We start from the raw sequence: 288,358 nt of genomic DNA, 5'->3' as shown, positions 1-288,358 counted from the left end.
TTCCAGTGCCGTTGTAATTTCAAACAGTCACTAAATGAACAGTTGTAGGTGGAAGACTACCTATGCTATAACAAGAATGGCACTAACAATAAGGGCTTTTGGAATGAGATGGAGTCAAGAAGTTGGGAGTAGGGCTTCATTTGCACAGTTGCAGCTGCCATCTTGACTTTTTTGACCCTGTCTTGAGGACATTCCTGAAAAACTAGCTTGACCCAGAACCGTCTCGGGGTTGCTGCTAATCTGGGGGAAGTAGTGAGTTAACCAGGTTACAAGACTGAAATCAAGTTGCAACTTAAGTCTTCCAAGAATTGAAGACTTTTTTTGTTGTTGTTGAAAAAAATCTTGCTTGGCAGGTCAAAGTTTGGCTAGGATAGTAAAAAGTAAATGAAATTAATAAAAATCTCAGATTGAAATGCTGTCTAAATCTGGAGACTGACAAACTGGAAAATAATAGAAATAACAACACTAACTACAAAAGTCTTCGGCTAGTGCAGCTGCCTATTGGTGATTTCATGGCCACATCCATGTGATGGATTTGGGCAACAATACAAAAGTGGTTTGTTATTTACTTGACTAGCCCTGATGATGTTACCTAGCCTGGGTAACAAAATATTTGCAAGAAAAAAATCAGGTTCAGAGAGGACCCAAGGACTCCTCATTTCAACCCTGAACTACAAATATTTTGGTTTATTTGTTATTTTCTTTTGGGGGGACAAAGTTGAACTTCTCAATCTAGTTTGCAGCATCTACCCAGGTATATCCAACTTTGCTGTACTTTTTGAGATTGACCAAAATTGACTTGAAGTTGCTACTAGTGTAACATCAATAATAATATCCCTCAGTTAATTTTCTTAAGTTTGTTCCAACCCCATCACTTTTGTCTGGAAAGAAACAATTGTTAAATTTTCAAGGATGCCTTTGATTGTTATCTTCCATTGTTTGCATTTAGGACATCTCTGGAGATTCTTAGTCATCCAGGTCATGGTTGTCCCAAAGGTGTTTTTACTTTGTTTTTCCTTGAAGATGTTTCACTTCTCATCCAAGAAGCTTCTTCAGTTATGACTGTTCTAACTTAGTTGTCATCTAAGATCCTGTCACAAACCCATCCTATCATACAGAAAAAGTTACATTCACTTCACTAGGTACAGATAAAGGTAAAGGTTTCCTTCACACACATGTGCTAGTCGTTCCCGACTCTAGGGGGTGGTGCTCATCTCCGTTTCAAAGCCAAAGAGCCGGCGCTTTCCGAAGACATCTCTGTGGTCATGTGGCCAGCATGACTAAATGCCAAAAGTGCACAGAACGCTGTTACCTTCCCACCAAAGGTGGTCCCTATTTTTCTACTTGCATTTTTTATGTGCTTTTGAACTTCTAGGTTGGCAGATGCTGGGACAAGTAACGGGAGCTCACCCTGTTACCTGGCACAAGGGATTCGAACCGCTGAACTGCTGACCTTTTGATTGACAAGCTCAGCATCTTAGCCACTGAGCCATTGCATTCTTTTACAGATATTCTTCAACTTTTGTAAAATATAGATCCTCTTGAAAGAAAAGATTCCATGGGAGGAAAAAAATCATTTAATCTTTGTAGCAGAATCACAACTGAAGATGGACATGAAAACTGGTACAGGAGGTCCACTTATTCTCTAAAGCTCCCGGGAATAGCACAAGAAGAAATGGGTGGAAGCTTATCAATGGGAGATCCAACTTAGAACTAAGGAGAAACTTTTTGACAGTAAGAACAATTAATTAATGGAACAGCTTGTCTCCCACAATTGTGGGTGCTCCATTGCTGGAGGTTTTCAAGAAAAGAATAGACAACCATTTCTGCAGGATGATATAAGGCAGGGGTGTCAAACTCAAGGTGTGCGAGCCAGATCTGATCCATGGGGTGCTTAGATCTGGCTCGCAGGGCTGCCCTGGAAACAGTGAAGGATCAGTCCACTGTGCCTCTGCCAGTTAAAACAGAGCTCAGGAGGGCTATGTGAGGCCTTCCCGAGCTTTGTTTTCCCTGGCAGAGGGTTGCAGGAGGCCGTCGCAGCTGAAAACAGAGCGTGCAAGCTCCGTTTTTGCTGGCAGAGGATCGCAGGAGGCTGTCGCAGTCAAAAACAGAGCTCGGGAGCCCTTTTTTGTTGGCAGAGTCCTCGGGCCGCCACAGGTGCCCCCAACACGAGTGATGTCAAGCTGACCATGCCCACCCTGGCCACACCCATCCCAGCCCACTGAAGTCAAACACAACCCTGATGTGGCCCTCAATAAAATCAAGTTTGACACTCCTGATATAAGGTCTCCTGTCATGGGTAAAGGGTTGGACTAGAAGACCTTCAAGGATCCTTCCAGCCTTGGAGAATGAGCAGACAATTAGCTGATTCTCCTAAAGAAGCTTTTAGAGAGGTCAGAAATAGAGCCTTGGTAGTACAGGGGTTTAAGACACCCTGTTATTAAGCTTATTAAGACCAGCTGCCTGCAATTACTGCAGGGTTCGAATCTCGCCAAGGCTCAAGGTTGACTCAGCCTTCCATCCTTTCTAAGGTAGGTGAAATGAGGACCCAGTTTGTGGGGGCAATAAGCTGACTTTGTATAAATATACAAAAGGATGAAGGCTATTGCTGAGCACATTGTAAGCCGCCCTGAGTCTTTGGAGAAGGGCGGCATATAAATCAAAATTAAAAAAAGAAAAAAAAAGAAAAAAAGAAATATCGAATAGTGGGGTCAGCAAAGCCAAAATGTCAACCATAACCATGTGACACACGATACACGCCAAAAACGGTGGAACTTTGATTGCAGAGCTGTGCTGCCATCTTGACTTTTTTTTTTGACACATGCATGTACACACCTTATGGACACCCGTGGCAAAGAATGCCAACTCCCTGCATAGTCCCAAATCTAAATGCACTTGGGCTTTCATTCGGAGATAAAAACTTTCACTCTGCCAGTAGTTTGCAGAGGCAAGAAAAGCCATAAATCATTTCTAGTTTACCACCACACGCTGAACTGAGAAATTCCTAGAAAACAGCATTCCAGCCCCCACATTGTTTTCACAAAGACCAATATCTAGTTCTTGTGGATTCCTCCTTTTGGCAGAGAAATATATATTCAAGAGCATTCTGATAATTCCTTGAATATAGCCACATTTGTAATTCTCAGAATCCAGACAATAGTATCTTGGGCCATGTAATATGTACTGCCAACATAAAGATTTCTCAGCCTAGTTTTAGATGTTCTGTCCCTTAATTTCTTCCTGCAAGATTAAAAAAAAAAATCTGGCTTCCTTCCAGGAATTCGTGTTCCTACTGCTCCAAAGAAAAGAAAAGAGACAGAGATACCCTTTCAAAGATGAGTCAACATCAACACAGAAGACACCATTTTTTACAACCCAGATGGAGATAATCCAGGGCAACCATTGCCAACGTATCATTTGTTCTTGAAAGCTTTGAGATGAGATTTCTTTGAAATGTTCATGCCTCTGAGGTTTGAAATGCATGCCTCATTGACACTTGATCGATTGGAGTGGATTTCTTTCATCGTTGAAATGACATTCTAAAATAGCACTCAACATCAACATCAGAAAGGTATTATTAAAAAAAAAAAGCAAGACAAAAATCAAGCAACACAATGGGGAAAAAAAATAATAATTAAGTATTGTTTATTTACTGTATTTCTGTACTGCATGTTAGCTTTGAAAAACAAAAGTGATTAACCCTAACAAAATTATCCTTACCAAGCACTAGAAGGAAAAGATTCAGTGGTGAAATCCAATTTTTTTTACTGCCGATTCTGTGGGTGTGGCTTGGTGGGTGTGGTGTGGCTTGGTGGGCATGGCTTGGTGGGCATGGCAGGGGAAGGATATTGCAAAATCTCCATTCCCACCCCACTCTGGAGCCAGCCAGAGGTGGTATTTGCCAGTTCTCCAAACTACTCAAAATTTCCGCTACCAGTTCTCCAAACTACTCAAAATTTCCGCTACCAGTTCTCCAAACTACTCAAAATTTCCGCTACCGGTTCTCCAAACTACTCAAAATTTCCGCTACCGGTTCTCCAAACTACTCAAAATTTCCACTACCAGTTCTCCAGAACCTGCTAGATTTCACCCCTGAAAAGATGATATTTTTTTTCACACAAAGTTTGAGTTTAACACAGAGCTATTGTTCATTCCAAAACAGATTATCAGAACTCAACGCCATATTCTGATGTGCATAGAACATACAGTAGAATACTACAGAAAGAGCAACACTGCACCACACCGAAACTCACAACTTATATCAATTGTTCGCTCTGATACAAAGGCATGGAGAGAGAAGACAGTTCAGATTATGTCGTGTTTAATTAGGAAACTTCTGTAATAGATTCTGGGAATGCTGCAGATATAATATATCTTGGCTTCAGCAAAGAATCTGATGAATACCCCATAGCATGCTGAGCATGAAGGCAAGCATAGCATGCAAGTTGGGTTAACTTGTAAACTATGTATTGGTACCATGATAATGGCATGGATACATGGCTCACTTGAAAATTGTATAGCTTCCTCGTATTTTAATTGAAGGGGAACTGAAGATAGGAGTTGAGGATAAAGCTTAAAGGTGCAATGTGACAACCCTGAAGTCATTTTCTGTGTAAGAATTTGTCCCATATAAATCAACTCACCCCCATTCCTCAAGCTCTTGTCTTTCATGAAACCCTAATGACTTCTCAGTTCAGGACATTTTAATCTGTGTTCACTCAGAAGGCAGTGAATCAAGATGGCCATTAAAATACAAATGCTGGAGGATGGAGAAGCAATTTAACGTGAAGCAGAGTTGGCCAACCTTTGTGTTACTTCAATATGAACTATGCGGTATTTTTTTCAGTTTTAATAAATTAAACTGTAATCTGGGATATCTATATCTAAGAATGAATCCTTTGGACATAAAAGAAGTGATTTCTCCACAAAGATTACCATATTTTTTGGAGTATAAGACGCACCGGAGTATAAAACGCACCTTGGTTTTTGGGGAGGAAAATAAGAAAAAAGCTGATTGGCAGGTGGATTGGTACCCCCAATCAGCTGTTCCCAGAGGTGAATTTTAGCAACAGGTTCCTTGGTTGTGAGCTCTGTGCCTTGCTTTTTTTTTTTTTCCTGCCTCTGAAACTTCTGAAACTCCTTTTCAGAAAAAACTTATTCCTGCCTCTGAAAGCCTCTGAAACAGAGCTTCAGAAAAAAAGCCTCTGAAACTCTGTTTGGGGGCTTCTTTTCTGAAGCTTTGTTTCTGATGCTTTTTTCAGCCTCTGAAGCCTCCATTTGAGAAGCTGGGTGGGGCTACATTCGGAGTAAAAGATGCACCCAGATTTTCACCCTCTTTTTTGGGGGAAAAAGGTGTGTCTTATACTCCGAAAAATATGGTAGATTGTAGCGAGTATTAGCTTTTTCTCACTTTAAGCTATGAGGCCGATGGAGGTTGTATTCAAATTAACTGAAGGGCATTAAACAGGAAAAGTCTAGCTTTTTTGCCAGAACTCAAGGAAAATATTTACATTTGGTTGAATCCAGTCTCCTACTAGCACTTCACTGTCATTGAAATCAATGGGACATTCCTTTCCTATTGATCTCAATGGGGTTAAAGCATGAAGAACAAAGTTGACATCCAATTCAAGCTACAGATTTTAAGATATAATGAAATAATCGTTATTCTAAATACAGTAATAGCGATAAATTACTTCAGTAAACTCTAAATACTGAGATGAAGGCTTCAATTATAGGAGAAGAGAGAGGGGATGCCAATATATTTTTTTTTGTGTGACAACCCTCCTGTTCTCAGACGACTTTAGAAATCATCTAAAATTTGGGGGGAGGGAGGGCAGAGGTCATATAATGTGTATATTTCACTGGTTCTCCTTCCCTCCTTTTAAAAAATTACACCCACTACCGCTTCTTTCAAAGAGAAAGATTTGTTCCCTCTCAAGGAAATGAACAGAAAAAATAACAGATCCTGTTCACTCTCTCAAAACCGAAAGGAAGGAAATACAGTTAAACTCCAACTCTGCTTTTAGAGGCATAGTATATTGATAAAAAAAAAGACTTAAAAATCTTAATTTCTAATAACAGAAGTGAGCCAATGGCATGCAGGTGGAATGCAGAGCCCTCTCTGTGGGCACGCCAGCTGTTGCCCCCGCCCAACTCCACCCCACATGCATGCGTGTGTGTCTCCCACTAGCCAGCTGGTCTTCGGGTCTCTGCCGCGCATGTGCGGGGGGCGGGGCACATGTGGGGGATGCACATGTGCATGTGCGGGGGGGGCACATGCATGGGGGGTGCAGGAGGCTCAAGCCCAAAATGGAGTGCCCCATTTTGGGCCTGGAAAGCCTCCTGCACCAACCTGGAAGCCAAAACGGGGGCGGGTGGTAGGGGTGCATGCATGGGGGACGTGGGCATATGTGTGGGGGCACACGCATGGATGGGGGTGGAGCGCATGCACAGGGGGTGCTCACATTGCATTTTGGGGGTTCAGGCATGTGCATGGACGCGTACTCTTAACCAAAAAGGTTAACCATCACTGCTCTAGTGAAATAGGATGAGAATTTATGACTCATTTAAACGTGTTCTCCCTTCTTCAGCACTAGGTGCCTAACCAGCCCTGGAGAAGTTAGGAGTACAGCTCAGGAGCCTGACCAACCTCATAGCCCTTTCTATGGATCCCTGGCAGGGTGTGTGTGCCTGCCATGCACCTCATCGCGCCCGTAATATTAAAAAGGGAGCCCCAAGAAGAGACCATCGGCTTCATTGTAGGGCCGGGCATGACCAAACCAATGATACTGGCTGTTCTGCCCCAGCTATGGGTCCCAAGAAGTGTAGCACACACACACAGCTCCAAAAACTCCGTTTAATACAAACAGACCCCTTTCAAAATGCAGGCTTTAACCACCAATGTCCTTATCAGCCTGCTATGAATTACAGAGATCAAACAAAGTCCGACAAGGGTTGGCAATTAGCCCAGAAACCAAGTTGTAACAAAAAACTCACTCTCAAAATGCTCTGCGTAGGACCAAACGTTGTTTCCAGCAATGTTTGCTATCTGTTGCAAACTTAAATAGGCTAAGGAAGTGGCCACTTAACCCCAAGCCTTACTCTCGAGGAGACCTCCTCCTGAGTAGCCACTCCTGCCTTTTGGCAGCCCTGCATGCTCGAGCATTGAGAAGAGGCTCCTCCACTTCACTCTCTTCACTTGAAGGAGCCTCTGGAGGTTCTGAAGGCCCTGGCTGAGTCTCTGCCTCTGGCACCACATCCTCTTCAGCCTCCTCGTTGTCCGATTTGAGCGCCGGCTGCAGAGGCTGCTGGCACGACACCACACCAGCCTCCTCATTGGGCTCAGCCACAATACGCGCAGGCCGCTGGTGGGCCACAACACTGGCACTTGCTTGGCTCAGAAAGTGGGATCCCACCATTTATTGAAAGCAGAATGCTTTGTGGATTTGTGCCAAGCACCAGAGGCGGCGGTGGGGGGGGGGGGGCGATGAGACTACCAGAGAAGTCACCACCAAGCGGCCAAGGGCTGCCTCCTAAGAGACTGAAAGGTGAAATCGCGGCAGCAGCCAGCCAAAAGGGCAGAGGCCTTGGCCGGAGGCTAAAACATGTGAAGAACAGTTTCAGGAACTGGGAATGTCTAGTCTAGTGAAAAAAAGGACTACGGATGACATGATGGTTCCAATATTTGAGGAGCTGTCCCAAAGAAGGGGGAGGGGGCAATCTATTTTCCAAAACATCTTCAGAAGGCAAGACAAGAAGCAATGGATGGAAACTAACCAAGGAGAGAAGCAACCTAGAACTAAGGAGAAAATTCCTGACAGTGAGAACCATCAACCAGTGGAATGGCCTGCCTTCAGAAGTTGTGGATGCTCCATCATTGGGAGGCTTTTAAGAAGAGACTAGATAGCCATTTGTCTGAAATGGTATAGGGCAGTGATGGCGAACCTTTTCAGGACCAAGTGCTCAAACCGGAACGTACATGCATGTGCATGCATATGTGCACACCAGAAACCCAAAGACCGGCTGGCTAGGGCACACATGCCTGTTTTTTGGCTGGTTTTGGCCATTTTCAGGCCGTTTTCCAGCTGTTATTTGGGCCATTTTCAGACCATTTTTCAGGCTGTTTTCCACACATGCCCACAGAGAGGGCTCAGCATGCCACCTCTGCCACATGTGCCATAGGTTTGCCATCACAGGTATAGGGTCTCCTGCTTGGTCAGACTAGAAGACCTCCAAGGTCCCTTCCAACTCTATTATTCTGTATCCCACTCTCAATAATCCATATTCAATCCCCAGATTGCTGACAAACATAGTTTTGCTCCTTGCTGTATTATCTACCACTAAGCAGAGATTTAATTTAATGGATGTGTTTCTTCCATCATTATACCTCCAAGCTACCCGTGACCCCCTGATAGCCTTCTGTCTGCATGTTGCAATTAAAGGCATCAGAGCCTTGCTGAACAACAACAGGCAGCAGTTCTGCTATGATGTCAGCCCACTGTTTTTAAACGTTTAGCTATGATTAAATTTTAAATAGAATTGTTCTGCAGGTTTGCAGGAGGCCAGTAAATGGTGTCTTTTTCTGAGGAGAAGACAGCAATCCTAATTACACAGTACGCCAAACAATAGTAAGCTTTCCAAAGACTTGTCCTTCATACCCATATATTAAGCTGCATTTCTTCTTCCCTTTGCTCATTACCAGCATTGTCAGAGTGTCAGAAAGCTGCTCTGGAGAACCTGTTCTTCCACTGGGAATTATATGGTTCTGTCTGGCTGCAAAGTTAGCGCAATTAATTGCAGCCAGCCTCGGCTCCTGAACATTTGAAAATGTGGGCCATGAGACATTTGGCAATCTCTAGGATCAGTTGCATGTAAATCAGGGGTGGGTTCTACTTACCTTTACTACCGGTTCGCATCGCTTCTGCGCATGCGCAGATCACCTATGACCGTGATGGTGAACCTATGGCACACATGCCACAGGTGGCACGCAGAGCCATATCTGTGGGCACGCGAGCGTTGCCCTAGCTCAGTTCCAGCACGCATACACGTGCCGGCCAGCTGATTTTCTGGACTTCCGGGCCCCCCAGAAGTTGGGAAATGGGCCATTTCTGGCCTCCAGAGGGGTCCGGGGTGGGGGGAGACAGCCATTTTTGCCCTCCTCAGGCTCCAAGAAAGCCTCTGGAGCTTGGGGAGAGTGAAAAATGGTAACCTTTTTGCCGTCGTGTGCCAAAAGCGGGGGGAACACGGGGTGGGTGGGTCATGCACGCATGGGTGGGGGAGCATTAAATTATGGGTGTTAGCATGCATGGTGCATGTGACCCCCCTGTGCTCCTCCCACTTTTGACACGCGACGGCAAAAAGATTAGCCATCACTGACCTATGATGACGTCCGGGTCAGTGGGCAGAGCCTCCCGTTGGTTTTACTACCGGTTCTGGCGAACCGGTCCGAACCGGGGACAACCCACCACTGATGTAAATCTTTGATTCTTGATAATTCCTCCCTTTTTACCACCAAAACCTCCCTCTTCTAACCTCCCTCTCCCCCCACCCCCCCAGGATGTAAGTCATGTCAGAATCAATGGTAGGGAAATCACAAGGGAGAAAGAGGGAAAGGGAGCAGAGCAGAAATTATAGTTGAATTTAGGAACAGCTAATGCTGAACGTTGGCTTAATGGACTTTATCCACTCTCTGCAGTTGAATTAGCCTTGTATCAACAAAGACTGGGGGATATCATTCCATATGGGCTAGCCTTAAATAATTTTAAAAATTGAATCACATCTTGGAAAAAAATAAGAAAGCCATATAAGCTTAGTTGTTTTGATACACATCTAGTATTTATGTAACTCTGTATCTTTCAATGGATTTCATTTATTTTTATTTATTAACTTTATGTGCCACCACCCACCTCGCTGTTCATTTATATACATTTTTATTTACTTAGAAAAAAAGATAAGTTAAATATTTAGGAATTTGGTTGTTAACTTGATTTCTTTTAGTTTAGTATAGAGAGTTTTTTTCAACCTTTGTTAGTATTTCTTCTTATTTTAGGTTCTATTACTTTTATTTAATTTGGTGGTTTACTTTTTTATTTTAGCTTTATATGTATACACGAAAAATAGTTTGGATATCTATACTAAAATACACTATTATTATAAACGTATAATTATAAAATTGTGATATAGTTATATTATTATGCTGCTGGTTTTTAGCTAGCACTATCTCATTTCAGAGACACCTAAACAAAGAAACAGAATGAACAAGGCCAAAAAAGCAGTGGGAATATGAGTGACTTTTGACTTCCTGCTGGCTGGATCATGGCTGATCAATCTCTGCTGGCTGATGTTTGGTCTGGTCTCCAGAATTACCAAGTGACAACCAAGTGGCACAGCAGCATGGTAGCACTGAAGCACTGAAGAGGCCACAAATGTGTCAAATTTCAATCCCAAAGAAGTGATGGGTCCTGGATTTTGGATGCGTTCTGTAAGTTTGAGCATTTGAGGTAACCTTGGTTCAAAAACTGTTGTCCTGTGATGCCTTGTTTCACCCAATTGTAGGTTACAAATAAGACACAAGAGTTTTAGTAATGTATAGAATATAGTTAGCATTTAACGTTTTTGAAATGTAAATATAAAGAAAAAAATCACTGTAAAAAAGTAGAAACGAACAATAATTAAATATGTATCTCACAGGTTGGTCCTTGACCACCAATAAAAATGGGTAAATTAATCGTTAAATAATTATGAATTGATACATAACTATTACTTCAAAACTAACTTCTTTAACTAAGGAATATGGTTTCTTTCAAAACTAAAACCGACTGAACTGTAGGGGAAAAAAATCAGTTGAAATGATGCAATACAACTAGGAGGAACATATATATATGGTGGGTTGCTCCCAGTTTGGTCTGGTTCTATAGAACCAGTAGTCAAACCGGCGGGAGGCTCCGCCCACCCGCCACAACATCATCGTGGGTGATCTGTGCATAGGCAGAAGCTTCTGCGCATGCACAGAAACACGCATGTGCGCTCCCGCTGCAAACCGGTAGTAAAGGTAAGTGGAACCCACCCCTGATATATATATGTGTGTGAGGGACACGGTGGCTCAGTGGCTAAGACGCTGAGCTTGTCGATCGAAAGGTCGGCAGTTCAGCAGTTCGAATCCCTAGTGCCGCATAATGAATGAGCTCCCGTTATTTGTCCCAGCTTCTGCCAACCTAGCAGTTCGAAAGCACGTAAAAAATGCAAGTAGAAAAATAGGGACCATCTTGGTGGGAAGGTAACAGCGTTCCGTGTGCCTTTGGCATTTAGTCATGCTGACCACATGACCACAGGGACATCTTCGGACAGTGCTGGCTCTTCGGCTTTGAAACGGAGATGAGCACCGGCCCTTAGAGTCAGGGACAACTAGCACATATGTGCAAGGAGAACCTTTACTTTTACCTACACACACACACACACACAAAGGTCCTACATATTTCATAAACTAAAGCACATTTAGTCTTCTTTGGTTGTTCTCAAAGATGCAAACTACTTTAGCTCATCCACAGCTACTTAGTTCTGAATCCCGAGTAACTGCTGTGAAATGACTTCATCCTTGGTGTGACTGCATTCTCTATTTTTTCCAGCCCCTGAGACATGTCATTATTACAAATATAAAATAAGATAACTCTGAGATGTGAAGTGATGTTACACCTTTAAAAAAATGACTAACAATGTCAACATTTGAAAATATGTTTTCCCTTACTAAAGTCTAAGTAAAATGATGGATGTATTCACAATCACATCTTGATTCAAAGATTGCATTTTTTAAAAAATTTTTTGCACTTTTTAAATATTTAAGTGCTGAAAGAAAAAATTGCTAGAAATGAGAAACATTATTATCTCTATACATTTCAGAATCATGCCAAAGAACAAGATATAAATATATACATACAGAGATTTTTATTTGAGGCATATAGTTAAGAGTATTCATCCAAATTGGCATTTTGCTTCTTGTATTCTCAACAATCCATTCCAGGAATTATCCTATTTTTTGGTGTCTGAAGGTTATCTGAAGATGAATCATTGCAACTAGAGTGCGTTTTTTTTAAAATTGTTTCCTAGTACGATTTGATAGCTTATTAATAACCTTGACTATCACTAAGTGTTGTAACTTTTTATTCTTGATGAATGTAATTTTTCCCTTTTATGTACACTGAGAGCATATACACCTAAGACAAATTCCTTGTGTGTCCAATCACACTTGGCCATTAAAGAATTCTATTCTATTCTATTCTATTCTATTCTATTCTATTCTATTCTATTCTATTCTATTCTATTCTATTCTATTCTATTCTATTCTATTCTATTCTATTTTCTATTTTTTGTTGTTAGTTTGAGAGAGTTTCACTGCCTATCCAGGCAGCTTCCTCAGACAGAGCAAGGCAATTAGGCAGAGTCTAATTCAACCTTTAGACATCGTCAGACAAGCTTCTAACAACTCTACCTGGATGACTGAGAAACTTCATCAACTATTTTTTTTTTTTTGTGAATTTTGGCTTAGATGTTTTCTGGATTGATTTTGGGCCAAACCACAAACCAAGCATTAACACATATTTACATAAATACTTGCACAGAGATATCACTGTAGTGATAAAAATTAACTGCACTGGTACTTCCCCCTGGAAAGTATGAAACAGATTTATTTCCACACTAATTTGGAAATTTGTTCCTGTTATTTGTCACTGGTGGATGGTCTGCTTAGTTCTTTATAAGTATAATCCTGGTGTTCAAACGGCAATACCTTAAACCTGATGTTTACATCTTTGGGGGGGAAAAAAACCCTTAAAGGGTGTCACACTTGTTCTTTAATATGATGTAAAATGCAAAGGGCAAAGAACAGAAGAAATTCAGATAATTCAAGTCAGACCAGAAGGCTAAAGCAAAGCAAAGTCAAACTTAAGCTATCAATGAGACGCCTGACGCAACAGAGACCTCCAGATGGGTATCAGCAATTTGCAGCCAAACTGCTTCTCAGGATTTATTGTTGCTGGGGGTTGGGGGGAGAGTGAGAAAGACTGCTCCAAGTTTGCGGGGAAAAAAATGTCACGTAGCTCATGTCTCACATGGAGAAGATGAAATGGGGGAGGAGGGGAGGGGTGGGCTTAGAGGAAGTAGAAGAGTTAGGAAAACCCAGCAGCATAAGCTCAGTTGCAGCTGGCCCAATGCAAGGGGAAGAAAACCACCGAGTCAGCAGATACAGTTCAGATACAGTGGGAAACTCCAGAGGTTGCCAAATGAATTCCTGCTTGTTCAAAGACCCTAGAGAAATTTGGGAGGGGGTGGGGCTCTATGCAGCTGCTCACAGAGCTGCCTGGAACCCCCCAAGACACAGGCCTTGGCTCAGGTCCACCAAGAATGGGCAGCTTTCATTTGCAAAGCCTGCAGGGGTTTAATAGGCAAGGCAAAATGTTGGCTATCAGTATATCCCAGCTTGTATTATACAGAATCCTGGTGTTTGTACCAAACGGGGATAAAAACACGAAGAATGTGCTTTGCAGGCAGTGTATTTCTTTACATAACCAGTAGCTTTGAGTGATTCCTTCTTCCCTCCATGGAGGACAGGTATCAAAAAAAAAAATCAGGATGATGGCCACAACTGCACCATGCCAGCCTGACCCCATTATTTTTTGGCAAGCATTTTTTAAATGCAATGCGGCTAAAAAAGTTGGGGCCTCAGATGCCCAGCTGTCACCATCTTCTTGACTTTTTTGATCCTTTCCTGCAGATACTCTGGCTATCTATAATGCTTTACAATAGATAGATTAAAATATACAATCTGTGCCTTATAGATTGGCTGTTTGGTTGTTTGATTGTTTGGTTGTCTGTCTGTCTGTCTGGTTCATTTTCACGGTGGAGTTGCAGGAAAGGCGCAAAATGTATTAGTGAGCGACGCAAAATGTATTAGTGAGAAAATCACAGTATCCTTCCCTAACCACAAGGATGCCAAAAATAACACAGTGTGCCTTATGATATCAGCTCTATGCAAGCTCTATGCTTTCAAACTGCATTGTGATGTTGCACACAAGTATGATGTATGTTTTGCCTCTCCTTGCTTCTCAAGGACACCTATGAACCATGATGGTGGCACCTTTGCTAGGTTCACCCACCCTCCTGTGTTTAGTCTTTGTTTTCAACCCAACTACACTAAGGAGTAACTCTTTGAGTAAATTTACTGCTAACAAAACGAAGAAGGAGAAACACAACACTGGAAGGTTAAATTCATAACAGTGGTGGGTTGCCCCCGGTTCGTACCGGTAGTATAGAACCGGTAGTAAAACCAGCGGGAGGCTCCACCCACCGACCCCGACATCATCAGAACGCTTCTGCGTATGCAAACTGGTAGTAAAGGTAAGTAGAACCCATCCCTGATTCACAAGCCAGTGTTCCTCAACCCGGTATCCTTGAGATGTGCGTGGATTAGTAATCCAAAAATTCCTGACGAGCATATGGGTTGGGCATCCTGGGACTTGTAGTCCTAACACCGTGATGGTGAACCTATGGCACACGTGCCAGAAGTGGCACGCAGAGCCATCTCGCTGGGCACACCAGCCATTGCCCATTGCTCTTCCGGGTTCTGGCATGCATGGTTTTTGTGCGCACATGCACAGCAGAAACTGGAAAACCAGGTGACCGGCATGCATATGTGTGCTGGGGAACTGCTCTTCCAGTTTCTGGTGCTCCTGTGCGTGTGCGCTAGGCAGCTGCTCTTCTGGTTTCCAGTGCTCCCCCACGTGTGCTCCCGTTTCGGTACTCGGTGCCCAAAAGGTTTGCCAATACTGTCCTAGCATATTTGAGACTTGATTGGGGAAGGTTCTTCCAAGATTCTGATTGTTTGGCAGCGAGGTCTTCTGAATATGTCCTAAAAGTGGTAGGTTGATTTCTAGGATTGGTCTCATACTGTGTAGAATTTGCGACTGTTTATAATATACGGACTTGATGCTATCTAACTATTCAAAACACACAGCATGTTGTACAGTTACAAAATACCAATTAAAACAATCCATAGCAGCATGGCGCTATTAAAATAAACAACCTCAAAAGTAAAAGAGAGCAAAAAATATTCAGCATGAAATTTTGGCTGAAACTCAGGGACTTTAAGGGTCTTTGTGGAACTGATTTACAGAGCTGAAATCACAGACACCCAGCCTGGAACAAGCCGTACAGTTCAGCAGTTGTTCATCTTTGAAAAGGAAACTAAATAAGTGGAAATACTGGCTGGTTGATGTAAAGCAAAGTTCCAGCTCCTGGTGGTATCTTTACTTGCAAAAAAATGTCTCTGAGTTTCATCAAGGCCCCAAAGGCAATCTTAAAACAGGGAGGGGGGTGGGAAAGCAATTTGGCCGTTATCCAGGGCTTTTATATGGAAGGGTGCCCAACTGTAGGGGAGGTAGAGGAGACAGAGATTAGCAAGGGACCCTCCTTGGAGGATTAAAGGAGTGGTGAAGATAATTCTCATCAGTTTGTAATCATGTACTTAATGGGTGTCTGGGGGCTTGATGTACCTCCCGTGGCAGCCATTTTGTGAATAAGACATGCCTCCCCCTCATGACAGCCATCTTATAGGAACCCTCAACAAATGCTTTTAAGCCTCCTCAATGTGTCCATTAATCCAAAGAGCTGCCTATTCCCTCATCTAAAGGAACTAGAGGTTAGGTGAGATATAGATTCCTTTTTTTAAAAAAAAGTTTTTTGTTTTTTTTAAAGATAAACATTCCATCTTCCCTTAAACAGTGTGTTGTCTGGGTACAAATACCTCTGTGCAATAACCATCAAAATTTACAACTTCATTCATTACATTGATATTAATTCTCTAAACTTACAATTGTAGTATATTGAACAAGTGAGCTTAATAAACGTATTCATTTTCCCCTCTTAACATATCTTCTAATAAGATAATAATATTAAGCATAATAATCATAATAATAATTATCTTACTGTTTGCATCTCTACCTTAACATATTTTCTACTCTTCTTTGATCTCCTTCTTTTATTTTTAGCTTCCATTTTTATTCTCTAACCATTGATAAAATAATTCCTATATCTTGTAATATTCAGTTTGTTCTTTCTCCTTAATTGCAAGCGTTAATCTCTTCATTTCTGCACATTCTAATATATAGATTCTTGAACCATATCTAAGAATAATTGAATCATCAATTCAGGACAGGTGGTCCTCAATTTATAAACAGTTGCTGAATAACTGTTTGAAGTTACAATGGATTTCAGAGCTATTTATGACTCATTTTCAGAATTACAATTGCTACCCACATGCACGCACGCACACACAGACTTGCAAACTCTTGAATACATTTTGGGCCCTTGCCAACTGGCTCGCCTTTATTGCAAATTTGCAGGATCCCACACAGACATGTGATTGCGATTTGTGACCGTTTTTGCCGGTTTCCAGTGTTTATTTCTGGTATCCTGCAAAAAAAACCAAAAAAAAAAAACCCAAAATGTTCATTGAGAGAAATGGATTCCTTTAATGACCACCATGTTCACTTAGCAACCGCAGCATTTGCTTAACGGCCATTGTAAAAAAAAATGGTTGCAACTTCAAATCTAGTCATGTGATGTCTCAACCTACGACCGCAATTCCAGGCTCCATTGCAGTCATAAGTTGAGGACTACCTGCATTGAAGAAAGAGGAAAAGAGAGGAAGAAAAAGAAATGAGAAGGACGTGGCAGTCACTGACTGGTTTCCATCTGTTGATATTCTGGTTCTGCAACTTTGCATAAGAAAATTGGGGTGGGGGGAAAAAAAGGAGGGTGTCCTAGTAGGCTAAACTTTCCATCTTCTCTCTCTATAATCCCCTCCCTGTCAACACAATTAAACTTTTAGATTCAGGACTGGCAGTTAGCCAGACACACAATTCTGCAGCCTTTGCTGCTACATGAACCGCTGGAAAAAGACAGCCCAAAGAACAGCATCCTGCCTGAGTCCCCAAGAGACATTTCTAAGAAAGAATTAGTGGAAGCTCAGAAATAAAGGCACTTGGGTTAGAGAAAACCACACCTTCTTCACTGCAGATCTTCAGTTTTCTCCCGTCCATTATTCATTCTACGTCCCTACCATAGAGCAAAAGGGTGCTAAAATATCTCAATACAGTGTGTCACAAAGGCTTCTGGGTCAGGTTTCAATTATTTCAACAGAGTAATCCAGGAGTTCACCACCTCTTCTCCCCACTCCCCTCCTACTGTATGAATATCTCTTAGCTTGCAGCTTTGGCCAACAAGGAAGTGTATCTTACTTCAAGGCACCTCTATTTCCTCCCTTAACAAAGGCAGGTCAGAAGGCTGTTTCTCCACCCTTCCAGATCATGCCAAGCTGAATGTTCCTAGGGCTGTTTCCTGATTCATATCAGCCACTCCGCTGTCTTTCATTCAATCAAGATCTGAAGCTCTGGGCCACTGGAGGTTGCACTACCATCAAGATAAGAACAATGAAAAGAGAGTCAAAGATTTCTCTCGGAATGAAATTGTAGATTTCTGGAGTCGCCCTTGGTCTCTTCAGTGAAGGGAAGTCAGCTATTGAAACAGAGCTCTATACAAAGACATTGATGTTTTTCTTTTAAATAACCACAAAAGAATTTCTTTCGGTGATTCTTCCAAATCCTTTACAATTGTTCTTTAAGAACTTAATTGAAGGTGATAAGATCTTGAGAAGAAATATATATTAATCTCCACATAAAACAAGATAGGCACACAGAAAGAATATGCCCTTCTTTCTATGTGGAATATTTCTTTCTTTTTTTCTTTTTTCTGGGTGGAGACCATACATAGGAATAATTTTTAGGAAGGATGCAGGGAACATATCCTTCCTGGTTTTTCAAAGTTTTCCCATTGTCCCAACCAACATTTGTATGTGGTGCCTGCAGCAAATAGGTACCGGATAGAAAATCCTCTCTGTATTTATTTGTGAGTACATATTTTGAAGCTATGAGAATGAGAGTACTACAATGGCAGGCTATTGTTGTCTTCTGTGTCCTCATGAAGTTGCATTCATCTGATGTTTAGTCCAAACCTGAGACAGCTATGACTCATCCTTAGCTTACTAGAGATAACTTCACTGACCACCTGGATCATGGTGCACCCAGGTTGGCCTCTAGGGCAGTGTTTCTTGACTGTGGCAACTTGAAGATGTGTGGACTTCAATTCCCAAAATTTCCAGCCAGCCTCTAGTCACCAGTTCAGCATGCCTTTTAGTTTTTTGGGGGGAGCACATCCCACCTGTTCTGACCTAGACTTCCTTAGAAAGTATACAGCACAATCTTAGTCCCAGCAAACCTCTTTTATTCATATGGCTGTGAATTATTGTCATTCCCAGTCTGAAAGGCTTCTCAAACAGTCTGTCAGGGGAGTGTTTACAAACACCCACCTTATCTCCCTTGGAATGCTGCCAGAGAACTAATTGCCACACGCAGGGCAAGGCCAAACATAGCACAGTCAGAATTCTCCCAAAGCTTTTACCGACCAGATGAACTAATTGCTTCCTGCAAAAGCTCACGTCCCATTCGCTCCTCTTTTATGTCTTATGGATGGGGGGCAATCATCTTCAAGCCTTACTTCCAAGTCGACCCTGTTTTCTTAATTGTTCTGTCTTCTGGCAGCTCTGCGCATGCACCCACTGGGAACAGGCTCCCACTGTTCTTCTGCCTCGCTGATATCAGACTACAGAGACTCCGGAGGCAGCAAAGAACTACCAGATGGCCTTGGCCCCCTCTCTGCCTCTGACTCAGAGTCCTCGTCTGAGCCTTCCCCAGACTTCAGGACTGGCCCACATTCCTCCCCAACCTCCTCACTGTCTGAATCTGCTGCCAGCTCTGCTGGCTGCTGGTGGGCCACAACACTACCCTCTATTTTCTAGGCATTTATTAGTTATTGTTCAACACAGACACTTCACTGGAATAGTGCTAAATCTGTGGCAGATGGAATGCCAACTATTAACTGAACTTAACAGATGATCAGGCTCCTTTTGAACTCATCCCACAAAAATATTTGTTCAAAATCAGAGGGAATTGTGACACGTGGCTCAATTTGCTGGTCTAGACATCTGTCAAAGCTTGCTTCTTACCCATCCCCCATCTCATTTTAAGTTAAGTGATTGCTGGTGACATTTGGTGGAAGAAGAGGGAGCAACTGGGGCAATTTATAAACTTCTGCCTTTAACATGCACAATATAAATAAGAACCTACCATTTGTTGGCACTGTCCCTACGGTTTCAAAAAACGTAACTTATATGTCACTGTGGTTTTCTGTTGGTTCAAAGAGTGATGGAGGCCATTTTAGTGTCAGTTGCAAGAAAGAGCACTCTCACTGTCCTACTTTGGAAAGAATGGAATTTAGAGTTATAGAATAACAGAGTTGGAAGGACCTTGGATGTCTTCTAGTCCAACCTCCTGCTTAGGCAGGAAATCCTACACCATTTCAGACAAATGGTAATCCAATCTCTTCTTAAAAAGTCTTTTTAAAAATTTCCTTGTCCCTCACTTATATTTCCATGTTGTTCTTCCTCAGCTTGATAATCCTTGATCCTTGTCACATCATATTACTTCGCAAACAAAAGTTAGAATATCATACAATGGCCATAACCTAAGTTTCATGGTTGTTTCAACCAGAGGTTTATTTGTTGTTCCAAATAAAAGCATTTGTTAACCATCTATCAGTCTCTACTGAGGCATTTGCCATTTTCCATTCTGTTCTAATAAATAGTCATATACTTCAGAATAGCTTTCTGCTCTACTTTCTACTGTGCAACTTGGGTCTCAACTAAAATGCCCACTAGATCCCTCTCTGAAACCCACTGGGTCAATTAGGCACTTAGGGGGAGATTGATGCATTAGGGTCTGTGGAGGAGGATCATTCTGTGAAGCTCCATAGAAATCAGAGATATTGCTTCATGATTAGAGGCTAACTTTGATGCTCTTCACTTTCAGATCTTTTTGTGTCTATCCTGAAACATCAAACAGATTCAGAGTGTGATCCCTTATATATGTTGGGCTCTCAGTAAATTGGGTCAGGTCCATGGTCATGAGCTCTTGGGTTGCTCCAGGTGCCTTGCCCAGGAAAGATAGGTTGAAGTTCTCCAGAACCACCAATTTGGGGAAACTCCACTACTCCAGCAATTAGACTGAACAGGTCTGCCAGAGAAGTTGCTATGCAAGAGAGGGAGCTGACAAACTCCCCCTTCAGGCTAACCTACCAGCTAGGCTATTTTTGGACAAATGTTTCACACTATTTCAGAAGAAGGCTGATTGATTAGTAGCTAAACAGGTCATTCCAAGACCCACCTACAATTGCACAAGTCCGCTCCACACCTCTTTGGGAGAGTGATTCATATGCATACTGTTTCCTACTGTAATATGCACCTGGTATATTTTTTTCCTCTAGAAGAAAAAGGAAACAGAATAGAGTAGAGTAGAGTAGAGTAGAGCAGAGCAGAGCAGAGCAGAGCAGAGCAGAGTAGAGTAGAATAGAATAATAGAGTTGGAAGGAACCTTGGAGGTCTTCTAGTCCAACCCCCTGCCTACAGCACTTCAGACAAATGGTTATCCAACATCTTCTTAAAAGCTTCCAGTGTTGGAGCATTCACAACTTCTGGAGGCAAGTTGTTCCACTGATTAATTGTTCTAACTGCCAGGAAATTTCTCCTTAGTTCTAAGTTGCTTCCCTCCTTGATTAGTTTCCACCCATTGCTTCTTGTCCTGCCCACAGGTGCTTTGGAGAATAGTTTACTCCCTCTTCTTTGTGGCAGCCCCTGATATATCGGAACACTGCTATCATGTCTCCCCTAGTCCTTCTTTTCATTAAACTAGACATACCCAATTCCTGCAGCTGTTCTTCATGTTTTAGCCTCCAGTCCCCTAATCATCTTTGTTGCTCTTCTCTGCACTCTTTCTAGAGTCTCCACATCTTTTTTTACATCATGGCAACCAAATAAAATGGCTTGTTTGATGAAGGGAAGGGGGAAATCCATAAATAAAAAAAGACTTAAGGAAGCTGGTTTGTGTAATTGGTTCATTACGCAACATTTTATTCTATTTCTTTGAGCTTTGGGGAAAGAGAGGCAGTGGACGTCCTAAAAATGGCCCATCCAGTGTTCAAGTACAACCACCTGTCTTCAGCTTATTTAAACTCAGTTGGTCAAAGGAAAATTACAAGGAAAATATGTGTGGTAATGTAAGTAATTTGGACAATATTGACACAAATGAAATCAGCACAAGAGTGGTGGTTGCGTGTCACCCCTGCCACATGAATAAAGGCACAGTAACAACGTTTGTATCTCTGAGAAAGAAAAGGCATTGACTTCCAATTCCCTTCAGTCCAGTAGAATAAGGCATTAATATCCAACCTCAACTTTTTACTTTTACATAATAGTTTAAACTAGCCCTTTTTATAACTACAAATCTTTCTAATTGGTAAAACCCCAAATCAAAGTTTCATTTTTTCCCCACCTCAAGCACAAAATCTAGAAGCGGTTTCCAAGCAGAAATGAAAGTATTTGGTTTTTTTTTTCTTTAATCAAAGCAGTCAATTTAGCCATCTCTGCTAACTCCATCAATTTTTGCAGCCATTCATCCATTGTGGGGATCGAGATGACCTTCCACATCTGTGCGTAGAGTACTCTTGCTGCCCTCAACATGTACAACATTAAAGTTCCAATTTTTTTTCCAAGTCCATTTTTCCATTAACTCCCCCGCCCCCAAAGTCTCTGGTCTTCTGTTCATATTCAATTTAAGTATTAAGATATGAATCCTACTCCAATATTTCTTCGCTTTATCACATGTCCACCATATTTGATTTTAAAAAATCCCTTCTTTACATTTACATTTCCGACATTCACTTGAAATGCCTTTATACATTCTTGACAACTTATCTGGAGTCAAGTACCAACCAGACATCATCTTATAGAAAAGTTTTCTTTAGGTTATAATTTAATGTAAATTTTAAACCTTTCTTCCACGTATTCTCCCATCGTTCAAACATTGTGGTATGTGACCGTCTCACAAGCAAAGTCAACGGGGAAGCCAGGCTCACTTAACAACCTTGTTACTAACTTAACAACTATGGTGATTTACTTAAGAACTGTGGCAAGATAGGTTGTAAAATGGGGCAAAACTCTCCTAACAACTGTCAATGGAAATTTTGAGCTCAGTGGTTGTGAGTCAGACTACCCACATTGCTATCATATGATATTCAAGGGTAGCACAGAGTTAAGTTGTTAGAGTGAAGGCTCTCCCCATAAATCATTCATGAAGTCTTATTTATATGAAGTGCTACAAAATCTTTCAGGATAATGTCCAGAATGTCTATATAAAAAGTTGGTGGTGGGTTGTAAACTCTTTAGGCTAGTCTCTTAACCTCACGGCCAGAATTTCAGAACATAAGGAAGTAACCTCTGCAATCTGCTTAAAAGCCTCCAAAAGAGAGGATGCTTATTCCAGTGGGTCATTCATGGCATTTCAAAGGATTGTTGGCATCAATATATTCCATTTTAGGTTCACCTGGAGCTCACTGTAATGTAACTTACTGTAAACCCATTAGCTCTTACCCCCTTCAGATATCAGATAGTTGAACTCATTATTATTATTATTTCTTGCTTTCTGGTAAGGCGTATAACTTCAGAAAAACATCACCCCCTTTTGCTCTTTAAAATGCCATCTGAATTTCTTTCTCCACTTAGTTTTATTTCCCCATGCAGCCATTGTTCAGTTGCTTGAATTTTTTTTGCAGGTGTAGATGTGTGGTATATAATGCTACTTCTCTTGTATTTGTTCTACTTACAGGTACTTAACTTACAACCATTCACTTAATGATGGTTTAAAGTTATAAGGGCACTAAAATGTGACATGACCAGTCAGGGGTGGGTTATACTTACCTTTACTACCAGTTTGCATCGTGCCCGCGCACGCTCTTCTGCACATGCGCAGTTCACTTCTGATGACGTCCGGGTCAGTGGGTGGAGCCTCCTGCTGGTTTTACTATCAGTTCTTGTGAACCGGTCCAAACCGGGGGTAACCCCCCATTGTGACCAGTCCTCAGTTATTATTTCCACACCACCACTGAGGTCAGATGATTGAAATTTGCCACCTTCTCAATTAGCTTCTGACAGTCAATGGGGAAGCCACAAGTGCTTAATGACCATGGTGAAAATGGTCATAAAATTGGGTCTGATCATGTGATGACTTGTTTAACCACATTGGTTAGTGGACAAAATTTCAGTCCCAATTGTGATCATAATTTGAGGTCTACTTGTAATGACATCCTTCCACTGCTACAGTCTAATTTTGGGAATCATCTCATCAAACTTCAGTGACTCCTATCATATTCAATTTCCAACAGGGATTACAGCTCATCTTCCTTCCAACGATGTTGCATCAGAGTATCAATATCTCTCAACTGTTTTCCTGGAAAATTTCTAGATATCTGCATATCCTCTTCGTTTCTCTTACAGTAGAGCTTGGTTTTCTTCCAGGTTGAGTCTGCAGTTTATCTCCCTGATGAGCTAATCGGCTGCAGGAAATATAAACCATTGGTGGTGCAGTGGTTAGAGTGCAGTACTGCAGGCTACTTCTGCTGACTGCTGAGATGGCAGTTCAAATCCCACCAGGCTCAAGGTTGACTCAGCCTTCCATTCCTCCAAGGTGGGTAAAATGAGAACCCAAATTATTAGGGGAAATATGATGACTCTGTAAACCACTTAGAGAGGGCTGGAAAGCACTGGAAAGCGGTATATAAGTCTAAGTGCTATTGCTAAGTGCTATTCCACTAATGGAAGGGGGCCTAGGAAAGGGTATTTTGACTCATTTTTTTCATGGTGTATAAATACGTGAGTGGAGGTGAGAATAGATTCTTACATTCTCACCTCTGCTGTTTTATGTTTTCACAAGCTCTCAAAGCAAATGAAAAGTAGGTGTGAACTTAGCTGGTGGTTCAAGAAATGGACCTTTTCTATCATCACTCATGTAACCATCATTTAGCTTTAAAATTCTCTTTACAGTCCTCTTATCATTTATACACATATAAACACCCAAACCAGGTCCATCACCTTCCTCTTCAGAGTTTCAGTCAGACAGAACACATTCACAACAAGATCTGGAAGTATCACTCATTTCCATGCAATCTAGTGAATATGAATCATGATCAATGAAGTTGACAAGTCTTGATAATCTTGTTTATCACATCCTGGATCCATAGACTGGGGAGAGCGCACGTTTTAACAGTCAACATATCTGATAGCAACCTCTTTGGTATCCCAGGAAGAAACTCCAAAATTAATACACCTAATTTTGTCCTTGGAGGGTTAAACGTCTTGTCTATATATTCTGGAATCCCGTGTGAGGCATAGCTTCTCCCCACTTAATTTCTAACAAGAAATGCCCATCTTCAGTTCCAGAGTTAGCTTGTAAATTCCATCACCTCTGCAATATTATTTTTTTATTCCATGGCAGTATTAACCATTTGTTTGGTTGGAAGCATCAGAGCAATCTTCTATGGTGGGACTCACCTTCCCAACTATGTGCAAAGTTACAATTTGTTGCTTGGAATTCATAGTATCATTAAGAATGCTAAAATATTAGGAGACATTATGGCTGAAATGGTATCGGGAGAAGAAAGAGTATTTTTCATTAGGTAATCTGACAGCCATTTTCAGTATATAGCATAGCAGCTTTTCACAAAGAGGGCTTTTAACGTTTATGTTCTTTGGATCAGCAGAACACTCAGTCTCTATGAATTCTTGTAAATATGCTTTGCCTATTGTGGAGCCGGGAAATATATTCATTACCAAAAACAAGCACCAATTCAGTTTAAAGGCAACTCCTGGGATGACCCCATCATGGCATTTGGTGGGATGACTCCACTTCGCTTGTACGGTGACACAAACACTAGGGGCAAGCTTTCATGTTATAAATCTTTATTTATAGATGTACAATTATATAATTAAGAAATACAGCCTTCTTCAATATCTTTCAAGACCTATGCTTTTTTATTGCACGTTGCTCATTCATTCCCAGCTATCTACTTAAGAAAATCAAAAGAAGATCTGATTTATTATGGCCCGGGGTTCCTGTTGCCATCTCACAAGTTGGTAATTTTGCGTCGCGCCTCTGGACCTGTGATCCTTCGAAATGGCCAGAGGGATCACTGAATGCGAATCAAGAGAGCTGAGGTTTTGAGCCACAATCTGTTCTCCGGGGATGGCGGAGGGTGGAGGCAGCTCCTTGGGACTGCAGATAAATGGAGTGGATTTCTCCATCAAGATGGCCGCTTATGACAGGAAAAAAGGGAACCCAGCAACTCAGTTCAAATCAAGATCCATTTGTCGATGCCAAAGAAATAACGCAATTATTAGACCGCCCCTAAATCCAGTCTTTAGATGGATGTTCGCCAACAAAATAATATAAAAGTTTCTGGACAAAACTAACAGCAACGTAAAGAAGGTTCCAGTGTGAAGTAATTAATGGTAATGCTACTTCCTTGGCATAACTAAGCCATTTCTTAACATATTACCCTGATCCTGAGGGCTTATTTGCTTTGAAGGTAGGAGTTGATCCATGCCTGCAAAAGGAATCCTCTTGCAAGGGTGGAAGCATCTTCAGATTACTGCTAATTCAAGATGATGAGGCTTATTGGAACTAGGAGCATTAACTGTTAACTGGTGAATGGCTCAGCTCTTTGAAGTAACTTCTTTTAAGGCTCTTTTGACAGCATTGTATGGACTTAAAAGATAAAAAAAAAAAACTGGCATTATGTAGCTTTTTTTTTTTTTTTTCAAACAAAAGTTGGACTTCACAGCCCAGTCAAGTAATAAGAATTATTCTTTGCTTTTTTCGGTTGCTTAAATAATGGAACGTAGCAAAAGCTCCTTGGACAAAAATGTCCTAAGGAAGAGGACATAAGAGTCCCATTCTCTTGAGGAAGATTCTCACCAGTCTACAAGCATTGTTGCTACACAGCCTTTCCTTACTCTAGAGAAGGCAGGGTCCCCACATTTGGCAACTTTTAAGACTTGTGGACTTTTAACTCCCAGAATTCCCCAACCAGCATGGAGAATTCTGGGTGTTGAAGTCCACAAATCTTAAAAGTTGCCAAGCTTAGACGTCCCTGCTCTATAGAGAAGGGCCATCCAAGTCTCACCAAATGGGAAAGTACGTAGCTACATCACTGCTTGGTAGGCCACACCAGCGCACAGCAGGTTCCTGGAATGAAAACAGCGGCAACATTTTGTCAAAAAAAAAGAAAAAGAAAGATTTTGTAGAGGAAGAGGAAATCCGATTGGGGAGCAGGGGAAAAGGCAGAAGGGGGTATCACTTGGGGGGAAAAAAAACCCACAATAGCACACCTCTGGGTAGCAAAATGAACCCTGATTGCAAGGCAAAAAAATGAAAAGTCTGCAATACCTAACAAAATAAAATTTAAAAAAAGTCCACGCAGCAAAAGCCCTCTTGGTGAACTGAAGATCGTTTCGAGACCATTTGTTCTCCGTTTATTAGGAAGAACGAGTCGGTGAGCCAAAGCCGCCATACATTGCAAAATCCAAAACGTGTCCGTAGAAAATATATCGGTTGGGCTCCGTATTTCACATTTGAAAAAGGAAAGAGTTTCAGAGTTTTGTGAATTTACTTTTGTTTCCCCCCACCCCCAGAAAGTCCAAGCCATTATAAAATATAAAACATTTGTATTGTCAGATAAGATAGCCGTTGATAGAAAACAGGACATAGGGCCAGAAAAGGGAACGAGGGCCCAGGCAGGGAAAAAAGAAACTAGAATTCAGAGATAGTAAATTATGAAGTTCAGCAAAAAATGGGGGAAAAAAAAAAGAAAAAGGAAAACAAAATGAAATAATTTAATTCTATCCCTGCATAGTTTAAAAGTACAACGTATTTACAATGGTGAGTTAAATTCTAAATAGTGTCTTTTAAAATTAATTTTGTTTTAATTTCTAGCTCTTCCAGTTCCTCCCTTGCTCTCTGAAGTGACTAGTGCAATTGCAGAACTTTCTCCACTGCTCCTGATTTTCTGAAGATCTCGAAAGGAAACCGAGGCAACTCAACAACTGTTCTGGGGGAGGGAGGGAGGAGGGGATCCTTTGGAGGAATGGAGAGGGAGGGAGAGAGAGAGAAAAAAAGACCAGCTGTCTTTTCCCTCCTTAAGAGATGTTCAAGTCTAATGCTGGACAGAGAAAGAGAGGAGAGGGCAGTTGTGCGTTGTTAATACTCCAATGCCATTTTAATTTAAGGACTGATTCTTTAAATAGAAAGTCTGTCTCCTTGGCTCAGTGCACTTCCCCCAAAGTCTTCAGGCATTTGAAGAGTCTGAGGAGAAAAACAGCAGAAGCATCATCAGTCTCTAAGTCAATTACAAAGGGTAACAGGACTGGCACTTCCATTAAAGAACAGACTGGCAGAACTGGAAATGTTCATTTAGAAGCCTATTCTTACTTTTTTTTTTGGTCTTTAAAGGTAAAGGTAAAGGTTCCCCTTGCACATATGTCCTAATTGTTCCCGACTCTAGGGGGCGGTGTTCACTGCCATTTCAAAGCCGAAGAGCCGGCGCTGTCCGAAGACGTCTCCGTGGTCATGTGGCCAGCATGACTCAATGCCAAAGGCGCATGGAACGCTTCCCACCAAAGGTGGTTCCTATTTTTCTACTTGCATTTTTTACGTGCTTTCAAACTGCTAGGTTGGGAGAAGCTGGGACAAGTAATGGGAGCTCACCCCGTTACACGGCACTAGGGATTCGAACTGCTGAACTGCCGACCTTTCGATCGACAAGCTCAGCGTATTAGCCACTGAGCCACCGCGTCCCCTTTTTTGTCTTTAAACATTGAAATGAAATGCATAACAGGGCATCTTCAGAATAACGTAAAAAAAAAAAAAGTCAAGATGGCCATAACTACATTGACTGAAGCCAAGGCCCCTTGAATGCCTACAAAAATTGGAGCGGCTTCAATCACACAGTTGTATGACTTTCTGCCATCTTAACTATTTTGCTCTCCTTTTATGGGTGCCGCTGAAAAGGAACACTGAAGACTATCACGGCAGACAAGTGTAAGACTAAATAATCTTCAAAAGGCTTCTCAGGTGTTCTTCAAATGTTTCTCCCTTTATCCCCAAACACACGTCAACATTCAGAACATTGTTCTTAGGAACAGAAGTCTTAAAACAAAAACTCGGGGTAACAGCCTCAAATATCTAGGTTGCCTTAAATAGAAGTCTGGTAAGCCTCACCACATTTCTAAAAAAAAAAAAAAATGACTAAAATCTTTTTCTCACCAAGGAAGCATAGCTATGGTTGGGATGGACTGCCTGAAATTCAAGTCAAACCTGTTCCAGAAGGAAAGGGGGAGGCTGTGTGTTTAGCATGGAAGACCATTATGTCAGATACACCCCAGTTGCATTCTAACTCTTTCTTTTCCCATTTGAAATAAAACACATGCCATAGAAAGAAAAAGAACGAAAAAGTTGTGCGACTAGAGATCAATTCGTTTTTAGCCTGGTTAACCTGATCAATGGTTATTAACCTGGCTCAGCTCCAGTTGATGAGGAAGGGCAGAGCCCTGGAAGATTCTAGTACAACTGCCATTCATGCTGCCTAAAATTTTGCGGGCTATCTCTGCATTACAGGCTAAGCCAAAACACCCAACTCATAAGTGCACCCAAACTGCCATTTTAGTCCCATTAACTAGTGGAGTTAACATCCTGGAGCAGGGGTGTCAAACTGGCGGCCCATGGGCCGGCTGTGTCACACCCAGGCCACACCCACCGCAGCTCCGCGAAGGGGGAAAATGTCACGAAATGTCACATGATGGCAACGTGACACCGCTAGTTTGACACCCGTGTCCTAGAAAGACTTCCATTTGAGGCTTTCAAAACTTAAGTTTCAGAATTCCAGTTTCTGGAACCCCCTTCCCCCAAATAATAATTGCTTCTGGGGTAGAAAAAACAGTACAACAGTGTGCATGTTTGGAATAAAATAGAATAAAATAGGGGGCATATCTTAACTATTGGGGGGGGGTTGCCTTGCCAGTTGTGTGAACATTATGTGAGTTTGATTTAGAGTTTGTTGCTGGAGTAACCAGTGGACTCTTGGATTCCAATGTACTGTATTATTTTTGCAGTGCTTAATTTTTTTTTTTTAATATTTTGATCAGTGGGCCCTATATGAACTATTTGTAGATTGTTTCAACTTTAAAAATATTCACATTAATAAGGTGATATAATGTCTATAGATTTGTTAAGCAATCACCCCAAAGATTCTGTTCACTATATAATTTGATTGTTGTGAGTTGCTTTGAGGAGAGCTGACCCATATTAAAATGGAACACAATAAACAAGACAAAGAAGGGTGGTGACAAAGTCAATTTTAGGTGATAAACAATTCTAATTGGAAAGCTACAGAAGCATCACTACCTTAAATCAGTGGCTGTGTATTTTACACAAGTTTTTATTTTCTTTTAAAGGCATTTAACTAGGGCTAAATGCACAGCAGATGTATTCATCTCTTTGAAGCTGTTTAGTATTATTTCAATGCTTAAAATTCTATGGCCAAGTATCATTATCGGTAGGAAATTCTCACTATGAGAGGGAGAAATCATTGTGATTTTTTGGCAATCCAAAGGAAACGACATCCAATGCCATCTTTTTGTGGTAGGTCTACCAGGGCCTGCTGAACCTCTTTCCTACCATTTTTAATGGCATGGTAAATCCATGTATTAATACTAACTCTTAAAATCAATTAGAGTGTCGTCTTCCAAATGTCCAATGCCTGTAATGTTATGATTAAATTGGCTTTGACTTGAAGAGTAAAGCAAGTTGGTTAAGCACATGTTTAATTGGGATTTAATTGCTTAAATAATTTTGAAGAATCTCAGGAGCCTTTAAGCCACATTTGAAATTGAGTTTGCAAAACTGTGCTCAGTATTTTAACCCTACTACAACAATCCATAGCTGACTGTCCATTTGATGCTTGACACTCTACCTTTAGCTGAAGCCACTGCTGCTGAATAGCTTTATCAGTGAGTGCTTTTAAGAAGATGTTCACCAATCATTCTGTAACAGGCCCATCAGTTTTCCAATAATTGTTTCTGCACCAAAATTAACAATGCTCTTGAGAAACAGAAGGGACCCCCAGCGGTGTTTGCAGAGAGGGGGAAGCCACTCAAAATCAGCGAGATGGCAGACAAAGCAAGTCCTGCCCCTTTGATACGTGTGGATAATGCATGTAGAAAAGAGGTGGGCCTCGCGCTGCAACCCGCCATCTGCCACCAACCTAGGACACTGCTGAGAATAAGGGAAAGTGCAACTATTTAACTTAAGCTAAATGTCCCGGCAAAGGGATGACGATCAACAGCACATGAGCATCAAGAGGGACCAGAGAGCGTATAGAAAGTCTTGCTTTGGGTTCGTTTATGCAATTTAATTTTTTTGTCTTCACATAACAGGCAAATGGGGTCAGTGGATTAAAAAACGGGTTTGGGGCAATAAACCACTGAAACCATGATTCATGTTCGCTTTCAAACCAAATCTATGGCAGGGGTGTCCAACTTGCGGTGTCACGTTGTCATGTGATGTATCGCGACTCCCCCCCCCCCGGCTTAAACCAGGGGTGGGCGTGACCAGCACACGATGCATCCGGCCCACGGGCCGCGAGTTTGACACCCCGATCTATGGTTTAGCGTGACGTGTAAATAGGAGCATTTTGTTTATTCCCAGTTTGTTTTGTATCCAAACCAAGCATGAAACTAATTCAGAGAGATATGCAAAGGAAATGCTGCTAAGAATGGAGAGGATGATCTAAGAATGAGCACAGAAGTATCTCTCTTTTTTTTTTTTTTGGTCTGCAAGACTAACACTTGCTTATTTGATTAACTCTGCTAAAACAATAAAGTAGCTTTGGATTCTAAATTATGCTGGAAAATTAGAATTCTTAAACCCTCTCTGTGGGCACATGCGCCGTCGCCAGCTGCTCTTCCGGGTTCCGTTGTGCACATGCGCGCAGTGGCCAGCTGGTCTCTTCCGGGTTCCTGCATGCACATGCGCACCAGCCAGCTGGTCTCTTCTGGGTTCTGGTGCTCCGATGTGCGCACACGCTCCAGTTTCAGTACTCGGTGCCGAAAAGGTTAACCATCACTGTCCTAAACCAAACTTCCCAGGTCCCAGAAATAGAAATCACCAGCTCTTACTTAGGTCTCTATGGACTGTTTCTGCCACAGCTATCCATGCATTGATGCTTGAACTTCAGACAGCCTGGTACAGCTGGGTGTGCCCATCTTCTGCGCTCTCTGATACAGATCTGAATCACCAAAATAACGGGCCCGGTAAAGTAAGCCTTCCTCTGTAAAAGGAGAAAGCCAAATCATTAAAGTTACAGTCCCAGCAGCTTGCAACTTTTCGTATTGCATTTCTGATCTACTTTCTGTATTTCACTGGAGAGAGTTATGTGGTTACCTCATTTTGTCACCTGCCATCCTGAGCAGAGAGCTGCAAAAACAGTTGTCAAAAATATTTATCCACTGCTAAACTCTGCCCCAGATGTTGTGGTTACCGCTTAGTTTAGGCAGAAATTTTAAAGGAGGTGAGTGCAAAGATGGAAAGCGTGGGGACTATTGTTCCATTTGGATATTTTAAACTCTTAAATTCAGGGAAACAGGACAACAGAATTAGTGCAGATTGTAATGATCAATAGGGCTGTATAAAGCATTTGAAAAGAGCACTTTGCAAGACATGCTAGCCAAACATTCTTCCCCTCAGCATAAATACATTATATCCTCTGGAAAGCTCATATGGCTCTTTGCAGGGTCTGTTTGTACATGTGTGCACACATAAATAACACTTGAGCTGCAACAGCTAAATTGTCAAATGCATCTCACTTATAAAAGTGGCTGCATTTTAACTACCAATAGCCTCTTTCCTTCTTTGTGAGGCCCGATTTACAGGGACGGGATATAAATATAATAAAGTAGCAAGTGATAACACAGTATTTCTTGAAATGCACTTTACAATGCCTTGATCCCGCATTTCTCTTTGTCCAATATCTTAAGAGCTGAGCTACTCACTCTGCTGTTTTTCTTTCCAACAATTATTTCGAAGGTTTGCAATATAATCATCTTCCACGCTCCTCTCTACATTTTTAAGATTCGTGCCTGTGTATTCTTCTGCAAAGCTGTCACCTACATAGTAAGACACTTTCAAATGCTCAGTCGTTCGTTTAAATACATGGCCCACTGACCTGGAGGAAAGGAGGACAAAAAGCAATGGTCAAAATTGCACACCTGCAATTTGTTTGTTTGGATAAGAAGACTAAAAGACCCCCTACCAGCCAATCCCACCCTCTGCCATACTGCTCCCGCCAGAACAGAGTATAGTTGTCAAGCCCTTTAAAGGAGAATCAATTTAGATTATCCATAAACTGGGCTGGTGTAGATTATCTGCAGGCAGAAACAATGTAAAGCTTAAGAGCAGGTTGTTTCTAGCTACTTCAGGGGAAGGGAAAATTGAATGAGGGCGGAATGAGCCTAAACAGTGGATATTAATGGACATAAGCTTTTGTAGAAAAATAATGAAATGTGATTTGGAATGGAGAAAGGGGACTGCCTCAACAAACTCTCCATTATCTCAATGGTTTGTTCCTGAAAAATCCCATTTTGTCACCTCTTTCCAATGTCCTGAACCACTACTGGCACCCAGGGATGGGCTTCAAAACTTTCAGCAACAGGTTCTCTGCCCGGTTGCTGGGTGGGCGTGGCCATGGTGGGCGTGGCCTAGTCGGCCTCCTGCACCACGGCAGGGGGCCCATTTTCGCCTTCCCCAGGCTCTGGAGGCTTTCCTCGAGCTCTGGGGGGGTGAAAAGTGCCTCCCCTGGGTTCCAGAGGCCCTCCGGAGGCCCGTTTTCCCCCCCTCCCAGTGCCTCCATGCGGGCCCTGCACTTATCTCACATCCAAAATGGGCCGCGTGGAGACTCCTGGGAGGTGCAGGGAGGGGTGGGCAGGGCCAGCCAGGGGTGGGATTTGGAAGTTCTCCGAACCAGCCATAATGTTAGCTACAGGTTCTCCTGAACCCGGGCGAATCTGTAGCAGCCCATCCCTGCTGACACCCCAGAGACCTTCTAAAAACCACGTTCAATTTAGGCCTTTGTTCTGCAAGCGTGTCACCAGTTAAGGAAAGGTCTGAACTAACCTGCTGCAGATGCTCACAACTAGACATATTTCTGATACAACCAATTGGAGTCCCATGGCTGAAGCAACAGGAGGCGTTTTTCTCTCTGATGCCGGGGACCCCCGAAAGAAACAACTTGTGCTAACTTGAAAAGAGAGGGAGCTCCCCTTATTACTTTGGAAAGAGAAAAAAGGAACCTGATCCTCTCTGTGCTACAGGGCTAGATTAAAGCAATCTGCTGAGAAGACTTTTCCCTCTGACTGAAAAGTACGTTTCAGTCAGTCATGTTTCAGAATGTCTACAGGCCTTTCTCCCATGTTTCTCAGCACTTGACGTGAGAAATCAGTCGCTCTTAAAAGCGGCTCCTATGTTTAGTAAACACTTTTATTTTCAATGCATTTCAAGGCTAAGCATAAGCCCTTGGGACAGAAATGATAATCTAATCAGGCTTTGCAAATCACTAATTGCTTTGTCTTAATTGTCCCCTCCCCCCCCCAGTTTTTGGGCCATGCAAATTATTCCTTCTCTTTGTTTCAGAAGCCATGTTTTTATGCAAAGCTAGAACCAGTTCTTGGTATCTTGAGTACGGAATCCCTCCATTTCAGAAGAGTAGAGTGCCTGGCTCTCATTGTTACAGAAAAATGTCAATATTATGGTTGAGCTAAAGATGGCAAAGATTTGTTTTTATGGAAGAAATGTCTATCACTCTACATTATGCATAGTTCCATCTGTTCGTTTTACTCTTATCACATCTAATTTCAAGAGATTTTGAGTACTTTTTCTGAGGGAGGAATTCTTGTGAATCTACTTGCTAGATCTTTACAAAGAAATGGTTCTTTTGGCTTTCCTAGCCTAATTAAGGAACCCCATCCAACTCACCCTAAAGGTAAACGGTCCCCTCGCACATATGTGCTAGTCGTTCCCAACTCTAGGGATGGTGCTCATCTCTGTTTCAAAGCTGAAGAGCCAGTGCTGTCCTAAGACGTGTCCGTGGTCATGTAGCTGGCATGACTAAACGCCAAAGGCGAACAGAACGCTGTTACCTTCCCACCAAAGGTGGTCCCTATTTTTCTACTTCCATTTTTTATGTGCTTTTGAACTGCTAGGTTGGCAGAAGCTGGGACAAGTAATGGGAGCTCACCCCGTTACGCGGCGCTAGGGATTCGAACCGCTGAACTGCCGACCTTTTGACTGACAAGCTCAGAGTCTTAGCCACTGAGCCACCATCAACTTACCCTACTTATATCTTATCCTCAACCCTGCAGAGATGGCACTGTCTCATACAAACAATTGCTATTTCCTCCTGAATAAGATAAGCATTCATAAGCATTTACAGTGATACCTTGGTACTCATTCTTAATTGGTTCTGGGAGGCACAATGAGTACCAAAAGCTATGAGTAACAAAGGAATTTTTACCATAAGGAATAATGTAGTGAGTCACAAGGCAACCGACATCAATAAGTTCTAACATGTGCATTGAGTACCAAACAAATGAGCACCGGGACAAAATTTTCACATCAAAATGCGTTGAGTACCAAATTCGATGAGTTTTAAAGCAGTTGAGTACCAAGGTAGCACTGTAAAACAAAAATGTATTTGCTCCTTAAATCATAGGTACTTCTGCATCACATACGAGAATACTAGAGATTTCTTTTACACATGGTGAGATTTTTAGAAATGGGATGTTGCTTTTTGCCTCTGCAACAGACACTTAAATCTCTGGTTGGCTGCCTATTTGTACATGTTCCTACCCACTTTCCCCCATTGATGCCATCCAGAATGAAATTCTTTTAATACCCTGGGCCTTTTGTCAGAAGACGACCTCTTAACCCAAGACAGACATACAGTCAAGCATTATACACGTGAATTGGAGACAAATCTTTTTCCCCCCATTTGACAGGTTTGTTTACCTGGGTGATAATCCAAACAAGGATTAAATTTACCACTTAATGGCTGAACTCCAGCCATTTTTAACAGCAATACATTTTCCTCCACCAAGAGCAGCTGGCAAGATCAGGTTCTTCTAACAACTTCGTCTGCTTGGAAGGAAGAACTGATAAGGCAGCATTGCCCCCTTCTGGCTACCTGCTGTATTCTAGTGACAAATGGCTGGTGCAGTGCATGTATAATGTATTCAGTCACTCAGGCAGTGGATGGCATTGCTTCCAAAATGTTTGCCATTTGGTTAATTCTGCGGATTTATTTGCGGTGAGCCAGTGCACTCAATCCATGTGGTTTCCTTTTCGAGTCTCGTGTATGTGTGTGTGTGTATGTGTATGTATGTGTGTGTCGTACGAAAGTCGCCTCACATGAACAAGTTCCAACTCATGGTTTAAGTAGCATCTTGGGAATGGATAAGAACACATCAGCTCATACGATCAAAGCAGAAATGGGTATCCGTTCCAGGCATTCAGAATAATAAAGTTTCCACGTGGCTGGCAGAGGATTTAATCAATAGATCCTGATAGGCTACCCAAAACATGTCTAGCAGACCAAATTTTTAATTCCTGGGTAAACTAACTTACTAACGTTATTTCACACCCAGAGGTGGTATTCAGCCGGTTCGTACCGGTTCGTGGGAACCAGTAGCGGAGATCGCGGGTGGGCCCACCCCCAAGTCCCAGCTCTATGCTGTCCTATTTAGGCACGGTTTTCAGGCTGGGAGCATGCGTGGAAGACGCACGTGCGAGCAAAGCACATGCATGGAAGGCTGGGCGCATCTGTGGAAGGTGCATGTGTGTGCGGAAGATGCACACGCACGCAGGACAAACCAATAGCAACAAAATGTGAAACCCACTGCTGTTCACACCCAATATTTACTCTCAACTGTCTCCCAGGCAAGGGAATTTTTTAATGAGGGGTCCTTGGCGCTCTCTGAGCTTGGTTGTTTTCATTACCCCAAATACGTTCCCCAACGACATGTTACCTAGTTTGGGTAATGAAAAGCCTGCAAGAAAACAACCAAGCTCAGAGAGCGCCAAGGACTCCCTCACATCAACCACGAGCTACAAATATTCTCCTTTATTAGAAATTTTTAAACAGGAGTCCCAGATATCAGTGTGCAAAATGACATGGAATTTTTGGTAAGGAAAAAAAAATTGCTCCTTAAAGTTGGTTTTACTAAAAAGAAAACTCTTTTTTCAATTCGAAAAATACCTATCAATCAGTTTTGACACAATTCTCAAGGGCTATTCTAGAGCAAGATTTGTGTTGATGGATCTCGTGGCCAAATATGAACACTTCACCTTCACCATCTCCTGCCATATCATGAGAGAATGTGTACATGCAGTGGCCCAGCCATTATATACATACTTATTACATACACTACATCAATACATGATATTACTCATTTTTTTTGACTGATATGCCCGTCTTAGATACTTAACATCCCTACTTGAAAGACCAGCCCATTGGGATCTGGATGTCAGATTGTCTTATTTCCTCCTGGGCTCTAATGTATACATTCTGGGGCAGATCTGCTAAATTCATAGTTAAGGCAGTTGAGCTAAGAACTCATTATATCCTGTAAAAGTGATATATTTATCTGAATGCTTGTTCTTACACACATGTATTTTATTACTGTATTTTCTTGTCTATTTTATCCTAGAACAACGTAGAACCTATATTGACTTTTTAAAAAGTACGATCTAAGACTAATCAATAAATTATTCAGCAAACAAGCTATTGAGGAAGGAAATGTGGATTGAACAAAGGGAAGATTTCTTGTGAGTTTCAGGAACCGGAGGACTTCTGCATCTAAAGACAAAGAGAAATATCTTGGCTTCTTCCAGCCTATGACATGGAAAGCTACTAAGAGCTCTTATCAAGGCTGTGGTCTTGCACAAGGGCCTATACAGTCATGCCACCAGCTGATAAAAATCTATGGAAGATCACAGCAAGATGTTGCTATGAAGAATAGCTAGAGGAGGAGGGAGCTTCAAAGAATGACAATGTCACACAGTTTTTAAAAAACTGCATTTTAAAAATATTCAAGTGTTAAAATCCTTTATTCCGGGTATTCAGACGTCAAAATTGAAAATGCACATCTTTCTGGTGAAATATTTCTTTTTATGGATTTTGGGACAAAGTTGATTGGGATAGTCGGCTTCAAGCTTGGGAGATTACATTCATGAATTCTGCTTTTGTTAAACACTGAACTCCAAAAAGCTGATTTGTTGAGCCTGTGCTTTGGGATCTGAGTTCAGCTTCTGAATTCGACATTTAAAAAATGCAGAATTTATGAAATTTGAACTGCAAACTAAAAGATGACTTATCCCAGTTTGGTTCAGGAATTCTTAAAAGCAAGTATTTTATCATAAAAATGTGCTGTTTCAATTTAAACAAATAGTGAAAGGATGCCAAACTTGGCTATTAAAAAGTGCCAATTTGAATGTATAGTTTATAATCCTTTTTTTAAAAAAATCTCCTTAGAATGGCAGAACATATGGAAAACTCACACCAAACCACCTCTTAAAGAATGGAATTCTAGTCAACATTTTACTAAAACCCAGCTAAACATGGTGGCATCCTAACATGCAATACAATATATGAGGCTTATATACTCCCTTATGTCTATTAGTTGTGACTTGTTTTACCAGCAGACGACTTGGAACCAAAACCTATCAGTCAAAGGATGGATGTCTCCTCCAGTCCAAGGGCTCAAGTGTCCACATTTCTTTCCCTTCTGGCTGATTCAATGCCAGGCTGGAGAAGGACCCGCAGAGAAATCAGATTATGCCTCAAGGTTCCAGCTTCCAACTCATCACTGAATGATGACAATGTGAAAAGAATGGAAAAGCACCCACAGCCTCAATATCCAAAAATCTTGTCCTCACAGAATAAGGAGTACTTTTGTGTAGGCAATATCTCCTGCCTTACCTTCGTCAATTCTGCATGTCAATCCATCAGTAAAACTGACAATTGCACAACAAAATAGCCAGATCTTCTGCCAGAACCACCTAAAGCCCTTCATATAATAAGGGGGCGGGGGGGGGGGCAGCTTATTCTTACAGAAGGTCCACATTTCTTTGTTTTCTACTTTCCTTTTTGGACAATTTGCATGAATAGGGTCCATCCTTCCTGGTATCATAAACACTGATTGGTAGGAACCTTCCTAGAATTCAGGGAGATGCTTTTTCTGACATATATGAGAAACGCCAGGGCTATAACTTGGGGCATGTACCCTGCCTAATATCCCCTCCTTCTGTCATTGTCACCTCAGCATTTAGACTCGCTAGAAAAATTCCACACTGAGGATTTCCTGACCCAGAAAATGGCAGCCAAAAGGCATCCTTCTAATTACATGGTCAAGATCATCTATCTAAACAGTCAATCTGTGGAGGATTTCAGATGCCACAGAAATGCTTCTTTGTGTGAAATAGTACCCTTGATGAGAGATGATAGGTTGGGTCAAGTTTCAACTAAATGAGTCTTACTCCCGTAGACCGTGAAGTCCTACAATTTACATGTAAATGTTTACCACATAAATACCTGGATGTTTTAAGCCAGGGGTCTCCAACCTTGGCAACTTTAAGCCTGGTGGACTTCAACTCCCAGAATTCCCCAGCCAGCTTTGGGGAATTCTGGGAGTTGAAGTCCACCAGGCTTAAAGTTGCCAAGGTTGGAGACCCCTGGCTTAAGCAATCTTATCCCAGCGTGCATGGTATGAAACCAAGAAAAAAACAAAGAGAGATGGGAAAAACACACCAAAGAATACCAATCACTGGTCAATAAAAGCTTTGCTCTTAAGTCTTTCCCCAAACCCTACCACCCAGGTTAACTATAGGGACAAGAATAATGGTCACTAACGGTCTGTGGCTCAAACTGTAAGGTGGACTGGAGACCATCATCTGGCTAAGGGCAGACACGATGATGAGAATGAGGATAGGCATCAGCTGGACAAACAGCCCAAGGCCACCCTGGGAAGAAAGAATTGAAAAGATCAATCATTTGCCTCCTCCAAACCACTTACCTTTAACAACTTTGGTTCAAATCTCGCCTCTTTGGTAGCCCACAATGTGCTTTTTTTTTTTTTTTAAACTTATGGCTTTTGGATGTCATGTGAATTTGCTCACATTTGATTTAGTCAATACCACGTGGTTAGTCAAACCATGGCTTAGCATGATGTGTGAAGACTAACTTCTGAAAGGCCCTATGGTTTCATACCAATTCAGCAAATGCTTGAAGTACCGTATTTTTCGGACTATAAGACACCCCTGACTATAAGACACACCTAAATTTAGAAGAGGAAAACAACAAAAATGTTTTTGGCCTACCCTTTTTCGGGCCTTTTCCAGTCTTTTTTCAGCCTGTTTTTGAGGCTTTTTTCGGCCCAAAAAAAGAGGCCGAAAAGAGCCCTGAAAACAGGCCAAAAAAAGCCCCGAAAACAGACCGAAAAAAGCCTCAAAAACGGGCCCCAAAAACGGGCCGAAAAAAACTTCGAAAATGGGCCAAAAAAAAAAGGCCTGAAAAAGGCCAAAAAAAGGGTGTGCGGAGGCAAAAAAATGATTGGCAGGTGGCAGGGCTTCGGCAATATTCGGTCTATAAGACGCATAGACATTTCTGCCCCCTTTTGGGAGACAAAAAAGTGTGTCTTATAGTCTTATACGGTATTTTGCATGTACTATATCTTTACATGTCTGTATTACAAACTAAGTCATGGTATGATTTTTACCATGGTTTGTTGAATAAGCTACAGTTGCTTGGGTCCACACAACCTGGTAAAACAAAATCAACTTATATTATGACCAAGCATATTGTTGAACCCAGAAGCTTTCTAAACAATTCTATGAAGTACTGCGGCCAATCTAAAGTACTGTACACTTATTCACAGCTTTTGATCTTCCCTGAACTCTGTTCCAAATTAAATCATCTGGAAAAAACTGGAAGGAAGTGCAAGGGACTTCAGGTTAGTCCCGTTTTAGGTATTTATTTATTTGTATCCTGCCTTTATTATTTTTACAAACAGGGTGGCAAACATATCCAACACACCTCCCTCTTATTTTCCTCACAACTCTTCCTCTGTGAGGTGAGTTGGACTGAAAGAGAGAGTAACTGGCCCAAGGCCACCCAGCTGGCTTTCATAACTAAAATAGACCTAGAACTCACGATCTTTTGTTCTCTAGCCTGGTGCCTTAACCACTAGGCCCAACTGGCTCTCTACTTCCTCCTTGCCTTGTTTCTACATGTTCCATTCTTTGTTCTAGAAGATTAACTTCTGGAAATTAACAAAATATTCCTGCCCTATCTGGATTGGGGCACTCCAGGAGAAAAATAATGATCTGTGAATGGACCAGACATATCCTCTAATAGCACTGATGACGTTACCTAGTTAGGGTAATGAAACGTCTTAAAGAAGACAAGCAAGCTCCAAGAGCACTAAGGACTCCTCATATCCTCTAATAAACAATATTCTGATAGAAATGAAACCCTAAGTTCCACCTGTGACATTTAGTTTATTTTATGAATGGGTATGAATCCTTATTTTAAGATGATGGGAATCATGTCTTGCCTAATGACTGTAGAGCAGGGTGTAAACACAAGGCCCACGGACTTGATATGGCCCGCAATGTGGTCAGATCCAGCCTGCGGGGCCGTCCTGGAAAATGTAGGGGGCCAGCCCGCATCGCTTCGGCCCGGTCTACCCAATGCAAAGAGGAAAAATTGGGCCAGTGTGGTTTTGGTCTGGTCTACCCAATGCGAAGAGGAAACATGCCAGCAGTTTGGGGAGTGGCGTCAAGCTGGCCACGCCCGCCCAGTCGACATCACCCACCCAGTTGGCCATGCCCCCCCAAAGGTCAACCACAGCCCTGACGCGGCCCTCTATGAAATTGAGTTTGACACCCCTGCTCTAGAGAGTCTGTGGTAGAGGCCAACACTGAACAAATGACGTTCTGCTTCATAGCTTTTATTTTCTGGAGGATGAGTCCAGTAATAGACTCAGCAATCAGAATGACTCCATGCTAACTCCAATATCAGAGGCAGGCTGTTCCTCAATATTAGGTGCTAAGGAAGATTAGTGGAAAGGCATGAGTCTTTACTTTTCTGTTTGCAGCTTTCCGTAGGCGACTCATGGGTACCCAATGTACTGGTAAAAGATCTTTGCAACAAAACAGAGATCATTTTCAAAACACATTTTCAAAGACTTTCAGCACATTGCATTACAAAAGCACGATAATGCTGTTACTTTAGCATTAGGCAGGAACTGTACTCCTACACCTAAATAGCAATGAAAACTGCCTTTATGAAAGCAACAGTTAACTGCAAACCAAAAGCCTAGCATCCTCCTGCACTTTGGGATTATTAGCAAAGGAAAAAAAAATTAAACAGACCTCCTAAGGAAACAAGCAATATAACAAAATGCCATTTGACTGAAACAGATCGGTGCATGGTCTGAAATATTTTCATTTCTCCCTTTGCCTCGCTTCGACTTACATCGCCTTGATGTTCTCGTCTGTCTTGCCGTTGGTGGTAGGTATACCGCATCCTGCCATTGCTATATACATGTACGTTACCTATGAGAGAAAAGAAGCTTTTTAAGAATAGTCGAAGACTGTCCATCAGCCAAATATCCTTGAGAGAAGCTCCTAATTATCCCTCTTTTTAAAGTGAAGTTTAACAGGGTGCTTTCAACTGAACGCAAACCAGTTTCGTCTATTTGTTTGCGAATTGTGGATGTTGTAGCCAGCGAGTTCAGGAAAGACAAGCTTAGAAGGTGATAACGGATGGATGGAAGAACGGTAACTGTAACGATAACAAAGGCAGACTGGGTTCTTTTGGGGCGGGGATGGGGGCGGGAGGGGAGCTTATTTGGATACTGGCTTTTATAAAATGCCTGAACACTCTGTTCCTGGCCGTGAAGGATAGAAGCCAAATTCCAATTACTGAGATTCAAATAGTAGCCTCAGCATCGTTTGACTCTTATTTTCTGCTCTCCAAGGAACGCTCTTGGTGTCAGTCGTAAGCCTTTTTTATTCAGGGAATAAAGTGGCGGTAAAAGTTGTGAAGTCCAGGGACTTTTCTAGCCCAGGGGTCTCCAACCTTGGCAACTTTAAGACTTGTGGACTTCAACTCCCAGAGTTCCTGGCTGAGGAACTCTGGGAGTTGAAGTCCACAAGTCTTAAAGTTGCCAAGGTTGGAGGCCCCTGTTCTAGCCCTTTCCTCCCTCCCCCCCTCTCTCTCTCCCCCACCTGCTGCACCATCTGGCTGTTAAGATAAGCAGCCTCAGATGGCCGCTCTGGGCCCCCAACTCCTTGGCCACAAAGGGTGCGGATTCCCAGAGGAAGTTAATCTCACGCGGTTCTCCCTGGTGTTCTCTCCAAGTAGGCTCCACCACTCTCGGAGGCTTTCTGTTGCGGACTGAGATGTTGTAATCGCAGCGTCTTCTTCCTTTGGGCTCTCTATTAAAGGTGGAGCCTGCCAGGGAGACTCAGGTAAGTATGCCCCCCAAGCCTCTCAGGAAAACCCTTCCTCACTTTTCGAAAACCTGCAGATTGAGTTGCTGTTGTTTTATTCCTTTTCTTTTATTCGCTTGGCTGCTGGATCCTCCCTTCCCTTTCCTATCGCTTTGGAATGGACCGTGACCTCCACATCCCCTCCTTGACCCTTCGCTCCACTAAAAAAAACCAATAAGCTGGACAGAACTTGATAAAACCAAGTTCTAATTGGTAAAATCGGGACAGCCCTCCTCCTGGAAATGTCTCCCCGCTCAGTTAGCTATCTATCCGCGAATCTCTCACATTTCTGCTGCTCTAGAAGTGGTTCATGTTTTAATGGACATTCAATCCTTTCAACAGCCAAGCCAAGGCATGCCGTGCAAGTGATAAATGTTTAGGAGAGAGCATGGCAACCTGCTGGGATGGAAGGTGGAAGCCCTCAAAAAAGTTATCAACAGGTTAGATGGTCATCAACGTGGACAGCGGAAAGTCAAAGAATATTATCTGGACGCTGGGCTTAGTTTTCAAGGCGATTCTGAAGCTGAAATCAGCACACGGCCAGAAGCTCACGGACACATGCAATTCCTGAGTTGCCAACAATTCTGGTTATAAAAATGCTCAAAGGTGTGTGTGTGTGTGTGTGTGTGTGTGTGTGTGTGTGTGTGTGTGTGTGTAACTCACAAAACGCACCTTTGTGGATACTTGGGATGTTGAACATAAATCTACAAGTAATTTCTTCGTGGATTAGTATTATGATTCAGGGGGAAAACTGGAAAACCATTGTGCACCACTTGAAAGAGTGGAATTTTTTCTTTGCAACAATGTCGATATAAGCTCAAATACTGAATCTCGGTACAAAATGTGAGGGTTGTTCGCCGACATCAAAAGAGGACATTTGCATCCTGGCTTAGATTTCCACATAATGGTATAAAGTTTGTAGAGACTCCTGAGGTTTTTTTTTTCCTTTTGTTATTTCCATTCAGTTACGATCAAAAGCATTAGCAAATCGTTCCAAACAGTTCGAGCAAACAAGCAAGCTGAGCTACACGCTATACGAAGGCAACCTCAACTGATCTCTACCACCCAAACCAGTGTACTAGACCATGAGTCTCCAACCTTGGCAACTTTAAGACTTATGGACTTCAACTAATTCTGAAAGTTGAAGTCCACAGGTCTTAAAGTTGCCAAGGTTGGAGACCCCTGGTCTAGACAATTTTACCTACAGAAAGATGCCTTCTAGATCCCCCAAAAGGTGATCACCCATCCTCTTAGGTGGGATTAGAAGAAAGCTCAAGACAGAAAGTCAGCAAAAAAGCTTCTCTTTTCTCAACAGATGCTTTAAGAGTGTGAGGAATGGAATGTTCACTCCCCATAGCAAAGCACAGAACTCACCCAACAGGAGCCCTTTTCTGCCTATAGCTTCATTCTCAGCTACAATGTGTAACTCTGCCAACAGCACGTTTACTACTAGCCTGAAGACACTTAGATCCGGTTACATTCTCAATGTCTGGGCCCCGAGGAACAGAAAGTAACTTTAAAATACTTCTCTTCTCCAAGTGTCCGTGCAACCTGACCCACGGCCTCAGACCCCGATTTTATCTCCGATAACCATTTTCCCAACAATATTGTTATTTGTCCAGCATATGAAACCTATCAGAAACTTTCCTAGCATTATAGATCTAAGTCAACACCTCCCACATGGACAATCTTTTGGAGGTTGCAACTCCCATCGTATCCAGCTGGATAGACCCATGACCTGGTTGATGGTGGATGACATATATGTTTTTGTTAAATACATCATCAAATTTCCATTATAATTTTAAGGAAGTTTCAAAGACTGCCCTGTCAAAGAAAGGCTGGCCTAGGCTTTTCAATGAACACTGTTTCCTCTGGCGTAACAAATGAGTCAGGCTTCCATCTTGGATTTCCCTCCTTGAGGAAACAGGAGAAAAGCCAACTCAGAGGTATTTCCTTTCCTTTACAGCCTTTCCTTTGTCAGCTGGGAACATAAATTCCATGACTTACTAGAGGGAAAACCACCACCAAAGAACATATTGAAGAGATCTTCTGGAGAAATATCTGCCTCAAAGCCTCGGTTGAAGTCCGCATGACCATGTCGCGTAGAGCTGACTTTGGCATCTCCAAACTGGTCGTACTGCTTCCTTTTCTCTGGATTGCTCAGGACCGCGTATGCATTCCCAATGGCTAAAATGTAAGAAAGAAGGAAATCGTCATATTCATTCCCTTGGCAATAGCTAATGTGTTAATGGTGATTATAGCAATAGCAATAAGATTTATATACCGCTTCATAGTGCTTTACAGCCCTCTCTAAGTGGTTTACAGAGTCAGCCTCTTGCCCCCAACAATCTGGGTCCTCATTTTACCCACCTCGGAAGGATGGAAGGCTGAGTCAACCTTGAGCCTGGTGAGATTCGATCTGCCAAACTGCTGGCAGCCGGTGATCAGCAGAAGTAGCCTGCAGTACTGCACTCTAACCACTGCGCCACCGCGGCTCATATTATGACGGAACAAATCAGGAAATGTCCAGCATCTCCCACCTTATATTCAAATCCATCACCCACAACACTATTTCTTTCAGCCTGTGGGCTCTAGTGTTCTGAAGATGTTCATCCTACCTTTAGAGGAAAGATTACTGATAAATTTACATCACATGTCTTGAGAACCTAGGAAACCATTTGAATAATAAATAACGATAACCATATCCCATCCTTTTTTCTGAAATTCAGTTCAACTTGTTCCATAAAAAGATATTTCCAAGGGAAAAGTAGAGGAAAGAAAGACTGCATCGCTGGTGCAAAGACTGGATCTTCTGGCTATGGTTTACAGCTGTATTCAAATGTTCATTTTGTCACGTGACCATTGCACTTATCAGGAGATTAGTGGTGCAGAGTATTATTTCTTGTATGTTGTTTAACATTAGATTGCAAGCAGGCTCCAATTATTTTCAGATTGCAACTATGGATTGGAAGGTCTGAAACCTTCTCACAAGTCTTTGCCATACTATTAAAGTTGAGGTCCAGACAACTTAGAGATATGGTTTCTCTAGTGGTCCTGCCAATAATTTATACATTATACAAAGCTGTATTCCAAAATGAATACTGTGTTTCCCTGAAAATAAGACCCTGTCTTATATTTTTTTGAACCCCGAAATAAGCGCTTGGCCTTATTTTCGGGAAGGTCTTATTATTTTGGGGCACGTGGAGCAAGATGGGACTCCTCTTGCCATCTTACCTGATTTGCAGCTCTGTCTCCCTAACCCTAACCAGAGGAAATGGCGGTGACCAGTTGTGCATGCATTTAAATATTTTCGGGGGGCGCTTATTTTAGCAATGCACTCAAAAGCCCAATTGGGCTTATTATCCGGGGAGGTCTTATTTTTTGGGAAACATGGTAAAAAGTGGAACCTTAGCATGCGTTGGATTTTTCTTACTACACACATGAGCTGGCTTTCGGTGAATCTTTCAAAGGCAGCTCCTCAGAAATGAAATGAAACACAGCTTTATACAGAACCAATCATGGGGAATCAAGTAAGAAATACATGGGGGAGGAACTCTTCAAAATGATTCCAACGGGATTTAAGTGGAATTAATGAAGATTCACACTAATCCCTTGCATTTTATTCTAGCTTCTCTTTTTGAGTCTTACTTTCCCTTCCTTTGCTACCCACCTTTCAATTTGGTTGCATCACTATGATTTATTTAATAAAGTAAATATTCTTCTTTGGAAAAATTATTCTAGGAAATGCCTTCATCTCAGAATAACTAGAAATGCAAGTTAACAGAAAATAGCTAGGGAGCAAAGTAAATGGCAAGAATTATGAAGCAACGGAAATGAACTCAGGGTGAATAAAACATTTATAATTAGTTGAGGCACAGAAGCTACCATCAACATTACTATTATTATGGAAAAATACAATGGTCAAATCCAAATTCATCTCTGTAATCATATTGTTGCTGTTGTTTGCTTTGATTTCAGGTTCGTTGCTAATATAAATTATATTTCTTCTAAATTATATTTAATATTTTTATTCCTCAAATTAATTTTCCCATTTATAGGAAACTGTCCTTGACTTCAGTTCCCATCCATAATTATCAGATGTTCAGACTTATGCTATCGTGATTAAGCACAATATTGCAAAAACACAGTAACACAATACTGACAGTTTTCACAGCATTACAAAAAAAGCATGACCAGAAGAGGAATAAATCGGCAATAAACTATAACCACAAAAGTTAAAACCAAACAACATGAAAAATGCCAGGGATTAAGTACCTGTGTGAAGGAAAGTCTATGTACTGTAATATTTGATGAAAAAGAGCAAGATTATCTTTGAGAAATATGCCTAAATTTGGTGCGTGCTCATCTCATGCTTGATCTAATGGTTTTCAATGGAGTGTTAAGACTTAATTTTCTTTGCCTGAATGATCAAAGCTATGGTTTAACTGGAAAGGAAATTCTAAAAGGGAACAGAATCCTGAAACTTCAAAAGACAATGTGCTAAAAATGTAAAAGTATAACATTTCCATTTTATCAAAACTAGGTGCATTCTTACACTCTTGTTATTTATTAACAATACAGCCATTTAAAAGATGCTGAAACTATCTACGTGCCGAATTTGGCTTGCATGGGTTTACTCTGCAAAACGAAGAAGCGCAATTAATTCCAGCAAGGTCTAAAACGTAAAAATAACACCATTATCATCTGGCGCTGCAAAATGGAAAATTAAAGGATCAACTGACATCAGTGACTGAAAAACATTAACCGAGGCATCTCCAGAGAGAGAATACTAAACTCTCGGAAGATTAAACAAGAGGAATAAAACATGCTTAGCTAAAGATAAACTCTTGGAAGATGGTCCAGTAGAAGGAGGCTAAAGTGTTATTTAGCTCATGCATCACAGTTGTGATATATGGATCTTGGAAAATCCTTCAATAAACATAATAATATAAAGTCTACAAATGAAGAATCCTATGTAGTGTTAGTTTTGTGCTAGATATACTGTGGCTGTCTAGACAAGGACAGTTTTAATCTGATTCCAACTAAGAAGAGTTGGAAGCTAAATCTAAGTCTTATGTCTATTTCCCCCTGTAGTATGGCTGTATTACTATTACCCTTCTCATTTTTTTGACTACCTTTCTTATTGGTATCATTATGATTATTATTACTCTATTGCTTTGCATGTACAGAGAGCTTATGCACCTGAGACAAATTCCTTGTGTGTCTAATCACACTTGGCCAATAAAGAATCCTATCCTATCCTATCCTATCCCATCCAGTCCCATTCTTAGTCCCAGCCCTAACATAAAAGAGAACAAACGAGTACAGTGCTGTGATCCAAATCCTGATGCAGCTTCCCAATTTCATGGCTGTAATTAACCCTTCAGTATTATTACTCACTGAGGGATGCAATGGCTCAGTGGCTACGACACTGAGCTTGTCAATCGAAAGGTCGGCAGTTCAGCGGTTCGAATCCCTAGTGCTGCGTAACGGGGTGAGCTCCCATTACTTGTCCCAGCTTCTGCCAACCTAGCAGTTCGAAAGCACGTAAAAAATGCTAATAGAAAAAATAGGGACCACCTTTGGTGGGAAGGTAACAGCGTTCCGTGCGCCTTTGGCGTTTAGTCATGCCGGCCACATGACCACGGAGACGTCTTCAGACAGCGCTGGCTCTTTGGCTTTGAATTGGAGATGAGCACCGTCCCCTAGAGTCGGGAACGACTAGCACATATATGCGAGGGGAATCTTTACCTTTATCTTTATTTTATACTCAAAAAGTACAGCCAGGTTGGTCTAATGGTTAAGGCACCAGGCTAGAAAGCAGGAGACTTTTAGAGTTTTAAGTTAAATTCCGCCTAAGCCATGAAAGCCAGCTGGGTGATTTTGGGCCAGTCATTCTCTTTCAGTCTAACGCACCTCGCTGAGTTATTGTGGGGGAAAATACAAAGACGAAGGCATGTTGACATTTGTTATTTGTAAAATAACAAAGATAGAATGCAAGCAAACAAACAAAAATAGTAGTTTCAGCTTGGGAAAAAAAATATTTTGCTCAGGTGACAAACTGAAACAAAAACATTCAGTTTCAAAGCTGTGTTTGAATTCAATTATTGATTTCTAATTGAAATCCAAGGCACTAATTAAGTATGAAGATCACGGAGGGATCATTTCAGCATTTTAATATTTAGGCATAATCTTAACTGTTACAGCAAAATCCCAGGCGTTTGCACCATAAACCCACATGTAACTTTTCAGACAAAAAAAATTCCATGTGTTCAGGATACATTCAGATTGATTGACACTTTATGACAAGTACATTCCGGGTCCCACTTGTAAATATACATGCATCTAAGACTGTAGCCATAAGGAGTGTTTTTCATCATCTCTTTAGAAAGAAAACATATCAATTTGCAACAGAGCTTAACTCATGGAGAAGGGAGTATCAGATAGCAGTCTTCATGTGCCTGCCTTTAGCACAGAAATAAAATTTTTAATCAGGTGGGAATCTGTTTCTTTTAAGCACTTATAGATAAGTCCGACTCTTCATTTATTTATGCACCAAATTATTAGGGATTTCAATAAACACCACCAACCCATTCACAGGTTTGCTACCCTGTCTTACAGCAACTATAAAAAGTGATTGAGAAGTCTCTGTATCAAATGCATGAAGTGAATAAGTTAATCACACGTACATTTATTTTACAACTTTTTACTTGATTTTTAAGAGCATTTAACATAGCAAGAGGCCCTTTCCACTTCCCTTTTAATGATTACAAACCAACAACATCCCCCTTTGGTGGACTTCCGTCACTAAAAGGTATAATTTTCAGGGTGCAAAGACACGCCTCTTGGAAGAAAAGGGGTATTTTTTTTACCTTTAAATGCTTCTGTGGCACCCGGTGCATGATTTTTATCAGGATGAAATTTTAGAGCTAATTTCCGGTAGGCCTTTTTCAGATCCTCATCAGAGGCATCCCTGCCGACGCCCAGAATTTCATAATAGTCTTTACATTGTTTCACCCTAAAAGTTGAAAAGACAGACGAAACACCTCATTTGACAATCTATTTAAAATTACAGGTTCTGCTTCTCCTGAATTAAAACTCATAGCAATACAGTCCCTTATTTCCCTTTTCTGGATAGAACCCAAATATTGAACTGAAGATCAGACTCAAGCCTGTGAAAACGGTGCCCTCAAGTGGCACACATCTATATTACTTTAAAGAAAAGAACTCGGAGAACTAAATATAAACAGAAGAGGACGGCTTTAAGAAAAAAAAAACCTTTTAGACATACCGTATTTTTCAGACTATAAGACGCACCGGAGTATAAGACACACCTTAGTTTTTGGGGAGGAAAAGGAGAAAAAAGCTGATTGGCTTTCCCCCCAATCAGCTGTTCCCAGAGGTGCGTCTTATACTTTGAAAAATACAGTAATTACCCCCCCCAAATCTAGATTAAAAAAACCACTAAAAGTATTATCCTCTATAACAGCAGTGTATTTTTCCACTTCAAGCCACATTAATTGTAATTTAAAAAAGCAAATTATAAGAAGTCAAACAAATCATTTTTAAGGAACAAACATTTAACCAGTTGGTCTTTACCTCATACTGACAACTCTTGCTTAGGAAACACATCCTGTTAGAAGTCTTCTGAATTCCCTCTCCCTTTCCCAAAGACTGAGGATGCTATTGATCAACATGTATTACTGCCTTATGTATATTTTACCCATTTACCCTGTTTCCCCCAAAATAAGACATCCTCTGATAATAAGCCCAATCAGGCTTTTGAGCGCATGGCAATAAGGCCAAGCGCTTATTTCAGACAGGGTCTTATTTTCGGGGAAACACAGTAGTATGGCTGTATTTTTAACCTTCTCATCTTTTCTACTATAGTCTCTTATTAGTATCATCCTTACTCCTCTGTTGTTTTGTATGTACGCTGAGAGCTTCTGCACTGGAGACAAATTCCTTGTGCGTCTAATCACATTTGGCCAAATAAAGTAGTCTATCCTATGAGATTGCTCTTCCAACTCTAACCGACAAGTTGTTCTATGATTGTAACTGTGGTCTGTTGGTCAGAATCTTAACTAAGGCTTACCTCTTCACAGCATCTACTTGATCCTGACTGTAACCTTTGCTGGTATCACCCCCGGCTTCTCCATTGGCCGAAGCAAAATCCTCGTTTCTTTTTTGACTGCCGAGGTTGGAGGATTCCTTGGGCTGCGAATGGTCATCTGCTGACTGTTTGCGCTTGGTGAGCGAGTCCAACAGCGCTACAAAGAGAAACGTTCAGCATAGATCCAGTGGTTCCATTCTCACAAATTTATTTTTTTTCTCCCCCACCCCACCCCCCGTCATTACCAAATGTTCTCATCCTCATTGACAAATCTTTTCATTAGAACCAATCAACCATTCTTTAAGCTTTTGTTTGATTTCTTCCAGAAGACTCCAGAAGTTTCTCCATTTCTTTTTGAGAAGCACGTGTAAAAATGTGCATGATATTAATGGGCAGATTTCAAGATTTATTGGAAAATATATAAGAGCCGCGGTGGTGCAGTGGTTAGAGTGCAGTACTGCAGGCTACTTCTGCTGACTACTGAGATGGCAGTTCAAATCCCACCAGGCTCAAGGTTGACTCAGCCTTCCATCCTTCCGAGGTGGGTAAAATAAGGACCCAGATTGTTGGGGGCAAGATGCCGACTCTGTAAACCCCTTAGAGAGAGCTGTAAAAGCACTATGAAGCGGTATATAAGTCTAAGTGCTATTGCTATTGCTATTAGAAACTCAAAACAGAAAGATTGCTTTCTGATACCCCTCTCCCGAAGGACTCGGGGCGGTGAACAGCCAAAATTAAAAAACATACAATATAAACGTTTAAAATACGTTTAAAACAGAATTAAATCCAAAATGGCTCCCCAATTTAAAACGCCTTACCCATGCCCCTATAAATAAGATGAATTTAAAATTTAAAAATTTAAAATTTCCACATTTAAAAAGGGGGAAGACTTAGGCCAGGCCAGCTTGATAAAATAGAAAAGTCTTAAGCGCGCGGCGGAAGGTGCGCAGATCCGGGATCCTACGTATCTCCAGGGGGAGCTCGTTCCAAATCGTAGGTGCCCCCAGAGAGAAGGCTCTCCCCCTAGGGGCCGACAGCCGACATTGTTTGGCCGACGGCACCCGGAGGAGCCCCTCTCTATGGGAGCGTACTGGCCGGTGGGAGGCTATTGGTGGTAGCAGGCGGTCCCGTAAATAACCAGGTCCTAAGCCATGGAGCGCTTTAAAGGTGATAACCAGAACCAGAATTAGAACCAATACAGTATTTTCAGAATATTTATTCCTTTATATTCTTGAAATGGGACACCTTCCAAAATTAAAATTGTATACGTATGTCAACATATAGTCATTTAATCCTTACAAATATTTTAGTTGTGCCTAGTCTTTTATGTGATTTTTATTATATCAGGGTTTTTGTGGACAGGCTGTTAGATAAGCAACATACATTTTAAAATCAATAAAAACAAAACTGCATACTAAAAACAGGAAATCAGAACAAATAAGCAACTAGCGTTCAGCAACAAACAGAACACCTAAATTGATACTGCTGGTAAGATCCTCACTTATCCAACTTCATGCCAAGAATTATGTTGAGTTTATACATAGTCTTCAGGATCTTTGAAATCACATTTCTTTGAACAAACCATAATGATTTGGCTAACTTGTAATACTAAACTATCAAGGGTGAATTCCCATCACATCAGAAACTAATTACATTCTGGCTTAATGTTATGAGTAAACCTTATAAACAGTTGTTTCAATACCATAGAAATGGTTAGAGGAACATAGAAGACACTTATCTGGGTGGCAAAAATCTGGCTGACCACTAGAAAGCAACAATGAGTCTTCTGTATCTCCATGCTACCATCTAGTGGTTGTCCGGATTTTTATACGCTACATGCGGAATGTTTTAAATAACGGGAAAAAAGAGAGCGTATCTAATGGGATAATCGCAGAGGGAATATTAGCTACATCCATTTCCAAAACCTCAGTGGCTGCCAGCTCTCTAAATGCACAAAGACCTGATGTAATATTGATGAATTCTAGTACTTTAATTCCACTTTTGCAAAGAACGTGAATCTCAAGAGTTTATAGCAGCCCCTTCTGATTCAGCTTTGCCGTAATGTTAATGTTCTTGCAGAGCCCTATTCAAAGACAGCAATTAAAACAATTTTAAAAATTCATTTTTCCCTATTAATTGGAGAACGACAGTAATAATCACTGCCCTGGTTAACATTATAAACCAAAAGCCGAGCCAGTCTATATGAAATGGCTTTATTTGGGGACAGATCGTCTGGTTTTGTCTATTTGGATTGGCTATGATTTTTCCAGTGTTTTGGAGAGAGTACTTTCCCCACTTTGTAGTACCTGATCCACTTAAACTAAGTGGTATGTTTTGAATTTAGGGAGCCTGCTGTAGGCAAACCATTCATCGTTAATCCTTCCAACAGAGTTATGATTGCAGGAAGGCTGCAGTTTTCTATATGCTTCTGAATCACAATTCCAACATACTTTTATCACTAACAATGCTCCCTGGCTAAAGGGAGTGAAACTATTATAAAATGCACTTGGCCCTCGTGACTTTTCCCAACAAATCTATCGTACGATTAAAAACCAGATGGAACCACAAGTTGTGCTGTTTGATTTGTCTACAGCAACTCTCCTGTGGTGGCTTGAAATAACTGACACTATTTTGTATTCTGCCTGGGTTATTTTCTACGTATTGTTTCCAGTGCACTGTTGTATGTATTATCAGACTCCAAAGGGCTACTCAACAACATTTCCAGCAAGATATGCTACTCCGTACTTTACTAAGCAACAAGCATATGCAGATCAGCTAAAGGTGGCACAATGTCATGGAAAAAAGCTTGCCACTTTCTTCCTTTTCTTTAAAGAATAGCACAGTTTGATGCTTTAAGCTTGGAAAGGATATAACCAGGGCATCTAATCATTTCTATGAAGATTTAGAGCACTGTTAAAAGTCATTAGTTTTAGATTGGTGGCCACAAAATGCCACCTTGTCTGTAATGCTACTTAATGCCCATATGAGCTTGCTGGAAACAATCATTAAGAGATCTGGAGCCCACTGTCATAAGAATCTTCTATTTATCCCCGATACAGATAGTCCTCAAGTTACAATGGCAATTAGGAACCGGAATTCCCATGGTTAAGTGATAACAGTCATAATGCGTGACATCACATGACTGCATTGCATAATGACCGTGATCCTGGCACTCCCTGTTGCTGTCGTAAACCAAATCACACTGGCCATTAGCCAAGGATACACGCCATTTTTGGCTTGCCCCTCTCAGCCTTGAGCCTCAGTTTCTTTCAAAGGAAGGCACTGCCTCCTCTTCAGCTCCCCTCCATTGCCTATTCCCTTGTTGGCGAACCTATGGCAGGCGTGCCACAGGTGGCACATGGAACCATATCAGTGAGCACGCAAGCTCAGCTCCAGCTGATTTTTGGGCCTTCTGGGCCACCCGGAAGTAGGGAAACAGGTTGTTTCCTGCCTCCGGAGGGCCTTGCTCTCCCCAGGCTCCAGAGCCTCTCTAGGAGCCTGGGGAAGGCGAAAGCGGCCTTCCCCACTCCCCACCCACCAGAGGCCCTCCAGAAGCTGGAAACGGCCCGTTTGCCAACTTCCGGTGGGACCAAGCAAAAAACAGGCCTACCGGGCCCACGTGTGACAAAAGCGGAGAGAGTGCGGGGGGATGTCGCACGCGCATGCATGGGGTGCATAGAATTATGGGTGTGGGCAGCGCAACCCCCCGTGGTCCCCTCACTTTTGGCACATGATGGCAAAAAGGTTCGCCATCACTGGCCTATTCACTCCAATCTCTGCCGTTTTGGGCCGTCCTGCATCTCCCTTAGGGGCAGCAAGCAGCCCCAAAACCTGGCTCAGAGGTTGCTTGCCTCAATGTGGTCCAAGAGCCTCTTGGCAAACTGCAGTGCTGGAGTTACAAGAAGCCTCTGATCCGCATTGCAATGTGAAGCTGCAGCCCTCCTGGTAACCCCTGGCTATCCCAACCTGGCCCAACACTGTAGTGCAGAGACTTAGACCCAGCCCTTCCACCAGAACACCCTGCACTCCTAGGCCCATGCCTCCCTGTGCTCTGCCACCCTACTTACCAAAATGATAGTTACCATTTTCTTGTCCCCTTTTGCTGACCAAGCACACCTAGCCTGGACCTTTGCTGAACGAATGGTCGTAACTCAAGAACTACTTGTATACGGATCAGAAGAGGACTTGAGGATTGAAGGGCCAGTGTCTCACGGGCTCAATGTTTGTCTTTTGATGACCCCGTAATCCCTTGCGTTGGGGTGGAGTCGGGGCAACGGAATGGAGCTAAGTGTTTACTAGCCGGATGCCCTTCCTGTCGCCAATGCAGAGTTCGCAGCTGATATTTACTCATTGTGCCCAGAGACAGAAATATCTGCTGCTACCTAGGATCAAGCTCACAGCCTCCTGATTGTGAGATGAGAGCTCCACCTCTAGGCCACTGCACCACTCATAATGAGGGCTAATAATGTGAACTGGAAAGAAACACATGTTCTTCCTTTTTGGAACATCGTCTGTTACCATTCCATGAAAGGGACAGTTGAGACTCGGTGACTCAGTAATGTCTCAACTGCTGCTATGTACTGTAGGTGTAAGTGACGCGGTGGCTCAGTGGCTAAGACGCTGAGCTTGTCGATCGAAAGGTCGACAGTTCAGTGGTTCGAATCCCTAGTGCCGCATAACGGGGTGAGCTCCGTTACTTGTCCCAGCTTCTGCCAACCTAGCACTTCAAAAGCACGTAAAAAATGCAAGTAGAAAAATAGGAACCACCTTTGGTGAGAAGGTAACAGCGTTCCGTACGCGTCTGGCATTTAGTCATGCCGGCCACATGACCACGGAGACGTCTTCAGACAGCGCTGGCTCTTTGGCTTTGAAACAGAGATGAGCACTGCCCCCTAGAATTAGGAACGACTAGCACATATGCGGAGGAGAATCTTTACTTTTTACTGTTGCGAGACTATTCTTAAGTATGGTCTAGAATTTACAATTATAGTTAGCCTTCGAATTACGACAATTGAGCCCAAAATTTCAGTGGCTAAGTGAGCCATTTGTTAAGTGAGTTCTCCCCCCCACTTTACAACCTTTCCTGCCATAGTTGTTAAGTGAATCACTGCAGTTGATACAGGATTGTTAAGTGAATCTGGCTTCTCCATTGACTTTGCTTGTCAGAAGGTCACAAAAGATGACCCTGGGACACTGCAGCCATCATAAATGAGTCAATTTGCCAAGCATCTGAATTTTGATCATCTGATCATGGGGATGCTGCAACGGTCATAAGTGTGAAAAATGGTCATAAGTCACTTTTTTCAGTGTTGTGGTTTTGAATAGTCATTAAATGAACTGTTGTTAAGTCGAGATCTACATTGTGCTGCAATGGGAAATAGCAAGAAAACTTGTCCATGAAATTCAGCCATTGCCACAAACAAGTCCCATGAAAATAAGTGTGCCGCCTGTTGATTTGGAAATGGGCAGGCTTCAAGTTTTGATATTAATCTGTACAACCTTAAACCTGTCCAAGCACTATGATCATTACTACAGGCAATTCTGGTTATGCCAGATTCTACAAGTTTTTTTTTTTTAAAAAAAACATCAATAATTGGAAATAGCATCCAAAACAAAATTTAAATGAACAGGCTGCTTCTGAGGATGACGGAGATGCACAATGCAGGACTTTTCAGATCCTTAGAAAGTAAATTTTAAAAAACCCAGTTCTTAAACGTCTTGCAATAATGTATTATGCAAGGGATTAATCAGATTGCTTTAAATCTCTCTGTATTACGTGTTACTTCCAAAGGTTTCAACACTGGTTCTGTCTGTTCAGAACAACATATAATTAATTATACCTTTACAGAATAAAAATATCTTATTAAAGCCTTCATGATGTTTCATAGCTGTTTTGCCAACCGAGCCATTTTCAATTAGGTAAAAATCAATATAAAAATGTGCTCGAAAACAGTAATAATAATAATTGTAGTAGTCAAGATTGACTCAGCCTTCCAGACTTCCGAGGTGGGTAAAATGAGGACCCGGACTGTTGGGGGCAATAGGCTGACTCTGTAAACCACTTAGAATGGGCTGTAAAAGCACAATGAAGTGGTATACAAATCTAAATGCTATTTGCTAGTAATAGCATTAGTAGCAGGTAAGGCATATACTTATGACATTCAAAGCACATCAGTTAAAATTCATTTCAATGAGCTATTATCTTTTTAGAGACTACAGCTCTCCTGAATTTGTAAAATAAAATATTTTCTTCCAAAGAATCAGCACAAATAACCCTCAATTGTCAAATCCTACAATCATTATACCATGAACATACAACAAAAAGAATATAGCAATTCATGGTGCCTCCCTGGTTTAATTACACCGCGAACAACCCAAGTAAAATTTGTAAATGCGCCTAATTCTGCATGTAGATGAGCCTTCTCTCATAATGGCAAGTGGAAAGGTGACAGGAGTATTTTTCTTGGTGGATTTTCACCAAATCACTCCCCTTTGGGTAAGTATTTAAAGAGAATAAATGAAGTACAAGAGGAAGGGGAAAATGTAATCAAAGTTGAAGTGATCATGTATTTCAAAGTAACTGATTGGTAAACATATAATCAGTCTGATCCCTAACTCATTAGGTAAATAATGTACTACCAGGAGCCTTGGTAGTACAGTGGTTTAATGCACCCTGTAATTAACACAGCTGCCTGCAATTTCTGCAAGTTCGAATCTTACCAGGCTCAAGGTTGACTCAGCCTTCCATCCTTTCTAAGGTAGGTTAAATGAGGACCCAGTTTGTGGGGGCAATAAACTGACTTTGTATAAATATACAAAAGTATGAAGGCTATTGCTTAACGCATTGTAAGCCGCCCTGAGTCTCCGGAGAAGGGCGGCATATAAATCAAATTAAAAAAAAAAATACATAAAATAAATTGTTGGATGCAGCAGCCTTCAGGATTTTTTTTAAAGAGTTGTAATAGCCAAATCGAACTGCTCTTGCAAATACCAGTGGACCCAAAAACATCGATATATAAGCCCATGTGATTAGAGGTTAAAGTGGGATCCAAGTTCTAGTCCATCATTAACCACAGAAGCTCATTGACTGATCTGGGCCAGTCACTGTCTTGCTGCCAGAGACCCATTTCACAGGGCACTGTATACCAACTTTAGCTCTTCACCTAAAGGCAGAATATAAGTCTAACAAACAAAGAATAACTATTCAGAGCACAACCCTTTTTCTGGAGGCACTTATAACTGTCTTTCCTGAGGTATCTGAGAAGTTGAAAGGCAGCATTTATACAATGCATTTAAATATTTTCTGATATAATGGTATTTGGTTTAATTATAAAATGCTTTAAAAAGTTAAAAGGCTACAATATTTTTAATTTTTCTATTAATCAGAGATAATGTAAGTCTGCATTTATCACTGCTATGACAGAAAGCTTTATTTAGAGAACTAAGAACTTGCAGCAAGAGCTCTTCAGTTGAAGGATCAGGGTTCAAAAATAACGCTACTCAGAGAAGTCAGTGGAAAGTGAATAATTAAGCAAGAAAGTCAAAGAAGATGGGAAAGGGAGAAGATAAGGCAGAAACAGTATCGCCAGACACTAATGTTACCTTCAGAAGTTGTGGGTGCTCCATTACTGGAGGCTTTTAAGAAGAGACCCATTTGTCTGAAATGGTATAGGATTTCCTGCTTGAGCGCGGGGGGGGGGGGGGTTGGAATAGAAGACCTCCAAGGTCCCTCCCAACTCTACTATTCTGTTATTCAGACAATCCACATGGAGGACTGAGGCAGTGAGGTAAAGGATTGATTGGAAGGAAGTGGCACAGTAGAACATCTATTAAAATTTTGGAATAAAACATTGGATCTATTTGAAAACTACCTATCTTCACAAATCCAGGCTGCTTACAAACAGAGAGTTGAAATATTCCAGCATCCTTCAAATTGTCTCTGGGAAGTGCACAAGCGATAGCTCCCTACAATGTCTGTAACATCATGTACTCAAAGGTACAATATGTTGTTTGGGATACAGAAAGTCAAATTGAATGCTGTTGCTGGTTCCAATACTTTCCCAGTGGAATGAGGAAGATACTCAGATGTGGGAGGGAAGAGATTACAGTGATGAAAAAAAAAAACAGGGCCAGGCAACTGAGCACAATTTATGGACCCAAGTTCCCACTAATCCATCTAGTATGTGTGTGGGGAGGGCTGCATCCAGCCCATCTTGGCTAACCCTGGAACCTTTGTAGAGTTGGGAGAAGTCTGTGTGGCCAGAAAACTAGGAAAACAGTTATAGGCTACAGAGGGCTATTCCAAAAAATACACCGGGAAAAGGGAACAGCAAATGGTTTCCATACTATTACTGTGAACATTACACTGATGTGTCCACCAGGGATCAAACCCAACTGGAGAGGGTCTTTCCCTTGACTTCTGCCCACCCAACTGGAGGGGATCTTTCCTTGACTTCTGCCCACCCAACTGGAGGGGGTCTTCCCTTGACTTCTGCCCACGCATCTGGAGGGGGTCTTCCCTTGACTTCTGCCCACCCAACTGGAGGGGGTCTTCCCTTGGCTTCTGTCCACACAACTGGAGGGGGTCTTCCCTTGACTTCTGTCCATCCAACTTGAGAGGGTCTTCCCTTGCTGCTGCTCACCCAACTGGAGAGGATCTTCCCTTGACCTCTGCCCACACAACTGGAGGGGGTCTTCCCTTGGCTTCTGCCCACACAACTGGAGGGGATTTTCCCTTGATTTCTGCCCACCCAACTGGAGGGGGTCTTCCCTTGGCTTCTGTCCACACAACTGGAAGGGATTTTCCCTTGATTTCTGCCCACCCAACTGGAGGGGGTCTTCCCTTGGCTTCTGTCCACACAACTGGAGGGGATTTTCCCTTGATTTCTGCCCACCCAACTGGAGGGGGTCTTCCCTTGGCTTCTGCCCACCCAACTGGAGGGGATTTTCCCTTGATTTCTGCCCACCCAACTGGAGGGGGTCTTCCCTTGACTTCTGTCCACACAACTGGAGGGGGTCTTGCCTTGACTTCTGCCCATCCAACTTGAGAGGGTCTTCCCTTGCTGCTGCTCACCCAACTGGAGAGGGTCTTCCCTTGACCTCTGTCCATCCAATTGGAGAGGGTCTTCCCTTGACTGCTGCCCACCCAGCTGGAGAGGCTGCCCATCCAACTGGAGAGGGTCTTCCCTTGACTTCTGCCCACACAACTGGAAAGGGTCGTCCCTTGACTGCTGCTCACCCAACTAGAGAGGGTCTTCCCTTGACTTCTGCCCACCCAACTGGAGGGGGTCTTCCCTTGACTTCCTATCCAACTGGAGAGAGTCTTCCCTTGACTGCTGCCCATCCAACTGCCCCGGCCAATGCCCAGAGCTTAGTCCAGATCATCTGAAAGGCTCCCAGGAGCCAGGACCGAGGCTAAAGGCGGGGGGAAGGCGTGTGTGTGTGTGTGGGGGGAGGGGTTACAGTCCTCCAGCGGATCTAGGGAAGGGGGTAGCAAAGGTGGGCCACGGATCCCCAGCAGAGAAGGCCAAAGAAGGGGAGAGAAGAATGCTTACACCGCGCCTGTCCCAAACCGGGAGGGAACCCTGAAGACGGCGGGAAGGGGAGAAGGGAGAGAAGCTACACGAACCGGCAGAGGGGAATTGCAATGGGGGGGGGGGGGACAAGGGGAAATACTCCGGGGGGGGGCATCCCTATCACTCAGGTGCGGGGTTGCCCCTTTCACCCTCGGCGCAATGCTCGCTGGGAGTTGTAGTCTCTCAGTTCCTCTAAGGGAACGACAACCCTGCTCTCTTCGTGCAGAACCTCAACCCGGCTCACCGAGTCGGGTTTCCCTTCGTCCCCCGCGCCGGCCATGAAATTTCCCCTCGAAGACCCCACTTCACAAGGCGCGTTTTCCTTTCACGGCCAGTTAGGGGACTTCAAGTCCCAGGGTGCCTCGCGCCACCCTCGCTTCTGCTCACGCGCAGTACGGGTGAGAGGTCAGACCGGCTACCCAAGGCCTCACTCATCTAGGCCTCCACCCCCTCCCCCACCCTCCCCCGTGTGCCGCTCACCGCCGACCCGCTGAGATGGGTACAGCCGCTGGGCCTTCTCCAAGAAACGGCGGGCCTTCTCGGTCTGGTTGGCCTTGATGGCGGCTACCCCGATAACAATACAACGCTCCGCTTCGTCCCTGTTGGATTCCATGGTGGCGGTAGCGGTGGAAGGCGCCGGCGCACGATGATACGGTCATAGCGTCCCCTGCTGGAAACTCCCCAATTGTCAGGCGGCAAACGTGGCCGTATTGTTTGGAATAGCCGCGCCACAGGATGTCATAATCTCGCCAATAGCCTGGCAGTGCAAAAATATAATATCTGCGGCTGAGAAAGGGATGGATTGGATACCTGCCTCTCTCGCTCTGAAGTGGCAGAAAAAAACTGCCCTGCTCACCGGGCGGGAAAGAAAGAAATCGGAAGGATTTTAAACGTAGGAAATTTGTTCTTTTTCCAAATTGTATTAAGAGATGCATGCAATCCAGTGGTGAAATCCACATTTTTTTACTACCGGTTCTGTGGGCGTGGCTTGGTGGGCGTGGTGTGGCTTGGTGGGCGTGGCAGGGGAAGGAGACTGCAAAATCCCCATTCCCTCCCCACTCCTGGGGGAAGGATATTGCAAAATCTCCATTCCCACCCCACTCTAGGGCCAGCCAGAGGTGGTATTTGCCAGTTCTCCGAACTACTCGAAATTTCCGCTACCGGTTCTCCAGAACCTGCTGGATTTCACCCCTGATGCATCCTAGGAGTAGCTCTCTCCCGGAACTCATTAAATCAGAAGTCTTCAACCTTAGCAGCTGTAAGACTTGTGGACTTCAACTCCCAGAATTCTCCAGCCAGCATAGTTAGCTGGAGGATTCTGGGAGTTGAAGTCCACAAGTCTTACAGCTGCCAAGTTTGAAGACCTCTGCATTAGACCAGCGTTTCTCAACTTTAACTACTGTGGCTGAGGAACTCTGAGAATTGAAGTCCAGGCATCTTCAGAGCTGAGGTTGAGAAATTCCGCCTTGATGTAATCCCACTTACCTGGATTTGGGCAACTATTGCTTTCATTGATCATTACTGTTAATGGTCACCGCTGCCATGAGCAATTCAACGTCTGTGGATATTGGTTAACCTATTTTTAAGTCAATATCAAAGTTTCAGTTTCTATCCCTCTTGATTTGGGGCTGATACTTAAGGAGCGCATGGGTATGTTGCAGTGGTGAAATCCAAATTTTTTTTACTACCGGTTCTGTGGGCGTGACTTGGTGGGCGTGGTGTGTCTTGTTGGGCAAGGCAGAGGAAGGATACTGCAAAATCCCCATTCCCTCCCCACTCCAGGGAAAGGATACTGCAAAATCTCCATTCCCACCCCACTCTGGGGCCAGCCAGAGGTGGTATTTGCAGGTTCTCCGAACTACTCAAAATTTCCGCTACCGGTTCTCCAGAACCTGTCAGAACCTGCTGGATTTCACTCCAGGTATGTTGGCAGCCAAAGGCTCTCTTCCCTTCTGATGTTTGGCCTTGGTGTGCTAAGACACTGGGGAAGTTGAAAAGCATGAGGGTAGCATTGCTGTACATGAATATTTTATGTGTGCTTTGAAAAGTATTCCTGATCCTCATTAAGGCTCTTGAACGGCAGTGATTCTGGTTAGCTTCCAACTTTCTTCGGTACAGGTACAAATATGAAATACATTAATTTTTAGATCTAAAATTCAATAATCCCCCAGTATTTCTATAGTCGTAAACATTTCATCAAATCACAGAATTAATGTAGCCTTTCCTTTGGTTTCTATCAAAAAGTCCAAATGTGGTTTCCACGTGGAAACACAGACAAATCTTTCCTTCAACTGAGGTAGTTAATTTTGCCGTCCCTGCCAGTTCCATTAACTTCATCATCCATTCTTCCATTGTGGGAATCTGTAAGTCTAAGGGTGATATAGATGCATAAATAGATTTTTTAAAAAACATCTACAAATAGATATTTAATTATTTAGAAGATTTATATGGCTGCCCACTCACTCTCAGTGACTCTGGGTGGCTTACATACAATAAAAACCCAAGAATAAAAAACAATATTCCCACCCTACCCCCGGAGATAATACACGATCAAAGGAACCACTTGATGGGCTCCATCCCACTGTGGATTCTTGGCAGAACCAAGTCTCCGGAGCCTTGCAAAAGAGAGTTAAAGTGAGGGGGCAGTCTAATCTGGTTATTACCTTTAAAGCCCTACATGGCTCAGGGCCAGGCTATCTTCAAGACCGCCTTCTACCGCATAGCTCCCAGCGACCGGTAAAATCCCACAGAGTTGGTCTCCTCCAGGTCCCGTCAGCTAAACAATGCCGGCTGGCGGGCCCGCAGGGGAGGGCCTTCTCTGTGGCTGCCCCAGCTCTCTGGAACCAGTTACCTCCTGAGGTCCTGACTACCCCCACCCTATTGGCCTTCCGGAAAGCGGTGAAGACCTGGCTTTTCTGGCAGGCCTGGGGCCATTGATCTTGCTGTTCAATCTTGCGAGATCCGGCCATGGATGGTGTGCATGTGTTTTTAATGTTTTTAAAATGCTTTTATAATGTTTTTTTTTAAATTTTATGTTCACTGTTTGTATTATTTCTGTTGTAACCCGCCCAGAGGTTACAACAAGGGTGGGTTTCATTTACCTTTACTACTGGTTCACCATGCGCGCGCATTGTCCACACATGCGCCTGGCCTTGAAAACATGCCTAAATAGCACGACTTGGAGCTGGGGCAGATGGACACAGATGGGCCCACCTGCGATTGTTGCTACCAGTTTGCCTGAACCGGTGCAAACCGGCTGAATACCACCTCTCGGAGGGAGTATCGAGTCTTTCAGAATCCCACAAAACAGTCAACAAGGACTAGAACAACGACTGAGAGCAGTCATAGAGGAAGGAAGTGAATCAGTGACCCTCTGAAGTTACAACATCACTGAAAAAAGTGACTTATGATAGTTTTTCATACTTATGACCGTTATATTCGGATGCTTGACAACTGACTCACATTTATCCCGGAGTCATGTGATTGCCTTTTGTGATCTTTTGTGATCGTCTTTTGTGCAAAGTCAATGAGGAAACCAGATTCATTTAACAGCTGTGTTACTAATTTAACAGCGGCAGTGATTCACTTAACAAATGTGGCAAGAAAAGTCGCAATATGGGGCAAGGTTGACTCAGCCTTCCATCCTTCCGAGGTTGGTAAAATGAGGACCCAGATTGTTGGGGGCAATAGGCTGACTCTGTAAACCGCTTAGAGAGGGCTGTAAAAGCACTGTGAAGCGGTATATAAGTTGAAGTGCTATTGCTAAAACAAATTTCTCACTTAACAACATAAATGTTGGGCTCAATTGTGGTTGTAAATTGTGGACTACCTGTATTAAATAGGGTAAGATTTAGTCATGGTCTTATCCTATTTAATATCCTTGTGCCATGGACATGAAGCCACTGACTGACTTTAGGCCAGTCACTTTCTCTCAGCCCTAGGAAGAAAGCAAGGGCAACCATGTCTGAAAAACCTTGCCAGCAAAATTGCAAGGACTTGTCCAGACAGGCTCCAAGAGTCAGACGTGTTTGAACAGAAGAAAAAACAACAACAGTGTTTAAAAGTCAAAATAGGCATACTAAATTTTTTTAGAGTTTAATGAGTTTTTTATTAAGGAAAAAAAAAAAGAAAAAATCTGGCTGTTTCCTATCAAACTGAAATGATACAATCTTGAAAATCCTTGCTTTCAGTGTGGCACAGCGGTGCCCTCAGAAGCACCTGAGAAGTTGAGCTTTGGGATAAAGAAGTAGAGATCAGCTCTTGTGTCCCCCCCCGTCCCGTCCCCCCAGCATCTTTTCATAGGGTTATTCAGTTCCAGCAAAAGATACATAGACTGGAATATAAATCTCAAGGTGTGCCTCCACTATCAGATAAAGTCCTGTCCATCCATCCTCAAATCAGCAGAAGTACTATACCTGCAGGAAGTTTACAATCCTTGTTGGCAATCTGTCTTCTGTCTTCCCCCCCCCCCCCCGTTGTCAGTCACTGCAGATTTCCTCCAGGGGTGGGCTCCAAAAATTTTAGCAAGGGGTTCGCTGCCAGGTTACTGGGCCCATTTTTCACCCTCCCCGAGCCTCCATGCATGTCCTGCGCTTACCTGCATCCAAAACAGGCCACGTGGGGACTCCGGGGAGGGGAGGGGAGGGGTGGGTGGGGCCAGCCAGGAGTGGGATTCTCCAAACTGCACAGAATCTTAGCTAGAGGTTCTCCCGAGCCCCTGCGAAACTCCCTGCAGCCCACACCTGATTTACTCCCAAGGTAATAGTGACAAAGCCCAGCGGATTTTGCACACCTTCAATGTGGGAAGATTATTTGTACATCTAAGGACAGCCGGAGCCTCTTTTCACTCATGGGCTGGCGTTGAGGAAAATTCAGTGTCACGGAAGCACCAGAAGAAAAGGATGTTGCTGGAGCTTCTGTAGGCTGTACGGCCTCAGAGATGTCAATTCAAATTAGGTGGTCAGGTTCAAAGGACAGAAAAGTAGCAATCAGGTCTCACCAGCAAATTTCCCCTGCTAAACCCTCCCACAGTAGGCATGTTAAGTCAACTCCCGCAACTCCCTGTGCTTGCAACAGACCAAAGGTGATTGCACACCTTGGATTAGCAGCTGTTGAATTTAAAAGAGGTGAATTAATTCCAAAGATGATGGGGTTCAGAACCTATTCAACTGAATTAAATAGAGGCCAAATGGCAAATGAGAATGAGAGAAAGCAAGGCTCTTGTGTTCCAGATTTAATGAGGACTTGGCCACTTCAGTGCAATGAGGATTCTTGCATTGCAATTCATTTCTGATCATGGTAATGGAATAGGAATAGGAATAGGAATAGGAATAGGAATAGGAATAGGAATAGGAATAGGAATAGGAATAGGAATAGGAATGAGCCACGGTGGCGCAGTGGTTAGAGTGTAGTACTGCAGGCTACTTCTGCTGACTGCCAGCTGCCTGAAATTTGGCAGATCGAATCTCATCAGGCTCAAGGTTGACTCAGCCTTCCAACCTTCTGAAGTCAGTAAAATGAAGACCCAAATTGTTGAGGGCAATTTGCACCATTTCAGACAAATGTTCGTCCAATCTCTTCTTAAAAACTTCCAGTGTTGGAGCATTCACAACTTCTGGAGGCAAGTTGTTCCACTGATTAATTGTTTCAACTGTCAGGACATTTCTTCCGAGTTCTAGGTTGCTCCTCTCCTTGATTAGTTTCCATCCATGGCTTCTTCTCCGGCCTTCAGGTGTTTTGGAGAATAGTTTGACTCCCTCTTCTTTGTGGCAGCCCCTGAGATACAAAGTCATAATTCTCGTATTTGAAAGAGAAATTCAAGAAAGCTGAGTTAGCAAAGAAGATGAAGAATGTATGGAAGTTAAGATATTTCCACAATATGACTGAGTAGAGATACTGTGCGTGACTGGGCCTACCTGGGGCTCAGTTAACCCCCAGGAAATTTATTGATGGGTCAATTCATCCTGTTTTGGTATTTGCAGAACACACTGCCCTCCTTTTGTTCTAATTATTTTGGAAAGGGCCAGAGACCATTGTCTGTGTGAAAACATTGGGGAACCATCCTCTTTCCATTCAAAAACAGAACAGTTTGGTTACTATGCACCACGTTTCAATAACAGGGCAGCTAAGGGTATGCTAGTCTCAATTTCCATGTCACTCGAAGATGGGCAAGCTAGACAACATTGAAAGAAACAGATGCCTGTAGGGCAAAGTGGAAGTGAACTCGCAGCAATATTACTGGCCACCAAGAAAACCAGGTGGCTCATTGCACTCCAAGTGGGCTTCCATATGACGCTGATAAGAGCACACCTGCCATGGCAGAAAGTTTCAGGAATGTTGCTTAAGGAAAGTAAGTGGAAAAGAGACGGTAATTTTATTCAGGCTGCCCTGGCAAAAGTTACTGTCTTTATTAAGATGGATGGTATCTTCTCAATCCCATCAGGCTGACGGAAGAAGACTGCTTAGAAACGAAACCGCCAAGTAGCATCAGCAGATTGTCAGAACAGGTCACCTCCAAGAACGGGCCAAAGGCAGAACAGATTGCTAATGCTGCTGGGAGAACTGAAGAGCAGCCTTGCTGGATCCATAAATTAGGAAGTCATCAGCAGCCATGTCCCCTTGGCCGGAGGAGACCTTGCTTTTAATTGCTGGTTGCCAAGGGGTTCAGCAAGACAGATGGCTCTGAGTGAGAGAGCTCCATCCTGGAGTCCTGAAAAATGGTTCAGTTAAACATGACTGTAAAGGAAAGTCACGCTATTGAAACAAAGCAGAATTAGGGGGAAAAAAACAACTTTTGTTGACAAGCAGTGCAGTGGTGGAATGCCCCCTTCACTTCAATGCAGTGTAGGGTGCGCACGGAGGCTCAGGGAGGGCGAAAAACGGGCCTACCGGAAGATCAGGAAGGCTGGAAACAGGCCTGTTTCAGGCCTCCAGAGGGCCTCCGGAGCCTGGGGAAGCCATTTTCGCCCTCCCAGAGGCTCGAAGAAGGCCTCCGGAGCCCGGGGAGGGCAAAAACACCCTCTGTCATGGAGCGAAGCTGACTAGGCCACGCCCACCATGGCCACGCCCACCTAGCAACCGGGCAGACAACCCCTTGCTAAAATTTTTGAAGGCCACCCCTGATGCCAGGTGAACATTTTTGGGCTACTCCACCCCGCGTCCCTAACCATTGAAATTTTCTTCCCCAGGCATTCAAAGTCTCACCATTCTGGTGAAAGGATGTGAAATGCATCAGAGACAAATTGAATACCTCCAGAATTAATATGCTCTCATTTTGACTAGTGGACCCTGGTCCTGGTCGTCTTTTTCACCCCCATAAATAAAACAGCAACTATTCCTAGCGACTGAGGCACAGCCGTTATTGTCACCATCTGGGGAAAAAAAAGGAAAGAAAGGATGTGCCAAGCAAATGATTGTCCAGTGCAGGGATCTTTGCTGGCTGGGAAATTCTGAAAGTTGAAGTCCTCCAGACTTAAAATTTCCAAGATTGGAGACTCCTGGTCCAGTGAGCCTTCTAAGCTTAATCAGCAATATATGTGCCAGGCGCATTTAATGGAAAGATTAATCAAAGGAAAACCGCCTCCTACAGCAGGCCGCTTTCTGAACAAGGCCGCTCAGTGACAGACCAGGAACAGGTTCTTTCTCCCCTGACAGAAAAAAGCTACCAGACTCCAGAAGTAGCTCTTTATGGTGTGTTTGTTGATTTTAAGCAGGCCTTTGATTCTATTTCCGAGAAAATATCTCTAGAAGAAATTGAAAGCCTCTATCATCATCAATGGAGATGACTCACCCTCCTATGAGCACTGTATAAAAATGCCTATCTGGGGATGAAGTTGTTTTCCCCACAGCTGAGCATCAAACACAATGACAACCAGGGTGTATTTTGGCCTCATTAGTCTTTAATGAGTCACCCTGAGTCTCCGGAGAAGGGCGGCATATAAATCGAACCAATAAATAAATAAATAATGATTATATCAACACACAACGGCTAATACCCTTAAAGGGAGAGTTTCATCCCCTCAGCTGGACAGAAACCCGTCTTTTATATTACTTTATGTAGACAATGCAGCTTTATGATCAGAAATAAAATAAGTCTTAGAAGAGCCTCAGGAGCTTTGTTCCCTTTCGGCGTTCATTACAGATCAATCATGAAAAACAAAGGTCATGTATTTTACAAGGTTGTATTTTTTTTTTTTTAACGAGCTGGGCTTTTGAAGGACATAAAATAGAGCAGGTCCCCAGTTGCAAATCTTGGGCTTTGTGCTGAATCGCTCGAGGACATGTCACATGTACACCAGGGGTGGGTTCTACTTACCTTTACTACCGGTTCACATCGTGCCCGCGCGCGATCTACTTTGATGACGTCCGGGTCAGTGGGTGGAGCCTCCCGCCCGTTTTACTACCAGTTCTTGAGAATTGGTCCGAACTGGGGGCAACCCACCACTGATGTACACTGCTCAGTTTGATTCAAATGCCCAGAAGAGTTCAGCATCAATTCTTTATGTTTTTTCCCCCCAAAGGTATCTAATATACAGTTATCCCGGTTGTTATATTAATTTTTATTTATTTATTTATTTAGGGAATTCATATTGCCGCCTATTTGCACATGGTGACTGAAGGCGGCTTACAGAATATAAAACCTCATATAAAAACAATAAAACTAATAAAAGAAGAGTCATATAATAAATTGATATAATAAAATCACCCTCATCCCACCCCAACGACAGCACCTCACATGAGCCATTTAATGGGCTACATCTCTCTCTGGGTTCCCCAGGCCAGCTGGCAGAACCGGGTCTTCAGCACCTTCCGGAAGAGTTTTAGAGTAGGGCAGGGGTGAAATCTAAAAATTTCCCCTACCGGTTCTGTGGGTGTGGCTTAATTGGTGGGCGTGGCTCAGTGGTCAGGTGACCTGGTAGGCGTGGCCAATAATAATAAATAATAAAAATAATAAAGTACACAAAACAATAAGAGGTACCAAAAACCAATTTTCACACTTTACACACACACAACACAACACAACACAACACAATTGACTCACACACAATGTAAAAGCAGCTGCACTTGACCCAAAATGCCCCCTGCAACAAGCAGGAACCTCACACAGCCGCAAAAAGCTCAAAAACCAACTTTCACACTTTTTCCACACAAAATGCCACATACAGCTTTGTGAAATTTTGTGTGTTTGTGTAATTAGAGTGAAACACTACAGAAACACACCAAATCTCAGAAAGCTGTACAAATATTTTATTTTATTATTTTATTTTATTTATATTTTTAGATAAAAGCAGCTAAATTTAAAACTTCCTTAACTTTAAATTACTATGTCTAAAAAAAAACTCCCTAAAAAACCCACAATTAACTATTTTTTTTAAAGTTCTCCCCCCCAAAAAACTCAGTTACTTACCCAATTGAAGGCACAAGGCAGGCAGATTCAGTTGCTCACCCATGAGATTGATTGCAGACAGGCAGATTCAGTTGCTAGCTGATGCAATCGATTGCAGGGATTGCAGCAGGCGAAACAAGGCTGGAAAAGCGAGTGAGCCAGAAAGAAGCAGCAAACGGCCAAGCAGGCAAGTGGGTGACTGGGCGATTGGGTGGGCATGGGGGGGATGGGTAGGGATTTTTGCTACTGGTTCTCTGAACTACCCGCCTTCATCGCTAATGGATCAGCCGATCCGGTCCAAACCGGGAGCACTTCACCCCTGGCGTAGGGCCATTCTAATCTCTGGGGAGATGATGTTCCAGAGAGAGGGAACCACCACAGAGAAGGCCCTTCTTCTGGGTCCCACCAGATGTATTCTGCTAGGAGATGGGACCCGCAACATTCCTTGCCTCCCTGCTCTGGTGGGTCGGGTAGATGTGACATGCAAGAGACAGGCCCTCAGATAACCTGGCCCCAAGCCATGAAGGGCTTTAAAGGTGACAACCAGCACCTTGAATTGCACCCAGAAGCAAACCAGCAGGCAATGTTTAGCTTGTTCTCTTTACATTAGCAGGTAAAGAGAACAAGCTAGCTAACTCTTGCAAATTGCAAAGTCTTTTGCAGCTTGTAAAATTCCTACATTGCTTCCTTGGAGATGTTTGATATTAACAGAAGATGCACAGAGGTCATTGGGAAGACATGAAGTGGAATTTAAAAACAAGGCCCAGGTTGATATTTCAGGCAGACTTTTCGGCTGACAGTATCATGTCTTGTGCCTTTGTATAGATTATCACAGATTTTCTCCTGAGAAAAGACTTTTCTGTTTCATAATATAGTCACCATCTCCTATTAGTCTGTTATCTAGTTTCCTTCTAAACTGAGCTTCCTGTTGCTCCAGATTATATTTTTCTTCTAACATCCTCTATGATAATTGTGCTATCTTTTTTTTTTTTTTTGATGATGTGTGTCAGTCAAGTATTGTAAGCTGCCATAAAGCCATTCATTATCCATTTGGGGCTAAAGCATTGACCTGGTTCTCATCATAATGAAAGGCTTGCCTTAGACTTACATTGAGAACATCCTGTCATCTTTTAGGTCAAACCTAACTGTGGCCCTAGCACTCATTTAATAATGATTGCTACTTCATTACTTCAGGGATTTTCCTGTCTGGAGTAGAAGATCTGCTGCTGTTTGGATGTGAATTGGGCCATTCTGGTCCTTTTGATTTAGCTGATTTCCAGAATATCAGGAGTGGCTGATCATATGGATTTTTAAAAATAAATAAAAATGAGAAGAGACTGGTCCTTCCTGCTTCTGCTCATTATTAATGTCTCTCTTCGCTGTCCTGTAACCCCAACAATCCTTCTCCTTCTCCTTCTCCTTCTCCTTCTCCTTCTCCTTCTCCTCTTTAATAGTGTTTGAATACACTGCAAACTGCAGTCTGCAGAATTGGATCATTAACAAGCAGATAGAGGAGGAAGCAAAGGATCAAAAACCAGGAAGCCATCCTTGATGGAGAATTAAGTTCTGAAGTGTACAGGCGAAGAAGGAGTAAAAACTGCCTGTAGTTATGTTTCACAGCCAAGAGAGTTTTTATAAGAAAGCAACTGGTAACCCAGCCACAGTCAGCCTTGAAAGCTTTGAGTGGTTGCTGTGATTGAAATCTGGAGCGTCTATCAACTGGTCCTGAGACTAAGTGGAGTTCTGATGAGTGGAGGTTTCTTGGAGAATCACTGATTTCCGACGTATCCTGATCCTCACGGATAGATCCAGGACCATGCCATAATCATGCCACTTTCTAGGAGCCTTCTCCTGGAGTAAAGAAGGAGAGAAAAATTGCTACTGCTGGAAAGAGGAAAGAAAGTCACGGGAGAGGAAGGAGAGAGAATGCCCAGATGTGGGAGAAGGAGGGGCAGAGCTTGAGGGCAGAGTCAAATGAGGAATCAGTCTAGAGCAGGGTGTCAAACTCATGTTGTCACGGTAGCATCAAGTGACATATCGGGACTTTCCCCCCCTTTTCTAAACTGGGCTTGGGCGTGGCCAGCGCATGATACATCCGGCCCATGGGCTGGGAGTTTGACAGCCCTGGTCTAGAGTGTTTACATTACATAAGAGATCTAAGTCCAACCCCTCTTGAATTCGGTTAATGTAGGAGTTTGCATACGTGCAGGAATTTTCCTATCTCGGAAGGCAAACCTCAGATAAGGAAGGTTACATGCATGTAGGCGCCAGGAAATGGCATTGGAAAATAAGACCCTAAATCTGTAAATAAGAGGAGCAAGAGAAGAGGAAGTGGGATATATGTTATACTTTAACTATAGCTAAACATTATAAGTGCTTAAGCAAGCAGTAATGGTTAACCAATGATTTAAGTTACCTGGAAGATTCTGTGAGCCAATGATATGCTGCCAAATACGCTGTAACTTGTAGTAACAAACTATATAATGTCTCTCTGTAAAGCAATAAACACCACATATATTATCCTCAACCTTTCTGTGTGTGGTCATTTACAACAGGTTAACTCTTATCTGGTGCCAAAATAGTGCTAACCCTTAGTTGACTAGATTCCTGTGCAGAGCATGAGCAATAAATCAATTTAATTGGAACTTATGGCCCTGATTTTTTCCCCCTGACATCAGAGGAGAAAACAAAGGAAAGGGAAGAAGGAACATCTGAGAAATGCATTGCACGTATGCATGAAGGTTACTCCCTGAACTCTAAACTTTGAGTTGGAATCCAACATTTTTCTCCCTTCCCATGAGCATCTTTTCAGACATGGCATTTCCTACTCCCAAGCACACCACACCAGAGGTGTCTAGAACCTGTAATTTAAAAAAGCCACGATGGCAACTGCAACAGTCCAACTGAAGCTCCAGAGCACACAGAAGGAAAGGCAAAGCTTTTATTGCAATGTTGTGTCCATCACCTTGACTTTTTAAAATTCTCGGTCTGTAGACACTCCTGGACACTCCACACATACTGCAAAAGAAAGCCCCACATTAACAACACATCATTACATGATTGCTGTTCCCCTTCTACAAAGGAATCACCTTGGCTGGCTCACATTCGAAGCAGAGATCCCAGGGAAGGATTTATGATTTTCATGGCATATTGCAAGTTAATGGCCCCATTATCAGAATGGAAAGGTTATCCAAATACTTCTTTTTATTTTTTAACAAAAGGAGCAATTTTGCTTCCAGAACATCCCTATCTCACATCTATTTACCATAATGGGATTGTTATAGATAAAATTTGATGATAGAAAATATGGGATGATATATCATCCTTGTGAAGGGTCTTATTAACCGAGAAGAGAAGCGTTGACAAGCAAAACTAATCTACAAGGAGTATGCTAGAGGAGGATGGAGGGGTTTTTTTTCTGGAAAAGAAGGTGGCAGAATCATAAAATTTGGGACTGCAAATTACAGATGAACAGAGTTGGAAGGGACCTTGTAGGTCATCTAGTCCAACCCCCTGCCCAAGCAGGAGACCCTACAGCATTTCTGACAGATGGCAGTCCAAACTCTTCTTGAAAATCTCAAGAGATGAGTGCAATGACTGCAATACTTGAGCTCTGCATGGAGTTGGCTAGATTTTTGCAAAGAGGAAGCAAAGTCACTCAGCTCGTACAGGCTGACCCCAATTAATAAAACTTCGATTAGAAAATGTGTTTAGACACAGCATGATGTCAAGTGCAATTATCAAGTTATTTGCTCGATTATTCTAGAGTGGAAGCTATTTCCTTCAATGTTCATGCTATTCCACGCCTTAGCAGTGCTGCCCAAATTCCCCCCCCCCCTTTCATTAACCAAAACTGCTTGTCAAAAAGTTTTATGAAGCTTGAGGACTAGCCATAAGTCCCATCCTTCGGTACAACTGTAAATTCAAACCTACTGAATCAATAGTCATAACTTGAGGACTATCTGTATTATAAAAACAATGTCATTGCATCATGTTGATGTCATTTCAATAAATTACCCTGGGTAATTTCATCCATTTTTATCCTAATAGGAATACTTTGGGAAAAATGTTGAATATATTTCAGTACAGGTGGCAAATTTTATCTCAGCATTCCTGGACAAACCTTGTCAGCAGAAACAAACCACGCTGAAACGATCAATATCCAGGCTTGTAACAATGGTTTAATGTAGCTGCAAGCTAGATCCGAGGAAACACTGAGCTCAAACAGTTCAAAGTCAGCGCTGAGAGCATCCGCTCTCAGCACTTTTTGTAGAGCTGTGGCGCCCACCTGCCACGCCCCCGATGATCATCTGGGCTTCTCTCAGCTGTGGAACGCTTTCCTCTTAGCCGCCCTTCTCCATGTTGGTTTCATGACGGCATTCTTCGGCGACCTCATTTCCCTTCCCCCTGCCTCCGACGCTCTCATTTCTCCCAGCCCCGCCCGCCTAACTTCAGTGTCCCTGTCACCACACCCCGTGAAACTACAATTCGCTTGGCATTCAGGCATGTCCATTTCCTCCACCACTCCTCCTTCTCTTCCCTGCACTGTCGAGCGGAACGACGGGCTCCACACTTTAAGTCAGGGTGTCAAACTCAAGGCCTGTGGGGTACTTAGATCTGGCCTGCAGGGCCCTGGAAACAGCGAGGGACCAGCCCGTGGTGCTTCACGCGGCCCTCCTGAGCTCTGTTTTCACTGGAAGAGGGTTGCAGGAGGCCGTCCCAGTCGAAAACGGAGCTCGGGAACCCGTTTTCACTTGCAAAGCACTCAGGCCATCACAGGCGCCCCTGACACAAGTGACATCAAGCTGGCCATGCCCATACTGGCCACGGCCCCCCAGCCCCCCCCCAAGGTCAAATGCAACCCTGATGCGGCCCTCAATGAAATCGAGTTTCAAAGTCAATTTAAATGTCCCGGTTGTGATAGGTAATGGGTCCATATATCATTACCCAAAGAAAAACCATTTTTACCCAATTCGGGGTCACTTATCCAGTTTTGGAAAGCACTGCCTTCGAACAATGTAGTGGCATGTTGGCTGTCTCAGGCTCCTGCTTCATTTTCTCTGTTCTTGGCACTCTCCTCAATCTTTCTCCGCAGGAGCTGTGCTTAATCAACACTCCTAAATTGCCTTTTCATACACAAGGGAGACGTTGGAGAGTGCTGCTTTTGAAACAGTAATACAGACAGAGCACCTAGTAAAGAAAACGATCTGAATTTGTTTCTAATTCTAGACGGGAAGAAACCTGCTGGGAGGGAAGCAAATGAGTTTGTTAGCCTAGCAGGCCATAATTTACCCTGAGTGATAGATCATGATGGTATTAGCCCTTATTTGTCCAATACTTCGAAAGTGTACTGCAGATGATTCTAGATCTAACCAAATTGCGGCTTGATTAGTAGTTGGGAGGAAAATCAACAGGGAAGCCCAGCACCACCCTGTAGTAGCAATGTGGAAGACTATTTTGAGAAGTGTCATGTCCCTGTCGGAGCCTGAATCTGCTGAGGAAGACAAGCCGGAGCTGGAACCGAGGGAGACCGAGGGGGCAGCTTCATTGGAATGTGGGAAGGAGGCAGGCCAGGGCCCCTCAGGAGTGGGACAGCTTGCTAGCAGGGAGGAATGGGGCCAGGACGACCAACAGAGGGCAGGCAGTGGAAATGAGAACCAAAGGAGTTCAGGTGATGAGCAAGAACTATCCCCTCCTGATCCCTGAGCATGGAGAGAGGAGAGGAAGTGGGAACAGCGAGGCCAACCCAATGACTTAGGAGGAGAGCGCCTCGTCTGTCTCCACAAGGCGCACCCGGGGATTGAGACTTAAGGAGATGCTGTGGGAAGGCGCGTTTGTCAGGAACAAACACTAAATTCATGGAGTTTTGTGAGCCGTTGCCAACGTTTGGAGTTTCCTGGACTTCTTGCTTTATTTCTTGCTTCCTGGATGAATTGCCTTGTTCCTTTGCTTCCTGAAACCATTGCCTTGTTGCTTTGCTTCCTGGACTCATTGATTATTCCCTTGCCCCGCTGGATTTCTTGCTTTGCAGCTGTTGTGCTCACAGCGTTTCACTGGACTACTTGCAGCTCCGTTTTCACTGGCAGAGGGTTGCAGGAGGTCATCCCAGCCAAAAACGGAGCTCAGAAACCCGTTTTCACTGGCAAAGCACTCGGGCCATCACAAGTGCCCCTGACACAAGTGACGTCAAACTGGCCATGCCTATCTTGGCCACACACACCCAGCCCCCCCCAATCAAACGCAACCCTGATGCGGCCCTCAATGAAATCGAGAGGCTGCTGAAAGTGTGTCTGTGATCACTTTGCTCTTGGACTTGCCATAACGTGAGAGAGTTTGGAAGAAAGTTGGAACAATACCGGGGCGATTTGAACTATCAGCTGACTGTGTTGCCTCTGTGCCTTGCCCCAGGTTATCACAAAAAGTTTAGTGTCATGTTTTCATTTTTCCTCCACATTAAGAAAATTCTAGTCATTTAGACCTCACTTTGAGCTAACTTGCTTGTTTTTCACCCTGAATAATGGAGGAAGGAAGATTTTTCATGTTGCTCCAAAGCTGTGACTCTCAGATTGAGTCATGTCTGTTCAACCAGTCCAGTCAAAACTTGTAGTCTCCTGACCATAGCAAGGCCACAAAGCCATGGGGCCAGGTTTTGAGGAAAACCTTGGGGTTGTGTTGTTTGCGGGGAGCTTCTGTATGGAACCTAGCACTGGGTACTATGGAAACTGGCTCTCCTAGGGGTACCTCTGCATCATTATTAAGGAACTTCTGGCAACTTGTAAGAGATTCGGATATTATCTGATTTGTATATATGCTTTTTATGTTATGCTTTTCAATCTGTTTGCCTAAGCTAATAATAAAGCTTTAAATGTCTTTATTTACTGGTATGCTTATTGTCTCTGGATCCAAAAGAAATTATGATTTAAATCGAGTTGATTTAAATCAAGCCTTTTTACTAGTGATTTAAATCATGATTTAAATCGACTTGATTTACCGTACTTTTCAGAGTATAAGACACACTTCCCCCCGCCCCAAAAGAGAGTGGAAATGTTGGTGCATCTTATACACCAAATACAGCCATTTTTGGCCTCCCAAAACTGCCCCGTACGTCCCATTTTCACAAAAAACAGGCCCATTTTCCACAAAAACAGGATGCACAGAGGATTTGAGAGGCCTGCAGTGTGTTCCTAGGAGCTGAGGAGGGTAAAAATGTGATGTGTGCGGGGTTTGGGAGGCCGAAAACGAGCCCGTTTTTTGCAAAAATGGAGCACACACAGAGTTTGGGAGGCCTGCAGAGTGCTCCTGGGGGCTGGGGAGGGCAAAAACGCGATGCGTGGGGGGTTTGGGAGGCCAAAAATGGGACGCACAGAGGGTTTGGGAGCCTGCAGAGTGCTCCTGGGATTGGGGAGGGCAAAAATACAATGTGTGGGGTGTTTGGGAGGCCAAAAATGGGCCTGTTTTACGCAAAAACAGGAGTTTTTGCCCTCCCCAGCCCCCAGGAGCACTCTGCAGGCCTCCCAAACCCTTTGCACATCCCACAAAAAACAGGCCCATTTTTTTGCAAAAACAGGACACACAGATGGTTTGGGAGGCCTACAGTGTGTTCCTGGGGGCCGGGGAGGGCAAAAACTTTTTTTCTTGTTTACCTCTTCAAAATCTTGTTGCATTTTATACTCCAGTGCGTCTTATAGTCCAAAAAATATGGTAAATCAAATCCACCCTGCTTGACACTACATATCCCAGCATCCTGAGAGGGAACAAAGACTAGACTGCATTTCCAATAGTGCCAAAAGAGCAACGACTCCCACCTGGATGTGTCCATGAAGTCACCAAGAAGTCTATTTGAAGACTGGTTGTTTCCCAAACCTTATCCATCTACCAGAACTTTTCATTTTAAAGATAGCTAAAGAATGAAAGCTAGTTTGGTGTAGTAGTTAAGGCTTGAGACCAGGAGACTGTGAGTTCTGTTCCTGCCTTGGGCATGAAGCCAGCTGGGTGACCTTGGACCAGTGGTGGGTTCCTCCCAGTTCTGCCCGGTTCCACCGAGCCAGTAGTGGTGACAATATGACAATAATGTCAGGTCTATGATTCTCAGTCCTAAATACTTTACAGCAGTGTTTTTCAACCTTGGGGATTTTATAATAGGTGGACTTCAACTCCCAGAATTCCACAGCCAGCTTTGCTTTATACGGATGGTGGTGAAAGAACAGTAAGAGTGCGATGCACGTCACGTTGAACTCTTGAAGAAAAGGAGGAATGTAACTCTAATAAGAGGGACGCGGTGGCTCAGTGGCTAAGATGCTGAGCTTGTCGATTGACAGGGCGGCAGTTCAGCGGTTCGAATCCCTAGTGCCGCTTAATGGAGTGAGCTCCCATTACTTGTCCCAGCTTCTGCCAACCCAGCAGTTCGAAAGCACATAAAAAATACAAGTAGAAAAATAGGGATCACCTTTGATGGGAAGATAACAACATTCCGTGCACCTTTGGCATTTAGTCATGCCAGCCACATGACCACGGAGACGTCTTCGGACAGCGCTGGCTCTTCGGCTTTGAAACAGAGATGCACACCGGCCCCTAGAGTCGGGAACAATTAGCACAAGGGTCAGCAACCTGCAGCTCTGGAGCCGCATGTGGCTCGTTAACCCCTCTGCTGCGGCTCTCTGTCACTCAAAACATGCATCACAGCCGCCAATGTGCGACACCCGCCAGCACGCCATTTATTGAGCTTTTCAACTCCCGGTAGGCCAACCATGGATAAATCCAAGAAAAGAAAAGTTTCAGAAGAAATAGTCAGGCACAGGAAGGGTTTTGTGGCTCCCGGTGTTTTCTTTTCTGTGGGAAATGGGTCCAAATGGCTCTTTGAATGTTTAAAGTTGCAAACTCCTGAACTAGCACATATGTGCGAGGGGAACCTTTTCCTTTTACCTAAGTCTAATAAAAGAAGAGCCATCTTTCCAAGTCTTAGCAAAAGGGGCTATGAGTCCATTTGGCCACCAGATGGCAGAGGTGCTCTTGTAACTGCAAGGACCATTTCTGAGCCTCTCAGAAGCTCTGCTGGAGATATGACCTTCAACTGAATGTTTGCAGCTATCTTAACCGGGAGTGAGTGATGGCAGTAGTAGCCCAGGATTCAGATTACTTATATAAGGGAGCACCTGTCTCTATGTGAGCTGTTTACTACAACAGCAGATGCAACTTCGGCTTGTGGAACTGTTTCATCCTTAAGGAACTCAACACAATATGCAATCATTTCTGTAGCAAATGCTCCCAGAGCATTAGAAGAATGTGCTGGAGTGGTGTCTCCAGGGGAGAAAAAAAAGTCAAAATGGAAATTACAGTTGTGCAATTTAAGCCTTCCTCGTTTTTTAAGTGCATGTGACAAATGTAAAAAAGAGTATAGTTTCATGGCATGGTTATAGTGCCATCTTGACTGGTTTTAACCCTTCATGTGGATGTATATGATGCATTGGTGTGTGTGTGTGTGTGTGTGAATCATGAAGTCTTCTATGTGCAGTGTATATAAGGATGTGTCAAGAAACAGATGTTTTCAACAGCTGTGGTTCTTCAGAAAATGAAGAGTCTGCTGTTGGAAGAAATATCCCTCTGGTTAAGCTCCAGGCTGGGAGAAGGACACTGGAAACATGAAGGCTGATTGGAAAGGTGGTTTAATGATGAACAGAACCACCAGGGTTTATGGTTCTGGTGCAGCTGACAAAATGGAGTTGAGAGGGATAGTGGTGGTTTATGCCTTCTTTGAGCTTTGCACTTGAGCTTCCTGTTCCTGTGCAAGAACATGTCCTTTAATATTCTATTGGCTGTTGTCAGATTCCTATGGGAGTCATGTAGGGATTATGTACAGGTCATAGTTGGCTCTATAGGCAAATCCTAGATGCTTGTTTGAGCTAATCTGGTTAACCTCTGGCTTATTGTTTATCTGAGCTCCCAGGTGAAGTTTGGACTGCTCTGGGGGTGGTGCAATGAAGGGACTTTGGACTGCTCTGGATTGCTTCTAATCCTACCATTCTACCAAGGAGTTTCAAAATATCCTGTCTTGAATGGATTACCAAATCTGCATTTCTAAAAGGTGGCCTCCTCAGTTTCTGCTTGGGGGGCAGGGAGACTGGGGCTGGTTTCTGAATAGGCTGGCCCAAACTCTCTTAATGAGCACAAAATATCTGCTGGGCAGCAGTGAAATGCACTTACCTTCGCTACCGGTTCGGGAATGTGAGCGCACATGCACTCGCTACACTCGCTCATGCCTCTTATTCGCATGCACAGAGGGTCAAAAAGGGGACGTAATGATGTCCCGGCGGGTGGGTGGAGACTCCCACCACCAGTGCTATCAGTTCACGTGAGCCAGATAAGTCTGGCTGGATTTCACCACTGGCTGGGGGCTATTAAGAAAGACTAAGTCTGCTTCCTGCCTCTAAAAAAACATGTTTCTCCATTTCTCATTTAGGAAAATATAATATTCTGTCTTTTTAACATATTCCTCAAAATATTTCAATCTTTCTATTTCAAAACTCTCTCTGTGTGTATCTGTGTCTTCCCATACTCCTATAGACTCACACTGAGCAAAATCATTCTTAAGCCACTGAGTTTTTAAATGAAGAGCATGAGTATGTTATGATGCCAAATAAAATAGTTTTATTACATGGATCTGCGACTTCAACCTTGGAGTGATGGGTGTTCCATGGGAAAACTTGAAGGCCCAGGTTGGGGACAGGTCATCTGGGAGAAAGTCTTATCTATGTGGTTGTTAATTCTTAGGAGAGATTTTTTAGAGAGCAAGTGAAGATAATTACTCGTTAAGATGAATTGTTTGTCCCTGTTATTTTAAAATGTTGCTATGTGAATTTAAACACACAGCAGTTGGGACGTGCCAAGCTCACATTTTTTTTTACGTTAAGTCTGCAACTTCTGTTTTTCTAGAAAATGAGGATGCTAGAGTTTACTTTTGAACAGACAAGGCCCATCATGGCAGGGGTGTGCAATTTTTAGGTAGGAGGAGCAGTTGTAGTATATAATTAATTATGCCCTTATAACCAAGCTAGGTCCACAGAATAAAGCAACTGTTGCCTTATTGCAATACATTAAACACAATAAAATGAAAAAAGCCTCTCAGCTAAAAGCAGTGATTTAAATTCAAATAATTTAGCAACCGGTTCTCTGCCCTAATGACTGGCTGGGTGGGCGTGGCCATGGTGGGCGTGGCCAGGGGGTGTTACAGGCAGCACTCAATCTCCTGCACCCCCTGGGAGCAAAAACAAGCCACATGGGGACTCCTGGAAGAGACAGGGAGGGTCAAGGCCAGCCAGCAATTTAACAACTGTTTCGCCTAAACCGGCTGAATCCCACTGGCTAAAAGGTCTTGTGAATCCAATTCATGTTAGATTGGGTTCAAATGTATGGCAGTCCACTTCTATACATTTAAAATAAAATAAAATTATGCATGTGTATTTTTTCTTTTTTTAAAAAAATGCACTTATTTTTGTTTTTTGTCCTGTTGGGTTTTGTTCTGTTCTTTGTTGTTGTTTTTTTGCAAGTTTGCATTTTAACTCTTGAATATTTTTTTTTAAATGTGAAAAAAAGAACATGTATATTTTAAAGCAGCTTGAGGCGGAAGGGAGGAGGCATTTTAGTGCTTTTCTAAACTTTAGGTGCTTCGACTGGAAGGATAATTCAAATCTAATCCAAAAATTGGTTTTACAAAATCTCCCCTTCCTGTTTAAAGTAACAAGAAGCTCCATAGCTTAAATTCTGAAGCAATAATGATGTAGGCTTGAGAGCTCTTTGCTGTAATAAATGGGTAAATCCCTTGAAAAATCTCAGGCACTGCATTTCGGTCTGCATCACAATTCTCTGATACTTATCTGGAAATTAGACTTTCCTCTGTTCTACAACTTATAATAGAACTGTCGCAGTAGGGCTTAAGGAAGGATGTGTCCCTTGCCATTTTTGGTAACACACACACACACACATCTCACCAAAATTCTCTCTAGATCAGGGGTGTCAAACTCGATTTCATTGAGGGCCACATCACAGTTGTGTTTGACCTCAGGGGGTAGGATGGGTGTGGCCAGGGAGGGTGTGGCCAGCTTGACATCACTCCTGTTGGGGGCGCCTATGGTGGCCCAAGTGCTCTGCCAGCAAAAACAGGCTCCCGAGCTCCGTTTTCAGCTGTCACGGCCTCCTGCTCAGGAGGGCCGCGTGCAGCCCTCTTGAGCTCCGTTTTCATTGGCAGAGGGTTGCAGGAGGCCGTGACAGCCGAAAACAGAGGTCGGGAGCCTGTTTTCACTGGCAGAAGCACCGTGGGCCAGTCCTTCAATGTTTCCAGGGCGGTGCCACGGGCCAGATCTAAGTACCCCGCAGGCCAGATCCGGCCCCCGGGTCTTGAGTTTGACACCCCTGCTCTAGATTAGATATATATATGGGAGTGATGATAGCTCAGCTTCACTTGCATCAATTTGCTTGAAGCATTTATTTAAGCCTTGGGAAACTACTGCAGTTCTGCATAATTATGTATAAATTATACTGACATAACGATGAGCAATTTTTTTTTTAACTGGAAATTTCCATCTGCATCAGGAATAGCAATGTTTCAGAATGTGGGAAGCCCCCCCTCCTAAAAGAATGAAATATTTTGAGAAATATTAAAAAGGCAGAATATTATATTTCCCTAAATGAGAAATGGAGAAACATGGTTTTTTTTAGAGGCAGGAAGCAGACTCAGTCTTTCTTAATAGCCCCAGCAGATATTTTGTGCCCATTAAGAAAGGTTGGGACAGCCTATCTACAAAACAAAAGACCTTCACCTCTAGGTGATGGGATTTAAGAAAAACAGGACATGATCCTTCAGGACATAATAGGATTAACCCACTACCATTTAGCAGAAGACACAGAACTCACTACATTGCACAATCTTCTAAGAGCATTTCAGACATTGCACAATCCCTTAGCAGCAGGGGTGGGTTTCACTTACCTTTGCTACCGAATTGCTTGCATACGTGCCACTTCTGTGCATGCGCAGAGTATATTTTATGACTTCCGGGTGGGTGGGCGGAGCTTCTCGCCGCCGCTACCAGTTTGCCTGAACTGGGGCGAACTGGTAGCCACCTACCACTGCCTAGCAGCATCTCTGAAACTTATAAAAATCCATATACTGATCAAACCAATTGTTCAGCTGACCCAGGACGGCTGTTGGTTCTGTTCATCATTAAACTATCTTTCCAATCAGCCTCCATGTTTCCAGTGTCTTTCTCCGAGCTTGGAACTGAACCAGATAGATATTCCTTCCAACAAGAATGAAATGATTAAACAGGTCCAGTTACTGTGACCACTGAACAATCCTTTGGCAGCCTGAAGTAATTGAGAAAACTATTTTAGTCACCAGCATAACTAGATTAAGATAAAAAAGTAATCCTTGATTTACGACTGCTCGAACAGACTTCCCAAAAATGTAACTATAACCCAGTTTTGAAGTTCTGTTAGCTGCCCCTCCCAAGTCACATGACTGCATTTGGGGTACTGTATTTACAGCCATTTGCAACATCTAGTAGCCAAATGACTGTGATTATTTTTTGCTGGAAACTGGTGTTTACTTCTCATTTCTGGCAAAAAATGCCCGCTGACTAAAATGGCTTTAATGATTACAGTATTTAACAACTGTGACATTCACTTAACAAATGCCGCAGAAAAGGTAGAAAAATTGAGCATGATCACATGATGATGTAATTAACAACCACAATTTATGGCTATAATTCCAGTTGTAAGTTGAGATTTATCTGCATGGCCATTCCCCTCACAGATTTTAGAGTTACAATATATGCTTTGCATGGTAAAGCAGGGTTTATCAAACTGTATGCTGCAGAACTTGAGGATTATGCCAAAACTTTATAGAGTTCTATAAGATACTAAGGGTTAAAAAATAATAAAGTTAATTCAAACTCAATTTTCTATCACTAGAGCTTGGCCTCTTGAGCCAAGTTTCTGTGATATATATTTTAATTAATAGCTTCCAAGCCTGAAAAAGATGGGAAAATGTTTTAGAGAACTAAAAACAATTCTGTGATCATTTGAAATGTTAAAGTGATTATTGTTGTTTTTAACATTGGAACGAAAGTGAACATAAGGTTTTGGGTACATCATCTAAAAAGGATATTGACAACGTGGAACACGTTGAGGGGAAGTTCACTGTGTTGGTGAGGACTAGAAACCATGTTCTACGTGGACCATTAGTTACAGCCTGAAGAGCCGAAGACTGAGGGAAGAAAAGAGAGCAATCTCCAGACATTTAAAGGATTGACACAAGGAAGAGGGCCTAGATTTGTTCTTGGCTGTCCTGGAAGGCAGGACCAGGAACAGTGGTTTGAAATTAGAAGGAAGTAGACTCAAGATAGCTATTAGGAGAAATTTCCTGAGGGTAAGGGCTGTCAACCAATAAATAGAGTGCCTTAGAAAATGGTTTGCTCTCCTTCAATGGTTAATACTAGATGAAGCTGGAGAGTCATCCATCATAAAACTTTAGTGGATCTGGTACTACGCATAGCATTGGACTAGATGGCATCAGAGTCCTTACAATTCTATGATTCTTTGAAGATTGGAGAACTGTTTTAGAAACTCTGCAATGCTATCCATAATGCTGCCTACTTTCTCCATACTGGAATGCAGCCAGTCATACTCAAAATACAAGCAATAAATCAGAGAATATTCAAATAGACTTTAAAAAAAAAGAGACTGAAAAATTACAAGGTAACTTCAGCTGGTTTCACCCCACATGCCCTGTCGTAATGTCTGTTTGTTCATGCTTTACTGTGGTGTCTAAACACAGCCATTTTTGTTCATCATTTCTAACCATCCATATTGTGATTTATTCAGCAGCCACATTTAACCCATGCCTTAAATGTTGTATGTGTGAATGGAGCCTGGCGTATTGTCCTTAATTTTTAAACCAACACCTGTAAAGTAACATTACTGCTGTTATGTATGTTACAGGATTGCAGCAGTTGTGGGTTCCTCTGGTGGTAGTGGTGACGATGTCACCGAACCGGTTCTGCCCCCCCTGTCCCCCCTGCGTTATTCTTACCTTTTATTTGGTCCCACCCCCAATCTATTGCTGCCTCCTGAGTCCCAGCTGATCGGCTAGAAGGAAAAAAAACTCTTTAAACTCTTGCTGCGGAGCTTCAAAGGGCCACCCTACAGCTGATCAGTGGTAAAAGGCAGTTTGGTGGTAGACCGGTGCCTCCAAAAACAAATGAGTAGACCGGTGCCTGCCAAAATAAATGGGTAGACCAGTGCCTCCAAAAACAAATGAGTAAACAAGTGCCTGCAAAAATAAATGGGTAGACCGGTACACCTCTGCAAGCAGTTAAAAGCCTCGTAGACCTCTGCTAAATCCTAAAGAATTGTCACATGACCACCAAGCCACGCCCACAAAATAAGCCACACCCACAGAACCAGTAGTAAAAAATTTTAGAACCCACCCCTGGAGTGCAGGTTGTCCTTAACTTACAACCACAATTCTGGGACCAGAATTTCTGTGGCTAAGCAAGGCGGGTGATAAAATGAGTGACAGCTACTTTTGCACCCTTTTTGACACAGTTGTTAAGCAAATCATTGCAGTTGTGAAATGAACATGCAGTTGTTAAGTGAATCCAGTTGCCTCATTGCCTTGTCGGAAGTCAGCTGGGAAGATCACAAATGGTGATCATGTGACGTCAGGAAGTTCCTGTTTGTACTTATTTTGTGGATTTTTTTATTTTATTTTATTCTGATTTAATGTTCAAATTGTTTAAACTTTGAAGAGTCACTAAATGTATTACAGGTAATAGCCTATCTCAATAAAAGAGTCTTAGCCTTCTTGCAGAGTCGATTTCCTGGTCTGGGCTACCTACTAAAGCTGATACCACCTTAAGGGCATAATTACAGGCAAGATCCCACCTTTTTTCTATTCTCTGTGTATCATATATGTGGTTTGATAGCAAACTGGGTAGTGCTGTTCACAGGTTGTAAGGTGCCTCTGCTGCAGCTTGAACACTATAATCAGAGGTGGAATTCAGCTGGTTCGGGCGAACTGGTAGCACCGACAATCAGTTCACCTTGCCTGCCTGCTCCTGCTCTATCATGTCCTTTATTTCCTGCTTTGTAGCTCATCTCAATCACACGGCTCAGCTGATTCCCCCCCTCACTGTTCTATTTATCGTTGCTGACTTGGAAGGCAAGCAGCTGAGCTTCTAAATTTTCCATTTTCAGCGCTGCGCGAAGTGCACGCTCACCGAACCAGTTGTTAAACCGGCAGCGTTCCACCACTGGCTATACTAGTTATGTCTCATGAAGATGGAGTAACAACCAGAAAAACATTTAAGACCAAATTGAACCAGGCGATAAACACAATAAGCGAAAGCTCGGTAGACATCTAAAGAATAGAGAATTCTTTCCAAGAGAAGTAAGGAGAAAAAGGCAGGAAGGGAAATAGGTTGGTTCAAATGGAAGTACAAAATCCACAATTGATGGGAAAGAAAATTCAGAATGCAGATAACGGAGTCCTTCTGAATATGTTGGGTCAAAGAACTGAGAACCACTGAGAGATTCCATGGTGGTACGAGGGACAGTTGATGAGGATACGTGTTGAAAAGCTCCTTGAAAAACACCTTCATGATCAGATATGGAAAAAAGTATCCATCAGTCCACAGTTTCATGTTCCAAATAAATAACTGCAATTAAATGTTAAGGGAAGAAGGACGGACAATCTGTTTTTGGGTGCAGAAAGAATTGCTAAACCAATTGCAAGGAGCTATGTGCTGTTACAGATAGTGAGTTGTGGTGAGTTAGTTACCTTAAGAATTAAGAGCTGTCTTCTTAAGAGATTGCATTGTGGGAGATGTAGTGAGAGATCGCATTATGGGAAATGTAGTCCATGACATGTGACCTTATCTGTGTGTCTGATTGGCCACTGAGGCTCTCTGCCGGGATTTTAGAACAAAGACCTGGCCATATGTTGAATTACCTCAGAGGAGAGAACATGCTTTCTGAACAGGGAGTCAGAACTACCATCCTTTTACACTAGGAAATGGGACAGATTATGAAATATGGATGCACCTCACCTGGACTCACTATGATTGTAAGTCTTATGTGTTCAAGGATTCCCAAATAAATATAATCTGCATGAAAACCTGTTTGCTAGAGTTTATCTGCCTGTTCCCAGTGGAGCCAGATGCCTGGGGAACAGAACAGTAAAAGGATGTAGATGCCTGGACCCCTCCCTTTCTTTTGGAGCATTGATGGACATTCTGTTTGAGTGAAAATGCATCTCTTCTCTGCGCACAACTTATAAAAGGACTTTGTTTGCATCTAATTGAGACCTTTGCTTAGCCATGAAAGTGACAAAACTTGCTTTCCTTCTCTTTGCCTGAGTGAAGTATTCTGCTCAGCGGTAAAAGACAGAAAGAGAAAGACAGTTCTTGTGCTAGCTAAGAAGATTGCCCTGCCATAAAGAGGCCCAGGGGCTGCATGTTTGAATCACCTTTGGCAGTAAAAGGACAGAAAGAGAAAGACAATTCTTGGGCTAGCTAAGAAGATTGCCCTGCCATAAAGGGGCCCAGGGCTGCATGTTTCAATCACCTTTGCAAAGTTTGTGTGTATGTTGTTTAGAAGTTTACTTCGTCAGTAAAACGAAAAGCCTTATTTTAACACAAAGTAATCCGAGCCACCTAGGCTCTTTGGAGATTGAATTTGCATGATACAAGTTGCTTCCCAGCCTGACCACTCAATGTGCATTTGAAAAGAAACAATCCAGCCACAGTGCATGCTGTTGCTTTGAATCTTGCTTGAATAAAATACTGGAAAGCTAAATCCCCTTTACAGGGCAAGCAACTAAAGCCCAAAGGAACCCAAGTCGAGGAAAGCCTCTTAGGGTCTCCAAATAGGACAGTTGCTTTGCAGCTCTATACAAAGGAACACGCTGAAACCAGTTTAACCCAAGCATTAGTTAGGTAACAGCACCCTAGTGGCCAAAGGTGTACTGCACCCCCAGTGGTCAACAGGCAAACTGCAACAACGTCTCCTAAAGTTTGCAACGCACCCCAGTGGACAACAGGCAAACTGCAACAACGTCTCCTAGAGTTTGCAGCGCACCCCAGTGGTCAACAGGCGAACTGCAACAACGTCTCCTAAAGTTTGCAACGCACCCCAGTGGACAACAGGCAAACTGCAACGACGTCTCCTAGAGTTTGCAACGCACCTTAGCGGTCAACAGGCAAACTGCAACAACGTCTCCTAGAGTTTGCAACACACCCCAGCAGTCAACAGGTGAACTGCATCGACATCCCCTAGAGTTTGCAGCGCACCCCAGTGGTCAACAGGCGAACTGCAACAACGTCTCCTAAAGTTTGCAACGCACCCCAGTGGACAACAGGCAAACTGCAACGACATCCCCTAGAGTTTGCAGCGCACCCCAGTGGTCAACAGGCGAACTGCAACAACATCTCCTAAAGTTTGCAGGAAGTTCCCCAAGTTTCCCAGTCATGGCTGAGACCTCTAATGAGTCAGCAGAGTTAAACCTCCCAGCTAATCTTGACACACCTGAAGCATCGGATGCCGTGGAGTCTTATCCAATCATGGCAGAAGCATATGATTCATCAGGAATGATGACCCTTCCATCACCCAACCTCGACACAATTCCAGAAGTGAATGTCCAAAATTCCAAAGAGGCTGAAGCTCATCAGAGAACCTATGACCTCAGGCAGCACAGGAAGCTCACTGGTATTATGCAGTCAAGCCTGAAGGAAGATTGGGACAAGCATTATCGTCGCAACAAAAGGTATTGGGAGAAGTTGCAACAGATCTGCAACAGGCCCGTGGATGAGCTTTCACACGGCTGCATCCGTACGTTGGTGAATGAAATGGATGAACTTTATAAGCAATGGAAGACTTCTGAAAGCCATCTTGTCAACATCCAGCAGCAGCTAGAAGACCCAGAACTCGTGGGGGACATGCAACGCTTAGAGATGTTGAGTGCGGAACGTGGGAAAATATTTCAAAGTTGTAAGGACTCCTTCCACACGGCGCTCCAGGCGAAAGGCACATCAAGGGAGAAAGCCTCCTCACCCCAACGCTCACATGCATCTATCACTCATTCTTCCAAGAAAGCTGCGAGTGAGAAGGCCCAATCCAAAGCAACCCATCGCTCACACGCATCATCTCATCGGTCACAAGCGGTCCCCTCTTACAAGTCGTCCCGGTCTCGGCAGGGTAGCAGTGTCTCACAACAATCTTCTGCCTCAGGTTCCTTCCATCCTTCTAAAGCATCTTCCCATCACAGCCAGTCATCCAGAGCCTCCACAGCGAGGAGTTTCGCTGCCCGGGCCGCAGAGGCACGAGCCGAAGCTGCAGTGGCCAAAGCAACCTTGAGAGTGGCAAAGGAAGAACAATTGCTGAAGGAAGAATTGGCCAAAGTTCAGGCCAGACAACAGGAAGAAATGGCCAAAGTTCAGGCCAGAAAACAGGAAGAAATGGCCAGAAAACAGGAAGAAATGGCCAAAGTTCAGGCCAGAAAACAGGAAGAAATGGCCAAAGTTCAGGCCAGACTAGACTATTTGAAGTATGAAAAAGAGACACTGGGAAAGGTAACACTGGCTGAAGCTTTAGAGGCGGCGGCTGAACACGCTTCACTCAACTTCAATCCTGGACAGTTAGAGGAGGAGGACTCGGATGAGCGTGTCAAAGCCTATGTTGAGGACCAGAACTCCCCACAGCAGGGACAAAGAGGAGAACCTCACCCACCGGCTCTACGAATTACTCAGACAGCAGATATCGTAAGATCTAGACCACGAGACTCCTCCTTTGAAAATGCACGACCTACCCCGGCAAATGAAGACATTCGGGGCAACCAGAGTACTCCTTCAGCAGCAATGAAGGCATCTCTGGAGCCAAGCATGCAAACAACCATGAGACACCACCTCAGAGTGGAGGCTAAGGAGTTCCAGCCAAACCTGCCAGGCGTTCCGAGTGCCGACGTCCAGCCCAATGGAGGTACTCCACTTGCCTGCCAGGAAAAGGACCTATCATCACCTGTGGCATGGAAAGATGAAATTGGCCATAAACACTCTGTAGGGAACTACCAGCCAGCGTTGGCACTTAATCCTGCCCTAGCCAACGCAGTAGGGCGAACCTTGCCACCACCCCCATCGTATAACTCTTCTGAAGTCCAAAAGGATACTGCAACATCCTGGAGAAGGATGGACCTGGCACATAGGGGAGTACACAAGTTCTCCGACAAATCAGGCATAGATTACATGCTATGGAAGCTTCTGTTTGTAAATGCCATTAAAGGCGAACGACTGGAGCCAGTCGAGGAACTCGGTCATATGTTCACATGGCTAGGCCCACAATCAGTACAAGCAGTAAAGGGGGTCTACGCAGCAAAAATGTACGAGCCAGTCGAAGCCCTCAAGCTATCATGGGAAATACTTGATGAGCGGTATGGGGCAGCTACGATGACAGAATCCTCATTCCTAGAGCGGATCGACAACTTCCCTGCCATGGATCTCAGTAACCCTGAAGAACTATGGAACTTCTCCAGTCTCCTTACACAGCTACGATCAGCACAAATGGATCCCACCTTGCCGGGACTTAGCTGTCTCGACCTGTATAAGACACAAAGGTCTATCGTTGAAAAACTGCCAATGAAACTGATTGATGCATGGATTGAGCTAGCTGATAATTACAGGGCAAAGAACCTTGGCAGAGAACCACCCTTCGCCGCCCTTCAAGAATTTGTTGCCCACATGTCGAAGAGGTACAATGATCCACGAAATAAAGGTTTTACAATACGAAGAACCTATGCCAGCAGAAAAACCAATCAAAGCCTTGGTCCGATCAAGAGCCCAGTGCAGGCCGCGAGAGGAACAGCCGCTGTGTCAGTGCATAGCACAGAGGTCGTTCCCCTGTCAACAAGGAACTCCGATGTAAAGCTGTCTAAGAGTGCTCTACATCGACCTCAGAAAGCGAAGGAAGAACCCGTTTGTCCACTGCACAAGACCTCGCATTCTTTGAATAAGTGCAGAGAATTCCGGAAGAAGCCCCTGGGCGAAAGAAAGGCACTGATCAGGGAGTACAAAGTCTGCTTCAAATGCTGTGAGTCTGCAGACCACACGGCCAAAACTTGCACAGTTAAGGTGCTTTGTTATCTATGCAAAAGTGACCAACACCCAACCGCCTTGCATCTAGACCGCGAGTCGACGCCACAACCAGTTCCTGCTCCACGTTCGGCTCTTACTCTACGGCGGACTCCTAACCCCACTCCGACTAAGGTGCCTCAGCACGACAACAAAGCGCGCCCAGATACAGCAACAAATGTCAACTGCACCTCAGTATGCGGAGATTCACCATCACCTCGTTCATGCCATCTGATCTACCTAGCTAAAGTCTACCCAACTGGGCACCCGGAAGAAGCTGTGAAAATGTATGTGATAATGGACACACAGAGCAATCAATCGTTAGCCAGATCAGCATTCTTCGACTACTTTGATGCCTATACTGAGAACACGCACTTCACAATTACAACATGCACTGGGGCACAGCGCACAGCAGGGAGAAAGGTCATGGGACTCTGCATAGAATCGTTAGACGGAAGTGCAAAATTTGCATTGCCGCCACTGCTAGAATGGGATGCTTTACCAGACAACCGCAGTCAAATCGCGACACCAGAAGTAGTAAACAACATACCTCACCTGAGACACATGACTAATCTCTTCCCTGCCCTAGATCCTGAAGCCGAAATCCTACTCTTGTTGGGCATGGACGCCCCCGCAGCCTTTTCTCCCCAGGCAGTGGTCAATGGCCCAGCAGGCTCTCCATTTGCCCTCAAGACAGGACTCGGGTGGGCCATCTTGGGAACAGTCTGTGTCGACCGGCTGCAGGCCCCGAATCAGGCGAATATCTTCACAACCTCCATTCTAAGCAACGGGAGAACATCACACTTGAAACCATGTCAAGAACACTTCACGATTTCGACAAATAACCCTGACTTAGGTACGACAGTGTTCCAGACCAGCAAAGAGGACAATGACCTAGCCTTGTCAGTAGAAGACAAAGAATTTCTGCAGCTCATGGGAAAGGAATTTCAGGAAGATGTTAGCGGAAGCTGGGTAGCCCCACTACCCTTTCGTACACCCAGACAGCGCCTGCCGAACAATCGTGAGCAGGCCCTCTCTCGCCTCTTCAGCTTGAGACGACTCATGAACAGGAAGCCCGCTTTGAAAGCCCACCTGGTGGAATTCATGGACAAGATGATCCAGAACGGGCATGCTGAGCTTGCCCCTGCCCTGGAGAAGGAGGAGGAATGCTGGTACCTACCATTCTTTGGAGTATACCACCCACAAAAACCAGGTCAAATAAGAGTGGTTTTCGATGCCAGTGCACAGTTCCACAACCTCTCCCTGAACAAAGTCCTTCTCACAGGACCTGACCTTACCAACAGCTTGTTAGGCGTGCTCATCCGTTTCAGAAAGGAAGCTGTAGCCATCATGGCTGACATTCAGCAGATGTTTTACTCATTCCTCGTCAGGGAAGATCATCGCAACTATCTGCGCTTCCTGTGGTTCAGCGACGAACAGCACAACCAACAGGTCACAGAATACAGAATGCGAGTGCACGTCTTTGGGAATGGTTCTTCCCCTGCTATCGCCAACTATGGTCTGCAACACACCGCTCGCATAGGAGAGACCAGGTATGGTTCAGATGCCAGGCGCTTTGTGGAGCGAGACTTCTACGTTGATGACGGCTTGAAATCTGTACCCACTCCAGCAGTAGCCATAGACTTGCTAGGCAGAACACGTCAGATGCTAGGTGCACACCACCTCAAGCTGCACAAGATTGCATCCAACAGCGAAGAAGTGCTAGCAGCCTTCGATCCTGAGGACCACGCCAAGGGATTGCAGGACCTCGATTTTAGCACCGACACTCCCCTTATCCAACGGAGCCTCGGTCTGTGTTGGGACTTGAAGAAAGACGTCTTCACCTTTAGAGTCCCAGCCCAGAAAACCACCTTCACAAGGAGAGGAGTTCTGTCAGCAGTGAACAGTCTGTTCGACCCTCTAGGATTTGCTGCACCGATAACAATTCAAGGGAGGCTCCTTCTACGTACGCTGTCCGAAAGCACCAATGACTGGGACGAACCGCTTCCACAAGAACAGAAAGACAATTGGGAAATATGGCGTACCTCCCTGAGCTGCCTCCAGAATGTCCACATACAGCGCATGTATGTTACCCGCTCACCAACCACCGCACCGAAAAGGGAACTGCATATCTTCTCAGATGCATCAGTGACAACTATAGCAGCCGTGACATACATCAGGGTCTACGGCGGGGAGAGCAACATTCATGTAGGCTTCGTCATGGGAAAAGCGAAACTAGCCCCACGACAAGGTCACACCATACCAAGACTGGAACTCTGCGGTGCCGTACTAGCTGTGGAGCTTGCAGACTTAATAAAGAAGTCTATGGACCTTGAATTCCAATCCACCACCTTCTACACTGACAGCAAAGTAGTGTTGGGATACATTCACAACCAAAGCAGACGTTTCTATGTCTATGTCAGTAATAGAGTAGACAGAATCAGGAAATCTTCAAGCCCAGAGCAATGGCGTTATGTGCCAACAGACCTGAACCCAGCAGACCAACCCACACGGCCCTTCCTTGCATCCCAGTTAGCAGAATCGATCTGGCTAAAAGGTCCCGAGTTCTTGGCCCGTCCAAACAGTTCGATATTGCTAGAACCAGGACAATATGAGCTTCTAGACCCAGATCGAGATGCGGACGTTCGACCTCAAGAACTCAGCAAACCTTCCATGCGGATCAAGGAAGCAACCGTACAGGCCACCTGCTTGTCAACCACAGTCAATGAGGAACCAAAATGGCCCCCTAGACGTCCACTGGAATCAGCTCGTTTCGAACGCTTCTCCAGATGGAAGTCCCTGGTACAGGGAACAACCACACTCGTACGTATAGTGTATCGTGACATAACCTTCGCAGATTGTCAGCTCATAGCAGAGAGTGTAATTCTACAAAGTGTGCAGCGAGAAGCGTACCCAACATTGGTGACGTGTCTAAAAGCCGAGAAGCCTGTGCCGAAATCTAGCCAATTGCTGAAACTGAACCCATTCCTAGACAGCAACAATGTACTTAGAGTTGGAGGACGCCTAGGCAAGGCAAAATTAGACTCAAATGTAAAACACCCTATCATCCTTCCCGCGCGCCAACATGTGACGAATCTGATAGTCCTACACTACCATGAAACTGTCCACCATCAAGGCCGCCACTTCACAGAAGGAGCTGTCAGAGCCGCAGGATTTTGGATTGTGGGGGCCAAAAGGACCATTGTGTCTGTCCTGCACAGGTGCATGCATTGTCGGAGACAACGAGGTGTGACACAACACCAGAGGATGGCTGACCTACCTCCTGAACGTTTCAGCACAGGACCGCCATTTACCAACGTGGGCGTAGACGTTTTCGGCCCTTGGTCAGTGTCGGCCCGCAGGACGAGAGGTGGCCAAGTTAACAGCAAACGTTGGGCTGTTCTCTTCACGTGCCTTAGCATTCGAGCTGTTCACATTGAAGTCATTGAATCCATGGACACCTCCAGCTTTATCAATGCTCTACGAAGGTTCCAAGCCCACAGAGGCCCAGTCGCGATGTTTAAATCAGACCGTGGAACAAACTTTGTAGGAGCCTGCAAGGAGTTACGAATCAATGAGGGCACTCACCTTGATTCGCCAATTGATGACTACCTGAAGACCAAAAACTCTGTGTGGACTTTCAATCCTCCCCATGCCTCCCATATGGGAGGAGTATGGGAACGAATGATTGGAATAGCCCGTAGAATTCTAGACTCCATGTTGATGAAGACATCCGTGTTAACCCATGAAGTCCTCACCACCCTCATGGCAGAGGTAGCAGCTATCATCAACGCCAGACCCTTGGGCCCGGTTCACTCGGATCCCGAGAATCCGACTATCCTCACCCCAGCCACTTTGCTGACCCAGAAGATGGGTGAATGGCCAGTGCCGGCAGGGCGCTTCGTCCCAAAGGACATGTATGCACAACAATGGAGACAAGTTCAATTGCTGGCCAACACCTTTTGGAAGCGCTGGAAACAAGAATACTTATCTACTCTACAGGAGCGCCGCAAGTGGAAGACTAAGGAACCTAACCTTGAGGAAGGGGACCTTGTCCTGTTGAAGGACAGGGACGCGCATCGGAACTCATGGCCCATGGGACTTGTACACCAAGTTGTGCCCAGTTCTGATGGACTAGTCCGCCAAGTCAAAGTTCTGATTGCGAAACCAGAGCAGTTACCCACCGGTCAGCTTAAATCTACCAGAAAGATTTACATCAGGCCAATCACCGACCTGGTACTGCTACGAAGGAAGTCTGAACTTATAGTACTAGAAGACCTTCAAGATTGAACCTCAAGCTTTGCATGAATCGTGTCCACTTCACTGTTTGCATTGTTTGATGCTATTACCTTGTTTACTTTAGTCACTTAGATAGCCACATTGCATTGTTTCTGCTATGCCTTTGGCTATCTCAGTCAGGTACTTAGTTAATTAGTTACGTAGATAGTTACATTGCATTATTTTCTGCTATGCCTATGTTTATCTCAAGTAAGTAGTTAGTTAGTAGTGGAATTTATAATTCCAGGCGGGGAGTGTGCTGTTACAGATAGTGAGTTGTGGTGAGTTAGTTACCTTAAGAATTAAGAGCTGTCTTCTTAAGAGATTGCATTGTGGGAGATGTAGTGAGAGATCGCATTATGGGAAATGTAGTCCATGACATGTGACCTTATCTGTGTGTCTGATTGGCCACTGAGGCTCTCTGCCGGGATTTTAGAACAAAGACCTGGCCATATGTTGAATTACCTCAGAGGAGAGAACATGCTTTCTGAACAGGGAGTCAGAACTACCATCCTTTTACACTAGGAAATGGGACAGATTATGAAATATGGATGCACCTCACCTGGACTCACTATGATTGTAAGTCTTATGTGTTCAAGGATTCCCAAATAAATATAATCTGCATGAAAACCTGTTTGCTAGAGTTTATCTGCCTGTTCCCAGTGGAGCCAGATGCCTGGGGAACAGAACAAGCTAGATGATCTCCAATTACAGGTAGTTTTCGCTTAATGACTGGTTGCTTAATGACTAGTCAAAGTTACATCGGACTTTAGAAGTTACTTATGTCCTTGAAATTATGATGGTGCGCACACACAATCCAGACCCAGGGTTGTGTGATATTTTGGATGCTTGGCAACGGGCATTACAACCGGCGCAGTGTCCTGTAGTTACATCACTGCAATTTGTGAGTTTTACTGTTTTGTAGCAAAAAGTGTCCATTGGATAGGCTGGATTCATTTAATGGCCATGCGGTTCACTTGTCACATAACACAGTTAATAAACATGTTGTCTTGCTTTACAGCCATCGTAAGATGTCTTGATTTACGACTGTAATGATTTATAACCAAAAATTCTGGGGTCTGGGGTCCATTGAGAAGTATCTGTACTTAAGAACTATTTTGGTTCTGGGGAAATCTGTGTACTAAAGATTATTTTGATTTATTTTAGAAGTATGAAAGCATTGTTTCAATATAAGCTTGAAAGTGTGGGAAATAAAATAAAAGAGATAGGTCAAGGACTAAATATTTTGGATAATAATTGATATGGTACTAGTCTTTTCTTAGAAACCAACTCTAGGTGATTCAGAGGTTGCTCAAATTATTGCCTTATCCTTATCTCTAATTACAGTGCAGGAGGGAAAAAGACTCAGCACGAAGAGGCAGCCTGAAACCATGCTCAATCTCTCTCCATCAATCATCATAGATACTGTGGTTTTCTTGGCAGGGTGATGAGTGGCATCTTTGGGGGAAAACCCTAAAAAAAAGATTTCTGCAATAGTAACATCTGGAGTTCAAGAAGCAGGACCAAGACCGTGGAACATGAATTTCTGAATGTCCAACACCAGAAAGAGATGTATGATTTTAGCAAGCTAGAACAAATTCGTTCCCAGTATTGAGTTACGAAGAACATGTCCCCATGATTCTTTTTTGCCTTGTTCTGCTGTTGAGGAGAAACAAAATGTAAAAAAAATGCTAGTTTGAACTTCAAAAGGAAAGATGGGATATAACTAAATCAATGAGCAAATAAATGAATTTGGGAAAAAAATGTGGAAAATGTAAAAGTAGTTTTATCATCTTTGGCGGACTTCTAAAAAAGCTACAAAGTTTTGGGTCCAAATGCCTACATTTTAAAGATTAATATTCAGCTGAAGCCAGAACTTTTTGCTGGGACCAAACCTGGAAAAAAAAAACTTATAGAAGTTTGCTTTTGAACAGGATAACTGTTCTCTTGCCATTCTATAGAAGGAGGTCTGTTTGAAGAGATTTTGAGCAATTAGGAAAACTCTTCACATCCATCTTTGTCTGCCAAGGCAACACTGCACGTTGTCAAGCTTTTAGAAATCTCAGAGTTCAGGGCAAGTTTTATTATTCATGTTCTGATGAACAGAGTTATGTTTGCTTTCTTGCTTTGGCTTTGACCTTTCTTCAAACAGTATCTATCCAGTCTCCTTGGGCCCTGCTTTGCATTGGCTCTTATTTCCAGCTCAGTGTCCTGCCCTATTTCTCAGATGCCTCTATTCATCTATTTCTTGGTCACCTGGTTCTCTTCCTTTTGGTCTTCTGATAAAAGACGTGGCCTTTTGTCCTTTGGGGTATTATTTATGTCTTTTTTTTTAATCTATTCTCCCAGTGGCTGATCTGTCCCCGTCCACACACACACACACACACACACACACACACACACACACACACAGCCAGCCGAGGGTTAAGAAAGTACTTGGCACGCACACAGGTCGTTATCTCAAACTTGGCAGCAATATAATCACCGTCTGCCAAGAGCTTTTACTGCAACAGATAACATAAAATTACATACGCATTGCAAATAGTCCAGCAAAACAATATTCCTTTCGGCAGCTTCAGACGTTGTTCAAGTAACTAGCCAAAGTTCGTTTTTGTTCGTCACGGAGTCTTACCAGCCACCACCCTCTCTTATATAGTCTCTGGGGTGTGGTCCAGTGACTCAGTTCTAATCCCTAGCACGCCTCCTTAACTGCTGCAACCGTTTATCACGCCTTCGTTGGCGTGCATCCAGGAATGACGGCTCTCCTTCGCTCTCATCCAAGACACCTGGCTCCTGCCTAATCTCCTCTCCCTCGGCCGGCACCTGAGACAGTGCCAGAGGGGAGAGGCCTGGAGAGGGAGGCCTGGCTGACTCCTCTTCCTCATGTTCGGAGCTTTCTTCCTCTGATGAGATAGGCTCAGAGGGCAGGGCCACAACAGTGGCGTTTTGATTTACATTGAAGCAAATTTTACATTCCTCGGTTTTGTTCATTCCTTGCGGGTTAATAGCCTGTAGATCTAATCACTGAAGTACACAAGCCTTATGATCTGTCTTCCTTTGTTTTTCAGATGAATATCCTACCCCCAATGTCGTATTGATTGTGAGTGGGAACCATCCGGACACATCGCTCCTTCCAAACCCCATTCCAGTCTCCGCTGCTTTGAGAAGTTCCGGCTTTTAACTCTATGTGGATTTGATAAAAAAAAATATGCAGGCTAGACCGTATTGTAAATAGTTAAAGGTAATGTTTATGTTTTATTCAACAGGCCCTTTCATTATTTATTAATCATTTCCATTAAGCTAAATCATTGGAATTTACCTCTTTTTCTGCATTTCTGTTGTCTTGAAACATACTGGTGGTTGCCCAGGAAGAGGGACTTAAGAAAGTCTTTAGATGATGGACAGACTCTTGCAGCCAGATCTCTGCCATTCCACGGTGGCGCAGTAGTTAGAGTGCAGTACTGCAGGCTACTTCTGCTGACTGCCAGCTGACTGCAATTTGGCAGTTCGAATCTCACCAGGCTCAAGGTTGACTCAGCCTTCCATCCTTCCAAGGTGGGTAAAAAGAGGACCCAAATATGTTGACTCTGTAAACCGCTTAGGAAGGGCTAGAAAGCACTGGAAAGTGGTATATAAGTCTAAGTGCTTTTGCTATTGCTGCTGCAGACCTGGGACTGATGGCATTTTTTCCTATTGGCTGGTGATCCAATGAAGAGGAAAAGTCAAAGACAGAAGAATCAATAGATCCCTTTGCTTATCCCATGCTGTTGCTGTTATCCATTCAGTCGTGTCCAACAATCATCCACGTCTACCAATCTTGCACTACTTCGAGTTGTTCTATACTGCTGTCAACTTCAATGGTTTCCAGCCACTGTGTTCTTTGGCAGCCTGGTTTACTTTTACTGCTAACTCTTCCAAGCATAATTGCTTTCTCCAGTGAATTCCCCTGCATGATGTGGCCAAAATAAGTAAGAGGCAGTTTTGTGATTTTTGCCTTCCAGTGATGTGTTAGACACCTTTGCCATCCAAGGAATACATGCTATACATACAAAATCAGCTGTCCTGATTTTATGGTGGGTTTTTAAAATTTGAAATTGGTTTTAAATTGAAATGTTTTAAATTATGGGCCAAACTTATTTAATTATTTTAAATCTATTTTAACTTTTGTGTACAAATGTTTTACTTTGGCTGTTCACCGCGCTGAGTCCGAAAGGAGAAGGGCGGTATAGAAATCTGATAAAATAAATAAATAAATAAATAAAATCGAGACAGCACAATTCAGCAGTTAAGTCAGAAAAGACACAGTAATGGCAGGATAGAGATGGGGCGGGAAGGGAGGAGCAGAAAATGTTATGCATCTGCTCTCCTGAAATCTCAAGGATGGATGGATAGCAGTTCGACTCAGTTGTGAGTAAAGGCTTTTGCCTGTAACCATTGGTAGAAGAATAGAAGTATTAACTGCACACTACATTAGAAAGTATACGTTTCCCTGTATAGCAGGGGTGTCAAACTTAATTTCATTGAGGGCCGCATCAGGGTTGCGTTTAACCTCAGGTGGGTGGGGTGGGTGTGGCCAGGATGGGAGTGGCCAGCTTGACATTACTTCCGTTGGGGGCGCCTGTAGTGGCCCAAGTGCTCCCAAGCTCCGTTTTCGGCTGCAATAGCCTCCTGCAACCCTCTGCCAGCGAAAATGAACCTCGGGAGGGCCACGCACAGCACCTCGCGAGCTCAGTTTTCAGTTGCAAAGGCCTCCTACAACGCTCTGCCAGCAAAAGTGGAGCACGCATCCCTCCTAAGCTCCATTTTCCCTGGCAGAGGCACCGCCAGTGGTTAATGGTTAAGCGAAGCAGAGAAAATGCCGAATGGTTTTGATGGAAATTTTTAAAAAAGCCTATTTTGTAAGTGGCTGAAAAAGCTTTAAAAGGAGTCTCAAGCAGAATAAATAAATTAAAAATTATAAGGGCTGAAAGGATTTAAGTAACTGAAGTAACTGAAACTGATGTAGGGGAATGCCAAAGGAGAATTTTAGAGATTTCTGTGGGAACGATCATTGAAATTATTTTGTTGAAAAGTGGGATTTTAAAAAATGCTATAAATATTACTGTCCAAGAGGCAAAAAAAGTGATGAAAATGGAGAAATACATGCAGTGAGAAGGCTGGGAAAAAAAAATATCAGGCTGCCAGAATAGACAAAGTTAAGTGAATAAATGTTCAAGTCAGAATGTGACTGATATGAAATGGCTTTGTGAGTTATTTAACTTGGGAACTTGGGAACCCATTTTCACTGGCTGAGCATTTGGGCCACCACAGGCACCCCCGACACAAGTGATGGCGAGCCGGCCATGCCCACCCTGGTCCCCCGAGGTCAAACACAACCTTGATGCGGCCCTCAATGAAGTCGAGTTTGACACCCGATTTAGAGGAAGCAAACAATAAAGTGAATGAACTTGATTTATGGAATGGTTTTCGTAAACTGAAGTTGAAGGTTGATTGCCGAAGGAAGTAATACGATAGGAATAAAGCATTTGCGAAAAGAAACGGAAAGCTAACAGTTCAGAATTGAGCAGGGGTTAAGAAGAGCGTAATATATCCCTCTGATTGTTTAATGTTATGGATACATGGATAAAGATTGTTGTTGGGACAGTAGGTGTTAGATGCACAAGTGTGAATGCAGGGAAGATTTTATTGACGGGTGAGAAATCCATATGATTTATAGCAGATGTTAGATTGCATGACACAATGGGCAGCAGGCTGTATGAAAATTTAAAAAATCAAAATCAAGATGGTAAATCACTGCAAACTATACGTAACTAGTGAAAATCTAGTAGACAATTTTTTGTACCTTAGTGGAATGTTGAGTAAAGATGGAAGTATGAATGGAGAAAGTTTGGAGAAGTGCAAGTGCTGCTTAGAAAGGTGTGGTTAGGATTAGTTCCAAGGAATGAATGTTTATCTAAAGAAACAATAATGTGTGCGCATAAGGGCATGCTGAAGTACAAAGAAGAAATAATAGATCCAGGAATGAATGGGTGCTGAATGAATACAGATCAAGATCAAAATAGAACTGGTATGAGAAATATATGTTGAGGTGATTCAAGCACAGAGAATAAAATGAGGATCAGATTTCAAAACAAACACAGGAAGGAAAAATGAAAGTGTCAAGGAAATTAGAGGCAGCAGTTGAAAACCTCAGAAAGAAAGAGAAGTTTAAAGAACAAAATCCTATGTATAAATCAGCATATGGATGGAGTAAAGAAGGTGTGGAAGGATACAAAGGGATCCCACCCCCTGCTCCGGCAGGAGATTCTATACCATTTCAGACAAATGACTATCCAATCTCTTCTTAAAAACTTCCAGTATTGGAACACCCATAACTTCAAGAGGAATAGTGAATAATCAGAAGAACAGGAATAGATGTAAATTTGATTCAGATATATATTTCCTTTTCTCTTATGTATCTCAATTTGTTAGGCTTCCCACGTCTAGCCCATTTTCTGTGTTTTGCATTGAAAAAAGATATCAACTGCATCGAATTTTCCATTCATCTTTTTTTTCCTTTCGGCCGAAGGTCAGCTGAATGTCATCACTGAGAAAAGCCAGCCTTGCTTAAATCCAGGGGATTTCCTATAGAGAAAGACATCACACAGAAACATTTTTCTTCCAGCGATTTCTTGGGATCCATGGTAATTGGAATAACATTTCACAAGCACTCAAGGCTCTGTAAAAAGCAGCTTTAAGAACAAATCATAGTAAGATCACAGGCTAGGGAAAAATTACAGACAGAAATGCATGCATGGGTAAGAGTCAACGTCTAAGGTTAAGGGTCTTATGGAATGAGAAATGGGAAGAACGTTATGTTTAACTTGTGGGTTTTTAAAAACAACAACAAAGACCAATTAAGAAGCATTTTTTTCTTCAATATTCTTCAGTTTTATCCATAATACAGTGCAAAGCCAGATTTTTGCAGAATGAGCCCTGTTGCAAAAATTCCTTCATATTAACACCCCACCTGCCTTCCGCTTTGAAACTCACAGACAAGTGAGAAAAGAGTCTGTATTTGGACACTTTGCAAGGATTTCTGAATATCGGGATTCATGTATTGTGATCTCCCCCTCCCCACCTTACCATTCAAATGTTTCAGCTCAATTTTGGGGTACTGGATAAGAGGAAATGCTGACGTCTAAGTTTTTTTGTTTTGATACAACAAATTCCTTCTACTCAGTCTGCTACTCATCTAATATCCACAGAACCATCCTTGCTCAGCCATTTTCTGCTAGAGATACTGGAGATGGAACATTCAAACCCAAGTAACAAAAGGATTTTGTTTGGTTTTTCAGACAAAAAAAAACAGAAATGAAAAACAGAAAAAAGTTTGCAGGTCAGTAAGCAAACCAACTGTCAAGATAAATGTCAGAGTGGACTTAAATTTCTGCTTAGATATTTTTGAAGTCAGCCGTGTAGCTCAACAGTCTTTGCCTCCCAAGGTTTGTCTTTTAGTACTGTAATGAAGGACAGTCACTCCACTGAAGAAGACCTTCCATCGTGGAGCATCTACCATGATGGCAGAGGAAGGCAGGAGAACTCAGGATTCTTGTCAGGTCAGTGGTGCAGCCAGGTTTTCTTGTCTTCTGGTGGTTATTGCTTGGGCATGGCAAAATCCCAGGCGGTCTCTTGAGCACACTTCCACATAGCCCTCATGAGCCGCGTGAAGCCCATGTCTTTGGGTTTCTCCAGCCCCCTCATAAGCCTCTGCTTCATAATGGCAACAAATTCCTTATTGCTGAGCTCTCCATTTCCTGAGGGAAGAAAAGAGAAGACCAGTTCAGACAATGGCAAATAATAATAATAATAATAATAATAATAATAATGATGATGATGATGATGATGATGATGATAATAATAATTCAGACTGACAGACACTTGGTCCACAACACACCTGACATAACAATAGTTGAAAAGAAAAAAGTATGGTTCATTGACATTGCAATACCTGGTGATGCACGAATTGAAGATAAGCAGGAAAGAAAAAAATCACAAAGTACCGGGACTTACAAATTGAAGTTGAGCGACTGTGGAAAAAGAAATCGTGTGTTGTCCCGATTGTAATTGGAGCCCTCGGAGCAATACCCAAAGGGCTACCCCGCTATTTAGAAATTCTAAATTTGCCGGACTTGAACATTTTGACTCTACAAAAAACCACCTTACTCGGAACAGCTTACATCCTCCGACGATACCTTAACAGTTCCTAGGTCCTTGGTTAGGATTCGAGCTGCTGAGCTATTAACCAGCCTCAAAGGCTGTGAATCTCACTAAAGATTAACCAATAAATAATAATAATAATAATAATAATAATAATAATAATAATAATAATAATAATAATAAAGATGGATTGTCATTTGGAACACAACACGCCAAATATCATGGTTATCGAGGGCCGAAGCGTGCAGTTTATTGATATCGCTGTACCAGGAGACACCAGAGTCGAAGAAAAAGAACTGGAAAAAATCACGAAATATCGCGACCTGGCCATCAAAACTAAACTAAACGACTATGGATGAAACATGTAACAGTCATGTAACATTGTCATCAGGGCACTTGGTACCATGTCCAAGAATTTTATAAGATACATCAACAAATTGCAGCTTCTTGCAATAACACCAGCGGAACTGTAAAAAACTGCGCTACTCAGAACATCATATATTTTAAGAAGATACTTGGTTGATACCTAGAATGCTGACAGCAACCTGTATCAACCATTAGAACTAGTCAATCGTATTTGTGACACATTTTTAAATGTTCAGTTGACTGAGTTTCTTGTTTAATGAATAAAAGAGATAATAATAATAAAAACTTGCAGCAGCCCTGTCCAAAAGGTTTAAGTCATTGAAGACTAATTTCTTCTGGCCCAGTTTCCCTCTTTATTTTTATTTATTTTATTTATTTATGTAATTTATATGCCGCCCTTCTCCCGAAGGACTCAGGGCGGCTTACAAGCAGGAACAAAAAAATTACATAAACATCAAAGTCAATTTAAAATTAGTTAAAATTAATTAAAAATTTAATTAAAATTATTAAAAATCACCCCTACGGATTCAGCCCATTTGGTGAAAAAGCCACGTCTTCAATTCGGGGCGGAAGGAGAGGAGGTCGGGAACTGTCCTGAGGCCGATGGGCAGCCCATTCCAGAGGGTCGGCGCTCCCACAGAGAACACTCTCCCCCTGGGGGCCGCCAGCCGACATTGTCTGGCTGACGGCACCCTGAGGAGGCCCGCTCTGTGTGAGCGCACCGGATGATGGGAGGATGGCAGGAGATGATCCTGCAGGTACCCCGGGCGTAAGGCCTAAGCTCTTGATCAGAAACACTAATTTCATTTGTGATGTCTAAATAAATTAGGATGGAATACTGGTGTAGTTCCTACTAGTGTCATTCTCTCTACAAAATAAACCCACCAGGATTTACTTTTTTTAAAAAAAAGGGTTACTTGTTAAATGAAAGCATAGTCAGCAATTTCTTTGTGGTCCAGTTCTACATCTGTTTATTATTTCTTGTTCACCCTGATGGGCGGAATGGAAAAAGGGAGATTTTGGGAGAATTAAAAAACCAAAAGCCTTATTCTCATAGTCAAATATTATGTAGATCTAGACAAAGCCAACTAATATACAAAGACCCATTGTTGTGTATAGATGAGATTCTGATCCTTTAATTATTATCCTGAACTCTGATTATTAAGAAGCTGAATTTAATCATGGTCTTCCGTTGAAGTAGCGCCTTGATAATTTGGAGAAAAAGATTATTTCACAAAAGTTATTTTTCAGCAGCCTGGTGGAAAGCTTATAATTTAAAATAGGTATTAAAGTAGTATATTACAGTTCTTCCTTTCTACTCAGTAATGAAAGAATCCCCACCTGGAATTGAATTTACCAGCAACTGAAGCCGTGCTAACAAGATAGGTACATGGATTTACATACACATATATTGTAACTTCGATTTTCCCTACTATTCTTTCATGTTGCATTTAAAGAGGTATTTAAAGAGATGGAAGAGGAATGTTTTTCCTCTTATGTTCAAATGAAAAAGTTGATTGACGCAAGGAAAAATGATACAAGTTGGCCTTGATTAATGCAGTTAATGAATTCCATGACATTATCATCACATTGTTTGAATTTGCACCATTCAGAGTGATATTTCTGTGAAAAAAAATACGCTAATTGGCTCCAGCTTCACGAAAAGAGGCAATGAGAAATTTTAAACATAAAAGTTTATATGCATATTAGTGAAATATTAGCATAAAGGATAAAAAACAATATATATTAATTTAAATTTATGATCTACGAAGTCAAAATATAGAAAACAAAATAAAAAACAAAAGAATTCTATTGCAAATTTCAGACATTCCAACATCCTGTCGTATTTTAGTGATGCTATGACCACTCTCATGTTGTTCAATGACATCAAATTTCTGGTCTAAAGTAGTAATAAGGATTCTTAAAAAAACAGTTGTAAAGTTTTCTGATGGAATCTTTCTTTTCTCCATGTTGTTTGCACAAAGATTAGCAATGTCTAAGACTCCCAACTGCAACTGTACATGCATGAGGCTCCCATTAACTGAATTCTAGGTTGCATTAAAGGTCCAAATTTTGCACTACATCGAATATCACATTTTTCAAACTCACACTAATTGTGACCTACTTGTACAACGAGTTGTTATTCAGATGCTTTTATAACAAGCAATTCTGCAATCCAGACCCAAGTCAGACTCTCTGGGTAGGGAAAATGCCTTTTATTGCCATTGAAAATTAAAATTTAACAATTCTATCAAACATATATGCTTAGGGACTTTCTGACAGCATCCAGTCCTGCCATTTTACAAGGATGTAGTTAGAAGCAGAGAGATCACAACTCTGAAATAACTCCCTCTTTTTATGCACAATAGGGTTTATTGACTTTCATCCAGCTGAGCAAATACGTTGCAAATACCTTTTATACAACCTAACTAACTTAACAACTGCAGGGATTCATTGCAGTGAACTGTGGGAAGACAGTCCGCAATGAAGGAGCATAGCGATCAAACCAATATTTGCTGTTTGCTTCTGATATGATATACTGCTAGAAATCATTTATTAGGAATTAAGCTTTGTTATTGGCTTCTGTCAGAAATTAGTTGTTAGGAACTAATTCTAGCTTATTATAGCCTTGATATTGATTGGCATTACTGCAAAGTTTGTATCTCGTTTCTGTGTCTTGCTTCTGTTCTTGGCTTCAAAACTAGGCACATCCTTGAAAATATAGAAGAAACCGTTACCCAGGAATATCAGGCCCCATAGATTAAGGAACCAGAGTAGGGAGTTTCCTGTCTCATAGATAGTCCCACATCAGGGAGTAATCTGAAAGCCTGAACAAAGAAACCTTTGAAGATAAAGACCCACTCTGATTGGGTAAACTTGGTCGCTAACGGGATAATATATATATATAATACTCTGAGCCACTTTGGCAGAGGTGTGGCTATTCCTTACATGCATTTTGCCTGTATGTTTTGGATTCACCCAGTTCTTTTAGCTTTGGCCAAAAATAAAAGCTGTTATTTTTTGCAAGCCTCGTGTAGAGTCTCACTCTCTTTGGCATCTCAATGGCTCGGGGAAACTTCTGTGACCTTACAGTAACATGGGCCAAAATTCACTTAACGACTGATTGGCTTAACAACAGAAATTTTGGACTCGGTTATGGTGGTAAGGTGAGAGCTACTTCTGTTTATTGTTCTTTCCCCTCAAAATTACAACCTAAATTGTAATTTGTAATTGTAAATTGTAAAATGCAGTTATTCGTACGTTTTCTCAGTTCACTGAAGCTATAACTCTTCAAGTGGTCCATTATTTTAAGCCAAAATAAACTAATGGAAAATAAATTTAACACATTGCTAAGCTGGCATGCTGAAACATACAAAAAAACCCATCTCAATGAAAAAGAAACATCACTAATGTGGATTACTCAACAAAAACTGTGTTATAGTCATTAACTAGAAATCCAACATCATAAATAAACAATATCCGATGCAGAATAAAATAGTCAACAATTTTCATTTGTAAGGTTCCTGTTCAGCGGTGGGTTTCCAATATTCTTACCACCAGTAAGAATGGTGCACGCTCGATTTGAGCGCCCATGCGCCCGGCCTTGAAAACATGTCTAAATAGGACGTCATAGAGCCGGGGGAGGGGGGGGCACCCGCAATCTTCGCTACCGGTTTGCCTGAACCGGTACGAACCGGCTGAATACCACCTCTGTTTCTTTTGTATATGGTCATTCTCTGCCTAGCAGAAAAATAGAAGACTTTAGGATTTTTATCATATATAAAATTGTTCAGATGACTAGGAAGATTGTTAAAGTAATGGCTGGAGAAGCAGTTGTCTTGCACCAGCTTGTCTGGTGTAGCGGTTGAAGTTTAATTTTTCTTCTGAAGTTATAATTTATTTCAAGAGGAAAACCAACATGAGCATCTGGTTTTAAGCCAAAAGCTGCTCTCAGAGAACCAGAGAAGTATGAAATAGGAAGGTATTCTCTGCTCATTTGGTAAAAATTGTGTTGGCTCACTTCGAAATGCAAGCCAAAGAAAATGTTCAAGAATCCCTAAGTAGATGTTGTAATCTTACTTTTCTATTTTTTTTTTCCAGATAACTCTTTTGCATTAAGTAGATTAAAAGATAATAAGTAGCAAGAGGATTTCTTCACCACTCTTCTGTATAGATCTAGAACAGGGGTCCCTAACCCTGGTCCGTGGCATGCTAGCTACAGGGCTGGTCTGTGGAAAAACCTCCCTCCACGGAACCGGTCCCTGGTACCCAAAGGTTTGGGGGCCGCTGGTCTCGATTACTGTTTGGGATATCACAAGGATGCTATACCAAAAGAATAAAGCCAATATAAAACAGTGCTTCTGAATGGAATAGCAATTTTTAGTAAGGTAGTCCTTGACTTACAACAGTTTGTTTAGTGACTGTTCAAAGTTACAATGGCACGGAAAAATGTGACTTATGATTATTTTTCAATTACGACCATTACAGCATCCCCATGGTCATGTGATCAACATTCAGATGCTTGGCAAATGACTCATATTTATGACCATTGCAGTGTCCCAGGGTCTCGTGATCCCCTTTTGCGACCTTCTAACAAGCAAAGTCAATGGGGAAGCTAGATTCACTTAACAAGAACAAGGATGAAGGCTATTGCTTAGCGCATTGTAAGCCGCCCTGAGTCTCCGGAGAAGGGCGGCATATAAATCAAATTTAAAAAAAAAACAAAACAGGTTACTAACTTATCAACTGCAGTGATTCACTTAAAAAGGGCGGCAAGAAAGGTGGTAAAATAGGGCAAAAGCCACTTAACAAATGTTCCACTTAACAAGAGAAATTTTAGGCTCAGTTGTGGTTGTAAGTTGAGGACTACCTGTATATAGAACAGCAGTCCATTTGGCCATGGATTTTAAAATATATTTTATCTGTGTAAAATTGAACATAATTGGCTATCTAAGCAGGTTAATGTTTTAGTCTGATGTGAGCAACCTTTTAAGAATTTTTCATTTAAAGAATTACACGAATTGGATGATTGGAAAGAACATGAATAGATTTATTCTATATGTTTAAATGGTTTTGATTGGTACTAGAAGTGTACATTGAAACACTGAGCAATGAAAGAATGAAGGATGAAACTTTAATATAAATAGATGTGAAGAGCTAAATAAGGGAAATATGAATAACAAAGCAGATGATGGAAGATAGAAAAGAAACGTCTTTGAATATTACAGTAACATGAAAAAAAAAGTTAAAATAGAGATAGAAATGAGAGGGGAATAATAGTATATATATATATATCAGTGGTGGGTTCCTCCCGGTTCGGCCCGGTTCTCCCGAGCCGGTAGCGGTGATGATATGATGTCACCGAACCGGTTCTTCCCCCCCGCGTCCCCCCCCGCATTATTCTTACTTTTTATTTGGCCCCACCCCCAATCTATTGCTGCCTCCTGAGTCCCAGCTGATGGCTAGAGGGAAAAAAACTGTTTAAACTCTTGCCGTGGGGCTTCAAAGGGCCGCCCTACAGCTGATCAGTGTTAAAAGAAAACAAATGAGTAGACCAGTGCCTGCAAAAATACATGAGTAGATCAGTGCCTGCAAAAATAAATGGGTAGACCAGTGCCTGCAAAAATACATATATATATAATATATAACTAATTAGTCCGAAATAGATCTATCTTAGTCTCCCTTTAGTCTCCCAATAGACAGCAAAATACTGGTTTGATGTCTGAAAAAGCCTAGAAACTAGTGAATGGGATTTCACTGAGCTATGGCTGTATAAAGATCTTGATTTACGTAGGAAAAAACCCGGCTGAGAGAAAAATACACATAAAGGCCTACGAAAAGACAAGAAAATAAATATTTGACCTTTACGGGGAGGAGACATGAGATGAGGGTGTGGCTAACTGATGAGGACTAAATTGAAGGGCTGTAGTATTAGGTATGTTTAAATAATATGAAACAATGAAAATGAAATGTAATAACTATGACTAATATTATTATGTATTTGTATTAAAATGTATGATACCCAGGTACCACACTATTCATGCATTGATATGTATAAATAATATAAAATAAAAAACTTGAGGAAAAAAAAAGAATTTTACATTTAAGAAGCTATTACGGGGAGTTTGAACTAAAGCTAAGTCATGCAATGGAACTTCAGTTTTTTTTCCTGAAATTTGTCACATTTTCTTCTTCAGCTGGATGCATGCAGATGTAGCTTAGCTAAGAAATTTTGCGTGCAGCACAAGTCACACTGTGTGTCTTGAGTCCTTGAGACTAAAAAGGTTTGCCTCTTTCATAAATAAATAATTCCAATATTCTCCAAGGTTGGGAATTGGGTTTTTTTTTGTTTTTGTTTTGGTTAGGTATCATGTACAGGTAATTTAATGAGAAAGATTGAAAGGCAGAAGAGAGCGTTACCAACAAAACAAATTATTAATCAACTCTGTCATCCAGTGGCCTACTTTAGAGTCAAGATTTTGAAATTCCAGACTAATTTTTGTTTGCTTTCCCCAGCCTTCTTATCAGAAGAATATTAAACAATTTAACAACTTTAATCCCAACGCACTTGGCCTCGGTTAAGAAGCAGCTTGTCTTTTCCAAATTATTCTTTACACCAAAATGGTCCCTCGTTCACTTTCTACAAATACGTTAAGGGAGATGACTAACACGAGCCCTTGGGAATGATTTTCAAATAATCTTCTGTAGCAATCTCTTAAATTTATGTCCACCTACTTGCTGCCTTCTAGAAATACTGAACTCCCATTAGAACCAAGGTAATGATTTCAGCTTGGGGAAGACTAGTTTAAAACTAGCCCTATTTTTGTACTTTTCCCAAACCAGTAATAATACTGAACTTATGCTGTTTACATAGGAAAGCTAATTCTTGGTCACTGTTTCCATTTTGATTGCAAGGGTTTCCCCTTTCCAATCATGTCTCAACCTAGGGGAGATGCTCATCTCCATTTCCCAGCTGAGGGAGCCAGTGTTATCTGAAGACAATTTCCATGGTCATGTGGCCATCATGGCTATATGCCAAAGGCGCATGAAATGCTCTTCCCACCGAAGTGGTACCTATTTATCTACTTGCATTTGCATGCTTTTGAACTGGTCACTTCCGGTTTACCAGCCCAACGTGTAAATCGCTAGGCCACCGTGCCTCTTATGGATAATCTCTACACTAAGATATTTACCCATACTCCTGTCTCTCCTTGATCTTAACTTACAAACACAACAAAATTTAAGAAATACGTTTGGAATCAGAATATAAACAAGCTGCAATACAACATATGAGCTGCGGTGGTGCAGTAGTTAGAATGCAGTACTGCAGGCTACTTCTGCTGCCTGCCGGCTGCCTTCAATTTGGCAGTTTTTAAACTGACCAGGCTCACTCAGCCTTCCATCCTTCCGAGGTCGGTAAAACGAGGACCCAGATTGTTGGGGGCAATATGCTAACTCTGTAAAACCGCTTAGAGAGATCTGTAAAAGCACTGCGAAGCAGGGGTGAAATCCAGCAGGTTCTGACAGGTTCTGGAGAACCGGTAGTGGAAATTTTGAGCAGTTCGGAGAACCGGCAAAGACCACCTCTGGCTGGTCCCAGAGTGGGATGGGAATGGAGATTTTGCAATATCCTTTCCCCAGGAGTGGGGAGGGAATGGGGATTTTGCAATATCCTTCCCCCAGGAGTGGGGTGGGAATGGAGATTTTGCAATATCCTTCCCCCAGGAGTGGTGTGGGAATGGAGATTTTGCAATATCCTTCCCCCAGGAGTGGGGTGGGAATGGAGATTTTGCAATATCCTTCCCCCAGGAGTGGTGTGGGAATGGAGATTTTGCAATATCCTTCCCCCAGGAGTGGTGTGGGAATGGGGATTTTACAGTATCCTTCCCCTGCCATGCCCACCAAGCCATGCCCACAGAACCGGTAGTAAAAAAATCTGGATTTCACCACTGCTGTGAAGCGGAATATAAGTCTAAGTGCTATTGCTATAAGAAGTGTCTTGAACTTCTTAGGAAGCTCACAAGCAGAATAGAATATCAATATATGTTTTCTCTTAATGGGAGGTCAGGCATTGTAGTATAATAATGACTGATTATTTCTCTTTTACTAAAATTTTCTTTTTCCATCTAATCATGTACTTGTTCCAGGTGCTCCATATCTATATCAAAACACATCTATTCTGATCAGAAGTGCTGGAAGTAGGGTGAAGAGCAGGAACACAGCTAAGGATGGTGATGGCTAAGTGGAAGTAGGAGAAAGAATATGCTGAGAAATCAGGGGAGTGAAATGGTTGGATACGCTAGGCTTGAGGCCAAGGACACTGGATGCAGTGTCTAAGAGAAGTAGGGAAAGGAAAACGGTGGGAAGTTCAAGAAGGGGTGATCCAGTTGGATAGTCAATAGTATTGTCTTTGGCTTTATGATGATCATAATCTATTGGCCTTCTGCTCATCTGCTCCATTCTGCCCCATAGAGTGTCACTCGGCATGGTTGTCTACCCAGTGGCACTCTATGGGACGGAATGCTGGCCAGCAATGAAGAGACACGAACAGCCACTGCACCAGTGGTGAAATTCAGCCAGTTCTATCCGGCTCGGGCGAACCAGTAGCGCCAGCAGCGGGAGGCTCCGCCCACCTGCCCAGATGTCATCATGTCCCATTTTTGACCCTCTGCGCATGCGCAGAAGACTCTGCGCATGCGTGGAGGAGGCATGCGCGCACGCTCACATTTGCGAACTGGTAGCGAAGGTAAGTAAATTTCACCCCTGCACTGCACACAATGAAATATGAATGATCAGATGGTCACTGGATTATATTACAAACAAAAACATCTGGGAAGCCTTCAAAGTCGCCCCAATTCCAGACAAAAAGAGGGAATCAAGGCTGTGGTGGTACAGACATGTGGTCAGCACTAATGTGGAATCCATTGTGAAGCAGGCACTTGTACTCAAGCCCAGATGGCCAGCGGTCCCAAATGTAGGCATATGCCCTGCCGATGCTGCAGATTGGACGAAGTGGCGGGTGAAATTGTTCTGTCCCCAGCCCCACGCACACACACCAACAGACATTCAGGAGTTAAAGACCAAACCAGCCGGCAAGATCCTTTTCCTTATGATAATGGAACTTGGCAACAACCTAGTGGCTGCCTGTCAAGAGTTTATTATTTACAAAGAGGAGAGATAACTTCTCCCCACTTCTGATACATCAAAGGAAAGCAGCTCAATAATTACAATCAAGTCCAGAGATAATCCAGTCTTAAAGCAAAAGTCAGGCAATGCAGAATGGCGTGGAAGCTTTCAGCTTTGTTCGTCACAAGGTTTGACTGGCCACCACACTCCCTTTTATATCCTGTGGGGTGTGGTCCAGTGACTCAGCCTAATCTCGGGCACGCCCTTTCTTCTGTTGCGTGCGCTTATCTCTGCGACGCTGGCATGGGTCCAGCCAAGACTCATTACCTTCATCACTGTCCATCTGTGGCTGCGTGGACGTGCTTGGCCCTGGCCCTATCTCTTGCCCTTCGGCGGACACCGAAGGCATTGCCAGAGAGGAGGGTCCTGGAGAGGAAGGCCTTGCCAACTCCTCCCCTTCACTCTCGGAGTCCTCTCCTGACGATGACACAGGCTCCGGTAACGGAGCCACAACAGAAATGCAAAACTGAGGACCCAACAATATGATGGAAATAACACAAAGAACAACAACAAAAAGAAGACTGGCCTGCCTGCTCCCTAACTCATCCCATGGCCACCTTTTTCAGTCCTTCTTAAGCCATTACTTCTGTTGAGGTCCTTCAAGCAGGGCATAAGAAGGTAGAGCAAGGAAGGTAGGCTGGCAAGATTTACAATGGGCTGACAAATTAACTATGAAGAGAAGGAGAGGGGGAAAATGCCCCAGCCTTGTCCTACTTGCTCTGTCTTCTTTGGAGTCTGTTTTAGCCAAAACTAGAAACAACCAAAATGTTCTTCCTTTTAGTTCTACTGAATTGTAACGCAACGAGAATTGTTTGGCAAAATTCAAGAATGGGTTCGTTTGATATTTGAAATACTGTCTTCCATGTTGCTCATTCCCCTATTGCTTGATTAAGAAGAAACTCATTATTTTAACTCTGGAACAGATTAGGATAACTCAAGGGTGCCTCAAAGATTAACCAAAGAGGAAACAAACAATCAAAATAACAAGGGGGATATGGCAGAAAAGAAGAGATTGCTAAAATATATTTGACCTGTGGTATGCTGCAAATAAGAAAAGATCTGGAGTTGGCTGGTTTGCCACAAGCAGCTTTGTTTTCTAGTGCACTGGTGAAACTACTGTGTTGCGATTATATTTCTGTCACCATTTCTTTTTATGACGATCCAGACAGGATTTATAAACAACACCAGAAAATAACAAACAATGGTTCCATATTACAGAACTGAAAAAGTGCAGAAAAAGAGTAACCAGAACTATGAAAATGTTGAAGCAGTCTTATAGCTACAATGCTTGCAAGTGGGAAAAAACAGAACTGCACAAATAATCAGGAGGACTGACATTTGATTTGAGGCTGAAAAATCCCAGGCCTAGAATGTACGGAAATTGGACTAATGTCAGTGGTGGGTTTCAAAAATTTTTACTACTGGTTCTGTGGGCATGACTTGGTGGGTGTGGCGTGGCTTGGTGGGTGTGGCAGGGGAAGGATACTGCAAAATCTCCATTCCCACCCCACTCCAGGGGAAGGATACTGTAAAAACTCCATTCCTTCCCCACTCCAGGGGAAGGTTACTGCAAAATCCCCATTTCCTCCCGATCAGCTGGGACTTGGGGGGGCAGAGAATAGATGGGGGCAGGGCCATCAGAATTTTTACTACCGGTTCTCCAAACTACTCAAAATTTCCGCTACCGGTTCTCCAGAACTGGTCAGAACCTGCTGAAACCCACCTCTGACTAATGTCTAATAATATTATAGATGTTAAAGAACAACAACTATTCAAAATAAAGGAGAAGGAAGAAACAGAATATTTTTTAACATGGGACTCGTTTTATCAATGGTTAGTTGACAGAAACAGAAGTTAGAAACTCAAACATTTAAGAGAATGATTAACTATACAATGAAGGTTTATTAGTGTGGATAAGCAAATACTATTATTATTATGTGATTATCTATCTATCTATCTATCTATCTATCTATCTATCTATCTATCTATTGAACAACTACTTATCCCATGTTCTCTGAGTAGGGAGGCAAGAATGCCAAATCCAGTCTAAACATTTAACCGACTATGCAACCAACCACAATAAATTATTAAATTTATATGCTGCTCAACTCTCAGGGGGATGTCTTAATTTCTTTTTTCTAAATGGCATTTTAATACTATGTTCTCCTTTTTCAGAACAATACTAGCCAATATGCTAAATTAGTCTTTTTTAATTACATGATTATTCTGTGTTTCCTTCAAGGAGCTTTAAAAAATGGTACGCTGTTGTTTTCTGTCCACAGGGCTAACACACAATCTGCTTGTTTCAGCAGGAAAATGCCTACTGACTCTTTATGGAGGACATGCCCTCACAACAACTTCCATCTCAGTGCTAGCCCACTGCTGAGGCAGACTGAACCAGATTTTAGAATGAAAGTAGCGTTTTTCATGGTTCTACTGCAGCCCAAAACATTCAGTGGGCATTCTAGATACATTCTAGACCAGGGATGGGCAACTATGGCCCCTTTATGACCTTTGGACTTCAACTCCCAGAATTCCTGAGCACAGCTGGTTCAGGGACTCTGGGAATTGAAGTCCACAGATCAACAGGGCCTCCTCAGGGTGCCGTCGGTCAAGCAATGTCGGCTGGCGGCCCCCAGGGGGAGGGCCTTCTCTGTGGGAGCACCTGCCCTCTGGAATGAGCTACCTCCCGGAATACGGCTGATTCCGGATCTCCGCACTTTCCGTAAGGCCCTGAAGACGTTTTTATTTCAGCAAGCCGGCCTGGCCTGAATAGGTTTTAGGGGTTTTTAATTGTATTGCTAGGGGTTTTAAATTGGGGCGGCCATTTAATTTAATTTATTCTTAATTATTTTAACTTTTATATTGCATGTTATTTTAATTCTCGGCTGTTCACCGCCCTGAGTCCCTTTGGGGAGAAGGGCGGGATATAAATTTAATAAATAAATAAATAAATAAATAAATAAATAAATAAATAAATAAATAGGCCATAGCTGCCCACTCTTGTTCTAGATTAGCTGTCTTTGGAGGTTAGTCATAAGCAGAGTTCCAACAGGTTGACAGGTCTTGCTGCTGGACCATTTATCTTGCCCAATTTATTTATTTATTTATATTTATTTATTTCGTCAAGCATGTATTCGATAATAGATACAAGTATAAACATGATTACAAATACATGAAATGGATACGAATAAAAGGGAACATTAGGGCAGGGATGGTAGGCACGCTGGTACGCTTAAGCATGCCCCCCCTTTTTTAATTAATAATTTTTTCTTGCTGGGTAGTTGTTTCATCTGTGGCTGCAACGAAGGCCAGCCACCTGTCTTGTGCAGCTACTTTCTTCTTTTTTTGAAGAAGGAAACATCAATCGCATATATGGCCAGATGCTGCTTGAAAGTCAATATTCCCAGTGGTAAGGAAAATAAAGCTACCTGTTTCTCTGATCCTCTGCATTAATTAGGCTTCTGTTCTAGGCTTTCCTTGAATATAGAAAGCAATGGCTGTTCGGTGTGCCTTCACATTTATAATATTTCACTCAACTTTATTTGACTGAGCCCTTATTTTAAGGCCAACAGTTAATGGAAACAGTAAAACAAACAAGCACCAGCGGATTTGATTTTTGAGCACTATACGGTTTGGAAATCAGCCAAGAGACAGGCAATTCAGGGCCAGTATAAGGAAAGGAAGCAGTAGCAGCAAAACTCTATATAACTTGGCAGCTGCTTTGCAAACTATGCTTGCCTTGGGAATATCATAAATTTCCAGGAGATTAAGAGATCAGCATTCTTGTGGATAAACAAACAAACAAACCAACCAACCAGTGGTGAGTTGCCCCCGGTTTGGACCAGTTCTATAGAACCGGTAGTAAAACCGGCGGGAGGCTCCGCCCACTGACCCTGATGTCACCAGAAGAGATTTGTACAATCCCATTGTGAACCGGTAGTAAAGGTAAGTAGAACCCACCCCTGAAACAAACAAACAAACAAACAGCCGGAGTTGCCCGAAGTAAAAAAAAAAAAGTTGACCAAATAAACAATGAACTTGAGTTGATTAAAAAAACACACACACACATTGAATTGATCAGAAAATATTCCAGTTGATTGGCTGATGGAACTTAAGGCGGCCATTGGATGAACTGGCAGGGAGTAGCCCTGGGAGAATGATTGGTGGTTGATTTTCCTTGCCAGAAGAATTGCTGGATGGAGCAGAATGGAGAATAGAGAACCTATCCGTGAAACTACTTCACCCTACTAGTATGAATGTATGACTGGCCTAGTTCTGAAGCATGGTAAAGTTAACCTTAAGCGGCCAATGGGTGACAGGATAGAGGAAAATATCTAAAATGGCAGTGAGGATGGGCTTCCATCCATGTAGCTCGGCTTGTCAATCCTGCAAGGCTGAATGAAGGTGAGTTCTCTAAGGTCACCTTGGAGTTGAGAGGTTTTTTTTTTTAAAAAAAAAAATATTTATTAAATTTCCAAAGATTAAAATATACAGTATAAAAAGAAACATAATACACAAAAAATAAACCACACACAAAAATTATAAACAAACAAAAACAAACATATCAAATTTTCAATACTAGTAACAACTTTTCTGCATCGGTATCTCTAACCTATTTAACCTTTTTAGACAAAATATCTCTATCTTAAACTTACATCCTTGTTTAAATTATCTTAACTTCTATTTACAATTCGATCTCATAACAAAAGTTTTGAGTTTAAGTTTTATGTTTACTCTCCAGCCAGGAATACCATTTATTACATATTAAACAGTACTTGGAGTCCTCCCTCTCCTTCATTTCCATAGATAATCTGTCCATTTCTGCACATTCATATTTTTTTAATTATAATTTGGTCCGGAGGGATATCTGGTTGTTTCCAATTTTGTGCTATCACAATTCTATTCGCCCTTAGTATGTGTAATATGATATATTGTATATTTTTTCCCATTTTCCCTTCCAGAATGCCCAGGAGAAATAGTTCCGGTTTTCTTTCTATCTTCTGTCCTGTTATTTCATCCACCCATTTTTTTATCTTAGCCCAAATTTCCTAACCTTAGGGCAGGTCCACCACATGTGTTAGAACGTCCCTTGTTTGTGACCACACCTCCAACAATTCAGAGACCTGTTCAAGAGCCTTGATAGTACAGTGGTTTAGTGCACCCTGTTATTAACACAGCTGCCTGCAATTTCTGCTGGTTCGAATCTCTCCAAGGCTCAAGGTTGACTCTGCCTTCCATCCTTTCTAAGGTAGGTGAAATGAGGACCCAGTTTATGGGGGCAATAAGCTGACTTTGTATAAAATATACAAAAGAATGAAGGCTATTGCTTAACACATTGTAAGCCGCCCTGAGTCTCCGGAGAAGGGCGGCATATAAATCAAATTAAAAAAAAAAAAAAGAACATCCTGGCCAATCTCGCTGGTGGCAGGTGCCATCGGTAGAACACTTTGTAAAGATTTTCTTTATAAGCAGCTGACATCGTTAGCTCATAGTTTCTTGGGGTTGAGAGGGTTTTTGAATCTTGTTCTCCACTGATTGCAATACAATATTGCAGAGAAAAGCAACAAAGATGATTAGGGGGCTGGAGGCTAAAACATACGAGCAATTGTTGCAGGAATTGGGTTTGTCTAGTCTAGCGAAAAGAAGGACTAGGGATGACATAATAGCAGTGTTTCAATATTTGAGATGATTCAAACTATTTTCCAAAGCACCTGAAGGGAAGCCAAGAAACAATGGATGGAAACTAATCAAGGAGAGAGGCAATCTAGAACTAAGGAGAAATTTCCTAACAGTGAGAACAATTAATGGCTCGTGGAATGGCTTGCCTTCAGAAATTGTGGGTACTCCAGCACTGGAGGCTTTTAAGAAGAGGCTAGACAAGAGACTTTGTCTGGAATGGTATAGAGTCGATTATAGAGTCTCCTGCTTGAGCAGAGGGCTAGACTAGAAGATCTTAAAGGCCCCTAGAAACAGAATAGTTAATTTTCTTATATGAGAGCAAGACTGCAATTAAATGGAGGATACTCACCATCACAGTCAAAAAGAGCAAACACAACATCACAGACGTGGTCTGATAGTTCCACCTTTGCCACTGTCTTGGCTACTTGTTGCATCGTATCTGCAAGAACGAAAACAAAATGCCACTCAGATGTCAACATTTGGTGGGAAATGAAAGACTTAACATAAACACACTCAATCACCTCTGATCATTTTTTCCCCCTGATGAGCAAAGTCAATATAGTCTACCGATCGATCCCCAATTTCAACATGAAGCAACCAGCCCTTTTCAAGCTAAATGCCCTTGCTAAATGGAAGGATCAAAAGTGTTGAAGCCAACATGTCATTTTTCATCTAACTGCACCGCTAAAGCCAATCAGATCAGGTGCAGCCGTTTGTTCTTCTGATGGGTGTTTGATTGCAATTCATTTGACCCAGTAGTAGAGAAGTTGGGAGGGAGGAAGGGAGGGAGAAGGAGAAGGAGAGGGAGGGATGGGGAGAGAGAGAGAGGGAGGGTGGGTAGACTTTAAAAATGCTAGGTTAAATATAGAAAGCCTGCATGGCATAGCTGCAGCCTAGCTCCAGATGGCTAGGTCCTAAGAGCACAGTACTGGTGTGAACAGCCTTTATCGGTGTCATTTGGATCAACGGGAGTACGTCTGTGCTTCTTGCATAAGTGCAGCTTTTTGAGTATTGGTTACCCAGGAAATGATCCTGGTGGATTCTGTCATATGTTAAACACATATAAATCCTCCTAGGACTCTTTAATTCGTGATTTCCATAGATGAAACAAGGTAGGCAAGAAATGTCTATAAGCCATAATTTGTACCAAGATCTAAAGACTGATGAGAGTCACCTTTGCAACCTAGGGACGCAGAATTTTTCTCTACAGCACAGAGCTGGAATCCATTAAATGCGTCATGAAAGAAAACTCTGAGGCTTGAGTTTCCTCAAAGTTACATTTTATTAGAGATGTCATATTGGCACATCTGGGAAAACCCGAATCTGAAAGCTTCCAGGTTTTCCCCACCTGAAGGAAAGTTCAAGACCCTGCCCAACACCCACATGTCCATCACATGGCCCAATCCAAACACCGTGCTGACTGGAGATGCCTCCCAGTTCCAACCCTCCAGGTGCAGGACAAGATGTCCTTGACTCTCAGAGAAAGGAATGTTATTATGACTATATTTCACCCATGCTCCATACAATCCCCCTTCCCAGTTTCCTACAGTAGTAAATGTGGCAGGCCTGAAGATGTAATGAAAAAGATGGCTTCCAGGCCTGACAGAGAAACTTTGCTGGTCTTCCCCTCTCCCCCCTGACTTTCTTATTGCAGGGATGAGGGAATCAATCAAGAGCATTCAGGAATAATAATCTAAACCAGGGGTCAAACTTGCGGCCCGTGGGCCAGATGCGTCACACACACTGGCCATGCCCACCCCCGGTTTAGCAAAGGGAGAAAAAGTCGTGATATGTCACGTGACAATGTGATGCGGCGAGTTTGACAACCCTGACAGTGGTGGGTTCAAACTGATGTTACCACTGGTTCTGTTTGTGCATGCGCTTTGCGCATGATTGCCGCATGCATGCTCGCTTTGCTCGTACTCGCACCAAACTTGCGCTCTGCGCAAGCGCATTAGGGTTCTGCCTAGCTGAGGTGCGGCAATCCACTCTGCCGCGCCTATCAGCTGGGCTAAAAAATGAGAAATAAAGGTAAGTTTAACGTGGGGGTGGGAGGGCCCAGCTCCCAGTCAAAGAGAACCGGTTCGGTGACGTCACATCATCACCACTACCGGCTCACCCGAACCGGCCTGAACCAGGAGCAGCCCACCACTGAACCCTGACCTAAACAGATAACAGAATCACAGAGTTGGAATGGACCTTGGAGGTCTACTAGTCCAACCCCATGCTCAAGCAGGAGAACTTACACCAGGGATGTCTAACCTTGGAACTCCCAAGATCTGTGGACTTCAACTCCCAGAATTCCTCAGCCAGCCATGCTGGCTAGAAATTCTGGGAGCTGAACTTCACAAGTCCCAAGGTTCCCAAGAATGAAAATCCATACCCTATACCAGGGATGTTAAACTCATGGCCCGCAGGCCAGATGCATCACATGCTCACCCCTGGTTTAGCGAAGGGGAAAAAAAGTTGTCATGTGACGCTGCAAGTTTGACACCCCTGCCCTATACCATCTAGACGAGTGACTGCCCAATCTCTTCTTGAAGAGATTAAAAATAGATCCTGCCTTTGGAAACAGGATTTATTCGGAGGCCTTTATTCAAGATTTCTGGCAATGGGAGCAAAGGCCCAGAGCCTGCCCCGATCAGCTGTGCGCTCACTTGAATAGATGGCCTCTCCTACCCTATGCTGTGGAAGCTTCCTAGTTATTTCATTCCCTCCTCCCTGTTCTTTTTTTTTTATTATATTTTTAATTATTTTAAAAAAATATATACCCATATTGTGTGTGGACCGAGTTGGTTCTGTGTATTATTCTTATTAATCCAATTCATCCTAACAATGTTAGTAATCTCTATCACATTTATCAAATTTAAGTAATCCTCATTATATTATTTAAACATACATAAAACAAAATGCCTAACATCTGTAAACTTCTAATTTTTCTATCTATTATTTTTATTCATTCTAATAAAAAAATTATATTCTAATATTTCACCTATCTAATTTTATTTCTGCCTCTTTCAGTTTACAATCAGGCTACTTTAATATTTAAAGGGCAATTTTTTCTAACCATCATCTCTTCTCCTCTTTAGTGCTTCAATTCTTATCCACTTTTTAATTCGCCTCCCACACTCCTCGTCTTTGTCTCTATCTTCATCTATATAACCCTCCTCCCTGTTCTGAGGGATATGAAGCAAACAGAATGGGCAAAAGCATAAAACTGTGGCTGAATCTCAAAGGCTCGGATGAAGAATAAGGATCCATGGTTTCTTCTTTTAAAAGTGTGGAGCAGGTCCCATTTCCATTTTAGGATCCTAAAGTGGGAGTCCAGCATTTGAGATCCTGGCCTATGAAATGAAATGGTAAAATCATCAAAACAGAGGGGCTAAGAGATAGCAGAACACTTCCCACAGCACAAAAACCCAAGGATAAAAGAAAGAATAGATGTGTGAGATTTAAGGCAAGTCATTATGCATTCATAATGATTAATCAAATTCATAATTCATAATCATTAATCAAATTAACAATTTGAATACAACTAGAATTCTAAGGTTTGCTACTTTTTAAAACAATATAATATGAATTCTGGATATAAATTTTGTAAGTAAACAAAATGAATAAATAAGTTTGCCCCTCAAATAACTACATTTCTGATTTGACTACATATAAGTGGTTTTTTTTTTTTTTTTTTTTTTTTTGCCTCACAGAAGTATGTAGCTTTGGATTATTTTCCTCAGTAAATAACTGAACAAGTAGAATGTTTTTGACTCATTTGTTTATCTAGCTGCTTTTTATTTATAGTTTTAGGACTTGTGTGGAGAACCAATAATATTTAGGTCGCATTTATGCAAAAATATTGAAATGTCAAAAGTGTACACCATCTTTTCAGCACCACAATGTATAGCAAATTAATTTTTGAAAGGTATAGCAAGCTCAGCAGTAAGTTAATTTACTGCAGGAAGTTAATAGGTGGTGAATGAAATAATCAATCAACTACGGATGGCATTTTCTTTTTCCTCTGATAGCAACACCACAATAGAAAATCTTAGAAGTGCTTACTCAGGATTTTTCCTTCCACTTATATTCTCTTTTTGCTCTACAGTGGTTTTCTTGATTAGCTGCTCTCATCCATACCTCTGCTGGAAAGGATATTAAGCTAAAGTCTCAATAGGTTTCTTTATAGTAGTTTAATCAGAATTGGGCTGGAAGGGACCTTGGAGGTCTTCTAGTCCAACCCCCTGCTCAAGCAAGAGGCCATATACTATTTCTGACAAGTCCAATGATGAAGCACCCACAACTTCTGAAGGTGTTATAGTTATACTTATGACTATAACTTCGTTGCTTATATCTTTACAATTTATATTGTTTTATTTAGTTTCTTATTTAGTATCCTATGACTATCGTTAAGTATTGTATCTTATGATTTATGATTAATGTATTTTTATGATGACTATGATCATGATTTATCACTTAGAGCTTTTGTGTACACTGAGAGCTTATGCACCGAAGACAAACCCCTTGTGTGTCCAATCACACTTGGCCAATAAAGAATTCTATCTATCTATTCTTATGGGAAAATGAGTGTATTATTCTTTACATCTCCTTAGCCCCTGCCCCTGGCTTATACTCAGCTCCACATTTAAAAAAAGAAGAAGCACAATTATTCCTTCCCACAACCCATTCTCTTTGCATTGAAAAAAAAAAAAATCCAAAAACCCCTTTTTCTAGAAATGGCTAGTTTATATTATTATGTAAGACATAGTCTAATCCTAGTGGTTTTATTCTGGCATCAATTTTCAATGCTAATGGGTATGTTATTCCCACTTCCTTTGTGCTGCATTTAAATTGTTCAACATCACATTTTCTAATGATTATTGCAAAACTGTAATTGGTAGCTATACATAACATACATAAAAAACTACAAGCACAGAATTTCAAGCTCCGCTTATAATGATGACATACTGTACCTATATACGTGCTACATGCAGTACATACATAAAATTATTCCTTAATATCTAGAATATATATATATATATATATATATATATATATATATATATATATATATATAATTTGATGTATATGCCGCCCTTCTCTGGAGACTCAGGATGGCTTACAAGGCGTTAAGCAATAGCCTTCATACTTTTATATATTTATACAAAGTATAAATACATATTTTATACAAAGTCATCTTATTGCCCCCACAATCTGGGTCCTCATTTTACCTACCTTAGAAAGGATGGAAGGCTGAGTCAACCTTGAGCCTGGTGAGATTTGAACTTGCAGTAATTGCAGGCAGCTGATGTTAATAACAGTGCTTTAATCTGCTGCACTACCAGGGCTCTTTTAAAAAATCAGCCCATTTTTCTGCTACCAATTCCTCCAGGCCACAGATAATCAACCCTTTGCTGGTTCCGATTTGACTTTCTAAAACAGGGGTGTCAAACTCGCAGCCTATGGGCCAGATGCGTCACGCGCTGGCCACGCCCACCCAACGTTTAGTGAAGGAAGAAAAAGTCATGATACAACAAGTGACGACAACGTGACACCACGAGTTTGGCACCCCTGTTCTAAAAAGTATGTCCCAACATGAAATGGTTGTCTATATCCAATGAGGTATTATCTGACAGAGAGAAATATCTCTGCTTCAGTGCTTGTGAGCAACTATCTATTTGCACAGTCAATTTTGGAAGACAGGTATAAAAAAATAAGACCTGGCATAAAACAGATTTCAACGCCTTTAATGTATTGCTGAAAATGGCAAAATGCTAGAGAAATTCCCGGTTGTGCAGGTGAGTGCTTTTAGTGATTGAAATTATAAATCAATTTATCTTTTTCAACTTTGGAGTTCAACGTCCCTAACCACCTCCTTTCTATACCCGAGCAAAGCTGCTTATATTTGATATATATAAACAGTTCTATATTGAAGGCAGAATGATTTCAGACACTCGTATGTTTCTGAAAGCTTATGAGTAAGCACAGAGTATCAACATTTACAAAGGGGATGGGTGGGTGGGTAAGCAAATAATCAAGTCTTATTAGAAAATCTAGTTCAATTAAGCTAAACAATTCTATAGCAATCTATTGCCAAGCAAACAGCAGGAGAAACTTTGTTATGTGTAACCAACACTCATTCAGGTCCACCTGGAAAACAGTGCTGCATCATTCAATCTTTTAAAGAGAAAAGTGTCGCCAGTCGGCCAAACAATGCCGAATGGCGACACCCAGGGGGAGAGCCTTCTCTGTGGGGGCACCAGCCCTCTGGAATGAGCTCCCCCTAGAGGTTCGTACGATCCCCGACCTGCGTACCTTTCGCCGCGCCCTGAAGACCCTTCTGTTCCAACAAGCCGGGCTGGCCTAATATGAATTTTATAATGGGTGTATGTTAGTTTTTTAATTTGTGGGCCAAATTTTTTATATATTCGATTTTAAATTGTTTTTAAATTTTGTAAATTTATATGTGTTTTAATATGGCTGTACACCGCCCTGAGTCCTTCGGGAGAAGGGCGGTATAGAAGTCCAATAAACATAAACAACAACAACAAACACAAATATAGTGACAGAAAAATTCAAACTCTATCCACTGTGCCACCTAGTGATACTGAATTCCAGTTACTAGCCTAATAGCCAAAATACGTATGACCCTGTCTGCAATATTTAAACTAATTAATCTGTAGAAATTTAATTGCCCCTGTCCTGAGGAGAATCAGCAGCACTGCATTTTAGCTTTGCAAGATGTATTTTTGCATTTGTATGACCAAGTCAGCAAATTTGAAAGTATTTTGCAGTATAGTCTCTGTGATAAAAATTAAAGAAAGCCAAAATGAGGGGCAGAGAGATTGGCTCAGAGTACAGTAAACTAACTGCATATTAATGCCACTGAAGATATGCCTCCAGTTAACTTAATTGCAATGCTAACGTGTTTGAAAGCTTTGAAAGAAATCTCATTAGTCTGGTTCTAAGTAGGCTAGCTGTTAATTAATTATGAAAGCCATCCTGCCAAGGGCAGTAAGCAAGGATCTTAGAGAACCCATTGACCCATCTGTGGGAACATCTATTTCTGTGTTTCAACTTTCTACAAAAATCGGCCTACTAGGATTTTTCATTTGCTGCTGAGCTGGTAAAAATCAGTATAGGGGTGAAACTTTCTTTTGGGGGCGAAGAGGGAGAACTACAAAGTGATGAAAATGAACAAGGTTGTCTGAAGACCAAAAGGAACTGATCTGACGGGAAATAGCTTAAAGCAATTGATTTAGCAGTCTAAGAACAGAAACAAGAAAGCATTTGTAGCTTAAGGTTGTACTGTGTGTGTGGGGGGGTGTCTTTGGTGCTCTCTAAGCTTGGTTGTGTAGAAAGTTAACACCCACCCCTCTCCTAGAAGAATGAAATATTTTGAGAAATATTAAAAAGGCAGAATATTATATTTCCCTAAAGGAAAAACATGCTCTTGAAAAGTAGCCCCCACCTTTGTTAATAACCCTAACAGGACTGGGCCAGCCTATCTACAAGACAATTGGACCTTGAGCTCTAGGGTGATGGGATTAAGACATGACCCTCCGGAACATAATAGGATTATCTATCAGCAGAGTTCACCACATGGCACAACCAAGTCCCTTCATTCCATCACCCAGCAAGGTTCAATCAAACTTAACTCAGACAACATAAAACGTTAGCTATGACCCCTGCATAGCCCCCTGGGAGGACAACCAATAGAATATATTTCTTGCACAGGAACAGGAAGCTCAAGGGCAAGGCCCATGAGAGGGTATAAATACTCCCCCTCTCAAATCCATGTGTTCAACTTCCCAGGACCTCAAACTCATGTGGTCCTGTCCATCAATAAACCATCTTTCCAATCAGCCTCTTATCTTTCCAGTGTCCTTCTCCCCACTTGGAACGGAACCCAGATGGATATTTCTTCCAATAGTTGTTTTCTTGCAGATGTTTCATTTGGGGTAATTCGTTCACTCATTACCTAAAGAAACATCTGCAAGAAAACATCCAAGCTTAGAGAGCACCAATAAGGCCAGGAAGCAGAAGTAATTTTGCTTTTCTCCCATCTACGCACATTTTAGTATCCAGAGACTTTACTATAATTGCTTTTATACACACACACACATACACACACACACACACAGGCACCTGATGTTAATAAGATTAGCAATCACACAGCTGGGTTCCTAAAAGTAGAGGCAACTGGGGAAGAATTCAGGAACTCTTGTGTAGCATTTGAGTAGGGTTTTAAAAACCGCCCTTCCTCGATCCCAGTTGAAAACAAACTGTAGTATCCTCCGACACAGCATTTAAAGCTTTCCCCAAGCTTGAGCAAAATTATCTTAATTGTAAATAAGTAGGTGTCCAGCAAAGATTGCAGAGGCTTTAAATTGCTTTGCTGTGGCAAGCTCTATTTGTGCCAAGTTCTAAGCACCCATACACCATTATTCAGGATGGGCAATTTATTACAGCAAGGTGACTCTCAATTAATATGCATGTAAAAATGTCCAGAAAAAAAACACTCAGCAGGTTAGCAGTCTCACATTTAATACTTCAGTGGTGTTTTTCAAACTTGGCAACTTTCTAAATGTGTGGAATTCAAGTTCCGGAATTTCTTGGGAATTGAAGTCTAAATATTTTAGAAAGTTGCCAAATTTGAAAAAAGCACTGCTTTAAATACATATTTTAAGAAAATATCTGCTGCGTGTGGAACCCAATTCGCATCACAATGCAGGAGAACATAAATTCAACTCTCTGTATTGGTTATTTTCATGCAAAATATCACACACAGAGCTATTTACTAGAAACACAGGTTGATGAGAGGCCATGGTAGAATAAAGGAATAAGGAGAAAATTCTACTTTCTACATTCTATGGTTTTAACTGAGATTAAGAACTCATGTAAGCTTTAAGAATGTATGCAACATTCAATTTGCCCCTCAAACTTCAAGCTAGGAAAGGGAGCAGGCTTCAAAATTATTTCAAATGCAATCATCTCAAATACAGAGAATCAGTATTTTGTATCGGGAGCAGAAACTTCATTCCCCTACAAGTAATAACAGTGAAATTACCAGGTAAATGCAACTTGCAGCCGAGGACTGAGTGAAGTGACCCTAAAAATATTGATGTAATTAAATCCGAATTGATTTTTTAAAAATTGATTTACAACAGGAGCTAGCTCAGAAAAGCTTGAAAATGTTATAACTAAAAATAGAGTTTTATCCAGGTAGAAACAGGTCGTGTCTCAAAAGTTATGAAACGGCCAAACTGTGAACGAAAAGTTGAGTTCCCAAGGACAAAACTTTTAACATATTATTGGCACAAAAAAACCTCTACAAGTGGTTTTAGATTGTTCCCACGCACTTAATGCTGATTAAAATGAGAGAAAAGGACATTTAAGAAAATGCCAACTTCTCCACATTAAAAATACAGTTAGTCCTTGACTTATGATCACAATTGAGCCCAAAATTTCTGTCGTCAAGCAAGGTAGTTGTTATGTGAGTTGTGCCCCTTGTCATGTCCTTGTTGCCATAGTTGTTAAGGGAATCACTGAAGTTGTTAATAAGTCACTTTTTTCAATGTCGCTGCAACTTTGAATGGTCACTAAACGAATGGATGTAAAATCGAGGACAATCTGTAATTCCATATTCTTTACTATGAGCCATATATATATCGGGTCTTTTCCCGTGTAAGATTGAGAGTATCTTGGCAACGTTTCGACGAGGTCCCACTCGTCACCTTCAGGCTGGTGTCTTCGGCTTCGTGTCTGTGCTAGCCTTCGTGTGCTAGTCTGCTCTGTGTGGGGATGGGGGGGGGCGCAGCAGCTGGCGATGCCACCATGGTCCGGCCCCTGGATGGTGGTGGCAACTTTTTTTTTTTTTTGCTTTAATTTATATGCCACCCTTCTCCGGAGACTCAGGGCGGCTTACACTGCGTTAAGCAATAGCCTTCATACTTTTGTATATTTATACAAAGTCAGCTTATTGCCCCCACAATCTGGGTCCTCATTTTACCTATCTTTGAAAGGATGGAAGGCTGAGTCAACCTTGAGCCTGGTGAGATTTGAAGTTGCAGTAATTGCAAGCAGCAGATGTTAATAACAGTGCTTTAGTCCATTGTTCTACCAAGGCTCTTTCTAAATGTGTAAATTTCTAAATCAGTCTTTTCTGAACAAGGGCTATTAATTTAACTTCATTAACAGCCGACAAGAATCCAAAGAATAATAACTCAATTCTGAGGCACAGTATTTCAGATAACCATAATCTTACTGTGGTTGGCAGAATGCCCAGAAGCAATTTGCAGAAAAACTGACAAGAAAGAAGCAAGAGCCGAATCAAACGTTTCTGGAATCAAGACATGAAGGAATATGAACAAAGTTGTTTCCTGCAAATTGCATCAGTCATTGTCCTTCCTTAAATAGGCTAGGGGAGTGGCCAAGTAGCCTCAAGCCTCACTCTTGAGGAGACCTCCTCCTGAGGAGCCACTCCTGCCTTTTAACAGCTCTGCACGCTCGTGCATCGAGAAGAGGCTCCTCCTCTTTTTCCTCTTCACTTATGGGAGCTTCTGGAGGTTCTGAAGGCCCTGGCTGAATCCCCGCCTCTGGCCCCACATCTTCTTCAGCCTCCTCATTGTCTGACTCGAGTGCCAGCTGCACAGGCTGCTGGCGCAGCACCATACCAGCCTCCTCGCTGTCGGAATCATCTACTAGCTGCACAGGCTGCTGACGGGCCACAACGTATATGTATATGTATATGTGTGTGTGTGTGTGTGTGTGTGTGTGTGTGTGTGTGTGTGTATGTGTATATGTATATGTATATGTATATGTATTTCCAGAATTTAGGACTATGAGACATCAAAACAGAGATGTGCAGAAAAAAACTTGTGCAGTCTTGTGCAGAAAAAAATCTAAGCTTTGGCCAAACCAAAAGATTGGAGAACTAAAGAAAATGCTACCCAAATAAGGAAAAGTATTTTAGCCACAACTGGCCAAAGCAAATAATCTAAAAGCTGTCTACAATTCAGGGACATGTTGCTACTTCCTTCTTGTCCACATCTCCACAGATAGTAGCACAAAGTAAAATAAAATTCTGTTTAACACATGGGCTTTAAAATGCAACCTTTCGCTAAACTGGGCATGGGTGTGGCCAGCAGTTGACACATCCAGCCCGTGGGCTGGGAGTTTGATAACCCTGATATAGACACTGAGTTCCTTACTTGAAAAGGACACATATAATTGGAATATGGAGCATAAAGAAGTACAAAGCAAGGAAACTGAAATTGTCAGAACACAAATGAAACATGCTAAATGGAATGCCCTAGAAGTAAATATATGACAATGGATGAATTTAACTGGGATTATTACAGGAGTCCATATGAAATTGTTGGAAATGCAAAAAAGTCCCCGGAACATATTACCATCTCTGGTGGACATGTCCTAAGGCGAAAAAATATTGGGCTAAAATTAGAAGTTGGACAGAAGAGATAATTGGCCACAATGTGGACTTGAAACCAGAGACGTTTTTACTAGGGATATTAAGCAGAACCTACAGTAAAGAAATCTGATATTTGATTTTGCATATAATTACAGCTGCAAGGATAGTCTATGCACAGTCCTGGAAAAACGACAATGTACCAACAGAGGAAGAAATAATTAAGAAAATTCTGGACTGTGTGGAGATGGACAAATTAACGAAAGAAATAAAAGAAAAGGAAGATACATAATACTATCAAGTATGGAATAAGTGGTACGATTGATTCGAGATTTGGGAAAGTAAATGTGAATAAATGATGGAGAGGAGAATGTGACAAATGTGTAAAATATTGTAAATGAATAAAATTAGATATAAAGGGACGATAAAGATAATGATAATAAAGGATGGGAAAAATGGAGAATGTATAAAGTAGAAAGTAAGAGGAACGAAACTTATATGTAAAAAGAAACACATATTATGTGTTTGTGTTATGTACGTTGTGTTGTGTTGTTGTTGTAAAATCAATAAAAAAAAAGAAAGAATGGTAAGGCAATTACATTTGGAAAGGAAACTATATGCTTGACTATAATGTAATAAATGGTAGGCTCCTATCCATTAAAATAATAAATAGGTCCAAATATATTAAAATAATAGATATCCAATAAAAGGTTATGGATATTCTATGGATGAGAGGCATGCAAAGCTACAGAGTCATTCTCCACAAGCTGCTTCTGAATGGGCAGGAGAAGCTGTAGGTCTTTCAGAGATGCACTTATTGCTGCTCTTATCAAACCCAATCACTTTGCTGTTGCCATCCTCTTCTCTTTTCTCGCAGAAAAGCTCTATGGACTTTTCAAGGGAGCTGGGTCTTTATATAATATATTCAAACTATGTAATTACAGCCTGCTTACTTGGGCCTCAAATGAAAACTCTGGAGTTATTTGCTCCATGATCCATTAAGCATTTTCTCCAACACCAATGTTTTCAGCCTCTTTTCACATTCACCCTAACACCTTCCTTGATTTCGTTCTGTAGTTCCTCTGATTTCCTATCAAGTGGTTCCAGGCTTGCTTCAGAGCAATTCCTGATATTCTCGTTGAAAATGATAGCTATGTACTCAAGATCACGTTATAGAAACTGCTTGGCTTCCTTTTTTTCCCCAATTTAGCCTGACTTCCAACTTGAACATGAACAGTCTGTGAACAAATCTATAGTCAGTTTTTCTGGCCACATCTTTGCTGTTAGAATTGACTTCTTCTACCTCTTTTTACCAATAATAAATTTGATTTCTGAGCACTCAGTCTGAAGATCTCCTCTTCCCCCAGTGGTGGGATTCAGCCAGTTCGCACCACTTCGGGAGAACCGGTTAACTTTCTCGGCAGTTTGGAGAACTGGTTGTTGGAAGAAATCATCAGGGCAGAGAACCGGTTGTTAAATTATTTGAATCCCGCCACTGCCCTCCCCCCATCATTGTTGAAGAATGTGTTAGAAATCATTGGATTAGCAGAAATCAATAAGTCTTCTGCTCCATTTTGGTTTGCAAGGTCATATGAGCTAGTTAAGTTCTCCTCCTTACTATTTCCATCTTTAGCATTCTCGCAGCTAAAACAGCCCATTTTGCTTTCATATTCTGTTGATTTTAGGTTAAAAGTGACCATAACATTCATCAACCTGCTTTTCTTCTGCAGAAGAACTGAGTGGAGCAAAAACATGGATATTAAACACAAACAGAGGTTATCTGTAAAGTTTAATCCGTATTATTCATTCATTTATTGCTCTGGATACTTTGCAGAATACTTTGCTTATTTTTTCTTGTGTATGAAAATAATGCTATTTCTTCTTTGTTTTTTCATATCCTGGATAGTGAACATTATAAGGAGCCTTGGTGGCGCAGCGGACTAAAGTGCTGTTAATTAGTACTTAGCTGCCAGCTGCCTGCAATTACTGTGTGTTCAAATCTCACCAGGCTCAAGGTTGACTCAGCCTTCCATCCTTCCGAGGTAGGTAAAATGAGGACCCGGATTGTGGGGCAATAAGCTGACTTTGTATAAAAAAGAAAGCCCTACTAAGCAGGTATATACAAAAGTATGAAGGCTATTGCTTAACGCATTGTAAGCCGCCCTGAGTCTCCGGAGAAGGGCGGCATATAAATCGAACCAATCAATCAATCAATCAATCAATCAATCAATCAATCAATAAATACACAACATGGCCTTCTGACTTGAAAGTGTACAATTTCAGTTCATTTCAATCATTTCTTGGACTTTCTTGACCACGATGGTGTGGAGTAACTCATATCATCTTCATTGCACATCTAAACTTTGATATTGCACTTCCTATGGGGTTGCCCTTCAAAATGACTCAAAAATACTACATGAGGTAAAAGGAGTGGAAGGACTTTACCAGTGTGGCTCCCACATTATGACGTATTTTGCCTACAAAGGACATGAAACTTCCACCTTGCTTGCCTTTCCCAAGACATCAAAAGGCTCTTGGTGACGATGGTGGATCTGGGCTGTTTTTATAATGTATTACTTCGGAATTGTTACGCAGTTTCGTGGTTTTGTTCCTTTTGAGTTAAACGAAGTGGCGAAGTATAGAAATGTTTGTATAGCTCTCTGTAAATAAATACATCATGAGAGTAGCTGAACCCAATAAGTAGGGTAATTGTAATTGCTTGGCAATTATGGATCTCAACTCAAGGCACTGAATACGTGCACTGAATTTTTCAACACAACGCATACACAGGATTGTAACAGCACAATTTCATTTTCATCGCAAAAGACTCTAGCAGCAGGGGCTGAAGCAACATCCGCAGCAACTAAGAAATGCAGCCTAGGAGGTTCCCACGAGGGAGAATATCCTGGGGCCAAGACTGACTGAAATAAGGCCCTCAGCTCTTGTGATAGCTGCTAAACTAAATTTCATTAGGTAGGCAGGCTCTGTACTTCAGTTGTCTTCCTCTTCCTAAGGCTTAAGCTTTCACAGTCTCTTTAAATTATCTGTATCATGGCTTATTCTCTGTGTGTAATGGCTCCATATGAATACATTGCAAAGATGGGGCATGTCATTTTGCATGTCAAAGTTGTTATATAGATCTTTCTGTATTTCCAACATCCACAGCTAAGCATCTAGGCAGGGGTCTCCAAACTTGGCAACTTTGTGGACTTCAACTCCCAGAATTCCCCAGCCAGCTTAAAATGGCCAACTTTGGAGACCCCTAATCAGTGGTGGGTTCCTCCCGGTTCAGTCCGGTTCGGCCGAGCCGGTAGCGGTGACGATATGACATCACCGAACCAGTTCTCCCCCCCGCCCTCCCAACCCCCCACGTTATTCTTACCTTTTATTTGGTCCCACCCCCAATCTATTGCTCCCTCCTGAGTCCCAGCTGATGACTAGAGGGAAAAAAACTGTTTAAACTCTTGCCACGGGACTTCAAAGGGCCGTCCTACAGCTGATCAGTGTTAAAAGCAAACAAATGAGTCGGGTCGTAAGTGCGAGGACCTTCCAGAAATGACTCTGACCAGCTAGCACGCCCACCTAGTCACAAGACCTCCAAGCCACACCCACAAAATAAGCCACACCCACAGAACCGGTAGTAAAAAAATTTAGAACCCACCCCTGCCCCTGATCTAGGGTAAATAGAACTGTGAAAAAACTTCAGCACAAGACCTTGGAGAGCTACTAGTAGAAGTAGCCAGTGTAATTTGATTTAATATAAGATTTCTTACCATATTTTTCTGCGTATAAAACGCTCTGGACTATAAAACACACCTACCTTTTTTGGTGACAAAAACAAGAAAAAGAAATCTGCCTCTGCCTCCCAGCAATTTTGCCTCATTGCAGCAAACAGCCTGCTTTACTTTAATTTTCGTTTTCAGCATAGCTTGATTAGCACAAGGAAAAAAATCTGCTCTCAGCAATTTATCTCCTTGAAGCAAGCAGCAGAGGCCCGCGCAAAACAGCTGAGAACAAAACAGTTGAGAGTCGGGAGGCCGATCCAATCGTGCTAATCCTAACTTGTGCTAATTAGACTGTGCTGAAGCTGAAACGAGCTGTTTCTTCTTGCTGCTTGCTGCAAGGAGGTGAACTGCTGGGAGGCAGAGGCCAAAGGGTGGGGGCCAGTGGGTGAGCGGGGCTACATTCTGTGTATAAGACGCACCTAAATTTTCACCCCCTTTTAGGGGGAAAAAAAGGTGCGTCTTATACTCTGAAAAATACGGCATATCTTTTCTCGGTGATTTCCAGAGACTGTTCTGCACACACTGAGAATTTTGCTGAATAGTCTCCCCAGCTGAAGCCATTCTTCAACTGCAGTGAAGGAAGCTATATTTTAATTCAACAGAATCAGATCACAGAAGGTCTGGGATGCAATGAAACAACATAGCACCTCGTCTGCTTCATTAAAAATACAAAGCATACTATTTATGCAGGTGGAGGACTTGGCAAGGCTTTGCTTCTCCTCAGGGCAAACAATCTAAAATTTGATTCCTATGCTGATTATTCTTTTTACTGGCATTATTAGTTTGCATAGCCCTTAGAGTCCGCTGAAATCCAAATTTCCTCCTAAAATGGCTAACTGTCCTAACTTGGACCATTAAATAATTTGTGCCTTTTCTGTTTCATGGCTGCCTAAATTTCATCCAGAACAGATTTCCATTCCTCTCAGGGAAATGGGCAAATTTCTTATCTGTTTATAGAGGAGAATATATTAAATAAATCTCGTTCAGCAACAGGAAGTGGAGGATTTTCAGTTTTCTATCACGTGCTCAGCTGTCCAATTTCTCTTCCCAGAAACCAGGATCCATATTATTGATCTAATAACTGTGCACTAACAAATACTAAACCTTGTTTATGGAACAGATGCTAGTAATTAAAATGCAAGTCTTTTTTTTTAATGAACAATCCAGCTTGTTTGATGTCAGCTTTTAAGTAAAATAGGGCATTCCTGTGATCGATACTTAATGCAACAGAAATAGAAATGATTTGCAAGGCATAATGGAAGCTACATTAAAAAACCTCTTTATATAAACATGAATATAAATAGGATACTAGATGCACTCGTCTGGCTGATGATCTTAACTGGGGCTTATTTTTGGGGTAGGGTTTATATTACGAGCATCCTGAAAAATCATGTTGGGACTTATTTTCCAGTTGGGTCTTATTTTCGGGGAAACATGTTAATTCCTCAGTTTATGCATATACCTGGATATCTTTGTTTTCTCATATAAAGGTGATTTTGTGGAATCCCAGAATGCTACAAAGAAACCCTGAATTGTTTGGGGTGGGGTGAGAACAAATTTAATATGAGAAATGTGGAAAACAGTTCCATGTCATTCTAAAAGCAAATGTGAATAAGGCCATGAAGGGTGATGTCCACTGACTAAGTGGATGGCTATATGCTTGAAACAGCTGAAAGCAGCCAATAGGAGTTGGAGTGCTGACCGTGCTGTCATCACCACAGTCACCTCTGAGCTATCAAAATCATGTGAAATGGCGAAGTTTGTATTTGGAAAAGATGGAAATAGGCCAAAACATACCGACTTAGATGGCCTCCAACTCAGGGGTGGGTTCTAAAATTTGTTACTACCGGTTCTGTGGGCGTTGCTTATTTTGTGGGCGTGGCTTGATGGTCATGTGACAATTATTTAGGATTTAGCAGAGGTACTGGTCTACCAGGTTTTTAACTGCTTGCAGAGCTGTACCGATCTACCCATTTAATTTTGCAGGCACTGATCTACTCATGTATTTTTTCAGGGACTGGTCTACCCATTTATTTTTGCAGGCACCAATCTACTCATTTGTTTTCTTTTAACATTGATCAGCTCTAGGGCGGCCCTTTGAAGCCCCACAGCAAGAGTTTAAACAGTTTTTTTTCCTCTAGCCATCAGCTGGGACTCAGGAGGCAGCAATAGATTGGGGGTGGGACCAAATAAAAGGTAAGAATAAAGCGGGGGGAGGGCGGGGAGCGGCAGAACCGGTTCGATGATGTCATATCGTCACTGCTACCGGCTCAGCGGAACTGGGCGGAACCGGGAGGAACCCACCACTGCTCCAACTCTGGTTGAGGAATGAGATAGAGGCAGCACATCAGCACAAGTCCTTAAAGAACAGTTAGCAAAGCATCTCTGGCCTACAGCCATTAATTAATTAATCGGATTTTTATTCTGCCCAGCTCACCTAAGAGAGCCGGTTTGGTCTAACAGTTAAGATAGTAAGTAGAAAGCAAGAGACCATGAGTTCAACTCCTGCCTCAGCCATGAAAGCCATCTAGATCAGAGGTCTCCAACCTTGGCAACTTTAAGACTTGTGGACTTCAACTCCCAGAATTCCTCAGCCAGTTGGCTAAGGAATTCTGGGAGTTGAAGTCCACAAGTCTTAAAGTTGCCAAGGTTGGAGACACTTGATTTAGATGATCTTGGGCCAGTTGTTCTCTCTCAGTCCAACTCACCTCACAGGGTTGTTGTTGAGGGAAAAGTAGGAGGAGGAAAGTGTGTTGGAGATGTTCGCTGCTTTGAGTTATAAAATAATACAGGTGGGAAACAAGCAAATAAATAAATAACAACAATGTGTGGATAAGCCTTTAGAAAAAAGTCTAAGTGTTTCACTTTCTAACTCATAACATTTTTAATTACAACTGGAAGTGTGAAATTGAACTTAAGCCTAGCCACACATATTTAAAATTGTGTTTCTAAACTAATCTGGACCCAGATTCCTTTTTAGAATGCTCAAAATTCCCTGTTCAAAAGAGTAATTCCATTAGTCCTTTCTTGATAGGCCAACAACATGGAACATTCACATAGAACTGGGGCAGGAAAAAAAGGTAATAGCTGCAACAGCATGAATTATGCAAATGATATTTATATTATTTAAAATCTGCCTGCTTTATAATTCAGTGAGATATCTTTCCACTGTCTGAAAAAGTCTGCAGCAGCTTTGGGAAAATTGTAGCATATGCTACGGCACAAGAAAAACAAAACTTCTCTGTGCCGAAATTGAATGAATGTGCTTCATATGATATCACAAACGCATGAAGTTTATTGCAAACATTGTGCACACTTGGTGACAGGATAAGATGCTGCCTGGTGCTGAGAACACAAAATTGGGACAGACAATAGCCAGTGGGGTGCAGTAGTTACAGGAGTGGAGAGATCTAAATTCAAGTCCCCCTGTTGTAGTCCGCCAGCAGCCTGGGAGCTGGCAGCGGAGTTGGACAGTGAGGAGGCTGGGGAGGACAATGGGCCAGTCCTGGAGTCAGGGAAAGGCCCGGACGAGGGCTCTGCATCGGAGGCAGAGATGGGGTCAGGGCCATCTGGAAGTGATGCGCAGACTCCAGAGCCTCCAGAAGCGGATAGCAGAGAGGCAGAGGAACAGAAGGAGCCTGTTCCTAGTGCACGCATGCGAAGAGCTGCCAGAAGGCAAGAGCAACTAAAGCAAAAAGGATGACTTGGGAGTAAGGCCAGGAGATGATTGGCCCCTCCCAGAAGGGTTAAAAGAGCAGCAATGGCTCTTGGGATCTTTGTAGGAAAGCAACGTTGCTACATCTTGTTTCTTGTCAGCATCTCTTGCTTCTGAACTTTTGCCAATAAAAGCCTTTGGCAGAGTGCCAAATAAGACAAAGGTTGGTGATAAGGCCGAAGGCCTGTTTATGAAGAATTTGTTTTGAAATTAATTTGGACTAAGCTGAGAATGAAGTAATTCTCAGCTGTTCTAATAAAATATGTTTGTTCTGATTGTGTCTGGTAATAACTACTTGGACCTAGGTTGCAACACCCCCTTCACTACGGAAGCTCATAGTACTTCTGCACCAATCAACAACCTATCTGGGAGGGTTGATGGAGGTCAGGGGTGTCAAACTCAATTTCATTGAAGCCCTCATCAGGGTTGTGTTTGGCGTGACCAGGGTGGGTGTGGCCAGCTTGACATCACTCGTGTCAGGGACGCCTGTGGTGACCCAAGCACTCTGCTAGCAAAAACAGACTCCTGAACTCTGTTTTCGGCTGGGACGGCCTCCTGCAATCCTCTGCCAGTGAAAATGGAGCTCGGGAGAGTTGCGCCTAGCCTTACAAGCTCCATTTTCTCTGGCAGAGGCACCGCGGGCTGGTCCTTCGCTGTTTCTAGGGTGGCCCCGCGGGCCAGATCTAAGCACGCTGCAGGCCAGATCCAGCCCATGAGCCTTGAGTTTGACATCCCTGATGTAGATGAAAAAAAGGGCAGAATATTATGTATATTGTCTTGAGCTAGTGTACAAAAGAGACATAAATCTAATAAACAAAGAAACAAACAAAATATTTAATACCAAATGCTGTGCTAAAATCCTTTTCAAGTGTAAATATAATGATTGAAATATTTTTAATTGTATATTGTGATGAAAGCAGAAATGACTAAATTGTGGTTTGGAGGAACATATGGGGGAAAACTATTTAGTTTATTAGGAGAGTTTAAGATTTGAATATGAGTAATATATGGGGAAAGCTTTATTTAACTAGGGAAACTGTAATAATTGAAATATTTTTAATTGTATATTTTGGTGAAAGCAGAAATGGTTAAGTTGTGGTTTGGAGGAACATATGGGGAAAATTATTTGGTTTTTTATTATCATGTAAACATAATTGATTTGTAAGAAATTGAATTGTATGGAAATAATTGGAATATTCATGTTCATGCTGATTAATATACAAAGGGAAAAAAGATAGTTATATAACTGATTTATATTAAAATGTTGGATCTGTATTATCAAAGGAAATGTATGTTATAAAATAAGCAGGTTTATTATTTCTATAAGAATTGAACAATTGTAGCACTACATAATTAATTAATTTGAGGATAGACATAAAAATAGATAACAATAGGAAGGGGTATAATATAGAATAGAAGGGAAAAACTGAATTTGGTTAAGATTGGAGATGAGAATGACGGGTAATATTGGTTCTTAAAAAAATAGATGAAAAATAAATATGGCAAAAAGGAAATATAGAAATTGTACATTTAAGTGAAATGACTAAACATTGTCTAAATTTGTGAACCGGCCAAATATTCTGTTCAAAGAAAATACATTGTATGTTTGTATGTGTGTTTGTCTAAAAAATAAAAAAAAACTTTACAAAAAAATCCTTTTCAAGTGCAGTCCACCTTAATTTATCTTAAAGAGTACCAGGGAGAAAGAGTTTAGGGGACATCCACAAAGTTACCATGAGCTACAATGCAATCATGGTAATCCTGTTTGCCAGTTGGTGCAGAGAAGCTAAAGACTGAGGTAGAACCAAGCCAGTGACAAGTACTGAAACCCTAGAAATTAAAATAAGAGGATTCTTTCTAAAATATTTTCCTTAATTGGATTATTGCCAAAATAAGTGCAACCCCCCCCCCCACAGCTCAGGAATACATATTCAGCAACAGCCAATTAATATGGTAGTCACTTTCTAGTTTTTAAACACATAAATATATCCCATATACAAATATATCCCATATATACAAAAACAGCGTTCCATGCGCCTTTGGCGTTTAGTCATGCCGGCCACATGACCATGGAGATGTCTTCGGACAGCGCTGGCTCTTTGGCTTTGAAACGGAGATGAGCATCGTCCCCTAGAGTCGGGAACGACTAGCACATATGTGTGAGGGGAACCTTTACATTTTTATACAAAATTCACTGGATACAGAAAGCTAACACATTAGTAGTATAGATTGACTCTGCTGAGATATGGTGCTTCTGTAGACAAAGAGCATTAATGTCTACTTATATTATTTACTGCAAACTACCTAGAATTAGACAGTCAGTTAGATGGATATCTGCTTATAGATTGTAAATGTTATACTGTTGAACTGTTTCATAATAAATTGAAGAATCATTTCATGAAGGGTTTTTAAATATTCAGAATATCACAAAACCTGTTCTTTCTAACATCTGGTAAAAGTGAATATAATTATTTTATTTTCCTTTGGGAAAATGTTAATTACCTTTATCAAGAGATGCTCCAGCCATGTGGTAGAAACTTAAAGCTGTATCAACGTCATTTATGTTTTTCAGGAATGTAAAGAAGTTTTCTACTTCCTCAAATGTGAGTCCCTGCAGTGAAGATGAAGAAAACAACACATTTAAAGGAGAAAAAAATAACAATTCAAAGACAAGGAAACTGTCAATGTGTAAATTCACACAGACTATTTTATATTTGCAATCCATTTTTGACTTAGTTATCTTCTTCTGGTATATGAATCTGGGCTATTTTTCTGGGATAATCACCATCTTTACTATAACAATATAATCAGCTTCACTTTAGCTCAAATGTTAGCCAATTTTACCAATCCATCAGATCAATACAAATGGCCTCTGGTTTTTAGCAATGGAGGAAATGAAGAGTTTGTTTATTCCTCTAGAAAATTTGAAATATTTCGCTGTCAGCTTATTGTATGTCAAAGCATTTACAGATTGAACTATGAACTAGCATGTTTCTTACCTGCTGTTCCTAATTAATTGGATAGCTCTGCAGACAAGGTACTGTAATTTAACACCAGCTGTCTGCAATTAAAGTAAGTTCGAATCTTGCCAGGCTCAAGGTTGACTCAGCCTTCCATCCTTTCTAAGGTAGGTAAATTGAGGACCCAGTTTGTGGGGGCAATAAGCTGACTTTGTATAAATATACAAAAGTATGAAGGCTATTGCTTAACGCACTGTAAGCTGCCCTGAGTCTCCAGAGAAGGGCGGCATATAAATCAAATTAAAAAAAGAAAAATTCTAACTATGGTTGGATATTATATACTTATTTATTTTATATTTCATGTTTCTTAACTACCCATCTCTCCCAGATTAGATATCCTTTCTGTCTACTTATATTATTTTCTATTAGGAATAGAAGAGCAATTTATTCTATTCTATTCTGTTTGGTAAACATTTTTATATCAACTAACGGCCCTTGCATGTTTACGCTTTCATGTATCAGAAGGTATTTACTACAGTAGGATCCATTTTATACTACTGAAACATCATTTGCCAGAAGTGCTTATTCTAGGAAGAAAATCTACAAAAATGTGCATTTTTAATGTAAAGGATACCTGCCACCTGCCTTAGGAAAAGAATGGTGGCGCCAAAATAGGAGTATCTAAAAATGAAAATGACAAAGTGCAAATAGGCAAAAAAACAATGAAAAGCAAATTAGTAAGCCCAACAGAAGTAACATTTTAATGACTCATTTGATTGTGCTGGATAGAATAGAAAAGCAATTTCCCAGTTTGTAATCAATTTGCCGTATATAGCCATACTGCACTATGTTGCTTGCAAGATTAAATTATGCTAAAAATGGAATAGGCAGGTTTAACACAAAACACATTTGCTATGCACATATTCTTCTGGAACAGCTTTTTTTCAAGGAAAAAATATCCAGCCAAAAGCAGGAATAATTAAGTCTGATTTTCAGCAAGCAGGTTCCGCAGTAGATGACTTATCTAGTTTTATAGCTTTCAAGAAGGAAGCAGTAAAAAGTTTGCTCTACAATTTGAACACAAACTGCTACTCTTGAATCCTTTCTACGGATATTCAAATCTATTAAAGAAACACTACGTTCTAAACAAGTGCTAACAAAGCAAGCTACCAGTATGGAACTATGATTTGTATTCATTGTCTCGGATACTGTATAATGCAATTTATAAGTCTCCTTGTCGACATGCAAATATTCAATCATTTTCCCCTTGCTTGATGAAAATGAGCAGTTGCTGTGGCGTTGTGAAGATTAATAGCCAGTAAGCATGTCAGTTGTGCAATGCCAATTAGAAAAAGAGGCCACATTGTTTTGCTTTTTTATATGGGAATTCTATTTCTCCAATCAGTGTTCCAAATGACAAGCATAGCAACCGTCTGATTAAGATATTCAAAGTTCTAAATAATTACTTTATTTGTTCCAAATGACAAGCATAGCAACCGTCTGATTAAGATATTCAAAGTTCTAAATAATTACTTTATTTGTACAGTGGTTAGTGAAGATCTATGATGGAGATAAGTCAAGATATATTTGAATCCATGTCCTGGAGCCAGAGGTGGTATTCAGCAGGTTCTGACCGGTTCTGGAGAACCGGTAGTGGAAATTTTAAGTAGTTCGGAGAACCGGTAAATACCACCTCTGACTGGCCCGCCCCCATCTATTCTCTGCCTCTCGAGTCCCAGCTGATCAGGAGGAAATGGGGATTTTGCAGTAACCTTCCCCTGGATTGGAGAGGGAATGGAGAATTTACAGTATCCTTCCCCTGGAGTGGGTTGGGAATGGAGATTTTGCAGTATCCTTCCCCTGCCACACCCACCAAGCCATGCCCACCAAACCATGCCATGCCCACCAAGCCATGCTCACAGAACCGGTAGTAAAAATTTTTGAATCCCACCAGTGCCTGGAGCCCTTGAGTCACAGAGAGAAATAAAAAATAGGTGTTGAATCTGAACTTTTAGAGGATGCAGGATAAAACCTGTGCTTGAAGAGACAGAAACAGCGCTTAGTGTTTTAAGAATAGATAGTACATTGTAGAGTAGGGATTTTAGCAGGGGACTACAAGATGAGAGCAAAAACGTTGAACTTTCTTTCCATCCTTGATTTAAAGAAAATCACATTTTCTTGCCGACAATTAATTTTAGGGGGGAAAATGCCCGACTGATGTAATTTGCATGAAAATTGGAATTCCTGAAATTGATGTAGGAGATGTCTAGGCTGAGACAGAAGGCGGAGTCAAATGCATCATCAGTTTAGAGTTGCTACCCTTCCATAAGAGACCTAAGTCCAGTTCCCCTTGAATTCTACATATAATTAAGGCAAAATTAGGTTTGGTCCTATATTATCTAAATCAGTGTTTCTTAACTTTGGAAACTTTAAGATATGGAGAATTCTGGGAGGCAAAACAAAGCAAAAAAATAGGCCCTGTCCTTTGTGCTTTGTAATCAAAACATGGGATAAGATATTAAAGTATCAATTAAGGAGAAATGTGATTATACAAAAGAGAGGAAATTTCTGATAAAAAAAAAACCAAGCAGAGAAAATACAACAATTTCAGTAAGTTTTAGGCATCTGGATTAACTGCTGTAAAGGAATTTAGAGATGATTCTGGACTGAAACCACTGCTAAGGGGGAAGCAAAGAACATGCCATTAAAGGAGAAACTTGGAGAAGCGATGTCACAGTCCAATATTTGAAAGAAAGGTGAGAGAGAATTTCAAGATAACTCCGCCTTGATTTTGTTTGGTATAAAGATGAAACAGACAGAAACTCAAGACTGGCTTTCAAGACTGACGTCAGCCCTTCAAGGTAGGCCGGTTCAAGAAAAAGACACATCAGGGACTTCAGGAATGCTACTTTATTGTTGCATCATCAACAACTAACCAATGACTTAGTGTATTTCTTCCCTCTCCTTTTACAGTCCTTTCATATCTTCCTCAAGGCCATCTGTAAACTCCTTTACAACCGGAACAGAAATTTAATAGCAAGGATGACTTCCAAGTACTAGCTGATAATGAATGAGTTCACATTATCTTCACAGCTAAAGCACACAGAGCATGTCAATGGTAAAAATGACTTACATAAGTTGCTCAAGAGAAGATCATCTTTCTTACAAGCTATTAATAAAGCACAGTTCACAGAAAACTGCTAGGAATCAGAGAAACACTTTTAATGGCATTACAAAGTTAAATGGACTTGCTGGAGAACTGATTTATCTGAACATTTGAGTTGTCCAGTCAGGATTTAAAAGAAGCCATTTTTGCCCTGAATATATCACTGCAAAACTATTCAGGCTAAGAGAGATTGGATAGAAGGATATATTGCAGTCATTCTAAGTGTCTACTAGCTTGATCCGATAATCTCCAAACTGCCTGATAGCAGTCCAGCAAATTCAGCTTGTGCTGGCAGTCATTTTGATAACTGGAGCTACAGGCCAAGATATCTTTAAAAAAACTCCAATGTTGGTTAAATTGGAAGCAATCTGATTTATGCCCTTTTCTATTGCACCTGTAAGTTTGGCATGCTTGCTTGTCAAATATATACCTTTACCTTTTCTTGCAAATATATACTTCAGAGCACACTGTGATTAGATAATATGGAGGTTAACCTATGGAGTTAAATGCGTCTCCTGCTGTAGGAATCCCTGCAGCAAGAGACACTTGTGTAATTGAGAGACAATGTGTCTCTTGCTGTTCGAATCCCTAGTGCCATGTAACGGAGTGAGTTCCCGTTACTTGTCCCAGCTTCTGCCAACCTAGCAGTTCAAAAGCACGTAAATAATGCAAGTGGAAAAACAGGGACCACCTTTGGTGGGAAGGTAACAGCGTTTCGTGAGACTTTGGCGTTTAGTCATGCTGACCACATGACCACAGAGACGTCTTTGGACAGTGCTGACTCTTCGGCTTTGAAACAGAGATGAGTACTGCCCCCTGGAGTCGGGAATGACTAGCACATATGTGCGAGGGGAACCTTTACCTTTACCTTGCTGTAGGAAGGAATTGCCTTTGGGTGTTTTTTCAAGCAGAGTTCCGGGGATTCTTTAATGAGATTTTTTTTAAAAAAAAATGGTGATCACAAGATGCTGCTTAAGAGTCTGCCCTTATAGGGAAAATTTATACAAAGTCAGAATGTTTTCAATAGTGAGAGGGTCAATTAAAAACTGAGTGGGTATCCTACAATATATCAGAAATTCAGACTCAGCAATATGGAAAGATGCCTCAGGGTACCATGCGCAGACAAATCCATTGTGAAAAGTCACTCTGAAGTAGAAATGCAAAAAAAAAAAAAAAAATCCCCACCATCTTGGACTAATTCTCAGCCTTTGTTTTAATACTCAGACTGCAATCATATTTTTCCTGGGAATATTTGAACATGGTGTGAGTTGCTTCTGAATAAACATGTTTAGGGTTACACTATTCATGGATTCAACTTCTACTATACTTAATGATTTCTCTCCCTCACCTTCTCTTTCATTCTAAATTTATAGATCAACTCCTAACTCACTCCCATGGCTACTGAAAAGTAAATATTCTCAGGGCAGAAAAGAAAAACAGACATTTAGAATATCAAACTAAATATAAAATATGTGTGTAAATAAATAGGTTTAGGCCAGGATAGGAAAAAAAAACAAAACTATTTTCTCCAAGAAGTATTCCACTTAATATCAAACCACAAACTGCTTTCCTTTAATTTTAACATTTTAATATCCTGACTCTGGTAAAGAATAAGTTGTAATTTCTTCTGTGTGACACCCTTCTAGTACATTGGTTTTCTCTTATTGAGGCTAAACATACAGTATCTAACTCCTCTCTCTTCACAGGGCTCAAGTTTCTGTTTTCCTGACCATCTTTTCTGCCCTTTTCTGAATCAGTTACAGTTCTTCTGAATTAGAGGTGTGGAAAATACAAACCTTTTCAAGCTTGAAATAGGCTTTTTCAATGAGTCAGGAAGTGTTTTAAGCTTGGAACAAGCCTGATTTGAGATTGAAGCATTCACAATAGTTAAAACAACTGCTTCAGACTTAACTTTCTGCACATCGTTATGCTGCACTTCTCTTAAATGTGGTATCTGACTAAAGCAGAATAAAATGGAACAATGACTTCCGATGCATTGGAAGCAATACTTTTGTAGATGTACTCTAAAATTTCACTTGCCTTTCTGAAGATTACATGACCCCGCTGATTCAATCAGCCTGCAATCAACTGCCAGTAGTGCTTGACTTACAACCATTCATTTAGTGACAGTTCAAAATTATAACGGCACTGAAAAAAATGATTTATGATGGTTTTTCACACTTACAACCATTTTAGCATCCCCACGGTCATGTAATCAAAATTTAGATGCTTGGCAACTGGCGTGTATTTACGATGGTTGCAGGTCCCTGGCTCACCTGTTGTTACCTTCTCACAAGCAAAGTCAATGGGGAAGCCAGATTCACTTAACAACGGTGTTACTAACTGAACAACAGTAATGACTCAGTTAACAACTGTGGCAAGAAATGCCGTAAAACGGGGCAAAATTCCCTTAACAAATGTCTCACTTAGCAACAGAAATTTGGGGCTCAATTGTGGTTATAACTCGAGGATTATCTGTATTACTCCAATACCTTTTTCGCAAGTACTGTAACTAAGTCAGATCATCACTATATGTTCCTTAAATGAAGAAATTTTCATCTGTCAATCAAAATCATTCTCAATTTTATTTCTGTTTTATTCACATAATAACCATCCCATCCGATTTATGCTACCTGCAACCTTGATCACTATTTCCTTCATTGAATCTTCCTCAAGGAAGAATGAATCTTGAATCTTGTAATAAAAATATTGAAAGACTGTAAGCTCCATTTGTGATCCTTCAGATACTCCACTCCAAATATTTACTTCTAGCTTAGTGAATAACTTAAGAGCAGTCTTTGAGTATGGCTTGAGGCCAGCTATGTACCCACATACGTAATTGCTATGTGTCTAACTAACCTGTAACTGGTTTGCTTATCAAACTATTTTGAACTGATTTGTCAAACGCTTTGCTAAAATCCAAACTAAAGATGTCTTTTCAATTCAAGCATGTTTATTCAAAGGGCAGTGCAGGTCTTTTAGCTCGCTTTCATTCCTGCAGTGCCATTAATCTTTTTCCTCTCAACTTTATGAACCCAGTTTCCATAATATTTTTTCCTAGCATAAGTGTGCATTTAAATTGCAAATTTCCTAGCCACAATGACAATTAACTCAAGGCCACAGAAATAAATTATACATCTTTTCCCTGGTTAAACTGGGGATCAAGGATCTCAGATGAGCATATTGTTACAAGTGATTGTTTTTTTCCTTGTTTCTAACCTTTGACTTCTTTATAATGATAGGTCAATGTTTCTTCTAGCATTGAATATCCCAACAATAGTAACTTAACAGAATACCAGAGTTGGAAGGGCCCTTGGAGGTCTTCTAGTCCAACCCCCTGCACAAGCAGGAGACCCTATACCAGTGGTGAAATCTAAAATTTATTACTACCGGTTCTGTGGACGTGGCTTGGTGGGGGGCTAATGTGACTGGGTGGGCGTGGCCAATTTTTTTTTCTTTTAAAACCATTTTTTTTACAACTTCTTCGGCAAAGAGGTTGTAAAAAAATGCTTTCAAAAGGCTCTGACGATCCCAGTTGAGTTGCCTGATCGGCAGAAGCTTTTTTTCTTTTAAAAGCCTCTGCCGATGAGGCAACTCAGCTGGGATCGTCAGAAGCTTTTAAAAGCATTTTTTCTACAACCTCTGAAGAGGTTGTAGAAAAAATGCTTTCAAAAGCCTTTGACGATCCCAGCTGAGCTGCGCAATCGTCAGAGGCTTTTTTTTTTAACTTTTAAAAGCATTTTTTCGGCCGAAGAGGTTGTAGAAAAAATGCTTTTAAAAATTAAAAGAAAAAGCCTCTGATGATTATGCGGCTCAGCTGGGCATGGGGGGGGGCAGGGATTTTTGCTACCGGTTCTCCGAACCACCCGCCTCCATCGCTACCGGATTGGGCTGAACCGGAAGCATTTCACCCCTGCCCTATACCACAGGGGTATCAAACTCAATTTCATTGAGGGCCGCATCAGGGTTGTGTTTGCCCTCGGAGGGCTGTGTGTGTGTGTGGCTGGGATGGTCATGGTCATGGTGGGCGTGGTCATTCATGGTAGGCGTGGCCGGGGTGGGCATTTGACACAGGCTCAAGATATATTTTTCCCCTTCTCTTCTTTCTTTTCATAGTTCTTTATTATAACATTTTAATAATTTTTTTCCTATCGCTTCTATCAGATATTACGGGCAAACATTTATTACTTATTCTTCATACTCCGCTAAAATTTTTATTTCTAAATTTATACCCCATTGTTTAATAGTAAATTGCTTTTCCAGGCAGAAGTTATTTATACTATTGTATTTTTATTATTCAACTAATAATAAAAATACAATAGCATAAATAACATGATAATACAAGATCTAACAGCAGAGGTAAGTTTCCAGGATAGTAAATAGAAATGGCTATTATAGAGTGTTGATTGTAGATTAAATGAACCTACAGTGTGTAAAATCTGGCATTAAATTGTAGTATTAACATAGGATGTTGCTTTTTTTCTATCCAGATCAGGCACTAACTTGAGGCCACTTATTTGTAACCCAGTCCAATCCAGTCCTCCTGCAGCACTATGCCAGCCAAAAACGGGCTGCATGGAGGCCCTGGGAGGCCTCTGGGCAGTCCATTTTTGGCAGGCAGATAGCGGCTGGGGAGGACGAAAATGGGCCTGTGGGGCGGGGGGGCGCATGCAGTCCCCCGTGGCCCATTTTGTCTGGCAGAGCCAGACCTTTGATATTTCCAGGCCAGCCCCACGGGTTAGATTTAAGCACCCCTGCTATATCATTTCAGACAAATGGTTGTCTAACCTCTTATTTAAAAACTCCAGTGTTGGAGCACCCGCAACTTCTGGAGACAAGATTCCCACTGATTAATTGTTCTAACCGTCAGGAACATTTATGACGCAAACTATTATTTTTAATAAACTTTTCCAGCCCCTTTCCATCATATTGCTCTAAAAAGTTACTAACCACTCCATCCTGGAAATGCTTCTTGAGTTGCTTCAGCATCACAGTCAATTTTTTGGATTGTACTCCACTATAAGCCAGCAGCATGCTGCCAAATTGGCGTTCTGTGATCCGACCATTTACAGGGTCATGCCTTTCAAACTGGAAGACAAAAGGGGAAGGAGAGAAGTTACCTAGAACAGCATGGATTCGCCTGCTCATGTCATATCAATACTGTTTATTCAGAAGTTCTCTTCCATGTGAAATGGCCGCATCAACAAAAATAGAAAGAAGCAGATGAAAGGATCAGAAAAGGAATGCTAACTGCATTAAATGCCATAGTCAACACTCCTATATTTTTAATTACAACATTAGTATGCATTTAATATACAACATAGGTATAAAGTTGATATTAATACTCAGGAATGTAATTATCTTGTATATTTAATGGAAATTATAAAAGAACCACCAAAGTGAGCATTAGTATTTCTTCTGAGGTATAAATGACTCTCATCTTAAGATTCTTAGTATAATATTGCAAGATGAAATTTTGTTAGAGACACACTCTATCTTACACTAACAAAATATTAATGTATTAAAAATAAATGTTGGTAATATATTCGTAATAAATACTTTAACTGTCTTGGGATTTTTATCCCATGCAATCTCTTACAGATAACACTCTAATGCGGGGAGGGGGGGGGGCTTCAAAAATTTTAGCAAGGGGTTCTCTGCCCAGTTGCTGGGTGGGCATGGCCTAGTCGGCCTCCTGCACCACAGCTGATGGGGGGGACCTCTCCAGAGGTTTCCCTTGAGCCTCCGGAGGGTGAAAATGGCCTCCCCAGGCTCTGGAGGTCCTCTGGAGGAACTGCCTGAACTTCTGGTAGGTCCTTTTTTTGCCCTCCCCAAGCCTCCACGCATACCCTGCACTTACCTGCATCCAAAATGGGCTGTGTGAGGACTCCTGGGAGGGGCAGGGTGGGTGGGGCCAGCCAGGAGTAGGATTTAGGATTCTCCGAACTGCACAGAATCTTATCTAGAGGTTCTCCCGAACCCCTGTGAACCCCCAGCAGCCCATCCCCGCTCTAATGTGAGTATAATATAAAAGGAGATCTCTTCAATTTCAATGGATGACAGACTTTAAATCTTAAATATTGGGGCAAGGTTAATATTCATAAAATGCATGTTTCTCTAGAGTATTGTATTTTAGAGGGAATTTTATGCATGCACCAACAAAATGTTTGCAGAAATGTATTGCAATGTGTTGTAAATTTTGGGGGGAGGGGTGCCTTTTTTAACAACTACTATTTATCTTCATTAACCTTTCAATACATCAGTTCAAAAGATAAGATGGATCTTCAAGGTTTCCACAATCTCTTTCTCACATCATTCAGAGACAGGAAAACTTTGAAGCACTTAAAAACTTTTCTCCAATCTTCTCTTCTTCTTCTTCTTGTGCCATATCCGTCATCGGACGTTGGCGATCATGTTGGCAATCATGTTGGCAATCCTATTTTTGTCAACAGCCATATGAAAAAGTGCTGCTGAGTTTTGTCCAAACCAGTCCCTTAGATTTTGAAGCCATGATGTTGTTCTTCTGCCTGGACCTCGTTTGCCTTCAATCTTTCCCTGGAGGATTAAGTGAAGGATGCCATATTTTTCTGGGTGTAGCATCACATGTCCAAAATAGTCTAACTTTCACTTTTTAATGGCTTTGATGATTTCCCTTTGCTTTCCCAGGCGGCTTATCACCTCCTCATTTGTGACTTTGTTAACCCAGCTCATACGTAACAGCCATCTGTAAATCCACATTTCAAATGCTTCTAGTTTCTTCAAGTGGTTTTCTGTCAGAGACCAACTCTCTACTCTGTAGAGCAGGATAGAAAAGATGTAACATCTGACAAGCCTGATTTTCAATCTTAGGCTTATGTCGTGACTGCAGAATACCTTTTTCATTTTGAAGAATGCTGTTTGAGCTTTCTCTATCCTTGTCTTTACTGCGCTGATCATGTCCCAGCTTTCATGTAAATTAAAACCGAGGTACGTGATCCTTTCAACTTTTTCTAGTGGTATTCCTTCCAAATTTATCAGTGGTAAACTAATGAGTTGTTTGCTGATGACCATAATCTTGGTTTTTGAGGTGTTAAGCTTCAAGCCATATCTTTCAATCTTTTCCAACATATATTTTCCAATCTTTTAAGTAATTTAAATGAAAGGGGGGGGGGGGGAGAAGTAAAATCTAGTTATTCTTTAATAACATCCAAATCAGTTCAATTTAATCTTGATGGGTCTTCAATTAATTCACAAAGATTTTCTCCTTTCGAGGAGTAAAAATTGCCAATGAAAATACATGATACAGAAATAAAGATGATGTTAATGTGATAACCTGCCCTTCAGATGTTTGCCTTCACACTGTCAGAACCTTTCTGGAATAGTATTATGGCATTTAAATAAGCCTGCAAATTAATCCAAACTCGTTTCAACTGGTTGCAATTTTTCACTCAACCTGACAGCATGTAAGATCTCCTAAATTTCACAGATCCATCAAAAATTCAACGATCAACACATGCCAAGGTCAAAACGGACAAAGATTGCAGAAGCATGCTATGTAAACCTTATGTCTCAATGAGGTTTTTTTTTTAAAAAAATGTTATCTATATTTAACAAAGAAAGTCAGTTAGTGTAGGTCTTAAGCACCAACTTACAAGCATGGAGGCTGTTAGTTCTACTTCTGCCTTGTAGATGAAGTCAGCTGGGTGACTTTGCCTCAGTCTTTCTCAGACATAGAAGAACGCAATGGCAAACTACTTCTAAAAATATTGCCATGAGTAACGACTGACTCACCAGTATAATAATGACACAACAAACATTCAACAGAAGAAAGCTTGAAACTGGGGTTCCTCGACATGTGGCAGTACCCTCCGTAATACTGAATGGATCAGTGGTCTAAAGTGTAATAAGCCAGGTTTGGAATATAAATAAAAAATGTCCTTTAAAATGCTTTTCTTTCTCTTGAACCTGAAGTACTACAATATCTCACCCAGTTTATATTTAATTCTAACAAGGCATAAGTTATAACTTGCAGTCAAAGAAATGAAGACGGTAATAAGACCAAGCTTTAAATAACTGGCTATGATTCTGAGCCTCAGGCGCTACATGCACCAAGGCCCTGCCTCCTGGCTGTATTGTTAACAGGCCAGATGTCTTGCTTTTTATGCCCTTGAATTTAATAGTTTTTTTTTAATGTTTTAATGGTTTTAAAGAAAGAGTCGTGGTGGTTCAGTGGTTAGATTGAAATACTGCAGACTCACTCTGCCCCAAGCCAGAAGTTCAATCTTGACTGGCTCAAGGTTGACTCAGCCTTCCATCCTTTTGAGGTCGGTAAAATGAGGACCCAGATTGTTGGGGGCAATATGCAGAGATGCGTAAACCGCTCAGAGAATACAATAAAGATATTAAGAAGCGGTATATAAGTCTAACTGCTATTGCTATTTTTATTGTTTTAAAATATTTTAAATATCTTAATTGGAATATGTGTTTCTCAATGGTGAGCTGCCCTGAGTTGTTGGGCAGTTATAGAAAGAAAGAAAGAAAGAAAGAAAGAAAGGAAGGAAGGAAGGAAGGAAGGAAGGAAGGAAGGAAGGAAGGAAGGAAAGAAAGAAAGAAAGAAAGAAAGAAAGAAAGAAAGAAAGAAAGAAAGAAAGAAAGAAGGAAGAAGCAAGCAAACAAATAAATAAATAAAAATACTATCTTAGAGTGTCCTGCTGTCACAGATGTACATGGTGGGGAAGATAGTATTTTTATTTAACTATCTTCCCCACCATGTACATCTGTGACAGCAGGACATTCTAACAACATTTATTTCTGCTTTCTTAAATAAATGTGTCTTTTTTTCCTTTAAAACGTTTTCAGAAATGTAAGCACATTTCTACTTCTAGGGTCCCTGGGTGTTAACATTTTGGTCTATAAAGAAAGCTAAATTGATCTGTTATGCTCCTTATTGCCTGTCACAGACAAAATAATACCTTCTTTCGTGGCCACTGACTCAGCATCAAAAAAGTGGTCGATAAAGAAATTTCACTTAATCCTCTAGGATTTATTTGCATAATACAATTTAACTGAGATTTGAATAATACTTAATAATGGGACTTAATAGAAGAGATCTTAAAGCCTTTGTAAAATTCGAAGCCTCTATTGCACAAAAGATAAAAGGGAAGGAAACAGTGAGGAGTTCAAAGTCTCTAAATCACATTTAAAACAATAGGGAATAAATGCCATTTTTCAATGTAGCTTTTGTACTTTCCAATGAGCTTATCATCTAATCAGCAAGGGCATGTTTAAAAAAAAAAAAACAGAACAAGACAGAACGCAATACTTTTGGGAAGCATCAAAACTGTAAGCATGCTATATCCTTGTATTATTTTATTTTTAATTTATTTGTAGAGTTCTAAAAACATAAGGATTACCGATCTCAGGAAGAACTCCACTGTCAAGGCAAGGATAGGAATGTGCCATTATTGCTGTTGAACAACTAGGCATCGGGAATCATTGCTGGTCTACAGACAAGTCATTCAGTTGCCTAACTTCTGCCCATCTTAAGCTTGTGAAATATAGAAAGATGGTTTTGTGTAAAAAGTTGGTATTTGCAAACCAAGAAAAACCTTTCACTATTTCGGTTTCTTGCAACTTTCTTCAGAAGGCAACAATACTTCCTTGGGTTTTTTTTGAAGAAGTTTCTCTTCTCATCCAAGAAGCTTCTTCAGTTCTGACAGGATAGTGGGGAATGGAAGGATTTATATTCCTTGCTGACAACTGGTCATTTGCATCCTTTGAGAGGGCCGTGGAAGCACTTGGAGGTTTATCTGTGTCCTCAGGGTCGCCTGAGTGGTGCTCCTGGTTTCTGTAGTCTGCAATTATTTTTCTCTGGAAATCCGTTCCTACTCTCACACCATCCAAAGCAGGGGTGAAATGCTCCCGGTTCGGACTGGATCGCCAGATCCGGTAGCGATGGCGGTGGGTAGTTCGGAGAACTGGTAGCAAAAGTCCCTGCCCCCCCCACATGCCCAGCTGAGCCGCGCGATCATCAGAGGCTGGTTTTTTTTACTTTTAAAAGCAGTTTTTCTACAACCTCTTCAGCCGAAAAAATGCTTTTAAAAATATTTTTTTTAAAAAAAGCCTCTGATGATCGCGCGGCTCAGCTGGGATCGTCAGAGGCTTTTAAAAGCATTTTTTTCCTGCAACCTCTTAAGGTTGTAGAAAAAATGCTTTTAAAAGTTTTTTTTTAAAAAAGTTGGCCACACCCACCCAGTCACATTAACCCCCCACCAAGCCACGCCCACAGAACCGGTAGTAACAAATTTTAGATTTCACCCTTGATTCAAAGGGTGTTCATCCCAAATTGTATTGCTAAAAGTCTGTAGAGATTCTGTCATCCAGGTCATGGCTGTCCCAAAGGTGCTTTTTCAGGAAGCAACTGGATTTTCTTGTTTTTCTTTGAAGACGTTTCATTTCTCATCCAAGAAGCTTCTTCAGCTCTGTCAGGATAAATTTCCAGAGGAAAAATAATTACAGATTACAGGAACTAGGAGCACTACTCAGGTGATACTGAGGACACAAATAAACCTTCAAGTGCTTCAGCGACCCTCTAAAAGAATGCAAATGACTGCAAGGAATAGAAATCCTTCCATTCTCCACTATCCTGTCAGAGCTGAAGAAGCTTCTTGGATGAGAAGTGAAATTTCCTCAAAGAAAAAACAAGAAAGTCCAGTTGCCTCTTGAAAAAGCACCTTTGGGACAACCATGACCTGGATGATTGAGAATCTCTACAAACGTTTTTCAGAATTAGTCTGATAGCACCTTTTCATACTAACCATTTCATTAAAAGGGATAGACGTTCAAAATTTAATAAAATTACTTCTTCAGAAAAGTTGCTGATAGACTGCATGACTTGCTTAAAAACTGTAGTGGTTCACTCAACAGCCGTGACCAAAAAGGTCCTAAAATTGGGCACAATTTACTTAACAACCATTTTGCTTAGCAATGGGAACTCTGGTTCCAACTGTGGCCATAAATCAATGACTGTCTGTATGGCTAAGATTGAACACTTGTGAAAACAAGGCTAATTATGGTCTTTTGGTTTTATTGCCTGCCACCAATCTACAAGGCCTGTCCTTCAGATGTATCTCATTTTGTTAAAGGAAGCACAAGATATTTTAGCATAAAGATAGGTTTAGAAAAACCCTGGAAGCTTTGAAGGAAGGAGGAAATGGTAGAACAAAAACCCTAAAAATGATGGATCTGTCTGGGTGTACAAGCATCAGCATTTGGGGAACAGCTCCCGTCTGTTCCAATTACTATAAAACAGCAAAATCAGGGAAAGCTTTTCACAGCTTGAAGCAGATCAGAGAAAACAAAATAAAACAAAAAATACTTCTTCTCCAATAGCTCCCATTTCACGTGAGAACTACAAAATTTCCAGGAGCCTGGACGCTACATAGAAGATGAAATCCAACATCTCATTCTGATACCCATATTTAATTTGCTTTGTATTCCAAAGCATCAATAAAAGGACAAGAGGAGGCACCCACACACGAAAATCAGTGAAGAAAGAAACATCATAAACAAAGCAAAGTGTTGCTTAGAGAGGCCCTGAGCTGCCAGTTGTGCTTCATGGACCTCAAAAACAGCTGCGATTTCTGGAGTCAGGCAGGGCAAAGATATTTTGGAGAGGGCCCCCATGGGGCTACTCAGAAACCACTGATTTTCCACAGTCCTTTTTCTATTGTGCTTTGGGGGCTGAAGGGAGACACCCAAACCAACATCTGAGAAAAATAGTGGTTATTTTCCTCCATATTTCAGATAAAATATTTTAAGAGGTATTCATCATCATCCCCAATCAAACGAGAAATGATAAGCTAAGATAACTTTTATTGTCACTTTTTTAATAAAGGGAGACCTTATTGGGGTAGACCAGGTGCTTTGGCAGAAAAAAACACTTAATCTCTCCCCTGGCTCAACTGATAAAGGGAAAAGAACTTGTGGCTCAGAGGTTAATACAACTGCCTAATATGCAGGCAGCACAAGTTCGAATCCGAGTAAGGGTATGGCTAGCTGATGAGAGCTAAATAGCTTGAAATAGATCTATACTAGTCTCTCTTTATTTCTTTATTAGCAAATATAAATTTGATACAAAATAGTTTGTTGTGATAGTGACTGCCTGAGGCCTCCTGGATTGGAGCTGAAAGGCAAAAGGGAAGCAGTATGCTCCCTCCCATATTGGGGTAGACCAGGTGCTTCGACAGAAAAAACACTATACATACATACATACATACATACATACATACATACATACATACATACATATATATGTCTGTCTCTTTAGCCAGGTTCTACCTACATAAACCAAGATATTATGTAGCCCTAGTTCAGTGAAATCACAATTCACTAGTTTCTGGGCTTCCCCCCCCCCTTTTTCTGGCAGCCAGCAGACCCTTTGCTGCCCATTGGGAGACTAAGATAGATCTATTTCGGCCTTATAAGGCCTCATCAGTTAGCCACACCCTCATCTCATGTATCCTCCCTGTAAAGGTACAATATTTGTTTTTCTTTCTTTTTCGTAGGTTTTATGTGTATGTCTCTTTAGCCAGGTTCTACCTACGTAAACCAAGATATTATGCAGCCCTAGTTCAGTGAAAAAGAAAAAGAAAGAAAAACAAATATTGTACCTTTACAGGTACTCCTAGAAGTACGAAGCCGAAAACACCACCCTGAAGATGACGAATGAGACTTCGTCGAAACGTCGCCAAGACACTTCCAATTTTACACGGGAGAAAACCCGAATAACCAAAGACCTACATACAAGCACCGGGGAAAACCTCAGAAAACACATACACACACACACACACACACACACACACACACACACACACACACACGTATATGTATAAATATGTGCCTGCCTTTTCTGAAATTGACAATCATCTCTTTTGCTGTATGATGATAAAACATTTGTAACTTTTCTCTTGGGGAAAATGATTTCCTAAATGGAGTGTGATGTCAATCTGTTCTCTATTCTTCTTCTGGAAATCTTACCAAATGGATTAATTTTCTGATACTTGGCTTTCCTTGGACAGCTTCATCTTGCAACAGAGCCAGAAGCTGCATTATTTCCAGAGTGATCATAAACAATGTCTTCACAGAGCCTCTTATGCTTTTCAGTTAACCTACAGAAAGGCTACAGAAAGCCTTGAAATAAACAAAGAATACCAGCTTCCATTAAAGAAAATTGAATTCAGTCACTTTTCTTTCTACCGCAAGATAAGTCTGATGGCCAAAAGCCATGAAGAGTCTCATAACAAAGACGTGGCATCTGCAGGGCTGGGAAGAGGACAACAAAAGCAGTGTCATGTTTTCACAGTGCAATTCCCTTTTCTAAGCATGATACATAACACTCTATCTATATAGTAAAAAGGCAAAAACTCAGGGAAAAAAGTGCTTTCTCACCAAACCAGCAAGTATCCTGCAGATACTCACAAGCAAAGATATTCGCATCTCTTGTTTGTTTAACTGAAGGTTCCATAGTCAATTTAGGTTGTTAAATTTAACAACACCTAGATTTTACCACTAATCACCTTTTCACATTTTTTTTCTTAACTTACCCGACTTACTCTATTTCTGGCATTCAAAAGTATTCTAGTTCTTTCAAAATGTAAACCATGTCACAGCATACTCTCAAACCAAGCAAGATCCCCCAAAGTTTTTGAGAAACCAAACTAGAATTCCTTAACCCTCATAAGGCTACATCTCCAACCTTCAAATTTGACAACCAATCTAAAAAGACACTATGATTAGTAAAGTCAAGAGCAGCTAGGATTCACAAAAGCACTGATAAAATTACACTTCCTATCCAAAGGGATTCCCCACCGTGATTAAAATATTCTCTTTTGTAAACTCAACTTAATATTGATCAGAATAAAACCCTACGCACACATTCCCCTCTGTGTGCATTTAGACAAAATTAAAGAATTATGGCAGAACATTTTTGAAATAATAATTTTGTCCAGGAAAAACGTCACTGGATTTTAGCTATTAAAAGCACCACTGGTAACTTCAAAACTTAAATTAAAAGTGGGGGAGGAAATGAAGTAGCAGCCTAATATGAAAAACACAGTTTTTCTGTTATGTAAAGGAAGAAAGTGACTCTTTAAGCTAATAGTTGAACACACAGAGAATTATTAGCACGGAGGCCTAGGGAATTAATAAAGATAAAATACAATAAGGTAAGTAAGCACCACTAGGAAAATCCACCTCACCCTATTAAAAGATAAAACCTATTATGGAAGTGAAATGCTGCAAGCTTATCTCCAATTCTCAGCATGATGTCTTTTCTTTAACATTACCAAGGCAAAGTCGGTTCAGGATCAGTTTGAAAAAACCTATAATATTATTTTAAAAAGCAATGTCAAGGACACAGAAAAGTGTTCAGTCCCCTAATTTTCAACTTCTGGCCCCAAGAATGGCAGTTTGTAGCCCTGATGCTAGCAGTTAGGAACTTTGAGGGGAGAGCCAGTTTGGGTGCTAGCCTAGAAACCAGGAGACCAGGAGTTCTAGTTTCACATTAGGCATGAAAATCGGCTGGGTGATCTTGGGCTAGTCACTTTCTCTCTGCCCAACTTACCTAACATGGTTGTTGTTGTGGAGACAATAGGAATACAGGTAATTGTTCTGACCCAGCCTTAGCAGAAGCAAGAAACAGGCTTCTTGTCATGAAAAAGACCTCTTTATCTACCTCTTGTGAATTAATTGTATTCACCCACCGAAAAGTCCAGGCAATAGTCCTTCAAGGACTTAACTGCAACAACAGACCTTATCAATTCCTTGCGTAATTGCAAAGCCATGAGCTCCCAGCCGAAAGTCTGCAAATTAAGTTCTGGCAAGCAGTCTTTGTGGCTCGAAACACAATGAGCAAAATCTTCAGAAATACGAACTGTTGTCTCCTACAACAACCACTCCCCTTTCCTTCTATTCATTCCCCAGCCAGGGAGGGGCCATTCAGCGTCCATGTGTGCTTTGCTTCCCGAGTCGATTCCTTGTCCTCCATTGTTCACCCCTCTTAACTGCTCTGCGCATCTGGAACAGGCCCCAGATATTCTTCCTCCTCACTCATATCAGCTTCCAAAGGCAGCTGCCTCTTGGGTGGCTGGAAAATGTTGGATGGCCCTGGTCTATCTCTGTGTCCGACGCAGAGCATCCATCAGAGCCTTCTTCAGACTCCAGAACTGGCCCAAGTTCCTCCCAAACCTCCTCATCGTCCAAGTCTGCCGCCAGCTCCACTGGCAGGTGGCAGGCCACAACAGTAATCCTCAACTTACATCTATTCATTTAGTGACCATTTGAAGTTACATCAGCACTCAAAAAGGAGACTCACAAGTGTTCCTCCCACTTATGACTTGTTACAGCATCCCCATGATCATGTGATTAAAATTTGGGTGCTTGGCAACCAGCGTGAATTTATGACAGTTGCAGTCATGTGATCGCCCTCTGCAACCTTCATGGTTGGCTTCTAACAACGGAAGTCAGTGGGGGAAGCCAGATTCACTTAATGACTATGATTCACTTAACCGCAATGATTCACCCAACAGCCATTGCTAGAAAAGTGGCAATATTGGGCATGATTCACTTAACAACCACTTTGCTTAGCAACTGAAATTCTGGTCTCAGTTCTGGTTGTAAGTCAAGGACTACTTGTATCATGTATGTTTGCTGCCTTGAGTTACTATAAAATAAGACAGATGGGATAAAAATCTAATAAATAAATATATAAACAAACAACAAATGCATCCTTTTGGGGAGAGGAAACGGAGCACATTAGAAGCCCAGTAAAGTAATGAGGAAAGAAAAAAAAAACAGGAGTGGGTTAGATGGAACCATAGATGGTGAAACGTCATGATCTACTTAAGAGTTTGGTTGAAAGTTTTGGTTTTGAGGAGTGAGAAGATAATGACAGTTTCTAGTTCATCTCTACCTATCTTTGCACCAAAATTATAATGGGCAGTAAATGGGTTGAAACTACGCTTCCTGCTGATAGCAGGATATCATGGATGCCCATTTCTTGGGAACTGTTTTGGACATAGATCATTAACCTCAGAAAGCCACTGAAGCCTACAACTGAACAGCAGAATTAATTACGGTCACCAGCAGATTCCAGGAGTTTAACGAGCAATTTAAACAGTTATGTACACAAGCGTTGCACTCTTAGCTTCAAAGCCATGCATAAAATCGAACAGAATTCTTTATTGGCCAAGTGTGATTGGACACACAAGGAATTTGTCTTCAGTGCATAAGCTCTCAGTGTACATAAAAGATATAAGTGATAAATCATGATCGTAGTGATCATAAATACATACATCATGAATCATAAGATACATAACTTAGTCTGATAGAGGTAGTCTAGCATTGTTTCTTTTCTGCTTACAAGCCCCTTCTGCACTTTTAGGAAAAGAGAAAATATTTCTCAAACTAGAAAAGCGTAAGGAAACAAGCCCCCCCTCCCCCCCCCCCCCCCAAAAAAAAAAAAAACAACTTTGGAGATCTGAATTCACGGGGTTAGGTTTTATTAGCAACTGGGCATGCTATGAGAAAACCCTGTGCTCTGTCTCTCTTTCTCAGAATGTCAAGACACTGTCGACAAGAAATCCCTCAACTAGTTCTGGCTGCCAATCAAATATCAAACAAGCTTGCGGAGGGAATTACGACGGCAGCAAATGCCACTTTGAAAGTCAAACCAATCCATGAGATTCTTTCTTCTTCACAGTAGCTGTTGCACTGAGATGACAAAGTGAGTTTGCTATCAGATGAATATATGGAGGAAGTTGATTATCCCCAAATTGCAAGGGGAAAAAACAAAGCATAAGAAAAGTAATAGTACTTGAGAACGAAAACTTTAGATTTAACAGAAACAATTATCCTTTACTAATGAATATGTCTATCTCTATTACATGTTGCATATGTCAGCTTTGGAAGCCATATTAGGCCGGAAGATTCCATGCTGCCACCTTCTCATGTGTGGGAAAGTAGGAGTGGGGATTTAGTAGAGGGGTTGTCTTTAGACATGATAGCATTCTTCCTGTCGGTCAAGGTGAGGCCAATCCTGCATCTGGAGGAGTGGTCAGAGTGATGTCTCGGGATGGGACAGCTGGTGATTGGAGCATGTGATTGACTGAGGAGTGAGGGGATGGTTTGGGGGGTTTTGATTTACTGAGGGAAAACCCGGACCTGTCAGATTCGGGTTTTCCCAGATGTGCCAGTTTACCTATTCTAGTAAATAGAACTTTGAAAAATGCTTGCTTCAGAGTTTTACTTGGAGTTGGGGGGTTTTCTGGAACACTGACAGCATATACCATATCACACATGAAAGTCAGTCTGGTGTAGTGGCTAAGAAACTGAGCTAGAAAATGGACGACCAAGATTTCTAGTCTTCCCTTGAACATAGAAGCTGACTTAGTAATTTTGGTCCAGTCAATCTCTCTCAGCCTAACACATTTCACTGGGGAAAATATCGTGGGTGAAATGCCATCCTATCATTCACCACTGGGTTGCTTTTTCACTTTATCCAAATTGATAAGATTGAGTGAGTCCAGAGTAGGGCAACAAAAATGGTGCCTCATCTGAGGGACAAAACATATTGGAAGAGATCGGAGGAACTGAATATATACAGCCTGGAAGACAGAAGGAAAAGGGGGTGATATGATTGAGACCTTTAAATATACTAGAGGTGTGAATAAGGTTTTAGAAGGCAGTATTTTCAATATTAAGCAAAAAATAAAGAACGCAGGCTAGTCATTGCTGATTATAGGGGGAGATGTCATCTCCATTGCAAGGCCAGTGAGCCAGTGCTGCCCGAAGACATTTCCGTGGTCACATGGCCAGCATGATGTCACGGAACACTGTTACCTCCCCACCAAAGTGGTACCTCTTTATCTATTTGCATTTGTATCAGTGGTGGGTTGCTCCTGGTTTGCACCAGTTCGCAAGAACCGGTAGTAAAAAAATTTAGTAGTTCGGAGAACCGGTAATAACATTGGCTGGCCACGCTCCCGAACCTGTCCCCGGCCAGTCCCCGGTCGTCGCTCGCTTACCCCGCCCACCTCATCAGAGGCTTTTTTTTTCTTTTAAAGCATTTTTTATACAAACTCTTCAGCTGAAAAAATGCTTTTAAAAGTTAGGCTCAGCTGGGATCTCAGTGGCTTCTAAAAGCATTTTTTTCTGCAACCTAGGGGAAAAAAATGCCTTTAAAAACCTCTGGCGATCCCAGCTGACTTGCCTGATCGTCAGAACTTCTAAAAGCATTTTTTTCGGCAACCTCTTCAGGCGAAGAGGTTGTAGGGGAAAAAAATGCTTTTAAAAGCCTCTGGCAACCCCAGCTGATTTGCCTGATCGTCAGAGGCTTCTAAAGGCATTTTTTTCTGCAACCTCTTAAGATTGTAGAAAAATGCTTTTAACAGTAAAAAAAAAAAAAAAAGGTTGGCCACGCCCATCCAGTTACATTACCACCCCACAAGCCATGCCCACAGAACCGGTAGTAAAAAAATTTAGAACCCACCCCTGATTTGTATGCTTTAGAACTGCTAGGCTGGCAGAAGCTGGGGCAAGGACAGGAGCTCACTTCATTGCATGGAGCTTGGGTCTCCAATCTGAGTTGCCAGCTTTACATATGACAAGCCTAGCATCTTAATTGCTGAGCCACCAGACCACCAAATTGACAGGAGAGAAATTCAAAAGTAATGTTAGAAAGTATGATTTCATAGAGAATAGTGGAAGCTTGGAACCAACTCAGCAGAGGTCAATCATCAGTAACTGAATTTAAACATGCATGGGATAAATACATGTCCATTAACCAACAAAAATAAAAATAAATAAAAATAACAATGGAAAAATAATAAATCAATTAATTAAAAAGAAAACATCCCCCCAAATAAACTCAAATGGCATGCTCAATGGATTACTAGGTCTCTTTCCACCCTCATTTTCTATGTTACTGTATTTTTAAATCAATATATTGGTTAGCTCAGACTCAAAAAATAATCTGCACATTTACTTCAATTCAGGCAATGTTCTTGTCTATCTTTTATTTCAGTTGCAAACAATTCAGTCATAATAATTCTATCTGTCCTACATGACAGTTTTCATTTGCTATAAAGGTGCATTCAGGAACAGTATTTAATATGTAATTTGAGATAGACTGTAATTTTTATCATAATACTCAGTCCATCTTTCTTCTTTCTGGGTTTCTTCTTGAAGATGAAGCTACAAGATTTAATTTATTATTGATATTATCAGGTATAAATTTTAAATATCAAATTTAAGGTTCCTCTCTGAAGATCTTATACATGACAACTCATATTCGTGTAAACATTAATTCATGAAAATGAGTGATGATTCTGGAGATAGCAAACACTCTTAATTTTATGCATTCCTAGATTTCCAGGATCAAAATACAATGTGAATTTATCTAGCAAAGTGAAATAAAGACTCTGATAAAGAAATGTCTGTAGCTTCTACCTTCTGATAGAATTCAAATACACTAAATACAAACTTTATTCCAATCTAATTTGTTTATAAAGATCTGAGACCCTTCCTGGTTGGTTTAATTGGTTTCAAAGTATGCTTAAGTAGTGCTTAAAACTCTAAATAAAATACATTAAAAAGAATTGATTTTCTGTTAGAAATCCTTTTTTTAGGATCAACTCATTCCTCTTTGCCAAATCAGGTTGGGCATATTTGTGAGTGTACAATATTAGTCTGGTTTATAAATGTTTCTAGTTTTTCTCTAAAAGGTGTTTTTAAAAAGGGGGATAGAGATTTACTGGGGTAAAAATAAATACCCAACTGGTCTGATGGATGACTTTTATTAACATTTGGAAATGCTTCTTCCCCTGACAGATAGAATTCCTTCATAATATAATTTCTTTAATAGCAGTTGAACTACTAGGGTATACTTCACTGTATTTTTCAAAAAGCATATTAGTTTTAAACAGTTATAACCTAAGTCAGTGATGGCTAACTTATTTGCCATCGTGTGGCAAAAAGTGGGGGGAGCGTGGGGTGGTCATGCGCGCATGTGCCCACAGCCATAATTCAATGCACCCCATCCCCCCATGCATGTGCGCACGACCCCCCATGCTCCCCCGCTTTTGACATGCGATGGCAAAGTGGGCCCGATAGGCCCATTTTTTGCTGTTCCCAGGCTCCAGAGTCTTTCTAGGAGCCTGGGGAGGGCAAAAACGCTCCCCGCCCGGAGGCCCTCTGGAGGCCAGAAATAGCCTGTTTGCCAACTTCTGGTGGGCCCGGAAAGCCCGAAAATTAGCTGGCGGAGCTGAGCTCGCGTGCCCACTGATACGGCTCTTAGGTTCGCCATCACGGACCTAAGTTATTCACGACAGCCTATTTTAATTAACCAAAACATTATAACTATCAAATATTCCTTGAAATTGATTAATGTAGAGGTATGTCTTTTTTAGTCCTACAAGAGAGAGTTTATCACACTAAGTGTATATTACATTTGACATAAACTCAAGAGCACACATGACATATATATTTTTAAAAAGAAAAACAAACTAATCTGTTTTCAAGTAACATGTTTTTGTGTATAATATTAGAAAGATGGTAGGTAGATGGGTGGGTGGGTGGGTGGGTGGGTGGACGGATGGATAGATAGGATGGGTGAAATCCAGCAGGTTCTGACAGATTCTGGAGATCCAGTAGTGGAAATTTTGAGCAGTTCGGAGAACCGGCAAATACCACCTCTGGCTGGCCCCAGAGTGAGGTGGGAATGGAGATTTTACAATATCCTTCACCTGGAGTGGGGTGGGAATGGAGATTTTGCAGTATCCTTCCCCTGTCATGCGCACCAAGCCATGCCCACTAAGCCACACCATGCCCAAGCCACGCCCACAGAACCAGTAGTAAAAAAAATTGGATTTCACTATAGATAGATAGATAGATAGATAGATAGATAGATAGATAGATAGATAGAATAGATGAGAGAGAGAGAGAGAGAAACATTTGGGACACATGTAATAGATGAAATCAGGTCAGAAAACTAAAAGCAAGTGTGTGTTATTTTTTTACTGCAGAATAGAAATATTTTGTGCTGCAATATGGTATGTTTTATTTTTTAGCCCATTGCTCCAGAATCAACCAACCATTCATCTGGCTATCTGGGATATTTCAGGAAATCTAAAAGCATCTGGATTCTCATGGGAAGTGAAAGGAATGAGACCTCCTGGGGGCACAGATTATACCATCTGCTTAAATAAGCTTTGTCCCTGGTAATTAAAGCTAATGATATTAATATAACAAATCTGTGAGCAAATGGAAAGTGAGTTAAGCAAGATCCTTGTGTGGATTATTAGACGCTAACCTCGAGTTTGAGAATGTCGTGCTGAAGCTTCCGCTGGAACTCCAAGAAGTGGGAGATGGTCAGTTTCCCCTTCAAATCAGCTCCAAAAAAGTATGTCGTCAATGCAGAATTGAAGCCGGTCTTCAACGTGTTCCCAGTAGTTGAACGGTCCCTGTGACGCATCCCCATGCTAGTCTGGGAACGAATGATGCTCTGAACCTACAGAGGGCAAAACAGCAATAGCAATAGCATTTAGAGTTATATACTGCACAGGGGTGGGCTTCAAAAATTTTAGCAAGGGGTTCTCTGCCTGGTTGTTGGGTGGATGTGGCCATGGTGGGCAGGGCCTACTCGGCTTCCTGCACCATGGCGGGGGGGGGTTTCCCCTCCCAGGGCTCCGGAGGCTTTCCTTGAGCCTCCAGGAGGGCGAAGATGAGCTCCCCAGGCTCCGGAGGTCCTCTGGAGGCCGAAATGGGCCTGTTTCCGGCCTTCCTGAAGTTCCGGTAGGCCCGTTTTTTGCCCTCCCTGAGGCTCTCTGAGTGCCCTGCACTTACTTGCATCCAAAACGGGCAGTTTGGGGACTCCTGAGAGAGGAGGAGCAGGGATCCTCCGAACTGCACAGAATCTTAGGTAGAGGTTCTCCTAAACCCCTGCGAACCTCCAGCAGCCCCACAATAGCGCTTTATAGCACTCTCTGGGAGGTTTACAATGTAAGCATTGTTTGCATATTGCCCCCAACAATCTAGGTCCACATTTTACTGACCTCGGAAGGATGGAAGGTTGAGTCAACCTTGAGCCAGTCAGGATCAAACTTCTGGCTGTGGGCAGAGTTTGCCTGCAATACTGCATGCTAGCCACTCCGCTACCATGACTCAGAAGATGAATAGCCAACTATAACTAGGCAGATGGCAACTTTGTTAGCTCCCCAAAATGATTGAAGCTATTATTTATTTTAATGTGCACATTAAATTGAGTTTTCAACCCTTTAGATCATGGCTGTCAAACTCCTGGCCTGTGGGCTGGATGCGTCATGCGCTGGCCACGCCCCTGCCCAGTTTAGTGAAGGGGTTAAAAGTCCCGATATGTCATGTGACGCCGCTATGACAGCATGAGTTTGACACCCCTGCTTTAGAGTGTACTGATAAATTTCTGAATTCTCAGAGATTACTCAGAGATTACTTTGTTCACCAGATTAGGTGGTTGGTAGAACAGGTAGAACATAGGTAGAACAATCCCTACGTTGCTCTACAGACGAACATGACAATGCCCAGTGTTCCCACTATGCTCTATTCAAGTAATGATAGAGAACCTTCCAGATACTGCTGTACTACAATTCCCAGAAATCCCAACCAACAAAGAACCATAGCAGAATGACCAGAAGGACCCTATCTAAACAAGCTTCACAAATATATGTCAGCCCTGAAGCCATTTTGGAGCATCTTCAGGGCTGCCACAGCAAGGCTGGTTGAAGTTGTGAGAACGGGAGTGGGGAGATAAAGATAGCTGGGGATGTGTAGCCAAAATAAAATTCTTTCTCCTGGGAACCAAAGGCGTTCTCATCAGGTGCTGGGAAAGCATGGACCGAAGCCAGCCGGAGTTGGGACTGTGACCTGATTGGACCATATGATGGACGTGGGGCCTGGGGGAAAGAACTTTGGGGTTTGATTTGGGTGGGGAGAACCTCGGGTCCTTTAGAGTCGGGTTTTCACCAACTGTGCCAATATGACATGCCTAATAAATTTCTACTTTGAGGAAACCCCAGGCCTCGGAGTTTTGATTGCGTTGGGTTGTTACTTGGAACCCTGACAATACAGTTCAGAGTAACCATGTGTTAGTTCAGCTGAAAAGAAAATGCAATCATGATTAAGATGGAGAGGACCATGCATGATGAACTATCCCATTATTTCTCCATTATTTGCCATTATTAAATGGCAAAATATGAAATGGATGTTTTGTTGTATTTGCTTGACCATGATTTTTTTACAGAACTTTACATGAAAGTAGTAAACCTGATTCTATGATGACCTCTCCTTAGAATTTTCAAATCATAGGGCTGAAAGGGACTTTGGAGGTCTCCTAGTCCAACCCCCTTCTCAAGGCGGGAGTCTTATACAATCCCAGCCAAATGGTTGTCCAGACTATTTTTGAAAACCTTCAATGATGGAGCATCCGCAACCAAAGGAGGCAAGCTATTCCATTGATTAATTGCTCTCACTGTCAGAAAATTTCTCCTTACTTCTAGGCTGTATCTATTTTTGACAAGCTTCTATCCCTTACTTCTTGTCCTGCCCTCTGTGCCCTAGTCAATCCCCTCTTTTTTATAACAGTCCCTTAAGCACTGGAAGGTATTCTTCTCTTTGATATTGAGACCTTACATATCAAGAAATGGAGAAAACTCTGTTTTAAAGCTTGCCATTCAGTAGGGTTTGACTGTGAATGTAGTGAGATGGAACACACAGAGATACCTGGAAACAAAGCTGCTTCTTGTATTTTATGAGCATTTTTTAAAAAAAAGTTCCATAGCTCCTTTTCATAAAATTTGCAAATATTGTTTGGCCAATAATGGAAGGAGTGGGCCAATCTTTTACAGCTCCTTTATTAAAACCTGGGGGCATCATACAGAATTGCTCCAGGCCTGGATATCCCAATTGTGAAACCCATTCCCCAAACTTAAGAATACCTTTGTCTTCTAGGGGTGTCTAGTCAAGAGTCAAAAAATGATCAACCAAAGTAACTCAAACCTTATCCTTGCTCGCTCTTTTTGCAACCTTGTCAGATTTGCAAAAAGAAAGAGATGTGAACGCACACAACGGCCTGCAATTTGCTTTAAAATAAAACCCAAGCTGTCTTATAAAACAGAGATGTTATAGCATGTCCTGCTGGTCCAGAGCACTTGGTTTTGTTTTGTTTTTAATTTGATTTATATGTCACCCTTCTCCGGAGACTCCGGGCGGCTTACAATGCACTAAGCAATAGCCTTCATACTTTTGTATATTTATACAAAGTCAGCTTATTGCCCCCACAAACTGGGTCCTCAATTTACCTACCTTAGAAAGGATGGAAGGCTGAGTCAACCTTGAGCCTGGGGAGATTCGAACCTGCAGTAATTGCAGGCAGCTGGTCTTAATAACAGGGTGCTTTAGACCATTGTACTACCAAGGCTCATGCTTCCCAAAATGTGTATTGTTTTGCTTGTTCATGCTTCCCAAAATGTGTATTAAATTCACTGACAGTTCAAGGTGCATAAAACACTTTGACTATAGACCCTCCAAATCCTGCTGTGCTGCCTCATTGGGACGGGGTGTGTGTGTGTCCTTGGATGGACGAGCATGGAATGCCAGGGTGTATGCCCAGCACCCCGCACGGTCACCAAGCCATGAGGATCATCCCAGCTTTCCAGTTAAAATAAAAGGCATATTGTGTAGCAGCAATATAAGAAAATGCTAGAGGCAGTTGACTGCTTCGGCGACAATGGAACAAAGCATCATTTCGTATTACGTAGGAGAAGGCAGTTGTAAACTACTTTGGTATTTTACCAAGAAAGCTGCAGTGTGCAAACTATCATGCAATGTTTTTAATTTCAAGTGCTAGGGGGAAAAAATGCTGAGGATCATCCAACACAGATTACAGCATTACACGGTAAGAATAATGCCAGATGTTCAAGCTGGTTTTAGATAAGGCTGAGGAACAAGAGATATTGAGGATGTACTAAGGATAATTGAGAAAGACCCAGAATGTCACCTACCCAATCAGCATGTGCTTCAGCAATGATTAGCCTTTGTTTGTGTCAACCATGTCAAGCTGTGTTCAGTAACATGGCAATCCCAAACCTCTGATTGTCTTCACATGAAACCTGTATTAAAGATCAGGAAGCCCATAGCCTGAATGGAACGTGGAGAAACAGACTGTCTCCAGTTTGGCAAAGGAGTAAGACTAGGATGTATAACCTCTCCTTCTTTATTTAACCTGTCTGTTGAATCTCTCTCTCTCTCTCTCCCTCCCTCCCTCCCTCCCTCCCTCCCTCCCTCCATCATCTATATAGCTATCTCTATATCCCTATCACTATCCATCTATCTATCCATCCATCCATCCATCCATCCATCCATCCATCCATCCATCCATCCATCCATCCATCTATCTATCTATCTATCTATCTATCTATCTATCTATCTATCTATCTATCTAAACTGGATTGGAAAACAATGAAAATTTAAAATTGGTGGAAGAAACAATAATTTTGCTGATGATGTCTCTGGCAGTTTAAAATGAAACTGATCTGCTAACTCTAGTGATGAAACTTGAGGTGCATGGTGAAAAAAAAAACAGGAATAACTTTGAATATAAAGAAGATCAAATCCATGACAGGAGGTGTAGCAAACTGCCTTAGAATGGGCAAAGAAGATGTTGAAGTGGTGGTTAGCCTTTGCCTTTCAGAATTAACTATCAACAACAACAACAAAAAAGGAATCAATTGTCACAGACCAGCATTTGATAGAGAAGCATTCAAAGCTTTGGGAAAGATATTCAGATGCTGGAATATGTTTCTATCTGCAGAGATGAGAATCATGCAATTGTTTTCCCTCTGACACTCTATGGAAATAAAAGCTGGACATGCACTGCACACAGAGAAACAAACAACTGTTGTAGTATTTGACAATTTCTGAAGATCTTGTTCTCAGATTATTGATTTCAGTCAGACAGCAGAAGCGAAGAATGAGGTTATTTTCACACAAGGAAAATGGTCAGCGTAACCTGGCAACTCAAATTCTAACCCCGATAATAGCAGCATGATTACTAAGTCACTAAACAGAATTAAAAATGCAGGAAAACAATCCCAGCTGCTTTTCAATGGTGCATATGGATGTAAATACAGATTCAAATTTTAAAAAATAAGTAAGTAGATCAGTTCTGACAATCTGTAAACAAATGGGTCGAGGATATCCTGAAAAATGTATATATTGCTGCTTAAATAACCGCTTTATTTGTACAATTATTTCAGACTGATTTATGATGTTGAGATTGAATTGTATGCTGTATTTTCTAAGATGGCTTTGAAAGACTGCTATCTTGAAGGAGAGCTAAGAAATACCTACATTTAATAACTCAATGAAACGAAGGAATATGCGGCATAAATCCTTAGCAGGAACAAGATTTCAATTTTTGGCAATATTCCTGGACAGGTTATTAATCATCCAATAGAGAATTGAATTTACGATGTTTCTTTTTATTATGTGATATTCCAATACAATTTAGACTCCAGAGAAATGAAAGGTTACTGCCCTAACTTCTCCTCTGATACAATCTTTGCAGTCTTTTCATCCCAGGAAAAAAAATCTTGTTTTCCAAATTGGTCAGGAGTCTGCCAGTTTTTAAAGTTCCAGTACAATGGAGTTAATTTTTAAGTACAAAATATCACTTCCTCCTACAATAATAGGAGTATGTTATTTTAATAGGTAATATATAACTCAACCATCTCAATGGGAAGACTGATGTAGGCAGAAGGTACAGGAAAAAGGGATCATAAAAAAGAATATGGTACCTTCAGATATAAAAATTCTACAGAGGAATTATTGAGTCTGTCATCTGCACCTCTATAACTGCCTGGTTCGGCAATCAAACAAGACAGACACAGACTTCAACGGATAATTAGAACCACAGAAAAAACAATTGCTACCAACCTGCCTTCCATTGAGGATCTGTATACTGCACAAGTCAAAAAGAGGGCTGTGAAAATATCTACAGACCCCTCACGTCCTGGACATAAATTGTTTCAACTTCTACCCTCAAAACGATGCTATAGGGCACTGCACACCAGAACAACTAGACAGTTTTTCCCTGAATGCCATCACTCTGCTAAACAACTAATTCTCACAACATTGTCAAACTATTTACCAAGACTGTATTACTATTATTCTTCTCATCCTTCCTATTACCTATCCCCTCCCACTTATGACTATAACTTTGTTGCTTGTACCTTTACGATTTATATTGTTTTGTTTCCTAGTATGATTTGATTGCTTATTTAGTATCCTATGACTATCATTAAGTGTTGTATCTTATGATTCTTGATGAATCTATTTTTTTATGTACACTGAGAGCATATGCACCAAAGACAAATTCCTTGTGTGTCCAATCACACTTGGCTAATAAATTTCTATTCTATTCTATTCTATTCTATTCTATTCTATTCTATTCTATTCTATTCTATTCTATTCTATTCTATTCCATTCCATTCCATTCCATTCCATTCCATTCCATTCCATAACGTAGCAATTCCCATTTTAAAATATTACATGCTTTTTAAAAGAGGCTGCTGAGTTTCTTCTTGTCTCTGTTGGAAAAAGATTATTAAACTTTGCCCAAACCCCATTGATGGTTGCATCTTAGCGGTTTCATAACTTTCTCCCTTTCCCTCTCTCATGAAGCTTTCATTTGTGGCAAGGGATTCTCAATGTAGACAAGTGGGAAATAAAAACATGCAATGGTCTCCAACCACCAACAGTGAGAAAAGAAAGGCAAAAACATTTTTATATGGGGAAAAACATGAGCAAATTCTGTATCAATCTGAAGGCCACTCAGTAGTTCAGTTGTTGGTAAAGCCAATGGTTCTAGAACTATAATAAAAATTGTAGCTCCTAGCTGTGTTGTCTGAGTCTCTTGGGCAATTCAGCTTCCTGAGTGACAAACTTAAGGAATCTGACACCTTTAAAGTTAGGAGATATTCCAGTCTTAAAAGGGAATATTCAATCTGGAGTGATATGATAGCAATGTCCCAATATCTCAGGGGCTGCCACAAAGAAGAGGGAGTCAAGCAGTGGTGGATTCCTCCCGGTTCGGCCCAGCTTGGCCGAGCCAGTAGCGGTGACGATATGACATCACTGAACCGGTTCTCTTTGTGCGGGAGCTGGGTCCTCCCGCCGCCCCCCACGTTATTCTTACCTTTTATTTGGCCCCGCCCCAATCTATTCGCTGCCTCCCGAGTCCCAGCTGATTGGCTAGAAGGAAAAAAACTGTTTAAACTCTTGCCGCGGGGCTTCAAAGGGCCGCCCTACAGCTGATCAGTGTTAAAAGGCAGTGTGGTGGTAGACCAGTGCGCTCCAAAAACAAATGGGTAGCCCGGTGCCTCCAAAAACAAATGAGTAGACCGGTGCCTCCAAAAACAAATGGGTAGACCGGAACGCTCCAAGAACAAATGGGTAGACCAGTACAGCTCTGCAAGCAGTTAAAAGCCTGGTAGACCAGTACCTCTGCTAAATCCTAAAGAATTGTCACATGACCATCAAACCACGCCCACACAATAAGCCACACCCACAGAACCGGTAGTAAAAAAAATTTAGAACCCACTCCTGGAGTCAAGCTATTCTCCAAAGCACCTGAGGGCAGGACAAGAAGTAACGGGTGGAAACTAATCAAGGAGAAAAGCAACCTAGAACTAAGGAGAAATTTCCTGACAGTTAAAACAATTAATCAGTGGAATGATTTGCCTCCAGAAATTATAAGTGCTCCATCACAGGAGGTTTTTAAGAAGAGATTGGATAACCATTTGTCTGAAATGTTATAGGGTCTCCTGCTTGTGCAGGGGGTTGGATTAGAAGACCTCCAAGTTTCTTTCTAAATGTTATTTTATTCTATTCTATCTTGGAAGCGTTAGGAAAGAGAATTTTTCTAATGTTGGCATTGGCAAAAGTCAAAATCAAGCACCTCACACTCGATTCAGAAGGGCACAGAAGATGACAATATTTCTGCTAAAGTCCAAGAATTCCTACCTTGGCGTAATGGCCAAAAGCAAAACAAACCTAGATTTACAATCTGTGTGATATAGTTGTTGAGATGTTGGGAGACCAAGTGCTAGTCCATTTTTAGCCTGGTAGCTCTCTCATTAGGCTTTGGGGAAATCCTGAGGCAGAAGAGCTTATATCTAAACTCATGGAAGAAAAGTAGGCTGGAAATGTAAAAAATGGTAAAAATAGTAAAACTGTGAGCTGAGTAAGGGAGGAAAACCATTGTCTTCCTTTATTTATGGACTGCCAGCTGGAGCTTGGCAGAGATTACGACATATTGGAGGCTCTGTTTTCAGAGCTCATTAAATATCACTGAAATAGCTCCTGTCTGCAAAATCAAGGTCTTAGATGTGAACAAAAATACACAAATGTTATATACATTGCTGTCTGGGTCTGTAAGAAAATTCATTCAAAATTTATCGGAGATGAATTTCAAAACTTGAACACATTTAACATGACTTATTAATCATTCTAAAAGAGGGGTGTTTAGATTGATTCAAATGTAAGATAATATAATGCAGATTGAAATGTTTCAAAACTGTTGTTTTTGGAAGCATTTTGAAGGTCAAATTTTCTAATAAGACATCTTAGTTATTTGTACCGACAATACGAGAGAAATAAAGGCTCAGAAAGATGTTAATTGTGTACGTTTTAACGATCTATGATAGTCAGGGCCCTCAGTCACTTTAATAGGCTACAACAAACAACAAAAAGAGTTGTCATTTTGATGTAACATACTAATGGTTGAGTATTGGTTACTCATATAGCATACTGCTTTTCAACGATCTCTGATTTTTTTTTTGTTTTGTTCTTATATATATGATTCTTATAGACCTTTCATTTAGTGGCATGTTGGCATATTTATATCCATTTAGTCACTAGGAGTGAAGCACATTAAAAAGCATCTTTATTTTTATCCCTTTTTAAAATTCTTCATTCATTGGTTTCACAGGGCCTCCACAGAGTTCTCACTTTGTGATGGAACAAACATCAAAACTATGCTTAGATATTTTTTAATAAAAAAAAGCAAACCCCCCCCCCGCAAGATTAAATTCATGTACCTTAAATTGTACATACTTATTTCAGCTTCTTAAAATACTTCCAATTTTTAGTTTCTGAAAGTAAAGAAAATCCCACTAATTGCAAAACTGCATAATTATTAAATCTGATATTGTTTTGGTATTATTTTGTGGTAATTGAGACAAATTATTAAAAGTACATTTATTTCTTCCTCTTTGAATCTGTTTCCTTTGGTAGTATTTTTTTTTTCTCTTGTCCAAAATCAGTTTAACTAACTATCTTACTATAAAAGCTTTTATTTTTCTCCCCCTTTGTAAATTTACCTCTGGGGGCTCTCCCTCATTTAATATTAAGGATATTTTGGGGAGTTTGAAAGTGTTAACTCATTTTGCAGTAGAAAAGCAGTTTATGAAAATCTTAAAGCTTGTGAGCTGCAGAATCACACTAGAAAAGCACATATGCATTTTTGTTAAGAAATTTGCAGTCTTTTGTCCTTTTTCTTTTGATAGATATTTTATAGGTAGTTGAAAAACAATCCCTCTAGTAACAAAGACAGATATATATTGATTGAATCCCAGAAGACAGGAACAGGAGGATGTTAGCTGTCTGTTTTGGAACTGTGTGCATCTTTTAAAAAAGCCAAGGGAGCAATACCTTAAAAAAAAAACAACCAGGCAATCCAAAGGCAATTTAGCAAGCTCACTTACAACTGGAAATCAGTTAAATGGAAAAGAAAGAGGAAATTAAAGGGTAGGGAAGAGAAAGAGAAAAAAATGGGACTGCCAGCCAGCATTGCCAGAAGTAGCCTAACACACTTGGAAGGCGCCAAGTTAAGGAGGACTGTTTTACATACAGACAGAATCATAGAGACAGAATCATATAGACATGCCATAATGGATTATGTACATACAGTATAGGGATGGATTCTACTTATCTTTACTACCGGTTCGCAACGGGATCGTGCGTGCGCACTCGCTTCGCTCGCCAAGCTTCTGTGCAGATCACCTATGATGACATCCAGGGTGGTGGGCAGAGCTGGTTTTACTATCGGTTCTTGCGAACTGGTCTGAACCATACAGTACTCTTAAGAGCAGAGAACTGCACAAATTCGCCTTCTTAAATATTATGTCAGAAAGGAAAAAAGAAACGAAAACTTGCCTGTTCAAATTCTTCCATATCCACTTCTCCATCGCCATTTAGATCAAACATCTTGAAAGCAATTTCGAAGTTTCTCTGAGGAGCTAGGGGAAAAAAACCCAGTATATTATAGACATTACATTATGGAGTAATCAGAAAGCAGCAATAATGATTTAAGAGTGATATTACAGCTTAAAACTTTTTTTTAAATTGTTCTTGTTTTTGCAATATATTTCTTATGTTTCTCCAGTGGATTTTTCTTCTTCTTGATTTTGTGTCTGCATCTTTGTTAATATGTATTATCTTAATAGTCCTCTTTAGCAATTTTCTTGCAAAAAATATATCTGTAATATCTTGAAATTATGAGCTCTGCAGGGCTACTTTTCTCCAGTAAGTCCATATTAAGTTTCATAACTTTATTTATGGCTCTATGCACAAAACATCTGTAATTTCTGTCCTCTCTAAGGAAATAGGATAGAGAAAACCTAATTAGAAATTGAGGCTCCAATGCTAAACTAAAAGTTTCAAATCTAAGCATGAATTTAAATGCAGGTTGTTTATAGGACAGCCCACAGATAAATTTATGCAGAGATGAATTTGATGGAACAAGTGGGACAATGAAAGGTTTTAATTAAACCATTTGCAACAAGAAGATTCTGTGTGAAAAATCAGGCAAATGACAATTTCATTTTAAGTACTATTTATTTGAAATCAAATTGTGCTGTTTTCATTTGGAGTTACTTCTTATTAAATATTGTGGCCTTAGTAGCAATAGCACTCAGACTTATATACCACTTCACAGTGCTTTATAGCCTTCTCTAAATGGTTTAGAGAGTTAGCATATTGCCTCCAACAATCTGGGTCCTCATTTTACCAATCTCGGAAGGATGGAAGGCTGAGTCAACCTCGAGCCGGTGAGAATCGAACTGCTGGCAGCTAGCAGTCAGCAGAAGTAGCCTGCAGTACTGCATTCTAACCACTGCGCCACCGCGGCTCATAACAAAACTGTAACAAAAGTTATAGGAAGATGAAGGACAGGTTATACCTCCAGCTTCTAAACATATATTGGTGGACCCACACCTTATCCCAGTGATGGCAAACTGATGACTTGCATGTCAAAGGTGATACACTACAATATTTTGGCTGACATGTCAACATTCATCAATATCTGACAACCACAGTGGTATCTTGGTATTCAATGGAAATTCATTCCAGAAGACGCAACAAATACTAAAACCAATGAGTACTAAGAAAACCATGTGACTTACTACATGTCACTATTTTGGCCAGAAGAAAGAGAGAATCACAAAGCAGCCGATGTCAGTAAGTTCTTCCTTGGGCGTCGACTACCAGGAGAAAGACAAGCGCTTGGACAAGATTTCTACTTCAAAATCTGTCGAGAACTGAATTTGACGGGTGTTGCAACAGTTGAGGGCTGAGGTATGACTGTATTCTCAAAAACACACCCCATTCTTATGTGATTTTTGGGGGCTGCAGAAGCTATGTGAGAATGGAGGGGGGGATCTTCTCACACAACCACTGGACTTTCTGGAAATCGTGCAAGCTCCAAAAATAAGTTTGTTTCCATTTTGTAATTATTTGGTATTTCTCTATATAATACCTGTTACCACACAATTAGACTGTATTATTTTTAAGAAAACAAACCAATATGTAAAGAATTCTCTTTTGTGTGTGTGTGTGTGTGTGTGTGTGTGTATCAGTGGTGGGTTTCAAAAATTTTTTCTATCAGTTCTGTGGGTGTGGCTTGGTGGGCGTGACATGGCTTGGTGGGCGTGGCTTGGTGGGTGTAGCAGGGGAAGGATACTGTAAAATCTGCATTCCCACCCACTTCGGGGGAAGGATACTGCAAAATCCCCATTTCCTCCCGATCAGCTGGGACTTGGGAGGCAGAGAATAGATGGGGGCAGGGCTAGTCAGAATTTTTACTACCGGTTCTCCAAACTACTCAAAATTTCCGCTACCGGTTCTCCAGAACTGGTCAGAACCTGCTGAAACCCACCTCTGGTGTGTATGTGTCTGTGTCTGTATCTGTGTGATACACCAGCAGAGTCAAGTTAGGCATTTTCTGAATATGCGGAAAATGAGGTTTTAGCATCATTGCCCGGCCTAGCCTATTCATACTGACATCTTTGATCTAGGGCAGTTAATAAATCTTTTTTCCCTCTTCTCCATTGTTTTAAGCACTCAGGAAAATATTAACTAAAATCTAGGAGCTGCAATAATTACTGTACCAAAGAAGTATCTCTGTAATATCCATATTATGGCACTTTTCGCCAGGGAATGACTCAGAAGAAAGCTTTGTGTCTAGTAATATCTGTTTGCTACTTAATTTTGAAGAGAGGCTGTTATCTGTATTTCCATACCAAGTCTTTTCATAACTGTTGTCCCACCACATCTTGGGTTTAGGGGTCAAATAAAACTCAGCCATTAGTTCAATTGTTTATTTACATCACTTGTTTATTTACGTCAATTACATTATATGAGAATTTCATTTGAGTGCAGTGTGATTTTTGTCGACTCATTCTGTGGAGGTGGTAAGGCTGGTTTGTTTTCATGCACTCAATACTCCATCCCAATAGTTTTCACAAGATGTCCCACCTTGCCCTCAAGCTAATTAGACACTATTCACCTTCAGGAATAGCAAAGAATGACAAAGTTCACCTTACTGTAAGAGCAATTACAGGTAATCCTCGACATACGACCACAATTGAGCCTAAAAATTTTGTCTCTAAGCAAGACATTTCTTAAGTGAATTTAACCCCATTGTATGATCTTTCTTGCCACAGCTGTTAAGTGATTCACTGCATATTAGTGACATGGTTGTTAAGTGAATCTGGCTTCCCCGTTGACTTTGCTTGACAGAGGTTTTCAAAAGGTGATCATGAACCAGGTAAAATGTAAATATGAACCAGTTGCCAAGCATTTGAATCAGTGGTGAAATCCATTTTTTTTTACTACTGGTTCTGTGGGTGTGGCTTGGTGGGCATGGCAGGGGAAGGATACTGCAAAATCTCCATTCCCACCCCACTCCAGGGGAAGGATATTGCAAAATCCCTATTCCCTCCTCACTCCTGGGGGAAGGATATTGCAAAATCTCCATTCCCACCCCACTCTGGGGCCAACCAGAGGTGGTATTTGCCAGTTTTCTGAACCACTCAAAATTTCCACTACTGGTTCTCCAGAACCTGTCAGAATCTGCTGGATTTCACCCCTGATTTGAATTTTGATCACATGACCATGGGAATGCTGCAATGGTTGGAAGCGTGAAAAATGGCCACAAGTCATTTTTTTCCAGTGCTGTTTTAACTTTGAATGGTCGCTAAACGAACTTTGTAAGTTGAGGACTACCTATACTTTGAAACAGCCTCTCCATCTTTTGAGTGACTACACTTCCAGTCCCCGATGTCTCATTAATATTTTACATAAAACATGAAAAGAATCGGTTCAATACACTTCCCACGTCAATCACGAGAGAACAATATGGAGTATATTTGCCTTTAAACTCAAGCCCTTCATATTCTCTAGAACTGCCTAGAGGCCCAGCCTCTGAGCCTCGTAACAATTTCTGGTGCTCATCAAAAAGACGTCTAAATGGAATTTTAGCAAATTTATACTATTCTGCAATAAGAACTAAACTGAGAATGCTGTTTATAGCAGACGTCCTTGCAAAAGTCTTAATATTCTCATCTTGTGCTGCAGAATGGGAACATTAGGCCTCCAAAACCTTAAAAAGAATTTAAATGAACTGAGGTGTTTTCCTTAGATGCCCCTCATTATACTATTAATCATATTACTTTCTGTCTTGTTCTCCCCTCCCCAATTAATACATGATATGCGAAATCGGAGACTATAATTATTCTGCGTAATATAGGGTGGCTTTTTTTCTCTTATTCTTTCCTCTTATTGGGAGGGAACAGGAAATATATCTCCCTGTGGGAATATGCATCTTCAGACGCTGTTGGAATTCAAAGATGCGAACGCAGCACAATATTCATTCATATGCAGTAGAAGCCAGCGTGGAATAAGAAATATATGGCTTTCCCCGAAATGTTTAATGCTGGTTCCATTTCTAGTATCCTATTACCAAACAATTGTCATAGCTTCCCCAGAGCATCCAAGGAAATACAGGTTGCGATAATACAGAGAACCCTCAAAGGATTTTCCCTGCCAACAGACACCATATATTTGCATTACAGAACTGCTGTTCTCAGGGCTTCTAAGGAAATTAAACTATGATACATTTGAGATTTAGGTATGTTCAGATATATTACTATTTGTTTAAAGTCCAAAGGCTCTTATATCCTTTTCAAGGTTTGCATGCAGTATATCAGCCAGACTATGATTTTACTTTCCTTGTTTTATAACAGTAAACGTAGGAACCTCCCTAGGATGTCTCCATTATGAGACCTCTGATGGACTGACTTTAGATCTCCCATCCATTATTTCCTTACATGTGATACTACCATTTGGGAATTATGTCTATGGATATTCTCAATCATCCAAGTCATGGTTGTCCCAAATGTGCTTTTTCCAAAAGGCAATTGGACTTTCTTGTGTTTTTTTTTTCTTTGAAAACGTTTCGCTTCTCATCCAAGAAGTTTCATCAGTTCAGAATTGAAGAAGATTCTTGGATGAGAAGTGAAATGTTTTCAAAGAAAAACAAACAAACAAACAAACCAAGAAAGTCCAATTGCGTTTTGGAAAAAGCGCCTTTGAACATTAAATAGTTCAGCTATAATCAGAGAAGCACGGTAACTATCTAACAAATAAATAAATAAATATTTGATCTAAACCATTAAAATCTGAGGGAGTAAATATCTTGATCATTGTAGACAGAAATACATGACTTTTTCTTCCATAAAAGAAAAAAAACCAGATTCCTAATGTGGCATTAGAAGAAAGTACAGATCATTCTTGAGTTACGACAGTTCGTTTAGTGACTGTTCGACATTACAACGGCACTGGAAAAAGTGACTTATGACCATTTTTTACATTTATGATCATGGTCATGTGATCAGAAATAAGATGCTTGGCAACTCTCATGTTTATGACGGTCGCAGAGTCCCAAGGATATGTGATCCCCTTTTGTGACCTTCTGACAAGCAAACTCAATGGGAAAGTCAGATTCACTTAACAACCGTGTTACTAACTTAACAACTGAAGTGATTCACTTAACAACTGTGGCAAGAAAGGTCGTAAAGTGAGGCAAAATTCACTTAACAATGCCTTGCTGAGCAACAGAAATTGTGGTCCTAAATCAAGGATTACCTATATACCAAATTATACAAAGGGAGTTAAGAAAGCATTCCAGAATACAGAAAAATGTTTTGTATAAATTGATAAATGACAGATTTCATCTCTGTCTCATGTTAGAGTCTTCCGCCATTAAAATACTTATTCATGGGACAATAATATTCCTTCCACAGAAGATAAAAATGGCATTGTGTTGTAAATGTGCAAGAAATAGGAAAGGGCATGATAGCCAGGTTAAGCAATCAGGGGAGGTAGGGGAATTTAAAATAGCTAGAGATATGTGCTTGAAAATACATACTGTCTCTCTAACACAAACATATCTAGGAGTCGTGTGGATTATTTATCATGACTCTACAACCATGAGATATTAAGTACCTTGCTATAACAACAATATTGCTGCATTCCTTTACAGCAGAACTAAGCTAATGCTCAAAGGGCTATGTTCAATTTTCAGTGAGAATTCATGGCAATGGAGATTTATTCCTGTCTCCGTAACACGAAGATTAGATGAATAAATATGGAAAGTGCTTTTGCCAGGCATCTCTAGGAGGTCACATATAAAAATTTATGTAGCTGAAGGTTGAGTGAATTCTCGACTACTTATATTATTGGGCAGGTGCCATGTATTTCCTAGTAAAATAGCTAAGTGCATCTTTAGCTGTTCACAGAGCATATCCCATGCACGTAACTTGAAGGGGAAAAAATTGAGATCATCTAAATCTGTAAAATACTATCTGTAGGAGAAGAGCGGGGTGGTGGTGGAGTTAAACACATCATCAGTTAGAATCCTTGCGTTCCCAAAATGCTCCAACTTCAATCTTCAGCAGATCCTTATCTGGCAGCACTTTAGCAATGAACTTGAGTTGAGCAGATCCTTGTGCGTAGGCTTGAATAAATCTTCTATACTGCAACCTTACAAAGGTCCAGATTTTTTTGTGCCTGACATTATCTTTTCTAGCATACTGTAGTATTTACAAATTTAATCTACTGAGCTTAACCCTGCCTTAAAGACACATATGAAACAGTACTAGTACTTATTTGGTTGGGAGTGGAACAGAAGGGCGATCTTGAAGGTTTCAAGGAAAACCCAGTAAGAAATCCGAATTCTTTACTACTCCTGGTGTTTGCAGTGGGAAAGGAAACATCTTTCTCTTGATTTGAATTTAATGAGATGAAATGCAATGATTTCATATGCAAATTCTATTGAGAATGTGGTTGATACATCTTAATGTAAATACTGTAGTGGCCAAAATTGTGGAAACCTTTTGGGAAAAGTGTATTTTTGAGGTTTGATGGCTAATAACACCACTTTTTTTTGGAGTTTTAAGATAATCATATCCCACTGCTGGAATGACCTGGGAATTAGCCCAGACCTTAACCCAACTGAAAATCTATGGAGCCGACTATAGAAACTTGTTAGTCAGAAGCGACCCAGCAATAAAACCCAGTTAATAAAAGCAATCATTCAATCCTGGTTTCACATTATAACAGCTGCAGAACTAACAGACTTGGTTCACTCCATGGGAAGATGTTGTAAGGCCGTAATTCATACTAAAGGTTACCCAACTATTAACTGACATGGTGATAATTTTTGTATATCTCGTTTTTTCTATGGTAATAATTTTTGAATATCTCATTTTTTCTACGTTTTACTTTTCTTCTTTACACTGTAACTTGTGTCTTGCAGACGTTTCATTACCAAAATTAGGTACCAAACCTAGTGTCAAACTCAAGGCCCAGGAGCCAGACCTGTCCCACGGGGTACTTAGATCTGGCCTATGGGGCTGCCCTGGAAACAGTGAAGGACCAGCCCGCGGTACGTCCCAGGAAAAATGGAGCTTGGGAGGGTCGCACGCGGTCCTCCCGAGCTCTGTTTTTGCTGGCAGAGGGTTGCAGGAGGCTGTTGTAGTCGAAAATGGAGCTCAGGAGCCCATTTTCACTGGCAGATTGCTCGAACACCTCCGAATATGGGTGACATTGAGCTGGCCACGCCCCCTGGCCACACACCCCGGTCCCCCCAAGGTCGAACACAACCCTGATGCGGCCCTCAATGAAATTAAGTTTGACACTTCTGCTTTACAATATGATTGCTCCTGACCCACAATTATTGTCAGTTCCAAATCTCCAACTATCTCAGCCGGAGATTTGGCAAACTGTATGAAGCATATTGCCAGTAAATACTAAACAGTGGATGGCAGATGTTACTGAAATCTCTCTGTGGCTAATTTTTGAAGGTATGGAGGAAAAAACAGTTTTCAATTCAGCCAAAGCTATTATTCTTATAAGAAAAGCATTCTAATTTGTGGCATAAAATAACATGATAATGACTGACATACATAAAAAGATCCTCACAGAATGGTTTAATTTTCTCCAACTGCAACTAAATAGGATATGAAAGCGCAATGAATATAATTTTTTTCCTTCCAAATTTAAACAGGCACAGAGCTCTGTTTAATAGTTGACGGTAACAGATGAGTCTGGATAAGTAGGAATTTCAATCTAGAATTCTCACTTGAGGCACAAATGGGCCAGGCTTAAATTATTTCAGACACAGTGTGCAAAGACCTCGCTCTTTGGAAAAGGCTCTGACAGTGGTGGGTTCCTCCTGGTTTTACTACTGGTTCGCTGATCACGCACTTCGTGCGCGCGCTTTGAGCTTCGTGTGCGCACACACCAAACGTGTGCTGCGCATGCATGCGCAATATACAAAAACTTTCCACTTCCGCGTTTCTACTAGGGAGAGCACAGATGATTCGCACGGCAATCCACTCTGCCGTGCTAATCAGATGAGAAGATAAAAGGTAAAAAAAGGAGCCCGGGCGGGCAAGTAGGCCAATCTGAACATTGGGGGCAACCAGTTCGCTACGAGGTGATTGTTGGTGGTACCAGTTCGCCCAAACCGCTGTGTACCTGTAGCAACTCACTACTGGGCTTTGATGTTGGGAAAGGTGGACAGAAACAAAAGACAAAGATGACCAGCAGCAAAGTAGATGGACTCAGTTAAAACAGTGATGAGTGTGTCCTTGGGAGGTTTGAAAGAACAGATTAAAGATAGGTCATCATGGAGAAAAGTGTGGTTGCCAGGAGTCAAAAATGACTTAATGGCTCAAAATCAATCAAGTAGGAGTTAAGTCTTTATTCGTCTTCTTCTCCCACTCAAATCCCCATAGGATAGTTCTCCTTCAGTATAAATAATTTAAGAATTGGATTGGCTCTGATGGGATTGGCTCTGAATTAAGAGCAAAGACGTTTGTCTTGACTCATCCTTACAAGCTCAGTCTGTACTTCTACCCATGAAAGAGATTAAACTATACAAGTCCAGTTTTCCATGTGTGCAAAAACACAATCCAGTTCACCAAACACAAAAAACTGTTCTTGTGTCTAGTTGTTCTGGTGTGCAGTGCTCTATAGCGTTGTTTTGAGGGTAGGAGTTGAAACAGTTTATGTCCAGGATGTGAGGGGTCTAATTTAGGATGCAGAGAATGTGAGTGACCTAATCACCATCTGGCTTCTCTGCCTAAGTGATGAGTAAAATCTGGGACTCCCTGTTCTTAATCCAACAATTTAACCACTATATAGCCCTCAACTTGTAACAGTCCATTTACTGACTGTTCGAAGTTACAAGGATACAGAAATAAAGTGACTTATGACCATTTTTCACAGTTACAACCTTCGCAGAATCCCCATTGTTATGTGAACTGATTCATATTTATGACCGCTGCTGTATCCCAAGGTCACGTGATCCCCTTTTGCGACCTTCTGACAAGCAAAGTCAATGGGGAAGCCAGATTCACTTAACAACCATGTTACTAACTTAACAACTGCAGTGAATCTCTTAACAACTGAGGCAAGAAAGGTCATAAAATGGGGCAAAAACTCACTTAACAAATGTCTCACTTAACAACAGAATTTTTGGCCTCCATTGTGGTCTTAAGTCAAGGACTACCTGTATTATATTGGTTGTGTTTTACTTTGTGAGGTGCCACAGCATAAAAAAAATCCCAGCTATTACTAATAAAATAAATAAATAGAATATTTTTTTAAATAAATGTGATTAATAAACAAGTACTATTAAAACAAAAAATCAGGATCACTTTTTAAAAAAACAAACAAACAATAGACGGGATTTTTATTCTGTTTTTCACTGCCATGTTTCCAAGAAGCTGCCCAAATGCAATTTCTTCCAACGTACAGACAAAAAGAAAAAGAAAAGCAAAGTCAGCTCGTTTCCCTTAACCTTGTGTCTCCCCACTAAGGAAATTCAAAATGTGCAGAAAAAATTAACAGTGGAGAAAAAGATGAAGATCACTGCAAAGTCCTCTATGCTGTTTTGCCCTAACATTTTAATAGAAGACAGGAAACACTGACACAATTTAAAATATTATATCATGTCTTTTGGGAAAAAAAATAAATGTATAAGATGCACAGAGCGAATTAGGGAAACAGACTGCTCGAGAGCAGTAAATTACTTATGAATAAAATATGGTAGCAGACTTCATTTTCTATGCAGTATGCAAACAGCTCCTTGCTTGTAAAAGGGATATGATTTTATTTGAGACCTGGCCAACCGTAAACACTGCAGAAGTAACAAAAAGAATAACCAGAACTCATTTTCTTGGGCTAATTATGCAAATGTTTTAAAACTCTTTTCTATAGGATAGTCATTTATAGAAGGCCTACTGGAACTTTCAAAAATATAAATCATGAGCTGGAGGTATACAATGGAAGGAGACAAGATGATATTCCACAGTACGATGGAGAGGCGAAGATTACATTGAACATCTATGTTGGGACATTTAATACTTCAAATCAGTTACAAGCAGTGGTGGGATTCAGCCGGTTCAGGTCAGTTAGGGTGAACTGGTAATTAAATTTCTGGCTGGCCCACACTGCCCCTTCCTTCCTCTTCCAGGAGTCCCCATGAGTCCCATTTTGGCTCCCAGGTAAGTGCAGGGAGACCTACTAGGCCCAAAACGGGGCACGGATATGTGTGGTGTGCCTCGCCCGTGGCCCGTTTTCACTCCCAGGAGGTTGCAAGAAGACCTACTAGGCCCAAAACGGGGCATGGGGGGGGCAGTGCTTCCCCCCCATGGCCCATTTTTGCTCCATGGGGGCTGCAGGAGGCCAAGTGCTGCCCGTCACACACCCTGGCCATGCCCCCCCATGGCTACACCCACCCAGCCGGTTATTAGGGCAGAGAACCGGTTGTTAAATTATTTGAATCCCACCACTGGTTACAAGTATAGAGCTCCCAACGGTGCTTTTTCAAGAGGCAACTGGACTTTCTTTGTTTTTTCTTGAAGACATTTCACTTTTCATCCAAGAAGCTTCTTCAGTTTAGAACCGAAGAAGCTTCTTGGATGAGAAGCGAAATGTCTTCAGCCTTCAGCCAAACAATGTCGGCTGACGGCCCCCAGGAGGAGACCGTTCTCTGTGGGAGCCCCGACCCTCTGGAATGATTTGCCCACCGAGCTCAGGACAGCCCCCGACCTCCTTTCCTTCCGTCGTGAGTTGAAGACGTGGCTCTTTGGTCAACTTAACTGATCCGTTATGGGTGTACATTGTTATAATTTTAAATTGTTTTAATTGGGTTGTTGATTTTAATTTTATTGTGATTTGTATTGGATATTGTTTTTGTAAGCCGCCCTGAGTCCCTCGGGAGAATGGCGGCATATAAATCGCAAAAATAAATAAATAAGTAAATAAATAAATAAATAAAATAAATAAATAAAAATAAATAAATAAATAAAGTCCAGTTGCCTCTTGAAAAAAGCACTTTTGGGATAACCAGGACCTGGATGACTGAGAATCTCCACAGACAAGGACAGATCTCAACTAACTGAATTTCAATGAGGTTGCATATTCCATGTTGCTTACAGAGGAAGTGTTTCACTACTTATGGTCACAAATGTTCTATGTTTACATAGAAGATTCCATTAGGCAAATAGAATAGAAATCCCTCCCAGGGCACTCTACTCCGGAGGAACAACCACTAAGTTCTCACACCCAGGTAAGTCCATCTGTTAGCCCACTACCTAGATAGATCAGACCAGGCAATCAACTCCAAAGGAAGGCCAAAATTACTTTTTATTGAGATTGATTATTATAACAGAATCTTGCAAGTCTGATTATGTGTACTTGCTCTTCCTTCTTATGGAGGTGTTTGTCTGAACTGCTCCAAAATGTTATCTAGCTATTTTGCACTTCCGCCCCTCTTGCCTAGACCAGTGATGGCAAACCTTTTTGGGGCCGAGTGCCAAACCGGAACCCACGTACAAGTGTGTGCATGTGTGCGCCCCGGAGCACCGGAAACCCAAATACCAGCTGGCCAGTGCACACATGCCGTTTTTTGGGCTGTTTTCCCGGCCATTTTCTGGGCCGTTTTCCAGCACTCCAGCAGGTGCCCACAGAGAGGGCTCTGCGTGCCACCTCTGGCACACGTGCCATAGGCCTAGGCAATAGTTCCTGCATGTCTGTATCAAGTTAATTTTTCTTATCTTCAATTTGATTGCAGTGTTAAAGTGTGAGTTCCTTCCGCTGCATTTTGTTTATATAACCAAACTAATAGCTGCAATTATGACTGCATACAAATAGCTCATTAGTATTCAATGTTCCAATAAAGGTAAATTTATTCTGTTCTTGTCCTTCATAGTTAAATTCACTAAAAGCAGTAACAGTTTATTTTATTGGAGGAAGAAAACAAAGAGGCTATTACAGCTCAGGACCAAAGAATAAGAGCCAAGGAATGAAAACAATGTGCAGATTCTGATTTCATGTCCAGTCCATGCTTAAGGTAGCAGGTGAGCACACCAAAAGCAATTCGTACAGTATCTCTCTCAGTAGCAAAACATCTACACTTGAAATAGGTGGATAATTTAACACCAGCACAGCAAAGGAGGAACAAGAAAATATCAAGACAACAGATAAAAGCAATCTTCAAAAGGGAATGACAAGGATGGAGAATATAATTATCTTCAAATTCCAAAGAAAAAGTAATTGTATTGTGATTTAAATTAAGCAAAAATAAAGAGAAGCTGGCCTGGAGTCCAGGTATCCCTTGCAATCCAGTAATTATTATTGCAGTCTTGGACAAAGAAGGCTATATTCTTCTACTGCATACAATAGGCCATAATCTTCTCTCACTTTCTAACTCTAGGTATGTGAGAATGCTTCTAGTAATTACACTTTTCTGATAACTGGCATATGGCCTTATCAAGAAAGTGAACAGAATTGATTACTCCCTGTAAATGCAAGTAACTTTAATCAAATAACATTGATTAAACGTAGCGCTTAGTTGCCCAAGGGTACAATCATGAAGAATTTGCATTATCGTACAGTGAATACTGTCAAGTACATCCTTGTCTGCAAATCATTGCCCACAGACTCTTACCAATATAGGAGATGCCTGAGAACAAATTGCACTCAACGCATTTTAATAAATATGAGTTAGCAACACACTTAACCATTTAAAGGTAAAGGTAAAGGTTCCCCTTGCACATATGTGCCAGTCGTTCTCAACTCTAGGGGGCGGTGCTCATCTCCGTTCAAAGCTGAAGAGCCAGTGCTGCCCGAAGATATGTCTGTGGTCATGTGGCCAGCATGACTAAACGCCAAAGGCGCACGGAACTCTGTTACCTTCCTACCAAAGGTGGCCCCTATTTTTCTACTTGCATTTTTTACGTGCTTTCGAATTGCTAGGTTGGCAGAAGCTGGGACAAGTAACAAGAGCTCACCCTTACGTGGCACTAGGCGCTAGGGATAGTTACGTGGCACTAGGGATTCAAACTGCTGAACTGTCAACCTTTTGATCGACAAGCTCAGTGTCTTAGCCACCACGTCCCTTATACCTTAACCATTTGCTAAGGTATAAAAACACTAATCTTTCTATTGTCCCTTTCTTCTACTTTCCTCATACTCCACCTCCCTGACAGTTCATTTAAATGGCATGTGTTAGGATGTCCGCAATCTACACAACTCAAAGAAGGTGTCACTCTGAGTAGGATCGATATCTCAGCTGCAGGAACTTTTTGTACTAGGTGACATGTTCAGTCTGATCGGATAGCTGTTTATGAAGATTCTATGATATCAGAAGCTCAGCTAGTCCCAACATTTTATAATCAGAGAAGTGCAAAGAGTAGCAGAACCATCAAAAGCCTTGAGGCTGCTGAATTCATTAGGCAACTTTATATTTTTTAAAAAAATGCATGGAAAAGATCAACTCGTTCTCGTAAAGATACGAGATAAAGATATAAAAGAACTTGGCGTGCTGCAGGTCGTATCTTTAAACTTTTAATTCCACAGCAAAGATTTTACTGGAGGAACAAGCATTTTCCTCTCCGATATTTGCCTTGAATATAATCAATCCATCTTCTCCATTCTAACATATATTTCTCATTTGAATGGTCCTTTAGATATGCTGAAATTTTCGCCATTTCTGCTAAATTTACTACTTTTAATGTCCATTCTTGAATAGTAGGTAAATCTTCCTTCTTCCAGTACTGCGCCACCAAGAGTCTTGCTGCAGTTATTAGGTTCAAAATCAAATTAGTCTCTATAGCTGTACAATCTGTAATTATACTTAACATGGGAATGGCTGTTCTGATGCCTCAGCTTCTTTCAGTTGTGCTATTCTGAAAATGAGACCTAATAATACATGTGCACAGCAGAAAATGGGAAAAACATTTCATATTTATAGTATTGTTTCTTCTTGCCAACAGACTACTCACCTGGCCAAATTGGTTATTTTCAAAACAAAAACATTTGCAGACAGATTATTATTCTCTTTGTGCAAGGTGTATGTTTCTGTAAAAGACGGTAAATTCTCTCAGCTACGTACACAATTGTTTTCTAGGATAAATATAGCTGACCAGCAATGCCCTTGTTGTCTTCTGGACTCACTATCTCAATCCTTTGGGCATCACAACATTCTACTTGTTTGATCAGCAACTGGGAAGGGAGGAACAAAAGGCTTAAACTGCCGTGTTTCCCCGAAAATAAGACCTAACCAGAAAATAAGCCATAGCATGATTTTTCAGGGTGTTTGTAATATTAAGCCTTACCCCAAAAATAAGCCCCAGTTACGATTGTCAGCCAGACAGATGCATTTACCATACATTTTCCTGAAAATAAGACCTAATTGGAAAATAAGCCCTAATGCGTCTTTTGGAGCAAAAATTAATATAAGACATGGTCTTATTTTCGGGGAAATACGGTAAGTCTCACCTCCCCATTCAAACATGGAAAGTTAGCTCTTATGTAGCAAACTGGTACACCGGCAGGAAAGGCCACAATTCAATGACAGAACAAAAATGCTCGATTTGGTAGGATTCTGTTGGAAACTATGGTGAATATAACATTTAGCACATATGGAGCTGATGTGCTCTGAATTTTAATTCCCATACAAGTTTTGTGAGATTTCAAAACTTTCCAGATAGAGAATTTAATGATGCACATATAATTTTTTCCCTCTCTCACGGAGGCCAAATGCAGAATATGTGGAGTTTTCCAAGCCAAATGACTTAGAACAAGATAGAGAAACAAGACAGAATACTCTCAACAAGACCGAATTAGTGCTGCTCTTTCTATAGCAAGATAAATGACAGAGGACTGAAGCCAAATCCAAAATTGATAAAACAGGAATGTTTCCAAGAGAAAGAAGAAAAGAATTTGTTCATTTCTGATATACATCAACCACAAATGGGACCCAAAGAAATCATCTAAAAATGGAGAGTTGAATGCACATTGACAACAACTGTGAGCATGATCAAATCACAAAAAAACATTGTTGTTATGGCGCGTTGCACAATCAGCCAGATGTCTAAACTGCATTTGACATTTTTATCCACCCATCAAGTCCTTCCCAAGGACTTGGGGTAGGCAGATACTGTTTAACCATTGAGGTAATTGTCGCAGAATGTAAACTGTTCCAAGCAAAGCTGCCTTTTGCAATTGACTGATGGTGATTTTGTCAATGCCGATGGTGTTTAACTCTGTTTTTCTGTATTTAGAAGAAAAAAAAACTAAAATGGAAACAGTATAGAATAAAAACATGTACTTACTTGACAGGACTGTTGTGAGGAAGATATAATCAGAAAAGGAAATCAAGCCACATTCTCCAAGGGCATAAAAGATGCTGTCTTCATCTGCAAACTTCTCACGTTCCTGGGAAATTCTCTATTTGAAAAGATTATGAATACCACAATCCCAAGAGAGGAAAAATAGACTTAATTAATAACAGACCGCAGCTTTAATACTCTATTATTATTGCCATTATTCATTTTCTAAATCCCTTCTATTACCATTCAGATACCTTTCCAGCCTTTAAATCTGTCAGGTGGGCTTTTGGGGGTTAAAATATTAAAACCAAGTTCTCTTCTATCTATATTTTTACATACATTTCACTCCTTATTTGAGTCTAAATCCTTTTGAATACAGGAATTATTTCTAAGGGAGCAGGCTAGGATCGTGCTATTAACATTTTCAATCCAAGGCAAATCAAAATATGCCTTGTTTCCTTCTAACTTAGTAGGCATTTTAAAGTTTCCATGTTGCCATTTTTAATACATAGTGACCAGATAGAATTTATTGATGGTTGATTTGGAGAGCTTTTATACTTCTATGCACAGATAAAATACTGCCCATCTCTTAATTTGATTATGAAATAGGAAGCAGGTTACAGTACTTGAATTTAATAGCAGTGTTGCACTATGCTATATGAACATTTCAGGAAACCAGAATTAATAGTACCACGTATTTTCTAAAACTGCAAAACTGCAACTAGCTTTGAAGCTTTGCAGACGTGATTTAAAGGATTTCTCTTGGCTATGATTTTTGGCGAGGCATACATAATGCAAAAACTCTTTTTAACGGCAGGACTGGGAAATGATTCCGCTAATGAAAATAAAGATAAAAGACCAAATCTAATCTCAGTGTCATGCTTAAGAGGCCACAGTTTATCATCAGTTGGTAACTGTAATGCAGGCAGGCAATTCTGATCCAACAATTTCTTTTCTTTCTCGTTCTATCCATAGATTTAATTAGTAAACTGAAAGCTATTAAGTTGTTTTTGCCTTCTGAAGTTTTAAAGGCCAAAAAAAGATACAAAAATTGGGTTAGAGAGGCTGAGTTTTATCATTTTAAAATAGTTAGTTTTTTTTTCAGAAGTATTAGAAGACATTAGAAGGCAAGCACCATACACGCACGCACACAGGGAGAAGAAGTAGAAATATTAAAAAAAGATCAAGTGAGTTGTGGTTAATGTATATGAAGCATGCAAGCACGAGAGCACATAAATCACAAGCACAAATTTAAGAGCAGTATTAGGGAACAAAAGACACCATCAACAACACACCGGGGTGCAGTTATACAACTGTCCCCTATCTGTTACCTCTGTCTAGCGAGGATCCCATCATATATGAGATAAAGGAAAGACAATTTGTTAAGCAACGACACTTAAAGCACATTCACATCATCATCTGTTGCATTTGGAGAGCAAGAAACAGTTGAAACGATAACAGTCATAATTAAGAAATGTAGAGGAGGCATTGATTAGAAACTGAGATAGAGATTTCAGATGCCGTCTGATGCTATCATTCTATTTCTGCCTGAAGTACCAGAACTGGAGATGAAGCCATAATAAAATAAAGTAATCATCCTGAGAGAAAGGATAATCACCAAACTCTTTTTCAGTAATTCTAGCTACTTAGGAATGCCAAAATATCAAGGGAGAACTCATAACAAGAATCCTTCTTAGTGAAAACATTTTAGGGAGTGAGAAGTAGCAAAGTTGTACTTATCCTGCAAAATACGGATACCAGAATTCACTCATATTTATGAAGTCCTTGGTGTTCTCTGAACTTGGTGGCTTTCAAACGATAAATAGCAGCCTAACAAAGGAACCACCAAAACACCCCCATCAACACTGACAGGGCAAGCTACTAGTGTATAAAAAAGAGCAACTGCCCACTCTCTTCTAGCACTGATGATGTTACCTAGGTGGGTAATGAAACAACTGCAAAAAGATAACCAAGCCCAGAGAGCACCAAGGATCCCAGAAATATGTAGTTTATAGTTGAACTACAAATATTCTGTCGGTATCTGTCGGTGTCATTATATTTATTCTGACAAAATCAACAGGGAAAGCTACGTAAGGATATTCTATGGCCAACATTTATACATACAATTGACAACATCTGGAAAAAGATTTGAGACTCACTGTTCTCTAAGATTATGAAAACTGTACCTAAAATCAGAACTCTGTTGTTTACAGTATTATAATTTCAAGATGATGCAATCATACTGTTACTACTCCCATCTCTTGTCATTTTAGTATCGCTTTGGCATGCAACTCTAACTTGTAAAGAAAGTTCCACTGAAATGAGACTGATTTTCACTGAAATATAGATTGCCGATTTAGAGAGACAGAACTTTAGTTAAGATTTTAAACTCATTTAAAGGCATTCAGTTTCTAAAACGTTAGACCCAAACAATATTTATCCCAGTCATCATTTACAATTTTATTATGGCATTCTGTATCTTTCTTTACATTAGGAGTAGTAACAATATATATTTCATATGCTACTGCTAAGAATATCCACTTTGTATATGGAGCTCTAAATATCATAATGAATGAGCTTCTGACACCTTTGATGCAGTTTTGCGAAATAGATTAATACAACAGGCATGTCAGCAATTCAAACACATTCTATTATAAACCAGTTTCTCTTGTATAAGAATGTGTTTTATGACTCTCAACACCATCTTCCCCAACTATCATTCCAGCACAATGCATTATTACTCTTGAATCAAATGCAAGTTATTTAAAAAGCAAAGCATGCAGGTATGGTATAATCAGTGGTAGTAGTAGCAGTGGTAGTAGATATAGTAGTAGTAGTAGTAGTAAATGACATGTAGTTAATGCTAAGTAGATTAGGCTTCTCTTAATGACTTGCCATTGACATCAGAAAGACTAATAGTACATTCTGCTCTACCTACCTAAGTCCTCTTTGCACCTGGATTCCAAATTCATTCCTATCTGTTATCAAATTAACTATTTTATAAAATTCCCATTTGTAAAAATGGAAGCATTATTGCAAAAATGTGATGATTATTTTTTTAAAAAAACAACAACAACCAGTTTGGCTTACTGAAGAATTTTATATTTCCCCAAATCAGCTGAGTCTGTTCAATATTGTCTGAAGCTCATTGTCACACTAAGTAATTCGATTTAATCCATTTAGAATTTAAAATAATATTCTTAGAAAAATGAAAGCTACTCTAGCGATAAGGTACAAGCATCTAGAAATAATCACAGTGCAACTGAATAGTATACCAACTCCCTTTTTACGACCCTGTGTAATCTCTTAATTCGGGGTAGACTCAGGGCGACTGGATGGAGCTGAGCTTTTACTGGCCGGATGCCCTTTCTGATGCCACGCAGAGTTCTCAGTAGATTTTTTTTCTTTGTGCCCTAGGAGAGAAATACCTGATGCTACCTAGGATTGAACTCCCAACCTTCCAAGTAGGAAGCGAGTGTCTTCACCACTAGGCCACCATACTGCTCAGCTGAATAGTATATATACCAACATGTAAGAGTAATGCATATATTCTCTCTACTGCAATACATATATATAGTCAAAGAGGTGACCGGTTCAATTTCTGTCAGATGGATTTAAATAAATATTTCCCAAACTTGGCAATTTCCAGATGTGTAAATTTCAACCTTCGGACTTCTAATCAATGACCATCTCTAATCAATGAGTGATTGTGGAATTCTGAGATTCCAAGTTCACACATCTGGAAATGTCACAATTGGGAAACATTGATTTAGACCTTTAATTAAATGAGGAATAAAAAGCAAACACATTTTGATGAGGCTGCTGTGTATGGACCAGGCAGGAAAAGAGAACAAATGTGTTAAGACAGACCACTAAAGGCCCGATTGTCAAAGTGACAACTAATGTATTCGTATGTTCTAAAACAGAAGGTTGACATCTGATTGTTGTAAGGCATAATGTATATACTATATGGTATCACAAAGTATATTTACACATATAGCTGTATCATTGTCTTCTGTATCAAGGAAAAAAAGAACTGGGGATTTTGAAGCTGCAATTAAATTCCAAAATAGGATTGCCACATTTAACCTAGCAATTTATGGACAGCTCGGTCATCACATAAAAAGAGCCAAGCACGTAAGATTGCAAAGGCTTTATTAAAGCACAGAGATTAGTAATATGCTTTGAAATATATGAATTATGAAACACCGAATGTAAAAAAAAAAAAAACATGCCAAATAATTATTTATATCGCTGTATTTACTAGTACCACAAATTCAATTTCAGAAATTGAACTGTAGCACATTAATATTATTAATCACCATAACAATGCCCATTACAATATACCCTTGGTCAGTGTGCATTTAATAAGCAAGATTTTGAATGCTTATCTATGTCTCCAGCTTTTTTTTCTTCTTTTTTTTGAGCATACATATTTAAACTGAAGGGAATACGTTGCATTAAATTAGAATCTGTATTAATTTTTTAAATTCTGGCTTTAAAGAAAATATGGACACAACTTTGTCCATGCTAGTTAGGAAGGAAGGAAGGAAGGAAGGAAGGAAGGAAGGAAGGAAGGAAGGAAGGAAGGACAGTATCACATAAGAAAAAAATAGCAGAAGGAAGGAAGGAAGGAAGGAAGGAAGGAAGGAAGGAAGGAAGGAAGGAAGGAAGGAAGGAAGGAAGCTTATAGCCTATGAAGAGTTTCTGCTGAAGAAAAGAATTAGCGTTTTCTGATTTCCATTATCTTACAATGCTTTGTTCTGTTCCAGAAAAGATAGTCTAATTGTTACCTACCACAATACAGTAGTAAAAGCTACTAAGAACTAGAAGGAATTCAAGAAAAGTGCAATCCCCACCCACTTCTTCCTGTTTTGGAAATCTGGATGTAATCTAGTCTAGTTTGGACAAAATCTGAATGCAGGTTGTCAGTAAGAGCACATCAAAACTATAAACAGATAATCATCTTAATTCAAAGACACCAGCATTGTTTTTAAGAACCCAGCTAGCCCTCAAATATTATATTATTTTAACTTCAATATAATAATATAAAAAAAAATTAATGAACAATGTCTGTATACCAAGAGATATAGGGGACACTATTACTATAAAATGGAGAATGACTATAAACTGATCATTTGTCTTAAATCATGAAGGAAAGCAGCGAATGCTCAGTGATATTTTCCATGCCATTAATATTTACACTTCAATACTTTTTTAAAAAAAAACACAAGTTGATAATCTTAAGCAATCAATATTGTTTTTCCATCAATATGTACTGTGTACTGTGTATCATACTGTGTATGCCAGAACTGCATACATCTTAACAATTTAGGTAATTTGTTTGGTCTCATCTGCCTTATTTGGGATTACAATAGCTGAACAATCATTAGAAAAAACATGAATGCTTAAGATTCTGCGTATTGTATTTGTTGTAATATCATTCTCTTTCAATCCCCATTGACCACTCTCAGGTTTGCTAATTGGCATAATGTACACAGAAGTTCAAATAATCTCCTTTTAATTGGCAGCCTGTGGCTCTCAGGCACTTACTCGGATGTAAGTAAACTTTCACCAAGTCATCCCACTGAGAATTGCTTCTCAGACCAGAGTTGGGGGAATGTTAAAAAGGTTTAAAGGCCAAGAGAATTGTGTATTTACAAAGTAAAACTGGATTAGCTAGGATGGGCATTTTTATAGGGAAGAAACATTCCAGGTTCTCAATTTCAACTGTTCATTAAAGGCATGTTGGCAAACCTGAAAAAAAGGTTCTGTCTGCCTTAAGGGTCATATCAATTTAACCCATAATCACAGACCTGCGGTCATACTGACCACAACAGTTTTCCAAAATGTTTGGAACACCCCTATTTTTAGAAATGGACCACTCCGGTTGCGAATAACTTTTGTTTTCCCACCAATAAGAGTGTATGTAGCGCTTGCATCAGTTGTTTGGTGTTTTCTGTAGCGGCATTTGAATTTGAGTTTCGGTCATATTGACTGCAGATCTTTGGTAAAGGTTTTTTTTTTAATAATGTTGGGGCCAAGTTTTCCACCAAAAAAAGTGCGATTTAGTGATCCAAACTTCAAAGAAACTGTTCTAAAATGGTATGGAGAAGCAGAGAGTGATTTGAGGGAAGTGGAATCGGATTGGGACAAAAATTTTGTAATGGACGATGAGGAATCCGCTGCCGCCGCTGATTCTGACACCAGCGATGATGAAGCTCCCAATGAAATTGATGACCAAGTACAATCTACGTTGTGCAATAATTTATATGGCAAGAACAAATTCAAATGGTCTTCTGCACCTTTTGGAAGCAATAGATCCAGAACCGCTAGTCACAATATTGTTGTGCAATTACCTGGACTACAGCCAGCAGCTAGAAATCTCAGAAATTGACCTCCTCCCGTAGATTTGGAAATTATTGTCTAAAGAAATTATTAGCGCCAATTATCAGTGGACCAATGTAAAAATTAGAGAAGAAAGATTGAAGTTCAAGGATGGAGAAACAAAAAATGACCTGGGCAATATGGATTTGATAGAGATCAATACATTTTTTTGGTTTACTGCTCTATACATCAATTTTTAGATCCAACCATGAAAACATCAAATGTCTTTTTGCTACTAAGGTCATTATGACCTTGTGTCTGTAATAGCGTAGCCGAAATAGTACATCTGTGGTTAAGGGTTAAATCTAATTTTAATGAGGCAACTCCTGAAAGCAGCAACATCATTTTTTTTTACAGGTTTGCATGGAAGCTTGAAACAGATGGCTGCTTTAATGCATAACAGAGAGATGTTATGTCCATGTGAAATCCAATGCACTTTCCAATAATTTTCACACTGTGCACAGCCTCAATAGTTATCCTTTCCAAGCTGTTATCTAATGGGTTTTTATCCAAATATATTTTAATATCCCTTAGTTTCGACAGATGTACAGCTTTGAAATCTCTTTGGATTGCTCATTACCAAGATACTTGAACCGTTGTGGCTTCAGAATAACATGATCTAGATTTGTCTGTGTAAATAAGCATATTGAGGGCACTGATAAACATTTTATTAAAGTAAATTTTCCAAACCTAAGTATCAAAAAGGGTTCTGGGACTCTCAATCTGAGAGTCTCAAAAAAAGAGTGGGATCTTTAATTACCAAAGGAATTAAGGAACTTAACTGATGATTATTTGAATCTATTTTGTGGTGTCAACAAATCCAGGAGAAAAATTAGCTGGAAATGTCAAATAGAGAAATTATTCATTTTCCCCCACCCAAACTTTACACACATGATCAAACAGCGCATGTTAAATTCAGACTGCAGTCCTATAGATCAGGGGTGTCAAACTCAAGGGCCGGGGGCCGGATCCTTAGGCCGAGTGCTTAGATCCGGCCCATGGAGCTGCCCTAGAAACAGTGAAGGACCGGCCCGCAATGCCTCTGCCAGTGAAAACGGAGCTCAAACTCCATTTTTGCTGGCACAGGGTTGCAGGAGGCATCGGGACCCACTTTCACTGGCAGAGTGCTCGGGCCACCACAAGCGCCCAGACACGAGTGACATTGAGCTGGCCACGCCCACTATGGCTCCCCAAGGTCAAACACAACCCTGATGCAGCCCGCAAGGAAACTGAGTGTGACACCCCTGCTATAGATACCAGAAACTCCCATTACATGGGTAATGAAGCTTATTTTGGACAACTACTGGGCTGCACTACTGAATTATAACATGATTGTGCAGTAAACATGGTGGTGCAGCTAACTAAAAAGCATGTTTTACATTAGCAGAAAAATTGATAGGATTTTGGTTTTTTAAAAAAAAATGTATGGAGATGAACATTTCTATGAAATACCGCAGCCTCAGTGGGGAAAACCGCTTTGCAATTTCTTTGTACAGTAAACCTAGAAAATCAGAACGATCCCACCCCCCCAAAAAAATGTGCATAGTGTGCACATTTTTATAATTTGAGCCAAGGAAACGTGTTTATTCCCGTGAGAAAAATGAGAACTGTTGCTTTTTTTTTGTTTTTTTAAGAACAGTATGTGCAATCTTCCTCCGTAAAATTGACCTCATGATGCATCGAGCAAGACTTGTGTTCCTGGGGGTTTTCAGAGGCTAGAAAGAGAAATGTGCATGGATACCTTTCCCAGTAACAAATCAAGTAACCATCGCCATTAAAAAAGCTGCACCTGAAATGCAAGAACTTAGAAGGCTAGCATTCTGCTGTCCAGAGGAAAACAAGCCACCAATATCCCAAGACCCCTCCACAGGCAGCAGGAGCCCAGCAAGCAAGGATGAGTCCTTCTAAAGAAAGCAAGAAGGAAAAAGCCTCTTTAAAAAGGGACAGCATATATCTGGTATTCCTCATTACTGGTGGATCGCCAATATTCAGAAACAGTCCGCATTTGTCTCTTCAAATCATTTCAGGTACTTATTCTTTCATTGTACACTGTAAGTGCGGTATAGAATTTTGCAACTCGGAGAATACTACTCTTCCGAAATCAATGTATCTTCATGCAACAGAAATAGTGCACAAAAAGTTTTAAGTCAGGGAGGCAATGGTTTATTGATAACACGGGTGTCGTTTGCCTTCATTGCTCTGTGGTGTTTATGAAGAGATGCCACTGGATGTATTTTGAAAAAAGAGCTACAAGTGTACTAGCTCATAAGAACAAATTGAAATGTTAGGGGTCGGGGGTGGTATTCACTTACCTTCGTTACTGGTTCGCAAATGTGACCGCGCACACGCACTCGCTCGCACGCACCACCTCCGCGCATGCGCAGGACCTTCCGCGCATGAGCAAAGCATCAAAAATGGGACATGATGACATCCGAGCAGGTGGACGGAGCCTCCCGCCACCATCACTACCGGTTCACCACATGATAGAACCAGCTGAATACCACCACTGGTTAGGGTGCACCACATGTAGCAAAGATTTTCTTAAGTGTTAGTTATACAACAGATAGCCAAGAAACAATCTATGACTGAAGAAGTGTCTCCAGCAAAGAGAAGACAACAGCATCATTTACTAAAGAAGAATATTTATATGTCTTGTCTATAGAGATTCTCAGTCATCCAGTTGTCCCAAAGGTCTTTTTTCCAAAAGGCAACTGGACTTCCTTTGTTTTTCCTATAGCTTTTTTTCCTATTTTCCCAAACAAGTGATGGAAAGGAGGATTATTTAGAATGTTTAACCCTGAGGGTATTATCCCAAATCCAATTCTAGGAGATTTGCTGAAGAAGTATGAAAGTTTGCTAATTTCACAGGGTTGATGTTAAACTACGTAAGATTCCATGCAAAAAAACCCTCCGATGTTTCATGAGTGTCATTAGCATGTATTTTGTTTGCTAATGTTCGCTCCTTAGAGCCTAAAATGGATTACATGAAGCTAGATTTAATAACAAACTGGGATGTGAGAAATCATTGCAACATAAACTTGGTTAAAGCATTTTGTCCTGGATAGTGTTGCTAGCTTGGGTGGATTCTTTTGAGAGCGGGCATCAGAATTTCGTTTTTTAATGTGTGCCAGTGTGTTCACATTAAAAAAATGACAATAAAGGTTACCTTATTTTATAATATGGTGCTTGCTTAGCAAAGCTGTTGTGGTAGCTTCCTGCATTGCATTTGAACAGTAGGTTTGTTTTCAGAATAAAACATGGCTCCAGGTTTATCAATGGTGAAAAAAAATATTAACACTTCTTCAAAAGAAAACCAAAAGTTTTACCTCAGAAAAGAAAAAAAGAGAATTATCAGTATTCTAAACTGACTCATATATGATATATGGGCAAACAAGGGAAGCGCGCTTCAGGGTAAGTCTTTCTCCAGAGCCTACATGAGGCTTCGCATTCAATATTTGTCAGTACAGATGCCAAAGAAGGGAATATCATCCTTGTTATAAAATGCCCTATTTGCTTAGGATGTAACGTTTCATGTTATAAAGGCCTCCTTGGGGAAATCTTCCACAGATAGACACATTTGTCAATTGAAAGAACTCAGAATACAATTTGGAATTATGACACCTCACTCTGGGAAATGCTCAAAGCTATTAGAGGTGCACTCCAGCCATAAATGTTAGCAAATGTAAAAGCTAGAGAGCTTTCTAGAACAGGAGTCAGCAACCCGTGGCTCTGGAGCCGCATGTGGCTCTTTCATCCCTCTGCTGTGGCTCCTTGTCGCTGGTCGGCTCCACAATTAATAGGGCTTTCAGTTAGGACAGGTAGAGGAAAAAGGATGCCATGCTAGGAGGAGACTCTATGGTGGAGAGAACCAGACTTCCAGTCGGCATAGGAAAAATAACGCCATGCTAGGAGGAGACTCTATGGTAGTGGTGGGGGGGAGAGAAACCAGATTTCCGATCAGCAGAGGAAAAAGGATGCCATGCAAGGAGGAACTATGGTGGAGGAACTGGACTTCCAGTTAGCTCCAGAATTGAACAGTGGACTTCCACTGTTTGCTCTTTGAGTGTTTGTGGCTCTTTGAGTGTTTAAGGTTGCTGAACCCTGTTCTAGAATGTTGTTAGAAACATATTTCTGTCATTATTCTGCCTTTCCTCCAAATTCCCTTAATATCTTTCAGCTACAATCACCGGATGAAACTAAAGCAGGAACTCTAAGAGGGTCATTAAAGATTCATTTGGGGGGGATAGTCATTATAGGTAGTCCTTGACTTATGACCATTCATTTAATGGTCCTTGAAGTTATGGCTGTAGGAAAAGAGCAGGCAGAACTGAAGGGCGGAGTTAAATGTGTCATCTGTTTAGAGTCCTTATATTGCTACAGGAGATCCAAGCCAGCCCTCCTTTGAATTATGTTAACTTTTATCTAGCATCAATTCAGTGCTGACTATTATTGGCCAGATTCTTGTGTACAAGTTTGAAAAAAATCCTCTATGTTGCAACTTTATGAATGATCCTGATTCGTTATGCCCAACGTTGGCTATTGCAGCAACCCCCACGTAATATGATCAATTTGGACACTTGGCCGCCCACCCACATTTATAACTTCTGGAGCACTTCAACTACCCCGTCCAATTATCTCCCCCCCATCTATGTCCTTATGGCCCTCTACACTCTACGGCTCCTGAAGTCCTACTTGACTTTTGCCATTATCTTTCTCCTTCTGCTGACCAAGATAGCTGCTGGTCGCACAAGGCTTTCTTCCCCTGGTCTATCCATGGCAGATTCCTTGCGAGATCTAGCAATAATGGCTTCATGTGGCCAGCAGAGGATTCATGAAGGGGCAGACTGGGCATGCCTCATCAGCAGTGGGAACAAGAAGGTGGCAAAGGTCAGCTAGTGTGGTGGAGTGCAGGGCAACAGGGGTCTTAGAGTACAGGGTGGCAAGCGGGGTGGGACTGTGGCTGGCACTGGGCTAGGACAGCTGAGGCTTCCAGGAGAAGCTGCAGCTCAAGACGTCTTGCAGCCCCAGAGCGATGGCACACAAAGAAATCCTTGAGCCACAATGTAATTTTTCCTCGGTCTTCCTGTACTTACACACATGCATGCACATACTTTACATGCTTTTTCCCTGGCCCCCCTGAACCTACATTCCCTCAACACCTGTATTCCTTACCTGGAACTCACATCCACTTCCCATTTAACAACATGCACATCTGGAGCAACCGAGGCTGCCAGGATTGCCATCGCTAAGGGATGTAGTCTTATGACTCACGCTTTACGATCCCATCGTTTAGCAACAGAAATTCTGTCTCCAATTGTGGCCATAAGTCAAGGACTACCTTTAGCGTTGGCTACTGGAGGAAGACTGGGGAAGGGTGATATCCGGGATCTGAATGACTATTGAAGAAAAACCCCATTTCTGAAAGTGGGATTTGCACTGGAAGGAAATCTCACGCTTGCAGGTTCAGAAAGCCGAAGAGATAATTTTTTTTTTTTTTAATTTGATTTATATGCTGCCCTTCTCCGGAGACTCAGGGCGGCTTACAATGCGCTAAGCAATAGCCTTCATTCTTTTGTATATTTATACAAAGTCAGCTTATTACCCCCACAACTGGGTCCTCAATTTACCTACCTTAGAAAGGATGGAAGGCTGAGTCAACCTTGAGCCTTGGCGAGATTCGAACCTGCAGTAATTGCAGGCAGCTAGTCTTAATAACAGGGTGCCTTAGACCACTGTACTTCCAAGGCTAATTTAATTCTGCAATAGAAGCAGAATTGCTAATGCTATTTGCATTTTTAAAAAGACAATATTAACAGCAAAACAGCTTTTAATGTGGACCTGGGCTTTTTACAGCTCCTGGCCACAACTGGCCCTTTGACAATCCTTGTCTGGCCAATGTTTCATTTTGAAGACAACTATTTTTTTTCAATTTACACATGATTCGGCCCTCCACAACTGCCTCAGTTTCTCATGTGTCCCTTTGGGAAAATTAATTGCACACCTCTGTTTTAACGTAATCTTAAGTAGAGTCTACACACAGTTCTCTAAAGCTTATTACTAATTCTTTCATAATTTACTGAGAGCCATTTTTTATGATAGGATGGTCTTGAAATGCAATTTAAAAACCAACAGTGGATTTCGAAACATGTCTTCTTTTTAATTCAAATGGCTTGTTTCTCAGGAAAAAATTGTGGAGGAAAAAAATGTGTCAAAGGAGCTAAAGTTATTATCTCAAGGAAACTGATAATAGAAATTTGTTATATTGGAAAAATGTTTCTTAAGGAACATGCCCCGTTCCTTAAATCAACTTTCCTATTTTTCTTTTCTTTCTATTTTTTACAGGACCTAAATATTCAATACTTTAAATCAACGTGTTTTATTTCTCTCATCGTAAAGAAAAATTTATTATTTCATTTGGCTGAGGAATAGAACATGTTCATAAAATGCATCCAGGAAGCTGTTAAGCCTGGTGATGAAATGGCATCGAGTGACTTTACGAAAAAGAAAAAAAGGGGGGAAAACCTGTACTGTATATGAAATAGCTTAGCAATGAATTCCCCTTAGTACTTTTTTTCTATCAAAAAAGTTTGAAAGGCCCATATTTTAATTTGTTTAAGTAGCACAATCCAAGTAAAGAAAACTTCTATTTTAAGAGGGATGATGGAGATAAAGGTAAGAGTGTGTGTGTGTGTGTGTGTGTGTGTGTGTGTGTGTGTGTATAAATATATATATATATATATATATGCTGTCCCTTTTAAAAGGGGTGGATATGGGATCTGAAGCACAAACTGGTTAAAGCACATGCTGAGAAGTCAGTACCTGCCAAAAATCCTGAGAAGAGGGGTAAAGGTTAGGAAGAAAAGGAAGAAAATGAGCAAAGGTTTGTTACAACAATAGGAAAAATAAACTAACAAAAAACATCATGTACATCATAATGGCAGGAACGACAGAATAAAAAGAATAGCAAGTTAACATTTCAGGAAGAAAGAATTTTTAACAGTAACAGAGTTGGAAGGGACCTTGGAGGTCATCTAATCCAATCCCCTGCTCACACAGGAGACTTGTACTAGGGATTCGAACCGCCAAACTGCCGACCTTTTCTGATCGACAAGCTCAGCGTCTTAGCCACTTGAGCCACCTAGTCAGGTATTGCTGAACTCCTTAGAAGCAACAAATAAAGGGGAGGAAATCAATGGTATTTATCAGTTTGCCCTGCTACAATATCAATAACAGAAGGAATCTATAGAATAGTCTAGTTCAGTACTTTCAATTTATGCCAACAAAAATGAAGCCTTCAAGTTTCAACAGAGCCAAGAAGAAAGCAACAGGTCATAGATTCGCCCTTGAACAAAGATTCATATTTTCTTCTATCTAGTTGTCCTCTTCCAGTGACCATGCAGCTTTGAGAGAACACACACGAAGCATTGAGGTAGGAAGGGGACAACCACCTAGCCAACCAGATCAGTTGGGTCAACCCTGTCAAAATGAGGTGACGGATGTTGCAGCCAGATTGCCCTCCACCATCATCTCCAGTTTGAGATATAAAGCAACTTTTATAGGAAAAAGGCCATGTTTTCTTCCTAATAACACAAAGTTACCAATCATTCCTCTTCTTCTCCAGCTTGGTGTCTTCCACATGTTGGATAATAGACATCAATAGTACTTAGACTTATATACCACTTCACGGTGCTTTATATCCCTCTCTAAGCGGTTTACAGAGTCAACATATTGCCCCCAACAATCTGGGTCTTCACTTTACTGACCTCGGAAGGATGGAAGGCTGAGTCAACCTTGAGCTGGTGAGACTCGAACTGCTGGGCAGCTGGCAGTCAGCAGAAGTAGCATGCAATACTGAATTCTAACCACTGCGCCACCACTGCTCTTATTAATGTTATCAAGGTAATTTAAGCTGTAACTGTACCCTAAAACACCTCAGGAACTAGGCTGGGGAAACAGATGGTCCTTTGGAACCTATTTTCCTTGATAATAACCTCAGTGTAGAACTGCAAATTAACCCAATTAACCATTGGCACTTAAAATTAATGGCTGACTTCATGGTTAACCTGAGATTCCAATATATCTTTGGCAGCTGGCCCAGTTATCTGGAGAACAAATCTACTAAATATATATGCTAACATTTCATCTTCTGGGTGTTGTAAAAGGCACAGACATGGTTACACAAATAATTACTTCTCCTGATAAGCTACACCATCTGCCACAATCTTTTCAAACAATTGTAGATTTTAAAGGAAAAGCAGCAACTTATATAAATATGCATACAGCACCGACAATTAAAGCTGTGCATATATTGCTTAATTTAAGTTTTCCCTCTCCTGCAATGCATACCAAGAGAAACTGTTCTATTAAACTCAGAAAAGCAAAGTAATTTGAAAGTAATATGAATGACATAAATCAGCAAAAAAAAAAAAAAAAAAGATATGGGGAAACCACTGAAAAATCTACTTTTTTTTCAGTATAAAAAAATCTTTCAGGTGAAGTCCCAGATCCTGTGAATTATCTGAAGCGCCCATCGTCCCAAACAGAACTCCTATGAAGAGATATGTAAACTGTCTTTTCAAACATATCTAAAATCGCTCTGCAATTCCAGTTCAAATTAACTACGGTTAAGATACTTGTTCTTCTATGATGATGAAAGAATAAACTGGGTGACACCAGGATCCATAAAATAATAAACATCTAAAAATCTAATGCAGTATTTCAGAAAAGGGCAAACTGTTGTGCTTATTTACAGCATATATGCTTACTACACATTAGAAAAATGTGAACAAGTCTGTATATGGCCCAATATCGTAAGTCTTATATTGGAGCGTTTGGGAAAAAACTGTTTCAAAGAGCAGCGTACACAAACTGACAGTCGTTTGATTGCACACTTTAAATTATATAGGCAGTCCTCAACTTGTATCCATTTGTGTAGTGACCATTCGATGTTACAACAGCACTGAAAAAAGTGACTTACAACCACTCCTCGCACTTACAACTATTGCAGCAACCCCAGTTACATGATCAAAATTTGGGCACTTGACAACTGGCATGTATTTATGATAGTTGCAGCATATGGGGGTGGGGGTGGGGCTTGTGATCATCATTTGTAATCTTCCCAGCCAGCTTCTGACAAGCAAAGCCAATGGGAAGCTTGATTTACTTAATGACCATCGGATTCATTTAATAACCGCAGTGATTCACTTAACAACCATAGCAAAAAGGTCATAAAAGTGAACATTAAAAACAGCAAGATAACTGTTAAAATTCAACAGTTATCTTGCTTAGCAACAGAAAATCTGGTCTCAATTGGGAGTGTAAATCAAGGATTACCTGTGCTTCTTTCTCAAACAGGGAAGTTGATCGTTCAGAGACTGATATTAAATATTAAATGCCACACTCCAGAATAACCAATAATTGCGTTAAGCAGCTTGTTCTACCTGTCAGTCTGATAAAAGCTGGCAAGAGGGCCTTAAATTGAATACATTTGAAGCTGTCACCAATGACAACTTAAATTATTCCTTCCGACCATCCAGATGTGCTGGTGAAAAAGGCAGAACAGGAGTAGAATGACATGGAGGAAAGATAATGTGGCTACATATTATACTTCTTTCTACCATCCCTATTCCCATCTCTGGGAAAAACAGGGAAGTTTGCCTCAGAGAAAAGAGAGAAAGAACAGCAAAAGTTCCAAAATTTATTTTTCTCTTGAAAATGGAAATAGGTTAGCAAAGGGCACACCTTCCTATTTCCATTTTCAAGAGAAAAATAAGGGCCATTTTACATATTCCATTTCTTTGAGGCAGGAAAAAAATAAATTCCTGAAAATTCGCGTATGTGAACTTATAATGAAGAGGAAATTAGAGTAGCAATTTTTGCTGCAATGACACAGCACAAATAAGCAGAAGAGCAAGCCGTTTTTTTAAAACTTTGAGGCTTCTACAGCCTCATAAGAGTCAGTAGAAAAACTCCTTAGAATTTAGATGTAGTTGCATTCATTATAATGAGCCAGAAAAAAAAAAAGAATATTGTCTGCTTGAAAAATGGACAGGCCTTTGCTTATTTTATACATGGAATAGGAAGAAAAAAGGACATATTTTCCCTCTCCCCATCCCTCTCCTCACCCCATCATTGTTAGAAAGACAATTAACATGCAGTTAACAAGATTTAGAAATCTCACCTTTCCATCATAGCGTTTCACCACAAATTGATCAAGACCTAAATCTGGGAATAAAACCAAACAGGTTTATTAGCATATTTTGAAAATGACATTTTGGCAAGTTTCTTTAGAGAAAATGCATCACTTAACCATCAAATCAAACATGAAAAATACAGGAAAGTAATCTTACGGTATAGTAGGTTAATTTTCTATCTAGTAACATCTTTTGCAGGTTTGTATAATAAATCTTTGTCTTTAATCACTCCACCTCCTCCTAACAATATCATTCTCTTTTACCTGCAGCTAAGTATGGTTTTTCCCCCCCCTCTGATTCGCTATGTTACCTCAATTGCACTCCTGTCATCTCCCAGCTACTACAAACGTTAATCATGTAGCTGGAAACAGCACACTTGGATGGAATCAGAGTTTGAGAAAGTTTGGCCTGTACAGAAAAAATTATGTCCTTCCTTTCATGTAGTAAGGCAAACAGTAGTTGCCATTAAGAGATTACAAAAATGCTTTGCTTAATGAAAGTATGGAGCAATGTTTTTCAAACTTGGCAGCTTTAAGATGAGTGGACTTCCAGACTCCCAGAATTCCCTAGCCAGCATGTTGGGGTTGGGGAAGTAGAGCATTGGAATTCTGGGAGTAGGCTGACTGTGGAATTCTGGGAGTGAAAGTCCACACATCTTCAAGCGACTATGGTTGAGAAACACTGAAGTAGAGGAAACACTTCCTTAAGTAGAGGATACATTTCTTCAAGTTTTCTTTTCTTCTTTAAGTTTTAGTTGGGAATAAGAGTTTGGAAAACGGGTTAGATTTTTCCCCATAGAATGAAATCATGTATTTTACAACCAATGAATTCTCTTTAAAGAAAAACTGGAAGCATAATTAACATATAATACCTTGAATTAAAGATATTTATTAGTTTAAATATATATATATATGTCCGTCATCCCTTCACAGCTCTGTGAAGAGATGGCTGGCTTATAGGAAATGTTTACTGTTATACATCTTAAATGTAATAGTAAAAATTCCACTAATTGTCATTAAAAGAATAAAATCAAGTCAAGTAGATAGACAATACAAAAAGATAAAACAGTCACATTAGCAACCTCCTTCTATATTGAACCTCCTTCTATATTGTTATAAGGAAAGCCATGATTTTTATCTAGTGGTAATGGACGCCAATCATTTAAAAACAATATCCATAACAATGAAGCAATATATGAATAGATACTTTCTAATTGGCACAAGAACTAGATATGTTTAGCCTCAAGAAGAAAAAATCAACAAAAAAGATGACAAACCAACCCTTAAATTTCTTGAAGGGTTATCACAAAAACAGGGTTCATGTTTACTCTCCATAATTCCCAAAACAGGATAAGGGGCAGCACGTGGAAACTTTTCAGAGGGGGATACAAACTCAAAATAAGTTGGAATTTCCTCATGGTGAGAACAACTAAAAAGTAGAACAGCCTGATGCTCCATCTTCAAAGACTTTCAAACAGGATAGCTATTTGTTTGGGATGTTAGATGGATTTCCACCTTTCATGGGGCATGATCTAGAACAGGGGTGTGAAACTGGTGGCCCACGGGCTGGATGCATCACGTGCACTGCAGGCCACACCCACCCCACTCTGCGAATGGGAAAAACGTCGTGAAACGTCATGTGACAGCAACGTGACGCCGTGAGTTTAACGCCCGTGATCTAGAAGCTCTCCAAGGTCCCTTCCAACATTCTGATTTTACAAATATGTTTAATGTTAAGTTGATAAAAATCAACAATACTGATACAGGATTTAATCAATGAAACGCTTCATTGCAGTCTTTAGGCAGCACAATAGGAATCAGTAATCCAAAATAAGCAAATTGATCTACTTTGTGATGAATGACCACTGAATGATCATTTTGACATCCTCCACATTTCTGTAGATTAAAAGTCACAATAAATTCAGCTATTCATATCGCTGTTGCAATTATTCATTTATGTTTACTGGTTGCCTTCCTTTCAGGAAGAAACTAATTTTGGGAGGGGGGGAATGGATGCTCAAAATGCAATATTGGATCATATAGTATGATACTGTGCTACACTGCACTATCATTCGATGACCTTCAATGAAGACCTTTGTCCTCCATTGGATTACCGTATTTTTCAGAGTATAAAACGTACACCAAATGTAGCCCCGCCCACCCACTGGCCACCACCCTTTAACCTCTGCCTCGCAGCAGTTACCTCCTTGCAAGCAAACAGCAAGAAAAAACAGCTCCTTTCAGCTTCAGCACAGCCTAATTAGCATAAGTTGATTGGATCAGCCTCCCAACTCTCAGCTGATTTGCTCTCAGCTGTTTGCAGAGGCTCTGCTGCTTGCTGCAAAAAGGTAAATTGCTAGAGCAGATTTTTTTTTTCCTTGTGATAATCAAGCTATGCTGAAAACGAAAATGAAAGTAAAGCAGGCAGTTTGCTGCAACAAAGTAAAATTGCTCAGAGGCAGAGGGAGATTTCTTTTTCTTCTTTTCCTCACCCAAAAAGGTAGGTTGTCTTATACTCCGGTGCGTCTCATACTCCGAAAAATACGGTAATTCATATTGATGTATATCTCTATTTTATAGCTGTCTCCCGCAAGACCATTTGCAAATAATAGGAATGGCAGACAACAAAATATGGCAGATGCTAAGCTAGAGAAAGCTGTTATAAAGCTTCATGCTCACAAAGAGTCACGTACCTTAATAAAAAACTTAGTGCCACTTACCCACATTATTTTTACAACACATTGGCTAGATCTTAACTGCAATAAAAACATTTATAAGGCTGTTTTAGTCCATTACTAAAGATTATCTCAATAATTGTTTAAAACCATGTGCTGGAGAACATTAAAAATGAGGTGGGAGAAACTGAAAAATGGTTACTGGCATAAAATTGCACAACTACAGGAAATCAATCTCAGCAACTTTTACAAAGAAGGAAATAACCAGGATTACTGGTGGGCCTCGCAGCCTTCTATTTTCCATCACAGTATCCAAGGTGACTTACTTTCTGGTTGCTTTTCATTTGGTGTTATAGATCGCACAAAATCTTGTGGGGTCATAAATACTTCTGAATCTCCATGCTCATTGATGATTTTCAATGTGGCAAAGTATCGAAAGATTTTATCTGGAGTAGAGTAAGCTCGGATCCTGTTTTCATATTCCATCACCTAAAAAGAAACATACCGGATGTGAAAATTCTCTAAATTCCAATAGCTTAGCTATTATTATTTTTTTAAAGGTAAGTGATGTTTTGATAGAAATATATAATTCCATCTAAAGCAGGGGTGAAATGCTCCTGGTTCGAACCCGATTGCCTGATCCAGTAGCAATGGCGGCGGGTGGTTCAGAGAACCGGTAGCAAAAATCCCTGCCCTTCCCCCATGCCCAGCTGAGCCGCGCAATCATCAGTGTTTTTTTAAAAACTTTTAAAAGCATTTTTTCTACAACCTCTTTGGCCGAAGAGGTTGTAGGGGGGAAAAAATGCCTTTAAAAGCCTCTGGCGATCCCAGCTGAGTTGCCTGATCATCAGAGGCTTTTAAAAGCATTTTTTTTTCCTGCAACCTCTTAAGGTTGTAGAAAAAATGCTTTTAAAAGTAAAAAAAAAAAGTTGGCCATGCCCACCCAGTCACATTAAATCCCCCTACCAAGCCACGCCCACAGAACCGGTAGATTTTACATTTCACTGCTGATCTAAAGGCCCAAGCTGAGTTGATAGGGTCTACCGTATTTATCTCTCAGTATTATGAATCTATCCTCCAGGCAGATTGCAAGAGACATAAAAGCCAAATTAGGTTTCAGTCCTGAAATAGTGGAACATTTTGGAAAAAATAAAAACAAACTAAGCCTAGAAACAACAGAGCAGACAACAAACCAGCACCATAATGAAGAAATAATTGTGAGAAGGCAGTTAAAATTGGCATTGAAATAAAAGTGACAATCAGTCCTATTTTGTGAGTGAAGCTTTTATAGTAAGAAAATACCATCATAGTTTAACTCCCCTGCCTCACTCTAATCAATCAATCAAAATGTATTTGCGGTCCAAGACCAAACACAATAAAAGATCAGCATATGATACAATAATAACCATAAAAGAAAAAAAAATTAAAATTGCAAGAAAATCCTAAAGCAAATGGTTATTAGCATAGAAGGGGAACTAGATGTTGTGGTCCACCAACATCTAGTTGGTGGACTTATGCTGAGTGGCAGGGTAATCACAGGTGCCCTCTGAATCCGAAGATAAGGCAATATCAGCCATGCTGGATTAGGCAGAAGAGGGCAAGAAAATAGGCCAAGTCCACTAGAAAACTGCCACCGAGGCTTCCCCAAGGAAAGTGCCCACAGTGCAGATCCAGATGAGCAGGGGGGCTAAATAGGCTCAGAAGCTGCTGAGCTCAAAACCCCAATACAAATCCAGCCAACTAAACCAGGCAAAGAAGGGATTGGCCTTGGTCAGAATTCAGGGTCCAAAGTCAAAAAGGTAGTTAATAACCCAAGGCCAGTCCGGCGCTAGCAGGCAAAAGACTCCCGTTTTTTTTTATATATATATCTTCAAAATGGCGGCCGCCACGCTGACAGAGTCCCGAAACAAAATGGCGGCCGTCACAAAGGCTGAATACTTGCTGTCAATGTATGGAGAGGCACCTCAGGAGACGAATCCCAGCGCTCCGGTCGATGGGCTCTTCGATGCAGGCCGGAATAAACGGCGCAGAAGGTGTCTGCCAAACAGCGCCTGTCCCTGCTAGCGCCACTCGCTCTCTGCGCTCACCAGCTGGTTTACAAACGTCGGAGGCCGCCCGATGACAGGGACGGCTCTCCGGAGCCGCTAGAAGGATGGAGCTGAGGCGAGGGCAGCTCTAACGCTTCAGCGGAAGGCTAGCCTCTCGCCAGCGGCAACAGAAGCGCGGATCCGCCCAGCCGGGTCGGAATCCGGTGTGCTGCAGCCCCGAACGGAATGGAGCTAGGCCAGGCGGCTTGGAGCCCCAAGCACGCCGAAGGCACACAGCAATTCAACAATCCCACGTGGCAGCTCTTTAATTCAAGTAAAAATTGTGATAAGGGAGGAAAATAATAAATTAAAATAATAAAGAAATAGCAGGGAAGGTAAATTAATTTGAGAGCACTCAAATTGCCAAGTTCTCACAGCAACTGAGTGAGAAAGACTGAAGCTGATTGGTCAGGGTGGGCGTGGCCTGACAATGGGAAGGTTTAGCACTCAGTTCTGCCCAGCAACTAGGAGAAGCTACCCGTCCATGGATTGGAGGAGCAGCGCAATGGAAAAGGGGAACTAGATGTTGTGGTCCACCAGCAGCCTGTGGAGCTGGCAGTGGACAGTGAGGAGGCTGGGAGGACCATGGGCCAATCCTGGAGGCTGGGGAAGGCCCGGACGAGGGCTCTGCGTCAGAGGCAGAGATGGGGCCAGGGCCATCTGGGAGTGATGCGCAGACTCCGGAGCCTCCAGAGTCGGACAGCAGAGAAGCAGAAGAACAGGAGGAGCCTGTTCCTAGTGCACGCATGTGCAGAGCTGCCAGAAGGCAAGAACAACTAAAGCAAAAGGGACGACTTGGGTATAAGGAGCAGCAAAGGCTCTTGGGCTCTTTGTAGGAAAGCTAAACGTTGCTAAATCTGTTTCTAGTCGGCGTCTCTTGTTTCTGAACTTCGTGGGGTTTTGCCAAGAAAGGCCTTTAGCAGCATGCCAAAGAAGATAAAGCTTTGTGATAAGCCCGAAGGACTTTTTATGAAGTACTTGTTTTGGAATTAATTTGGACTAAGCTGGGAATGAAGTAATTCTCAGCTGTTATAATAAAATAGGTTTGTTGGGGACTAATTGTGTCTTGTAATGACCAAGTGATTCTAGGTCACAACACTAGATAGTTTCTGATATCTACTGTTATTGAGCTACTTAGATGGACTCCAGAGGATGGTAGAGGACAGGAAGGTCTGGAGGAACATTGTCCATGGGGTTGCAATGGGTCGGACAAAACTTTGCAACTAACAACCACAACAACAGTTATTGATGAATATTTGCAACCTTCAAGTGGCAGCATGTCAAGTGCAAGAAACCAGGAGCCAGGATAGAGTTTGAAAAGACTATATGAGTTTATTTCATGCTAAGAATCTGATCTAAGTCAAAGCAAATTGGCGCTAGATAAAAGTGAATATAATTCACAGGGAGTTGGACTCTAGTGGAAGCGTAGCAACTCCAAAGTGATGGCCCATTTGACTCCACCGTCAAGCTCAGCCTAGTCATCTCCTACAAAGCATGAGGCTTGGGTGGCTGCTGCCAGGTGAGGGAAAGGTGCATGAGGGTGCATAGGTGACCAGAGAGGTGTAGCAATGAGCGCAACTAGGCTTGACAAGGTGCACAACGGTGCAGGTCTTTTGCATTAGGCCTTCAGACCTGCCACATTTACTACTGTGGGAAACTGGGAGGGGGGATTGTATGGAGCATGGGTGATATATAGTCATAATAACATTCCTTTCTCAAAAAGTCAAGGACAACTTGCCCTGTACCTGGAAGGCTGCAACTGGGAGGCATCTCCAGTTGGGACGATGTTTGATTGGACCATGTGATGCACTTGTGGGTGTTGGGCAGGGACTTGAACTTTCCTTTGGGTGGGGAAAACCTGGAAACTTCAGATTCGGGTTTCCCCAGATGTGCCAATATGGCATCTCTAATAAAATGGAACTTTGAGGAAACTCAAAGCCTCGGGGGTGTTACTTGGAATCTTGGTGTGCAAGTGGCAGGATGAGCATAGTGTGAGTACAGTGGGGCTTGGAGTAGATGCAGAGGGTCTGTGAGTTGTTGCTGCTCTTCATGAATGAAGAGAAGTTATGGGAGGTTGCACTGTTGGAGAGACTTATCCAAGCAACTTGCAATCTTCTGTGCCAACTTCCCCATGACTTTGCTTTTGGTAAGCTAATTGGTCATTCCAGGCCTGTTTATCTCCCACAGGAGACCTACTGCTGAGAGAGAGTAATTCGATTTGGAAATGATTGGACAAAATAACTCCTTAATAATAACAACATTGGTTGATGACTGCTGTCTCTATGACCTTGGGAGAAAGAAGGGAAGAGATACTGCCTAGAAAACCAGAAAAGGCAGACGTTAAACCCCAGGGGCTTAACAGTCAGAAAAAGAAACATAGGAAGGACCTGGCCTAATGGATCAAGCAGTTAAAAGTGGCGGAGAAAAGTTTGTACTTTCAGACTTGCAAGATTGATGTCAGCCCTTCCCCCAGGTAAACCAGACAGGAAACAGAATTAGATGAACAAATTCTACTTTCGTGTAAGGCTACATTAACACGATCTTGCAAGTCATTCACACAGGGAGTGAAATCCTCTGCTACCGGTTCTGTGAGTCTGTTGCGCAGCACTAAAAAAGGGGCATTTTGAACCTTCCGAGTCTGCAAAGGTAAATAGAACAGCGGGGGGAGGAGAGAATCCGCTGTGCCACGCGATTTAGATTAGCCAAAAAGCAGGAAATCTGACGATCCTAGCTCATATAAATCGGGCATCAGAGCTGATCGTTGCCCAGTTGATCGCCGGAAATACCAGTTCGCCAGTAGCATTTTTTACTACCAGTTCGGGAGAATCGGTCCGAACCGATAGCATTTCATCCCTGATCCACACATATTTAGAATCATTTCAATGGCAACAAATGAATAAAAATTCACTTGTAGATTTCCAGAAAAGGCTTCTTCTTTTCTCTTCTGTGCCATAGCTCTCAACTTGCTGATGGAAAACAAACAAACCAAAAAAAAAAAAAACACAATATATGCTCCCATATGCTTCCTTTACTCTCAAGCCCAAAGACTCATTCCGTTCTAAGAAGGGACAGGGTTGAATTTTGAGACTGATACAAAAGTGATTATGAATGCCTGTTTACCCTGAATGAATTTAAATTCCCAGAGCCTATATCTTATAGTACTAAAACACTTCATGATGGCCTGAACATTTGTATATTACTTTTACAAAATCGTGAATAACTACTGAAGTACCAAATGATTGGAAGAGAAACAAAGAATAGGATAGGATAGGATAGGATAGGATAGGATAGGATAGGATAGGATAGGATAGGACAGGACAGGACAGGACAGGACAGGACAGGACAGAATAGAATTCTTTATTGGCCAAGTGTGATTGGACACACAAGGAATTTGTCTTTGCTGTATATACTCTCAGTGTACATGAGGAGGATAAAATACATTCATCAAGAATAAAAAGATACAACACTTAGTGATAGTCAAGGTTACTAATAAACTATCAAATCGTACTAGGAAACAAATAAAAACAATATAAATTGAAAGATACAAGCAACATGGTTATAGTAATAAGTGGGAAGAGATAGATATTAGTAAGGAAGAGAAGAATAATAGTAATAATACAGTCTTAGTAAATTATTTGACGGTGTTGTGGGAATTACTTCTCCCAATTTTCAAAAAGGACAAAAACAGGAACTAGTTAGTTCCACCTTAATACTTGGGAAGTTTCTAGGATGTACTGCAAAGACAATGATGTTTTAAGTGCACAGTCACACATAGGATAGGGAGTCCTGGTTTGATAATAGTACCTGTCAAAAACCATGGTATAGTCAGCAGTTGATTGCAACCTGAACATGACACAGCAAATGTGATATGACTACAAAAAGGTAAAGGCAATGTTAGGGTGCATTCAAAGAAATATGATTTCCAGATCATAGGAGATCATAACACTGCTCAGATTTCACTGAACATGACACAGCAAATGTGATATGACTACAAAAAGGTAAAGGCAATGTTAGGTTGCATTCAAAGAAATATGATTTCCAGATCATAGGAGATCATAACACTGCTCAGATCTCACTGTAAGTGCTATGTCCAACTTTGGGCACCATGCTTTAACAATTCAGACAAACTGGAAAAAGTTCACAGAATGGCAACAAGGATGATAAGGGAACTAGAATTAAATCCTATAAAAAGATATACAAGGACATATTTGGCTCTGAGATAGCTTTCATATTCCAGCTTAATTTTCAAAATATCCAAAAAGATAGCGCATGAAGAAAGTAAAGATTTCTATGATTCCAAAGTGTAGAAAGACAGAGTAGTTAATCTAAATTAAAGACTTCAACTAAATATTAGCAGAAGAAACCTCTAAATGACAAATTCCACAGTGGAATCAATTACCAAAACAGATGGTGGGATTTTTCTCATTAGATGCACCCAGTTAGAGACTGGACAGCCATCCAAAAATTATTTCATTTCCTACACTGAGCAAGAGTTTAGACTTCATGGCCTAAATGTCACCTATCAAAACTAGGATTCCACAATTCTCTCATCCAAACTCAGAAAAAAAAAATATCCAAAATCCAAAACCCATCCACATATATGTATAAATGATTCATTTGATTTGCATCCTGGTTTAAACCATTCTTTATCTACCCTCGTCAGCCTCAAAAATATTTGTGGGATTATTAGAGCTTAAAACACCAAACTAGAAAGCAAGAGACCGTGAGTTCAAGCCCCACCTTACCCATGAAAGTCAGTGGGGTGACTTTGGGTTCAGTCACTCTCTCTTAGCCCAATTTACCTCACAGGGTTGTTGTTTCTGGGAAAAATAGGAGGAGGAAGGAGTGTTGGTTGTGTTTGTCACCTTGAGTTATTTGTAAAAACGCTAAAGGCATGATATAAAAAATAACAATAAATGACCTGTCAAAAAGTTGTTCTTGACCACTAATTCAAATAAATGCAGTTTAAAAAGAAATACCTTACGGTCTCGAAATCCAGAACGCTGTTTTTTCTTCTTTCCTTCTGCCTGAGAAACATTATTGGACTCCAGAGCTTTCTCTTCATCGCTCCCTTCATTCGCTACTTCTCTGTTTTTCATTTTCTCATCCGCCGCGTGCACGTCGTGATTCACAGAAGGCGATGCTTCCGCGTGGGCTCTAAGATTAAAAACAGGGAGGAAAGTCCTTCTGATTATTTAAAATGCCCACAAGAAAAACACTTCAGAGAAATGAATGACCTCAATCCTGACTGTGCAAATTATTCAAAACAGGTGATTTACGGAGCACATTATCCCGGAGAAAACACCTTTTTTTTTTTCAAAGTGTTAAAATAATACCATGGTTGCAAGGTTCACGCTGCTATTCCCAGCTGTCTCTACCTGCATATGTTTTCCTCTGCCGGTGCCAAGCACAAGGTCAGCTTTCAAAGGACATGGCTGTTTTAACACTTTGAAGACAGAAGTTGCACCCACATTCAGAAATTCTTGCAAAGGGCCTGTTCCAAAGGCTTCATTTGGGTTTATTATCTACAGCCAAACTTCTACGCCTTTGCAGAAGCTTGCACAGCTGCTTTGTAACCTGCCCCCAGTTGCTTATGAAGCATTTATAAGTAGCTAGATTTATGAAGCAGCTAAATGAATCTGGAAAAACATGCAACAACTCCTTTAATTATTCCGAGAAACATGCTTTGTCTAAGTTCCTGTGAGTTGTGAAGGGCTTCTTTCCAAGGATTTGCGTAGCAATAATACAAATTTTGAGTTGAGTTATATGAAAATTCCTCGATTCTCATGTGATGCACAAGTTGGGCTTAATTCAAGCAAGGAATTCTATAATGAAGGAAGTGCTGAATGGAAGAAAAAGTCAAGCATGGAAAATGTGTGTTGCCTTAGCACCTGAACAATCATGAGCAATAAGCAACGTCCAAAGGTAACCGTTGAAATAGGTCACTCATTATTTAACAAAATGCCACAGAGAAGTTTGCTGCAAAAATAGCAGCATACAATATAACCCAGCAATAATTGAATGTATCTACATAATTTGAATAGTTCACTCTAAATGTTTAGGCACATGAACAAAAGTTGCAAGTATAAATCTTAAATTGGCAGGGTTATTAAGGAAATCCACTCTAGTGTAGGTTAACTGTTATTTTGATTACTATTTTATTAATTATTTTGATGATTATTAATTGATCTAATTGAAGTTTGACTAAATCTTGGCAATGACAACTGTTTGGCAAAATGCAATAGAAGTTTCTCTGTTTTACTATTCGCATATGCAAATAATACTTTGAAAAGCCAATACTGGATACCTGTTTAAAGGCTGATGTTGGAAGCCAATGAAGAAAATGAGATCCTTGATTATAGAGGATATAAATATAGGGGGAATAACCAAGGGAATATAATTTTCTGCCTACGAACAATAGAGAGAACAAAAGCAAGAACAGTGAGAGGTACCACTTCAAATCCAGAGCACAGAATGAGCTAATTAAGGAAAAATGATAACTCCACAAAATTCCTGTGGATGATGATATTCAGACTCAGAAATAAATATTGGGGGCAACCTTTCACCCTAGTGACAAAAACAGGTGACCACAGAAGCAAACAAAAGGAAAACAATTTTGCGATAAATTAGCAAGCACCCAAAATGTGGCAGAGAATCAAATTTACTGAGCCAATCGAAAACTACAAGGCTATCAACTGTTTTTTCCTCAAAATTAGGCATTTATCTGCACATCGACTTAAGAAAGATCTTAAAAGAATAAAATCACTGATAAATAGGAAATTAAAAGTCAAGGAGACACGTTTTAGAACTTTTCACCTCTGCCATTAAATCAGCTTTGATTTCTTTAAAGAGATTTACAAAATGATCAGATTTAGGGGAGTTCCTATTTCACTGGAAAAATTGTCAACAGTGATGTCTGTAAACACATACTGAATTACTTACAGGTAGTCCTTGACTTACAACTATTCGTTTAGTGGCTGTTCAAAGTTACAACGGCACTGAAAAAAGTGACAACTAGTCCTTCCATTTGCAACCACTGCAGCATCCCCATAGCCCTGTGGTCAAAATTCAACCAATTGGTAACTGATGTGTGCAAGCATCCCGGGAGTCATGTGATTGCCATTTGCAATCTTTCCATCTGGAAGAAAAGTCAACAGGAGAAACCAGATTAGCTTAACAACCGTATGACTCATTTAACAACCATGGCAAAAGAGGCCACAAAATTGGCTGTGACTCACTTAGCAACCTTTTGGCTTAGCAAACAGTAACTCTGGTCCCAGTTGTGGTTGTAATTTGAGAGCTGTGGCGGCGCAGTGATTAGAATGCAGTATTGCAGGCTAATTCTGCTGACTGTCAGCAGTTCGATCCTGACCGGCTCAAGATTGACTCAGTCTTCCATCCTTCTGAGGTCAGTAAAATGAGGACCCAGATTGTTGGAGGCAATAGGCTGACTCTGTAAACTGCTTAGAAAGGGCTGTAAAGCACTGTGAAGAGGCATATAAGTTAAGTGCTATTGCTACAATATTATAAGTGGATATATCTTGAGACTGAAGCGTCACAAGAAAATGATAAAATCATCCAGAAACATGACTACAAGCTCAATTCTTTCAAAAGTATCACCTTCCCCACTGGAAAAGTACATAAAATCAAATTCTATATTCATTTCAGAGAGAAGAGCCAAAAAAGTGAGATATATCCTTAAACAGAAGAAGGGAGGGAAATAAGATGAGCAGTTCTGGTACTGCTAACTCCTGATCAGCCTCTGGCAGCTATTCTATGTGACAGACTTGAAAGTACTAATGTATTCAAGTAAAGTTGGAAACCCAAGGGAGATACTGAAACATTCAGAAATGCTGCCCATGGTCTTTAAAATGCAAAATCATTATGATGAATGCAAATTAAGTGATGCAGGTCACGATAACAGCACACCATATGCATCTTTAAAATGGGCAAAGTTTCTGCTGAATAGCAATGCTATTTGTTCCCTGGTTATTGAATGAAATTCATTTCGCAACATTCCGGAAACAATTTCTATTAAATCCCAGGAAAGGGTAATCAAACTGAAGCCACACTGTTACAATTTTAGATGGAGTTTCTTAGGAGTAACTCTCACCAGCACAATAGGTTTTACTTCTGAGTAGATATGGGCTACGACCTATTCATGATTACAGAGAACGTGGCTCTGTTCAATACGGCAAAAAAGAAGACGCTTGTGATAATTTAAATACTAATTAGGAAAGAAGTGAGAATTTAAAAGACCACAATGAGTTCATTTCATTGTGATACGAACTTGATAAAAAGCGTCCACGACAGAGACCTAAAACAAGAGGGACAACATCAGCAAGTATTATGAGCCGAATTGGCAAAAGAAAGCTAAAGACCGTATTGGTTGGAAACATGCGGAAGAGGTCTTCATCCTGCAGTGGATAAACAATGGCTAAAATGATGATGATGATGATGAATGAGTTCATATATGAATATGAATACTGAATACTGTCAAAAACAAATTCCTCAATTGTTCCTATTGGGTATAATTATGGACTGTACAGTATCAGAGACTAAATTGATTTTGAATCTAATATCAGCAGCTAGGCTGTTGGTAGCACAATATTGGAAGAAGGACTCTTTGCCTACTATTGAAGAGTGGATATTGAAAGTAACGAACCTAGCAGAAATGGTGAAAATCTCAGCGTACTTGAAGGACTATACACAAGAAAGATATGTATCGGAATGAAGAAGATGGATTGACTATATTCAAAATAAGTATCAGACAACAAAATGTCAAATAGTTTATGAATGAATGTTAAGTATTAGAAGTATTTTGTTATTTATACTGGAGTTAAGGTTTCAGGGGGGAGTTAGTAGTCTGAGGATAAGTAGGTTAATCTAGTTTATGATTGTTAAATGAAACACCTTGTATTTTGCTCTGGGAAGTCTGGAGGAGAGGGTGGGATGTGGGGAGAGAAAGGGTGGGGGGAATATGGGGGGGAGGAAAATTTTTGTTTTTTTGTAAAACCTTTAAATAAAACAAAACAAAACAAAATCAAATTGTGGTTCCATTTCTACATAAAGCTTAGTGCTGCAGATCTTCTGCACCAAAATCCACCTTCTATCCCCCACTCTAAAATAAAGTGAAACAAGTTGAGTTATACCAAAGATGCTTTTTTTTTCAAGAGGCAACTGGACTTTCTGGTTTTTCTTCGAAGAAACGTCTTCAAAGAAAAACCAGAAAGTCCAGTTGCCTCTTGAAAAAAGCATCTTTGGGACAACCATGACCTGGATGACTGAGAATCTCCATGGACATTAAGTTGAGTTATAATAACAGAGTGTACAAAGTATTAGAATCTTTAGTAATGTGCTACAGAACATTGACCAAAACCTAATATTGCTTAAAGTACAACATAAATAGATCAAGATTGATTATATACCATGGAGTCAATCTCAGTTGATTTGCAGGAAAATCTCCAGGATGCTCTGTCACCAATGGCCCTTCAGGTCATCCAACAGTGCCTCCATCACCCCTACAACCAAGATCATTCTGGTATCATCCTCTTCTCTTTCTTTCCATCTTTCCTAACATTATAGACTTCACAAAGAAGCTGAGTCTTCTTCATAGGATGTGTTCAAAATACAAAAATATAAACCTGGTCATTTGTCCCTCAAGTGAGAACTCTGGATTGACTTCTTCCATGATCTATTTATTTGTTTTCTTGGCTATCAATGGTATTCTTCTCCAACAACAAAATCCCTACCTAACATACCTATAAATAAAATAATGCAGCATCTTACTCCTTAACACTGAAAGTAAAAACTAAAATTAGCTAAGGGGAAAAAAAAACTCATACCTTCTATTCTATTGTACAGGTAGTCCTCAACTTACAATGTTCATTTAGTGACCATTTGAAGTTACAACAGCACTGAGAAAAAGGTGACATGACCATTTTTCACACTTATGCAGCATCTCCATGGTCACATGATCAAAATTCAGATGCTTGGCAACTGACTCATACTTATGACAGTTGCAGTGTCCCAAGGTCACATGATCACCTTTTGTGACCTTTTGACAAGCAAAGTCAATAGGGAAGCCACATCCACTTAACAATCGTGTTAATAACTTAACTGCAGAGATTGACTTAACAACTGTTGCAAGAAAAGTCATAAAACAAGGCAATCATCACTTAACAGTGTCTCACTTAGCAGCACAAATGTTGGGCTCCATTGTGGTCGTAAGTCGAGGACTACCGGTATAGGAAGTTTTAAACTAGATGCTGAATGGATGGTGCAATAAATCAGCAATATAGAAATAAACAGTACTGTAAAGTCTAGTAATGTAAAATATTGATAAGTTACAATTGATATTCAGTCCAAGAACGACCAAGAATTGATGGAGCAATATAGCAATTTGGTTACTCATGTAGACCAAAAATTAGTTGTTTGAACACAGTCACAACTGTTGTGCTAAACTTTACTACATTGGGTAATAAGGCGTTTCTTATCCAATAGGAGGAAATTAACATAAAATTTCTCAGACTGGCCTGGAGTACAGAACCACAAAGGAAAAATGAGTTCTTCGGGTATCATGATAGGAACAGCAATGTAACAACACCATGGAGAATGGATTCAACTGAACTCTACTGAGTTAAACTAGCTGTAGAAACTTTATTAAATCTCCCATGTAAAAGTACAGAAGGCAGCCTACTGAATCGAAATCATTTCGTTGAAACGGGAAGATCTTTGAATGGGTGTAATTAGCTGCTTTCCCCCTGGAGTGATTAAATCATACTTACGTAGATTTTGGAATGAGGCTTTAGTCATTCCAGTGTTCAGTATCTAAACACTTTTTGCTGATAATTTTCTTAGGTAGGTTGAGTGAATTGGATGAAATGTAGGAAATCCCCCTCTAAAAATTACTTGCATCCAAGAGAATTGGAATTTATTGGACGAAAGAAACGGAGTCAACCCAACTGGGGAAAAAATGGCATTTGAGCCAATAATTGAAAATTAATACCAGAGCTCTTACCTCAATCCTCATATGACCACTGTCTAGCCTCAGAATTACATCAGATACGCATTTTGGAGCTTGATGCACTACTTTTATAAACTTATATACAATTTCCAACAGCCTATAATTAGGATAAGGGCCTAACTGGGATCCATAAAGCAACTGAGCAAAGGATTCCACTCTAAACAGCTTTAGAGCTGCAGAGATACATTTCTGCTTTTTCTGTGGAAAAAAAAGGAGTAGTTGAAAAACTTAGAACAGAATAAAGAAGCTGGAAGGGACTTTGGAGATATTCTAGTCCAGGGGTGTCAAACTCACGGGCCATGGGCCGGATGCGTCATGTACTGGCCACGCCTACCCCTGGTTTAGTGAAGGAGGGAGAGTCACAATATGTTTAGTTTAGTTTAGTTTAGTTGTTTTGTATACCGCCCTACTCCCGAAGGACTCAGGGCGGTGAACAGCCAAACAATAAAATACATAGATACAAAAAAATTAAAAACCAGATAAAATCAAATTAAATCATTTTGGCCCAGACAGATTAAAACAACCCAATAATTTAAAAACAGATTAAAATTTACATATTTAAAAAAAAGGAAGAAATTAGGCCAAGCCGGCCTGATGGAATAAAAAGGTCTTCACAGCGCGGCGGAAGGTGCGCAGATCCGGGATCTTCCGTATCTCCGGGGGGAGCTCATTCCAGATGGTAGGTGCCCCCACAGAGAAGGCTCTCCCCCTAGGGGGCCGCCAGTCGACACTGTTTGGCTGACGGCACCCGGAGGAGTCCCTCTCTATGAGAGCGTACTGGCCGGTGGGAGGCTATTGGTGGTAGTAGGCGGTCCCGTAGATAACCAGGTCCTAAGCCATGGCATGGTCCTTTTTTAACAATGGCAACCAGGGCTTCCAGAACTGCTGTCACTAAGTGACACAGTCATGTGGGTTATTTTTTTAAAACTTACAATCAATCACTTAATAATGGAATTTCCAGTTCCAATTAGCATTGTTAAACAAGGACTACCTGTTAAACAAAGATCCCAACTTTAATCAAAGACCCCGGCTTTAAAAGACCACACCTCAATATTTAAAGTATTTTTTGCTTAATTTCCTGTTCTTTTATTACACTGAAGCTTTTTGTATGTTTTAGCAAAGACCGCTATATTAGTCTTTTGGAAGTTTATTAAAAACTGCTTTTCACACTAAGCTAGGAACTTCTTTAGGTAATTCAGACCTTAAAATAGATTTTAAAATCTGGAAGATTTGGCTGGATGCTGGGATTTTTACTTTAGCTCAGGTATTGATGATAATGATGAATTTTAATCATTTTCTGTGTTACTAGATAAATCCCATTTTCCATTGCCAATCACTGGTAGCATTTACAACTACAACGTTTACTGACGTTCTGAAATGGACAAGTGGCATTTTCAGCTTCTGAGTCACTTAATGCATTTGACATGAATAATTACCCAATTTAACGAGAGAGAAAAGCCCACAATTAAAATCAAAATCCATTTCCCATGCATTTTAAAAGAATGAATGAAATAAGGAACTGGGTATCCCTATTTTCTCTAAAATTGTTCTAAACCTAATATAAAAAATGACAATAGATTTTAGATTTAGCAAAAAAAAAAAAAAAAAAACCAACCCCAATATTTCAGACTTAATGGATCATTTGTAAAGAATAATGGAGTTTTTGTATAGAAAAGGAATGCTGCTAGAAACATAAGAATAATAATACTTTGTTAAAACAAACACTGTATTTTTGCAACATTTTAATGTTATTATGTTCTGGGGGAAAATAATTGCAGGTGTTAATTTGACCTTGAGACGAGATATAGTAATTTTGGATGTTTATATTCTTTTGAATTATATGTGCCTATTACATGGAATTTGCAACTGCACAATCGAAATTGATTCTCTAGACACCTTTTATGGCTAAAAGGCCAGCCTTTTAACAATGCAGGGATAAATTTATGAGCCCAGATGTCTGTAGATTGAAGACCTGGTGTTGTTATTTGTGATTCATAAACAAGTTGCTAATAGAGATGGATTATGTATAGAAGGTTACAGTGAAATACGGCTGAAACGGTTGTGTAAATCTTAATGTACATACACAGATACACATGAGAAACCCTTGTCTGGAAGTTATGCTGCTCTTGCATCAGTCCCCAGGAAGTTCACAGGTTCACCGGGGAGGTCACACTTAATGACCCACCTAAGAGAAGGATTTAGGAGCAAGAACCCATAATGGCTCTCTGCGTACTCACCTATTGAGCCTATACAACCGAAAACCAGAATAAATATGTGGTTCCCCTAACCAATTTGCTCAAACTGAAGAAGCTCCTGGATAAGCATTTCAAGCAAAAAAAAAAAAAAAAAGATGTCCAGCTGCTATGACTAAACTTCCAGATAACTCTAACTCAGGAGTGTCAAACACAAGGCCTGCGGGCCACATCCGGCCCGCAATGTGGTCAGATCCAGATCCCGGGGCTATCCTGGAAAATGTAAGGGGTGTTGTGACCTAGGCTTATTGAGTTATTACAATACACAATTAGTCCCAAACAAACCTATTTTATTATAACAGCTGAGAATTACGTTCATTCCCAGCTGAGTCCCAATTAGTTGCAAAACAAGTCCTTTGGAAGAAGTCCTTCGGGATAATCACCAACCTTTATCTTCTTTGACACCCTGCCAAAGGCCTTACTTGGCAAAGCCCCACGAAGTTCAGAAACAAACAAGAGATGCTGACTGGAAACAGAGTTAGCAATGTTGTTTTCCTGCAAAAGGCCCAAGTGCCTTTGTTTCTCTTTTAAGCATATGGGAGGGGCCAATCATCTCCTGGCCTTACTCCCAAGTCGCCCCTTTTGCTTTAGCTGCTTTTGCCTTCTGGCAGCTCTGCCCATGCGTGCACTAGGAACAGGCTCCTCCTGTTCCTCTGCCTCTCTGCTGTCCAACTCTGGGGGCTCCGGAGTCCACACATCACTCCCAGATGGCCCTGGCCCTAACTCTGCCTCTGACACAGAGCCCTCGTCCAGCCCATCTCCAAACTCCAGGACTGGCCCATGTTCCTCCCCAGCCTCCTCACTGTCCAATTCCGCTGCCAGCTTCACAGCCTGCTGGCGGACCACAACAAGGAGCCACCCTGCATCACTTTGGCCCGGTCTACCCAGTGCAAAGAGGAAACATGCCAGCAGTTTGGGGAGTGACATCAAGCTGGCCACGCCCACCCAGTTGGCCACATCCGCCTGGGCCCCCCAAGGTCAACCACAGCCCTCAATGAAATTGAGTTTGACACCCTTCCTCTAACTGGATGACTGAAAATCTTCATCGACACGAGAAGCTCTTATATATTGTTCTTGCTCTTGTATTATTTTCTTTCTTTTCTCTTTTTATTATTCTTTCCTCTTTTTTATGGCTTTTTATGTTTTTATTTATTATAAATAAAGCAACAGCAACAACACAGGACCATGGAACGATAAGAGCGTTGAAGTTATTAAAATTTGCAGCATTAGAATTTTTTTAAAAAAACCACAACACAAGGTGTGCTGGATAGCAACTTTAAAACTAAAAGAACTAAAATGAGGGTCTCCATTCAATCTGCACTGTTTCCTTTCATGGGTTTTAAACTCTTTTATATAGCATTTAAATACATTATACAGTGATTTTTTTCCCCCTCTCCCTAATTTGTTCCAGGGTGAATCAAGAAACATGCTGTGCAAAGAGATTTCTAGTCCAAGTGATCAGCATAGCTTCCCAAGAGATTGAGAAGGCAGTGACCCATCAGAAGGATTTCTGTCTAAGGCAAAGAGAAGAACCAATGTTTAGCAATTCATAAATACTTGTAGTGCTTTATTATGTTCAGACAACCATGCCCCCTAAATGTTATCCTTCAAGTCTATTAGTTCTCCCATTGCCTTCTTACAGCTGAGAAAAAGTCACTGAGTTGGCTTTGTGCCTAAGGCAGGACTAGAATTCCTAGTTTCTTGGTTTCTAGCCTAATATCTTAGCCACGATACTGTTGTGACTCCGACCCCTGAGGCCGACTTATCGGAGGGAGAAGGCTCCGAACATGAAGGAGAGGAGTTGGCCAGGCTTCCCTCTCCAGGACCCTCCTCTCTGGCAATGCCTCAGGTGTCTCCTGAAGGAGAAGAGATTGGCCAGGAGCCAGGTATCTCCTCGCAGTCAGTGATGGAGATAAGTCTTGGCTGGATCCACGCCAGCATCGGAGAAACAAGCGCACGCAGCAGAAAAGGAGGCGTGCCAGAGATTAAGCTGAGTCACTGGACCACACCCCACAGGGGATAAAAGGGGGTGAGGTGGCCATTCAGACTCTGTGACAGACAAAACTAACTACTAGCGAGTCACATTGTATCTTTGAAACAACGTTATCTGCTTTGGATTTAATACGGACTGGACTTGACAATTCTTGAACTGTGTGTATCTTGTTTGGGTTTATCTAACGGAGGAACAACCCCTCCCTCTATGAGTAAAGTTCTTGGCAAGCAGCTACTGGGTTGCTGCCAATTCTCTTATCGAAAGAATTTGTTGTCTGCCAGTTTTATTTAACCCCTGGCTATCTGTTTGTGTGCGTGTGTGAGATGGGGACAGAACAGATACCAAAATTGACTTTCCATTCATGTCTAGAGGGTGGTTATTAGTAGTCCCCATTCTAAGGCAAGGCAGACTACTCATGCTTATCATAATGCCAAAAGAAGGAAAGCTTGTGCTAAGCAGGAGGTAAGACAAATAAAAGATAGGCAAGAGGCTCAGGTCACATCAAATCAAAATTAATCATAGGCATCAGAAGACAGCTTGACCTGAGGACCTGACAAGAACTTCTATGGCATCTTAGGTGAAAGCTAAACTGTCAGGGGCAAAGAATTAGGACTGTCCATTACCGTATTTTCCGGCGTATAAGACGACTGGGCGTATAAGACGACCCCCTACTTTTCCTGTTAAAATATAGGGTTTGGGCTATACTCGCCATATAAGACTACCCCTCTTCCAACGCACACCAAATAAAAATTAAAAAACATCAGATTTGATTTCAATATGGTAATTTTAATTCAAATGCTTATGACATGCAGGTACTTAGCAGGAAAACTGTCACTTATAAACATAAGGCTGTTTGTCATCAAACATGTAAACATAAAACAGTGCAATTGGATTAAACTTTTCCTAATTCACTCTAAAGCTGACAGGAAGGATAAGACAATAAAGCCATGGGAGCTGCCATGCTGTTTGTTTTCTTAACAGAACCGGTACAGATACCTACGAGCCAGGCTGCCCATCTGTCAAGGTAACGGGCCACGTGTAGCGGCAAGAGGGCTATTTCGTACCAGGTTTTTTTCCTGTCACCCTGTCCTGTCACCCATGCAGCCTTGACGAGATCGGCACAGCTTCCCCTCAATGTTGTCGGCACTCCTGTAGCGTCATCGGTCAGCGCCGGCAACTCAGATTCGGGAAGCTGTGCCGATCTCGTCAAGGCTGCATGCCGCTGAATGCTGGACCCAGCTGGTTGCTGCGCGGAGCTTCCCCCACCGTCCCAGGCATCCAGGTGGATATTACCAACGCTCTGACTTCCCCAGACCCCCAGTGATGGGGAGCCCCAGCTGTCTGGCAAAGTTGGAGCGTCGGTAATATCCACCTGGATGCCTGGGACGGTGGGGGAAGCTCCACGCAGCAACCAGCTGTGTCCAGCATTCAGCGGCATGCAGCCTTGACGAGATCGACACAGCTTCCCCTCAATGTTGTCGGCGCTCCCGTAGCATCATCGGTCAGCGCCGACAACTCAGATTCGGGTTAGAAATCTCTAGCAATGACTAGAGATGGTAGTAGCCACTCTTACCGCTTCCGTCAGTCTGTCAAGGTAGATATCGTAGGCTTATACCCGGCGTATAAGACGACCCCCGATTTTTGAGAAGATTTTCCTGTGTTAAAAAGTCATCTTATATGCCGGAAAATACAGTAGATTGCAACATAGAAGATTTATTCAAGCCTATAACACAAAAATCTAGTCAACTAAAGTTCAACACTAAATTGGCTCCAGAAAAGGTTCAACAGAATTCAGGAGGAGGTGGACTTGGACTGTTTGCAGCAATATAATGATTCTAAGCTGATGATGTGCTTAACTCCACCCGTCCTCCCCAGCTCTGCTTGGACTTCTCCTATATGAGGGGTGTCAAACTTGATTTCATTGAGGGCCGCATCAGGGTTGTGTTTGACCTTCGGAGGCTGGGTGGGTGTGGTCAGGGTGTGGTGGGTGTGGCCAGGGAGGGTGTGGCCAGCTCAACATCACTTATGTCAGGAGGACCTGTGGTGGCCCGAGTGCTCTGCCAGAGAAAATGGGTCCCAAGCTCCGTTTTTAGCTGCGACAGCTTCCTGTAACCCTCTGTCAGAGAAAACGGAGCTCAGGAGGGCCGCACGCAGCCCTCCTGAGCTCCGTTTTTGCTGGCAGAGAGTGTGGGCCAGTTCTTTGCTGTTTCCAGGGCGGCCCACCGGCCAGATTTAAGCACCCGGTGGGACGGATCTGGCCCCGGGCCTTGAGTTTGGTACCCCTGTCCTACATAAATCACATAAATACCAAGGGAGAGGGAATTAAGGCTATCCTTAATTAACGCCTTCTTAAAGTGTAGGACAAAAGACGCATCTCCTTAGTAATTGTTTGGAGGGGTGAAATCCAACCCAGTAGTACATGTCAGTGGTAAAATTTAAACTTTTTTACTACCGGTTCTGTGGCCATGGCTTGGTGGGTGTGGCTTGGCTTGGCGGGCATGGCTTGGCAGGTATGGTAGAGAAAGGGTACTGCAAAATCTCCATTCCCACCTCATTCCAGGGGAAGGATACTGCAAAATCTCCATTCCCACTCCACTCTGGGGCCAGCCAGAGGTGGTATTTCCCGGTTCTCCGACTACTCAAAATTTCCACTACTGGTTCTCCAGAACCTGTCAGAACCTGCTGGATTTCACCCCTGGTACATGTTCATTTTAGTGTGATTGGAATCAGTTTAGGAGCTGAACAAGAAACCAGGAGATCATGAGTTCCAGTCCTTCCTTAAGTATGAAAGCTAAGGGCACTTTGTGTCAGTCAGACCCACTGAGCCCAATCGCCTCACAGGATAGTTGTTGTGGGGAAAACAGGAGGAAAAAGCATTATGTACCCCCTACATGAGTTTATACAAAATAAAGGTGGGATATAATTCTAATAATATGTAACTATCTCAAATTCTGTAAATATCACTGCTTTCAAGTCTATGAACAAACCAAACTGCTTTAGAGAAAAATAATAGACTCAACCTGTTTCGCTAAAAGCAATTTCCACTCTGCTTCTTTCAAAGTGCATTCCTTTTTCTGAGATGAAAGCGGTTTACTAACTTACAGTGTCACATCTCAGCAGAGTTACTATTTAATAAAACAGTGCAAAAATTTACAAGGAAAAAGTAGATGTAGTAGTTTCTACCTCACTCAGTGCATTTTAGCAGAGTGGATACATTCCAGGACCCCTCCCTTAAATATTTGCCCACTGGGGCCTTTCCTGTTGTGGCCCCCGCCACTGGTGGGATTCAAAATTTTTACTACCGGTTCTGTGGGCCTGGCCAGGGTGTGTGACAGGCAGCACTCGGCCTCCTGCACTCCCCTGGGAGCAAAAACGGGCCACAGGGGGACACGCCACCCCCTGCACCCTATTTTGGGTTTAGAAGGCATCCCTGCAGCCTCCTGGGAGTGAAAATGGGCCACGGGGGCCCCACACCATTCCCCTGTGCTGTTTTGGACCTAGGAGTCCACCCTGCACTTACCTGGGAGCCAAAATGGGATGTGTGGGGACTCCTGGAAGGGGCAGGGTGGGAAGGGGTGGGGCCAGCCAGCAATTTAACTAGCGGTTTGCCCGAACCAGCCTGAACTGGCTGAATTCCATCACTGGAACAGCAACCCTCCCCCCACCCCCCAAAAAAGATAAGGACAGTATCCTCTCTCTTGAGGTTCTGGAAAGCCTTGCAAAACTAGCTTTGGTCTCAGCTCTGGGATTAATATTTATCATTGTATAATAACCTCTGTTTTGTTTTGTGGATTTTATTAGCAGGGTATTTTAATCTGGGCTGCTTGTTGGTTTAATGTTTCTTGCTGTTTTTAATGTATGTGGGGTTTGTTTGTTTTTTTAGTTTTGAATGCCAGTTTGGAATTGGGCAGCCAATATATTTCAATAAATAAATAATAGTTTAAAAATGAGCAAATGTTTCCACCCAACACAGTTGGAACATAAAATTGTAGGGCTGGAAGGAAGCTCTGAGGTCTTCTAGTTCAACCAGCTGCTTAAGGCAGGAGACTTTACCATCTCGGTCAAATGATTAACCAGTCTATTTTTGAAAACCTCCAGTGATGGAGTACTCACAACTCCAGGAGTTATTTTGGTCTATTTATGAAGGTGTGTATATACGGAACTATATGGAGCAGTGGTGGTATTCAGCCGGTTCTATCTGGTTTAAACGGTTAACGGCGGCTGCGGGAGGCTCCGCCCACCTGCCTGGACATCATCACTCCTGTTTTTGATGATCTGCACATACGCAGAAGGTTCTGCGCATGCACAGATGTGACATTTGCAAACAGGTAGCGAAGGTAAGTGAATACCACCCCTGATATGGAGGATATAGTAGCATGTTTTATTTGAGATATCAGCTCTTCAAGGTAGCCCAGACTAAGAAACCTATGCCTTGAAGGTTGGCACTACTTTTAGAAAATCTAGAACTATAAAGCTATAGAATATTGCGAATCTGAATGGGTTTCTATCCCTCCTTTTATCTTCTGGTGATCTAGGAAAAGGATTGTCTTGACAGTTTTCTCACATTATTTTCTTGGCCAAATTTTTTTTGTCCCTTTTATCTGACCATTGCCTTGGTAGTAGCTATTCCTTCTGTTCCTCAAGGACATTCAGTCTTCCCTCTATATGACCTATATCGTTCAGGAGCAGAGGATTCTACACATTCAGAATATCTTAGGTTCCGTCTATAGTGTCTCCAGTCAAAATAATTCAAGATTGCATGGCTGAGAAAGACCTAAACATAAGATCTTGGTAAATGATTGAGTGTTACAAAATGGTAATATTTTGATATTTAATTCAAGCTACATTTAAGCAATCCTTTCAATTCTCAGATTAGAATAGCCTTCTCCAATCTGGGACATCCAGACCATTATACCTAGAAAATTAATCCCACACACATTAAAATAATGATTTTAACTGTTCATAAAATCTACTAGCAGGAGGAAAAAAAAAGATAAATCTAAAAAGGATTGTAATCAATGAACCTATTTTGAAGCATTCTGAAGAACTATAGTATCTATGGAACAAAATGTATAAACTTACAAAAACAACGAATACTGTAATTAACTAAAAGGCAAAGAAGTAAACAGCTGCCCACTATTAGATTTAGTCAGGGATTTACTATGATTATGCTAAAGATGGAGGAAAAATTGGTTAAGGGCCAGGTCTATGCGAATGAAATATGGCATTTCACAGTACAGATGGATTAAACAAACGAATCACTTGCTAGACAGGACATGATTTTGATGAATTTTTATCTATCTCTGCAAAGGAAAATAATTTAAGCGAAATTGGTGAAAGAAAACCGTAGCTCTCAGAAATCCACTATGCATTTTTTTGGGATACTGACACAAAGACGAATGGAAAAATGATCCAGTAACATGTAAAAGGCAAAAGAGCAGTGAAATAGCTCAAGAGGAAGAATTAGAAGCGAATAAAGACCAGATTAATGAAAGAGTAGTTCAACTGGTTGACTGAAAGTCCTTGGTTGTAATTTGGCACACAGAGCCTTTGCAAATGTAATGTCATTTATCACTAAGGTGTGGCAGGATTTCCTGAATTACTCTGGATATACAATTAACCTCTTGCGACTGTACGTATGCTGTAGAACAGGGGTGTCAAACTCAATTTCATTGAGGGCCGCATTGGGGTTGTGTTTGACCTCGCGGGGGCATGGCCGCGTGGCTAGTTCAGTATCATTCATGTTGGGGGTGCCTGTGGCAGCCCGAATGCTCTGCCAGTGAAAACAGACTCCCGAGCTCCGTTTTGGGCTGCAACAGCCTCCTGCAACCCTCTGCCAGTGAAAACAGAGCTGCGTTCACTGGTTCCTACCAAGCCCTATGCCGATGTGACAGGTGACAAAGCTAAAAGGAATGCCAGCCATCTGCAAAATACTTGAGAACTGGGTGCGCCGGTATCAATTGTCAGTTCCAAGTCTGCCGATAAGCATTTGCATTTATTAAAATCAATGCAATTCAACAGAATCTACCTGTCCATGTAGCCACTGCATATTTGTCGTGCTATGTTTAATCAAACAATCAGATCCTTTCAGCCACTCTATTGCCTTCCTTCCTTGACAACTAACAGCATATAGTTTAGCTGAAGTAGTATTTTCCCCAGGGGAACCCAAGGAACAAAAGCCAGTTGATTCACAATAAAACATGTGTTAATTTAAGACACGAAACCTATTTCTTTGATTAAAATGCTAATGAATTGTAACCTTCCCGAGGCTGAAATGAAGAGGAGCGAGGGCACGGGTTGAGAAAGAGAAACCAGAATAGAGCTCTAATACCTTTTGTAAGTGAATTTCAAGGTTAATTTCAGACAGACTTTGTTCAGCAGTTCTGCTGTTCCTCAGAAACAGTTCTAATTAGACTTATTAGCCAAATCTCAGCCCCTGATTAGACTGTAATGAAAACATTCTACTTCAGAAGCTGTGACTCAAGTCATCCACCAGAGGGTGCTCAAGCTGCTGTAGAAACAGCAATTTCCCCCCCCCTGGTTTAAAAGTGACAGTAAGGAAATTCAAAGAAAATTTGTACTAATATACACAGGTGAACGTTTTCAGCTTGGAATAATTTGCAGTGGTTTTTCATTGCAGGTGTAGTAACCGGTACGGGTATAATTACCATACCTGAAAGCATACCTCGTTCTAACAATACAACATTAATTATGTTGAAACAAGCAGCCGAGTTGCAAGTCACTGAAATGTGCACACCCATAAGCATGTACAGCCATAGCCCATAATTTCTTCCCACTAGCGATACCTATGATTCAGATGTACCACTCACTGTGATTAGTTTTAATTTCTGATGATACTGTATTGATATCAACATCTAACTCTCAGTTACCCAACAGGCATATTTATGTTTACGAAGTAAACATATTTACTTCGAAGCTCCCGGATACCTTTTCTACAGGAAACAACCTAATGTTGAAAAACAGCTTTTTCTTCTAATAAATATCCTGCTTCTCTTTATTTATGACCTCTACCACCATACCAACCAAGTGTCTACCAGCAGTTCTCCCTAATTAAACCCAAAAACATCTCAGCAAAATCCCAGGCTGCTAATGTGCTTAATCTAATACAAATTAAACTTTTAAAAAAGAAAAGAGGATGGAAGAAGTAAAAAGTTCAAGAAAAGAAAAAAAGAAAGGAGAAAAAGTAAGAATATCATAAAGAAAGAGAAAGAAATGTATAAAGAAGTAACTTCTGGACTTCATCACCGCAAGTACAAACAAATTTAATTATTCTTCACTCCCTCTAAGGTTGCAAGCATTTATCTCTTCATCTAGTATCCCATCTTTTATCTATAAACAAATCCATAAAGTATTGGCTTTTTAGACCCGGTGTTAGCAGAAAGGGTTGCTAGAAGTAACAATATATTTGTTTTCACTTGGATTAAATAAACCAATTTTATATTCCTTCCTTTCGCTTCTAACAAACTTAATCTTTAGCTCATATTCAAATATTGTTATAAAGTTTGATTCATCTTCATTTCTTCTTTCTCCCAGTACCCAGAGTTCTTCAAGATTTTAACAAGCCTCTTTTGTAAATCCGGTAAAAAATATCCAGGTCACTCTCTTGATTTGTCATCTGTATTTTCCTTTTGAATTTTTTAAACCTCAGCCAGCTTCTTTTGAAGATCCAGGGAAACCTCTTTTTCTAAGTCATTCTCTTAGCCTGTCAGCTCTAAATCTACTTTCAATGCCATTTTTATCTCCAGTCACTGCTTCCTTTGTATTTGCAGCAGTCATTAGCTCTACTTTTGCAGAGCCATATCCAGTTCCCCATACCTCCTCTGAAAATCCAAGGAAGGTCCAAAATAAGGAGCACACTACAGCTGGAGGACAGCATTACCAATCAAAAGAGCGGTGCCCATCCAAAGCATTTGGAAGCTGCCAAGTTTAATGAAAATAGCAATAGCACTTAGACTTATAGAGCAATAGCAATAGCACTTAGACTTATATACTGCTTCACAGTGCTTTACAGCCCTCTCTAAGCAGTTTACAGAGTCAGCCTATTGCCCCCAACAATCTGGGTCCTCATTTTACCAACCTCAGAATGATGGAAGGCTGAGTCAACCTTGAGCTGGTGAGAATTGAACTGCCGGACTGCTAACAGCCATCAGTCAGCACAATTAGCCTGCAGTACTACATTCTAACCACTGTACCACTACGGCTCTTCTGGAAGTGAAAACACTTCTGGTGGGCAGGAGTTTGATTTACACAGTGATCATCAAATGCTGTGAGATTTTAAACAATGGAATGGGACAACTTGCCATAGTCAACTTGCCATGGCCAACTCACCACGGCCAACTCACCGCAGGACAACTTGCCATGGCCTACTTGTCATGTGATGACTTGCTGTTGGACAATCTAACAATTCAATTTAATTATTTAAAATAAATTTTTAAAAATTATTCTAATTTTTGCCATTCACAATTCATTCTGTCCTCCCTCCTTTTGCATCCTTTCCTTAATGATTCTATCCCACCATTTCTTGGATATTAGTGTAATTCTTGTCCTGCAGCGAGTTGACCCATGGTAAGTTGTCTGTGGTAAGTTGGTTATGGCAAGTTGGCTGTGTTGAGTTGGCCACGGCAAGTTGGCCATGGCGGATTGTCATAGACCAGTGATGGCTAACCTTTTTGCCATCGCGTGCCAAAAGCGTGGGGAACATGGGGGGGGGGTTACGCGTGCATGTGCCCACACCCATAATTCAATGCCCCCGTGCCCCGCCCCCCTCCGCACATGCACACCCCACACTCCCCTCGCTTTTGGCACGCGACGGCAAAAAGGTTACCGGTGGGCCTGGTAGGCCTGTTTTTCACCCTCCCCAGGCTCCAGAGGCTTTCTTGGAGCCTGGGGAGGGTGAAAACAGCTTTCCACACACCCCCGGAGGCCCTCTAGAGGCCCCTCTGCTGGGCCCGGAAGACCCCAAAATCAGCTGGCCAGTGCGCACATGCGCGCTGCAGCTGAGCTAGGGCAACACTCGCGTGCCCACGGATATGGCTCCACGTGCCACCTGTGGCACCTGTGCCATAGGTTCACCATCACAGTCATAGACCCTTTAAACAGTCCTTTGCTTGGACTCAATGACTCAAAGCCAGAACTTTTAGAACCATTTTCTCCCTCCTGCTAGTGCCTTCTAGATGTTTTGTAGAACACCCCAGAATTCCCAGTCCACAGTGAGCATGCTGGTTGAGCATTCTGATGGCTTTAAATCCAGACCTCTGGAACACATCACTGTCTATCATTAATAGATAAGGGTCGGTGGATGAGCATTCTCCAGTGCAGGGGTCTCCAACCTTGGCAACTTGAAGACTTGTGGACTTCATCAACTCCCAGAATTCCTCAGCCAGCAAAGCTGGACACCCCTGTTACTATGTGTTGCCTTATAGATGTGTTGGGCCTTAGCTCCCATTATCCATTCCAGCATTAAAGTCATCTATATGCACCAAATAATCAAAATGCATACACGTAGTCCTCCACTTACAACCATTCATTTAATGACTGTTCAAAGTTATAATGTCACTAAAAAAGTGACTTACAACTGGTCCTTGCACTTACAACCAATGCAGATCGCCATGGTCATGAGATCACAATTTTGGTGCTTGGCAACTGCCATGTATTTACAATAGTTGTTGTCTCTCAGAGTCATTTATGATTTTCCCAGCTAGCTTCCGTCAAGCAAAGTCAATAGGGAAGCCAGATTTGCTCAATGGACCACATGATTCACTTAACAACTACAATGCTCTGCTTAACAACTATGGCAAAAAAAAAGTTGTAAAATTGGATAGGACTCACAATAACTTAATAACTTGCTTAACATCAGAAATTCTGGTCTCAATTGTGGTCATAAGTTGAGGACTACCTGTATTTGAAGTTAAATAAATTTAAACACGGTTAAACGTTTTTGAGGAGTTACTTAAAAGTGTTAAGAAGGAGAATTTGCAGCAGTAAATTCACACCAATCTAGGATTCCATTCTATCAGTTGCCAAACAGATGCTCTGTCCATGAAAATCCCACAAATAGCCACAAGCACAACAACATACTCACACTCAAGTTTTTCCAAGATCAATAACCTCACTGCTCCTGAGACTAGAAATAATGTTCAGATAATATATATCTCTAAGCCAACATAACCATTTAGTTTTAACCTTGAACCCACATACTGTGTCCTATAACCCATGATTTATGGCTGAGAATAATGTAGGATCCAAGCCAATTGTGGATATTCAACAAATATGGTTAAGCAAATCATGACTAGTTTAGTATGGTCTGCTAAAGATACTTGGCTGTAAATGTAAGGATTGGTTGCAAAGCTGCTTTTTTCGCCCCAACTGTCGTAACTTCAGATAGTTGCTAAACAGGGCAGTTGGTAAGCAAGAACCATCTGTATGTCATTATTCTCTTAAATTTCACATAATTCAATTTCACTGAAGGACTCCAGGTTTTAGTATTAAGCAACCAACAGGACGGAAAATCTCTTCACTTTCTAAGGGATATAAAAGGTAAAGGTAAAAGTTCCCCTCACACATATGTGCTAGTCGTTCCTGACTCTAGGGGGCGGTGCTCATCTTCGTTTCAAAGCCGAAGAGCCAGCGCTGTCCGAAGACGTCTCCGTGGTCATGTGGCCAGCACGACTAAACGCCAAAGGCGCACGGAACGCTGTTACCTTCCCACCAAAGGTGGAACCTATTTTTCTACTTGCATTTTTTACGTGCTTTCGAACTGCTAGGTTGGCAGAAGCTGGGACAAGTAACGGGAGCTCACCCCGTTACGTGGCACTAGGGATTCGAACCGCTGAACTGCCAACCTTTCGATCGACAAGCTCAGCGTCTTAGCCACTGAGCGTCCCACTAAGGTACATACTTGTCCACAATAATGCCATTTTCAGTATGTAAAATAAATATATTTGTCCTGCAAAGGTTATTACATAAGACGTATAACAACATGCAAGATGAAAGTTAATCAGCCAAGCAATATATTCATCAGCTTTAGCGGGTAACCTAGAAAAGCCAAAACTAATGATTGTGTATTATGTTAGACCAGGACTCTTGATTTCTTAAGCTACCATAAGAACCCCTAGTTAATTTTTCACTTTGTTAACACTGCATAAACAACGCAGAAAGGACAGTTCTGCATTATGCCTGGATTTAGGAGGATGGCTTCACATTGATGCATGAGATCTGACGTGTTTACAAATACTTAATCCCTTAATCCAAAGTTCGAACCTAATGCAGAATTATCCTTCCCAGGTAATTTCCCTACTGAAAAGGGAGAAGTAAGCAGCTTGTTCATTCGTGTTGTGGATTTCCAGCTTAACATGAAATCCAGGCATCGTATTACAGCTACCGCCAAAGAATCAGGCCAGGCAACTGTGAGTGAGCATAACTTGGCCATCGCTTGAAAAAACAGCTAAACAGCTAAGAACGCTGCAGCTTTGATGATTCTTTTCTTTCCTACATAATTCCTGCCCAGTAATGGAAGAGATGGAAATAGACAGGTGAATAAAATCAAGTACTGGGCTCTAGAGACAAAGATAAATGCACTGTACAAATGAAAAAGATGGATACCAGACTGATCTCTAATCATCCGAATGTGTTCAGGAGCTCCAACTCACATTTACAAGCATTTTGCTCTCTGCTGAAATTCTAATTGTTTCCATCTCAATATCCTATTATTGAGATAATAGCAGCCTTGGATTTCTTTCATTCTCATAAAAATAAATTACTTCTACTTGCCCTTTTTGAATGTCCTTGTGAGGTCCTCTCTCAGATTTTCCATTAATATAAAGACAACTTGTATTTCCGCCAGTACGAATTAGAAATCTTTTGCAGGAACTGGGCATGGCTAGTCTAGCGAAGGGAAGGACCTGGGGAGATACATGATAGCAGTGTTCCAATATTTGAGGGGCTGCCACAGAGAGGAGGGGGGTCAAGCTATTTTCCAAAGCACCTGAAGGCCAGACAAGGAATAACAAATGGAAACTGATCAAGGGGAGATTCAACCTGGAAATAAGGAGAAATTTTCTGACAGTGAGAACAATCAACCAATGGAACAGAAGTTGCCTTCGAAAGTTGTGGGAGCTCCATCACTGGAGGCTTTCAAGAAGAGACTGGACTGCCATCTGTCAGAAATGGTGTAGGGTCTCCTGTTTGAGCAGGGTTTTGGACTAGATGACCTACAAGGTCCCTTCCAACTCTGTTAATCTGTTAAACCTGGTCATGATAGCAGGAAACCCTACTAACGCATTAGAACATTATATATTTTATTTAATTGACCAAACTAAGTAATAATTTTAATTAGCAATTTTATGATGTTTGTGTGTCTATATTTTTCTTGACTGTACACCGCCTTGAGTCCTATGGGAGAAAGGCGGTATAGAAATATAATAAAATAAATAAATAAATAAATAAATAAAATATGAGGGAAGCTACTTTAACACATTATCTCTGCCTTCAGAGTAGAACAAAATTATTACCAAATTGTATTCTTTGATTATAATAGATGGGGGATAATTATTCAATGTATTACTGAAATGGTTATAATTGCTTAACGCATTGTAAGCTGCCCTGAGTCTCCGGAGAAGGGCGGCATATAAATCAAATTAAAAAAAAAAATGGGAATCCACATTTAATACATTACATTTTAATGGAAATAAAACTGAAGAAAAATTGGACATTGCTCCGTGCTCTACTTTCAGAATGGGACAACTCTTCATGGCCAACCCACTGCAGGATAACTCCACAGGGCCAACTCACTGCAAGGACAACTCGCCACAGGCAGTTGGCGGGAGAGCTGGATAGGCAGGCGAGTGAGCAGGAGGGCAGAGCGCATTGGGGGGGCGGGAGGCAGTGGCTGCCAGGGTTTCCCATTTTCACACCCGTCCCTCTGAGCCCGGTATAGCTGGGGCAGCAGCGGTTCCGAGCCTGGCGCGGTGGTAGCGACGGCTCTGAATCTAATGTGGCAGCAGCAGGGGTGTGAAAATGGGAAGTCCCCTGCCCGTTGGGCTCTGCACTCTGCCCACCCACTCGTCTGCCTGCCCGGTTCTTCCTCTGACTGCCTGCGGCAACTTGTCACCGTAGCCTGAGTTGGTCACGTGGAGTTGTCTTGTGACAAGTTGGCAGAGGCGAGTTGGCATGGTGAACTGGCGGCAGCAAGTTATCCTACACCCTTCTATTTTTTGAAGAATACATCTCAACATGCCATTGTTGGAAGAAATATCCACCTGGTTCAGTTCCAAACTGGGAGAAAGACACTGGAAACATGGAGGCTGATTGGAAAGATGGTTTAATGATGAAGCAGAACCACATGGGTTCTGGGTAGCTGACCACATGGAGTTGAGAGTGGAGGGTTTTTATACCTTTCCTTGGGCTTTGCACTTGAACCTCCTGTTCCTGTGAAAGAACGTGTATGCTATTGGCTGTTGTCAGACTCCTATGGGGCCATGCAGGGGTTATGTAGGGGTCATAGCTGGCTTTATAGGCAAAGTACAAATCCTAGGTGTTTGTCCGAGCTAAATTTGGTTGAAGTTTGGTCTTCTCTGAGATGATTCAATGAAGGAGCTTGTGTTCTGAAAGGGTGTTAGGCAATTCCTATTGTGGCTTAATGGCTTTGTCCTGCAGGATAATCCCATCATCCTGGAGCTGAAGGTCTTTTGTTTTGTAGATAGAGTGATCCAGTCTTTCTTAATGTGCACAAAATATCTGCTGTGGGCTATTTATTTATTTATTTATTTATTTATTTATTTATTTATTTATTTATTTATTTATTTATTTTTAATTTGATTTATATGCCGCCTTTCTCCGGAGACTCAGGGCGGCTTACAATGCGCTAAGCAATAGCTATTAAGGCTGAGTATGCTTCCTGCCTCTAAAAGAAAACATGTTTCTCCATTTCTCATTTAGTGAAATATAATATTCTGCCTTTTTAATATTCTTCAAAATATTTCATTCTTCTAGGAGGGGGGGTGGCTTCCCACACCATTCAAAGGCCCATAGCATAATTGTCAAATACTCTGGGTGAGCAATTTAGGAGTGTTTTCCTTAAAAACTATTTGAATTGGGATAATATAGCTCACAAACCCCATTCATTTTAGGGCATAAATAAAGGAATAATCAGGGTTTACTATCAGGGTGCTTCTCGTTGAATTCATTAAGAGAAACAGCTCCAGAAATAGACTATACAAGGTTAGACAGCATACTGGAAACCACACACACTCCTTATTAGTGTCACATATCACAGTCTCAGTATGATGCAAGGGAAACTTCAAAGAGGAAGAAGAAAATTCATTATCTTCCTGCCCCCACATAATTGTAGTTCTGCAGCACAGCAAGCATTCATATACCCATGAAAGTGAATCTGCCTAATTAATTGGAGAACAAAAACCCAGCACCACACATTGTGTTATATCATGTTTGTAGCGGGTAAATTTCCCTGTTAGATTATTTATACAAAATCTCACTTTGAATTAGCTGGTGTTCCTCATTAAAAGGCTCCTCCATGCAAGTTTACCTAACTTACTTCTGATTCCAACTTCAGGTATGTAAATAAACACTTGTGAATTCTGGTTTTCTAAACATTCCCGATGAATTCAGGATTAAATCCCACTGAATTCAACAAAGTGTATTTCTCAGTAGACATGTCGAAAAATAGCAGTCACAGTATGTTCTTGTCCAGCCATATTATGGAAAGATTCCTTTACAAATAGATCAAAACAATATCTTGATTAAGTTTGCCTGAGTTAAAGTTAACTGTGTCATGTAAAGACATAGCAATTGTGGATCGTGACTTTAATGCGGGTTCATTTTAAGTGTTATGTGTTATGAATTCCTAGTCCACATTATTTATTTATTTAGTTATTTGTTAATTTATTATTTTTATTAAAATATTTGTAAATAAAATATGAGTAAAAATATTATTTTTACAAATAATTCAAGAAGGTGAACCTTCCTCCTCCTATTTTCCCCGCAACAACAACCCTGTGAGGTAGGTTGGCTGAGGGGGGGGAGGGGGGAGAGAGAGAAAGAGAGACAGAGAGAGAGAGAGAGACAAAGAGAGACAGAGACAGAGACAGAGACAGATAGAGACAGAGACAGAGAGAGAGAAACAAAGAGAGACAGAGAGAGACAGACAGACAGCGAGACAGAGAGAGAGAGAGAGAGAGACAGAGAAAGACAGACAAAGAGAGAGACAGAGAGAGACAGCGAGACAGAGAGACAGAGACAGAGAAAGACAGACACAGAGAGAGACAGAGAGAGACAGAGAGACAGAGAGACAGAGAGAGAGAGAGAGAGAGAGAGAGAGAGAGAGACAGAGAGAGAGAGACAGAGACAGAGACAGAGACAGAGACAGAGACAGAGAGACAGAGAGAGAGAATCATCCAGCTGATTTTCATGGCTAGGGAGGAACTTGAACTCATGTTCTCCTGCTTTCTAGTCTGGTGCCTTAATCACTATACCAAACTGGCATTATGATTCAAAAATAGCATACAAGTCCCAGAAAGCAGGTTTTAAGGATTCAAGTTAACTATGTTATGCAATTCCAGCATATAAACCATTTATCCACACAACAAATAGGAAACTTTAAAACCCCAGGCCGGGTCAACCAGGTCACCATGCTGTTGCCAAGTGATTCTAAAATCAAATGACAATATAGATGCTATTTAATTGATATGTGTATGTTCACTGCATTTTTTCGGAGGTTTGCCAATTTATTTAAAAAGAAACAAGATGCAAGGAAAGCAATATTACGCTAGCGCCGTGGACTAATTTGTCACCCCCAACATCAGTGCCACACTATATATCCTACGGCCCAGAGCTCTTAGGTGGCCCTTCATAAAACAGCTGTAATGCTGAACAATGTTTTACCTCACAACAGCAAACAGTAGCAAACCTGGGTTAGGGAACGAAACGGTAGGGACAGGGGTGCTATTTAGCAGGTTTTGACAGGTTCTGGAGAACCGTAGCAGAAATTTTGAGTAGTTCGGAGAACCAGCAAATACCTCCCTCTGGCTGGCCCCAGAGTGGGGTGGGAATGGAGATTTTGCAATATCTTTCCTCCAGGAGTGGGGAGGGAATGGAGATTTTGCAGTATCCTTCCCCTGCCATGCCCACCAAGCCACGCCCACAGAACCGGTAGTAAAAGAATATGAATTCCACCACTGGGTAGGGATGTAGAACATAACAAAAGATTCAATCAGCTAGCTCTTTAATCTGCAACAAGGTTATATAAATGCAAACTACAAGGTGCGGTTGCATTTTTTTTCCCTCACTGCAAATTGTACCTATAGTATTTATTTATTTTTCTGAAGCTGTCTTGTTTTTTTGCTTTAACAACCCAAAGGAAAGCGAGGATGGTAATTTCAAGGCACTCACCTTCTCCAAAGAAGCCCGGTGCTTGTGGTTAGAGCTGTTGTTCCTGCAAAGGCTACCATCATAAGCCTGCGCCGGCTTTGGGGATAACGAGCGGTACCCAAATGGCGCCTGGAAGTGACAGCCAAGGCCGCCATAGCAGGGAGGAGACGGAATCGCAACATTCTGGGAAAGGAAATAAAGAAAAGCGTAAGAACAAAAGCATCAGCACGGCTTAGGTTTTGAGAGCACTTCTGGATTTTTTTGCTTGAGAAAGATAAAAAGGAAGTTTTGCTTTTAGGCTTTGATAATTAGATTTGTTATGACTGTAGGTTGCCCTCGACTTAACAGAGCTCAAAATTTGCTAAACAAGGCAGTTGAGTTTTGCTCCAATTTATGACCTTACGACCGTCACAGTTAAGCAAATCGTGTGAGCGTTATGAAAATCTGGCTTTCCTCACTGCCTTTGCTTGTCGGAAGCCGGCTGGGAATAGAATAGAATTTTTTTATTGGCCAAGTGTGATTGGACACACAAGGAATTTGTCTTTGGTGCATATGCTCTCAGTGTACATAAAAGAAAAGATACCTTCATCAAGAATCATAAAGTACAACACTTAATGATAGTCATAGGGTACAAATAAGCAATCAAATCATATTAGGAAACAGTCAATATACAAGCAACAAAGTTACAGTCATACAGTCATTAGTGGAAGGAGATGGCTGATAGGAGGTTACAAATGGTGTAACCCCGGGACAGTGCAAATGTCAACCCTGAAGTTGGCCAAACTGTGACCATTTTCTTTTTGGTAGTTTTCTCTAGGGAGGTTTCTCTTCTCACTGCTTTAGGGCTGACACAGCCTGGAGCGAAGGGGCCAGGGTGGGGGGTGTAGAGATAGCTGGGGTGTTGTAGCCAAAATAAAATTCTTTCTCCTGGGAATCAAGGTCGTTGGTGCAGGAGTTCAAAAGGTGGAGACTGAGGTCACCCAGCAACTGGACTGTATGCTGATTGGACCATGTGACTGGAGACTCTGGGGGGAAGTGATAAAGTTTTAGTTTTAATTGGGTGTAAAACTGGCGGGAATTTAGAGCCGGTTTTCCACGAGGAAATGTGCCAATTTGATACGTCCCAATAAAATGTTCTTTGAGGAATTTGCCTACCTCGGAGTTCTTATTGAATGGGATGTATTACTTGGAACCTTGACAGCAAATGTCATAAATACATACCAGTTGCCAAGCATCCAAATTTTGATCACGTGACTACTATGGGGATGCTGCAATGGTCATAAGTGTGAAAAAGTGGTCATAAGTAGCTTTTTTTTCAGTGCTGTTGTAACTTCGAACAGTCACTAAACGAATGATTGTAAGTCAAGGATTACCTGTGTAGACATATTGAGTATTTTTATTATTATTACTAGATATTTTACATTTTTAATGGTTTATGTTTAAACTTAGAGTAAGTGGTTTTTTTTATATAGGATGTTAGTGGGTTTTTTTTGGATTGTGTAGTTTGCACACTGTGTATAAGATACTTTTGTTTTAATTTAGACTAACGGGTTATTTTATTAAATATTTGTATCTGTAGTAAAGAAAGTGGGAAGTCACTGTTTTTCTATCCCTTTCCCTTTTTTTCCCCTTTGTCTCTTTTTAACTTTCCCCTCCCTTTTAATCTTGGTTGTTACTGTTGTTGTTTTGTACTTTATTTTTCCTCTGAAACTTCATAAAGTTGGTTAAAAAGACAAGAGCAGCTTCAGTTTTGAACTGTGCAGATCCAGGGGTCTTTGAAGAAACTAGAAAGCTGCAGTGTTCACCTCCTTTTCAATCTTGTAGCAAAACAAAAATAATCAACACCACCAGCTAGCTTGTTAAGCTTCACAATTTACCACTGAACTTCCTAAACCCTGGCAGAATTTCTACTCTAATTCAGGGATAATCATTTTGTAGGCCGCCAAGCAAGTTGAACTCCATGTCATAGAAATTATCATCAAACCGAGATGTCAAGTCATAGTCAGTCTGAGGCTGGTGTCTTGGATATAAATTTCAACTGCTGGAGAGTGGCTGAAATGTAGACAAAGGCAGCGCCTGTTTGGAAACGAGTCCAAAAGATGACAAACCAAGAAGAAAAGGAACTAGGAGACACTTCAAGCAGACCATTGGGAGACAGCTGGAAAGTCAGATTCCTAGCGTTAGTTGCACAAAATTCCATTTTTAACCTAGGGCTGATGAGCTTAAAAGGGAAGACTATGCATCACCTCAGTCTGCTGTCTAGGATGCTTTGGTTTGATTCCTGGAAACCCAAAATGTAGCCTGATGCTATAATAATAACTACTACTACTACTACTACTACTACTTTGTCATTGTACATGTATACACATATAAAGACCAGGCCCAACACACATAACAATTCCCAAACAGCCACCCACCCACCACAAATTCCCCACCCCTAAACCACCCAAACATCAACACAACAAACCAAGTAATACTGCCCAACAGCTCGCTGATGGTGGCCCTTTAATTAATTCATTGTTGAGTGCAATTATAGCTCTGGGATAAAAACTATTCAGAAAACGTGTGGTGCGAGTTTTAATTGTTCTGTATCTTCTGCCAGAAGGCAACAGTCCAAAAAGATTGTAAGCAGGATGGGAAGAGTCTCTGAGAATGTTATGCAACTTCCTCAAACAGCGAGATTCGAAGATGTCGTCCAGGGCTGGTAGTTGGAGCCCGATGATATTCTGGGCAGTTTTAATTATTCTCTGTAGAGCTTTTCTGTCTGCTACAGAGCTGCTCCCATACCATGCAAGAATGCCGTATGTCAGGACACTCACAATGGTGCTGCGATAGTAGGACAGAAGGAGATGCTGAGATAGATTTATCTTCCTGAGCATTCTCAGGAAGAACAGCCTCTTCTGTGCCTTCTTCACAAGCGTGTTAACATTCATAGTCCATGAGAGGTCCTTCGAGATATAAATACCCAGAATTTTAAAACTACCAACCCTCTCCACCTCCTCACCATTTATGTACAATGGTAAATGCTTTCTAGATGTCTTAAATTACACATCTAGTCAGTCCCAGCCAAAATATCCAGAGAATATTGCTTTCATAGTTTGGTCACCACATTATAAAAAAATACGTTGAGACTTTGTAAAAAGTGCAAAGAAGAACAATTAAGATGATTAAAGGCCTGGAGGGGAAAAAAAACCATATGAAGAATGGTTGCAGGATTTGGGTTTGGCTAGTCTAGAGAAAAGAAGGACTATATGATAGCGGTATTCCAGTATTTGAGAGGTTGCTACAAAGAGGAGGGGGTCGATTTATTTCCCAAAGCACCAGAGGGCAGGACAAGAAACAATGGATGGAAACTAATTACGGAGAGAAGCAACCTGGAATTAAGGAGAAACTTCCTGACAGTGAGGACAATTAACCAGTGGAGCAGCTTGCCTTCAGAAGTTGTAGGTGCTTCATCACTGGAGGTTTTTAAGAAGAGACTGGACAGTCGCTTGTCTGAAATGGTATAGGATCTCCTGCTTGAGCAGGGGGCTGGACTAGAAGGCCTCCAAGATCCCTTCCAGCTCTATTCTGATTGACTGACTGACTGACTGACTGATTGATTGATTGTTAGGGAGATCCTGTTTCAAATCTACAGTACTTTCATTCATGGAAAATTGTTAGGTGATTCTGAGTTAAAAACCTCATAGGGCTGTTGGTATGACTAATAAAATGAAGGGAGATCCCCAGGTAATCTAACAATAGAACTAATCCAATCAACAAAATTTCCAGTCCAAAATAACTGGAGGGCACCAGTTTATGGAAAGATGCATTAGTTTACATTGTGAAAGTACTCACTGACGTATCTGTCATGGAATCAAACCCAACCTAGTCTTTGCATCATAACCCAACTACTGCAATCATGTAAAGTCAGTCTCTTCTCCAAACTACAAATGTGTCTGTTTTGTGTAAACCCTAACAAAAATATAACAACAATAGGCAGTGGCCAATAATTATGGAAATAACCCAGATAATCTACCCTAATTTTTTTTATTTGAAGATTTAGAGATCTACACATGTAGCACTATCAAGTCTTCATAGAAATCTCAACAATACCTGAAAGCTTCCAGATTTCATGTGTTTGTGTGTGTGTTTCAGGGGTGAAATGCTCCCGGTTCGGACCGGATCATCCAATCCGGTAGCGATGGTGGCGGGTGGTTTGGAGAACCGGTAGCAAAAATCCCTGCGCCCCCAACCCCCACCATGCCCAGCTGAGCTGCACGATCTTCTTCCTTTTAAAAGCATTTTTTCTATAACCTTTTCCGACGAAAAAATGCTTTTAAAAGCATTTGATGCCGCCTCTGATGATCGCGCGGCTCAGCTGGGATAGTCAGAGGCTTTTCAAAGCATTTTTTTCTGCAACCTCTTGGCCGAAGAGGTGGTAAAAAAATGCTTTGAAAAGTCTCTGACAATCGCAGCTGAGTTGCCTGATCGTTAGAGAGGCATTTTTTAAAAAGCCTCTCTGATGATCCCAGCTGAGTTGCCTGATCGGCAGAGGCTTTTCAAAGTATTAGAAAAAATGCTTTGAAAAATTTAAAAAACAAAATAGTTGGCCACGCCCACCGTCACATTACCCCCCCCCCCACTAAGCCATGCCCACAAAACCAGTAGTAACAAATTTTACATTTCACCCCTGGTGTGTTTGTTTGTGTGTATGTGTGTAGAATTTCTTTCCCTGATGTACCCATTGTGACTCCCAAATCATATTTTCTTTTGCATATTATACAAATGGAAATATAGTTTAAGTAGGAAACTTTGTTAGGTAAGGAAAGTACAATTTAGTGTGGTTGCCCTCTCTAGAGAGTGCAAAAATAGTAACGTCGCCTAACATTCTGTAGCATATTCATTAGTAATTAAGATGTTCTTTTAATAAAAGCTCGTGTTTCCTATTAAAAAAAATCCAGTTTATTGGCCAGATTATTATAGAAAGAAAAATGGAAAGCTGGCCACTGAGCTAAATAGTATTTAAACATGAACTCTTTAAAATGGAAACGACGTCTCTGAACACAAATAACAATCTATCTCAGAGGTACCCATGGGAATTGCAAAAATGGAAACAATTCATATAAGGATCACTTCAATTTGAAAGTGGTTTGAGGCTGTTTGTTCTGTCTAGCTTTTTAGGTGCTTGTTCTTCAACAACACAGCTTCCAAGATAATGTATGCCATTGTCTTATAGAGAAACCTACAAAATAATTTTAATGATTTATGGCATGAAACCTCCTCCTGCAGGACCCAAGAGGTTTCGCCATCATTTCCAAGACAAAATAAATCCATCACTCCAACTTCAACATGAACATAACTATGGTTAGATCAGAAAGTAAGGCCGCACTGCATAATACATAATCACTTTTTCCAATTCCCCCTTTATAATTAATGTAATAACAGGGGTGGGCTTCAAAAAATTTAGCAAGGGGTTCTCTGCCCGGTTGCTAGGTGGGCATGGCCATGGTGGGTGTGGCCTAGTTGACCTCCTGCACCACGGCCAGTGGGCGTTTTTTTTTTTTTTTAATTTGATTTATATGCCGCCCTTCTCCGATGACTCAGGGCGGCTTACAATGTGCTCAGCAATAGCCTTCATCCTTTTGTATATTTATACAAAGTCAGCTTATTGCCCCCACAAACTGGGTCCTCATTTCACCTACCTTAGAAAGGATGGAAGGCTGAGTCAACCTTGAGCCTTGGCGAGATTCGAACCCTGCAGCAATTGCAAGCAGTTTTTGCCCTCCCCGGGCTCCAAAGGCTTTTCTCAAGCCTCCGGGGGGGGGGCAAAAACGGCCACCCCAGGATCCAGAGGCTCCCTGGAGGCCAGAAACTGGCCCCAAACCTTGGGTAGGCCCATTTTTCGCCCTCCCTGAACCTCCGTGTGCGCCCTGCACTTACTTGCATCCAAAACGGCTGCGTGGGGATTCCTGGGAGGGGTGGGGCAGGGTGGGCGGGGCCAGCCAGGAGTGGGATTTGTGGGTTCTCTGAACTGCACAGAATCTTAGCTAGAGGTTCTCCCTGCAAATCCCCAGCAGCCTACCCCTGTGTAATACGAACAACCGGGCTAAGATTATAATTAATATTAGAATATTATTTAGCTAATGCAGGCGGATTAAAGTAAATTGAGGCTTCCCAAAAACCTTCATCCTTGTCCCATCTTATTTTTTAACCTAAGCATGAATTACAATGGTTCGCTTTGGTCTCAATGTGCTGTTATACTACAGTTAAAGACGAAATAGGGAAAGAAATAGCCCAAGAAGGATGGGGAGGGAGAATACAAGGCTAAAAGGAATTGTCAGATTGTTATTTAATGCTGAGTTGAACATAGCATGTATATTTAAAATATTCATTAAGTTCCTGGTAGAAAACTAAAAAAGAAAAGAAAAAAAAATGCCGAAATTTTTATTTCTTCCTTCTTCCAGGATATAACGCCTTTCCTCCTAAAAGGCTGAGATAGTCACTGGTTCAAGGTTATCTAACAAATTTCTGTGGTTGAGGATGAATATGAATAAGGCTACAGGCCTAGGCTTCAAAAATATAGAGGAACAGGGCTATGTACTTAAGTCGGGAGGCTGTATTAATTTTTAAAATAAAACATTTAAATAAACAACTCTAGATGACAGCAAAGAGACAGAAAGCTCTTTTTTGCAGTGATCTAATAATAGTCTTCCAGATCTTTTTATCCTTTCTCTCAATAGTCCCAATAATTTGAGTCTCTCCGGATCTAGCTAATAGATGATTTACTTTCTATGTATAATTAAACAAATCTGTCTGAACTTCTTAATATAAATCAGAGCGCTCCATCATAGCATGCCGTCCCTAATCACTCAACAGAAAATCAAAGCAGCAATAAAAAAAAAAGACTTAAGATCAACTAAAATTGAAATTCATATTAGCTGGATGCACAGACCATGCAAATTCATGCTTTCTTTAACCATGCGCTACTGAATATAAACCACTTGAGATAAACCAAACAAACCATAGTCTGCTCAGGTTTAGCATGCTGCATGATCTAGACCAGGGATCAGCAACCTGCGGCTCTGGAGCCGCATGTGGCTCTTCCATCCCTCTGCTGCGGCTCTCTGTCACCGGTTGGCTCCACAATTGATAGAGCTTTCGGTTAGGACAGATAGAGGAAAAAGGACACCGTGCTAGGAGGAGACTCTATGGTGGGGGAACTGGACTTCCGGTCAGCTCCAGAATTGATTGGGGGGCTTCCTGTTAGGACCTTTGTGGCTCTTTGAGTGTTTAAGGTTGCTGACCCCTGACCTAGACACATGGACGAAGTAGTTACAATAGTTAGAAGAAGGGGAAATTGTGGAACACAGGTAGTCCTCAACTTACAACAGTTCATTTAGTAACCGTTCGAAGTTATAATGGCACTCAAAAAATGATTTATGATCGTTTTCCACACTTACAACCGTCTCCATGGTCACGTGATCAAAATTCAGATGCTTGGCGACGGTTTATATTTATGACGCCTGCAAAGTCCCAGGGTCACGTGATGCCTTTTTGCAACTTTCTGACAAGCAATTCAACAGGGAAGCCAGATTCACTTAACAACCGTGTTACTAACTTCACAACTGCAGTCATTCACTTAACAACTATGGCAAGAAAGGTCATAAAAATGGGGCAAAACTCACTTAACGGATGTCTCACTTAGAAACAAAAATTCTGGGCTCAATTTATGGTCGTAAGTCAAGGATTACCTGCATTGTGAAGTGAAAAATATACTCACAATGCAAATATCTAAGATGCAGAAAAAGCTGTACCATTCAAAAACTTAACGCTGGGCAAAACTTCCAAGATTGTTGAAAGGAAATAAACAATAAAATAAGAGAGCAGGAAATGGAGAAAGTTAACAGAATCAGCTTTCAACATCTATTTTTCTCATTCCATCTCCACAAACTTTCCTGGCTTTCATGGCTAAAGGAATTTTTTTCAGAGCCCCAAAAAACAAATCTATATACGGAATGATGCTCATGATAGATTAAAAACAAATTTTTAAAAATGTTCTTTTGCAGGAAAGAAGGTGTTTCTGCGTGTTTCTGAAGCATGGGTTTGGTCAATCAATCATGAACTATTTTTATAAGCAGTTTCACTCAAAACACTTTATTCGTAGGCAGCATTTTTTTTTCCATAAACCTCCACTGCTGTCCAATTTTCACTGCTTCATCAGAGATCCAACAATACATCACACATTTCTGGCCCCTTCAGAACAGCTACTTGGCAGGCAGTGCTGCACTCTGTGAAATTATTTCCTAAGACTTCCGATAATATTAAAGTCCATATTGGTTTTGACGTCAACCCTGACAAACTATGTGGATGCAAGCTCAAACAAAAAAAAGAGCATCAGCCATTCAGAGTGTCAAGATTTTAATTGGACAGTTAAGAGAGTCAGTTTTGTAGCATTACCGACCTCGGCAAACGTTTTGTTGTGTAACAGTTGTCACCACTCATTAAGAAAGCCCTGGCTATGAAAGATTGCAATTAATCTTCCTGATGTCGATTCCTGATTTCTCAATTATGGCTAAGTCACTTGAGGTGTTACATCTGAAGTTAATTGCAAGTCAAACCTTCCACAAGAATATATTCTGGTTATCAAATTATGAAGGCCCAGCACTAGTAAAACTACTCAAAGCAGGCCAAGGGAAAATCTACCAATCCTAGCAAAAACCAGCTTGCTAATGAAAAAGGCAAGAAGGAAAGCAGGGTAGAAGAGACAATCTTCGTGAATTTGTGATGCTGCTGGATTTATGTGCGTTAGCAAACTCTAAACGTAGACGACACCCACAAGAAAAGGCAGCACTATCTATTGCTAAAGTGGCTGACAACAAAAGGGAACTCCTTCCCATTTAGTAGATGGGAGACAACGTTGTGTCACACTCCATGCTCCTGCACTGCGGTTTCTACAAGCAACTTGATTGTTTCAGCCTCCGAGAACACAGTCAAGAATGTGGAAAGAGATCAAAGCAACTTCTGTGACACTTTTCTCTTACAGCACATGGGAAATAAGGAAGTCCCTAACTCCCAACGACTATTTCAAAGATCAAAGCTGGGGCATATAGATGAGCTAACCAACGAGTTATTAGTGGATCGAGAAAAGTAGAAAGAATGAGAGAAAACCTTGAGTCAGCTTCCTAAGACGGCAAAAATGCAGGAATAATTTCATACGCAGAAAGTTTCGTGTCCCTTTTAGATGTAAAGGAAAGTAGGCTAGTCACGGTTAATAGTAGCCAGTGTTGGTCTCTGGTATTCAATCGTAGGCGGAGGATGTCTCTTTCAACTCTTAATGCTTTGCTCCTTCAATATGCTCAGTAGAGCATTGTGTAGCTGAGGGGTGTCAAACTCGATTTCATTGAGGGCCGCATCAGGGTTGTGTTTGACCTCGGGGGGGAGGGGCGATGAGAATGACCAGGGTGGGTGTGGCCAGCTCAATGTCACTCGTGTCAGGGGTGCCTGTGGAGGCCTGAGCACGCAGCCCTCCCGAGCTCCATTTTTGCTGGCAGAGGCACTGTAGGCCGGCCTTGCCGGTCCTGTTTCCAGGATGGCCCCACGGGCCAGATCTAACCACCCCGCGGGCCACATCTGGCCCAAGGGGCCTTGAGTTTGACACCCCTGGTCTAGCTGGTGGTATCAATAGAAGCTTACCCCAACTGATTTTATTGGAGGCACCTCATAGTTGCATAGCCTGCTGATGTTCTGTGATCATACTTTTCTAATTCATGTATCCCTTACGAGTTGGGGTCTCTGCAATTTCTTGCTCCCTCATCTAGCTCCAAGCTCAGTTCAGGAAACAGAAAGTGAGACCTGCTCTGTTCTTTGAAACATTTGGAGCACCTGAGAATATAAACACGAGACAAGCCACGTGTGCGTGCCATGGTCCCACTCAAGCAAACTTCTAATCAAGGGTTGATTAGAGAGGGGGGAGAACAATGCTTTGCCTCATATCCAAACAAAATACAGGCTCCTGAAGGAATGAGAGAGACTCATTTTACCTTTCTTGCAGCCCCAAGGAAGTCTCAAATGTATTCTATTCTTGAGGTAAACATTACAAATAATGCTTAAGATGGATTTCTGATTAAGATTAGAGCCTTGGTAGTACAGGGGTTTAAGGCACCCTGTTATTAAGCTGGTTATTAAGACCAGCTGCCTGCAATTACTGCAGGGTTCGAATCTCGCCAAGGCTCAAGGTTGACTCAGCCTTCCATCCTTTCCAAGGTAGGTAAATTGAGGACCCAGTTGTGGGGGCAATAAGCTGACTTTGTATAAATATACAAAAGGTTGAAGGCTATTGCTGAGCACATTGTAAACCGCCCTGAGTCTTCGGAGAAGGGCGGCATATAAATCAAATAAAAAAAAAAAAGACCATTTTTGCTTAAGACCAAAGTGTGGGCAATTCTTAGGACACAACTAACTAACAATGGCTTGTTTTAATAAAACAGCAGGCACCACTCAAAAGCTGTAACTGATCTCTTAATCCTATGAACAATCTACAGTCTTACTTCTGTTGACCCATTAAATTTAATGTAGCATCATTAAGCATACAAATGTTAATCTCTTTTTAGATTCCTGACCAATGACAGGTCATCTGGTGCAAAAATCTTTCAACAATTGTCAATAGACAACTTCAAAAAGGACAATTGTCAATAGAGAACTTCATTACCCTACTTGTGGTATAAATCCGAATTTGATTTCTGGAAGAAGATACCCATTGCAAATGGATAGCTTCTTTGACCGAACTCAGGCTAATGGGCTATCATATTAATTCCAACCTAGTGGGAATTCCATTCACCTGAGAGCAGAAACTAAATTGGCTTACACTGAAAGGGAAAACTTCATCTCTTGCCATAGAGGCCCTTGCTACTATCATAGGCAATATGCCAGTATATCAGCTTTGTTAAGTCTCACATCTTTTTCATGTGCTGAATACCCACTGTCACAGAGAAGAGCCCAATGCCCATCAGGACAGTAAAAGCAGTAATGGGTGGAAGCTCATTAAAGAGAAGTCCAATCTGGAACTGAGGAGAATTTCCTGACAGTAAAAACAATTAATCAATGAAACAGCTTGCCTCCAGGAGTTGTGGATGCTCCATCACTGGAGGTCTTCAAGAAAAGATTGGATAGCCAATTGTACATGATGGAATAAGGTCTTCTGTCTTAGGCAGGGGGTTGGACTAGAAGACTTCCAGCCCTAAGATTCTATGATTCTTCTCATAGACAATGTATATATGGACTATTCTGGGATTTGTTAACAGATTCTGAAAGCTTTGGGAGAGCAAAACTGGCACAGACTTATCATCTAGATCAGGGGTGGGTTCTATTTACCTTTACTACTACTGCACGCACTTCTGCGCATGCGCAGATTGTCCATTATGACATCCGGGTGGGTGATCGGAGCTTCCCGCCGCTTTTACTACCGGTTCGTAAGAACCGGACAGAACCAGGAGCAACCCACCACTGATCTAGATTCAACCATCTGAGGATTAAGCAGAAGCCAAAATGTTTGTCGTCTTCTCACCTCAGAGAATTTATCATCTCAGTCTGATTAATGTCTGTTATGGCTTTGAGAGGACACCTATCCCAATAAATATCCATTCTGTAAAAGAACAAAATAAGAACTGAATTGTAGCTAAAATGATTGACCAGTTCTGGATTCTAGTGACAATTCTGGATATGATAATTAAAACGCTGCAGACGTCAAACAACAAACACGTCTTAGATATGGTCCATATTTCATTTTTCTGCAGGTGATATAATTGTCAGGTGCAGTTATCATCATTCAAGACACGTTCATGGAACGGTAACAAGGCAAATCATCGTAAAGTGCATTAACATCACTGCTGACTGTACAAATTGACTCTCCTCAACTGAAATGTATTGGCTGCAGTCCACCGAACATTTCCCATGATTTATTTTTCCATTTTGGAAACAGCTAGGGAGGCCTTTCCCACTAGCAACAACAACAACAAAAATATCCTTCAGACAAAATAATGCTCAGTTAGGTCCATCCTTGAAACCAGTTTTTGCTTTCCATTTCAAGTTTAATGTCAGTTACAAAAGAGAATTTATTCTGCATCTGTCCCTGAAATCTTTTACAGGTAGTCCTTGTTTAGTGACCACACTTGGGACCAACAACTCCGTTGTTAAACAAAGTGAACCCACAGATGTGCTTACGAACACAATGGAGTCCAAAATTTCTGTTGCTAAGTGAGACATCTGTTAAGTGATTTTTGCCCCGTTTTACAACATTTCATGCCACAGTTGTTAAGTGAATCACCGCAGGTATTAAGTTAGTAACACGGTTGTTGAGTGAATCCGGCTTCCCCATTGACTTTGCTTGTCAGAAGGTCGCAAAAGGTGATCGGATGACCCTGGGATACTGTGATCGTCATAAATATGAACCAGTTGCCAAGCATCCAAATTTTGATCACATGACAGTGGGGAAGCTGCAATGGTTGTAAGTGTGAAAAATGGTCATAAGTCACTTTCTTTCAGTGCAGTTATAACTTCGAACCGTCACTAAAAGAACAATTTTAAGTCAAAGACTATGTGTATCATCTTTATGCTTTCCAGACCTATGAAGGTCCTAAATGCAAGGATTAATTGTACATTTAAATTTCCATCACTTTTAGATCTGCAAATAGTCGCTAAAGGAAGATTACCTGTATTTCTGTGTGCCAAAACTGAATCAAGATACCACTGCCAGTGCAACTACCTTGCATCTTTTAAAAAGGTTAATTCAAGATCATTATTTATTGGAAAGATTCCGCCCACAAATTCTACTACAGTATTTAAAAAGCTACTAATACATGGAGCCTTTTAGCTGAAATATAATTAGATTATAAAGGAGTAAAGCTGTAACAATAAGACAGAGGAGTAAAATACAGGTAGTCCTCGACTTACAATAGTTCGTTTAGTGACCATTCGAAGTTACAATGGCATGAGTGACTTATGACCATTTTTTACACTAATGATCATTGCAGCATCCCCATGGTCAGGATGATTTACATTCAGATGCTTGACAACTGTTTCACATTTATGACAGTTTGCAGTGTCCCAGGGTCATGTGATCTCCTTTTTCAAAGATCTCTTCCTTCTGACAAGCAAAGTCAATGGGGAAGCCAGATTCGCTTAACAACCATGTCACTAATTTAACAACTGCAGTGATTCACTTAACAAATGTGGCAAGAAAAGTTGTAAAATGAGGCAAAACTCACTTAACAAATGTCTCACATGGCAATAGAGATTTCGGGCTCAATTGTGACTACCTGTATCTTGAGCCACATTTGAACGAATAGATCTCTACTTGAACATTTTGAGGTTTGAAAACAACAATGCACTCATTACACATTCTTTATTCTACTCTTATACACACAACTCAGCATTTATTTATAATTTCATGAAGGTAGACCAATCTAGTACCCCTAAAATGCAGCTATTGATTGGGAAAGTAATTAATATACCAAGTCCATTATGCCATTTTCTGCCTAAGCCAGACAAATAATAAAATCAAGTCCTGATAGTCTGTCTACTTATTCAGAAAATGATTATTTACGCCTCCTGACAGAAAATTATAAGCAGAATCAATGCAGTAGCAGCCATGCTTAATTTCCCACAATACCTCTGAGACATAGAAAAAGATGCTAAATTATATGGTTTTTATATGGAAAAGACTGAACTGGATAAGATACTCATGGGAACAGAGGAAAACTTAATAATTTTTTAAAATAATTTTTTGTTGTACATTGAATTGGAGGAGGAGCAAGTAAAAGAAACGACAATAGCCTGGGGTAGAAATTTTGGTTATCCAATTGAGTTTGAAAAATGGCAACAACTATGGGAAAGGAAGTACAAATTAACAATGTCCACAGCATATAAGGAAAATCAATGTTTTATAGATGGCATATGCCACTGGAGAAGTTAGCAAAAATGTTTAAAGATAAATCAGCTACCTCCTGGAAATGTCATCAAACACCAGGATCTTATTACCATATGTGGTAGACTTGTCCTGAAGCAAAAAATTACTGGTATAAGATGAAAATTTGGCTGGAAGAAATGATATAGCAACGTATTGAATTTAAACCAGAGTTGTTCCTACTGGGTATCTTTCCAGAAAAAATTAGTAAGGAAAATGTATATTTGATTATACATGTAATAACAGCTGCAAGAATTGTATATGCTCAAAACTAGAAATCAGAGGAAATACCTTTGGAAGAAGAACTAAAAAAATTTTTTTAGACTGTGCAGAAATGAATAGATTAACTCTGATGATTAAAGATAAGGAGGAATCAGAATATTTTAAAACATGGAATTATTTTTATAGTTGGTTGGAAAAGAGATATAAATGACTGATACTATAATTATGTATAAATGATGATTACAATATTGATTTAGAAATGAAATGTTAGAATGGTTTGGATGAAGATGAAGATAGAAGAAGATGGAAGATGGAGAAGCCTAGAAGAGAACACCGAGATGTCATAGGGAAGGGAGGATTGATGTATTAAATGTTTGTTTGTCTTAAAAAAACTTACTAAAAAAAATACCTGAGACATAAAAGGACCTTCTAAAAACATTTTGGGGAAAATAAGATAAGGGAACTAGGAAGCCATAGCAGCTTTTCCCAGTATTTTTATTATCAGGCTCTCAAAGTATATGTGTTATACAGTTATTGATATAAGCCTTCACATCTATCCAAATACATACAAATATAGGCCCAGTGGTGGACTGCTGCCAGTTCGGAGTAGTTCGGGCGAACCACCCTGCTGCAATCACGTCCTATATAATTGCCGGTTTTTCGATGCTGCGTGCATCCACACACCCTCACATTTTTGGTTCTGGGTGAACCGGTTGTTACAACCAGCAGCAGCCTACCACTGTATGGGCCCCTGACTTTCCACTGACTTCCTCACAGACCAGTATTTTTCAAACATGACAAATTTAAGATGTCTGGACTTCAACTCTCAGAATTCCCCAGCCAGCATGCTGGAGATTCTAGAAGTCCAGACATCTTAAAATTATCAGGATTGAGAAACACTGTCCTAGACCTTGTGACTAGCAATATGTCTACTAAGCAGAATTTGTATTTTATCTTTTAGTTTTTAATATAACAACTTCCTTGCTAACTTTAGAAGTCAGATTTATTTAAGACAGTGGTGGGTTGCCCCCGGTTCGGACCGGTTCACAAGAACCAGTAGTAAAACTGGTGGGAGGCCCCGCCCACCGCCCCGAATGTTGTCATTGGCAATCTGCGCATGCACGATCCTGTTGCGAACTGGTAGTAAAGGTAAGTAGAACCCACCTCTGATTTAGGAACTTAAGACTTTGTGATTATTATTTGTATGATTTTATTTATTTATTTTATTTATTTTATTTTATTTTATTTATATACCGCCCTACTCCCGAAGGACTTAGGCTGGTGAACAGCCACAAGATAAAAATACATCATACAAAAGTTAAAAACCATTTAAAAGTACATTAAATAATTTTGGCCCAAAAAACGAATTTAAAAACACCCAATTTGTATAAAACTTAAAAGCAAATTAAAAGGGAGAGTCAAGCCAGACCAGCCTGCTGGAATAAAAATGTTTTGAGGGCGCGACGGAAAGTGCGTAAATCTGGGATCCTCCGTATCTCTGCGGGGTGCTCATTCCAGATGGCAGGTGCCCCCACAGAGAAGGCTCTCCCCTGGGGGCTGCCAGTCGACACTGTTTGGCCGAAGGCATCCTGAGGAGCCCTTCTCTATGGGAGCGTACTGGTCAGTGAGAGGCTACTGGTGGCAGAAGGCGGTCTCATAAGTACCCTGGTCCTAAGCCATGGAGTGCTCTAAAGGTGGTGACCAAAACCTTGAAGCGCACCCGGAAGACCACCGGAAGCCAGTGCAGCTCGCGCAGGAGGGGAGTCACATGGGAGCGCCACGTCGCTCCCATAACCACCCACGCGGCTGCATTCTGGACCAGCTGAAGCCTCCGGGTGCTCCTCAAGGGGAGCCCCATGTAGAGAGCATTACAGTAGTCCAGGCGTGAGGTGACGAGGGCATGAGTGACCATACGTAACGAATCCCGATCCAGAAAGGGACGCAACTGGCGAATCAGGCGAACCTGATAAAAAGTCCTCCCGGCCACAGCTGTCAAATGCTCTTCTAAAGACAGCCGTGAGTCCAGGAGGACACCCAAGTTGTGAGCCCTATCCGTGGGGGCCAATGACTCGCCCCCAATAGTCAGTGATGGCACCAACTGACTATATCGGGACGTCGGAAACCACAGCCACTCGGTCTTGGATGGGTTGAGTCTGAGTCTGTTTCTCCCCATCCAGATCCGCACGGCCTCCAGGCACCGGGACATCACTTCAAGGGCATCATTGGGGTGATCCGGGGTGGATGATTGTGTTTATTCTTAATTTACACTAGTACATAGTTTCTTAATATCTGTGTAGCACCAAAAGATGAAACAGAGCTTGCTAATTTTGTTTGCATTTTATGAGCTTAGCTATTTTTGATGCCTCTGGGCACCCATAAAGCTTATAACCCAACCTGCTATTTAAACAGAAAGTCATGCAAGCATCCAGAAAAGTGCTTTCTTGGCTTGCTGCTATGGCCTTCCATCAACTTTGTTGGAAGGCATATTTTGCAACATTCTTCTAGCTCTTTTAATGCTTCTGTTCTGGTGGTCAAGGGAAGCTGACCACTGCATAATACCATTTCATAGTCTGTGGTGCAGAGTAAGAGAGAAAAAACAGGGCTGAACAATCTGCCTGCAACACTTTAAAAATCAATCTTCCTTCCTGGGATCAAAAAACAATGACGGAAGGCAGCCACATGATCCCAGCAAAAGATAAAGCTACTTTAAAGGGTTATAAGCTTCATATTTGTGTTCTTGCATTTATTTAGACATGGCTGTTCCAGCAAACTCCCTGATCATTCTACGAGGTTTTAAATTTGGGGATTTTAATTTTGGATTGGTTTTAGATATTTATTGTTATTGTTTTTTATTTATGTGAGCCGCCCCGAGTCCTTCGGGACAAGGGCGGCATATAAATTTTAATAACAAAATAAAATAATAAATAAATAAAATAAATTTAAAGAATTTATATGGCCGCCTCTCTCAATTGATGGTCCTAGGCAGCTCACAACACCCAATAAAAAAGAAGAATAAAAATAAAACCTTCTCACTAGGCACTAACACATACCAAAAATTTAACATTATTGTAACTGGTTTAACACAGTTATTCCCAGTCAGGATACAGGTAAGCCCTTGGTTTGCAATCATTTGTTTAGTGACCATTTGAAATTATAATGGCACTGGAAAAAAGTGAATTCCAACTGTTTTTCACACTTATGACTGTTGCAGCATTCCATGGTCATGTAATCAAAATGTAGACGCTTGGCAATTGTATTTATGACACTTGCGATGTCCCAGGGTTATGTGATCGCCTATCATGCCTAGCAACAAAAAAATTGGACTCAGTTTATTTATTTATTTATTTATTTTATTTATTGGTTTGATTTATATGCCGCCCTTTTCCGGAGACTCAGGGCGGCTTACAATGCGTTAAGCAATAGCCTTCATACTTTTGTATATACCTGCTTAGTAGGGCTTTTGCCCCCCCCCCAAGCGGTATTCTTTTTTTATACAAAGTCAGCTTATTGCCCCCCCAAACCGGGTCCTCATTTTACCTACCTCGAAAGGATGGAAGGCTGATTCAACCTTGAGCCTGGTGAGATTTGAACTTGCAGTAATTGCAGGCAGCTGGTGCTAGTTAACAGTACTTTAGTCTGCTGTGCCACCAAGGCTCTTGTAGTCATAAGTCAAGGACTACCTATACTGTGGCAAAAAGGTTGCCCAGAAGTGCCATGAAAGTTTTACCTTAAATTAAACTCATCAAGCTAGATCTTATCTGTCATTGCTGGAGAACTTCCCACAGTTTCCAAAAGAAGAAAAAGTCTTCTACCTGGAGAAGGGAAGGGAAGGGAAGGGAATAGAATCTGGAAGGGACCTTGGAGGTCTTCTAGTCCAGCCCCCTGCTCAAGCAGGAGAACCTATACTATTTCAGAAAGGTTATGGAGCAACTCTCCTCTGGAAGATCCTGACCAAAGCAAGGTGTATATTCCCTTTCTAGAAAGCAGCTGTAAACCTTGTGAATGCCAGACGGTATTATAAACATAACCATTGAAACCTATGACTACTGTTGAGAAACCCTTTTATTGAAGCAACATAAAACCAATCCCATCTCACAGAAAAGGGGGAGTTAGTGAACATATGTGACACAAATCCTTATTACCACATATGAAGGGACTGTTGTTGAATTCTGGATTTAAGCGAAGAATGAATCCCCTCAGATTGTTAAAAAAAGGAGGAACTGGCAATCCTCATGAAGTTTTCACTATCTTACCTATGCAAGCAAGAATGATATGAGCCTAAACAGAGGTGTGGGGTTCACTTACCTTCCCTACCGATTTGCAAATGTGAGTGCGCACAGTAGTCACGCATTACATCCGGGCGGGTGGGCGAAGCCTCCAGCAGTCGCCGCTACCAATTCGCGCGATCCAGAGAGAACCAGCTGAATCCCACTACTATTGCAAAAAAGGGGAAGGTCTGCCCCATGTTGTGGGATGTTGTGATATAAGAATGCTTTTCTACAGTTGTACGGTTAGTACACAGGAATAATTATGAGAAATGTACATTAATCTACCATTGGGATTAAAATTGGTGGTGGGAATATCAACAACCTCTGATACAACATTGCTCATGGAAAGCAAGGAGGCTCTGGAGTGATTGATCCTGAAAGCCAAAGATGAAAGTGAAAAATCTGGATTGGAGCTTAACATCAAGGAAACAATGACCACTACAGAGAACACACAGATCAGGATCAGTGGTGAAATCCAATTTTTTTTACTACTGGTTCTGTGGGCGTGGCTTGGTGGGTGTGGCGTGGTGTGGTGTGGCTTGGTGGGCGTGGCAGGGGAAGGATACTGCAAAATCTCCATTCCCACCCCACTTCTGGGGGAAGGACATTGCAAAATCTCCATTCCCATCCCATTCTGGGGCCAGCCAGAGGTGGTATTTGCCAGTTCTCTGAACTACTCAAAATTTCTGTTACTGGTTCTCCAGAACATGTCAGAACCTGCTGGATTTCACCCCTGATCAGGATGCAGATCAACAATGAGACCATCAAAACAGTAAAGGACTTCATCTTTCCTGGGATCTAAAATTGACCAAACTGGTGACTGCAGCCCTAAGATCAGAAGGCATACAGCACTTGGAAGAACTGCAATATCTGGCATGAACAACATCTGGAATAGTAAAGACATCAGCCTCACAACCAAACACAGATTAGTTGATGCAATAATTTTTTCCAATTGCTACTTATGGCTACAAAACTTGGACTCTGAAAATGTCAGATGGGACATAGGTGGATGCCTTTGAACTGTGGTGCTGGAGGCGATTATTATGCATTCCATGGACTTCAAAAGTAACAAACAAAGAAGTTCTAGACCAAATCTCACCAAAACTATCTCTTGAAGCCAAGATCGCCAAACCAGCTGTCATACTTTGGTCATGTCATGAGGGCATGACTTGAAAAGTCAGTCATGCTGGGAGTGATCAACGGAAAAAGGAGAAGGGGTCACCCTAGTACCTGCTGGCTGGACACTATAAAGGATGACACCGGGATGACCTTGACAGATCTGAAGGAGGTGGCGAGAGATCGAGGGGCATGGAGAGTGCTGATCCATAGAGTGGCTGAGGGTCAAACACGACAGAATGGCTGATGATTTATTTTATTTATTTATTTGATTTGATTTCTATACCGCCCTACTCCCGAAGGACTCAGGGCGGTGCACAGCCAAACAATAAAACACATACGTACAAAATTTAAAAGTAGAATTAAAATCAAATTAAATAATTTTGGCCCAGACAAATTAAAACCCCAAACTATTTAAAACCAATTTTAAAATTTGAATATATAAAATACTAAAAGATATTAAAAAATTAAAAATCTTTTATAAAAGAGGGAGAAAATTAGGCCAGGCCCGCTTGGTGAAATAATAAGGTCTTTAGAGCGCGGCGGAAGGTGCGCAGATCTGGGATCCTCCGTATCTCCGGGGGGAGCTCATTCCAGATAGTAGGTGCCCCCACAGAGAAGGCTCTACCCCTGGGGGCCGCCAGTCGGCATTGTTTGGCCGACGGCACCCGGAGAAGCCCCTCTCTATGGGAGCGTACCGGCCGGTGGGAGGCTATTGGTGGTAGTAGGTGGTCCCGCAAGTACCCAGGTCCTGAGCCATGGGGCGCTTTAAAGGTGGTAACCAAAACCTTGAAGATGATAACCATCTCTATATTACATCAACACAAAATCTGGAACACGTTTACTTACTTCCATTTTCCATCTAGAACACACCATAAAATCCATTGTCAAAGTCTACTGCCAAGTTCTCTGATGCAACCCAAGGCTTAACTGCAGTTTACTGAATAACTGATAGCTGGCTGAAGTCACTCAAAACACTGGGCAAGCCAAAACAAAGCACATTGTGGCTTAACAAAAGCCGTATGCATGACATCAATGAGAGTACTTGCATGACATGCTCAGTCACATCTGGTGTTACCTCTTAAGTACGATATTTATTCATTCATAATATTTATCTGGCTGTCCAACTTAAATAGTTTGACACTGGGCAATGTGCAAGAAAAAAAATATCCACAACAAATGCAACATAAAGAGAACAAAATACAACTAAAGGGAATAAAACCCAATTAACATAGTAAAATTGTAATCAGACTAAAATATATTGTAACTCATCCAGTTGGGTCTCCACTCAACCTGATCCAAAGGCCTGGGAAAAGAACCATAATGACTTGTGCCATTATGTTCTGGACCACCTGAAGTTTCTGGATGGTCTTCAAGAGCAGCTCCATGTAGAGTGTATTCCATTACAGGTAAAATTCTTCATTAACTATGGTAATTGGGACCAGAATTACCCGAGGGACTGCCTTCTCCCAGTGGTTTCACCTCTCCAATTCAGTCCTGTAAGTTGGGTATCCTGTGGGTTTCATCAGATAAGGAATGTCGGCTAGCAGGGACTAGAAGATGTGCCTTCTCTGCTGTAGCCTCTGCCCAATAGAACATTCTCCCCTGAGACTAGCATGACTCAACCTTGTTGGACTTTCATAAACCTTGGAAACCTTGATTTGTGCCCAAATCTGGGGCTGAGTGTGGGAAGGGTTCCTTTCCCTGGCTATATTGACATCTATGATGATTTTTTTTTCATGGTTGTCATATACAGTATATTAAATTTTGTACTATACTATAACTGCATTTAATTGTTTTACGCTTGTTCACCTCCCAGAGTTACTTTTTTGAGATGGGTATCTATCTGCTATTGATGCTGTTGTTCACTCACTAAGTCATGTCCAACTCTTCATGACACCATGGACCATAGCACTTCAGCCGCTCCTGTCCTCCACTGTTTCATTGAGTCTACCCAAACTCATGAACACTGTGTCAATGACACGATCTAACCTGGGGTCCTATAGAAATTAAGTTAATAAATAAATTTCCATCACTGTGGTCATACAGGGCAATGTCATGTCATTACATTGTTTAGTGATGGCAATCCTGACTGCCCCAGTTGCCATTGTTAATCAAATCCCAGCTAGTCATGAGGTGAAGAGCCCTCCTAATTCAAGCTATCCCTGGATAGTCCCTCCTACTGGATAGTCCTTCCTACTGGATACTGGATACTACTGGATAGTATGATACTCTTACTATCCTACTGGATAGTCCCTCCTACTGGAGCCCCAAGCCTCAGTAAGGTAAGGATCTGTCTTATCTCCACCATCTCTACCCTTTGGGCTGTCCTGAACTCCACTGGCTGTGCTGCCCTGCTGGCTCTGTTACCCATAGCTGATCTCTCAATCAATCAATCAAAATAGAGCTGGAAGGGACCTTGGAGGTCTTTTAGTCCAGGGGTCTCCAACCTTGGCAACTTTAACCCTGGAGGACTTCAACTCCCAGAATTCCCCAGACAGTTTGCTGGCTGGGGAATTCTGGGAGTTGAAGTCCTCCAGGCTTAAAGCTGCCAAGGTTGGAGACCCCTGTTCTAGTCCAACCCCCTGCTCAAGCAGGAAACCTTCTTGCTCTTTTCACAATCCTGCACCCTGAATCGAAACATGGCCCTGCAGTCCCTCCAGGACTCATGGAGCCAAACCTCAGGGGCATATTTGAGATGAGCCTGTTTTTCCCCCATCCAGACCCTCACAGCTTCCAGGCACGAGAAAGATCTTTGATCTTTTTGAATAAAGATCTCCAACTTTATTGGAGCAGCCAGGGGCAGAAATACATAATTGAGTATCATCAGTGTATTAATGATGCCATACCCTGTGCACACCAAATGGGACGTGGTGGCTCAGTGGCTAAGACGCTGAGCTCGTCAATCAAAAGGTCAGCAGTTAGAGCCTGAGTGGCGTAGGAGGCTAATGCCTCCTACTGAGGCAGCATTTAACATCCAGCTGCCTGCAATTACTGCGAGTTCAAATCTCTCCAGGCTCAAGGTTGACTCAGCCTTCCATCCTTTCTAAGGTAGGTAAATTGAGGACCCAGTTTGTGGGGGCAATAAGCTGACTTTGTATAAATATACAAAAGGATGAAGGCTATTGCTTAATGCACTGTAAGCTGCCCTGAGTCTCCGGAGAAGGGCGGCATATAAATCAAAAAAAAAAAAAAAAAAAAAAGCGGTTCGAATCCCTAGTGCCGTGTAATGGGTGCACTCCCGTTACTTGTCCCAGCTTCTGCCAACCTAGCAGTTCGAAAGCACGTAAAAAATGCAAGTAGAAAAATAGGGACCACCTTGGTTGTGTGTGCCTTTGGCGTTTAGTCATGCCGTCCACATGACTACAGAGACGTTTTCCGGCAGTGCTGGCTCTTCGGCTTTGAAACAGAGATGAGCACCGCCCCCTAGAGTCAGGAACGACTAACACATATGTGTAACGGGAATCTTTACCTTTATCTGACCCTGTGCCAACAGATCACCTTTACCAGAGGTTTCATGTATACACTGAAAAGGAGAGGGGGGAGCTCTAAAACACTCTGGAAAGCAGGGGAGTAGAACTATTTCCAATCAGGCCAGCTTCAGACAACACAGCAAACCAGTTTACAACAAGGTGTAACAGATTAGTTGTTATATAAATAATATCCAAGGTAGATGTTGGCCTATCTTCTCAAAAGAGACAGGCTTCCTTTTCCCACAGCATAAATATAGGAGGAAAGAAAAAGCTAACCGCATTGAAGAATCTATATGTAGAGTTAATATTTGAAAGCAAAGTCCTGGTCAGAATTCTTGGGCTGTCATTTTCAATAAATGTCACTATAAAACTTACTAACTGGAGCCGTACTTGTTTCTGATGTTCACTTCCAATCCCAAGTGCTGCTAAAGAGATTTGACAAATCGTTGTGAGGATAACTTTGTAAGCCACTCTAAGCTCTTTAAAAATAAGAATATTTTTAAATGAAAAATATAAATAGGGAATATGGAATTTATACTCTTGAATATTTACCATACAATTTAGACCTCGCAGTACAGTAGTATATTATAAAAAAGTTGTCTTCCTCTACGGAGGTTTAGTCATTTTGGAGTTAATTGTATCACTATTCAGCTATAAGGTCACAGCACAAATTCACATTAAGTCAACATTAAATAAACCGTAACAGTATTCTATGTTTTGCAGGTAGATTTAGTCAATGAATTGTATTTTAAACACATCATGCTCTAATGCTGATATGTTAATCACATTAGGTCATCTTGTCAGAATCTATATTAGTTTTACTGATGTGACTTATGATTCAGCTGGAAAATCTCAGTAACAACCCCACAATATCCTTTCATCCCTCTAGGTCATATTATTGAAACTCTAAATGGACCAAGATGGAAAGAAATGATCATTAATTGAAAGTTCTGAGAATGTTGCAGTAATTAAAAACTATTAGTGGGGGAAGAGTGGAACTGAATTCACTTAATGACTGTCTGATTCACTTAATGACTGTGACAAAAAGGGTTGTAAAGGCTTGTAAATTAGGCCATGACTCACTTAACAATCTCATTGCTTAAAGACATAAGTTCCAGTCCAACCAATTGTGGTTTCAAGTCAAGGACTACCTGAGGTGGAGTTGACTATAATGAATTGAGACTAGGCTCTTATCTCATTATTTCACAACAAACAACTCTACTTCAGGTAGTCCTTGGCTCTAATTTTAAGCATTTTTCTAAATTTAAACATCCCACAGAAACAGCTAATTGGCTTGTGCAAGATATCTGTAAAGATTATGGAAAAATTGCTGAAAATCCCCTTAAGGATTTCTAGGCAAATATAGGCCATTAGAGAGCAAGAAAGTTTTGTCTTCTGAATAAAGATATATCTGAAGTTTGACAAGTGCAACGTTATGAAACAGTCTAACTTTCCAGTCTTTGGTACGACTGGCAAAGAGTTGCAGGAGGTTTTTTTTACGGGTTTTTAGAGCCAATTTAGCTGTTTTTGTGGGATGCTTAAAGTTAGAAAGAAGTGTGGCTGAGGTATGCCACACATTTTTTATCATCTCCAGTTAACATCATATCAATGGATCCAGGCAGATACAGATGGGGTAACGAAGATGAATCTTCTGAATCTTCTTAGCTATATAATTTGGGAGGAACATCCTTTGAATAGTGTGGGAGTAGGAATGTATTTCCAGAGGAAAAATTGCAGACTACAGGAACAAGGAGCATTACTCAGGTGACCCTGAGGACACAGATAAACTTCCAAATGCTTCAACCACCCTCTGAAAGGATGCCAATGACCAGGTGTCTGCAAGGAATATAAATCCTTCCTTTCCCCACTATCCTGTCAGAGCTGAAGAAGCTTCTTGGGTGAGAAGCAAATCGTCTTCAAAAGAAAAAAAAAACAAGTAAATCCAATTGCCTCCTGAAAAAGCACCTTTGGGCCCTTCTTCTGAGACAGATATAGTAGATAGATTATGAACATACATTTAACTTTTATTTTTTAATTTGGTGTCTTCGAGTCAGCGCAGACTCCTACAACTGCTGTTTTCTTGGCCAGACTTAACTTTTACACACTGTTTTAAGCATTTTCTCTGACATTCAGGATACATGTCGCATACAAATACCACCAATGTTTACCCCCACATTGTCTATTTATTTCCCAGGCTAATTCCGACTATATTCATATGGGACCTGCTTCAGAAACATTCTATATATGAGAATATACATCACACATACCGGAGTCCCGGGAAGGAAGGCAAAAAAAAAAAAAGGAATCTTACACTGGATGTAAGGGGAAGGCAAAAAAAATTTTTTTTGTACATGGGGCAGAAGAGTTGCAAAGGAAAGGCTTTAAATAACAACATGTAAGCAGAGAACAGGAATAGGACGGAGGTAATTCAATTCAAATTCAATTTATTGTCAGAGTACAACATGTGTACAACGAGATTGGCTGAGCCTCCCTTCGTGCACCCCCCACCCACCCAATACAACTCACAGTGAAAGACAGTAAAAGAAAAAATCCCTAACCCAATGAATCCTAGTAACAAACACACAATCACACACAAAAACACACAATCGGGTAAAGGAAGAAACACACACACAGAAAGAATATTAGGGATTAGTGCGTCCCAAAGTGGGAATAGATTGAGAAGGCAGCTTTCCCCGCTTTGGAGCTAGGCAAGAGGAGACCCTCGCCCCGCTGGTCCTCCTCCTTTAGCCATTTGGCTTTGCGGGACTTCCAACCCGGCTGGAGACTCGGGGCCCCGCTCCCCTTTGCCTCCATCCGCCCATTGCCCGAGAGACGTCATTGGGAATTTCCATTCACACACACCCCCTCCAAATCTTACCTGTCGGGTCTCCCACGGGAGGGGCGTATGCACCTCCCGCCCCAGGACTCCGGAGAGAGCGAGACCAACGCCGGGCCGAGGGGGGGGGAAGAGACAATCAGGAAACGTTCCGCCCAACCGGGCAAAGCGAAATGCGGAGCTCAGCCCTTGACTCCGCCCACTCTGGCCGCGGCCCGCCTCCACCTCCACCTCCTGTCAGGCAACGCAGCGTGCCTACGTCACGGGAGCGCTTTCCCCGCCTCCTGGAAGGGTTTCCCTTTTGCTTAAGAGTTCGCGGGTGAAGGGGGCGGGGCTTCTCCTGCAATGTTATGAAGGTCGCCTTAAGACTTTCATGAACGGTCTTCAGAATGGCTATAATTAAGGTGTATAATATGTGTATTCGAAAGATATTTGATACGGACAGTACAGTACAGTGTCGTTGCAGAAATGGAAATCTGATGCATGATAATATATATATTTCTGCAACAACACTGTACTGTCCGTATCAAATATCATATATATATATATATATATATATATATATATATATATATATATATATATATATATATATATATATATTTGTTTTTCTTTCTTTTTGGTAGGTTTTATGTGTATTTCTCTTTAGCCAAATTCTACCTACATATAATATCTTGGTTTACGTAGGTAGAACCTGGATATATATATATATATATATATATATAGAATTGCCGTTAAGAAATAGACTCAGGCTTCCTAAAGTGGTATAAAAGAATCTAAGGATTTAATCCTGGACCTGAGAGCCCAGTTTGGAGAGAAGGTTGACATGATGAGAAGACAATAGCAAGCAAGCAAGCCAAGCCAAGCCAAGCCAAGCTAAGCCAAGCAAGCAAACAAGCAAATCGTGTACTTGAGAAGTCTCTGGATTATTTCAATCCACCTCGCTGGCAAGAGCTTGTCTGAATCTACAATCTTGCACAAAATGTAAAAGTTCCATGCAGCAAACCTCGATGACACCATCACGTGAATGCTGCTGTTAACACACATCTTCACCTTGATGGGTGATGCAATGAGGGGCAATCCGTGCTATGATGTCAAATTGTGTGCTTCTGCAGGTGTCAATCCTTTCCTGCAGATGTCAATCATGTCCTTCTGCAGATGTCAGTCATTCACCCTGATTAATCGATGCAGTGGGCAGGGGTTTGGGTAGACCAGGGGTGACAGTTCGGATGCGGGGGGGCTCACACCTGGGATCACGAAGAGTTGGACCCGATCTGAAAACTAAACAACAGCAACAATTATTCCACTCAGAGGAGTGAAGTTGTAAGGACAAATCCAATCAAAAGTATCATATGATCACCTAGTAGAAATCCAATAGAATAAATAAAACCTAATAAATCGTTCCTCGGTTTTAATTTACATGAAAGCTGGGACATGATCAGTGAAGTAAAGACAAGGATAGAGAAAGCTCGAATAGCATTCTTCAAAATGAAAAAAGTATTCTGCAGTCACGACATAAGCCTAAGATTGAAAATCAGGCTTGTCAGATGTTACATCTTTTCTATCCTGCTCTACGGAGTAGAGAGTTGGTCTCTGACAGTAAACCACTTGAAGAAACGAGAATCATTTGAAATGTGGATTTACAGACGGCTGTTATGTATAAGTTGGGTTAACAAAGTCATAAATGAGGAGGTGATAAGCCGCCTGGGAAAGCAAAGGGAAATCATCAAAGCCATTAAAAAGTGAAAGTTAGACTATTTTGGACATGTGATGCTACACCCAGAAAAATATGGCATCCTTCACTTAATCCTCCAGGGAAAGATTGAAGGCAAACGAGGTCCAGGCAGAAGAAGAACAAAATGGCTTCAAAATCTAAGGGACTGGTTTGGACAAAACTCAGCAGCACTTTTTCATACAGCTGTTGACAAAAATAGGATTGCCAACATGAATACCAACGTCCAATGATGGATAGGGCAGAAGAAGAAAAAGGAGGAGGAGGAGGAGGAGGAAGAGAGGAGGAGGAGGAGGAGGAGGAGGGATTGGAAAAAGGTTTTTAACTGCTTCTAAATTCAACAATCGTTCACCGATGTTTACATATGAGCAACGTGGTCTGCAGATGCTCATTCTAATTTGCCATGGTGACCTTCCGGTGGCACATTTGTGTCATTAAATAGCCAAAGTTGGTCGTGGAGGAAGTGATTTTAGGATTTCCGTCAGCACCAAAGTAGTTAGCATAAATAAAATTATTTAGTACAATCAGGAAAATGTTTCAGTTATGATGAAGTAGCTATGGCTTAAATAGAAATAAGGAAAAATAATATAGTGCCCAGACTCAGCCATACCAATTTAGAAAAGCATTCTAATACTGTTGATTTTTGTTTAAAATAAGCCCTCTTGGATGCCTGAAAAGAGAGATTAAAACAAACTCTGGAAAAGACACATCTATAAATTGAATAAAAAGAGTGCAACTAGCTTGCAAGTGCAATCCTTTGTATTTCTGTCTGTGAGAAAAACAGTTGGGGGGATACTACAATTGGGATTTAGTACAGCTTCCCATTAGTACTCAAACAACAACAAAACAAAATGTTTTGTAGTCAACAAACATGTTGAAATACCCAGCGTACATTTGTTACTGTAGAAGAAACCTTAGACGTGTCAAATCAAATTCTAAAAGCTGTTTATAGATTTAACTTCAGGAAAATTCAAATGAGTTCCCCCCACCGCCTGCTTCAGGGTGTTATGAATGAAGCCCATGAAAATACAGACAGGTTCATACATTTCCTCTTCTTGGTTCAGTCAATTGGCTCAGTAGGACTGCTCATTTATTGATGGTATCAGACACTATTCCTTTGACAGTAATTATACCTATAGCAATTGCTTTGTTATCATGAACCGTGAGAAAGGCCAATGTTTTGTCCATCAGTCTTCTGCAGAAGTTGTTTTGTCTTGTCTTTTCACTTAGCAATTCAGGTGCAGTATTTAATTTACCTTATTTTGCTAAATGTTCTATTTCACACTTACCTTTGGTCCTAATTAAAATGTCCTGGCTCATAAAAGCATTGTTCAAATTTTGGACAACTGTGGGTGTTTGGATCCAAAGCCTACTTATTTCGGGGGAATTAAAAATCATAGCCAGATTTCCTTTAAACTCATAGGCTTATCATTGCAAAAAGAAGTTAAGAGCAGACTTGTGACTGATTTCATTATGAGGTACAAAGTATTTTGAGATGAAAAGAAAGAGCATTTTGAGTTTATAATTCCTTTGCCTCATATTCCATACACATAAGTTCCTGTTTATATCTCTCTCTCTTATTGGTATCTGTTAAAACAAAAGGAACTTTTTGTACGTTGAATAAGAATGGTACCATTCAAATGGTTTTATAAACAGATTTATCTCCAGTCCCAGATTTGAATTCTATATCTAGTCACGTAGTTAGTATTTAATTTTTGTTTGTTTCAGTAATAATTTAAAACTCTGAGTGCTGTCTTAGGGTGGTGTTCTATTGGTATGTTTATATTATTTGAATATTTTTGTGATAAATTTGGCAAGTTGCGGAAAAGTGAGATGTAAATAGATGAAGAGATGAACAAACTAAGTGCATTCTTGGGAACTGATAAAATCTTTGGCATAAAACATATGCCAAAACGAGAAATTGAAAATAAAATGGAAGCTCTATGTTCATAACAAAGATTTTCTTCAGGAACTTCCGGTGGCACCGCAGGCGCTGACAGACGCTCCTTTTGGATCGTCAGCCCCGCGATTTCATTAAAACCGCTAAGACAGCGTAAATCAGCTATCTGGCAGTTTGGAAACCTTCCCCTCGGGAGAAGAGAGGAAGGCAAGCAGCCGGACAAAGGTAGAGCTCCCCAAAAGCCCTAGGATTAATTCTGGGGCTTGGAGGGTGAGAGTTCTCTGGTAGTCTGACTGAGCTCCGAATCCGGGACTTCTCTGCTTTAAGCAGAACAAGACGCCGCGACCACCCCTGCAATCAACATTCAGATTCAAAATAAGCTCAAAGCAGGCAGAACAAAAACAGGAGTCCTGGCAACCGCAAGTACTGAACTTTAACTCTGTGTCTATACTTCTTCCTTCTAAGACTTTTAAAAACGAAAGGAAAAATGGTTCCTGAACTGTAACAGGGCATGAAAGTGAAAGTTATAGTGAAAGTGATTGTTAACATCGTTAGCACTTCTAAGGCTGTTTAAGATTATTGGATTCTACACCAAAGAAAGAAAGATTTAAAGTGGAAAGACTACAGTTTGGACTTTAAATAAACTATAATACTTACAAAAGATTTAAAAATATTTTGACCTATTGATTTGGTTGCTGCAGGAAATATAAATTGAAAGCTAAAAATGGCTTCTAAGCAAATAAAATCTGGCTTTAAAAGTGCTGGAGGATTGCCAGCACAACCATCAAAATTACAATCTTTGTCTACTTCAAATCCACAAATATTGACTTTGGAAGTTTTACAGGAATCTCTGCAGGAGGCTTTGAACAAAAAAAATTCTTTTTTAGAGGGGAAAATTAAGGGAGTGTCTGAAGAGATGGCTGAAATTAAAGAGGTCATTCAAACTCGGAATAAGGAAATAAGAGAAGATATAGTAATGGCATTTCAGGGTCTGGCAAAACACATTGAATTGTTGGATGAAAGAGTAGAAGAAATTAATCAGTCTAATCTGAATTTGGAAAATAAAATGGATGAAGTTCAGACCAAGGTGGATAGGGCAGACGGTGAAGTGGTGATGTTACAATATAGAGCGATGGAGTTTGCCCTGAGAGTAAGTGGTCTGAGAGAACACAATCGAGAGAACTTGAGAGAGATCTTTGCAGAGGCTTTTGCAAAGATAACTGGGAAGCAACAAGCAGATCTCTCATTGCAAATATATATCATGTTAATTCTTGGTTTGCTAGACAGAATCAATTGCCAAGAGATGTTGTGATTTACTTTACAATGAGGAGGACCCGAAATGAAATTTTACAAGCTTTCTATAAAAATAAACTTCAAATGGCAGGACAAGAGGTTTTAGTGCTGAAAGAAATTCCTCAAAAAATGTTGAGAAGCAGAAAGGAGTTTGCTTTTTTGGTGGATGAACTTAGAAATTGACTCAGTTTAGATGGGATGTTCCAGCTGGACTGGTGGTGAATTATATGGGAGAAAGGTATCATCTTAACACAATTTGGAAGGCAAGAGATTTTTATACTAACATATTAAAGGCTGGATGCCCACCATCTCAAGAAATGAGGAGAAGAAAAGAAGAGCTGGCAATACAGGGACAGAAGGAAAGTAAACAGCCACAAGCTGCAGGAGAGACCTCGCTTATTGAAGAAGACTTATTGCAATTTTTTGGTACTGATCAACCTTTGGAAGTAGCAGAAAAAAGAGAAGAACCAAAAGATCAAAGGCAGACTCATGCTGCAGCAAAGCGAAAAGAACAAGATTTAAAGATACAGCAAACCCAAATGAAAGCTCAAGAAGCTATAAAAACAGAAGCAGTGGGAGGAGCAAGGCCGAAGAGAAAGGTGCAGGAGAATCTTCAGCTGGCGCTCTTAAAGCTTCAAGGTGCCAAGAATGGTAACAAAATTTTTGACTTGGAATGTCAATGGTTTAAATTCACCACAAAAGAGAAAGAAAATATTTCATTATTTGAAACAGTTTAAAAACGATGTAATTTGCCTACAAGAAACACATATTAAAGCGACAGATCAAAAATATTTGATAAATTCAAGATTGGGAACACATTTTGTTGCATCTGCTCCAGAGAAGAAAAATGGTATAGTTATATACCTAAAGACAGATTTAACAGCCAAATTAATTGAGGCAGATGCTCAAGGAAGATATATTGCAATTGAATTTCTAATAGAAGGGAAGAAAACACTTTTAATTGGAGTATATGCGCCCAACCAACAGCAAGAAAAATTTTATAAGCTTTTGCATATCAAAATAATACAATGGGATTATAAATCGTGTATATTAATGGGTGATTGGAATGGAGTATTGGATACCCAAAAGGACAAAAAAGGATTACTTCAAAATACCCAAAATCGTGCAAGATTGCCCGAATCTTTTTTTGATATAATGGATGATATGGAGCTGAGAGATATCTGACAGGAATGAAATGTTGAAGAAAAGGATTTTACCTTTTTTTCTGATAGACATCAATCCTTTTCTAGGATTGATTTTATATTAATCACTAATGATTTCTTTTCTAGGGTAAAGAAGACTAAGATATGTTCAAGAATTTTATCTGATCATAGTCTGGTGTAGATGGAATTAGAGCAGGAAAAGGGAGCTAGAAGGTCTTGAAGGCTAAATGAAAATTTGTTTAGATATGAGGAAAATGTGAAAGAATGTAAAAAACAAATGAAAGAATTTTTTGTTATGAATATGCACAAGGGTACATCTATGGAAATGGTTTGGGATGCAAGTAAAGCATATATGAGAGGAACCTTAACACATTTGAATAATAAATATAGACGTAGACAAGATAAGAAACGGAGGGACTTAGAAGAGGAAATAAAAAAGAAAGAGCAGACACTTATATTGAATCCAACAGATAAGAAAATAAAGGAAACAATAAATTTGTTGCGAGGGCAGTTTAATATGTTGATGGCAGACCAACTTACAATATGCTAAACATAATACTTTTTGTAATGCAAATAAACCAGGTAGATGGTTAGCCTACTTGTTAAGGAAAAAACAAAAGCTACGTACTATAGAAAAAATAGAACGGCAGTGACGTCAGCGTGTTTGGAGCTAGAGAACGGGGCTCCATTCTTGAAACTCCAGGATTCCCATCTAGGAAGCCGTTCCAGGCGCTATTGATCTTGGAGAGATTAATAGACTAAGGAGGAATCTCCAAGGATCTCGGGGGGAAGGCAACCATCCTGAAGGTTCAGGGGAAACCTCCTAATTCTGGAGGGGAAAAAACCAGCCATTTTGGCTGGCCTGAAGCATTGAAACCGCACAGCAGGAAGATGAAGATCAAACTGAAAGAATCGTAACTGTATCCAATTTAAATTGAAAGCAGATTGAGATATAAGTGAAGTGAGTAAAGCACAAAAAATAAGTGAACCAGATAACAGAGAGTGGCGAATTTGAGACTCCAAAAGATGGCGGAATAGCGGCGACGAAAGATGACAAGGGCGAAGAAGAACTGACAGGCGGTGACTGCGCAAAAAAGAGAGATTGCTTGGAGCAAGAATTTCCAAAGGGATTTACGTGGAGGCGATTGTGACCAGATTGCAGATTTGAACCCCAGAGAAAAGAAAGATCTTTGGACTAAACTAAGAACCGCAGTGAACTGGACAGAGGTATTTAGAGAAGAAAACGAGACAGCGGAACGGCGAAAATGAGAGTGAAAATGACGGAGAAACAGAAGACATTGTAACGGGGAGGGTGAGTGAAAGTGTTGCAACAGATCAGCAAGCGGAGAAGTGGTGCTTTGAGGAATTAACTGAGAAGCTAACACAAAAACTGGACTACATTAAAGTGCTGAACTTGGAAAGTTGGGCTTTTTGACGATTTGGACGCTTTTGGAAAGAGAGACATTAGGATATTAAAGACTATAAATACAAGAATTTGGACATAAGAACTTTACACGTAAGAGTGAAAATAACTATACACTGACTGCAAAACAACCATATATATATACCTGACTAATTCTTGTAAAACAATTTTTTAATTGTGAAACGTTTGATTTAACTTGACTAATTGATCATTAACTACAATTTAAGTAGAACAAATAGTTTAAGTGGATATTAATTTAAACAATATTTAATTGTTTAATATTTAAATCAATATTTAATATTTAAATCTTATTTATATACTACCTATCTATATATTACTTGTATATCTATACTAGTGATAGCTGATTTGATAGAATTGACTTGATTTGATTTGACTTGATATTAATTTAAATAATATTTAATATTTAATATTTAATTCTTATTGACTTACTTATTACTTATTTATATATTACTCATAGATTTATACTAGTGAGATCTGATTTGATAGATTTGATTTGATAGATTATTACATTGTATTAATTATATTGAGATTTAATGAGGTGCTAGAACTTTAGGTTTTTCCCCACACCTCCTTCACATTCTTCTTCTTCTTCCTCCTCATTTGAATATAGATATTTAACTATTTACTAGAGTGTTAAGTGTCCAGGACGTATATAGAACTAGTATATAAAATTAATAAGATTAATCAATATTTGAAGACTTATACAATATAGACCCTAGACACTATCATTGATAAAATATCACTATAGACAACCGAATCGAAACATAACAAGTGTAGTTCAGTGCATGAAATTTTGGAAGAAACTACAAAAAATCCTTAAGATGACAAGCACCGGAACAACTACCATAACCAAAGCAAGCAAGAAAATAACGTCAACTCAAGCCCCCTTTACAGCATCACCTGCCCAACAGAGATCTATAGATACGATGCTTGAAAGAAAATGTATGACAAGATAGAAAAGATCCAACAAAATATTGCCAAAAATGAACAAAGGATACAAAAGACAGAACTCAAAATGGAACAGACGGTTAAGAAAGTAGAAATGCTGGAACAACAACAGATGGCAAGTAATTGAGAGCTGGAAGATTCACTTACCTTCTTGGAAATGGAAAAGGTATCATTTTATTTAAGGTTCCAGAATATAACAGAAACTAAAGAGGAAGATTTGGCAGAGACTATGACGGAAATTCTGGTTGAAATAACACAAAGAGATAAGGATGACATAAGAAGGGACATAGACGAAGTCTACAGAGTGCACACCAATTACACACCCAGGAACAAGCTGCCCAAGGAAGTGCACATTTGATTCACAAAGAAAACGATAAAAGAGGAGATATATAGAAAAATGAGAGAGGAAGCAATTGTCTACAAACGAAAGGAAATAATAACGCTGAAACAAATCTCGAGACGTGTAAAAGACCAGAGAAAAAAACTACAACTTCCTCACATCACAACTGAATAAACACAAAGTAATATTCCGTTGGTTATTACCAGATAGCATCTTAATTTCATGGCAGGATAAGAAAGTTAAAATAGACAACCTGGAAGGCGCACAGGAATTTTTTGACCAATATTTTGGCCTGGAAGAAGAGCAAGAATCCAGAGAGGATGCAGAGAAGGCATTTGATTGATTGAATTGGCATTTTTTATTGAAAATAATAGAAAAGATGCAGTTTGGAGGATACTTTACACAATCTATTAGGGCAATATATCAGAGACAAACAGCACAAATAATAATTAATGGTGGTTTAACAGAAACTTTTAAAATTGAAAAAGTAACAAGACAGGGATGCCCTTTATCACCATTATTGTTTATTTTAACTTTGGAACCTTTATTGAATAAAATACAAGGGTCAAATAAAATAAAGGGAATTAAAATTAGACATCATGATTATAGATTAAGAGCATTTGCAGATGACTTGGTTGTTACTTTAACTCAACCAGTACAATCAGTTACAGGTTTAATGGATATAATTAGCCAATATGGACAAATGTCTGGATTTAAAATAAATAAACAAAAAACAAAGATAATAACTAAAAACATGACGGTAAAGCAAAAATAAGAACTAGAAAGACTAACAGGATTTGAAATAGTAAAAAAGGTTAAATATTAGGGGTATATATTACAGCCTCAAATGTAAAATTATATAAAAATAATTATGAATTGTTATGGCAAAAAATACAGAAAGAGATGGAGAATTGGGGAAAACTACAATTATCTTTGTTGGGAAGAATAGCAGCAATAAAAATGAACGTTTTACCTAGGTTTTCATTTTTGTTTCAAATGATACCAATACTCAAGAAAGATGAAAATCTGAGGGAATGGCAGAAGGGTATTAATAATTTTGTTTGGGCAGGGAAAAGACCGAGAATAAAGTTAAAAATAATGCAAGATATACGTGAAAGAGGAGGTCTTAAATGCCTAATCTAAGATTATACTATGAAGCAGCTGTCCTAACAATAATTAGTGACTGGATTAATTCAACAGAAGAAAGTATATTGAATATTGAAGGATATGATTTGTTATATGGCTGGCATGCTTACTTATTATATGATAAAATGGTGGACAAGACCTTTAAAAGCCATATATTAAGGAATGCTTTGTTACGAGTTTGGAAAAAGTATCAATATAAGTTAAATTATAAGATACGTATATGGGCAATACCCAGACATGCGATAGAGAATATAAGTGTAGAACAAAAGCAAGAGGTGATTACCTATAAAGAGCTTCTTAAAATGGAAGGGGATATATTGCAGTTAAAATCCTTAAATGCATTAAAAGAATAATTCAAACTTGGTTTCAGTATGGTCAGTTGCAAGCTAGATGGAAAGAAGATCAGAGAATTGGTATCATGCAGAAAGAGGAAAATTTGGTAAAACAAATTAGAGATCAAGGTCAAATGCATATAAAAAGATTATATAATATATTGATAGATTCAGAAACTGAATTAGTTAAGGATTGTATGATAAAATGGGCACAAAACATTCAGGAACCAATAATGATGGAAACTTGGGAAAAAATATGGGTTAGAAATGTAAAATTTACGCAAGCATAAAATTTAAGAGAAAATTTTTATAAAATGTTCTATAGATGGCGTTTAGATCCTAAAAAGTTGGCTTGTATGTATCCGAATTTGCAATCTAAGTGTGGGAGACGTTATTGTGATGATGCCACTTATTATCATATATGGTGGACTTGTAAAAAAGTTAAAGCATTTTGGATTAAAATATGCTGGATTATTCAAAATATTCTTAAATCACAGATTGTACGGTTATAGAGACTAAATTGATTTTAAATTTAATAACTGCAGCTAGACTTTTGGTGGCGCGATATTGGAAGAAGAAAGATTTGCCTACTATTGAAGAATGGACATTAAAAGTAGCGAATTTGGCAGAAATGGCGAAAATTTCAGCATATTTGAAAAATCATTCACAAGAAAAATATATATCGGAATGGAGAAGATGGATTGATTATATTCAAAACAAATACCGGACTAAAAAGTATCAAATAGCTTATGATTGAATAGAAAAATTAAGAGTAGTTATATTTAGTTAAGTAAAAGGGGAGCTAAAGTGTGAAGTGGGGGATAGGAATCCTTAGTTAATTAGCTTAGTTTAGCATATGATTGTTAATTGTTATACTCTGTATTTTGTTCTGGGAAGTTCGGGGCGGGGGATGGGGGGTAAGGAAGGGAGAGGGGATGGGGAAATATTTGTAAAGAATTTTTTTTTTCTTTTTGTAAAACTCTTTAATAAAAAAAAAAACAAAGATTTTCTTCCAATGAATCATCTGCAGATAGCTGAACCAAACATTATTAATAGGCTTGAATATTACTTGTTTCCTAATGGAGCATGCAATGTACAATGTGCTCATCACCTCACACATAGTTACCCTTGCTCTTGTTTATAAAATGCATAATAAAACCATAAAGATTTATAAATATGAAATCCATTTAGAAATCATAAAGAAAATGAAACAAAATAGGTTTGTTTAATATTTAGCTATTAGTATTTAATAGTATACTAATAGTATTTAATATTTAGGCTATCACTGCATCTATTGTTTAAAAAAAGACTGGTGGTGCAGTGGTTAGGATGCAGTATTCCACTATTGCAGGCTAACTCTGCCCACATCCATAAATTCGACCCTGACCAGCTCAAGGTTGATTCAGCCTTCCATCTTTTCTAGGTCGGTAAAATGAGGGCCCAGATTTTTGGGGACAATACAGAGAATGCTATAAAGCACTATTGGATTGGTATATAAGTTTAGGTGCTATTGCTCGTTCTATTGTTTTTAAAAAAATCAAAAGAATATTAAAAATGTTTGCTATTTCATAGCATGTTTCTTCTTCTTCTTCTTCTTCTTCTTCTTCTTCTTCTTCTTCTTCTTCTTCTTCTTCTTCTTCTTCTTCTTCTTATTTTCTTCTTCTTCCTCTTCCTCCTCTTCCTCCTCCTCCTCCTCCTCTTCCTTGCAAATGGCTGTTTTGTTGAAAGTCATATTTATGGTTCAATGCTTAATTTTCTTAATCTTCCAGTGTCACTGGCCAACAGAGGGATTTTCTATCTCATGGCTTCTTATAAAATCAAGGGTTTTTCCCACTGTTTTAGATGCGGCAATAAGTAAATATTAGAGTGCTTTGGTAGTTTATCCTTTAAAATGCAAGACAGTTTTGACCTATAATAAAGCAAAAATACAAGCAGTTAAATTTTTCAAACTCCATAGACAGGAAATAGAATACCAATAAATCTTTTGTTTAATGTCATTGCTAATGTTATTGTTGACTACTGAATTGTTATTTTAAAAAATCTATTAAACACTGGCTGGGTTCACAATCAGCTAAGTGATAGTTTCCTTAATTCTCATTTATTGAATAAATCAAACTTTGTGGAGTTCACACAGCATTGACTGATTGAGTGTTAATAAGTAGGAATCATTTGACAACCATATACATTCAGCATATATATTGAATACCAGCCACTAGAAGCTGATATTTGTATTGAAAATATGTCGTTCAGGCACCAGCCATGCTACATAGCAGATGCTCTGTCTCAACCTTTAAAGTGATTTATGATTTTTCATTTAAAGCAACAAATTACTTGGGAAATTGGCATTGGCAGTGTCAATTTTATTTCTAAGAATGCCTTTGTACAAATTAACTTATGTCATGTGGTGTTTATTTATGAAAACAAAAATACCATCACTGGGGAGTGGATGCTGAAAAATACCTTTTGTATTTGTTTGTTTGTTTGTCTTTGCAAGATCTAATAGTCCAATTACAGTTCAGGAATTGGGTATTGGATGACTGTTGTATGTTATGCTACAAGCCACTTCTGGTGATACAAATGAATTGGCATAAAAGCATTTTTATTCATGAATAAATGTGTGATCCTAACCCGACCTACAACTTAGGATGCAGATCTATGGATCATGGATTGTGTTAGAAGGTCACAGAATATTTTTGAGGGAACTCTTAATTTTTTAAAAGAAACAGAGCAAACTTTTGATCCTCTATTCCAGTGGTTCTCAACCTTCCTAATGCCGTGACCCTTTAATACAGTTCCTCATGTTGTGGTGACCCCCCAACCATAAAATTATTCCTAAAACCATTGAAAATATGTGTTTTCCGATGGTGTTAGGCGACCCCTGTGAAAGGGTCATTCGACCCCCAAAAGGGTCGCGACCCACAGGTTGAGAACCACTGCTCTATTCCAAGGCTGCGAACATGGCAGTGGTGGGTTCTCCCCATTTCGGACCAGTTCGCAAGAACCGGTAGTAAAACCGGCGGGAGGCCTCACCCACCACCCCGGATGTCATCATCGGCGATCTGTGCATGCACAGAAGCTTCTGCGCATGTGCAGAAGCAAGGCGCGCGCACGCATGATCCCATTGTGAACTGGTAATAAAGGTATGTAGAACCCATCCCTGGGACATGGGTCTTCCGTTTTCTGATGCCAGAAATGAAAGGTGGTAGATTTGAAACAAGGCAGGAGGATGGAGGAGACTCATGTCTCCTAGATCTCAATTACATCTCCGTTCATGGGATGATTTACAAAGTAATCTTCCTTCCACCGGTTGCAAATTGAAAGAAAGACGTTCAGCATCAATAATAGACATGCAAACAAAAAGGAAAAGAAAGCTTCTCTCTAGCTTCCAGGTGATCAATCTCAGTTCAGGAAAGAATTTCCACATCTTAGGGGGGTTTCAAAGATCTTAGAACTCTCTGAAAAGGCAAGTAGCTTTGCTATTGTGGGAAGCCACCCCCACTCCTAGAAGAATGAAATATTTTTGAGGGATATTAAAAAGGGCAGATTATTATATTTCCCCAAAGGGAGAAATGGAGAAACATGATTTTTTTTAGAGGCAGAAAGCAACCCCCATTTTCCCTAACAACCCCAGCAGATATTGAGGTCAGCCTTTAGAAATGCAGATTTGATAATCCATTCAAGAGAGAATAGTTTGAAACAAAGGCAGAATGGTTGGATTAGCCCTCAGCCAAAAGCCAAAACAGGACGAAAGCCATTAAGCCACAATAGGAATTGCATCACCCACTGAGCATTCCAAACTTCAACCAAGGCTCAGACAAACACCTAGGATTTGCATTTCCTCTTTTGCCTATGGAGCCAGCTATGACCCCTACATGACCCCATAGGAATCTGACAAGAGCCAATAGAATACATGTTCTTGCACAGGAACAGGAAGCTCAAGTCCAAAGCTCAAAGAAGGTATAAAAACCCTTCTCTCTCAACTCCATTTTGTCAGCTGCACCAGAACCATGTGCTTGGTGGTTCTGCTCATCGTTAAACCTTCTTTCCAATCAGACCATCTCCATGTTTCCAGTGTCTTTCTCCCAGCTTGGAATTGAACCGATGTCAGCATTCTGATGCTGCCATAAAAAGACGAGGCTTGACTTTTCACCTACTTATTTCTTTGTAGATAATATCCCCTAGGAGATGGGATGGTGGGGGGAACATTCCTGTGGGGTGAGATCAGAAGCTGGGGAGACTGACTTGGAAGATGGCCAATGAGAAGATGAGAATTGGGGAACGGAAAGGGAAGGGTTTGGGGGTCAGAGGGATCGTATCGGCTACGACAAAGTCAGGATTAGATCTGTCGTACTCAATAAATGGAATATTTCAGCAAAGATTAATTGTTTGGGAGTGCAATTTATTTGAGATGACATCGGAACCTGACAACCAGATGGATATTTCTTCCCACACTATGATTGGGTATCTCAGTACATAATTTTGACAGACAGAGCACAGACAGATAGACAAAATTTTATTTCAGTCATTGACAAATAAAAACACATTCCATAAAATGAATAACACAAAGCTATCCCTTATCCACAAGAAATGTCAGCAACTATTTGTAGGTGAAGTTTACACATAACCTAGCAATATTTTGCTATTGTAAAGAAATAAAATTTATTTTGATTGTTTAAAAGGTAGTGGGGGGGGGGAAGTTTCCCAGAAATGTAAAGGAGGAGTAATCAACTGTTGGCAAATGTCCCTGAAGAACTGGCAATGCAGAGAAATATAAGCTAGTTTTGGTAAGCATTATATAATGAATTAGATCTATCTCTAAAGCAAATGGATACCTCTGATGGCCTTTTTTATTTGTTCCTGGCCAGGGCGTATTTTGCTTGTCATGATGCATTTTTCTTCTCTCGCCATACCTGAATGCTTTTGACCATGGAGCATTTAGCTCTGCGGCAGAATTGTTACAGTACAATCTTAGTTTAAATATAAACAGTTTCCACTCTGATGCATATGGCTGCAAGAGACCACCTGTCCCTCCTACTGGAAAAAAAATTCAGGTGCAGATGGTTATGATAGAGGAGAGCTGAAAATAGCACCTTTCCCCAGCATCTATATCAAGACCTACATTAGTGGCTTCCTTAAAATTATGATAGCCAGACTTTTAAAATAAATTTGCAATTGGGAAATGGCAGGATGCAAATATTGCTAATACTAACATTAACTCTTCAACATTTCTTTTTATGAAATCCGGTGTAAAGTTGCAAAACTTTACTTTTGCTGTCAGATAGGCTTTCGTGAAATGAGATGCAGAAGAATCTTCCAAATAGATCTGGATGACAGTATTTATTTAGTGATATAATGTGGTATGATGTATGAGATGAGATGAAATGAGATGAGATGAGATGATGATACGATATGACATGATATGATATGATGATACGACAAAAGATGATAGGATCTTAACCTCTGGAACCATTCAATTTCTCAAAGAAATGGTTGAATATTTTCAGATCTGCCCCTAGTCATGTTACATCATCAACAGTATATTCTTCTCCCATCTGGAGAAGAATATACGTCTGATTAACTATCAACAACAACAACAATTTATTATTAGAGTCTTAGACCAGAGAACAATTACCTATCAAAGAATGTTGCTTATATACTGTATATTACATAAAGTATATTTTTGAGGTTTTCAAAACAGTATTTAATTCAATTCAATTCAACCTTTATTGTCAAAGCACAACACGTGAACAATGAGATTGGCTGAGCCTCCCTTCATGCACCCCCCCGCAACATAAATACATATCAATAACTCACAGTGAAAGAAAATCCCTAACCCAATAAATCATACTAACAACACACAATCCTCTATACATATATGTGGCTATGCGTCTATATCTCCTATCCGAAGGTAGGAGAGTAAAGAAGTGCTGACCAGGGTGTGAGTCATCCCTTTCGATGGTTTAGTTTAGTTTGGTTTAGTTTGGTTTGGTTGTTTCCTGTTTTTATAGCAAAGGCCCCCAAATTTTTGTGCACCAGGGACTGGTTCCATGGAGAGAGGTTTTTCTGTGGCCCGGAGAGAGATGTTCTGTCCCCGTCCCACACACGCACACAAACAGACAGCCGGGGGTTAAATAAACTGGCAGACAACCAATTCTTCCGATAAGACGCTTGGCAGCAACCCAGTAGCTGCTTGCCAAGAACTTTTACTCAATAAACAAAATACACACAGTCAAGAATTGTCCATTTTGTAAAATAAATCCAAGGCCGATAATGTTGTTTCCAAAGATGCAATGTGACTCAATAGTAGTTAGTTTTGTCCGTCACAGAGTCTGAATGGCCACCTCACCCCCTTTTATATCCTGTGGGGTGTGGTCCAGTGACTCAGCCTAATCTCTGGCACGCCTTTTCTTCTGTTGCGTGCGCTTATCTCTGCGACACTGCCGAGGATCCAGCCAAGACTCATTACCCTCATCACTGTCCACCTGTGGCTGTGTGGAAGTGCTTGGCCCCGGCCCTATCTCTTGCCCTTCGGCGGACATCGAAGACATTGCCAGAGAGGAGGGTCCTGGAGAGGGAGGCCTTGCCAACTCCTCTCCTTCACTCTCGGAGTCCTCGCCTGCCGATGACACAGGCTCAGGTAACGGAGCCACAACAAGAGCATGGTTTTGCATGCTGCCTGCATCCCACAGATGAGGCTTTGCATCTTTGGGCAGACCAATTGCTGGTCCACAGACTGGGGATTGGGGACCTCAGTTTTACAGCACTGCAGTTTAATATTTGTCCATATATTATATAGAGAGAGTAAGGGATGCTGCATTGGGATGCTGAAGTTGCCTGCATGGGATACAGAGTATATCTTTAAATGTTAGCATAAATGATAAATATGGATAATGAAAAAACTTGTGAAGATGTTCAGTAAATCTGAAATAAATTGATTTTTTTGTGTCTATAAAGACTCGGGTTTTTTGAATGTAGAATAATTGGGTTGGAAGGAATCTTGGAGTTTGTCTAGCCCACCCACATACCCAGTGGTGAAATCCAAATTTTTTTTACTACCGGTTCTGTGGGTGTGGCTTGGTGGGCGTGGCTTGGTGGGCGTGGCAGGGGAAGGAGACTGCAAAATCCCCATTCCCACCCCACTCCAGGGGAAGGATATTGTAAAATCCCCATTCCCACCCCACTCTGGGGCCAGCCAGAGGTGATATTTGCTGGTTCTCTGAACTACTCAAAATCTCCGCTACCGGTTCTCCGAACTGCTCAAAATTTCTGCTACCAGTTCTCCAGAACCTGTCAGAACCTGCTGGACTCCACCCCTGCACCCTCCCCTGCCCAAGATGGGAGTCCTTATACTTTATTGATGGTCATTTTAGATTTGAAGAAGGTTTCTCGTGCTGTCTGCCATTACAGTGTGTCTTTTATAAATGTCTGCTTTGTGGGAATTGGTTACCTAAAGCTTTCCATCTTTATCATGGCCAAGGACCCCACTTAACTTGGGGTGGAAGGAATCAAAAATTGCAAAAGAGTAAAATGAGAATACACCTGGGGGGGGGGAGTTTTGAAAGATTTCCTTGCTATTTTTAAAACTATAATATGCCTATTTCAAGGCTTACTTTTGTCCGATTAGCAATTTTTAGCTGAAAGGCATATGCTTCTGTGAAATATAGCTCAATTCATCACATGAATGGAGTGGATAAACTGATTAAGGTTTCAACTTAAGAGTTGAAGAGGCAAGAGAAGGAAGAAAGGGTGGTTTGCAGATGCAAGCTACCTGCTCATCCCTAACACATTTGGACACGTGCAGATCGACAGCTGTTAAAAGTCGAACAACAAAAATGGGCTCCACATGATGGATAGGCCTGGATTTATGGTTTGCTTAACCATGGTGCATTGAACAAAACCACAACGGGATGACTTTGTATAACATGGAATCTTGATTATACTAATGAGATAAGTAAACCCACCCACCATGGCTGCAATCCTATAACTCTTAAGCTAAAAAATTCAGCTAATGTACTTGTACATTTTATTCTTCTTTTCCAATATGGTTCTTTAAGCACAGAGTGATATTTATCTATCATCTAGACCCAGGGCAACTACCATTCATGGGTATATGAAAACCAATTCTAATTAGTAATTAAAAATAGTCACCGTTCTATTTTCAGTTTCTATGAACTCCCAAATGGCCCCTGCCTTAGTTTTATGTTTCCCTTATAGTCTCATCACTGCTTTATTCTCACCCCCATCTCTCATTTATTATGGTCTGGCCACTTCCTATATATGTACTCCTCAACTTATGACCACAACTCAGTCCAAAATTTCTGTTGCTGAGCAAGACAGTTGTTAAGCGAGTTTTGCCACATTTTACGACCTTTTTTGCCACAGTTATTAAGCTAATTATTGCAGGTGTTAAGTGGACCATGCAGTCGTTAAACAAATCTGACTTCCCCCATTGACTTTGCTTGTTGGAGGATAGCCGGGAAGGTTACTGATGGTGATCACGTAACTTTGGGACAATGCAACCATTCTAAATACATGCTAGTTGCTAAGCACCCAAATTTTGATCACATGACCATGCTTCCACGGTTGTAAGTGTGAAAACTGGCCATAAGTCACTTTTTTCAGTGCCGTAACTTCAAAGGGTCACTAAATGAATAGATGTAAATTGAAACTATATCAGGGGTGTCAAACTCAAAGCCCGGGGCCTGGATTCGGCCCACGGGTTGCTTAGATCTGACTCACAGGGCTGCCCTGGAAACAGCGGATTGCCCTGTGGTGCCTCTGCCAGGGTAAACACAGCTTGGGAGAGTTGTGTGCGGCCCTCCCAAGATCTGTTTTTGCTGGCAGAGGGGTTGCAGAAGGCTGTCGCAGCTGAAAATGGAACTCGGGAGCCCGTTTTTGCTAGCAGAGTGCTTGGGCCACCACCTGCGCCCCCGACATGAGTGATGTCGA

At 41.0% G+C, this 288,358-nt stretch overlaps 2 protein-coding genes across 5 annotated transcripts; both read right to left on the bottom strand.

Annotated features, from left to right (window-relative positions):
- Positions 1 to 24,935: 24,935 nt before the first annotated feature.
- Positions 24,936 to 60,954, bottom strand: DNAJB12 (DnaJ heat shock protein family (Hsp40) member B12). 3 transcript variants are annotated; one of them, XM_070945262.1, is made up of 10 exons: positions 60,816 to 60,954; positions 50,743 to 50,917; positions 49,520 to 49,665; positions 44,655 to 44,834; positions 42,490 to 42,609; positions 41,629 to 41,708; positions 39,004 to 39,113; positions 32,096 to 32,268; positions 31,223 to 31,374; positions 24,936 to 27,353 (listed from the first exon to the last, which is right to left on the bottom strand). In XM_070945262.1, exons 1-9 carry the CDS (start codon positions 60,946 to 60,948, stop codon positions 31,253 to 31,255), a joined length of 1,239 nt encoding a protein of 412 aa, XP_070801363.1. In that variant the 5' UTR covers positions 60,949 to 60,954; the 3' UTR covers positions 24,936 to 27,353; positions 31,223 to 31,252. The 3 variants fall into 3 exon arrangements, with proteins under 3 accessions (XP_070801363.1, XP_070801365.1, XP_070801364.1); XM_070945264.1 differs by lacking the exon at positions 42,490 to 42,609; XM_070945263.1 differs by lacking the exon at positions 24,936 to 27,353 and having other exon boundaries at positions 30,447 to 31,374.
- A 40,695-nt stretch (positions 60,955 to 101,649) lies between these two features.
- Positions 101,650 to 269,253, bottom strand: MICU1 (mitochondrial calcium uptake 1). 2 transcript variants are annotated; one of them, XM_070945103.1, is made up of 12 exons: positions 269,154 to 269,253; positions 243,276 to 243,437; positions 216,559 to 216,736; positions 209,819 to 209,981; positions 206,806 to 206,849; positions 190,242 to 190,356; positions 174,931 to 175,013; positions 164,993 to 165,190; positions 148,597 to 148,734; positions 140,023 to 140,131; positions 118,951 to 119,040; positions 101,650 to 102,964 (listed from the first exon to the last, which is right to left on the bottom strand). In XM_070945103.1, the coding sequence occupies exons 2-12, from the start codon at positions 243,434 to 243,436 to the stop codon at positions 102,804 to 102,806; spliced, it is 1,440 nt and encodes a 479-aa protein (XP_070801204.1). In that variant the 5' UTR covers position 243,437; positions 269,154 to 269,253; the 3' UTR covers positions 101,650 to 102,803. The 2 variants fall into 2 exon arrangements, with proteins under 2 accessions (XP_070801204.1, XP_070801205.1); XM_070945104.1 differs by lacking the exons at positions 216,559 to 216,736; positions 243,276 to 243,437; positions 269,154 to 269,253 and adding an exon at positions 216,325 to 216,401.
- Between the last annotated feature and the right edge of the window lie 19,105 nt (positions 269,254 to 288,358).

The sequence above is a fragment of the Pituophis catenifer genome, unplaced genomic scaffold (assembly GCF_029215685.1).
Source record: "Pituophis catenifer annectens isolate HBS135680 unplaced genomic scaffold, rPitCat1.0.hap2 SCAF_6, whole genome shotgun sequence".
NCBI classification, from domain to species: Eukaryota; Metazoa; Chordata; class Lepidosauria; order Squamata; family Colubridae; genus Pituophis; species Pituophis catenifer.
The sequence above is the reverse complement of the archived record's forward strand: the minus strand, read 5'-3'. Positions and strand labels throughout refer to the sequence as shown.

Bases quoted from the DNA above. Each gene is read 5' to 3' on its own strand.
- DNAJB12 (XM_070945262.1), bottom strand. From the start codon at position 60,948: ATGGAATCCAACAGGGACGAAGCGGAGCGTTGTATTGTTATCGGGGTA. The intron at 50,918-60,815 runs GTGAGCGGCACA...TTCTCTTTGTAG, and splicing joins CCCATCTCAGCGGGTCGGCG to CGCTGTTGGACTCGCTCACC. The intron at 44,835-49,519 runs GTAAAAAAAATA...CTTACATTTTAG, and splicing joins TGCCACAGAAGCATTTAAAG to CCATTGGGAATGCATACGCG.
- MICU1 (XM_070945103.1), bottom strand. From the start codon at position 243,436: ATGTTGCGATTCCGTCTCCTCCCTGCTATGGCGGCCTTGGCTGTCACT. The intron at 206,850-209,818 runs GTAAGTCACCTT...TTTTATTCCCAG, and splicing joins AAATGAAAAGCAACCAGAAA to ATTTAGGTCTTGATCAATTT. The intron at 148,735-164,992 runs GTTAGCGTCTAA...TTTGTCTTCCAG, and splicing joins ACGACATTCTCAAACTCGAG to TTTGAAAGGCATGACCCTGT.